At 47.3% G+C, this 282,068-nt stretch overlaps 9 protein-coding genes, 1 long non-coding RNA gene and 2 other non-coding genes across 18 annotated transcripts; 6 read left to right on the plus strand and 6 right to left on the minus strand.

Moving 5' to 3' along the window:
- Window positions 1-7,245: 7,245 nt before the first annotated feature.
- On the plus strand, window positions 7,246-106,292 carry LOC126517490 (sodium- and chloride-dependent GABA transporter 1-like). The gene is made up of 13 exons (XM_050167223.3): window positions 7,246-8,557; window positions 71,673-71,807; window positions 77,193-77,362; window positions 79,378-79,628; window positions 84,945-85,212; window positions 88,090-88,193; window positions 90,459-90,586; window positions 91,792-91,904; window positions 97,309-97,449; window positions 98,242-98,341; window positions 100,785-100,885; window positions 103,360-103,533; window positions 103,956-106,292. Exons 1-13 carry the CDS (start codon window positions 7,777-7,779, stop codon window positions 104,130-104,132), a joined length of 2,643 nt encoding a protein of 880 aa, XP_050023180.1. The 5' UTR covers window positions 7,246-7,776; the 3' UTR covers window positions 104,133-106,292.
- Window positions 106,293-106,511: 219 nt separating this feature from the next.
- On the minus strand, window positions 106,512-118,376 carry Ufd1 (ubiquitin fusion-degradation 1-like). The gene is made up of 12 exons (XM_050167211.3): window positions 118,306-118,376; window positions 117,252-117,369; window positions 116,991-117,023; window positions 116,450-116,571; window positions 115,427-115,557; window positions 114,196-114,268; window positions 114,057-114,125; window positions 113,166-113,243; window positions 111,209-111,250; window positions 110,061-110,149; window positions 108,686-108,764; window positions 106,512-106,673 (listed from the first exon to the last, which is right to left on the minus strand). The coding sequence occupies exons 1-12, from the start codon at window positions 118,306-118,308 to the stop codon at window positions 106,599-106,601; spliced, it is 912 nt and encodes a 303-aa protein (XP_050023168.1). The 5' UTR covers window positions 118,309-118,376; the 3' UTR covers window positions 106,512-106,598.
- Window positions 118,377-119,477: 1,101 nt separating this feature from the next.
- On the minus strand, window positions 119,478-127,204 carry LOC126517474 (uncharacterized). Its single transcript, XM_050167199.3, has 3 exons — window positions 127,092-127,204; window positions 121,028-125,283; window positions 119,478-119,911 (listed from the first exon to the last, which is right to left on the minus strand). The coding sequence occupies exons 2-3, from the start codon at window positions 125,269-125,271 to the stop codon at window positions 119,782-119,784; spliced, it is 4,374 nt and encodes a 1,457-aa protein (XP_050023156.2). The 5' UTR covers window positions 125,272-125,283; window positions 127,092-127,204; the 3' UTR covers window positions 119,478-119,781.
- Window positions 127,205-131,716: 4,512 nt separating this feature from the next.
- Window positions 131,717-155,792, plus strand: LOC126517464 (bleomycin hydrolase). Its single transcript, XM_050167189.3, has 11 exons — window positions 131,717-132,349; window positions 135,315-135,463; window positions 136,731-136,883; window positions 141,308-141,538; window positions 144,399-144,491; window positions 145,611-145,766; window positions 146,578-146,736; window positions 148,342-148,409; window positions 150,516-150,636; window positions 151,772-151,835; window positions 155,582-155,792. Exons 1-11 carry the CDS (start codon window positions 132,340-132,342, stop codon window positions 155,731-155,733), a joined length of 1,356 nt encoding a protein of 451 aa, XP_050023146.1. The 5' UTR covers window positions 131,717-132,339; the 3' UTR covers window positions 155,734-155,792.
- A 1,899-nt stretch (window positions 155,793-157,691) lies between these two features.
- IFT20 (intraflagellar transport 20) lies at window positions 157,692-158,898 on the minus strand. The gene is made up of 4 exons (XM_050167179.3): window positions 158,743-158,898; window positions 158,561-158,646; window positions 158,399-158,502; window positions 157,692-157,828 (listed from the first exon to the last, which is right to left on the minus strand). The coding sequence occupies exons 1-4, from the start codon at window positions 158,867-158,869 to the stop codon at window positions 157,747-157,749; spliced, it is 399 nt and encodes a 132-aa protein (XP_050023136.1). The 5' UTR covers window positions 158,870-158,898; the 3' UTR covers window positions 157,692-157,746.
- Window positions 158,899-159,117: 219 nt separating this feature from the next.
- Window positions 159,118-177,469, plus strand: LOC126517410 (uncharacterized). 3 transcript variants are annotated; one of them, XM_055064482.2, is made up of 9 exons: window positions 159,118-159,617; window positions 161,254-161,388; window positions 165,458-165,508; window positions 167,822-167,861; window positions 167,950-167,978; window positions 169,504-169,525; window positions 170,830-170,867; window positions 173,384-173,434; window positions 174,359-177,469. In XM_055064482.2, the coding sequence occupies exons 1-9, from the start codon at window positions 159,338-159,340 to the stop codon at window positions 174,574-174,576; spliced, it is 864 nt and encodes a 287-aa protein (XP_054920457.1). In that variant the 5' UTR covers window positions 159,118-159,337; the 3' UTR covers window positions 174,577-177,469. The 3 variants fall into 3 exon arrangements, with proteins under 3 accessions (XP_054920457.1, XP_054920465.1, XP_054920462.1); XM_055064490.2 differs by lacking the exon at window positions 161,254-161,388; XM_055064487.2 differs by lacking the exons at window positions 167,822-167,861; window positions 167,950-167,978.
- Window positions 177,470-178,586: 1,117 nt separating this feature from the next.
- On the plus strand, window positions 178,587-197,259 carry LOC126517381 (BTB/POZ domain-containing adapter for CUL3-mediated RhoA degradation protein 3). Its single transcript, XM_050167099.3, has 5 exons — window positions 178,587-178,995; window positions 179,329-179,588; window positions 179,810-179,862; window positions 183,684-183,882; window positions 192,376-197,259. Exons 1-5 carry the CDS (start codon window positions 178,830-178,832, stop codon window positions 192,631-192,633), a joined length of 936 nt encoding a protein of 311 aa, XP_050023056.1. The 5' UTR covers window positions 178,587-178,829; the 3' UTR covers window positions 192,634-197,259.
- A 5,143-nt stretch (window positions 197,260-202,402) lies between these two features.
- On the plus strand, window positions 202,403-211,041 carry LOC126517392 (uncharacterized). The gene is made up of 3 exons (XM_050167106.3): window positions 202,403-202,916; window positions 204,604-206,139; window positions 210,636-211,041. The coding sequence occupies exons 1-2, from the start codon at window positions 202,706-202,708 to the stop codon at window positions 204,810-204,812; spliced, it is 420 nt and encodes a 139-aa protein (XP_050023063.1). The 5' UTR covers window positions 202,403-202,705; the 3' UTR covers window positions 204,813-206,139; window positions 210,636-211,041.
- Window positions 211,042-215,100: 4,059 nt separating this feature from the next.
- TRNAQ-UUG (transfer RNA glutamine (anticodon UUG)) lies at window positions 215,101-215,172 on the minus strand. The gene has a single exon. It is a non-coding gene; the product is annotated as a tRNA-Gln (tRNA).
- An 8-nt stretch (window positions 215,173-215,180) lies between these two features.
- Window positions 215,181-215,252, minus strand: TRNAE-UUC (transfer RNA glutamic acid (anticodon UUC)). Its single transcript has one exon. It is a non-coding gene; the product is annotated as a tRNA-Glu (tRNA).
- Window positions 215,253-216,525: 1,273 nt separating this feature from the next.
- On the plus strand, window positions 216,526-275,022 carry LOC129381519 (high affinity choline transporter 1-like). 5 transcript variants are annotated; one of them, XM_072287122.1, is made up of 14 exons: window positions 216,526-216,724; window positions 220,180-220,328; window positions 222,435-222,584; window positions 224,425-224,554; window positions 226,677-226,888; window positions 230,066-230,264; window positions 240,571-240,678; window positions 243,246-243,401; window positions 244,121-244,269; window positions 251,956-252,105; window positions 254,055-254,184; window positions 262,126-262,343; window positions 265,405-265,603; window positions 274,511-275,022. In XM_072287122.1, the coding sequence occupies exons 1-14, from the start codon at window positions 216,592-216,594 to the stop codon at window positions 274,546-274,548; spliced, it is 2,121 nt and encodes a 706-aa protein (XP_072143223.1). In that variant the 5' UTR covers window positions 216,526-216,591; the 3' UTR covers window positions 274,549-275,022. The 5 variants fall into 5 exon arrangements, with proteins under 5 accessions (XP_072143223.1, XP_072143224.1, XP_072143227.1 ...); XM_072287123.1 differs by having other exon boundaries at window positions 274,523-275,022; XM_072287126.1 differs by lacking the exon at window positions 262,126-262,343.
- LOC129381526 (uncharacterized) lies at window positions 230,272-238,315 on the minus strand. Its single transcript, XR_008609702.2, has 2 exons — window positions 238,234-238,315; window positions 230,272-231,621 (listed from the first exon to the last, which is right to left on the minus strand). It is a non-coding gene; the product is annotated as an uncharacterized lncRNA (long non-coding RNA).
- Window positions 275,023-282,068: the final 7,046 nt, after the last annotated feature.

Genomic DNA, 282,068 nt, shown 5'->3' on the forward strand with positions numbered 1-282,068 from the left:
AGGGTGCAAACTGTTTTTAGAGTGTACCTCCCAGTAACGAACGGCATGCGCGTTATCAGCAATACATACACTCTTAGGCAAAGTTACACCGTTTGGCTTGCCCCTTCTGCCACACAACAATAATCGTTATCTGCCTTGATGCGTTTCCTTTCTTTAACGCTGCGAGCCCGGAACTTTCCAGTAACGAACGGCACGCGCGTTATCAGAAGGGGCAATGCAAAGGGTGTAAACTGTTCTATGCTGATAACGGGCGTGCCGTTCGTTACTGGAAAGTACCGGGCTCGCAGCGTTAAAGAAAGGAAACGCATCAAGGCAGATAACGATTATTGTTGTGTGGCAGAAGGGGCAAGCCAAAGGGTGTAACTTTGCCTAAGAGTGTAGCATCGCTGGCAGGAAAGTAGCGGGCGTTTTCAAAAAAGGAAACGCAAGCAAGGCAAGTGACGGTTATCGTTGTGTGGCAGATATCACCCCGAAGGGTGTAAACGTTTTTTAGAGTCCACTCTCTGCGGGCCGGCGTGGTGGACATAGAGTTAGCTGGGCCCGTTCCCGAGCCTCGGCTATCTCCTCCATGGTGTTGTGTATGCCGAGCCGAAGGAGGTCCTCTGTATGCGTTTTGACGGGCAGCCCGAAGGCTCTATTGGCGAATTTTGTAATGAAGGCATTAATCTTTTCCCGCTCGGCTCTGAGCCAGTTGTGCATGGCCACCGTGTTGATGAAGTGACACAGCACAATGGCGTTGATGAGCTGAAGCAGGTTGTCCTCCTTGAGGTCACAATGTCTGTTCGTGACTCTTCGCGCGAGGCGAAAAGCATTGTCGGTCTTCTCAATGATCTTGCGCAACGCAGTGCCGTTGCCGCCACCTGATTCGATGAACCTACCCAGGCCTCTGATGGTGTCAACCCTGGGTATCGGGTCACCGCTCCGAGTGAACAGGTGAATGTCACTTTCCGAGACCGGTTTCCAGCCCTTGGGTCTGCCGCCTTTTTCTTTTCTATAAAGCAGAAGCTCTGATTTGGTCGGGGAGCATCTGAGTCCGGTGGGTAGCAGGTACTGCTCCGTGACGTCTACTGCCTCTTGCATGGCGCTTTCCACTTGCCCTTCGCTACCGCCGGTGCACCAGATAGCGATGTCGTCGGCGTAGATCGTGTGTTTGATACCTTCAACTTGGGATAGATTCCTCGAGAGGCCGACCATGAAGATGTTGAAGAGAGATGACTAAATGACCGAGAGAAATGACAACGTTCTCCACGAATACATTCTGGCCTCCGTCGCGGACCTCGAGCTGGGCCCCAGACTGTATAACTACGTCCGTTCGTTCCTGGCGGGGAGGAAAGCGAAGCTGCGGATCGGCGACTTTGTTCCCGACGAGGTGCTCCTGGGCCCACGTGGCACGCCGCAAGGCTCGGTCATCACGTGGTGAGGCGTCCATTGCATGCCTCAGGTGCCGCCATTTCCGCTGCCTCTGTGTTTACAATGAATGTGCATGACGCCGGTGCGACTCTGCAAGCCTGCTGGGGCGGATATCGTATACGGTGACTGGGTGGACAACACCTGAAGCTTTGGCTACAGTTTCAAATGACATGTATGCGTTTCGGAGCTCATTATGCTTTGTCCAAACGGCGCGAACTGCCTATACAATGGTTGTAATAAAAGCGAGGCTAAATATGTATTCCAAGCTATCCTAACTTTCCGCTTATGAATTTAATGAGTATCAATGTGGTTAACTCTGCATTCTTTGTTTAGCAAATACTTTTAAGCAGCGGCTTGTCACGTTTCTTACTCGATAAGCTTCCCCGGTGGTTACTATCTGATTGTTTATTTTCTGCCTGATCGCTCGCGGGTGTGCTCAGTTGTTATAGATTTGTTCTTGCTGGGCACAAAGCTTGTAACGTAGATGTTCTGTACGTTGTAATAACTTGTAGCAAATAGGCATTATCGCTAGTCACTCGCTTACTGCGTGGACAGTTACGAAACGTACAGCTTCAAAGATTAGTGCGCTGTCAGTGTAGTCGCCGTCACCCATGCTTCGGCGCACATTGATTCAAGTGTGCGCCCGTTCACTTATTCTTCATACGTTAAAAAAATTAAATTATGGGGTTTTACGTACCAAATTGCCCCGACCTGGTTATGAGGCACGCCGTAGTGGGGGACTCCAGGAATGTGAACCACCTGGAGGTTGTTTAATGTGCATCTAAATCTATATGTACACGGGCGTTTTCGCATTTCACCCCCTTCGAAATGCGGCCGCCGCGGCTGGGATTAGATCCCGCGACCTCGTGCTTAGCAGCCCAACACCATAGCCACTAAGCAACCACGGCGCGTTATTCTTAGTACGTTGACGATAGAGTGGGCGTAAATTTGCGAATGAGTTTGGGTGACTTTCTAGATAACGGGCGAGAAACTTATGCAAGGAGGGCGCTACTCCCTTTGTCACCGTATAACGAGCGGTACTGACTCGTGCAGAAGTTCCGGGGTTGAAGCGCTTTCCTTGGAGGTTGGCGCTACGTACAACGCTGGCGGATGAGGGAATTTTTTTTTTATCCTCGAGGAAAGCCGTGCATCGCGAAGAGCCGGCACCACAGGCAATCCTTGTGTAGCAGCGGTCCGTGAACTTGGACATACAGATTCATTCCTTTCTTTAATATATGCCAGTCACAATTTTTGCAGTCAACTGCTGCACACGTCTTCACTCCACCGCTCCATTTTCTCCTGCATGAATGAAGCACAATGCGTTAGCGAAAACCCAGTTGCATTTTCGACAGCTGATCGCACAGAAGCAGGGCAGAAGAGGAAGTGGTTTCGTATTCGTGCGCTTTCGCTGAGGCAGCGTATACCGATGGATAGATGGATGCTATGAGCGTCTCCTTCGAAACGGGCGGTCGGTTGCGGTACCAAGTTCTTGTTATGTTATTGCCTAATGTCCTACCTATGTTAAAAAGTAAAAAAAAAAATAATAGGAAAAAAAAACGCACACGCTGAATTCTCAGGACCAATGTTTCTGAACCCCTATTGTGAACTTTGTTTTTGTACGCCTCCGTTGTTTCTCGGTTCCCTAATTTCTTCCAGCAAACTTTCAATCGTTTTTTACTAATCCCTATTGCGGACATGTTTACTTTCCCCCGGTTCTCGCAGAACCCAACGGTTTCAAGGCGGCCATGGAGGAAGGAAAACTTTTTTTCCTTCCTCCATGAAGGCGGCGTCCTGCCGAAAGCGCCACCTTGTTTCTCTAAAGCCAATTGCTTCGCGAAAAGCGTCAAGGAAACTGAATATGGCTATTGAGCAGCAGAAGCTCGATGTGGGCGAGTAAGTCCGCGTCTTTCTAGCGCTGGTTTTTATTCAAGTATAGCTATTGAGCAATACAGCTTCGCTGGTCTTCCATCTTCACATAGTGGAAGGGCTCTGAATCTCTTTATTTAACACGATGCCAGACGGGCCGAGTCCTGGAGATAGTGTAGACTGAGGCGTGATGTGGTTAATTTCCGATTAATGGGGGCAAATTATGCTCGTACTAGCTGTTAATTTTAGCTACTCTGAGACTAATTGTCCCTCCTTGTCTCGTGTTGACAGCCACATTTTGGTAACCATTTTTCAGATATATATATATATATATATATATATATATATATATATATATATATATATATATATATATATATATATATATATATATATATATATATATATATATATATGTGTGTGTGTGTGTGTGTGTGTGTGTGTGTGTGTGTGTTGCCACATTATCTTCCTTCCTTGCGTTATACACAGCATGGTAAAGTAATCCATGCTGCGGAATTCTAAATAAATGCAGAGACTTGCGCTCTATCAGGTTCCCCATGTCTAAATAGACTAAGCTTATTCAGTTCAAATGTGTCGTTTCATGGAACGTTATGCTCGCAGCTGTTTGGCCAAAGGAATATGGTAAGCTTCTTGTTCGGGTGGTCCAATACTTTATTCCTTTAACATATTTTATTGAGGTAACTTGGGCGCATCGCCTTTATTTTGATTTTTACAACTAAGGTGTTAGTCCGACTCAATAACGTTACATGCCTGTTTAAATTATTCCTTTTTCTTTTTTTGGACACGATAGGTCACTCACAAAGTTTACATTTTGAGGCAATGTGGGGAATGTTTGGAGCAAAATGATGAGGTGTGTGGGTTAAGTAAGGGTTAGATTAAACGTGATAAAACCTCGTTTTCAGTCCGTTTAGCGCGTTGATCAAAACGCTTGCAAAGTTTCCCGTTTCCCTTGGAGTGCCAAAAAAGGGCGGATATTTCATATTTAGAGGAAATCAGGAACACTTCGTGAGTGATGCGTAAACTTCGCAGTATGTAGTTCGTATATAGGGACATGTTGGAGAAGAGTCTACCGGGAAAATCGAGAGTATCGGCCGACTGAAATGCAGTTTGGTCCATGTTGGTACTCCATAAGAAAAAAAAAAGTGCAGGAGAAAAACACACGAACTTGACACAGACAGAGAAGAAGCACATGTAGACAGAAAATGCGCTACTTCCACTAGGTTGCGATTTTGTAACTACTTTATATGCAGTCAGCGGAAAGATTATGACATAAAAAATTAATTGTCCTGGGCAAACCGGCTGTTGCCTAAATGGCCGTTCGCGAGAACATTGCTACAGAGTAAAAATGGTTGCTGGCGGTATGTTTATTTTTATTTTGATGCATTGTAAACTGCAGAATCGTTGAATGACGTCAGTAGTAATACAGAAGATAGCAAATGGTACAAAAACGTTAATTAATATTAATTATGGGTAATTAAAGCGATTTAAGGTGAATTACAGCGAACTAAAGTGAATTAAAGCAAGTTAGAGTAAGGCGACTTAACGTCGAGTAAAGTGAATTAAGGTAAAGTAAAGTGAGTGAAGGTGGATTAAAGTGGGCTACTGTGGATTAAAGCGGATGAAGGTAAATTAAGGTTGGTACGAATTAGAGCAAGGCGGATGAATGTGGATTAAAGTGGATTAAGGATGGTACAAATTAGAGTAAGGTGCATTATGGTAGAGTTTTGTAGGACACGTGTCCATGCATGACGTCACGTATCATGGTCACGTGATAATTGGAAGCGAAATTGATTCCGAGATGATCGTGTATGCTATCACGTCACGTGGCACGTCATCACACGCGAGACGTCATAATACTTTCGCATTCAAATCAGGTAAAGATACTTAAGTTACCGTCAAATTTATTGGGGGGCCAGCACCGGGGTGAGGGGGTGCACATATTTCCTACTTCCTAACTTTTATTGTGCTTTTCTGTACCTGATATACTTTTATTACATTTACATCTGTGGGGTGTAAAGTATAATCACAGTGTCACAAGAACACACTGTTAAAAGTAGTACATCTTGGGCTAATGTGTGCCTTTCTTTTTCCGTCCTTGTCCAGCTCGCACTTACTTTTTCTGGCAGACCAAAGCAAATCATTCGAGCTTACAAACGAGCAACGCATTAAGTGCCCTGTCCGACGTATCATATCGCAGCCGGTCTCACATCTTCATTTCACGTGTATGAAAATAGTTTCTTAAGCAAATGAGCACAAACGGGATTTTGTTGCATTTCCCTTTTTTTTAGATGCATATTTTCCCACAATGTTGTTTCCATATTAGTACTTTTCGTGTGCGCTCTTGTATTTTCTCGTGTTAGATGCATCTTCCCAACTACTTCCTTATGCTCGCTAAAGTGCTCCTCTCTCTCTCTCTATCTCTAGTTTCTCAAACATCTACAGCAATCGCTATTCACGACCAAGAAAGCGCTTCACGCTTCTATATGCCAGTGTCATTGATACGTACAGCGTCAATCGTTCATTGCAACCGCTAACACCATTTTCTTGTCGTCCCACGGACTTAGCAAAACAGAAAGTGGGGCTACTTGTTGTAGGTAGAGGTGCGGCAGAGAGTGACTAAGACATTATATTTGCAACTTACCGGATACATGTGTGAATCGTATGCCCAATTTACCTAAGGCCGGCTGAGATTGTGTATGTTGACCGCAAATAACATTGTTCTTGCTCTTGTTGACTTTTAGCCTTTGTTTGTGAAAAACTACCAAAGCGTGTGTGTGTTTGTTTTAACGTTATACTTGTATAACGTTATAAGCACGCGGTTTTGAAGTAAAATTTCAGTTGTAAGCGTAACGCTTTATAGTGTGTGTCTCCTTTTTCTACTCGCGTCTTGTCTTTTTGCAGTGTAGTTAAATGTGGTCGACCGACTTCTGGTGAGTTGATCAAGTTCCTCTTAGGTGATTAAGATTTAGTTAATCGGACTACTCGGGCTATTGCGTTCGTGTATGCTTACAAAACTCACGCAACTGCCCTGATCTGTATTAGCTATTCTCCCACACCAAGCGGGATTTTCGATTTTCTTTAACGGATGGTGGTAATATTACTTGGGAAATGACTAGTTGAAATGGTTATAGTCATTCTTGTTTTTCGTTAACATGTTACGTTCAAGAAAATAATTTTCGGAAAATTTTCCTTATTGCACTATCACGATTCTTAATGTTTCCCCCTTGCACTATTCGCACGTAAATGACACGAATTCTGTATATTTTGTTTAATAATTTCCGCAAACCTAAGTAACGTACGGAACAAGGAAGTGTGCACAGACATATTTCAGTAGACAAAACAATGAGCAAAAGGCGTGCAACGTGCCTACAAGGGCGCCTTGCGATTTCCACATTCGCCATGCGCGTGCTCCACCATAAACTTAAGAATGTCCCAACTAACTTCTCTCGCTACCGGGGCCACTCCTCGTAACAGTTTGAGCACCACGCATTACAGTGCACAGCCCTCTCTGCTTGCAACTAAGTTCGCGCTTCGTAGTGCGTTACATGCGAGCATACTCCAAAAAGGTTTTGCCGTCAGTCTGAGTAAACATACGAGGCTCTCCAAGCGAAGCAGACGATCTTAGCTGTCGAGCCGGAGCAGACGGAAGGGTTTCCCGAAGAGAGGAGAAGATATATCTGAAAACCAAAGGAAAAGGCGGCGGCACCGTGGAGAGACAATAGAGAGAGAGAGAGGTTCTTAGGAGGAGAAAGGTAACACGAAAGGGGTAGATCTTTATCTTCCATACGAGAAACCATGAGAAAAAACAGACAGCTGATGCCCACATTGACGGGTGCTGCCATCTGTCGGCACAGCAGCGACCTAACGGGCCCGCTATCGCAGCGCTTAGCGCTGCTTAGCGAACCAATCGCTTCTGGCACGCAGTATGCGCACACGCACCTGTTCAGTGAGGTGCGCGCGCGCGAGCACAGCGCAGTCAAGTCGCGCGCGATTATTATTACCTGTTGCTCCCCCAGCGACGACGCGAGCTCGCAAGGAAGGGCTGCGGGGTGCCTACGAGAGGCGGAGGAGGGGAGGGTCGAGCGTGTCTCCAGCGGAGCGTCGCTTGTTGTGTGCGAGCACGAGGGGAAGAGTGGGGGCTGCCTTTCTCATTCGTCGTCGGTGATTTCCCTCTCAGAAGGCAGTCGGCCTCGTCGCATGACCAGCGGGCGCAGCACGACGTCCCGTTCAGCGCGCCGTTACGCCGAAGCGATTGAATAAGAAGTTGTCTAGAAGAGATCACTCCCTTGAGTGCTGCAGCGACGTTGGACCCGGCGGACCTGAAGACTTCTCGGAGGAGTCGGCAATGTCCGCACCTCGGTCGCGAGGTGTCGGTGGATCCCTCTTCGACGACTAGATAAGAAAGAAAATAAGAAGCGCCGAACTGCTGCGGCTTGGACGAAGTTCCGGATACAACAGCCCGGCGCGGGCGGCCCAAACATGCAGCAGCACAACAACGTCGGTCACCTCTACTCTTCGAGCCCGCAGCCGTCGCCGCTGCTGGCGAGGCTCCCTGCGTTTCGCTACCCGAGCAGGAGCTCCGGCGGCAGCTTCAGCGGAGCCTCCGGAGTGCCCGGCGAAGGCGGCTACGACCAAGTCGTGGCACTGCCCTTTCTGCAGACCGCGACGATGCCTTCGCAGTACATGTACTCGTCGGACAGTCCTTCGCACAGCCCGGGAGGCGCAAACGGGGGAGCATGTGGCGAAGCCGGCAGCGGAGACTGCTACGCCGGCCTGGGTCCCATCATCCTGTTCCCGACGTCCGCCGGTCTCGTTCCGGGCATCCCGACCATGGTCAGCGACCCCGACCAGCCGCCCGGTACGCCGACGAGACTGGTGTTCCAGCCCATCGCGCCGCCGACGCCGGCGCCCGCGGACGTCATGTCGAGCAAGGGTTTCGAAGAGGCGGCCCGGTACCACCTGCGCTCGTTCTCGTTTGGCGAGGAGCCCAGCAATCTAGCGACCCGCAAGGCGCGTCGGCTGTCCCGTTCGGTTCCCGAACTGAGGCCGATCGAGCCGCCCAAGTACACACCTAAGGTAGTGCTCGACGACGACTACGAGACGTCATCGGACGAAGAGAATGTTACCGAGCAGCCCAAGAAGAAAGTGAAGGAGTCCCGCTGGGTGCACTACCTGGATCTGGTGGCAGGGTGCTCGCGAGAGGCCGTCGGCCTGGGTAACATCTGGAGGTTTCCCTACTTCTGCTTCGTCCACGGAGGAGGTGAGTGGAGAGATAGCATAGCGCAACAGTTTTGGCCGCGGCTGCGAGGCCCGACGATTGTTCGACGAGTTGTCGTCGTTTCGATGCATGCGATACCGGTGCGTTCAGCGAGCGATACTAACCCGCGGGAGCTTGCCTCGAACGTCTCGAGGAGTCGAATTTAAAAGGCTATAGCGGCCCCGGAAACGCGCTAAATCGGCGTTTTCAGTAGACACTGACAGGTACAATGGTAGACTGACAAACACTATTTACAAAATAATCGTCCCTCCTGATGTTATCGGTGTTATGGCTTTCAGCTGTGCTTTGCCTTTCTTTCTCCTTCTCTTTCTTCTTCTTCTTCTTCTTCTTCTTCTTCTTCTTTTTTCCCCCCTTTTGAATTCGCACTTTGCGGTACTGCTTATCCGCGTCCTAGCGGATGTTTGTTTCACGTGTTGCCTTTGGCTTCGACATCGACGCTCTTATAGGATTTTACAACGCCCGCTCACATGGTCTCGCGGCAGCTCGTTACAAGCGAAGTAACAGACATGCCTTTTTGCTGAAACAAGTCCGTGCTCTTGAGTACCTTGACCATGTTAAGTGCAAGTAAACTCCACTTTGTGTAAAGCACACGGCAGCTATTATTGTTATGGCGAAAACTATAAAAGTAGGGGCAAACAAAGCAAAAAGCTGTGCAGGAAGGTGCAAATAAGGGGGCCGCGACGAAACCGATAACACCAGCGGCGACTCTGATGCGCTACAACGCAACGTTCCCGGCCTTCTCGGAGCATATTATTGTTCTCTCCTTTTTGACCTTCCTCGTATATCCTGTCTCTCGCGCGGCGCCCTTCATGGCGCGCCGGGGGCGAGCTGTTACACTGAACAAGACGTGCCTTTTAGTCGCATTTGCAAGGTTGCAAGTTGAATGAGCTCAATTCGGCTGCACTGCTGATGTGTCTTGAACTGTATTCCCTGCAACCACGTACCAAAGCTGACCGTACGAAACATTAAAGCCCTTCAAGAAAACGTGCGACTAATTGAATTCTCTTCCTACATTTGCACCAACGAACCCGCAAAGGGTGAGGATGTCGTGGTATCGAGATCCTTTTACCACTTTCATGCTGCCTTTTCGTCCTTTACCTTCAAAGCACGTACTGTTAATTAACACCCAATGTCCTCATGTAGACTTCTTACGTCACTCTCGTACGCATAATCGTGTTTAACTGAGTTGCGGTTACTCTTCGAGGAACAATGACTGATGGGGGTACCACTTAAACAGCTCTGGTACAATTTCGAATTGTATATGTGTGGTTGAAATTACACGTGTAGTTGCGAGGGATCTCCGCCCATATTCACAAAAGAAGTTCCCACGCCAGAACTGTTCGAGAGAGCATATGTCAGACGATCGTGGTGTCGGACATATTATTAGCTAAGGCTATACCGGTCAATGGCGAACAACTATCACGAACGAATTTAAATCACGGCGAATTCGTCCGCAGACTCCTTGAGACGCAGGAACTCTCAGTGGAGCTAAATGCGTTTGGAGAACTCCCCGCATCGTACGTCGCATAGCAGCTGTACATTTTTATCTGCCAAACACGCCGTTACCCATAGCCACATCCATCTTTATGGGCTGCCCTAGCGACTCGCGGCCGAAGAACACACCACCCGCCCGCAGGTGTGTAGTAAAAAGCAGGTCAGACGTTCCTTGTGCAAAGTGGCAGATACTTGCTGCGCGCTAGAGCACTCAAACGGCTCTGCTGACTCATTTCGACTTGTTTGTTTACGCACGTACCAGTCGGTCGAGTGCCGAAGCGGAGCCAGCCGCAGCCGGAGTGATCCTATTATTTCTAAGCGCGTATGGCTGCAGTGCAGTGTTAGGTAATTCAGTGTTGGTACCTCCTTTACTGCAAGCCTATCCACAGTACGCATATTTTGCCTTGTAACACAAAGCGATAAACTGAAACTGGGATCCTACCGTAGGCACCGTAATTAGTGAGTTTTAGAATACCGCTACAATGTGCTCCAGCTGCTAGCTTTACTCCTGCTACAGCTAAGCCGCGGCAACTGTATATGCGCGGCGTTGTCAAATGCGAAGATGGCGGGTGGCCGAAGCGATAGCGGTACGCTAAAACTTCCTATTAAAGTGCTTAGCGTTACCGTTCTAGCGTTATCGATACCGCTTCCCCATACCTTAGCATACGCGATAAACTCGAAGCACGTGTATGTCATACACAGCTGGCGGCATCGGTTGCGGTAGAACGGTAACGTCATGCTAAAGCTCCCTATTATCTCGCTCAAGGCAATCACTTTAACTATTACGAGGAGCAATTGTCAGTCGGCCTACCCAGCAAATCTTACTGAGCCAAACACTGTCCATTGTGCACACATGAACAAGGCCGTCGACCTCTAGAGAGAACATCTAGTCAAAATATATAGACCCTTTTATCCGCTTTGTGGCATCAGTGTTTTCATTACCCCAGAAAACTTCCGGTCATTATTTTTTACAGCCAGGTTAGCCGAGGAAAAATAAGTCTTTTGTCCCATAGTTTACTATAGGAACCTGTTCTTGATGTGTTCAAATATAATGCACGTGCCCAATGCGGTGAGTTCGCGTATGCGGCTTTCCTACTATGTTTAGCAGTAAAACTGATTTTTGGAACATTTTAATTGCACACCAAAACTGGTACCAGCTGGCGCGTCCTATATATTTGTAGGCTATTCTAACTTGTAGCTATTTCCGGGGTTAATCGGAAGTAATTTTGTAGTTGTGTGTGTAAACCATGTAAACATAAATGAGCCTATACGGCGTGTGTATTTGGTAAGCTTTTTCGGTAGACAGAGATAACATTTGTTAGTCTCAAAGGAACTAAGGCCCCAGTCCAGGCCTCCTGGTGATGATATATCGTCCTGGTGTGATGTACCGTGGTGTGATATACCCCAGCACGTTTTTGACGTGCTACACCAGAAGCAGCCACCATAGTTTTTCAAACTTTCATGGGCGAGTCTCCCACTCCTCCCGGCTGCCTGGACGCTGGTTGTGTGGTAGTTTAGAAAGCGTTGTTTTTCTGAAGATGGAGTTGGCAGGGCACTATCACAGGATGTGTTTATTTGATGTATAGGCCCCAAAGGGGGGGGGGGGGGTGAGCCTGGGTGCCTGTTAATATAACGCTTATAGTGTGGTGTGAGTAACGCGTGTTTGTGCTTTTCGTATGATTGAGGCGCCCTCTCTGGAATGCGTGTAGGATGTTGTGTTGAGAAGTGTTGATGCTTCCCTGCGAGAATTTCGGGAGGAAGAAGAGTGGGCTATTAAACGCCTGAAGCAGATGCCTGTTAATTAAACGCCATCCCAGAGATTTCTGGTTCAAATCGAAGCTGACGCTGTGAACACTCTGGCTGTTTAGCTCTGTGCATGAAAGACCCCTACTTAAAATCGCAGAGAAACTGCACGGTTCTGAGAGAGAATAGAGACACGCGTTCACGCGTGGCAGACCGTGTCGCAATTTCGCTGATAATTTCTTCAATGTCACATTGGTTTGTTTTTTATTGTGTCCAAGATATTTACAAGCAATATCTTATCTCTCTCTTTCATGGCACTCCCATCCACGACATGACCTTAATTTTAAGCTTGCGATTCTCTACCGAAATACAGGTGATCTTGAAATGTTCACGTTTGTCCATCGCTGAAATACTTTATATGAAGTTTGTTGTTTGTAAATTAAATAAGTTCCTTCATCGTTGCAGCTAAACGTTGCAGCTAAAAAAAGAAAAAGAAACCCTATAGAGGACCGCAATTAAAGCGGACAAAATTGATATATTATACGTTGTTCTGAAATGCAATACAACAAATTTCAGAATAGGGCTTTCGCATAACTCGATCCAGCAGAGTAGCTATCTGACCATAACTGTAAAAAATGCGTCATATTCGCCCGCTTTAGACCGTCTGGGATGTGCAATCTACGTATAGTTGCGATATTTGGTGCTGTAGTACGGAGTCGATAAATTACGAACTTCACGAATCGATTCTTTTATATTTTTTTTCCTAGCTTACCGCTTTTCGGCAAGTTCTGTTAACTATTTTCAGGCCCAATACATCAATACTGCGGTTACAACAGCTTAAGCTTTCCTAAACGAAGCAAATCTCATTCGAACAGATTAAGCAGTTGTCTCGTATAAGAGCGCTTTTTTTTAGCACTCCGAGGTTATTTGTATACGGAGAAATTGGAGTCAGTCCCGCGTTGAAAAACGTATTTCTTCTCAAAACGAATGCACGCATTGTCGTTGCCCCGTTTAACATCTTTCCACGTGCGACTCGCGTATTCACCGCTCGCGCTCGAATTCGTCATTCGGTCTCGCTTATAGCTCACAAGAGAGAGAGAGAGAGAGAGAGAGAGAGAGAGAGAGAGAGAAAGAGAGAGAGAGTAAACCGTTTATTGTATTAGAGGTTGTTTGGTTGTGATGGGTGGACCCCTCCTTCAGGGCCCCACTGGTTACAGCGGCTCGCCGGGTCCGGTCAAGGGTCGCCGGTTGGCTTCCCAATTCCACTTCCGTGAGTCGCGCCTCCCACGACTGCAGTTATGGAGAGCGTTGTCTGGCAGCCGCGAGGTAGCAGCCGACGGACGTAGCTCGCACTGGAATGTTATGTGTTCCAATGTCGGTCTCCCTTCGCACCACGGGCTGTATTTGTCTGGATTACATGTTGTGTAGCCTGTGTATAAATGTGGGAAAGTGTATGTTTGCAGGCGGCGCCAGTCCCGTGCTTGCTGTAGCTCACAAAGTTGCCGCGTGGTCGACCGACCGACATTCGCGCGTCACGGTCGGCCGAGTTCCGCGACGAGGAGTCTCGATCGTCGCATCCTGGGTCCTGCGATTCAACGTGGCACGCATACGCGACCACGGACGCGCTTCCCTGCCTGTGGGATAACGCTTGCAGTAATTAAACCGCACTTGTGCAATGCGACACCGATTCGCGCGCCGTGCTTCGTGTGCGTTATATGTATACCATAATGCACCATAAAGAGGGAGCATAAATGGGGTCGATCGTGTCTCGCCCTTAGGGCCGTTGCGCGAGTATAACAAAAAGAGAAGTGCAGTTGGATCGCCGTCCCTTCGTCGTGTTGGACTTCGACAATATGACCGTCGCCGTTCTGCCTGTCTGTGGGGTGCCTCGACTATAATTGGGCACAGTTTGCTCGGTCGGCTCACGGACTGTCGCTTGGATTTCGTGGAGCTTCGTCGCAAAAATCGGACCGTATAGTGCAAAATTCAGATCGCAGTCTGATTTCTCTTTCTGATGTGTTCATTCACTCCTTTGTTTTCATTTGTCTGTGCGTTTACAAATTCATTTTCTTTGGATACTAGCCTACCTATACTCAACTTGCGTTCCAGTTATTTTACATTTAGATAGGTACTATAATTTCTCATCACTGCTCCCCGATTCATGGCCAATCCATCAGAGTTGGTATCGTATGCCATTGCCACACAAGGGTCCACGTCCCCACGACAGTGTCCTCTAGTGCGCGTTGGCAGCAATGCCCCACCCCCAAATATATATATATATATATATATACATACATATGCGAGATTGCCAGACCAAACCGATCCGAGTCTTCCATCCGTTTGTGTACGTATACGCGTTCCGAGTGCTATATACGTCTCGACCGTGGGAAGGCTGGCCCGCTGATAGGCGACACTCCCCCCCCTTCCCTCCCTGTGCGTATCGTGTATACCGCGCGCCCACGAAAAGGTGGGGGAGAGGGGGGTGCGGGGGAGTGCAAGACAAACAATTCGGCAGCGAGCACGCAGCAAGTTCGCGATCTCGTTCACTCTCGCGGCGTGAGACCGTGCTTGCCTAGCGAGCGCGCACTTTACCCGTCGAAGTAAGCCCGGGTTACTATCCATCGACAATCACATTCAGATTCTTTGTTTCCAGAACAAGTTTAGTGGCTGACAGGGCTAAAAGCTGCGGTCTGAAACTTGACAGAGGCCCGGACACCATTATTACTCAGATTCCGCCATATCGACTACGGCTGCGCGACTAGTTCTTCTTGGAACGGAATCGAATAGCGCTAGACGTGAACCGAATCGAGTACGAATCGAATAGCACCGAAATCGAATCGAATATTTCTTTTCGAGTAGTTTGCGAATAATCTGCAGTCTTCTGGCCATTAGGGTCGAACAACTTCTTGACATGCCGGTACACTCACAAGATTAGAAAGTCTCTGTCATTGACATTGCACGTTGTAACGCGTGCCATGCATCAAAAGTGCAAAGGGGAGCATTAGGGGACAACTAATCAGTTTGTTCGCAAACTTGGGGCACGCTGGAGCATGCGCGGTCGTGCATTATCAGATGAAGTTTAGAAGGGCAGCCATTGTTGGTCAGTTGTATCTGCGTATACCTTCGCGACAAAATAAAAAATTCCTGTCGTCTGCGGCGATGGTCGAGCGAAAAAACAAAACAAATAACACTTTTTCTTTAGTTTGAGTCATCGCGGCAGACGGTATACCAGTATTGTATCAAGTTGCTATGTTGCAAGGGAACACATTAGTAATCAATACGATGAGAGGACACAGGTGCTGCATTTCCAGGTATGTTCACAAAGAGTATACCAAACGATATCCACTATACAGTGTCTCAACCAATCAGAGACGCGTCTAAGCAATATTTAACTGCAAGTGGAGCTATTTAGTCGGTAAAGTCTGGCTCTCCAAGCGCCGCAGCCTACTCAGATTGTCATGTGCAATGCGAATGGGATGAACGCTGTCGCATTTTTGCGTAAATTTTCGTACTTGATTGCGTACGGTCGGCGACGTTAAGCATTCGAAAACTATTCGAAAAGTATTCGGATTTTCGAGTACCCGTCGTGGTTGCTTATAGTGGCTTTGGCGTAGCGCTGCTAAGCACGAGGTCGCGGGATCGAATCCCGGCCACGGCGGCAGCAAAAATTGCCGTGTGCCTTGCATTGCGGTCACGTTAAATAACCCCGGGTGGTCAAAATTAATCCGGAGTCCCCCACTACGGCGTGCCCCATAGTTATACTCCTAGTTTTGGCACGTATAACACTTAGAATTTATGTTGTTGTTGTTCTTTTGTAAATTTTCGAATAGTCACTAGAGAGCGAGAAAGGTTTAATGATACGAAATGCAGAGAGGTCGGCCTGAGGTACATTAATCTAGCCAGCTACTCTGCGTTGGGAAAAGGGGAAGAGGGAAAGCGTGGTCAGGAATCGATTCGGAGACCGAATTGTATAGGACAACGTTCGATTCACTATTCGAAACGTTCAAAAATTCGCACACTGTTACATGATATTGCCGAATCCGCCATGATGTTGGGTCTGATTGGCCCACAGGGCTGCTACGGCGTCTCTGATTGGTTCGAAACGCGCAGGTGGCGAAATTTCAAAGCGTCCTGAACATAGCGCGCACCCCGCGGGCTGTGGTTTTCTTCGTTCGCTCACTGCCGATCATTTCAAGTCTTCATCTTCGCATGACCCCATTGTCTTGTCCGGATCACTGCAATTAGTTACAAATCAAATAAAAGGCGCAACCTTCGTAAAATCTCAGTAAAATCTAATGGAAACGCATTATCGACTGCAGCCAAACCTCCCGTCGTACTAAGACTTGCCGTCCAATGTAACTGTCATATACGAGTAAGCTTCTGTCCGTTAACGCAGCGAGCGTTGGTCATTAAAAGGACGCGCCGAGTTTCTGTATTATTTACGTGTTTTTGTACGTGCGCGTAAAAGAAACTTTCGTGTGGAACGGGGAGAAAACCGAAGGCCACAATTTGTCACCAGGCCTGTCGCCTCCTTCGCACATGCTTCCCTCGAGGCGTTCGACGTGATTTGTTACTGGTGTGAACGCGCGTGAACGTGCGCTACTGTACTGCCCGTTTGTTAGCGTCCTTGCAGGCTATACAGTGAATGGAGCAAGGACGAGTATCGGCGATAGATGTATCTATCTTCCGGCAAACGGCGCCGGCAGCGGAAGCTTTCCGATGCTCGAGATTTAATTAGGAGAACATCGAAAACGTGTGCCCCCCGCCTCTCTAACGCGCGACAAGTGGAAATACGCCTAGCTCCCGTAGTAAACAAACTGCCGTGCTTTCCTGCTATGTAAGCGAGTCAGGTTTGCCCAGAGCGCGATCAGCGAACCCTGAAGGAAGTGCCTCCGAATTCCGTGCCGACGTTGTTGCGAAACAAACTCGAAAGCGGGCGTTTATACAAGAGCGCGCCTTTTATTTTGGTTTCTCTTGCGTTATTGCTTCTCTCTTCTGTGCCACTCAATACTGCATGAATGCCGTGGCGACGCAAGCCGAATGCGAGAGTAACAAAGACGTTTGTTCGCAGGGAGTCTGTAAGACGTTATTCGGCACAAAAATTGTAAGGACACTAGTCCGCGCACACTGTAAAAATAATTTAAACCCCTAAATGTGAATAAGGTGTAAGTCAGTCTGTAACTCGCATCCTTACACCCAAAAATGAAGTAATTAAGGGTGTGAGTTATAGGCCTATGTACACCCTCATTAACCTTTAGGGGTTTAAATTATTTTACAGTGTATACTATCTATAGAGTTGACAGAAAAGCATCGAAGAACTAAATGTTATTTTTTGCGAGTGTGTACCGTTACGACCTAACTATTACCTGCAAATTGTCTAATCCAACTATTACACTTATCTGTGTAATACAACTTAACACTATATAAAATATATGACTGCTATACTACCACTGCCACTAACGTTGCGCAGAAATCTATCAAAAAAAATTACGTTTTACCTTGAGACGGCCTATATATAGCGCTCAAAATTTCGTAGTTGCCGAAGTCGTCCTTCAGAAACATTAAACTTCGCTTCACTTCGAGTAGAAATGCCCCATGCAAGCTAGGAAGAGTAGCAATATGCGCAATTGTTTCTTGAGAAGACACAACGCGACCGCCGCTCGAATAGGAGGAAAGAAGAAAAAAAAATAGAGAGGAAACAGATCGTACAAAGTATCGGCAGTTTCGTAGCTGCACAATGGGAGTGGCGGGGGAACGGGCAGAGTTCCAAATTAATTTTGACACCGCGATGCACTTTAACGTGCACCTGAATATATGAGCGTACGCGATCGTACACCTGAGTACACGCCCGTTATTGCACATGGCCAAGGAGGTCTGAAAAAAAATATGATATATCTCCCATCGAAATGCTGCAGCCGCCGCTATCTGACAATCGAACCCTAGAACTCGCGTTCGACTGCAGAACACCGTAACCACCTGGACTCTGCACCGACGCGACTCGGCTGCCTCAAGTTAACGAGCACCGTTTTAATATAAACTGCTCACAAGGTGTCGCTGCAGTGACCGACACTGTAAAGCCCCTAAGATACTGCACAGACCCGGTACCTTCAGTTCAGACTTTGGCTATCGGTCTGGGAAACCTGGGATTCACCCTGTAGGCGTATATGTATCTTTTACTGTATGCTACACGTATCTGGACCCTTGCATGTATGTGCGAATGCCACCAGCAGTGCTGCAGGAAATATATCTCTCTCGCGCGCATAAAAGGTCGTCGAGGCTTATCTAAAGTACACGGCGTTATGTGGGCGCCCACCGCTTTTATCTGGCTCGACTGGACACAAAGAAAAATACGCTTCGCAGCTCGCCGCTGAGCGAGACGACCACTGACAAACAGAAAGCTCGACTTCTTTTTTCGCCTTTTCGTAGAGGATCGAGCTCGACCTCGCAAACCCAGAAAGGAAAGGCTGAGCTGGGCAGAAATATATATGAGTATTTTGCTGACCTAGTTACTTTGTGACTGAGATCGCTTGCACGAAATCATTTTATCCGTGGGTGAATCTACTCACCGATAAAGGGGATGCCGAAGAGAAATGTTTCATTATACTTAATTGCTATGCCATACTCGTGGGCCACCAGAAACGTCGTCATCACTGCGAATGAAGAGACGCGAAAGACACGCGAAGACGAAAGTCGGCCGTAAACGCGCTCAACAAGATTTCAACAACTGCTGATGATGAACGTCTCGTATACAGTCGAGCACCGCTACATACAACGAACGCCCATACAACGAAATGACCTGTATAGCGAAGGAATACGTCTGTCTCGGTTCTACTGCGGAGCTGTGCGGCGCGTGATCTTCCACAACGAAGTGGCCTGTGTATAGCGAGTGATTTCGAAGGCCCCCGAGCACTTCGTTACAATCGCGTTCGACTGTAATTGATTTCATGAAATCGAGTCCTATACTTGCGGACAACTTTCATGCGGCAGTGAAGGGAATGCTACGAAAATGTCAAGTATACATATAGTCGAAAGTGGCCAGATCTACTATAGTCTACATCTAAAGAAAAGAGAGAGAAATAAAAACGCAATAGCTCTTTCAAAGCCTCGTGCATCGATGAAAGCCGGGGTCGGTGTTCCAGTCAGTATCTTCTCCGTATGCGGTTTATTCGATTGTGATCATTTTTTTTTTCTCTCTCTCTCCTTGATCCCTCTTTTTGTTTTGTTTTGTATGCCGTGCCCCCTTCCTCTTGTGCAGGGCAGCCAATCAGAACAATCCCAGTTTAACCTCCTTGCCTTTCTATAAGCTCTCTCTCTCTCTCTCTCTCTAAAAACTAAGACCAGTCGCACATTATTAATTAACCACTTTCAGGTTAGTAAAGCTTAGCAATGGGAGTGAGCTATTCCTGAAGAGGTACGTATTTCGTCATCTTTGGCGCCAAGTAAGCTTCGAAGGTTCAGCGGTTAGGTTTAATGCTCGTAGAACGGCTGTCGTGTCGGGGTCGTCTGACACTTCAAAGTTGACACGCAGCGAGGCTCCATGGCAGATACATCTGAGAGGAAGAGACGATGACACGGCTTCCAAGGGGCAATGTGGCATGGAGAATGTGGGTCAGCGTGTATACTGCACACTTCTACTTCTCACGAGCAATTTATCTGGAGGGAACACCTCGGTATAACCTGTCGCGTCGTCGTCATATGTATATCGTAAGTCTTCAGGGTTGCGGCGAAAGATAAGAATACCGAGCAAAGTAAAAAAATAGACGGACGCTCCGCTTACTCGTTGGTGGTGGTGGTGAATTGTAGCAACAGGCGGGTTTAGCCTGGCAATTTCGTCACATTTATCTTCTGGTATATACAGCATATGCGCGGTTCGCGCTGCACCTGCTGTTTCCTTTCGATTTGTCGAGCCAAGTTATGAAACGCAGCGCGTGTGATGTAGTCGTCTGTGTAGCGCACCTGTGCTTACATAGGTTGTGTTGGGTGGATGTTTTCGAGTTCCGTAGGTCGGTGTGGAATTCACGGCTCGCAAGGTTGCCATAACCTTTCATGCAGTAGGTGGCATACAATTAATAGGATTGGCTTTAAGAGTAAAATTAAATTATGGAGATTTACGCGCCAAAACCACGATCTGATCGTGACGCACGCCGTAGGGGGGGAGGACTCCGGATTAATTTTTACCACCTGGCTTTATTTAACGTGCAGCTAAATCTAAGTACACGGGTGTTCTTTGCATTTCGCCCTCACCGAAATGTGGCTGGCCGTGTCCGGGATTCCATCCCGCGACCTCGTGCTCGGCAGCGCAACACGAAAGCCATGCTAAGCAACCACGGCGCGTGATTGTCTTTCACGTAGAGCACGTTCTCTAACATCTAATCTAGGTTATGTCGTTTTTCTTTTGTTTTTTGTTTTTTATGGCGCGACGTGACAACCTTGAACTTCTGGAGCTCGCAACTCTGCGCGCAATATCGTGACTGTTATAGTTGCGTCTGTTCGCCGCGCGGGCTTGATGGCTATGGTTTCTTTCTTCTTCTGATAACTAGGTAGCGGGATCGATTTCGTTGCGCAGCTGCCGAATTACGATGTCGGTGGAATACAAAAACGACCATGTACTGAAATTTCCGGGGATTTCCGACGAAAGCTCTGCGATCAATGACGAGTCTTCCACTACAACATCCTTCACGTGCTGCAGTTCGGGGGCGTGGCACCTTCTACAGTATGGCGGGGCTGAAAACAGCACGGCGTCCGGGCCTATTACGTACGTGCCTACCGAGACCCGGGCCCCGACCGTAGCCCTAAGCTCCCAGGCCCGACCCCGGCCCGGTCCGCGGGCCCGTCTCCGGCTTACCCACTGGCCCCGGACAACCTATAGCTATACTATACTCTTAAGCAAATGTACACCCTTTGGGGTGTATATTTGCCACACAACAATAATCGTCACTTATCTTGCTTGCGTTTCCTTCCTTGAGAACGCTACGCTCGTTACTTTCCTGTCGAGAATGCTCTGTCATGCTGATAACGGGCTAGCCGTTCGTGATTTAGAAGTACCGGGCTCGCCGCGTTAAAGAAAGGAAATGCGGACAAGACAGATGACGAATATCGTTGTAGCAAAAGGGTGTAATTTTGTTTAACCCTTTAATTACGAGACATATAAATACCGAGAAAAAATGTTTATTCTTCTATCTTAATATGCAAAACGCATCAAGAGTAAGCATAATGAACAAAAAGAAAAAATATTTCGCAGAAATTTTTCAGCAATAGAGGGATAACCCCAGGCACCAAACTGAAAGTGGGCTTCACCCCACGCCACCTAAGGCTTCATTTTCAATTTGTATAGACAGCCCTCATCATATGTGAACCATAGGTGCACATTTCATTTGCTTTACATCACATGTGTGACACCCCTGCTGCTGCATATGTTGCATCGGCCTGTCTCCTCTGACTTTGTTGTTGTTGTTGTTGTTGTTGTTGTTGTAGCCTGTGACACGTGTCACTCCTACCCACGATGGGGGATTGGCTTTGCTTGCACAAGACAGTGAGTCGCGTGCCAAGCTTCTACTTCTTCGTCCAGTGTTCCTGCTCTAAACCAACAAATGACGCTTGCTGCCTACATGTCATTCAGTGTTGGCCGAAGACAGTTAGCTAGAAACTTCGTGCTCAATACTTAATAGCGGCTAAAAAAAAAATCTTTTTTGGTATGTTGCCTGTAGGCAACACTCGTCAATAAAGGGTTAAGAGTGTAGCGGTTCGCCGGTGCAGCAGGCGCCAATGCATACGCGAAGCGCTGCTGTAACCGCATCATGCCTGGAGAAAAAAAAAAAAAAAAAAAAAACACGCGCGGAAAGGGAAGTGCATAAGGCGAAAGCTTTGCATACTTGCCGCTTCTTTTGCGCAAGGGACGTGCCCGGGAAGACAACCGATATGAACGCGCCCGAAGACTGCGCGCCGGCAAAGCGCTGCAGTGTGTCTGGAGTTCACCGCAACGTTCGCCTAAGCAATACTGGCAGCAGTGCCAACGTGAACCCTATGTTGTACCAACGTTGTGCCATCGTTCTGCCACGTGTAACCAATGCGCCTGCTATATACTACGTAATAACGTAATAGTTCTGTGGAAACCCGCAAGGTGGAGGGAAGTAATTAATTAAGGGAAAATGAGACATCCACCCAATCGCAGTGATTGCTACAAAGGAAACCCATACGGGCTCCTAGAAAGAAAAGCCTCGCAGTTGAAGAAAAGTGGTTGTTTGGTGGATGTCTCAGTTTCTCTTAATTATCTAATAACAATGTTTGCGGGCGCTGCCAAGCGCACGAAGACTGCTCACTGGGTAAACGTTCGCCTGTCCACGTTTTCTCTCACGTCTACCCAACTGGCACTTAAAAGAAAATTTAGCTCAGGGGCTCCTATCTAAATATATGCAAAAGGATAATTCGTTTTTTCGGCAATCACTGCACTAGTATTGACGAGGTTTGTTGCATATAAAAGAAAAACTTAAAATCTAGTGACTGTTTGTTTCGAATTTTTGATTTAGGTCGTCAATTTCTTTCATAAATATAGGCGAAAATCGCAATTATTGAGAAAACGAAACTATCAAGTTTACAACTAACTCAGCAATGAAAAATCGTATCACAATTCTGTTAATTGCAGCTGATAGCGCAAAAAAATTGATATTTTACAAGTGAATCTGAAAAAAAAAAAAAAGATCAGCGATATGGAAATGCAGCTTTTGCAGGACCTTTGTAGACAACGTAAAAAGAATTACGTAAGATATAAATTGACATGTCGAATTTGTCTGCTTTGAATGATCTAATGGAGCCGTTTACAGAACCGCGATATCTCTTCTTGATGCAGAACTATTATTTTATGAACTTCGTGCGTCTATTTTTTTCGAACTTGCGAATTCTGTAAAATTCTTTTAACAAAATTCAGGCCCTAAATTGAAATTGCGCTTCCAACAGTTACTGGAATTTACCTTTTTCTCTCAAATGCAAAATTTTTTTTTAACAGAACGACGTTTTCGCGTTTTACATGTATTTGAATAGGCCGCGTTGGAGTTGGGCCCGATATAGGACCGATATAGGACCAACAGTGGAGCCGATATAGGACCAACACAGGGCCCACGTGTCCTATTATTGGTCTTGCAAAAGCGCTGCGAACAGTACAGATGTAAAGAAACAGGGATATACAACTAACCGGCCCCGTGTTTTTGTTGTATATCTGCTATTTTGCTTGCCATATGTTCATAGCGCTATTGCAAGTTCACTGTGAGTTATCCACTTGCAGGGTCAATTTGTACCCGAAAGTTGAGCCTAAATTGGCTCTGCAGTAGGTGCTGCTATGGGATCTTCTGTAGCTGCATTCATTGATCATCGTTACTTTGCTGTAGAGTCACTGACCACACTAAGAAACAAGATACAAATAAAATTGAAAAAAAAAAGAACATACCAGGATTCCAATGAAATTCTTGCGGATGTATTCAACTTTTTCGGTAAGACACATCGTAGATAGATAGATAGCTAAACTTTATTAAAAGAATAATCAGAAAAACCGCTAATGGTCGGGGCCCTTAGTCCAGGGCTCCGCTGGCTCTTTCCATCTTCTCAGCTCTCTTAATCAGCTTGAGCTGGTCGTCGAGGGCCGAGCTGGACATCGTAATCGTTTACGAATGGCAAACACACTCCTGCACAATACGAGGCCACTCGCTAGGGAATTTATAACATATGTGGTAATTATTTGTGCTTGGTCTAATTATTCGGAATAGTTACTGAAAGCACCTTCGGTCTATCCACATTGCACAATATATCGCTGCGAAGCTTCAGCTTCGTGTACTGAAATCGGTTTGTGGATGCATGGCGTGACCGCGACCTTCTTTCGCTAGTTTTCTTTCGACGGCAATGTTTCTCTACCCCGCAGTAGCCTCTCGGACGCGTCATCGGAGTGTGCTGCATGCTTCAGTGTCCTAGTCTATCGCCTGATACTATACTAGTTCACCGCATGCGTTCAAGACTTAGTAATCACTGACCGCACAGCAATCGCTGACCCCCACCCCCCTTTTTTTAGTAGGAAATGTCATAGTTCTTTCAACTCTGCGGTCGATTTTCGAAGAGTGAAATGGATCCGTACGATCAACATTCGAACATCCTAAAATAAATCTAGCGAATGCATTCTAGGCTAGTAGTCTAGCTTACCTATGAGCAAGCCCGAGGAGGCGTCCAACAAAGCGTGTGGGCGAATCGTTGGTTTGGGGATTTTCGGTATACTCCAAGTGGAGTTCAGCGTTGTTTGTGCGGGCGGCTACATGTAAGGGTCACGCAAAGTGGCCAGAAGAGACGCGTGGTTCGACACCAAGACGGCGGCGGAGAGTTATAGCCATCGGGGGTGGGGGAGCCGCGGTTTACGAAGAGCGCGTAAGCGAGTAGACTGTGAGTCGGGGCATCCGCCGGTCGGTTCGCAGAAGCGGTGCCGTGGCTTTGAAGGCGACCCCTCGCCGCTGAACCGCACCGTGGCGAGACATTCCGCAAACGGACCAGATGCCCCAACGGGGCGTGGAAGTGTTTTCTGCGGGGGAGTGTGCCTTGCTTGTTAGTGAGACAAGAGACTCGCTGCACTGCAAAGGGTGTGTGGCGACGGCCTTGACGTATTGGAACTCCGGATAGTGTCACTCTGGAGCCTCGTTGTGTGCACACTGCGCGCACCGCAGTGTGATTGGACGAACGATGGGGCGAGAGGGTTGCTGGGGATGCTTTTAGGTACGTGCAGGGCCGTTGGAGGGGGATTCGGCGGAGATTCGGCTAAGAGAAGGAAGACCAAAATTCTAACTTTTGACGCGTAGTTTGATGTCCGTGTAAATACTTTCCATGCTATCGCTTGCCTATTCTATCCTAATAAACAGTTAACCCCTTTGCAATCAGCGCCACTGGGTTGCCTATTGTAACGTGACTTCGCGACATCCACAACATCTCCAAGTTTCCCTCGCTGACATTGAGGCGAACATCAACTCCATAACTCTTAGATATTTAGCGCGCAGTTTTATGAATCAACCATGGAACACATAATGTAGTTTTCTGTGTGTTTCCTCGTTGCCCTGAAATTCTGTGTTAACAATCGAAGAGATATGCGTAGGCTTACCGCACTGGGCAGCCTTACTCATTCTCTCTCTCTCTCTCTCACTTCTTTGAGCGTCTCGTGTGTGCTACTCGTTTTATTCGCGCCTTGTTCTCGTACTCTTATCTTTTTCAATAAAGTGTATCGTCATCACCATCATCTGTTCCAACGCTTTATTCTTTACTTCCGAAACAGTCGAGCCCACAGAAAGCAGGCTTGCCTCCTTCAGGGGCCGTAAAAAGGAAGCATCAAGGGCCTTCTGCGTTTCCAAAGCGCGCGGTTGGGTCTTGTTTACCATACGTGTCAGGGTCAAGGGGTCACCGCGCGCACCCTTCGCTTCGGCTTCCTTCCCGCACGCGACTCGGAAGGCGTGGCATCCCATTTCGTGCCTCAATGCATCTTCTCGCCTTCTGCGAACGGTTCCCCAAGTTGGCAGCGGTCGCGCGACAAGTGGCCTCCTGCACGAACGAAAACAGCAATTAGTAGAGAGCGACCCTGATACGTCGTCGCGCGATGATCACAAAACGACACCAGAGGAGACAGTACGAGCGATAGTTGCGACATCTATATAGTACGCCACGACGAGTCATATTTCACGTACTATCTTCAGTGGACGGAAGTGTCGTCTGTTGGTTAGGAAGTCGTGCGAAGGCGTTGCACATTTCAGGGTTTAAGAGGAAGCTGTATAGCTAGGGGGTAGCTCCTATAATAAATATGTGGGGACGGATAAGTAGCTTTCCTCGGCAACCACTGCACGAGGTTCGGAATTTTAGCTCGGGTGCTCCTGTCTAAATACATGTAAAAGGAGAGTTCGTTTTCTCGGCAACCACGGCACCAAATTTGACGAGGCTTGTTGCATTTAAAAGAAAAACTTGAATTATAGTGAATGTTGGTCTCGAATTTTTCGTTTAGGTCGTGATTTCTTTTAATTATAAAATGGCGAAAATCGCGAAGTTTCAAATAATAAATTTACCACGTTTACAACTTTGTAACTCAACAATGAAAGATGATATCACAATTCTGTGAACGGCATCTAATAGTAAATTTACGGAGGACAAAATTACATGTCACACATGAATCTCAAAAAATTTTGCAATATGAAAATACAGCTTTAGCAGAACCCTTGTACACAACGTAACGGTTCAACGTAACGTAGAACCGAACTCGCGTATCGGTTCAACAGATGCGTGACCATCAGCATCTCGTCTTACATAACGGGAACATGGCGTCTACGTAACGTAAACACCACATCTATACATAACGCAACATGTTGCCTGCGTTAGTGTTTAACACCGCGTAACGTCAACGCATTTAGCATTGACACGAGCGTCTACACCAAAGAAGCCTCGCGTTCGCCGATTCTCACAGTGCGTGTGATCGGCACAATATTTTAGCCCACAATGCCATAAGGAAAAGAATAACTCAGTTCAGTTGACGATGTTTACAAGGCAAGCTGCCGCTTGCAATCAGGGGCCCAAAATCCTCGCTTTAAAAGGCGTTGCTGTGCGTCCCCTCCGTGTTTGTCGCTGCCACATCTCGGGCATGTGTTCCAAGGGCGACGGGTGGCGAAAGAAGTCATTTTTCTTGATGGATCCTGCGCAGATTAGACGGCCCAGACATACAGCCTCTACATTCCGTCTTCGGTGGATTACCATGCAGTGTTGGCTCTGGGGAGATTTCGTGCGCACTCTCAAAGGGACGTTGGTGCGTGTGTGAAGGGTCCCTATAGTGTTATAAAACGTACAGTGACGTCAGCTGAACTGACGAGGGACCCGCGTAATTCCCATGCCAGTGCGCATCGTTCTCCCGCTCTTCCTGCAGACGTCGCACCCCCCCCCCCCCCCCCCCCCCCTAGACTTTTGGAAATCCATAGGAGTGCTTTGTTGGACACTGTTAAGGTCCGCCATATTGTCAACTTGCGCCATCTTTGCGTTCTTTAGCCAATCAGTGACACCTGACAAAAAGATGGCGAATTTGGCAATATGGCAGTAGTCCACAGTGTCCACATCGAGTTATATATATATATATATATATATATATATATATATATATATATATATATATATATATATGCGAATGTTTTATCAAGTAGACCTTGTCCTTGCATATTACGAGCACTTATCTGTCTGTAGCCGGATGAAAATGAAACGCCGGTTCAGGGAATCAAGCAGTAAGTCTTAGAACAAGCCTTCCTTCTTCGCTGTCCAAAGAGACTTCTGATAAGTTTCGCATGTTGTGGGCCACGGCAGTTTGTGAAGCAACAGCATCCCCGTCAATGGTATTTACGCCCGTTAGTCGTCTAGATATCGAATGGATAACGTAAACGACCGCCCACAGTTTTGTTGTTCAAATGTATTTATTGACATATTTCGCCGCGTCCCGCCCATCGTGTCGTTATAGTCTTGACCGTGCATTTCTGTTGGCCTATTTTGCACAAATACCGTACATCTTCGACGTCGTCGTCTGCCCTCCGGAAGGGAACCAGACGACACTTCCAAGTTGCGGAGTCACGCTGCAGGCAAGGCGCTGGCGAAAGCCGGCGCTGCACTTCTGTTTCTCCCGGACAAGCTTGGAACCCAGGGACCCTTGCGCTTCTGGTAGTTCTCGTTTGCCCTGCACGCTTTTATTGTGACAGATTATTATGTAGCGCGCGTGTGCGCAGTTGCGTGCTCGACAACGAGCGTGACAGTATAGTGCAGAAGAAAAAAAGAAGATAAGAAGAAATGAGGTACAAGCGGGCCAACAAAAGGGCGCGTGGCCGCGAGCCAATGGGAACCGGTTCTTTGACGGATGCATGAGTCGCGGTGATAGATGAGGGCCTCCTATGCACTCACGCGAGGGGACACGCTCCGCGAAGGGACCTTTCCAATTGCGAAAACAAGAAGAAAACACGACCTCCGGGCGTTTTCCGCTACGCGACTGCTTGCGACGTGTTGTCAGAGCTCAGAGGTGTCAAGGCGACAGCGCCCGCAGACTTTCGCGTGTTCCGAATGCGCTGCGTAACTTTTCGCCGCAAGGAGAGAGAGAGAGAGAGAGAGAGAGAGAGGCATGCGTTCATTCACTTCGCTGTCTCATAGCGCTCGTTCACTCTCCTAACTACTACTCGACCATCCGTCATTTAGTCTTGTATTCATTCGCTGTACGACAGTGCTCGCAATGATGTCTTATTAGGGACGCCCCCCGGGGGGAACCTTTTACCTCATTTACAAGGCGGCGCCGAGCGTCGAAGTCGTTACTTTTGCAAATCTCGCAGCACTATATGGCTCGTCATTCGGGCGCACGTCGTACGACGCCTCATTAGGACTCGTGACTGCAGTGAAGGGGTGAAAGGTGATTGTTTTGCTTGGTGTCAGAGAGAGAGAGAGAGAGAGAGAGAGACAGAGAGAGAGAGATAGCGTGTGTGTGTGTATGTGTGTGTACGTGTGTGTGTGTTCATGCTTGCATATCCACGTATTCACGTATACCTTCATATCCACGGAAAGAGGGAGGGGAAAAATAAAAATATACGTACGAGGTGGTATCACAAGGTTTCGAGACTGGCTCTGTTTTGAAGAAAGGAAGTTATTTGTGTGCAAACACTCCCATCTTCAATATAGTCGCCTTGTAAAGCAATGCTGCGCTCCCAGCGCTTCTGTCCATTTGCGAATACGTCCTGAAATGGCTGCTTACCTGAACGAGTGGATCATCCTTCTGCGGTTTGAGCTTGATTTAAGCAGTCGCGTCAGAACGGCGGCCTTTGAGCTTGTTCTTTATTTCAATTCTGGGACGAGAGCGCGAATCTTTACGAACGATCCACGTCGTCCACGTCGAGGGTCATCACTATAGAGACGTAACTTAGGTGTAAGGGTACGACCCTTAGTCGACACAACAGTTCGTCGTCGTGTGGAACATCCCAACGTCTCCACGACCGAGGAAAAAAAAAACAGATTATGTAGCTCGACAAAGTGCATGCTCATCGTGTTTTTTCGGCATTCACGGCGTTGTGCATCGGGAAATCGTTCTGAATGGCCAAGCTACGAATAGCGAGTTTTACTGCCAAGCTTTAGGACGTCTGAAGAAGGCCGTTTAGATCAAGAAACGGGCCAATCTGCGGCGCACGAGAAGCCGGATTCCGCACGACGACAATGTATGCTGTCGCATATCACACGACACATGCGAGTTTTTGGCCAGGCACAACATGGTTTCTACCCTGTACTCGTCAGGTTTAGCGCTCGCTTCTTTCAATATCTTCCCTAAAATGTCTTGTGATGTCGGCATTTTAGAATGCCGACATCACGAGCTATTGCAGCGGAGGCCGTCGAGCGCAACGCTGCAGTTCTTAAGGACGACACAGACTTGGACAAACGGCTGTAGCCTGAACTGATTGATGTTGATAGTCCTACAAGTAGTACTGGGCCGTGCGGTGATAGCATGGGGTGACAGCGACCGACTTTGAGTGTATTTGTGCTCCCCTTCTTTCTCTCTCTCTACTTCCCTGTCAATTTACCTGTCCCTGCTTTCCTCTCTCCCCAGCGTTGGGTATACCAAAAGTGGATCTTCCCCTCTGGTTAACCTCCGTGCCTTCCCCTTTCTTCTGGATTTTTCTCCCCCTAAAATAAAAAACCAAGCTCAAAAGTCGCCATTTTGGCACGATTGATTTGATCAAGCTCGAATCGCAGAAAGGTTCTCGACTCCATCCGGAAAGACGACGTCTAGGATATGCACATTGGCAAAGTGGAAGGAGCGCTGGGAGCGCTGCATTTCTGTGCAAGGAGACTTTTTCAAAGCTGACAGTATGCACGTATATAAATTACATTCTTTAAAACCGAGACAGTTTAGAAACTTTTGATACCACCATGTACATCTGAAGGCTATGAAGGCGAGTTGTTGAAAGCAAGTTGAAATTAAGTTGTTGTTGTTTCCCTAACGCGCTGTCCCTTTCAATTCTTCGTTTTCGCAGCCAAAGCAAACGTACTGCGCGTCTCTGAAGACCCTCTAATCCTACGCGCGCAATAAGCGCATGCCCCCCCCCCCCTCCCCTCGGGATCAGAGGGACAATAAAAACCACAATAAATATGAACGGGAAAACTATATTTGTTGCAGATTAACACGCTAGAATGGAATCCACATATCGCAATTAATCGCTGCCTGAAAAACGAATTGGGTGTTTCGTGTCATATTGCTCACGACTGCATATGTGCAGCCCCTATATACTAAGCGAAGCCGTCAGTGATCGACACAGGTTCTTAACAACAACAACAACAACAACAACAACAACAACAACAACAACAACAACAGCCTCGCAATGGCGATCGGAAGTCTTCGGGCCCAGAATTCTGGGAAGAGAGCAGAGAGGAAGGACCTAGAGAGAAATCCGCCGCCAACGTTACCGTAAACACCATAGGAGTGAAAGAGAGATAGAGAGAGAAAACTTGTGCGATGAACTTCCCGCTGCAAGACAAGTACAACAGCGTCACGACGTGGAGTTTTCGCTGGGTCACACTTCATGGAGTGAAAATGACGGTGATTTACAGGGGTTCGACATCCAAATTAAACACTGGGGCTACGAGAGAACAATGCAGCTGGGAAGAGAGAATCGGTCACTTCTTGTGCGTGTGTGTGGGGGAGAAAGAGAGAGAGAGAGAGTTTTACGGTGATGATGATGATGATCCATTCAACAATGGCACGACCCAATGTGGGGGATAGGCCAAGAATGGGCATCATTATGATAACAGAAATACAAACGAAAATATGAAAGAAACCGACCTAAATCAAATGAAGTAATGCCAGAGCCCTGTAATGCGTAATAGAAGAGTCCGTTAATACCGTTGGTAATAGAGCAGGTAACAGGAAGAAATAAAAAGAACTTAAAAAATTTCATGGCAAAGGGAATGGTTCAGGTAAAGGGAAACTCAGGTTTCGAACTACACTTAATTATTATTATTTTAATTTATGTTTCTGGTATTCGAAATTTGATCAAGAAGAAATAAGTTGCGAAAAGATTGATAGAGAACAATTAAAACAAACAAACGCTAACAAGGTAATCTTTACGTTTCGCAGAGGTAATTTTATATGGTTTGGCAAACGTTCCTACGGCTGTATCCTAACACCGATTTGCTCAAATGAGTGTGTGCAACAGTAGCACAAGAGCTCAGCCCAACACAACTAAGTGTAGAATCTCCAGAAGTATTTTTCGTCGAATGGAAAACTGTAGTAGTAGCAGTCGTTGGGGCAGTTGTTTTTTCTGCACCGTAGTTGGTGGCAACGTATACGAATACAAGGACGCAGTGCACTTGTCCTTCAGCTCTGAAAGAGAGTCGAGCCAGCAGGATCCCGCTCCAGTGATTATGGACTTTACTCTGCTAAGCTAAATGCCAGGCTAATTGGAAGGTCGTTGTTTCAAGCTAAAATATTACTTTTAGCTGAGCACTGAAGCCACGATCGCCCATAATATTTGCCCAGACCTTTAGATTTCATCCTAAATGCAGGAATCTTAAAACCAGTAAGACTACGGAGAAAAACACGGCTGCAAGTAAGGACGCAAAGACGCTTGACGTCACGGAAATAAGCGAACTTGATTGGACAGCGCGTATACGAAAAAAAAATTACGTTTGAGTTGGACAGCTTCGACTCTTCACGAGACAAGACGTAGCCGGCGCCGCGTTCTTTTGCCAACATCTTATTATTTTTTTTTTTTTGTCGTGTGAACAACAACATCAACAACAACAACTCCCGCCGTGGTTGCTCAGTGGCTATGGTGTTGGGCTGCTGAGCACGAGGTCGCGGGATCGAATCCCGGCCACGGCGGCCGCATTTCGATGGGGGCGAAAACACCCGTGTACTTAGATTTAGGTGCACGTTAAAGAACCCCAGGTGGTCGAAATTTCCGGAGCCCTCCACTACGGCGTGCCTCATAATCAGAAAGTGGTTTTGGCACGTAAAACCCCATAATTTTTTTAATAATAATAATAACGAAATGGCTCCGGAAAGAACTTTGACTGCGCGGACTTCTTCGATTGCACCTAAATCCATGTATACAGGCACTTTTCTTTTTCTTCATCCTTTCTTTTCGCATTCCGAGCTCATCGGAATGCGGCCGCCGCCACCGGCATTCGAACCCGCGACCCCGTCAAAAGATGGGCGCATAAAGTCGCGCCCGATGACGGATTTCCTTTCGACGGGGGGCACGGCGTGTCTCGGTTGTCCACGCACGCGGCGCGGCTCGCAAGCAGCCCTCCCAGCCGGGGCACAGTTTCGTATACACACACGCTGTTTGTCGAGACAACGCGCCGTCTTTTATCTCTGGCGCTTATCCGAGGCCTCCTCGTTGAACGGGGGCACGGGGGACTTTGCCAGAAAAGGTGGTATCAAAAAAGAAAAAAAAGAAGGCGGTCGGGGCTGTAATACCTATACACTATGAATGCGGTCGGACGCGCCGTATAACGGCTGCTCCTTCTTGGAAGACCTGCATGTGCACAGCGCAGGGACTTCTTCAACGGCCAGAAAGCAATGCAAAGTATGCTTGTTTCTTTTACAGATGCTACAGCTCTACATTACTCTAGATGACAGCGTTGCATGCGCTGTTGTGGCGAGTTCAGTTGTGTCAGATACTGACTTCCGGAAGATTTTTTTTTTCAGGCATAGCCACAGAGCTCTCTTCAACACCCGTTATAGCTGTGTAGGAACTTGCAGTAACGCGGATGCAATACACGCTTTCCGCGAAGGAGCGAAATATGTGCTACTCTCGTTGTTTAAACATAAGCGCACGCACGCACGCGCAGACGCACGCACACGCAACACACGCGCACGCACACACGCACGCATACACACGAACACACAAACATACACACGCACACACACGCGCACGCACGCACACACACGAACACATAAACATACACACACAGACGCACGCACGCGCACACACGCACACACACACGCACGCGCACACACATACACGCACACACACACGCACGCGCGCACGCACGCACACACACTCACGCACACACACGAACACACAAACATACACGCACACACACGCACACAAACACACACACACACACACGCACACACACGAACACGCAAACATACACACACACACACACACGCACGCGCGCACACACACGCGCACGCACACACACACGCACGCACACACGCACACACACACACACACGCACGCGCACACACGAGCACACAAACATACACGTACACGCACACACACGCACACACGCACACACACGCACGCGCGCACACGAGCACACAAACATACACGCACACACACACACACACACGCACACACACACGCACACATACTCACGCACACACACAAACATACACGCACACACACGCACACACACGAACACACAATGCAAACGCAACAGTGACGGAGCTTTAGAAATAGCAAGGTCGTGTGAGGACGCTTTGCAAATGGGGAATAAATTAGTGGACACTTTGGCTCTGTGTGCAAGTGAATTTGAGCTATGCTCATGTGGGGACAGTTTCGCAGACGCCGCTTGTTCGACGTGCCATAAAGTCCCTCGCGCTTGCGTCCGTTTTCGATTCTTACGCTCCCCAATGAAGGGTAAATGTCATAGAGCTGGCACATTATTCATAAAGAACAGCACATATAGAGCTTCGAAGTAATCAACCCATTCAGCTGAGGTCTTAGATATAAGTATATATGAAAAAAAAAAATTAAAGATATCACAGTTTCGCCCCAAAGGCGAATCAATGAATACAATAGCAATATGCTACTATATTGCACAAGTCCATTTCAGGGAAATAGAGACATATTCCATGGTTTTCTTGGTTGATCCAATTGTTCCGGACGCACTTGAACAGACGCACAGGATCTACAACGTAGAAAAGAGGACGAGCGTTGTCTGCTGGATGGGGATAGACAATGCTCACCTGAGGGCTTGTAGTAAATAAGGACATCATCTTGGGGTCCAGAGCATTGTTGCCTGTTACTACAGCGATAACTTTAAGGCCCATTTTTTCAACATTTCGGATGATGTCTTTAGCATGCTCGTGCAAGATTTCTGCGCTCATTTTGCTCATAGGCAGCACGTGAATGACGTCCTTATTTGTAGAAAGAAGCGACTGTACCATGAACACATGGTGGCGGGTTCTCTAGAATGAACCTGATGATCCTACTATTGTGTCCCCTTTGTAGTCGAAGTATGGTTTTATGTCGATCTCATCAATCATCAGGGTGATGATCTTTTCATGATCTTGCATTGACTTCACTCGTTCTCGGATGTAGGAAGGGTAGTGCGTTTGGTTTTGCTCCAGAAGAGGGTCAACTTTGTAATTTGAGCAAACACGCCGGAGTGTGGAAGGATGGGGCAAAATCATTCTTGATGCAGCTCTTGTAAAGTGATAGGCGTGAGGAGAAATTGAATTCATAATACTTGCGAATACCAATAGTTCTGGGCTATACACACGCTGCTTCGCAAGAAGTTCTATCTGCTCAAACAGAAGTTTCAACAAAGCAGAGTGTTATTTCGGCGTATCACTGTCCTCAATAACGTCTGCAAGAAGTCAACTATATAACTAAGTGCAATACTTTAGTTTCCTTCGACTCTTTCGGCACTCCAGGTATATCATGGAAGTGTTTCTCCATCTCCTCTAGCAACAACGACAGACTGGAGGTGTCACATACTTGAATTGGCACAATGCTGCCCCAAGGAAGCGACAGAAGCTTCACTCCGTTCAGGAAAACGGAAAGTGATAGATCTGGGAGAATTATCAAGGCGCATTTCACATTGTGAAGGATCGTTCTCAATGAGAAGAAACCTAACGCACTGTTCTTCGAGAGAAACAGTCCAAAATGTTGTGCTGCAAATTCCAGACAGCCTAGCTTTCAGTTCCTCGTATGATGAAACTGTTTCTTTTCTGTTCAAGTTCATTATATTCAAGGGAGCTTCTCATAGCCTCCTGCAGAGCAGCGTTTTCCCTTGTTGCTTTTTTTTGGTGTCTGGTTATTAACTGCGTGCTGGCGTTGAGGAAAAGTGTTTTGAACAGCTTGGGAACAGAGAAGGCACAACATCCTTCTTCATCTGCAGTCTATCACGCTTCACCTCTATTGTTATTCCTGTCTGTTCATGTTGATGACACAACGTCATGATGAAGTCATCTGCATGGAAGTGCAGCTCACATACCTGCGTGACAAAATGAAATGATGCAAGGCCATTCGTCGGAACTGTCTATTGCCTAAAACGCTAAGTAAAAAGCATCTTAAGAGTGTGGGCGTTTACATTTGCCACGCAAACAGGGAAAAATTGTAGCACGCAGAAGAAGCGTAATTTATACTAAGGACGATAATCAAGGTATACGCGCTAAAATGTGAGAATGACGTTCGTTCGAGCGTCTGTAAAGATGTTATTATTCGTGTACAGATGTACGCATAGTCTAGTGCTCATCCGCGGAAATAAACGCCTGCTGACCAATCTGTACTTTACTTAAGATGCTCTCACTGCCTACGAATGGTACTTTCCATTCTTGGAGTCACAGCCCATAACAATAGCAACAGCTCGTAACTAAACAAATTCCCTCAATCAAAGCTTCAGTGACTTACCCTCGAATGCGCTGTAGGTGTGAAATCCTTCCGTGGAATGGCTCGCAACCACGCTTTCTTCAGTGCTTCGTCTCTTGGAAAGCAGCAAACGCGCACTTTTGGGCCATTGTCGTAGTTTCCACGGCACCCGGGAACGCAGCACCGGCCCATATTTCACGAAGTTACACTCGCCGCAACAAGGCAGGCATTCAGCGGTGAACTCCGGGTGAACTTCCCATTCCTACGATAGAACACGTGCGCACGCCACAAAAGGAACAGCCACACGGCAAAGATACCGTAGACGTTGCAGAGGTTGTCTTTCTTGTGGCCCTGAATCTATATTTTTTTCTATATTAAGCTTATAACATAGCTGTTTCAATTTTATTATAGTTAATAAGTGCTCCACTTCCACTGGTAAAGCACCAAAACGATCTGTGAGCTCAACAGTAAACTCTTCTATTTCATGTTCAGTTTCTAAAGCTGCCGCTGTCTTATACATACCAAGCCTTAAATATAAATCTGGTATGTAATTTCTCTGGTATCAATAATGACAACCCCAAATTAATCTGAGACACGAAATGGTTAGCCTCTTAAGTAAACACAAATAAACACTGGTCTACAAAGACAGGAGAGAGAGAGAGAGAATAACTTTATTGAACTGGGGAAATGGGGATAAGGGATTAGGAGCTTGATGGGTGGTGCCCCAAGTCCAGGGCTCCACTGGCTTCTGCCGCTAGCCGAACGTGACCAAGAAGAGCCTTCTGCACCTTCGGGTCTGAGCTGGCGAGTTGTGCCTCCCATTGCTCCAGTGTGTTGGTTAGATTATACCTAACTAAGTAGGCATTTAAATTCTGTGGTCTATTTTGGCATCCCCATGCGATGTGGTACAAAGACGGTGGTGAGTCGCTACACCACGGACAGGCACGCCCGTACATCGTTGGGAAAATTTTGCTCAATCTTAACAAATTTGGGTAGACCCCCGTTTGAATCCTGCGGAGATCTATTGCGTCTTCCCCTTGCAAAGATGTGTGGGGGGCGCCGTATTTTTGCCATCGGCCATACCATGCTGAATACGCCGGTTCTCGTCCAAAGACAGGAACTTCTATTGCATTAGAACCGTTGCACGGCGAAGAGGTGGCAGCGACTGACTGACGCCGCTGACGCTGCTAGCGGGTCAACTGAACTAAGTTCACTGCGCGTGCGCTCGTGGCGAACGCGGGAACAGGGACGGCGTCTGCACTGGCGTTTGCGCTGTGTGACGTAGCCGGAGTGTGACGTAGCGCGTGTGGAAAGGAGGGTCGGGAGAGGCCTGAAGAGTATTGAGAGGGTGTTGCTTAATGTCGGTGTTTTGTTTAATGACATTTGTCTGTGGGTTGCAATTTTGTGTTTAGAAAAAGTTTATTTCGACAAGAGACGATACGAACACTGAGTCATAATCACGGCACAATTCCACCGGGACGATAACATGTGAGAAACGAAACGCAGCACGCTTTCAACGTAAGTAATGTCCGAGTCCTCACGCACCAACATATAAACACGTATACCCACGGAAAGCAGTTACACATAAACTAAATGCCACATGTACAAAATGATTTTCAATATATACAGTGTACACAATGGTTATGTACAATGATGTTGTGATAGAACACTTTACACAATTTTGAAGTGATGTGCACGAGATGTGTATATACAGAAATGATCATGTATACGAGAGGACACACACACAGAATTCACGGGCACCTGCATTCTATGTGTATTAAATGATTACTTCTGATGGTCTGGCTACAAGAACTAGGCTGGACGAAAATTCAGCCATACGCGTCCATCAGCCACCGACAGGAAACGACATGACCACTGTCGAAGGAAGTTGTGGCCCAACTTCGTACTGTGCTCGGAGCCAATAGATACGGCAGAGCCACGCGATACCATTTTCTGTGACCTACACAGCTTCTCAGTCTACTGGCGTATATTAGTTTCAAATATTATTTCAATCTTATCATTTCGCAAGAACATCTTATGTGACGCAATGCAGTTGTACACCTACCATAAACCTGTTATCGAACTTACGCTTGGAAAAAAAAAAAAAAAACTTGCGCCGTCTATCGCTAATACAAAATAAAATAAAATAAAGGACAGCCAGGAGGAGGAAGAAGAAGAAGCCGGAGGGAGCGGATGCACATCACGTCGGCTCCGTATTCCAGGAATGGTTTTGTAGCGCAAATCGCCAAAAAAGCCACCCGCTATTGCGCACTAATGGACTCAACTCGTTCCCCAGAACAAGTGTATACCGAAAACCAGGAGGGATTCCCATTTTTCAAGCCTCTACGACAATATTTTGGCCGGACCTCGTGGCGGGAGAGCCGCGAGGCCACGCGCCGGAGCCGGCTTCTTCAACAATCGCCGATCATTTTCTCAATAATGGAAGTCACCGTAGAGGGGCGCAGCATATCCCAGGGAGAAATGGATATAAGCAAGGGATGGAAGGAGGTCAGGAACAGAAGATCAGACCGGCAAACCTACCAACATCGCGAGAGCGCCTTGTCGCCGACGCGGCTCGACAAGCGCAACAATAACCCGTGAAAAGGCAGGCTAGAGCAAATACGCAAGGCAAGTAGAATGCCACATTTGCCACGAGGGGATTACAATATTGTGATCAGACGGCGTGGAGGCCTCAAAATATTCGAGCACGGTATAGTTCACCTCACAGCGGCGGTACAAGATGCGGCAGGCATCCCTCGAGACGAAAGGGAGGAGGACATTGTCTGCCTCAACAATTATCAAAATATCCTGATCTTCAGTACATTGAATCAAGAGTGTGCAAACAAATATCAGGAAGCAGCATGTATCATGATTCAAGACATGTTTTACGAGACCAATGCTTACGAGACAGCGCCTGACATGACGGCCAAAGGAGTCATCAGAGGGATCCCACTCGAGGAGGGCCCAAGCGACATCACAGCAGCGGTGGTTACGAGCAAAAACCTAACAGCGATAGCAGCAAAGAGACTCAGTAATACTACCACAGTGATTGTGCTCTTTGAAGGACACAAAGTGCCCACGTATGTCCGGAACAGGGCAGCGCTACTCCCTTGCTCCCTGTACAGGAAACAAGTGGATTCCTGTCACAAATGCAACAGACTTCGACACAGAGGAGATGTATGTCCCAACCCCGGCAACAAGATTTGTGCGGGATGTGGAACACCAAACTCAGATAAAGACCATAGGTGCCAACCTAAATGTCAGTTATGCGGCGAGGACCATCCGACCGCAGACAAGACGTGCAAAGCCAAATTCAAGAAGCCCTTCGTCGTTAAACGCAGACAATGGCACAGACTGCAACGAGAACGCCAAGGAGAACATGAAGACGCTACCTCAAGAGAAGACAGTGCAGAGTCTCATGGAACGCCTGGCCTCCCAAACGCCAGGGATCGAACGACGCTCCAGATCGAGAACAAGGTCTCCATCCACCATCAGATCCTAATCCCGGTCCGGCTCCAGGACACCGGGGACACGACCCGGATCCAGATCCAGGTGCAGAACTAGGCCATCCTCTTCAGCAAACCAGACAACCACGGTGAGCTGGGCAGACGTGGTCGATGGCGTGCGCCCGAGGGCTGGCGGGGAGAGTTCCATTAATAACGAGATAAAGCAACTAAAACACGAGAACGCGCAGTTGAGGATTTTGATAGCACGCATGAACGATGAAATAAAAATTCTCAAGGAAGGTAAAAACCAAATAAATCAGGTAACTCCCGCTCAACACGCGAGCACGAAAGAGCCATGTGAAATCCCGGACAATAAGATGGACGAAGGGGATGACCCCCCTGCACTCAAATGCAAGGCCAAAGCTAGAAGTGATAAACAAGATAACACAGTGGTAGATAAAGCATTAGCCGATATTCAGAAGACCCTAGTAGAGATACAAAAGTCAAATAAAATACGGGCCGAAATGATGAACCAAATGGCTAAAGCAATAGCAGGAATTATGAGCAGATTAGACATCCTAGAGGCAAACCAGTCACCACATAATGGACTCCCTTCCATTGCATCAGAAGCACCACAGTCCTTACCCACTTCACAACCACCTAATTATGTGAGATCAGCTTCTCTCCAACCTCCCGTCTCCCTCCCATGGTCGCACCCGAACTGAGGCGCGCTAAAAAAGGGTGAAGGATATGGCAATGGAATTGCTGAAGTTACGAAAACAAAAGTTTTGCAGCAGTAATTAAAAGACAAGGATACACCGGACGTCATAATTCTGCAGGAAACACACCGGATCGCAAAGCTAGCAGGACACAGATCTTTCGGCTATGACGAAGGGAAGACCAGGGCATTAACCACTCTGGTAAAAAGAAACATAACGTGCGTGCAACACAACACGGGCATAACGCACATTGACAATATTCTATTGGAACTTATCTCGAAAAAGGAGACAGGACTTAGCTTATTTATTCTCGACATTTATAGCAACCCCACGCTACATAAACACAAATTCAAGAACCTGTTCCAGAAGGCACTCAAACTTGCTGGAGAAAATTCGGTAGTTGTAGGAGGAAACTTTAATGTCCCACACACCACGTGGGGATATTTATATACCAGAGCAAAAGGAAGGGACTTCTGGAACGACTCGCAAAAATTAGGCCTCGCGTTCGTCACGGACCCTGCCACTCCAACCAGAGTAGGCACGGCGCTAAACAGGTACACAACCCCAGACCTAACGTTTACCAAGAATATTGAAAAGGCGACGTGGCACAACACACTGGAAGATTTGGGTAGCGACCATTACATATCGGAGTTACACGTCAGAGAAGGGCCGACTAGACCCAAGGAACGACAGATCAAATTAGTAGGCTGGTAACTATTTCGAAGAATACGAGAGACAACACAGCAACGATCCATCGCAGGCATAGAACAATGGACTAAGGAGCTGAGCGATGACGTCAAAGCTGCCATAAAAATAGCACCACCTGAATCCAACTTGGAGAAATGCCATAGCAGACTTCTCCACATGTGGGAAGCTAAGCAGTCGCTTCCGATTAGACTTAGAGGTCAGAAGCATAACAGAAAGTTAAGAAAGCGCATAGCGCTCCTCAAAAAAAAAAAAAAAAAAGAACGTGCTAAGCAATTGACCAAGCAACAATGGGACGTGATACGTAATTCCATGGACGGGCAATTAAGCACTGTCATCTCCCCGATGCTGTTTAATCTTGCTTTGATGGGACTCCCCGAAAAATTAAATCACATAGAGCCTCTAAATCACACAATCTACGCGGACGATATTGCTATCTGGGCCTGTGATGGCAGCGACGGATCACTAGAACAACGACTCAAGACTGCAATTAACACAGTAGAGGAACACCTCATAGGAACAGGCCTCACATGCTCTGTAGAGAAATCTGAACTTCTCTTGTACCGCCCCACACTTAGGGGCAGGCCTCCCAAAGGATACGACAAAAACGAGTCTCATGAGGAAATCAAGCTACACACTAAGAACGGGCGGAATATCCCAGTAGTCAACCAGCTCAAGGTGCTGGGTCTAGTAATCGAGAACAAAGGCACAAATGGGGAAACCATAAAGAAGTTAGACACAAAGGTAACAAACACCATGAGATTAATCAAACGAATTACTAACAAGCACCAGGGTATGAAGGAAGAAAGTATCATTCGGCTGATACAAGCATTCGTAATCAGTCAGATCACATACATAGGAGCCTTGCCCAATTGGTTTGCAGCTGAAAAGACTAAAATTAACAACCTTATAAAAAAAAGGCCTACAAACTAGCTCTAGGGATTCCCATCAGTACGAGCACGCATCCCTTGCTAAAGTAAGGACTCTACAACGCACTGGACGAACTCATGGAGCACAACAAACATCTCAGACAGAAAGACTAACCAAAACCGAAACGGGACGGCGTATACTTAGAAAACTAGGAATGAATTCAACCGCTGCAGAGCTTGTGGCTATTCGGGAAGCGATTCGCCACATCTGCGGGGAAAGACCTCAAGAGTGGTGCATTTTCACGGACTCAAAACCCGCGCTGCAAATTTTGGGATGCTTCCTGCGCCACACCGCATATCAGGTTCTGGTACTACAGGTCACCGAGCTACTTTCATGCGCTCATGAAAAACACCACCGCATAGTGTTCCAATGGATCCCGGGACACTGTGGGCTCAATGGTAATGAGATGGCCAATGCTGCAGCAAGGCACGCCCTCAGCAATGTCTTGCGAACTGTAGTGCCATTCTCCAGACCGACATCACATGCCTCCTGTCGGAATTAAGGAGGAGTGCGACGACAAGATACTGGGCCCAGCCAGACGCTCGTCACGTCCGCCTTAAAAAGTTGGATCCCGATATGCAATTTCCTGTTCTGCGTGGAATTCCACGCCCTCATACATGCCTGATACACAGACTGCGATTACGCGTCGCATTCACGCTCAAATACTTACACATCATTGGACGGACAGACTCCCCGGACTGTTCAGTGTGTGGCATTGTAGAGACTATAGACCATGTGCTCGTGGTGTGTCCAGAGTATGCGCGCGAAAGACTGACAATGGCAGCTACCTTGAGACATTTACACAATAGACCACTGTAGGAGGATCTCTTGCTAGGCGCATGGCCACAAAGTTGGCATACGATAGAGACAATGCGTGCTCTTTCACGTTTCTTAGGCGACACCGGCCTGGACTCACGCTTGTGATAACAGTTATGCAATGTGGCTTTCACCTCGTTCCTCCCATTATCATTCCCCATTATGACCCTTTTTCTTCCCTTCTTCCCCTTCCCTTACGTAGAGTAGCAGGTCAGATGCTCCATTTTTTGGCCGACCTCTCTACATTTTCCAATCAACTACTTCTGCTAGGAATGAATTACCCCAACCTATACGGGGAAAAGAGAACGATAACGACGGAAATTCGTGACAACCTCCTAGTACCAAATCTACCCAACAACATGCATCCAGGTTACAACGGCGGCAGATGCAAGAGTAGAGCAGAGAAAATGATCCGAAGCTTTGGGTCACACGACAGAGCGACCTTCGTAGATGCGGCTGAATACCCACAGAGAAGTAGCTACATAGCAGTAATCGTAGATCACACCCAAAAACCCCTTACAAGCGTATCAGTTAATACCAAACATTCTGAGACAGCAGAGGAGGTAGCCATTGTACTAGCATTGGTCTCCAAAAATGCTCAGTAGATCATTAGCGATTCTCAAGCGGCCATTAGAAATTATGCAAAAGGTAGGATCTCTCCTGAGGCATGGCACATCATCAGAGTCAATGAAGCAAAATTCTTCAACGCAGAGAAGAGGCATTCCCGCAATCAACCTCAACGAGGTAGCACACCGCGAAGCTCGAGGTCTTACTCGCCGAGCTGAGCAAAGAGTGACTTCCACCCGTCAGGAGAACGCGGAGGAGGAGATCTGGAGAGAAAAAGATACATTAACAAGATTTAGCGATATTACCGAATTCTATCAAAATCGGAGGCGAGTACCACCACTGCCTCGCACTAAACTGAACAGAGCTGAGTTCGTTACTTGAAGGCGATTACAAACAGAAACTTATACGACTCCCGTGCAACTAAAACTTTCTAGCCCGATATATACGAGAGCGATATGTGCAAGATATGCAAGTCTGTTAGAGCCACCCTTCAGCAGATGTTGTGGGCATGTGAAATATATCAAGATAAAATGGCAGTCTCCTCAGAAAATCTACGGGCGCGGTGGTCGGCCGCGCTGCTCAGCTCAGAACTCCAAGACCAACTTTGGGCCGTCCAGCGAGCCATGGAGGCCGCACGGGAGCAGCAGCTGCCAGCTGAAGAAAACCCGGCTAGCTTCGCTCACTGTGTATTCGTGCTCGCACGCGAAGCCGAACGCTCGTCTCGGAGGTCGTCCGATGCCGTTGCCGACAGCGGGAGTTGCTACAAGGCAACAACTGCGACGGCGGTAGGTGCGAACGCGTATAGCAATTAACCGCAGGTGTGACAAGGGTCGCGGCTTTCCTTCACTCCCTCTCGCCAATCACCTGCTTCCTTTTTCCTCCTCTGCCCCGATCAGCTGATAGAAAGAGCTCAGGGCTCTGTCTCGCTATAGTTCTGGGCACTGTAGTGAAAATCCCGAGACTCAAGACAATGTTAACCAGAGGGGCCAGAAAAAAAAAAAAAAAAAAAAAAACGAAGGAACGCAAGCAGCACTGTAGCAACGAAAAGACTTCTCAGCCGCTCGGATTTATCACCGATGATTTTTGGACAGCCGGCTCTATAGAGTCTTCAAGCAAGCGTAGCTATACCAATCTTTCGTTTCCTTTAGTTTTTTTCTTTATCACCCTTTAGTGTCTTATACAAACTCTCCGAGCGCGGCAAAACCGGCATTCTCGGAGTCTCACAAGTGTGTTCTATACGAACCTTGCCTTAGTATTCTTCTTTAGTGCCCTCTTGCGAAGCAACAGCTGCAGCTTTGCAGGCACTGCACGTAACTGTGCAGGTGCGGAGCGCATAATTAACGTCTCTCTGCCTCGGGCACAGCGCCAACGTGTAACTGACGGGGCCGAGGTATAGCGTACACACACACAGCGTGAGGCCCTGGGAGCGGCAATTTCCCTAATCGCTTTCAGCGTAGCAGGCTGCCGCCGAGCGCCGCTTGTGCTTTTGAAACGCGCGTATGCGCACGTCAGTACGCGTCTGTGCGTTTGCGGCACCCGCAGGGGGAACCTTCAGTGAATTTCTGTTCGGTGCAAGTCCACGGCCGTAAGCTACATAGCCTCGCCGTAGTATCGAGGCATCCATTACGACGCTACTTAACTGGACAAGACAGCGCGTGGTACGCGGAAAGAAGGGCGAATGCGAGGTAGCCCCCGCTATTACATGTGGCTTGGAGCGGCCGCAGATGAGATATGACGGTTGTAATGACCTCCATCTTTCTTTCTTTTCTGCCTTTCTTCCCTCTAGGGTGCTGTGATTAGGGGATAATGGAGTCAGAACAGCGAGCAGAATCGAAGAAGCACGAGGACTGTTAATTGTGGAACATAAGTTAGCGCGCTCTGCGCAAGTCAGGGAAGGAGCAAATCGGAGCGAACGCGGATCGTAATTGCATCTCAAGATGGTTATGGTCACGTGGCCAGCGTGACGTGTTTTGGAGAGAGACAGGGAGAGAGAGAGCAAAATTGTTACTGTAGCGACTCCAATATTTGTTCTCTACTGACGGTTATGACCTATCGGTTTACGATGCACGAGGCACCGGAGTCTCCTGGAATCTTCGCTTCTGGTGGTCGATACCTGCGATAGCAGCTTTTTTTTTTTTAATTAGAAGTTGGTACCGACATGATAAAGAGGAGATGTTCTCTTATCTCTCTAGGTCTCTCTCTCTCTCTCTTGGAGGTATGGCATGCCCACCTCGCCCATTGCGTAAGCGGGCATGTATGCGGGAAAATGGTTGATGAACCGCACAGTGCTCACGCATGTCGGAGTTCCAGTCGGAAGCTAAGCTCCCGAAGACTGGAGATGAACGGCAAAAATTACTAGCCCCGTCCTGCTGCAAACTATTTATTTTGCTGCGTGTTTCGCCGCTTGTCGTTACAACGCAATGCATCATCGCTGGTTGACATAGCGCCTTTCTTTAAAAAAAAAAAAAAGTTACCAGGAGAGACTCCGGCTCTACAGTGTCTACGCGCGAGCTGCAATTATATGACAGTGAAGTTTGAACATGAGAATGATGGGCATGCCACGTATTTACCTAACCTTCGGCCTTGTGGCTTCGAAGGGCTTTTTTGAGGACTTTGAACAAAAAGCTTCAGCGTTAAGGAGAGACCGTGTCGCAGAAAGTCTGGCGTCGGCGTCCCGCAGCGGACGTCGCTCCGACAAAACGAACGTCCAAGCGAATTCCGAACCACGCATACGCAACCACTTCTCTACCACCAAAGTTGCCCTTACCTTGTCTTGCATTCTTCACAAAGTTATTCCTCGGAATTTTAAGAACGGCAGCCCACAAACAAATGTAATGGAGGAAAACACTGACAGCGCATGCCCTTTGTGTTAGCTCTTCTCAGACTTAAATATTAAATGTGCGAAACAATAACGGGAGATCGACCCACGCAAGAGGCCGCGTTTCTACCAGAAAGCTCGCCTTCGTGCATAGCGTTCGCAGCCAGTGTTTCCCGGTAAACGTTACCGTTACATAAGCTGCAGTTTCCGGGAAGCATGAAACGCAGTAAGGGGTCTTTGAACGCTATCGCGTTCCACTCTTAAAGGCGAAGCTTAAGCGTCCTCCAAATATTTGCTGGTTGACCAATGAACGGCGTTCCTGGAGGCGTAGTTATGTCGTTTTGCTCTCTGCGCGTATAGCTCTCTTTCTCGAATCTTGCCCCCCCGCCCCCCCCCGCCCACTCCCGCGGCGGAACACGTACCTATGTCTCCTCGGCGCGCGGGGTTCATGAGCATTGCGCACGCATGTGGACACTCGGGCCACTCGCTATCGCACTCGAAGATGCTCAAAGTGTGAGCAAGGCTGTAACAACCTCGAAGACACTTCACTCGAGCGCTCGAGAGCGGCGCGCCTCTGCTAAACTTGATATATATCGCGTTCGTGGGACAGCAAAGTGCTCGCTTCCCTCAAAAAAAAAAAAAAAAGTGCATTGTTGCGGGAGGTAGTACACACAAGGTGCGCTAAGCCACTTAGGCATCCAAACTTTTGGCGCGCGAAATAAGTGTCACTTTCCGGCTGCAGTGCCGTATAGAGCACTGAATTATAATATGTTGTGTGTACGTGTGTATACTTTATGCGTGAGCATATGCGTCATTTCATGTATGGCGCACTCGTCATCTACAGCATAGCATATGCTATAGGTATGTAAGCGTTTTTCTTTTTTTTTTTCTTTGGGAGCGCGGGGGGGGGGGGGGGGGCGAGGAGATGTCAGCAGGGCTTGGGATGGGGTATGTGGTAGCAGCGCCATCTCATCGTGACGTCACCACCGGCAGCTTGTCTTCACGCCGCGAAGGAAGATAGCACGCAGTGAGCGCATCGCACGTTGAACTCCGTGCATGCCCTGTATATACAGGCGTGTTTTGCTTGAAAGTAGAAATAGGCTATACATTGCGCAGCACCGCACTTCTGTAGGGGGCGATATCGTGTGCACCCCGAGTGCTACTAAACGTGCTTCATGGAGTGTGCATGCTTCCAAGAGAGAGAGAGAGAAAGAGAGAGAGAGAGAGAGAGAGAGAGAGAGAGAGAGAGAGAGAGAGCTCCAACTCGGCATACCGCGCCTGTGCTCTTGCGTCAACAAGACACTGCCCACTCCAGCTTATCAGCCTTAATCGTTCCCATGCAGTGAGTGCGCACAACCGATTAATACTGATAACGACCGGATTGGCCAAGCGCTTATATACACTGCGGGTGCCCGTGCGCGCCTCAGGTTTATCGCGCCGATTGTACAGGCCGTACAGAAGCCACGCACCGCGTCGATGTTTATACGGCACTGCTGCGAAAAAAGAAAGATCAAAATGACAATGCACTTATACGGTTGTTTGGAACCACGTTAACCGGCATCACGCGTCTGTGTGCAGACCAGGTGGTGGACTATATGCAAGATATACGTGAGGCTCGATCCCCGTGGCGCTTCAAGTGCGGCTCACAACTATCTGGCATCTCTACCATTCCCCTTGTATTCACGGCCTGCGTGTCGAGTACCGGCGTTCCACCCATGGAAAGCTTTGTCGGGGATGTCGGAGCGTTCGAAATGGAGCTCCTATAGAGCTCCAAGGAAATGAAGGACGGAAGATCATTTTTTTTTTTCCCATTTCGTTCATGTATGGGAGTCCCCGCCGACAGTTTCTAACTTTGGGGCTCCCTGTGTAGTGCTAATTTTGTGTACAATTCTTTGTAAAACTGACGTCGTTGATGAATCAGCTTGGAACTTGAAAACCAGCGATGCAGCCAAGCACGTCGGGAAGCATCTGCACGGCAGAACTGGCCTCGTGAAAGTCATGGGAAAGCGAGAAGAAAACGCTTCCTGTTCTCTGCCAAATGCCAACGTTAATCTATTTCCCCTTAAGATGGGGGTGGCCGGACTCGCCTTTAGGAGATCACATCCACATTTTTTTTTTTTTACCTCCTTGGTAGCTTTCCCCTCACACACGCAGAAAGTTGACCACGAGTACAGAAGCGTGGCAAGGGGATTTCTGGAAGCTAAAATTGCCATTACCTTGACATAGCCAAAAATCGTCGGTGTTGCTCTATCAAGGTGTTGAGCGTGCAAGTTGACCTAACGGACTTTTGCATCATGCGAGGCAGTTTGTGAAAGTTCCATTGCTGCTCTCGATGATTAGACAAACACGAAATGTTTTGTTGGAAACTTACAAACGCTGCCAGAGCAACTGTGGGAATCTTGAACGATGACATGTGGCGTTGACCGATTCAAAGTTGGCTCCATGGATAGTATTGTATGTGTGCGTGCGTTGAATTCATCTTCCCTGTGTCCCTTACTGACCCCTTCAAGAATCTGGCAGACATGTCCTGCTCTATTGCCTCGTTGCTAGGGTAATTTGGAGGGCTGTGCATGCTGGTTTCCGTGACCTTAAACTGAAAAAAAAAGGAAAAGATGATCGCGCGACCTCTTCGGAGAGTGCCGAATTCTGGCGGCAGTTGCCAGAGGGAGCAATGTATTCCAGGGCCACGTCAAGCGCGCAGGCCGGAAACCGAATCTGTCAATGTTCGGATCCACGAACCCACTGTTGTGAAGCCGCTCTTCTCAGAGATGAAAGCGCGGCGAAGTCAAAACAGCGTGCGACCCTTACATCTGCATAACTGAGCTGATCCGGACTGCAACAACGTCACATTCCGAGACACAAGTTTCGAGGAGTGTGATTCACGAATGGGGGAGCACAGTGCACAGGCGAAATGGAGGCAATCGCTGTGCGAGTATATAGCATTCGACCACCAGCTTTATCGGACGATATAAGATAAAATTCACCACACGCTGCCTTTTTTTTTTTGTTTGTTTGCTGCGGCTCTTCACTAAGTCAGTCAGTCAGTCAAGAACTTCAGTGAGGTCCTGAGGAGTTTCAAGCCGTTAGAGATCCCATACGGGGAGCTCCTCGGGCCGAAACCGTAGGCGACGCCCAAGTCGGGACGGGAACGTGGTGACGCTCCGCCAGTTCTTGGGCCCTCTGGACGGCCTTGAGCTGGAGTGTGAGGTCCGGGCTTTTGAGGGCTTCTTCCCATTCGGGCTCACTGGAGAGAGGGCCCTCTGGTAACGCGGTACATTGACTAAGAAGATTATTTTATTTTTTGCATATGCCTGTCTGGCCACCTCTGGTGCAGTCTAATAAACGACGCGGTGCCAGAAATGGTGTATGCTGAGGCATATTTTCGAAGAAACTCGACCACACACATCTCGTGCTTCAAATAATGACACGTGGCAAGTACGCGAATGCTGTCGAACAGTCATAAGGTAGCTTAGTTTGATATTATTGACGTCATCTAGAAATGTCGAACCTGGCGTCATCGATTTTAACGTGACGTCACGGCACAGAGCAATACGTGCTGACTTCGTGTAGCGATAAGACTATGCCTGCTCTGATGGTGTTGCTCAGGAAAAAAAAAAGAATGCAGAATAAAGAAGGATGCTCTTCGTGTTTATTCTGGCTGCGCTCATCTCTGGCAGTGGCAGTGATCACAGGGACAAAGACCGCCACTGTATACTGAAGTGGAGCGTAATCTTTAAATCGTACTTGCCTCAGAGTAGCCTGTATACTTCTCATAAGCGGTTACATTTGACATAGTAGTTCTGCGGAAACCCGCAAGGTGGAGAGAAGTAATGAATAAAGGTAAAATCAGCGGTTACATTGCTTAAAATGTTGCCTTCATTTATAAGCGCACAAAATTTATGAAAAAAAAAAAAGATGCGTACTTCTGTTAAAAGTTGCCTTATTCGGAGTGTATAGACGAGGTTATAGTGAAAGGAGGAGACGCACACATCCGCCCTCGACTGTGTACATAATCGCGCTGCAGATTTTGGTTGTGATTCCGAACCGACAAACCCGCCAACGATGCGTTGGAGACAAAGCTGGGACGCTTTCCTAATTCTCTTGTTATTTTTGCATGTGTCGTCGGTTCCATCCAACGCCATATGCGTCAATACGAGCCTGGGAGGCGTCCGTATCAGTAATAACCCCCCCCCCCAAAAAAAAAAAAAAAGAGAAAGAAAAATAAAGTACAAAGCCGTATAATGCAGTGATCACTTCTATTCATCATTGGCTCTCACGTGCAGTCGCGAGAAACGACCACTCTGGGTGGTGACCGTTCGTAGAAGATGAGAAATGTACCAACTCAAAAGAAGAGTATCCTTACATATATATGTATCTATACGAAAATAATGGCCTCAACGTTCTTTATACGCAGTACGAACATGCTGCTATATTGGTAAATGGAACGTTGTAGCTACCGCCTTGTTTAAATTTTTCGGCCAACTACGAAATAAGAGGCAGTTGATACGAGCAAATGCGTCACGTATATGCACGGGCCGGTCCAGTCGCTCCAGACGTCTGCGTCCGCGAAAGTGGCACGCTATCGGCGAACCTCGCGCCATGCTTCAGCAATCTCGTCTTCACGGTTACACGTCCAACCTCGGTGCTTGCACACCCGCATTTTTCGCCGGTGTAACAACTAAACCGCATTAGCGATTTATCTCGAATCTATATGGCGACGCGCATTTCGGGAGTAATGTATGTGCAATGCATGCAGAAGCGCTGACGCCACTTCTTTTTAAGTTGGCACCGAGGCGCTAACGCTGCAGGTTACGTGAACATCTGTTGTCTTATCAGCGCACTCGCGCGTTCACAAACTTCGAACACGCGCGTATGCTCGTCGGAGTATAACCGTGCCCGATAGTGTTAAGCCACCGAATCGTATTCAGCCTTACGTTTTAAAACTAAGCCGCTTATCTTTTGTTTGGAAAGGCAGTCTTCCATCAAATGTTCTCGAAAGAGGACAAGCTGACGCCCGCGTGATGTCCACTTACGTCACGGTCATGGTTTCAACTTCACTGTTATCGTAATAAGTTATGCCCTCATGATAGGTCCACTTATCTGCTGTCTTTTCAGACTACTTAGGGCGATAATGCCGAGATTCCGCTGGAGACATGAAAACATTTTTCTGGCAAGAAACAGTGATGCTTTTCTTCTTCCTTCCTTCGATTTCTTTCTTTCTTTCTTCCTTTCTTTCCCTGTCTCAATAGACCATAAGAAATTATGGTCGCTTAGCGCAAACAAGGAAGGGCGGAAGTAGACAAACGGAGCGTCTGTCTGTCTGTGTCTGGATTCCTGCCGCTGTATAGCCGGACGTTCATCTGGTTGAACTCCCTTTCTATTCTCTTTCTGTCAATGTTAATCGAACTTTCCTTATTGCCTTCTTTAAGAGTTCACGCGTTAGGATTGGGGCTGAATATAAAAATGCCCGTGCGCTGAGCCTGAAGTGATCGTCAAGGAACCCGGTCGAATTATTACGTAGCCTCCCACTATACCGTCCATAATATATATATATATATATATATATACCATGTATTGCTTCGGAAAATTAGGGTCAGTCAGTGTTCAGTCAGTTCAGTCCAGTGGTCGGTCAGACAATCCAGTGTTCAGTCAGTCAGTCAGTCGCGACATTTATATGGCTCTTATCCGCCTAGTCAGGTGGGAGCTGGAGCAAAAGGACACGGAGTCAGTTCGAAGTGGATACGCGCCCCCCGCCGCGCGCACGCACTCGAACACTGCACGGCCTGTGCGATGGCTACAACAGTTACGCAATCACTTATCTGCCCCCACGCGTCACTGAAGGGGTTTCCGGAGCGCTCTGCCGCGTCTTCGGGCACCGCTTACATTAGCAGTCTCTACCGACCGATGACGGAGTCGTCGACTGAGCTTTCCTCGCTCTCTTATCGCGGCCCGCGTATACCCGCACTGCCTCCGCTGATAAGAAAGCGATTGCCCCGCTTGCTTGTCGTGCTTTACGTGGCTCGCGGAGAGAACGCACGACGCTGTCTGGCGCGCCGTCCTCACCTGCAGCATGCGCGCGTCGGACAACACATTTCATTGCATTTCCACCTTATCGTGCCGCCGCTATAGCGTAGCCTGTAGAGGTTGCACTGCCGAGCGATTTGATCAGGTCGGCTGTCTCGATATCGTTGATAAGTCGTGCCGTCGCAGTCGAAGGACTGAAGTTTCGGCGTCTACGTGAACTCGACGGGAGCGGGCAGAGCCAGAAGTCGAGCTGACCCCGCCCGACCCGACCTCGTTTACACGCATCCTGACAAGCGTGGTGGGCGAGTCAACCAATCCTTTTGCAGGCGGGTCGACCCGATTCGCCTCGACGCTCGTGCGGTCCAACCCATTATTTCCAACCAGAACAATTCCGGTCCAACCAAAATAATTATGTTTATTTCCCATTATCGCCCTTTGTCATTGACACTCCCACTTTCTTTAGCATCGCCGGGACCTGCACCTCAACGGACCGGATTCTAAGAAACGAAGAAAAAACAAAGAATTGGAGGAAAAGGATCATTACAAATTTTTGACCCCGCATTGGTAGTCTTCACATCGAAATAGTGCACACTAAACAGCTCGAGTTTCCGAAGATGCAAATAGATACCGGCCGACAAACACAGTCGACGTATCAAACACAGTCGACATATCAAACACCTGTTTAGAACAGGAAATCGGAATACGTTTAATACAGTTTCTTTTTTCTTTTACGTTCCATAGATTGAGCGTGTGCGCTAACTGTTTATACCTATGAGTGGGGAGAAAAGAGGGTACACGGGGCCGTGAGGTTCGGCAATCCAAGGCCCCCACGATGTTAGTCCACTTATGACAGCTGCGACGCTGTGAGTCGCAGGGGGGTCGCAAGGCCCTGTCAATTGATTCGCCCTGTCGACCTGTGCCGGGAGCCACTTGCGTTGATGCACAAAAGCGCCAATATTTTTGGGAAAAAATTATCAATACTGTCCGGACATTCTCGTCAGTTTAAATTTTTAATGAAATTTAGCCTGCTGCTTGCCCAGTCTCTCGTCAATAAAAGAAAGAGGAGGATAGGAGGAGGAATAAACTTTATTTGTCGTAATGAGCTGACGGTGGAATCGTCCGGGGTTGGCGGCGTCCCTAGTCCAAGATGCCGTGGGCGGCGTCAACCGATTCCTAGCTCTCCCATGCTCACCAGACGATGCCGGTCAGGACTCGGGCTTGTCAGCTGGCCGGTTTGTAGTTTCCGGAACGTCACCGCCTCTTCTCTGGTCAGCTAAGGATTCAGGGGAGGAGAGGTCCTTCTACCCAATCTGTGGTGGTGGCTCAGGATGTTGGCGTATTTTTTCGGGACGCCACCGCGTGGGTTTACCGGGGCTCGTGAACCCGGTGGTATAGCCCGGAGAATGCGATCGGGCAGCGACGTGAGCCGCTAGATTACCCGTCAGGAACGCGACTTTTTTTTTTTTTTTTTGCGTAGCGCGTCATATATCATCCGTCTTTTCCACGTAAAGTGAAATACGTGCTGAAAATATATCGTCTGGCTGATGATGATGATGCCGATGATACTCAACTACGGCACATGCCTATTGAATGCTAACTCAGTTCTTTTGTTTTTGTTTTCCTTTAATGCGAAGCATTTTTCACCGAGGAAACCCCGTTCCTATAGCGTGTGTCTAGGCCTGTATAGCGGCATGCATCTCAGCGTTTTCGTGAATCGATCCGGGCAATGGCGCATCTAAATATATGTGCCACAGGGACCGTTAGGTATGTGCCACTTGGCATGCGTGAAACTAGGACCGTTGGGTATGTGCTACTCAATGTAAACTGTTAGTTCGTTGCTTCGTCTTCCCGCACGTTCGTTCGTTCGTTCGTTCGTTCGTTCGTTCTCCTCCTCCACCTCCTCACATCGTGGATGGGGTCTTACGTCGTCAGTCAACCACTGCATATTCGTGCCCCGCTACCTTGGTCAGTGATTGGTACCGCGGGACCAGCGCAGGAAGAAAGAGAAAAGTAGAAAACAGGGAGGTTAACCAGAATAACGTCCGGTTGGCTACCCTACACCGGGGGAATGGGAAAGGGAGAAACAAAGATCACAGGGAGAGAGAGGAGGGAAGGAAAGAAGGAAATTGCGGCAAGTTCACTGACGCGTGTGGTTTTACAGAAATTACATTAATAGTCACAGATGGTCGCACAGCGCAGAATCACAAAAGGCCCTACCAGCTCGACGCGCGTCGGCGTTTCGTGCTGCAACAATTCCCAGAACGATCTGCAATACATAGATGCCAATTACGGTTGAGTCTGTCAGTTTTAATTTTTTTTTCAAGAGCGGGCAACCGTTTACGGCTGGCCCGTGCCGACAGCGACGAGGATGATCTTAGTGACAGTATTAATGACAATGATGGTGAATGCGATAGCTGTCGGGTCCACCATACAGAACTGTTATTTAATCAAAACGTCGCCATACACAGAGTGCCATAGCAAATCTACAAAGCCGCAATGGGGCAATGTGCGCTAGGTGTCAGAAGAGTGCGTTCTGCGCCCCAGAGCCAGCCATCCGAAGCTTAATACTTTCAAATAAACCATTGCACTCGTTAAGTACCTCGTACAATAACCCAGTCATCCTCGCTTCGCAGCGAGATCTTCCCGTGTCGCTAATGCAGACTCTCTATGCAATTGAGACATATGGACCGGCACGCCAATGTCGCCGAACCGCCTATACGTACGTCACTATACAGTGGCGTAGCTGCTCCTTTCAAATCTCTCTATATGAACCGCGTCTGCCTGCTCCTGCCGCGTCTCCCCGCATCGAGTGTTTGCCTCCGATAAGACACGCCCTTTACGCCTCGTCTGCTTTGCCACATGCACGCAGACACAGGGGAGGGGGGGGGGGGGGGGGGAGAAAACGGAGAGCGTTCGCAGCGAGAGGTCCATTAGGCAGGGAAGCGCATTTCCTGTTATCTCACATGCGTTAAGGCTTGGCTGTAGTGCTGCCTTGTTTACGCATCGCGTAAAACGGCAGCTTGTTTTGAAAGCACCGGATGGGCGGTAGGTTTGATGTGTCTTTCAAAGTACAACTTTTTTTGGCAGGCGTCGTGCGCCTTCCGGAGATATTAAGCGGCTTAATCACGGGAGGAAGTACCAAAGGTCAAGTCTGTCAGACTGACAGATAGACGGACCACGCACACAAACGTTTTGTATAGTAGGCGCCCGTGTGTTTCACCCGCCCCCCTCGGCCCCCTCACCCCTTTTTAATGCGTTCGCATTAGGAGTGTCAAAGTGAAAAGAGAGAGATAGCAAAGAGAGGAGAGGCATGGAAGTCAACCAGACGAGCGTCCGGTTTGCTGCCTAACCCTGGGGGTGAGAGAAATGGCGAATAGAAAGAAAGAAAAGAGAAAGGAAGTGATGACTGTGTGTGCAGTGAAGCTCCGCGACACCAAAGTGGAGTTCCATAGCTGGTGATCTGCGTTAATAACATCTGGGCCGACCAAAGAGCCAGTGGTCGTTGCGCGAATAAGAGGCTGCGGGTGAGCTATGGGGCTTACTCGAGACTTGCAAGCACTGGATTAAGAGCACCCATCACTTTCACTGCACTTCGCGCTGACGGAGTATACAACTTGCTGAAAAGTACACGAAGGGTATTTATGAGGGACTGAAGCATCACAACCACTTACGGGTCTTCGGACATTTTATCGGGAGTCGGCACTGTGGACCATACCGCGGTGTGCAGAATCCTTTGATATGACTGTGGCTCCGGCTGTGGCATCGGCTGTGCTTCGGCTGTGGCACCAGCTGTGGCTTCAACTGTGGCTTCAAGTGTAGCTTCAGCTGTGGCGGGGTCTGTCGCTTTGGTACGGCGGGCCAACCTTCAGTATCGGTGTTAAGCGGCACGACCTTTTAGACTCGACTCCGTCAGGCCTAGGTGGCAGAGGAGGAGGAGTTGTCGGAAAGTAGCGCGCTCTTCACGGAGGCGTTCTTTGAAGTCTGACGGCGTCGGGAGCGTCGCTTTCTAAGGGCCGCAACAGCTTCCCGACGAGACGAACGGTCTCTCACCATCTGCTTCAATACCTCCCTTTCCTTCTTCATTTTGGGCAGCCCTTTGAGGTAGCATCATGGGACCCAATAAAATCGGGGAATTTGGGAACCGTGGCTACAAAGGAATCTGCAACCTGGGGCTTTGCGCAGCGCGAGCGAACTCTCGTGTTCTCGCACACAGCGCTCACGTGTCCCAGCCTCATGCAATTGCGGCATTGGAGGAACCTTCGGATAAATGGTCGCACGGGGTGTCTAAAATGGCCCAATTTGACGTGTGAAGGATGAGATTCGCCCTTGCAAATTACCTTCACACAGCGGGATGCGCCGAGTCGAGACACGTGAGTTATGGCAAAGCCATTCACGGCTGGCTTCACTAGAATAGGCAAGTCAGCGCTGGAGATCCATACGTCCACGTCCACAGTAGTGGTGTCACTGTGCAGAGGAATATACGAGCGGACCTTCATGCCTCCAAGTTCCTTATGTTTGCTCAAATTTCGCAGCGCAGTCTCACGTACAACGTCAATAGCCAAAGCATTTTTTCGTGTGTCGACTCTGACGTACGTTTTTTGATTTGGCGTCACCGCTTCAAGGAGCACCGAGACAGACTCTCTGTTGAGCCGCCTCAGGTTGTCGGTAGCGAGTGCAGTTACAAACAGAATCGTACTGACTGCATGTATTCCGAGTTGGTCCTACAGTCGACGTGGTTGAAGACGGGTAGGCCCTGGTGTTCCTTCGTTTCGCCTTGCGGCTCCTCACAAGCTGAAAGTCGTCATCGAAAAAGTATATATATATATATTGTAGTGGGTAATATGCATGTGGCACTGTGCGGACTGCCACCGCTGCGGCGCGAGACACGAGCGCGGGTTGTTGATGCGAAGCGCTAGGACTCGGGATCTAGAGCTACCTGCGATCCCTCGAACGAGCTACAATAAACCCCATTTCATTTGGTGGAGGTGCGGGGTAACCTCGAAAACTGGAACTCCGAAGCCGGACGCTACCGACTGCTGCCACCATGCCTGACGAAACCACCCAGGAAGATGCACCACAGCCTCCGACGATCATCGTTTCCGGTGCATTGCGCCAGCGTGATCCTGCCATCTTCAGCGGCACCGATGATCATGACGTGGAGGATTGGTTGTCATCTTACGAAAGGGTGAGCCAGCATAACAAGTGGGACGCCATCACGAAGTTGCACAATGTGCTGTTTTACTTAACCGGCGTCGCGAACCTCTGGTTCCGAAACCACGAACACGATTTCACAACGTGGAGCAGATTCAAGACAAGTTTCACAGAAGTGTCCGGGCGCCCCGCTGTGCGCAAGCTTCGCGCAGAACAACGCTTACGGGGGCGCGCGCAACATCACGGTGAAACGTTCACAAGTTACATCGAAGATGTCATTGACCTGTGTAAGCGCGTGAATCCGTCAATGGCGGAACAGGACAAGATAAAACACATTATGAAAGGCATTGATGAGGACGCATTTCAAATGTTGCTAGCGAAGGATCCGCGTACCGTGGCCGAAGTTATCAACTTGTGCCAAAGTTTTGACGTGCTACGGAAACAACGCATCTTAGCTCGGCGCCCACCGCCTACGGAAGATTCGTTAGCAGCATTGGTTATTGGCGACAACCACACAACTTTGCTGACGCAAATAAAAGAATTTGTGCGCGAGGAGGTCGCGCGACAGCTCTCGATTTTGCCGACCACGGAGAAGCCTTCTCAATATTTGGCTCCAGCGATCCGACAGGTAATTCAAGAGCAAGTGACCGAAGCTCTTCCACCTCCGTGTCAGCCGGCTCCTGTGGCCGCGCCTCTGACGTATGCTGAAGCCGCTGCACGGGCGCCTCGTCTGCCGGGATTCTCACCTCCGCCTTCAGCGCCTCTCCAGCCGGTGTTCTCTCATCCGCCCTCGCCTCGCCAGCAGGTCGCTGCCTTTTTCAACGCACAGCAGCAAGGTACAAATCCTTGGCGCACTCCTGACAACCGCCCAATATGCTATGCCTGCGGTACACCGGGACATGTAGCGCGCTTCTGCCGCCGGCGCTTGCCGGCCTTCGTGGGCACCGCGCGACCACCCAGCTCCGGCTTCCGACCTTTCCGTATGCCTTCACGACCACCACCGGAAGTCTACGCTGCTGATGACATACCAGCACCGCAGTCACAGCTCTACAATACTCGTCGCTCGCCTTCGCCTCGTCGGCGCTCACTCTCACCCATGCGTCGTAGGCCCAGTGCCAGTACTACTGAGGCGGAAAACTGATTTCCGCAGTTCCTGAGGCACGAACTGCGTCATCGTCGGAACATCAAAGTCCTCGTTTTTCCCCCGCTAACGTTACTGAAGTGTCTGTTGATGGCATCAAATGTCTTGCGCTCGTCGATACAGGTGCTGCTGTATCTGTGATTAGTGAGAAACTTTGCCGTGAATTACGGAAAGTGACCATGATGCCTTCGGTATTATTGCTTAGAACAGCCAGTGCACAACAAGTTCAGCCAGTCGCTATGTGCACTGCCAGGGTGTTGATTCGAGACATTTTGTATTCGATTGATTTCTTTGTGCTAACTTGTTGCTCCCACGATGTGATTCTCGGTCGGGATTTTCTGTCGCGCCATCACGCCGTCATTGACTGTGCACGTGCTGAGGTTCAGTTCTCCGTTCTGTGCGATTTGCCATCTCACGACTTTCAAGTTCATGATGTTACCAGGATCTGTGTAGCTTCAGATACTGACCTTCCCCCTCACAGCGCGGTATTTGTCCCTCTTTCATGCGCAGCGCTTGCCGAAGCGACGGTCATGTTTTCACCCGCTGCCGTCTTCATTCGCCGCCAACCTATATTGTTGCCTTTCGCCCTTCTCACGGTTCACCATGGTGCTGCAGAAATACTGATTTCAAACCCAAATTCATACACTTTGGCTTTGCACATATATATATATATGTGCAAAGCCAAATATATATATGTGCACATATATGCAAATATATATATGTGCAAAGCCATATATATATATATATATATATATATATATATATATATATATATATATTTATTTATTTATTTATTTATTTATTTCATACATACTGCTAGCCTCCATTTTGAGGCTGTTGCAGGACATGGGAAGATACATTGCATCAAAATAAGAATGACAAACTTATACACTTGTTAGTATTGTGGTTTACAAGTAGACGTAGTTGAGTAATACAACAAAGGGTGTGACCTTCCTGAGTCAGTTTAAAGGTTAATGAACAGAAATACAGAAGCATAAGATAAACAACAAAAAAGTACATCAAAACCAAAAAATGCGGGGTCCGCAGGCGATACTGGTAAATCAAGATGCGCATTCATAGACATATTTTTCCATCATAGGAAGGAAATCGTCAGGTGAGCAAATTATGATATCACTAGGCAATGAATTCCAGTCTCTGATTGTCTGGGGAAAGAAAGAATACCTGAATGTGTCTGTGTGGAACCTGTATTCAATTAAATGTTTATGATGTTTAGTTCTAGTGTTTCGCTGCTCAGTGAAAGATACATATGCACCACTGACGTTTATACATTTACATTTATATATACATATATTGAAAGGGGGTTTATTGCAGCTCGTACGCGGGATCGCAAGTAGCGCTTGATCGCGAGTCCTAGGCGTTCGCATCAGCAGCCCGAGCTCGGGTCTCGCACCGCAGCGGTGACAGTCCGCACAGCGCCACACGCATATTAACGCGACAGCGTTAAGGAGCTCGTGTCGCAGAAAAGCCGGTGTCGTCGGCGTCGGTGTCGGCGTCGGCGTCCGCGGCGTTGGCCGTGAGCGATAAATCCCGGCAGGCACTTCATGAATAAAAAACAACTTGCAATATGGGCTGGGTGAGAATCGAACCAGGGTCTCCGGAGTTTGAGACGGAGACGTTACCACTCAGCCACGAGTTCGATGATTTAAACCGGTGCAAAAGCGCCTCTAGTGAATGCGGTGTTGCCTTAGAAACGAGCCGTAGAAAGTTATACTGCGGTGTATATCGGTAATTATGAACATGTAACTTACAGAAGTCGCAGTTACACGAGTAGCGAAGTGCGTTTCCGCTACATTTCTTCAGCGCTTTCCGCACACGCAGAGCAGCCATCTTGCGGCAAACACAGAAGACCCCCTCCTCTCTATGTACGGCGCTGCCCCGATAGGTGGCGCGCCACGCGCGCATTGGGGTTGTGCGGGGATAGGTGCGAGGCGCGTCGCGTCCCGGACTCCTCTCCCCTGACGACGTTTCTCCTTGCTCCCTCACGGGTTGCAGAATCAAGCGTCCTTCCATTCTTTAGATCACTATCTGTCTATCTCTCTGCCCGTGCCGATCACAACGTTTGGCTGGCGTGCATCGTTCCCCCGGAGCTCCGAGACACCGAGTTCTTGGTTCGTTCCGCTTGCTCAGGCGCACGTTTCGTTGCCGCGCCGAACGCTCCGTTGCTCGACGCTCACCGCGTCCGATGCGGGGCGCCTCGTAAGTGATCGCTGCGCCGTAGCCCATTGTCCTACACCCCTTGGCGGGTCGACGGGAACGCTGTCGCGTTCCACTCTTGAAGGCGAAGCTTAAGCGTCCTCCAATTTTTTACCCACTACAATTGCCCCCGCGGCGAAGAGGAGCCATCCTGGCGACCTAAGGTGATGACACGATAAGGGGGTCGTGGTACGGCTTCAGGCGGCTGACGTGAACCGTCTCGCGGCCACGGCGGCGTTTGTCCGAAGATGGCGTCACCGGTTTGACCACATAATTCACAGGCGATGTACACGCGACGACCCGGTACGGACCCTGATATTTCGGAGCAAGCTTTGGGCTAAGGCCTGGAGATTGGAAGAGCAGCTCGTACGCGGGATCGCAAGTAGCGCTTGTTCGCGAGTCCTAGGCGTTCGCATCAGCAGCCCGAGCTCGGGTCTCGCGCCGCAGCGGTGGCAGTCCGCACAGCGCCACATGCATATTACTCACTACAATATATATATATATGGGGGGTGGGAAGGGGGGGAGGGGTCTGCCCCGGACCATTGTCAGTTGCAATGTGAGCTTCGGAGCAACACTTTGCCATGTGCTGAACGCGGACTAAATCATGGATACGGAACCTCAGAGGGGCAACGCAGTGCTAACGCATTTGTCTCGCATTTACCGCTAAATCGCCAGTGATTTCTTTTCTACTTCTTTCCATCGCCTGCGGTTTACGTTTTCATGCCCGTAATAGTTATAATAGTGGCTTATCTCGTAGCAATCCGTCCCTCATTTAGCAGGCGCTTCCTGTCTGGCGAGTATGCTGATAACGTGCGACAAGCCTTCCCTATCGAGAGATCGCAAAAAGTGGTCTCTGAGAAAGGTTTGCTCTGCCTTCCGTTTCTCCCTTTTGCGAACTCTCCCCAAGCTCCACTTCGCGCCCTCTTCAGATAGTGGCACACATTTGCTTCTTTATCACGGAGTTTGCCAACTGGTCGCACTATGTAAACGCCGCCGACGATAGGGCCTTCGTCTTGCGTGCGCTCTAGTGGCCACCTGAGTGTTGGAGTGTCAGACGCTGGAGTGTTGGACCAACGCCGGCTATACGTGCCGTGCAACGAATGCGCTCTTAAACGTTCTGCGAGAGACCGGCCTCAACGATCTATGTTTTAATTAGCTTTGTACGTTACGTGTTGTGGAGTGTTTTGTGCATGTTGACATGTCTGCGAGGTGTACTGCGCGTATCAATAATTTCATTTGGCGTCGTTCCCATCTCGGTTATCATTAGAGAGCCCCTCCCCTTCTCTCTCTTTTATTGCTCCACCTGGCGCGGCTTAGCTAGAATGCGCAGAGCTTACATGTACCATAGATGGCAACAGTATAGGTGGATAGTGAGTAGCGGTGTGCTAAAATTCTCTAATATTCACGCGCAGCAATATGCTGCAGACGCAGAAGCAATATATACGTGTGGGGATATATGTTGGCTCTCATCTTCACTGAGTATGTCTCGGCAAAGTTTGATTTATATATAAAAAAAAACAGGTTTGGCGTCACATCATGGACAACAAGTTGATGACTCGGTAAAAATTCGCAAAATTAGTTCACGGCCCACTTAGAGAAAGAGAGCTCACGAACAAAGTGATAAGAGCATGGTCGCACGCCTGGCACGCCACCGCGGCTACAAAAACATGAAAAGAAACTAACAAAAAAAAAGAAAGTTCACACAAAGCATATGAACGAGTGATCGAATTTGCAAAGCTCTTCGTTCGTAAGGATTCCTTGCAATTTAAAAGTCGCCTTCTCCAACGTTATGTCCAGCATCAGGATTGGCTGAGGTTTTCTTTCACGGACTTTTCTATAGTGTAAGAGCTTTCTTTGTGTGTGTGTGTGTGTGTGTGTGTGTGCGTGCGTGCGTGCGTGCGTGCGTGCGTGCGTGCGGGCCCAGGACACTGAAAGTTCCTTATTGAGTCTTGATTAAACCTTGCGTCTCGGATAAAATTTAAAAGACCGCATTGCACCTGATGGCACCAGCGCTATACTACTATGTGCTAAAGAAAAAGGTGTCAGCGACCAACCAAATTGGAACTGCGGCACCTTTTTTTTTTTTTTTATTGAAGTGAATGTTAGGAGAGGTTGGCGCCTTTATGTGGTGGCACCGGCTACTCCTTGTCACTTGGCAGACGAAACAAATTTGCGCAAAAAGGGAGATAGCGACACTAAATATAACACTCAGTAGAACACCGGATCAGTAAAAAATATACAGTCCAACAGTACATGAGTCGCAAAGTTCTGTGCATGAGTTCAGTCCACGTACGCATATATGAAGTCCGATGTTTTGAACAGCCAAAACACACAACAACACTTGTAATACACTTCAAGTACAGGACAGAATTATACGTATTGCGTAAAAGTTGCGATCACCACATAAACCAACTATGCACCACGAACAACGTTTATGTAACTCATTTAGCGTATTCGGATCATCCAATGCTTAATATTTTCCCAAAATGTTGGTCTCCTCTAAAAACTTTTTCAGAGCAAGAAGTGCTCTTTTTTGAAGGCCCGCAGTTGGCCATGGGCCAAGTATCTTTTTCAGAGTGAATGGTCTTCTGTCTAATATAAACAAATTAGCTTGCAGTACCGCTCTTTGTGTATCGTATTTCGAGCACTCGAGAAGAAGATGATGCACATCTTCGTCTGGATGTCCACAAGAACACTGCGGACTAGAGACACGTTTTATTCTGTACAAGAAGTGTCTCGTAAATGCAGTACCAAGACGCAGCCGGTGTACTAAAGTTTCAAATTTTCTGTTGTCTCTTAGAGTTTCCGGCATTGTTAAGCTTATATATGGGTCTATTGAGTACAACTCCGAGTTCTTAGTTTGCTGGTCAAACCAGGTAGTTTTGCTGAGACGACAAGAAATCTGTCTCAGGATCAGACGGACTTCACTACGCAATAGGGGAAGATTGGTTGTCTCTGCGTTATTGTGCGCTCGATTCGCAGCTGCGTCCGCTGCAGTATTACCAGGAATATTGCAGTGCCCAGGAATCCACTGAAATGCAATTACGTGGTTCATTGCGCTTGCTTTTGTAAGTTCTTTGAGCGTCTCATACAATATCGAAGTGTTCAAAGAATTTTTCTTATTGCTCTGTAGTAATGTGAGAGCGGCTTGCGAATCGCTAAAGATAACCCATTTTTGCGAATGTTTTTCTAAAGTTATGAAACGCAAAGCACACAGGATTGCAAATAGTTCTGCCATGGTGGAAGATGTCTCCCGGGATAATTTAAATGTTTGCTCTAGCGCTAAGTGTGGAATGACGAATGCTGAAGTCGAGGAATTTTTATGACACGAACCATCTGTATAAACGTGGATGTACTAGGGATATAATGAGTAAATTTGGTAGAGTGCCAGTTGCTGTGCGGCTACTATGAACATGTCTCTCTTAGATATAATCCCGTCAACCGATAACTCTATTTTAGGGTATGTTAACATCCAGGGAGGGTAACTAACATCCACTTTGCATAATTCAAATCTTGGTAATAATGTTTTATGTTCTCGAACAACATCGTGAATTTTGCTTTTGTTTCTTTCGGTGAGCGCGAGGTTTAATGGATGCTTCTCGTGTTGGGTTAAGATGCGATAAATATGTCGGCATGTTTCAACCGTTCGTATGACTGGAAATGGGGGGTGACGAGCTTCAGCAATTACTAAAGAACTCGAGGTAGCCTGCGGAACCCCAAGACACACTCGCAGCCCCCTTGCTAGTAAACGTTGAAGACGTTCCTCAGAAGTTTGCGATAAACCATGGAGAATAGGTGCCGAGTAAGCAATTTTTTGTTTTATGAGTGCGTTATGAACTTGTAGTAGCGAAGAGACTGATCCCCCCCACGTTGTGCCTGCGAGTCGCCGAAGTACGTTTATTACTGCATTGGTCTGTTTTTCAATTGCGCGGATGTGTGAAGCCCATGTAAGTTGGCGGTCAAGAATAACTCCAAGAAATTTATGCTCTTTCACAAACATCAAAGCTTGCCCGTTAAGCCTAAGTTGGAAATTAATCAACTGTCGTCTAGTGAAAGGAAGTACGGCTGTCTTTGCGTATGAAAGACTCATGCCTCTTTCTTTTAAAAAGGTGTCGATGCTATCAAGGCCCTCTTGCAGCGTTGTTTGAATGTCTTGTATATTAGAACCAGAGGCCCATATGCAGATGTCATCTGCGTACAGAGAATACCGTAGACCAGACGGGAGCTTTTGTGGCAAGGCTGCCATGACACAATTGAATAAAAACGGACTAAGAACACTGCCTTGCGGAACGCCCTGCGTGATGCTGTGATAATTACTTCCTCCTTCTATTGTTTCCATAAATATTTTTCTATCTTTCAAGAAGTTTGACACCCATCGCAGCGTTCGACCGTGTAGGCCAAGCTCTAACATACCAGCAAGGACGTGTATGTGACTTACAGTGTCGAATGCTCTTTGAATGTCTAAGAATACTGCTATTGTCACATTTCCGCAGCTTCGTTCATGTTCGACGTATGTGGCAATATCTAATACTGCATCCATTGTACAACGATTTTGTCGAAAACCGGTCATGTGGTCGGAAAACACATGTGTGTGTTCACACCACCATTGCAGTCGACTGTCTATCATCTTCTCCATTAGCTTGGAAAAACAGCTTGTGAGACTGACGGGTCGGTAGGAGTCAAGACAAAGTGGAGTCTTTCCTGGTTTTAGCACTGGAATTACCCGAGCTAATTTCCATGAATCCGGTAGAGTCTCTCTTATCCAGATATCATTAAATATCTCCAAAAGAGTCATTCTTCCTACTGGACCTAGGTTCTTTAACATCACATACGTTACACCATCTGGGCCTGCGGTTGTCTTTGTACGGCATGACGAAAGAGCACTTTTCAATTCATTTAAACTAAACTCACAATCAAGTTGTGGATGTTGTGATATAAAGCACGCACGAAGCTTCTGTTCTGCTAGTGTTGTCGAACTCGCAAATTGTAGGCAAGTAAACGGAATTCCTGGTCTGGATATAAGTTGACAAAATTCGTCAGCAACAGATGTTTCCGGAGTGCTTCGAGCTACGGCAAGGGCTCGAAAGGGATGGCTCTGGGTAACTGGACCACCAAAAGATCGGACAACGGACCATATTCTGGGAACTGGAGTAAACGGAGACAACGACGCGCAGTATTCTCGCCATTTTCTTGTGCCTAATTTTTGTAAGCGTCTGCGCGAAGTTGACTGAACTTTCTGTGCCATCTTGTAGTCGTCCAGCTTTCCACTGCGGCGGTAAGCCCGTTCTGCGCGCCTTCTAATTGCTCTTAGGCATTCATATTCGCCGTCGACTGCAGCGTATTCATTTGGAACAATGACTTGCTTTGTGCAGTTCTTGTAGGACTCATACAATGTATTTGCAAAACTTTGAAAGTTCGGATTTTCACCCAATGAATTACTTAAATGGTGCCGAAAACTTTGCCAATTAGTATACTTTGAGTAGCGGCGGGTCCCTTTACTCCGTATGAGGCGATGTTTGACCAGGATCGGAAAATGATCACTACCGTGCGTTTCTATGTCCGTTGACCATTCAACACCATCAAGAAGGTCTTGGGAGCAGAGCGTAACATCTATACAGCTTGAGTAACGAAACCCCCGCAAGAACGTTGGAGAGCTGTCATTTAACACAATCAGATTACTTTTTTCTGCGGCAGACTCTATAATGCTTCCACGGGAATCATTATATTCACTGCCCCAGATGACGTTATGTGCGTTGAAGTCCCCACAAACCAGCACATGTGAGTTTGCGATACCAAACACATTCACCAAGCTGTCTACTGATATTTTGCTAGAACATTGTAGATAAATACTGATCACTGTGACGCTTGTATTTCTAAAAGATATCTTGCATGCTACGAACTCCGGTATGTTTGAATCGCTCGACTGTATTAAATAGGACGGCAGGTCTTTTCTCACGCATAACATCGCTCTACTACTTCCAGCAATGCGCGATGATTTATATATAACATAGTTCGAAAGACGAAAGTCATCTCGTACGCCTGCTTCCTGTATGCATAAAACAGGAAAGTTATGTTGAGCTAGTAGTTTGCGAAAATCAGCTGACTTATTTCGAAGGCTATTAGCATTCCACTGAAATATGAAAACATTGTTATAACGATTATTCATTGTAAGCCTGCAGTGGAGCTGTTGGTGGTTGTGGAAGCACCAACGATTCCATAGAAAGCAGTGCTTTTACCTCTGGAAGGTTGTTTGCGTGTGGAATGGCACTGAGAATTGCACGCAGAGCTGTGAATAGCACGGGCAGGATCATCTGTGCCACGGGTAAAGACGCGTAATCACCAAACGACGCTGAAGCTCCATGTGTGCTCGAAGCAGGTCGCTGAAGAGCTGACTGAGATGGTCGCTGGGATGACAGATGTGGTTGAGGCGAATGTTGAGGTAGTCGCTCAGATGTTAGGTGAGGCTGCTGTGTCAATGGCACAGGGCGTTGTTTAGAAGGTCGGCTAAGTTCACTCGAAGCCTGGGCAAGATGAGTAGTGTTCTCTGGAGGTGGATCGTGTCGCTCGCTGTCAGAATGTTGTCGACCTGAGTGCTTTAGAGCTGCAGAATAGTTCATATTGACCACTTGCTCTTTCTCTTTGTTGGCAGTTGTAGGCGCGCATCTTACAGCATCAAGGTTGGGTGGGGGCGCATTTCGAGGAGGCAGCCTTCCGTATTTCAACTCATGTCTGCGCAACCTTGAGGCAGCTCTGCTCTGAGGGCACCCGGAGAAGGAAGCTGTATGGTTTCCGCCACAGTTGGCACACTTTGGCTGACACACAGACTTGCACTCTGAATGGTCGTGGTCTTCTGAGCATATCTTGCAGCGACGTGGACTGCGGCATTTCTTCGATAGATGTCCAAATCTCTGGCAGTTGTAGCATCTCAGAGCAGGGCCGTGATATTCTTCTACGGGATGACTCGTGAAACCTAGATGCACTCGTTGCGGCATTGGTTTATCTTCTCTGAAATGGAGAATGACAGATCTCAGAGGGCGTGATTCTACCGCTCCATCTTCTTGGCGATTGTAGCGTGCCTGACGACGGGCAGATGTCACGCCAAAGTCCTTCAGGAAGTCAACCAGTTGTTCTTCTGTATACTCAACTGGCACATGGCGTATCTTGCCGACATTCTTGGTATAAGATGCCGGAATGAATGGCTTGGCTCCCAAACCAGCCACTTCGCTCATCGACAGAAGATGTCTTGCAGATGAGACTGAAGTAACGTTGACAGCAAAACTTCCATCTCTGTTCACGCGGAATGACTGTACTTTTTCCTTTGCCGCGGAGACAATTTCCGACGCAGCGCGGTTCGGATTCACTTGCCAGAAGTTGCGGCCTTCCTGTGAGGGTCGAAAAACAACTGGAATTCCCTCAGGCCGCTTCTTTTTATATGATAACAAGGAGAACGGCGTGTCATCGCAGTCTATGTCTTCATCTTCACTTAGCTCATAGGTAGATGTCTTGTCGTCGTCAACCCGTGGTTTCTTGGCTTCACTTTCGCTTGTCTCAGCCATATTCACTGAAGGTGGCTGGAAGGTAGGGCAGCGTTGAAAACTAGCGTCGCCGGCTTGATGACATTAGGCGCGTGGTGTGGCACTTCCGAGTGCGGCGCCGATTCTGCGGCACTCATGCGCCTAGGAATGCGCTGTCGAACATATGGCTCGTGCCGGTGTTCTTTGCCGCCCACCGCCGTGGCAGGCGTAGATGGGCTGCGGAGCGCAGCAAAACCACGCGATACTGTGCGCGATCTCCAGCACACAGGTATCCCACGGGATGTTCGTTCTCTCTGGACAACAGCGAAGTCTCAACACAGCACTAATTCTTGAAGAAAACAGAAAACAATATCTCCCCGAAGAATCAGCGGCCGCTCGGAGGGACTTCTTCTTCTTCTTCCCCACTGCGGCACCTAGTCGTCCGTATATAAGAAAGTTAGTTGTGTTTGCTTTCGCGCAGAGTGTTCTCGAAGTTCTTGCGACGTAGGCTTAAGGAGAGAAAAGAAAAAGAAAAAAAAAGAAAGAAGGAGACTGGAGGGGTGACCGAAGTTGTTTGCGCAAAGGTCCCAGCCAACGTTGACGTCGACTCGTCTCCGTCGTCCGCTACTTCTTGGCAGCAGTTTCCATCCGTTATGCTAATGTGAAAAAACAAAATATGGGCACGATCTCCGTCTCTGTGGAAGGGTTATCCATGGACACATTGACGATTGATAATACATTCGAGGAGTCGGCAGGGCGCTGCCAACTCTTTCAAGTGCATGGCATATACGCGCCCCTGTACGCGAGAAGGACGAAGAGGACGCTTCGACCTCATTTGAATAGACTTCTTTCACGCCCACGTGTACAGCGTGTAACGACGACGATACAGGTATACGTACGGTCGAGCTCGTTTACAACGATCCGCCGCTTCGTGGCGCAACAAGTGTTTGCGTTAGTGTCGGGCTTGCCGTCAAAACAAACCTTCGGCGGAGCCAAACAAAAAGTTGTATAATAGCCAACGTTAGATATATCTAAATAACGCACGTATACAATTATTATTTCTTTCGTTGGCGGCAGTCTTACAATGCTTATACGGTCTGCCTGCGACCACATGTAACCGACGATCTATACTTCGTTATATCCAACTGTAGATATCCTGATACCGCAAAATTCTTATATATAAGCAGGGGAAGCACTCCGGAGCGATGTTTCAGTTGCGAATAGTTCAGAAAACCAATTGCTAATTAAGTAATTACTAACTTTTTGCTCAAATAACCCTTCAGTTGTGAATAGCTCAGAAGACCATTTGATAATTAAGTAATTACTAAACTAGCTTTTTGCTGAAATAACCTTTCATAGCTTTTTTCTTCTTTTTTAGTGTTTGTTCATGAAGTCCGCGTGGCCAGAAATAAAGACAAACAAAACTACTAATTTACCGTGATGTGGAATCGTGTTTTACGTACAGGGATAAAAAGGGTGAAATGTAGTGGGGAAGGTCATGTAATATACATAGCAGATAACTGGTGGTGTTTTATGGTAAAACCAAAGAAATTAAAAAAGGAAATTGGTGTCGAGGGAAGAAAAACTCGTCCAAAGGCGGCAGCAGAGAATTAACAGCCGGCGTGTCGAGATTAGAACGTCTCGCGGCATAAAATGGAGCCAACCTGACGCAAGACTGGGATAATTGAATATCGGCTTTTTTTTTTAATTATTGGCATGAATAAATAATGAGATGTTCGTGCCGAAATGTGGTGACGGCTACTCCTTTTTCACGTGGGTGACATGCATCACATATTATCGCATAATATCACAAATTTCGAGTAGTTTTAGGTGTCACAAAACTGAAAAAATTGAGACACTACATACTGACTCATGTTAAGGGTAAGAAACATGGCAGACGCAGTACAAATACACATATTGGCATTAGAGATAAATGTGCATAGTAAGATTATCCCTTATAAATATGACAAGCACTGCAATACAATACAGATACATACATATACAAAGAGAACAAAAAAAGTATAGATTATGGTGGAAGGCTACAGCGCAGAAACCGATAGAGACAAAAGAGGCCGGAGACAAGGTCGCGCACGGACACAGATGATAGAAGGTCAAAGTCGTGAGAACACAGGGAAGGCAGTTATTCCACATTTTTCTGGAATCTCACGCTACCTTAAGAAGGTTGACCGGAGTGCAAATTTTGACGTTTTTTCCGCGCCTATAGAAAACTGGTGTCACTCAGTAAGCATACTTGCGCTCTCTTCCAAGAGAAGGTCCGGTGTAAAACTAATCACAGCGCTTCACACGGTGTGCCCAGTGTGTCGTATATGAGGTACCCATCCCATGTGGTAAAGCCTACATCAGGCAAACCGGCCGATGCATTAACGATCGGCTTAGGGAACACCATAACAATGTTAGCAAGACTACTCAAAGTCATCTAGGCGTGCACTGTCGCGACTGTGGGTGCAAACCTGTCTTCGACAAATGCAAGATTGTATCTAGGAGCAAGCCAAGTCTTACTAGAGAAATTATCGAGGCTGTCGCAATTTCACGTGCGCGAAATAAGTGTCAGTTGTCCCTCGATAGCCTTGTGTGAAAAAGAGCTTCAAATGCCAGGGTGCTATAGCGGCATGAGCAGGTTCTGTGCGCATGTGTGATCTTGTTGTCCTTTTGCCAAGTGTTCGCTTTAAAACCAGCTGCGCACCGGCAAAATAAACGTTTTTGTCGAAATTCAGCGCTGTGTCTGTGTACTGAGTGCATCCCTTGTCTCCATCGGTTCCCGGGCTGCATTCTTCCATTTTGTTCAACCAACAAGCCCTACTGGTTACTCTGCCATAGATTATACATATGTACAATGCGCATACGTGCAGTGAATGTTTTCCCCAGGCGAAACTCGGTATTCCCCGCAATATCTGGTGAGCCACAAAAACTCTTCAAGAGCAGTGAACGTGCGTTTTTCATGGCGATTTGTTGGCCACGGTCCCAGCAGCTTCTAACGGCCGGCTCATTGGTCTTCGATCGAATCTCATACGTTCTGACGCCATCCGGTTTCTTCGTTCAATGTATCTGCTGAATTCTAAAAGTAGATGTCGCGCATCTTCATCTGCGCTGTGATGTTTTTCAGCTCGGCCAATACGTTATAAAACCTTCGCTTGTGCAAGTGTGTGTGTGCGTGTGTGTACGCACTACCCAGTCTCAGACGGTGAATAACAGTTTCGAGACGCCTGTTAAGCTCTGTCGGTATATGAAATTCAGTAAGGGGATCATTATTATAAAGATCCGAAGACTTGTACAAGTTCAGTCGAAACGTGTTCTTTATTCCCTTCGTCCTGCGAGTTGACTTAGGCAACGACGACGACGACGACGACGACGACGATGATGATGATGATGATGATGATGATGATGATGATGATGATGATGATGATGATGATGATGATATCATGTTTCGGCAGTCTACGCACATGTTCGCCTCGCGCAGCCCGTGTAGCCCGCCGGGAGGGCGAAGTATTACGGGGGTCTGCATATATCTGCCTGCGCGAAGTTGGTCGTGAAGCTTCACGTGAAGCAGCCGGCTGGAAGCGGCTGAAAGTGGTGGGCTGGATTCCAGCCCACTGGAATCCAGCCCACTACTTTCATGCAGTTCAGCAAAAGCAGCGGATCCGTTGCTTTTTTTTTCTTATTTTACTGGCTACATACCCTCGGTGCCTTTCTTTATTTTTTCGTTATTCAAGCGACACTAGCGAAAGAAGGTTTAGCCACGTTACAAAGACAACGGGTGCTCCTTTCATGTATTACCGAGGGAGATAAATTATGAGTCCTCTATGCCGACTCATTAATTTCCCCCCTAAATTTCTGCTTTATGTTTACTTCCTCGTCCAAGCCGCCCGATTCTTAGTTTCTCCTTCGCAGTATGTTATGCCATTTCATCAAGGAAAAGCAGTCTTCGCGATGCAATGAGCATGGTTTCTTTTATCGCACCAGCTGTGTTCGAATACAATGTATGAACAACGAATATGCCTTTATATAGCCTTATGACCATATAAAAGAAACAAAGCGATTGCCCTCTCACCGCAATCCAACCGACTGAACATCGTGTCGACGCGAAAATGCCGTACAGAGTGTGGTGGTTGGCTTTGCAAACCACGGTGGTGATGCCTGGCCGGCGTATAATGAGCTTCGTTTGCATGCCTCTTCGTGGCGCAGGACCTTTCATGATGGCGTACCTGACCCTTCTCGTGGTGTGCGGCATGCCCATGATCTGCATCGAGATGGCTGCCGGTCGAGTGACGCAGTCCGGGCCCATCGCTGCCATCGCCAAGCTCTGTCCGCTCATGAAAGGTATGCGCACGCTTCCTTCGCCGCCCCATTTCATTCAGCAGCTCCCGCACACTCTGCGGGTAAAATCGTAAAATCTCGCAATAGAAGAAATGGGCATTCAATGCGCCCGTAAGGAGAAGACAAGTCACGTGTGCTTTCGTTTTCAATCAGAACGACTGATTTATTTCAGGTTTACTGGCTCACATGTCGAGTACACGTATCACTGTGTGCTTGTTTATGTTTGTTTGTTTGTTTGTTTCTTTGTTTGTTTGTTTGTTTGTTTGTTTGTTTGTCTGTCTGTTTGTTTGTTTGTTTGTTTGTTTGTTGTGCGCGCGTGTGTGTGTGTTCCTATTCCGAAGCCGCTGTGAAGACGATTTGCTAGGAACAGCACCTATGTAAAACCTTAAACAGCGTGCTAACAAAGCGGTTTTACAGGAGCTCTCCCGCACACCTAGAACAAATTCGTTTAATTATAATTTTCGTAGGATCTCCTATTCGCATTCGTCTGTTGATAGTGTTTGGAATAGCTATTGACAGGCAGTATCATTCGAGGTGACTTTTTTTTTTTATCGGCTGATGGTAATGTAAGCAAGGAAGTACAGGATGCATGTAGTACCGGTGACCACACACTCTATCTATCCACCATCGTGTTAAAATCACAACGGCCTGTTGCTAGTGGTTGGGTCGGTGACAACGGATAAGATAGCACAGTATAGTGTATATAGGAAAATACATGTTGAGCATAGAGATAAAGATTAACGGACTATTTAGATAAAAAGCCTGTACTCGGGCGAGTCGGTGATCCATCATGACCAGTCGGCATACTACAGAAACAAAAGGACTGAAAGTTAACCGCGTGTGCATAATTTCGTCTTTCATACCTTGTGTGTCCTAGGGCTCTATAACGTAAGGCTATTCCAAACATTTCGGTTCAAATTTCTGCAATGAGCCGTGCACGATTGGACAACAAAATTTCGGGCTACCCCCCAACTTTGCCTGTCTGTTACGCGACGTCACAAAAACAGCCATAGCTCCCCATTATGATATGACGTGTACACACAGATTATGCATGATTAAACCGAACAAAAAAATAATTATTTCTGATTCGACGTCTTTTCACCATTAGCCCTTTGCTATTGGTCAAAAGTGCTCAGGCTGCGCCCACTTCGCCTGCCTGTCACGCCACGTCGCAAAACCGCGAAATCTCACCACGTCAAAGTGATGCGTTAATATGCCGAACAAAATTGAGTTCTTTTTGTATAGCCAGAGAATGCCCCGTTCCGCAAGCAATAAAAGATGGCTGCCCGCCGATCGGTCAGGCGCTCGCTACTCGTAGCACCTGCTGGTGAGCATGGATTTATTTCCGTATAATAAACCTTTTTGCGTGGCAGTAAAACGTTATCGGAGCCCTTTCGGCAAGTATATGACCTCGCGCTGCCAACTCTTCTTTGCTGAGGATCTGTTTTAGCGGCATTCTTAACCGTCCGCTGCACGCCGCCGCGATTTTCGACCACTCACCGCAAGCTGAGTAAGGGGAAGCGGACCAATCGCAGACGCTTGCACCGCCCTCTTCATCTGGTTATCTTCTTTCACTGAGCTGGCTCGGCCACATGGAAACCCTCTCCACTTGAGCGTGCTCCTAGCCTGTTTTCCACCAATTAGGTAAGAAAAAGCACTCAGTGTAGGCAATGTTATTCGCTTTGAAAGCGAACAAAGGTGACCACCTATGAACGAGAAGAGCGTTTGATCGAGGTGTTCAGACAACGCTGCGGGTCACTGCCTGATGCTTGCGTCGGCTGATACCTAAGTTTCACGTCAGGAGAGTGGAATTAAAAAAAAAAAAGGATTGGATTAGTTTTACGTTACAGGGGCCCTATAGTGCGCGGGCTGGCTGCGACATTTACACATATTATCATTCAACAACAGCGCGCGGAAAGCGGCACGGAAAGAACTCGCGACGTAGAAGAGGGCCGACACCGCGTTTCGCAACGTGCCGGAACTCGGCTGGGTTTGAATGATAGTCTGGAAGAAACCCAGTGGGACGGGGTTGGGCGCTACGCAGAAAAGCCAGCCAACCGGCCAGCCAACCGGCCAGACTACACCGACGTACGTTCAAGGACCGTCCGTCGCGCTGCTGTCACCATAGGTTGTTTGTAACCGGCGGCGCTTCCTGTATCTACTCCGCATTGACGGACGAGGGGGGACGGCCGGACGGGGCCCTGCTGCTTTCTTTCTTTTTTTTTATTATATACATACATATTTCTTTTCTTTATCTCGTGCCCTGGCTTTCAGTGCAATCGTGGCTCGTTTCCGCCCATAGAGTGGCCTTCGCCTCTCCTATAGAGTCGAGAGTCAATAGAGGCCCAAAGAGATGAATAGGAGCGCCAGCAGAGCGCGGAGGCTATTCGTGAGACGTTGCGCGTAGCCACGAATGTGGCCTCTTTTGTATTATTTTATTTATTTTGAAGGTAAATTGGGGAGAAATGTGCTTAGAAACATCCACTTGAGTGGTGCTGTTGATGCAAATGTACCCGTCCGTCGTACAAAACCAAAACTACGTATACGATGGCGATGGTATTTCTGTGAAGCTGCCATTGACGTCTACATCGCGCGTGCTGACGAAGAACCACCACGCTTACGTGCTTGTAGGCCCCATTTGCAGGGAAACGTCCAGAGATGTGGCCATATATATTTTTTATTGAGGGTAAACGGGAGTGAAAGGAACACGGAGTCAAAGTGACCTCGGGATTTTTTTTTTTTTTTTTACCCAACGAAAATGATCGCTTTATGTGTAACGTGGCGTGCATAACGCACCGAAAGCAGGCTGCAGGAGTGCGCCTTTTCACCCATAAATAATTGCCACTTTCTGTATACCGTTGTCAAAAGAATTAGCTGGCGTCCAGTATCTATCTATCTATCTATCTATCTATCTATCTATCTATCTATCTATCTATCTATCTATCTATCTATCTATCTATCTATCTATCTATCTATGTCGAGTTATGGGTTACACATTTTGTTCCCTATAGGCCCACTATAGTCATGGAAGTTTTCCTGGCCGAGGTCTTAAATTATGCACAGACTCATGACGTCATTCTTCGTTAACTCGACCGTCATGCACAGCGGCACGCGAGTTGTCAGGGGAGGCATTCAGCTTGTCAGAGGAATTTTTGTGGCCAGTCAGCCATTGAACGAAACTATGCCCGCTGGTTTCTTTTTTGGCGTAATAGAACAGGATCCACTTGACAAACAGCTTACGTTGAGGATAGACTACGTCAGGATGTTGCTAATTAGTGTGTTATACGATGAAGCGCCCTTACGGAGAAACAAAGAGAACACCAACTGAATGACCGTGTTAAGAACCGACGTGGTGGGAGCGAGCAATGAACTCATTTTCTTTTGTCTCAATGGAGGTACGTTGGGTGAACAATCGCCGAAAATTGCTTGCGGTACACCTCTACATATTTCGAATGCATGGTGAAGCTGTTTTATGTAGTTTTTGCCAAAAGACGTATCTCTTTCTGATTTGCAAAACGGCAGGTTCGCGTAAGTCTGCGTTTTCCATAAGGAAAAAAAAATACAAAGCATACTTGTAAATTCGCACCTATACGCGACATTTTCGCTGTGAAATACACTTTGACGCCATCGTTGCGGTGCCTAATGATTTGCCTATTTTGCCCGTGATAAAAAATGTTAGAGGTATCGGCTCGTAGCCTGCGCCGGTGCCGGACAAAAAAAATTATAGGATAAGCGGGAACTGAACCGGTGGCGCCGTCTGTCTCCGCAACGGCGGTACAAGGCGCGCAATGAATTTCGCTCGCAGCCCACAATTTCACCCTAACAACGATAGACGGCGCCACCAGTTCCCCCCCCCCCCCCCCCCCCGGCATACTCAACGCTATTTTTTTTTGTATGGCATCGCCGCAGGCGGCACGGTACTCCTGACTTATTCTGCACTAACTATAGGGCAAGTAATGCACTCGAACGTGATATGAAGATGCGTACACCGCGAAATGTCACCTCCGCGCGGCGTGCATTTGAGTGCGAACGATCCGGCCGTTTAGCCAGAATAGTCGTGTGCGCCTGGCGCTGCTGTTCGCGACGACATTCTGTATGATAAGCGTATACGGGCCTCAGCTGGACCCTCTGCATTTTGCTTCCATTCGCCGCAACCACCGCTTCATTACGGCGCGCAGGGAACAAAGCGAGACGTTGTACAAATGCGCGCGAACGTAAATGGCTCGGCTGGCCTTGAGACTTGGCTCTCTCGATACCGACTTCCTTTCACGTGCTGTCCGACGCGGGAGCGCGTCGCGTTTTTTTCGCTGTGGCATGACTGCTACAGATGGCAGAAATTAGTATCTTCGCGTGGCCAAAGCAGGTATTGAGGAAGCCTGCAAACAAGGAGCTATCCGGTCTCTTAATGTTTTCTTATGCATATATATCGTGCGAGTTGTCTTAATGTTTTCTTGGAACATGTAATAGGTAGCCAACTACCACGTCGTTGCTTCGGCGTGCCTTAAAATTTTGTGTCCTGAATTGAGCACAAGGATCCGGCCCCATATCATGGGATATGAATAAAGCGGCACATGCGAAGTCAGAATAATGTTTAATTGATGGCCTGAAGCCTGACGGAGATTTTCTGGACACACTTCCCAATTCGCACATGTAGCCGCGTTCTGCCGCCATGTTTGCGTTTGGAGCCAATCGGAGACGGTGTAGTCGCCCCATGATCCAATCGGCAGAGCCGGCATGGCGGCGCATTCGACAATAATATATGGTGGTAGTTGACAGTGTTCGAAATATATCCCCGGTGAGGTGAAGCTAGATCGAGTTAAGTATTGCTCACTGTATGTTATACTATATCAACAAATCGGGCCCCTCGGTCCTTCTGATCCTTCTCGCCGTGTATAGAAGCTTCACATCTGTAACCGACACCGAATGCAAAATTTAAGCTTGACTTACTTCGTTCAAATTTTGTAGCCCGTCTGTCGCAAGTGTCATTATATTGCGGCCTTTATCATTACGGCGATACTTGGGCAAAAGAAATTGCCAGATAATGGTACACCGTCCAAGCCTAAAATTTCATCCCGCACATGCATACATGTATGTATGTGTGGTATGTATGTGCATATTACATACATATATGCATACATGTATGCATGTAATATTCACATGCGCAAACTTTTAATTTCTTTCCACATAGGTTCTACTAAGTAAACGCAAATTGCAACATGTTCCACATAATGGAACAAGATTAAGAGTATGTATGTATGTATGTATGTATGTATGTATGTATGTATGTATGTATGTATGTATGTATGTATGTATGTATGTATGTATGTATGTATGTATGTATGTATGTATGTATGTATGTACGCGTGTATACGATACGTTGCACTGCAGGCGTGGGCCTGGCGGGCGTCGCGGCCTCGTTCTTCATGACGGCGCTGTACGCGGTGCTGTTCTCGTGGGCCCTGTTCTACTTCTTCAACTCGTTCCACGGCGTGCCACGGTGGGCGAAATGCGCGAATTCCTGGAACACCGGCCGCTGCTCCGAAGACCCCGTCACGCTGGTAAGTTTCACTCTCTCTCGCACTTTGCTCCACGCGTCGGGCAGGTATCGTTTTAGTGGGCTAGTTGGCTCCTGCATCTATGACATTTGCCGCACAAATGCAAGTGGAGGAGGGAGGCTGATAAATATAAACAGACACTAAATACCAACATTACGTCAGCTCGAACGTGTAAAGTATTCGCTGTAAACGTATTCATTTATCGGAAGAAAAAATTGTGGGGTTTTACGTGCCATAACCACGATCTGGTTATGAAGCACGCCGTGGTGTGGGGACTCCGGTTTAATTTTGACCACCTGGGGTTCTTTAGCGTGCACCTTAATCTAAGTATACGGGTGTTCTTTCTTTTTTTCTTGTATTTTGCCGCCATCGATATGCGGCCGCCGTGGTCGGGATTTGATTTCGCGACCTCGTGCTCAGCAGCGCAACACCAAAGCCACTAAGCAACCACGGCGGGTATATTTGCTGGGAACAAAGGTTAGCGATTGCTGGGCATATGAAATTTGAACTTCATTTTTTTTAATTTCGCGCTGAAACCACAGCGCCGATACTTCAAAATGAATTTCAATGTATCTTGTCGTAATTGCGCTAATCCAATTGATTGATTGATTGATTGATTGATTGATTGATTGATTGATTGATTGATTGATTGATTGATTGATTGATTGATTGATTGATTGATTGATTGATTGATTGATTGATTGATTGATCACTATTCCTAAATGCGAATATCACTCGAATATTTTGAGACGTGAACTGCATCCAGGTACACATATAAGTGGAGCAATAGTACAGTAAATTTTCACCCTACCGAGAATAGTGTAGACAAAAAAAAACATTAGGACTTGCGCAGCGGAGCAGGCTACGTCTCCTAGGCAGCCATACTTTAGAAGCTATACAGCGACCATTCATGCTCTCCGAAGAGTCTTCTGCATGCGAAGAAACTACTTGTTCGTTCCTAATGCTCCATTTGTGCCTTTAATAAACAACGCTTCATAAGGTACTGTGTAATGATAAAAACTAGTTTACTTCAAGTATACTGCAATGTGAACATTGTATTGTATTAATTGTGATAACCACTGTTCATTTATTCGAAAGCTGTTCGATTCGATTCACTTCTGGCACTATTAGACTCGTATTCTATTCGGTCTCAAAAATCGATATTCGCACAGCCCTATCATTTTCTATTTTTATTCTTCTTTAAAGTGTACGCTTCCAATGTTCACTTTGTATATGTACATATTCCCTCGGTAACGAGCGAACCCTCAAGGTGAAGACAGACAGACAGACAGACAGACAGACAGACAGACAGACAGACAGACAGACAGACAGACAGACAGACAGACAGACAGACAGACAGACAGACAGACAGACAGACAGACAGACAGACAGACAGACAGACAGACAGACAGACAGACAGACAGACAGACAGACAGACAGACAGACAGACAGACAGACAGACAGACAGACAGACAGACAGACAGACAGACAGACAGACAGACAGACAGACAGACAGACAGACAGACAGACAGACAGACAGACAGACAGACAGACAGACAGACAGACAGACAGACAGACAGACAGACAGACAGACGGACGGACGGACGGACGGACGGACGGACGGACGGACGGACGGACGGACGGACGGACGGACGGACGGACGGACGGACGGACGGACGGACGGACGGACGGACGGACGGACGGACGGACGGACGGACGGACGGACGGACGGACGGACGGACGGACGGACGGACGGACGGACGGACGGACGGACGGACGGACGGACGGACGGACGGACGGACGGACGGACGGACGGACGGACGGACGGACGGACAGACAGACAGACAGACAGACAGACAGACAGACAGACAGACAGACAGACAGACAGACAGACAGACAGATAGATAGATAGATAGATAGATAGATAGATAGATAGATAGATAGATAGTGAGGCTCGTTAGCCTGCTTTCGGGGAAGGGTTGACGGAAGATAAAGGTAAGCACGCACATAACGCGCAGGTGATGAGCCAGTACGGCGGCTTCCGCAACCCGGACGCCCCGCCGCCGCCGCTGACGCTCGAGTTCCCCAACGTGACGAGGCCCGCGTTCAACTGGAGCGCGGTGGTCAACGCCACGACTCCGGGGTTCCGAATCCCGGACCTGGAGCTGGACATGACCCCGCGGCCACGGTCCGCGTCAGCCGAGGACGACAGCTCGTGGGTCTCCTACACGCTCTCCAAGCACACCACCACCGCCCAGGAGTTCTTCGAGTGAGTGTCGTCCCGGTAGAGCCTTTGAAACAGAACCTTTGGAATGCCGCTTCGCCTGAAGTGGGTGCCGCTTTAGCGGCCGCAGACCAGTGCATAATGACGCGTTGTCACTGCGAATTCGTTTTATTGTGAAATCTCCGTTTACACGTTGTACTGAATTTCATACTCATGGTTGAGCCGTCGCCGACGACGCTGGCACTGGCAGTAGTGACGTTGGCGAAATAATTAGACCGCCGAAGCCGCACCGCGAAGAGGCAAACTATGTGTTACGTGCACACCACCGACGACAAAAAACTGCCGCTTCGCCATTATGGACTCTGTATCGACCTCTATGATCCTGTTTGAGGGAAGTTTTAGCGGTGGTTAAATGGGAGCAAAGCCCGTCGTGCTTCGCAGAACCTATAGGCAAAGGCACGTTTTGAGTAACGAGATGGGCAAGTGCCCCCATCGAGAACACCCCGGCGGGGACATATGGGTCGGCAACTTTCGAGAGATACGGTCTCATTACTACTATCCATCGTTTTCATGGTGGCTGAACCAGTATAATAGCAGCTCCCGTAACTACCAACGCTAGAATTCCATGCACTAATATTTGTAGCAATATTTGCTCAGCTCGGCGAGCTGCGCGGTGTGCTACCTAGTTGGGATTGATTGCAGGAATGCCTGAAGTCGTATGCGCTGGGAACCAGAGCAATTGCCTGTCGTTCTTCTCCGCATTGGAGAAGTTTGCTTCGTTGACTCTGATGATGCGCCACGCCTCAGGTTAGATCCTACCCTTAGTATAATTTCTAATGGCCGCCTGAAAATCGTTAATGATGTATTGAGCATTCGTGGAGACCAATGATAGTGCAATGGCTACCTCCTCTGCTGTCTCGGAATGTTTGGTATTAACTGACACGCCTGTAAGGGGCTTTTGGGAGTGATCTATGACTACTGTCGCGTAGTTATTTCTGTGTGGGCATTCAGCCGCGTCTACGAAGGTTGCTCTGTCGTCTAACCCACAGCTTTGGACAATTTTCTCTGCTCTACTCGTGCGTCTGCCCTAGTTGCAACCTGGATGCATGTTCTTGGGTATACTTGGTACTAGGCGTTTGTCACGAATTTCGCTGTCGTCGCAGTTGTCGTCCGGTTACCGCGGCCTCTCTGCACGTGTCTCGGCGTTTGATTCTGCGAGCGCTAACGCCGTAGTGGCGCAGACGTCTAGACCAGCGCCACGGAGTTGCACACGTCGAGTCGTAGCACGTGGACTATGCCATACGGTACGCAAAAGTTTCAATCCGTCAGCCACCGGAGATGAAGGCGGACCGACCGCGAATGGGCCCTGCGAAGGAGCACTGCTATCTGCCGGGGGTCCATACGTGCGAAAGCGGCCGTGTAAACACTTGGTTCGTCGCTTCCGTCACTTCGCGCGGCCTCGAGAGAGATAAATAAAAAGAAACGAGGATGGCGTCTCCCACGAGCCCGTTATCTTTATCAGCGTCAAAACGAAAGCAAAGGCCTGAGCCAAACATTTTTATTTTCCCGCCCCGACATACACTCGTGCGCGCAGCCTAGGGAAGTGGGTAGAAAGCTTTTAACGGCGTCAGCTTTTATGCTTCGCTTTTGTCGCGCTGCGAGGCGAGAGATACCTCGGGAGTCTGGAGAGACTACGACCTCACCTGCGCTGCGCGACGCGGAACAATATTAAAGCGACTCTCCGGCAAGGTCTTTGCCCCTCTTGAGAAACGACATCATCGTCGTGAAATGTGTAGTGCTTAAGTGTATATATATATTTTTTTTCTCTGGTAGGCATTCCATCTCGACGTTTCTTGCGTCGGCGTCTCATTCAAACGTTGGCGAGTAAAACAAACACTCAAGTCAAACAAGATCAAACATTCGCTTCTGTTCAGTTAGAGTGTGACGTTTGGCAAAAAGTGATGAGTGATATTAAGCGGTACAAGGACAATTCTAAGCGTGTGTGTATGTATTTTTTTTTTTTCACACTGCTAGCGCTTCAGAAGAGGTGAAGAGAAACACGTTCGTGCATATAACCTCCGTATAGTATCAATGTACAGTGCAGACGTCATCACGCGACTGCACTTCCACGATAAGGTCGTGGATACAAAAACGCACGCAGGCTTTGTCTGAGGCGGCCTCAAGGTGCACCTCTACTGGCAACTGGAATACAGGAGAGTGGCAGAACGCTCACGACCTGCTCTGTTTTATTTAACGAGCATATCGCGAGAACACTGCGCGTTGCCATTCGATCCGTGTTCACGGCGAGACGAGTAAAGATTGTGCGTAGAGTTTGGGCCACTATAGTTAGCCTGCGCAGCCTGTCTGAGGCCTTGAACCCAGTGACATCAGCGTGTTTATCAACCCCCCCCCCCCCCCGCCTTTTTTTTTCCTTTTCACTGCTGCTGCTGTTAACGTTAGTGTAAAGCATTGCAGAGCTTTACACTACCTTTGTGTACTGGACGCTGCCATCGCTATGAGTGATCGGCACATAGGATATGTGACGACCGTAAGGACGCCAGCGACGCGATGATTTGATGGTGCATATCCTACCGGACGTATATCCTAGGCCCCCAGGAATGAGTATGCGCGAAGCTCACTTTCATGTCAACCAGAGTACATGTCGCTGAGAAGTGCAATATATTTGAGAAACGTACAAAGCATAAACCGAGCTATCAGTCTGGTGGCAAAATTCGTGTGGCTATGGTGCGCTCTTATGTAGGCAATGTCGTCCTTCGCGCTGTACAAGTGCGAAATACTTGGAGCAAAAAAAAAGGTGGGGGGGGGGGGGGGGGGGGAGTCCTCGTGATTCAATACGTTGACTCGTTCTTATAATGACACGGTTGGCCTATCCCACATAGCTTATGTTTAGTTTTTATACATTTACTTCATATTATTCTTTTTTTTTTCGTTACGCGTTGTTGTTGTGGTAAAATATTCACGGTTACCCATTATCGACTAGGCAGGAGGACATTTCCACCCCCTCACCCCAAATTGAACAAACCTCAGGCTACCACACTAAGACTCCTGCAAACCCGTACATATCCCACTCCTCGGTCTCTTCACAGGATAGATCCTGAACACTCACAGTCGTGCCCCAAACGTGGTCATGACTCATGCTCCTTTGACCACATGCTCTGGCTGTGCCCAGCCCTTAACGCCTCTCCACCCATCACGAAAGAACAGTGGCAGGACTCTCTCAAGAGCAGCAATCTCAACATTCAACTCCAGGCTGTCCAGAGGGCCCACGACATTACCGCGGGACTTGATCTCCCGGTTCCATCGTGGGCGGAGCCACCGACTTGATTTTCGGGAGCCTTCGGTTTGGCTCCCCGAGGTCTCAGTCCCTCAGGACTCAAATAAAGTTCTTGTCATGTCATGTCATGCTCGCACAAGAAAATCGTAATATTAAATGAAATTAGGTATCTGGTCTTACTTGCCGTAACCACCATCTTATTACGAGGCACACCGCAGTGCCAGACTTCAGATTAATTTTAACCACCTGGCGTTCCTCTACGTGTACTTAAGTCAAAGTACACGAGCTTGTTTGCATTTCGCTTCCATCTAAATGCAGCAGCCGTAGCCGGGAGCCTAACCCGCGACCTCGTACTTAGCAGCGTATCACCATAGACACTAAGCCACCGCGGCGGGTACGCAAATCTTTCCGCCTTAAAACCGAAATTACGGGAAAGAGGACGATAGCGAGAGAAATTCGTGACAAACTCCTAGTACCAAATATACCCAAGAACATGCATCCAGATTACAACGAGGGCAGACGCACGAGTAGAGCAAAAAGAATGATTCAAAGCTATGGGTCACACGACAGAGCAACCTTCGTAGACGCGGCTGAATACCCACACAGAAATAGGTACGTGGCAGTAGTGGTATATCACACCCAAAAACCCCTTAAAGGCGTGTCAGTTAATACCAAATATTCCGAGACAGCAGAGGAGGTAGCCATTGTACTAGAATTGGTTTCCACGAATGCTCAATACAGCATTAGCGATTCTCAAGTGGCCATTAGAAATTATGTTAAAGGTAGGATTTCTCTTGAGGCGTAACGCATCATCAGAGTCAACGAAGCAAACTTCTCCAATGCAGAGGAGAACGACAGGCCATTTCTCTGGTTCCCAGCGCATACGGCTCCAGGCATTCTCGCAATCAACCCCAATGAGGTAGCACACCGTGAAGCTCGAGATCTTGCTCGCCGAGCTGAGCAAGGAGTGACTTCCATCGCTCAGGAGAACGCGGAGGAGATCTGGAGAGAAAAACACAGATTAACCAGATTTATCCATATTGCCAAATTCTAGGCGAGTATTACCACCGCCTCCCACTAAACTGAACAGAGCTGAGTCCGTTACTTGGAGGCGATTACAAACAGAAACCATCCGAGACCCGTTGAATTCAAGACTTTCTACCCCGAGACATACGAGAGTGATATGTGCAAGCTACGCAAGACTGCCAGAGCCACCACTCAACATATGTTATGTAGATGCAAAATATATCAAGATAAAATCAGTCTCCGGGCGCGGGCGCGGTGGTCTACGGGCGCGGTGGTCGGCCGCGCTGCTCAGCTCAGAACCCCAAGACCAACTTTGGGCCGTCCAGCGAGCCATGGAGGCCGTACGGTAGCGACAGCTCCCAGTGGCCATCTAGGCGGCCCCAGGCGCGGGCCTCCCAATCGCCGGATTCCAAATAAAGTTAGCACTCACTCACTCACTCACTCACTCACTCACTCACTCACTCACTCACTCACTCACTCACTCACTCACTCACTCACTCACTCACTCACTCACTCACTCACTCACTCACTCACTCACTCACTCACTCACTCACTCACTCACTCACTCACTCACTCACTCACTCACTCACCCACCCACCCACCCACCCACCCAAAACCGAAATCACAGGCGTGGGCTTCTCCGCGTCATACACATTGTTGCAGAGAAGGCAGCTCTAAAGGAGAGAGAGCTAACTACATATGTGCAGACACACCTAAAGACGTGCCGACATACGCGTGAACTACATACTTATTTTATTTATTTAATTTCTCAACTGCTGCGTCCGTTGTGGTAGCGGTTACTTTCACGGTTGCACGCACACACAGTAAATATTTCCGCCCGTAAACCAAAACGAATTACAGAAGAACGCTTCTCCGCATCCCGTCTCTTGATGCGGAGAAGACAGCTCTGAAGGAGCTACTACTACTCCCTGCTACATTGTGCAGACGCATCAGAAAAAAAAAAAAAAAAGAACATTTTAGCGCACATAAGACTCGCTGCAATCGTGATCATATCCGAACTGCGCGACTCGTCGACGCAGCCACAAGCTCTTGGAGATGAGCAGCGGCATCGACTCGCCGGGCGAGGTCCGCTGGGAGCTGCTGGCGTCGGTCGGTCTGTGCCTGTGCCTGACGTACGTGTCGCTGCGCAAGGACACCTTCTTCAGCGGCCGCATCAAGTACGTGCTGTCGCTGGCGCCCATGCTGGTGCTGTTCGCCTTCCTGCTTCGCGTCGTGACTCTGGAGGGCGCCACTGAGGGCATCATGTACATGTTCGAGCCAAACATCAAGGCCATCAAGAGCGCCCGGGTGAGTCCTGGAAGACTTGCGTGCACCACGTAAATTTCAGTGTGGATTTCATCCTACGGAATGTCTAACCTATACGGAATGTCTCAGCACATTGTACAGTTGTACTGTACAATGTGCTATACGGAATGTCTATACGGAATGTCTATACGGAATGTCTATACGGAATGTCTAAGCACATTGTACAGTTGTACTGTACGTTGATATTTGCGATTTGGTAGGCGCGTTCGTAAATGCAGGAGTGTGTCAAAACTGACTGGGACCGCGTTTGTCGACTTTTCGAACACCGCCTGTTGTTCCTCCACGCGACAAACTATATACTCGGTGACAACCTGAGAAAATAGTACAAGTTCCGCACCACCGTTTCCCTAAAGAAAGAAAGAAAGAAAGAAAGAAAGGAAGAAAGAAAGAAAGAAACGCAGTACATCTGCCCTCTGTGCCTGCCCACTTCAAAACATCGTTTCAAAGAGACGCCATTGCTGAGAGTAGTTCGTCACAATGCGCCCACTGAAATGCATGCTGCTCTCTGACTTCGAAGGAGCGGTGTCTCTGCTACACGCGGCAAAGGCGCTGCTGATATTTGTAACGCGACAGCGTTAAGGGCCCCGTGTCTCAGAAAATCCTGTGTCGGCGTAGGCGTCGGTACCGGCGTCCGCGGCCGATAAAATCATTCAGGTAAGTTTAGAGGCAGCGAAAGCTGATTTTAATAGTTCCTGGCGATCAACGCGAATGAGAACGTAGCCATCAAGAGTATTCATGCTGATACGAGAGCCATGGGCACTGCCATGTTGGACAACGCTATTTCCTGCGCTTCGATGCGTACGATCTGTCCTGCACCACCTGCGCATGCGTGAGGCGCGTGGGCCCGATCTTTCGCGCGCCTGCACGCGTACATGTGGTTTGGTCTTTACGGTTACATAAGCTGCAGTTGCCCGGAAGCGTGAGATGCTGTCAGGGATATTCGAATGCTGTCGCGTTCCACGCTTAAAGGCGAAGCTTAAGCGCTCTCCACTTTTTTACAGCGGAGCTGTTATGCGCTAGGTTCTGGCGGTTTGTGTGCGTAGGCAAAAAAGATGGCGGCCACACCAGAGCAAAAGGAGCTAAAGCATAAGGCAAAAGCGTATCGCCGGGTATGCCCTAGTTGCGTTTAATCGCGAGGATGAAGTGTCAGAAGGTATTGAGATAAAAAATAATATCGTGATAAAAAAAAGTAATACCGGAATAGACATCGTTCAGTATGGACTGGGGTTTGACGTCGCGGGCTCTATAGGCAATCCACGTAACCTTATCTCAGTTCCCTTCCACCTGTGCAATGGGTAGGCCGCGTGCGGTGAGGACTGCGGAAGAATAGCGCGCCTACGAAGCACACTGTCGTGAACAGAAACGGGAATGTGCGCGACGATGACGTGCGGCACGTAACACGGACGAAGATCGTGCTGCAAACGCCAAGCGTTGGCTGCAACCAGAGGTGCAAACGCCAAGCGTTTGCATCTCTGGTTGGATCAGTCCTACCGACTCCACTCCCATTGTAGCTGGGGTGGATTTCAACACTGACGCGTCTTGGAAAGACAGAAAGTGGTTCGTGGCGTTTCTCTTGGAAAGGTTCGGGATTCAATGTTACACAAACATCATTGTGCCCACGACTCGTCAGTGGTCGTGTATAGACCTCACACTGGCCAAAGCACCTTTACATTGTCGCCACAGAGCCACTGACCGTATAACATAGCGATCATAAAGTGATAGTCACCCTGGTGACCAAATAATAAGTAAAAAAAAAGCGAACAAAAGGAGGTTAAACATAGAAAAAGCATTGAGTAGCAATTTAACAAAACAAAAAGAAAATGTGAGAAAACGAAATTTATTGTGGTACGTGTCTGTTATTTTCAATCAACATATTTATTATCAACATATTTGTCACCATATATGTAGCTCGGCTGGTCATTTACCTTCACAGATTGGAATGACTCTGAATTTTTTCTCCTTGACGCTGGCGTCAATCAAGTCCTCCTGTAAAGCTGATCCCCCTCCCCCTTTTTTCGTTATGTGCGTGTGTATGTGTCTGTGTGTGGAGCTTCTTGTTTAATTTTTTTTGTATTCCCCATTTTTTGTATTTCTTTTGTTTGTATTGTTTCGTTTTTTTTTTTTTTTGTCATTCGCCTTATCTGGAATGGCTCGTGAAGTCATTCTATCTCTTCGCGCGCGCGCGCGCGTTTGTGTGTGTGTGCGTGTGTGTGTGTGTGTGTATGTGCGTGTGTGTGTGTGTGTGTGTGTTTGTGTGTGTGTGTGTGTGTGTGTGTGTGTGTGTGTGTGTGTGTGTGTGTGTGTGTGTGTGTGTGTGTGTGTGTGTGTGTGTGTGTGTGTGTGTGTGTGTGTGTGTGTGTGTGTGTGTGTGTGTGTGTGTGTGTGTGTGTGTGTGTGTGTGTGTGTGTGTGTGTGTGTGTGTGTGTGTGTGTGTGTGTGTGTGTGTGTGTGTGTGTGTGTGTGTGTGTGTGTGTGTGTGTGTGTGTGTGTGTGTGTGTGTGTGTGTGTGTGTGTGTGCGTGCGTGCGTGCGCGCGCGTTTTTGACGAATTCGTGGTTTTTGCACCTTGTAAACTAGTTACCTTGTAAACTAGTTCAGCACTCAAAAGAGCGCTATAGACTAATTTGGTTCAGTTCAAATCAAATCAGCTTTATTTTCCCATAAGGAAATGTATGGTGAAACAGCACGTGAAACAACAAGGTAATCTTTCTCCGTTTCTCTGTCAGAATGCCATTGTTTGCTGACTAAGTATCGCTTGGCCACCTCGCAAACCAGGCAGAGATGTGAACACATAATTCAACTACGCAAATTCATTACTAACTTTCTTTTTTTCTTGATTTTTTTTTTGCCATCTGCGCAGCTATGGATATTCGCCCTGGCACAAACCATTCACTCACTGGGTCTGACGCTTGGCTCCAATTACGTCGTGAGTTCAAAGAACAAGCGCCAGATCAGTCTCATGAGGTAAGAACAGCACTCCCTGCTTCTCTCTCTTTCAAGTAAATGTACAGTGAGTGGCATGTTTTTTTTTTTTTTCAACATGTTTGAAATGTGATTTTCGCGCTTACCGCTCCTTTCTGTTCACCGAAATTTCGCTGACTGAATTTATTCTTTGGTTCGCAGTGTTCGATAAAACATTTGGCATCTTTGTTTTCGTGGCTCGGCCATAAAGAGAGGAGACATTTTGTATGCGCACCTCGCCAATCGAGAAGGGAGCTGCTGCGGACAGGCTGACTAGTTCCGCCGGTTTCATAGCAACTAACCGTTTTGCCAAACAAGGCGAACAAAATTCTGTTTTATCGAACGACGCGGAATATGTCAATTTCTTTTTCTTTTTTTTTCACTTCATTTATGATAAGTTATACTGTAAAAATCGGTGGAGATTAACGTAAAGGCGGAATAACAATGCAGCAGCAGAGAGATGAGATATCTTTAACTTGTGTGTTCTTTTGGCAGCTTTTCCCTTTTTATATTTTGTTTCCTTTTTTTGCTATTTTTTTTCGAAGTGATTGATATTTCAGCCGTATAAGTGGCCGCATTGACATTCCAGCCAACTCGCGGATAAGTAGGTTGGCTACTCACCTACATAGCGGTGTATACGTTTTCCGAAGCACTTTTATTTTAAAGAACTGCGACAACCAGTCATGTCGTAAGAAACTCGGTGTGTCCGTAACCAATGTGCTTACCGATAATCACGCTCATTTAGCCATTCCTAAGAATCTGTCATGGGCAGGTTGGTAGAGATAAAGAAATAAGATTTCGAATACAGAGTTTCAGACTCTCGAGATGTGAATTGCAAATACTAAAGAACGTGCGATAATTCTAATTGAGGTAACTGAGTGCCATAGATGCCATTTAATTGACGCCGCGTTGATTTCGGAACTTTCTTTTCCTGTACACGTGTGGTACAAGCGTTTGTGAAATGCAGCTCGTTTGACGTAAACAAACAGACATACTTCAAGAGCGACAAACTAGTAGTGATGTTCCCGTAGTGAAATTTCCGAATCAAATACGAATATACGAAGACCATGGCCTTTGGGCACCGAATCAAGTGTTTTCCTGACTCTCAAAAAGAATATATGACCTGTGTATAGCCTGTGTATACCACAAGCTTGCGCTGGCCTTTATCCGTGACTACGAGACTCCATAATCGTAAAAAAAGCCACCGTAAATGGTCATAATCGAATATTCGCAGAGAACGAATACTAACTACGCGGATCAAATGCTTCGTCTCTAACAGTTAAAAGTGTTTGTTTCGTATTCGATTTTGTATTTTTCGATATTCGCGCACCTTCGAAACTTCCGAATAACAAATCGAATATTGTCCTGTTTGATTCGCTTCACGAATCGAGTGGTCACATTAGCAAAAGCGAGTACCTTTATGACTACTTCGCATTGTCAACTGTGCAACTGCCAGTTGCACACGAGCGAACATAAAACTGAAGCACGGATGCGATAAATTCAGCCCCGCCATAAGCGGACATAAAAAACGAAGAGTTACGTAGTAGAGCACGACGCGCCGCTTAGGGAGCCGTACTTTCGCGGCTCAACCGCGACCATTCGAGCTCAAGTTTTGCTCAATCGCGACATTCTGTCAGTGGCTATTGTTCCCTATACTACTTTTGATGCTGCACCCGAGCGTTATGTGTGGATGAAATCGGAATGCACTTGGTTACAACATTATTTGATACGATGGTCGCACCATCTGTTACGAACATTCGAATCAGAGGAATCGTGAATTTCTCTCTCTCTCTCTCTCTACCATGCACTGGTTCAACTCAATGCGCATTTACTATTCGTAGTCTCGAAGCTATATACACAGATGCTAATTGGCTCACAAAATGTCGTTGTAAAGCTACCGTCTGATAATGCACGACCTCGTATGCTTTGAAGAGTGCTAATTGTGTTAACTGCTTATTTGTTTCTAATGCGCCATCTGTACTTTCGATGCGACGTGTTTCATAATGTGCGCTGAAACGACAGAAATTTGCTAATGCTGCCACTATACTATGGGGTGCGAACACTGTTTTGTATTAATGGCAAAAAAGGATGTTCGGCGTTCGAAACTCATTCGATTCGATGCTGACAGCACTCGATTCGCACTCGATTCGGCCCTAGATGTTCGCGCGGCCCGAGTAGTGTTGTTTGCGGTGTGCCGAGCGTTTATTCCCAGTGGGTGCGAGCGGAGCTGCGTTGACGTGGCCTGCGTCTGCTTGCACACTGACACAGAGACACGGTGATTTCTGTGTTTGTGAACACGTTGACAGTCCTGGTGGTGGGATGCGTCGTCTTCGGCACCATCGGCCACATCTGCGCCCGCTGGCGCCAGAGGATTGACAGCGCCTTTCTGCACAAAGGTGGGTGTCTGCTCACGTCTCTGCTCACGCGCTCGGCGTCTTATTACTACTCGCATTACGCTTGCAGCGCCGTCCTTGGCGTGCCTATACAGTGACGCCAAAACCAGTGATAACTCAGAGGGCCCCACTTTCCCAGTAGTTGGCTGCCATTTATGGGCGCAATTATAATCACGCATTAACTTTCTTTCACCGTATGTACGTATACGTCGTGCGGAAGCATGGAGGAAGGAAAAAGGCTACGAAGAAGCACGAAGTCGGGCAGCTAGCCTTGGCTAGGCTGTACTAGAAATGGACCACTCTATACCTCGGCAAGCCAACATCCTCTGACGCCGCCATTCATGTTCTACGGGGCGCGCCTGCGCTTTGACTCTTAGGAAACACAGGGCCTTCTTGGTTGCCGGACCTTTCAATGCATCGTCTGGTTCGTAATAGTTATGGACGACCCAATCACAATCGGCTCTCGCCATCTTCTCTACTTGCTCTCCCATGGTTCTCCCCCATACTATCCGCGCGCTCATCGGATAGACATCACCGCTTGCCTATCATCTGGTGAGGATCTCTTTCCCGTGAGCCTTCCATTCATATTCTTCATGACTAGAATTCGAGAATGTGGCGTAACGCGCCCTCCTAGTGTTTTCCCTTTTTCCACGTGCGGAAGCAAAGCAGTAGCGACAACCTATGGCAGAAGTTGTCCATTCTGTATAGTAACAAGCACATATTGTCCCGTCGGTTCCCACGCATTTCGGAGCGAATGGGCAGTCGTTGTAAGTGTATATAGTCTAGGACAGAGAGAAATGCAAGAATAGATGACGCCACCGGCGTCGCGGGCTGTCGGCGCATGCGCTGTTCGCGGAAACCGCTGTCGGCAGTAGGTCGGAGGAGCGGTCCAAACGCGCTCCAGGCAACACCAGCAGCGCCCCTACACGTGCGCGTGGTTTCCGTATGTGTCGTTTAGCGTTGCATTCGGCTGCTTATTGTTCACGCACGTACTCGCATTTTGCATTGCATGTTGGACTATACGTTACGTGCGCAAATTCTCTTCTCCGCTTGACTGTTATAGCCCAAGCCTCGCGCAATAAACGTGCACGTGGCAAAACTGACTGCTTAAACAGACCGCACTTCACGTGCTTGTGGTGTATAATACAGCGCTGCCAGCGAGGCATAGTGATGATCATTGAGCAATGCACGCCTGGAACCGTATGCAGACCCTGGCATCGTGTTCGTGGTGTACTCGGAGGTGATCCGCAACATGCCGGTGCCTACATTCTGGGCGGTCTTCTTCTTTTTCTTCTTCATCTGCGTCGCCATGGACTCGCAGGTGAGACTTCGGTTAGGAAGAGGAGGGGGAGGACGGAGGAAAAATATGAAATAAATATCCGTGTACGCAAATGTGTTACCTTCGTCCTTTTCTTTAATAATTATTTCGAAGAAAATCGAAAACGAGCACAAAACGCATGCGACTAGCTCTACATTAATGAAATTTTCCGAGCAAATGCGTCAGGAGCTTTCCAGGAGTAGCTCTTTCGGTTCGATTTGCTCGCGCTTCAGGCGAGAAAGCCCCGAAGCACACTTTCGAGTCGGGCAAAATTAAAGCGCTTGCTCTCGAAGCGAGCACTCAACTGCAGCGTCGTTTGCGCCGGCTGTGCCCTAACGCGATGTGGAACTTTCACGCGAGCTTTCAGTTCGTTTAGAGGAAGTTTATTTCAACGCGAGGCGATACGAACACTGAGTCACGATCACGGCACAATTCCACCAGGAGGATGATATATACAGAAAGCGAAGCATTGTATACACGTCACGTTGTCAAAGTAGTGTCCGTGTTCTCGTTATGGCGCACGTACCGTCCCTGAAGCCAGTCGTTACGGCATGGCCACGAGATATCACTTTGTATAACCTACATAGTTTCTCAAGGTATCTACGCAGGTTATATGATAATGTTCTTTTAGATCTTGCAATTTTTCAAAAAAATATATTGCCTAATGGAGTTGTATAAGCAGCAGAAACCTTTTATCTAAATTACGCTTGAAAGAGAATATGAATTGTCTGTTGCTAATACAAAATACAATAAAGGTCAGCCAGCCGCTACCGGCAACCGCCGTCGAATCATTACGCTTTCATTTGTGCGTTAGGTCGCATAAAGCGCTTATTTGTTTCTTTACGCGTAAGCGTAAATGGCCCGCCTGTGAAATCGACGAGATTATATGTTTGAAGCCGCAAGGGAAGCGAGCGCCGCAGGAGGAAGGTGCCTGGAGTTGGAGAAGAGAATCCCCGCGTTCGCTCCCTTTCCGTTTGTGCTTGGACGCCGCGGTGCTCGCTCTGCATGTTCGCGGTTTCGCTTCTTTGCATGTGTAGCAATGTGCGCTTTCCCTGTAGCACACCAAGCGTTGAACCGTGGAGATCAATGTAGCGACCGCTTTCGCGCCCTTTCCGTTTGTTCTTCGACGCCGAGTTGACAAAGTGGGCAAATCAATCGAAAGCTACAGTGACGTTTCACTTCGTGGACGCGGGTTACGCGAAAGCGTACGGACGCCGCTAACATGCACATCGAGCACCACGGTGTCGAAGCACAAACGGAAATGGCGCGAACGCGGTCGTGGACGCTACGTTGATGTCGACGTTGCGATGCCTGGTGTGCCACAGGGGAAGCGCAAGTGCTATACACGTGCAGAGACGCCGCGCACATGCAGAGCGAGATAGAGAGAGTGTGGTTCTGAAGAGGAACAGCGCCTCTTCCTCTCCTGGTCCTCGCTTGTTCGGGAGAGCTGGAGACAAAAGAGTTTTGCAAAATGGCGGCGTCAAAGGCGACCAGCGGAAGGCTGCACTTTTAGTACTTTTCAACGGCCTGTAGGATTTGGCTTTGCTGCGTGCGGTGAACGCGCAGAAGCCATTCCCGGATTCTGCTGCATGCTGGTAATTCATAGCCAAATATAGAAAGTGTTCCGTGTGCGCTGTCTGCGCGAAAGGCTCGACCTCCGCAGTTCGTCGCAAATGACCGTGCCAGCCTCAGAAAGCCAGTACACGGTTTATATTTTTCTCGTTATGATTCGTGTATTGCATCCGTATTAAATGCAGAGTATTTTAAAGGCATCAATATAGTTCGACGTAGCGCGAACACGTTACATCGCGTTGGCGAGATCATCAGCGTCTATAGTTCGACCGACGGTTCCATGCACTGGCGGACGCGGCCAACGCGCTCTCATGCGCCCGGCGTCTAACAACGCTCGCCCGCTTACGTACGTAGGCATTTCCCAATACTAAAGGCCCAGCTGACGTGACGCGCGCTCCTGCGTTCCGCAAAGCGCTTGTGTGCTGCGTGTACGTATCGTTATGGCGCAGTACTAAATCTGTCTAATAAGGCTGACACCGGGCTCCGTTGCGTACGTCCGGCACTGCGGCACCGAACTGTAGCCTACCATGCTGCACGCCTCCAAAGGCAGCCACTATACCTGTTATAGTACTTTCAAATGTTGTCAAGCAGACACCCAAGGCGGTTAAGCCTCGCCACTTAATCAGAACCGCAGCGCAGGTGGGACATCAAACTTTCGTTTTCAGCTCGCTTCGGCACTACCGAAGCAGCCGACGTGGCCGCTGTGTCCACGTGATCCCTCATGCCGCGTCACGCCGACGGTGGCGCCAGCGTTTCCAGTGGTGGAGCTCGCCCCCAACACTCTTCTCCGCTTTCCTCCTCATGCGCGCGCTTCCGCTGCATTCTCCTCCGCTTAACTCCTCGCACTCTCGTCGCTATCGCAAAATTTCATTCCCCGCTGTGCTCCGCATTCGCTTTCATTCTTCTCTGTGCTCGTTCGCTCGGTTACGCCACGGGACGCCGATGCTCAACGCAGGAACAGCAAGCACGTCATGTCATGCTGAGTGTGCCGGTACCCGTCAGATCACCGAAGCTATAAGGAGCTCTATATGACCGGTGTTGCGACTGGATGTTTGAAGACGTGGAATGTACTTTGCTCGTGGAGCTGGGCCCGATATCCGGGACGTTTTGCACACAAGCTTATATTACATATATACAAGAAAATTCAAAGTAGTAAGAAAGAGTTCATGAAGAAGTTGTAGCAGCCGATCACTCCCGCCGTCCATCGCTGTTTTTGTCCCCTGCGTGGTCATTGTTCAGTCGCCTCCCCCAATCTGGTGTCAGGAGACCGATGACCTCAGATCCCACCAATCCAAAGGTCTGTTGCCCTTTCCCTCCGAAGGGAGCCTTGTCGGAAGCACACGCACATCACTAGGCACAAACAGGAGATGGGGGGTAGCATACTGACCTCGTCTCCGGCGTGGATGTGCCAATTTGGGCGGCTGACAGGTGAAGGACCGTATAGCCTCCCACTGACCCCGTCTCCGGCGTGGACGTCCCAATTTGGGCGGCTGACAGGTGATGGATCGTAGCCTTGCACTGACCCCTTCTACGGCGTGGACGTGCCAATTTGGGCGGCTGACAATTGAAAGACCGTATCCTTGTTAAATGCCCAAACCACTACCCGAAGTACTCCAGTGGTGCCCATACAACATCCCATTTGAGAACTGCCTTGACGAGGCTGTCAGCGTGTTTCCCATAATCGCGTTATCCGTGACCGAAGGTTGTCTTGGTGTGAACTACAGATCATAACACCGGTCTGCCCGAAGAAGGAATATATCACGTGGACACGCCAAGTGCTGACGGTTGTCTCGCTGCCAGGGGTAACACTGACCTGCGTTATTTACTTGTTTATTCTAACAACTATAACAAAATACTTCGCGCTTACCAGTTTGCTCACGCTGAAATTTCGAAACAAGATGGCGTATCTTTTCTTTAGAATCGAATAGCTTTCTTTGGCTCTTTCCCTCGTTTTCATGGTCAGCGGCCGTAATTTCTCCGCTGATCAAATCAGAAAGTACCGCCGTGGGAAGGCGGAGAGAGTAGCAGTGGAGGCGGAGCCAGTGGACAGGAAGTAGATTACCGAGGGAGAAAGAAAGGCGCCGGTGTTTCCAGACCTCGCTGGTTGGTCGGACAGGCGCTGACGTCACGCCAGAGGTTAATGAACCTTGTGAGTCGGCGAAGCAGCGACCCAGCGTGCTGCTGCGATGACTGTGGCAGAGAAGGATCACAAATTGGAAAAGCCAGCCAGGCTCGGAGACAACGCGGGAGGCCACCATGACCGCCTAGGAACGAGAAGAAAACGCTGCGCAAATGTTTTTTACAGATCATTCAGCGGATTAGCAAACGTATATTACTTTGAGCATCAGTCTCCGTGGTTTCTGCATAATTTTCTTCTTTAGTTTGTGTCCTTCAGTAACACACCTATCATGACTGCCTACAGGTTCTCCATGACATTTAACTGCCCAACGGTGGCAAGACCGGCCCGTGTCTCAGTATACAGCATCTCACTTTTGCAATGGCGAAGTGTATTACATACAAGAGTGGTATGTCTTTTCTTTTTTCGGAAGAACGAGGATGTTTAGAATGCAACTGTTGAACGATGAGGACACCCCACACTATAAACAAACTCAGTATTGTTGCGAAATGTGAGCGAATGCAAAGCAGCGGTAAGCAAGAAAAATATATTATTTCAGCGTTGTTAAAATAAAAGCGCACGCCACTTTCAGTTCTGGTGCTCCCCTTGCGTGAGAAAGTTACGATGTATCCGCTAGCAGGGTGTTATTCCTTTTCCACGCAAGCGAATATTTTAAAGAGAAGCTTTCATTGGCTAGTCCCCCCCCTCCCCCCCCCCCCCCCCCCCCCTCTTCCGCTTTATGTCGACGGCTCTCTGGCCAAGAAAGCTGCAGGGCCAATCCCAGAGACGCAGTAATAAAATCTAGGCCAATCCGGCAGAGATCGTGTAATCGAAGGTAGCGACTGGGGGGGGGGGGGGGGGGGGGGGGGCAATCCTGATACCAGTGAACTATAAGCATGCTCACGATGGTGTTCAGTGTCGTTCGAAACGCGGGCCGATGCTGGAGGCAGTGCAACATCACAGGCGCCACACGCCTCGTGAGTCAATAACATTCAAGGAACACTAAATAGAAAAATAATTTGAGCACGTATTGCAAGATTACGCTGATGTAAGACCATTAAAGCTGCTCTTACAATGACAGCACGCATGCACAAGTTCTTTTACCGTTATAGACGGGCTACACTGTATTCTAAAGAAGCCGACAACTGAACTTGTTCGACTTTCAAATAAATTTTGCTTAGCCAGAATTATAGGCCAAATACAAGAAATATTCTTCGAAACCAGTGACGTCACACTGACGTACCGGAACGAAGTTCAACTGAACTTTAACCTTCTCTTTTTCTTCTAATAATCAGCGTACTAGCGCGATACTAGCGCAAATAAAGTTTTGAAACTATATATTTATCAGTCTAAACTGGGTCGCGACTTTCAAGCGAATTCGTAGCGACGCCTTCTCCGATGTTATTGCTTTTCGTGGTTCGTCAGTGGTCAGAGCGACGCTGCACGGGATCAACCGGCCCCTGAACTGTGAATGATAGTGGCACATAATCGAAAGGAAGGCATCGCTACATTATACCGGCACTGATTTACTGTCTCTCATTAGTGTTCCGTTAAAACAACATAGCTAACCAATAAGTGTCTCCCCAGCAGCATATATATCTGAGCAGTTCTGCCGCGGAAAACTGTCACTTGCCTTTCGCAATAATGTTCCCATGTTCTCTGCCCGATTTTCGCTGAGCTTCGAGTCTTAATTGAGCCGCGTACACATGTCGTTCACAGGTGACCATCGCCAGCACAGTGGTGCAGGCCCTGGAAGAGTCCTACGGCCGCTTCATCAAACAGAGGTTCCAGGGTCACGGCCTCTTCCTGCTCTTCATCTGCGTCGCCTGCTTCATCACCAGCATCGTCTACATCACGCAGGCAAGAGGCACACAATGTGCTTCCCGTTGCATTTATGTGTCAATAACTTAGCATTAGCCCTCGCACAACGCGGTTCGTATTCTTGCACGCTAATGTATTTTATCACCCCCCTCCACTCCACAAAAAGATAACATCGATTTCACGGGAGAATCAAACCTCGATCGTAGTGGCGTAGACGGGGGGGGGGGGGGGTCAGCAACAAGTGCCCCCCTCCCCTCAAAAAAAAAATTCCTGGCTACGCCATTGCTAGAGCCGGTTTGGAGTCCCCATGACGTATAGCAATCAGCAAGTAATTTTACTCGGTATGTTCTCCAGGTTAAGCGGCTTTATGGGACTCCCATTCGAGACGGCAGCCTCATGCGAAAAAAATTTAGTCAAAATTGTGAAGTGTCTTCTGTTTAGTTCATCTCTTCTTGAATTTAATCCCGCAAGGTTCATCGGCTACTGGACTTTGGACAAAAATTACTGACTGCATTTTCGTAGCATGTACGCCCGTGCCGCTATAAAGCTAATCAGTGAACAGGGATGTAACAACATGCATCAAAACTGCGGTATAGACATTAGCTTGATGTCGATTTCTTCGCCATCAACTCTTGCTGCGCGAAGCTTCCTTTTTTGTTTTTCTTTTGCTACTTAGCCGCAGAAGAGAGAGAGAGAAAGAGGGCCAGAATTAAAAGACAAGGGCGAGAGCTACGACTCCCCGAATGAGGTCCAGAATGAAAGTGTCGAGAGAAGCTTCGCGACAGTTGGGCGCAAGCGGTAAATTCGTTGTCCGTGACTGTATACTCGCAGGGTGGCATCTACTACTTCCAAATGACAGACTACTACGTGGCGGCGCTCTCGCTCATACTCATCGCCTTCCTCGAGCTCTGCGCGCTCGGATGGTTCTACGGTGAGCGACCGTTACTTCAACCATACGGCATTGCGCTAAGACCACCATGCACTACGTCGCGTGCGCGCGCAGTTGAAGTGGAAATATATGCGATGCAGTTACGTCTAAATCAACACGAAAGACTAATAACGCTGTTGTAATTAGCCTGAAGTGGTGGTGACGTAGTCTCTAAGGACTCTGTTACATTTGTCCGGCGGGAAAAAAAAAGCCTTTTGCTTTAGAGAAGGAGACAGAACCCAAAGCTTCTTCAATTTCGCGCCTTTACCGAAGCGTTACTAGATTTTAATGATACAACGTGATCCCTCTTTGCCGATAAACAACAACTGGCAAACTTTGTTATGACCAGGGTTCTTCAATAACTATTGAAGGACCCTGTTATAATGTAGTCGCATCGGACATAAACATACCTTGGTTATATCCGATACTCGTTATAAGCATGCACACAGGTGTCGACGAAAAAAAGAAACGGTTACAATCCAGTCTGTGCGAAAGCAATTCAATCGTGGTGCCTTCTGCGGGCCAGCATAAGGGCCTACTGCCGATTTTGATGACCCGCCAAGATCTTGGTGTGCCGATACGAGGCACGGGACGCAATAAATTAGATGCATGCGCTCTGCACCGTCTCGAATGCGCAACGGTGCTATCGTGTTAGCTCACCACGTTGACTTGCCGATCGCGGCCAAACCAAGGCGAGCCAGTAGCCAAAACGCGCACGTCGATGAAAAATTTTGCGGACACGGAGAGGTCCACGCGTGGGTCCGTACTCCGCTTATACGGCCGTCAGTCCCGCCTGTGCGTGTGATATCATACGCTCAATCACCGATCGATGTTTTTGAGTGCGAATACATTGACGGCGAGATTGCCGCGACTGCTTGTCGCCAGTCACTTCGCCGGCCGCACTGCATGCTTAGGCTGCTAGGCCTAATCAGTGCAGCTTCGTCGGCAATCAAAGTTGCGTTTTCGTGCCAGTGGATATAGCGGTAACTTTGTTCACGGTCGCCATGTCTGCGGCGTCGCAAGCGTGGTCCATGCCCGACAGGCCGTGCGGTGTCCCACATTTCGGTTATTGATGTTGTGCATTGGTTACAGGGGCACATATGGCGGTGCCACAGGAATAGCGAAGGTCCGAAAAATAAGGCGCCTTGAAAATCGGTCGGCGACTGTGTTTAACATTTTTGCTATCAGAATACACCTTTTTGGGGCTTGGGCAAATAAATATTTCCTTCGTTAAAACCGATACTGTATCGGATCCCGCATTTTGCATTTCATAGCTGAAGAATACTCGATTGAAGCCTGACCAACCAAATTTTATATTTACTTCGCAATATATGACAATCGTCATATTCGGGTTCGTTATATCTAGGTTCGATTTCAACTAATACCAAACAGCGGCTGTCGCTATCAAGCTTCATAAAACCGGCCCTTGAAGAAATTGCTCGTATCTTCAGAAATTTTGTTTTACAGAGGTGCCCCAGTAAACTCTACGTCTCTATGTACATATTAGTTCGTAATGCCAAAGTCCAAGAACGACATCTGCTAGATGTCACAGAGAGGTGCGTTTTTACCATAGAAATTCAGGACAACTAGAATATGTTGCTCTGCCTTAAGAGACTTCCTATAAATTTTAATCGTATGAACTCTAGAGTATGCTTTAACAATTTGACATATAAAACTTTTTTTGGTCCACACATAAATAGCCGTCCTCCCAGAGGCTTTATTTCCTGGTTTCCCAATGACAAAATTAATTTGTCCATTTGTTTAATTTACAATCTGAAACTATCACGTCTGCTGCTCATATGTGTACGCCAACTTTTCGTATTTCCTTTATATAGGAGCAAACTGGTACCGTTCATATTCTAAAACTCCCTGCAATCTTGAGCACAAAGCACTGTAACGGCATTTATCAAGATGCTATCTGGTACTTCTCTAAGACAGCCAGCTAATGGTTAATGGGCCCTTTATATACCTTATGTCTAAGCTCTAAGCCTTCATATGTTAGACTGTGCGACAAGCTTCCCTAAGCTCTACACTATCATAGATCTGCAAATAGTCTAGTTAAAGCTAACCATTCTAAAGCCGTACGTCGGCTACAGGAACCACAAACTAGCAAGGGGCATCGCACATGTTTGATGGACTGAACAAAGATAAGGGCTGCCAAGGCCATGTACCTTCACTGCATGGCAGAACTGTCTACAGGGAATGTTAGCAGATCGAGGAGCAGCATCACCCTTCCTCACCCATCCACCCCCAATGCCAGTAAACCATATCCCACTGATTCGCTATCAAAGCCAGCTTGCAGTTAGACCAGTACCGACATTCTTTACAAATAAGGATTGCTCAGCATGACATTAACGATCAAATGCCAAACCAACTCATTTATATGCTGCCAGCTGTGGTAAAAAAATGTGAAAACACAGTTTTCAAACTTCTCTTTCTTTTGTAGGTGGCCATAACCTACTGAGTGGTCAGACTGAAATCATGCATCATGTGCCATACATCTATCTCAGGATCTGCTGGGGACTCATCACGCCTCTGGTCTTTGTGGCAAGTATAACACCAGTTTGGAAATGATAAGCATGTTACACATACTGCAAATTTTCTGCAATTCCATCTGCAGTGGTGGAACTTGTATTTAGTGGAGATGTTCATAGCAACACTCCATCTGACCAATGAAAATGTGGCAGCAAGGTGCAATGAATGCCCTGACGTGTCAAGTCAGCAGTAGCCTATTAACACACTCGCCACTGGAACATCGACAGAAAAGTTGGAACATGTGAAACGTAGCTGGCGACGATTGTTGGAGCGCTTCACATTGCAGAATCGCAGGATGCGAAACAGACGGTATGCGGTGAGCTGCATTGGCTGAACCATGGCCTCCGAGATGGGAGGCATATCTGAGCAGCCCTCTGTCATACATGCCATGCAATCTCGAAAGCGTGAGCAGTGGATTAAAATTAAAATTAAATTATGGGGTTTTACGTGCCAAAACCACTTTCTGATTATGAGGCGCGCCGTAGTGGAGGATTCCGGAAATTTCGCCCACCTGGGGTTCTTTAACGTGCACCTAAATCTAAGTACACGGATGTTTTCGCATTTCGCCTCCATCGAAATGCGGCCGCCGTGGCCGGGATTCGATCCCGCGACCTCGTGCTCAGCAGCCTAACACCATAGCCACTGAGCAACCGCGGCGGGTTGAGCAGTGGATGCCCATTGCAATTTGTGTACACATGAAGGAGCATCCAGCCATGCAACAACACAGCGATTTTGCAGACACACAGAGCATGGCCAGGTACGACCATTGTGTTGAGTCATGATATGCCAACTGCACTAACTAAAAACCTGCTGTGTTATTATGAAGGTGGGTGTGTCTTCAGGTCCCAGACAGCAACAGCTTACGAACTGGCACGACATGGAGGCCTTCTGCACTGGCCAGAGGACGCTGCGACTACCAGTGTCACCAACCCCAGCCACTAGGGCTGTGAAAAAAAGAAATGAAACAACCTTCCAAATGCCAACAAGTGCTTGTCTTAATGTTGAATGGTGTGCTCTGCAAAGCCCAAGCTTGGTAATGCCACATTTGAGTGCAACTTTTGCCTCACAATAAGCGTTCCGAAGTGTCATCACGAATCTGAAACATGGCTTTCCAATTTTTTTTTTCTTCTTTAGCTCGCTAGGCTGAGTGTTCTGGAACAGATTTTTACTGCAGAAAACTTCAGTGCAAGGTGCCTTGCACATAGACGCCTGCCTGACGATTCACATAGCACTCCCCTCACATTTCTTTGTGTTGCTGCTGTGGAAGTACTTTTGTTATTCACACTTTATTATATACAAGAATAAAAATGTATAATGAGCAATGTCTGCACAAGCACGCATAGGCCTTAGCAAAATAGCTTTCTCGGTGTACCGGTGACAACTCTAGTCATAAATAATGCGGCTAAAGAGGGCAGTGCCCTATATAGTGAATTGGTTGCCCATTTGCACAGTGTGCATCTGCCTTACGTAAGGCTTGGCACAATATAGCCATAACATGCTCTAGGGGATAAGTTACAATCCTTCGTATATGTACAGTAGTAATTATTTTTTACTGTGACCAATACGATCTCCAACTACTCTGGTGGGACAACCTTAAACGAAAGTGGAGCCGATTTCTTGCTCCACTGAAATGTGCTGCACAACTACGCATATGGCAAATCAGTGGCCGCATTATGTAACGATTCTCTACATTTTCCATTCTTTTTGCCCTTTGTCATTGGCTGGCAGGATGCTATGCCCACGTCGTCGCTGGTGCCAGCTACTTGTTGAGATGAACAATAAGAATAGAAGTGTTGGAAATTTATGCTTAGACAATACGGCCCGGCTCCTATACTGCCGACACCTGCAGAGTGGTGGAAGATTCAGGAAAGGAAGTTAGGTGGTGGATACTTTTTTCCTTTCACCGCTTGGCATAGTAGGTATGCTGGGAAGCCCAATTTCAAGACATTGCATGGTAGGAGTCGATTTTTTCTTATTAATGCATTTATTTAAGCTCATGCATACAATCACAGATGCCCGTATGCTAAAGAAAAGTTAAGCATAATAGTCCATCAGTCAATCTAAGTCCACTGCAAGAAGAAGCTATCTTGTGGTTCTCACCCGTATCACACATCAGTCGATGCCATCTCTGCTTTCAAATTATGTAATCCTTTTGCTCCATCTAATCTAGTGCCAACTTTGATTGCATTTCCCTCGCCTTGGCACCCATTTTAACTGAACAGACACAGCAGTTATCTATTTTATGCATTATATTACCCTCTCAACCTCAATATACTAGTTGCAACTGCCGAATTCTGGTTGTATTGTAGCCAGGAGTTGTCCAGGTGTTATAACATCATGGTAAATTATTTAACACTACAACCTTACAAGCAGACTACAAACACCACCAAATTGAAATCCTGGCTCTAGTTTTCAGAGCCAGGATTCTCGCAACTGCACATGCTGCAGCTAAATATGCATGTGTGACCAATCGCTTTGGCCTGCAGGCCATCATGGTGTGCGGTGGCATGTCCCTGACACGTCTGCGCTACCGCAACAAGCAGCACTTCCCCATGTGGGTGGACATCGTGGGATGGGTGCTGTTCGGCCTCATCGCCAGCATTGTGCCCGTGTTCGCCGTAAAGGCCCTCCACAAGACGCAGGCATCGGGCATTATTGAGGTCAGTCACTCCTGCCTCTGCAATTCTCACTTGATCAAGCTGTCAGGCAAGAGACTGCAAACTTTCTACGCATTTTATAGCTCACTGATGTTAAATCATGAATTTGCATTTTCTTTTTTTGTCTGTCACTGCAGGCGACTAGCACTTTGGCCAAACTAACATACTAAACATACTAGGGGCTGTAGAACTTCGCTGATAGATTTCCGAGCACAATGGAGAGTGAAAGAGAAAACGGGATAAGTTGAATGTGCATGAAATGCACAAACAAGAAAATTGTATGAACCATGATAGCATCGGAGATGATATTCTGCAGGATGCCTTTAATCACAGTGCATAACTTTGTTCCTGTTACCATCTGTATAGGTGGGTCCTAATTTTGAAGTTAAGGTGCAATATGAAATGCCTTACGTTCCATTGTGCAGAGGGTGCGGGAAGCACTGGAGCCTCAGATGGAGGTGGAGACGCCGAGCGACTACTACTGGGAGCCCAAGCCCCTGGTGGTCATCAACAAGGTCAATAGCAGCAATGGCCAAGTGGGAGGGTCCACCACCACCAAGCCTCGCAAGACGTATGGCAGAAACGGCGAGACTGGCGTGTGATGCGCACTGGAATGGCCATGACGAAACCGCTGCAGATGCGCCCAGTCCAGACAGAGGCGAAGACGCACAAGACCAACAGTGACCATGTCTCAAAACTCAAGTGGCCTCGCACTATAGGCGTACAGACTTCAGACTCCAAAGTGAACTTGAAGATTTGTGTGCAACCAAACTTTGTCTGTGCTTTAGTGAGAGTGCTTGTTGTTCCAAGTGCCTCTATCTTTAACTCTACTAGTGCACAGAGATAAAAAGAAGTGCAGCATAGACTTCTATAGATGGTGATCTGCACTACAGACCTCCAAGACAACTTCACTATCTATGCTTCCTGTGCATTTTTTTTTTTCGTCGCTGGGACATTCCCCAACACATCTTTTCTTTTTATGTGTGCCTTTCATACAGTGCTCAACTTTCCCTGTGCGTCATGTACGAATCTGCAAAGGTCAACGACCACATTCACCCTTGCTCAGGCCACAGGCAAAGCCAACAGATTACGAGGCACTTTGCCACTGAATGGAACTTTGCACAAAGTGGACTAGGTTGCATGCCAGTCCAGGTTGTGACTTTGCCAAATTGCGACTGTTGTCAATGGACTGTTAGTGAAAGATTAAACAGTATTCCAAGGGTTGCTTAAACTGCTGCGAGTGTATGAATGCATTTGTAGACATTCAGCAAACTAAGGTTTGTTCAGTTACTACAAGAAGTGGTTAGTGTGAAGTAAGAAATTGAAGCATATATTCAAAAGCAGAGAAGTACAGACAAGTACACTATGCTACCATACAAAATGCACAAGAATAAAGTAAAATAAAAAGAGAGAATGTAATGTACACTATATCAGGTTCAAAGTTTTGCAGCTGGTTACATAAGCATCAATACAAAATAATATTGTTAAAAATTTGGGTAGAGCCACAACTTCACAAACCTAAAGCCACTGCATGCAACAAAAGATCTGTAAGCTTAAATATAATTTCAATAACTGAACAGACTGGCGTGAACAAAATTGTCGAGTTTGTGCCTATGAGTCATGTCGCAACCATTACATAAATGAAAGGTCATTGAACACGCTATAACATCATGAGTTAGTTGACAGCGAATCCAGGTTAACAAATTTGTTAGTGGTTCAGAGCATGAAGCAAGGGAACCATAATGTGTGAAGCAATGAACATGGATGTAACCAATTATCAGAGATAACAAATAAAATCTAAGACATGTCTTTTAAAAAATATATGCTTATAACAAATACAGTAGAGCCTCGTTCATACATTTTGGGGAAAAAACACGAGAAAAAGACACATTAACCAGCAAAATGTACAACCTGAGGTCATCGAGAAAATTTTGGCAGGCCTAAATGCATTTGACGTGTACATAATGGAAAGTGTTGCACAAATCATCGTAGTAGCACAAGGTGACGGAATGCGCCGAGCTGTTGGGGCTTGAGCGGCCCAAAACTTGTGTTGTTATTTTTGTGGCTTCGACAAGCTTACGTTTCTGCTCCTCTAATTCGGCCTGGGTCAACAGCTTTTTCAGGCAGGGCATTTTGGCAGGAAGTTTTGGTGTGTCCACTTGGCGAGAATCATTGCGGCATTAAATGCTGACAAGCGTCCCCGAGCTGATAAGGCCCGAGCAACCCAAGACACGCTTCTTTGTTTTCCTATTGTGTAGTGTTTTAAGATCGCGACGGAAAATCAAAGCGAAATCGAGCTGGTGGGCAATGCCGGAACACTATGCAGCCAGAGTGAAACGTGACGCTGATTTTGCCCCGCCTGTAGTAGGGAATGGCGGCATGTTTGGGTTACCACCAATTAAAAGCCTGCAGTAAGCTTCTAGTGGCACTAGGCCATACATGCTGCGAGACAGACAAGTGAAGATGCTTATCGCGATATGGTTGGCGGCGATAGCTGTGAATGCGACAAGCAAAAACCTGCGAAGAGATTTGCTGGTACTGGAGAGGAAACTAAGTGCGTGCTGCCATTTTCACATAACAGGGGGGCGGCGGGTGAGTACTGCTCTCGATCGCATGTTCGTTGCGCCTTTACTTGTTCACGTGGGATCAAGTATCCCGAAAATGTATCATACAATCGCAGTATGGCAATGTATTGGACATTGGTACTGAAAAATCATGTTTTCCAGGAATGTATTACTCAGTAAAAAAAGAAGCAAACTGTATTGGGTCATTTTTGTGTTCGAGACCACGAACACTGGCACTAGAAAATCGCACAAAATGGGATCGTATCAATGAGTTTCAACTGCATAGGATATATAATAAAGGTAATATTGTGTCTGATGCGACTTCATAACAAGGGATTGCATTAACCTTCCCAATCATTTAGCTCCCATAATATTTAAACAGAACAGCTGCTCACCACAAATGATTAGCAACATAAATCGTATAAAATGTGTAAATTTTATTTCGGCTAGTGTTTCACGTCGTTGCCTAATCATGTTTCACACCTAATCGCCAGGATAGCTAGTTCACTTCACGGTCTTTTGCTGCCTCAGAGAATGTGCCTTGCCTGAAAAGGCCGAAAACTCGTCTTTAGTCTTGCCCTAAAGAGGAAGAAACAAACACAAAGAAAGACAACAGGATTAATGCTTTTGTCAAAGATGCACTATACCAACACTGCCTGTTACATAACACCATTGCTACGTAAGTACAAACATTACAAAACTTTTCCGTCAATATGTATAAAATAGCAACGTACCGTGCGTGCAAGATATTGGAGGACACGGCTTCAAATTACCATAAACATTAACATTCTCCTTCTATATGATTAGGCATTTAACTTCGTCTTACCCGATCCCTGTCACCTATAAAGCATATTTGTTCTAAGTTTGTGTCAGCTGCCAATCTGACACAAGAGATAAAGCCATAGGATGTCCTAGCTGCCTTACATGCCTATCACAGTGATTGGGAGATTGTCACTTTCTCGAATGTCGCCAAATATTTTGGGGTTAGACAACAGTCTATGGCTAATAATCACCTGAAACAAACAACAATAAGCACTGTAGTTACATGCCATTCAGGCAGGTGAGTTTTTTCAGCAAGTGGAGACCATGAAGAGCCCAAACCCTGAAAGGACGATTGGGGCCAGAGCAGAGCACTTCAAGTGGCAGAGTCAACAGTCAAGGTTTCCATGCAGGCTATCATTATGCGTCACTTCTAAGTAATGTAGGACGTTCTTGAGGGCTAGTCGTTTCATATGTGAAGGAAGGTTAAAACTGCGTGAAAAAAATGACCACAAGCACAGCGCTCTGGTGTGTTGTGTGTTCCTTCTGCTTGTCCTTGTTGTTCTTTTTGCAATTTTAACTAAGTAATGTATTTGTGTGCTCCCACAAGGCCTGCATAATCCAAGGGTGGCTGGCTATAAACTTGTGTGAATATGTCACCTTCAATGCGACATCCTAGTTGATAATTCAGGCTGAAGATGGTTTTATTCAACAGACTTGGAAAACAGTGGTAAAAGAAACAAAGTGCAAAACTTATAACAAATATTTCAGTTCTTCCTTGAAATATTGTTGCTGCTCATAAAGTCATCATTATGTCCTCAAATATTTATCTTGCTCACCAGGAATGTGGTATATATGTCATTTTAATAAGTGTCTCTAAAAAACAGACACACACACATTTGCTGGAGAACCTTACAATTCAACTTAAATAATACAGCCACAAGCAGCCATTGCTAGCAAATATTGACAAAAAGAACCCTAGGAACAAACAAACAGACAGTTGTGAAATTTGAAACAAAGGAGACAATCTTAGCAACTCCTATACGCACTGTTTGATTAGGAGGGCACGCTTCGACACTGCATCGCCATTGCTTTCAAATTGTTACGATTCACAATTGTGATTACCTCGATTCACCTCGATGTATACTATCACTCTGTAGTGACAGTGAAAGAATGGTCCTTCCAGAAGCGCGAGTTGAACATTTAACTCTTAACTGGGTGAACCTGTGCCCAGCAAAACAAGCAGGTTTTGCTTGTTTTTGCAACAAACAACCCCAACACAAGGACAGGAAAGCACTGTTGTCATTCTTCGAAATCTGATCTCACCGGTCAAGTGCGTTCACTATTTACACATGACTCCTCATACATCCTAAAGCAACCGCTGATGTTCGCCTACATTCAAGAACTTACAAGAGCATTCGCATCACCCACAATCTGATTAGACAAAACTCTTTTGCTATAGGACCCACGACAACATTCAAACATTTCAAGTACAGTAGGTGCGTTTCGCTACAAGCAATAACTTAATAAGACTGATAATCTGTTGAAAAATGGTCGCTGGCAAAGAGCAATATAATGTATGCGTGAGAATATTGATGCAACTCTCAGGCATTGTCTTCAAAAGACTACAGAACTGACTGATGTGCCTTTCTCTTCATAAGACATTTATGTATATTAGACTGTCATCATCTAATCACATGATCGTGGTCATTACAGGAGAGATACCATGATCGTATTTTGTGGCAGTAATCTATGTTACCAAAACTTGCAGCGGCGCTCATGTTGCCGGAAAACGTTGCACATCCATAACTATAAAATGTTTGTCGACTCACTTCCGTATCCTCTACAGTCGGCCGAGCTGTCCGGATGAAGCGGAGAGTGCCAATGGTGTAATCATAGTCTGGAATGCCCCTGAAAAGTTTAGGGATGAGGAGACTACATCAAGAGATGCATCGCTGCTGAGCTTATGTTAACTGAAAGTGTTAAAAATGGTGGCAAATTAGGACAGTTTCATGACTGTTTCAAGTTTTTAATGAGCAAATAATTTCTGCTGAATTCTGCAAGCAGGAGAAAGTTTTACAAGAGGAAAGAAGCATCATTCACCTAAAGGTAGCACAATGCTACAAGGGAACTAATACAAATTCTTGAGAAGGAAAACTTTCAAGTTGAGATAGATCTGTCCTGGAGCGATATTCTCGTGCAATCACTTCCGCAAGATTTCATGCGGCCCGGCACCAAACATGTCAGCATATATGGCTGACAGCATTCCCGGCACTGCGTCAAGCTCACTGAGTTCTCAAAGTGCCAGGAACGCTGTCGGTCGAATGCTTCAATGGGTTCAGTGCAAAGTGACTTTCACTAAAGTGAGTGACGGTATCCCTAAATGTGATTGCACGAGAATATCGCCCCTGGTCACAGAAACAGAATACTAGTACTGTAAAACCTGATTATGAGAAAACAACATCAAAGGAGGTAGCACTAGGAGCAAGCAATGATGGTCACATTTGTTACAGTAGCAGACACAAATTAATGGCACAACACTGCAAGAGGCTTCCAAATGAAAATGCTGCAGCCTTGCAATGGTTCAATGTTATGGCAGGCCCACTAATTTTCCGTGCATGTTTTCCTGCAGACATTTTGTGTAGCACACACCTCTCAAAACTGGCCCTAGTCACAGGATTGCTCGCAAGTATATGTGCCTTGCATGCGTACTGACCAGCTTCAATTTTGCATTTGTGACATGCCCCCAAAGCACTCACTTTAGCTGACTGACCCACCCACTACTGATTATCAGATGAGTTAGTAGATCACAACATCCATCGATGCAAGTGATGTGCTGCCTAGAAATATTGTCTGTTAAGGTCTTGTTCTATGTTTAAAAATCACCAAGTTTTCCCTGCAAAAAAAAAAAAAAAAAAGCGATTGTGCAAATGATACGTTACACGCAATAAATCTAGTGCGGCAACAGTCACACTGGTGAGCACGAAATCAGGGGTTAAACTCCCAACCTCATTGGTATTGGACTAAATTGCAATAACGCCGACTGGTTGCTTCTCATTTATATTCGTTGTCTGCTATGGGAAACTGAAGTCTAGGCAAACAATTACCGTACTCTTAACTGAATGAAAACACAGAGTCTTACCAGAAATATGAAAAGCACCCAAAACAAAGGAATTGAAAAGCGACAACAGACAAAGTTCCTCGAACCTTTTGGGAATTGACTTGACTGTACTGTTTGCAGCTCCTTCTTGAGAACGAATTTTGCCATCGAGCCTGTTCCCAGTGCCACTGAATGCCTGTAACAAAGAAGTAGCGGTGTACCTTTGCAAAAGTGATCGAGCAAGCATAATCTCTCGGGTAGAGGGACCAGATATTGAATGCTATGGAGCAGGAAGGCAGTGGGAGTGTTCAGGTAAGGCCAGGGATCAGACAATGTAATGAGCGGTTGGCTAGCTTGTCAACTCGGAATAGAAGTTTTGTGTCACTTTCTCTTTCATTATTAAGATAAGGGCAACTTGCAGTTTGAAACACTGGATTGCACGGCCTGATAAACACTTCGGAAGAGCTGCGTCAGGGCATTTGTACAGACATACATTATATTTCCTTCCAGCGTAGAATGAGTTTATAGGCATTCCATTTTTGAACTGATGACACAACTGGCACAAGATAAGACCATAAACATAAACATATTTCGAATGGGTGCTTCGCAGCTCATTGCACACTCTATGCAGGTGCATTTTATCAATCTACTGGTGGCACATTTGGTTGGGGCATTAATTTGCAGAAGTGAAAGTTCTAGGCCTTCATCAAGCGGTTACATGTTTTGTAAGAGGGAAAAGAGAGGGACAGATACAGGTCCACCTTGAGTAGGTCATAATACTAATTTATAATGATCGGTCGATAGAATGATGATACAGGAAAAAAAAAGGCTCCACTTGGTTTAGTATGATCCATCAAAAATTTGATGACCAGAACAAAACTACAAGAGCGTCCCCACTTCAGTGTGCTTAATTTTATCATCAGTATAACAACAACTTGATCATGACTGTTACTAGAAGATGCTACAATCTATGACAAAAACCCACAACAAGAATCTACTACAATGACATATGGGGACGTTGCAAGTGGACCTGTAAAGTCCCTATATAACAGTTACTGCTGTAAGAATCAACCCTGTTGTGTAGTATCTGGAGTTGTAAAGGCAGAGCTGTAATTATAGACATTATTCCGGTACTGCATAGGCTGTGATTGTCAGCCACCAAAACAGACACACGAAAATATGAGGAATGGAGCTGTTAGTATGCAACCCTATTATATATATAAAAAAAGAAAACGCTACATGTGAGAAAACTCACCACAAAGCCAGCGGGCTCTGTCTCAAAGGCAGCATAGTCCATCTGAAAGAAGGCAGCAACAGTAGCAACAGGAAATAGCAAACTCAACAAAACAAGAGCAAACTAAAGTTACAATTCGTTTCCACGGCTGTAGCCAATGCGTGAAAAGTAAAAGAAGTTAAACAAACACTACAGAGAAAGACTTACTGTATTTAACCGATTCTAACACGCCCCAGAATCTAATGCGCACCAATTTTTGCAAGTTTAAAGAAAATAAAAGTGCACCTGAAGGTAACATGCCCCTGATTTATAAAAGAATAACATAACACGCACCCAAGGTTTGCAATCAGAAAGAAACAAGATATGCAGAATTTACCTTCCCAAAAGGAAATTTTCTTCAAATTATTTTTCATATTGAAAGCGGCGCATTGTCATCACTGGCACTTCACTGGCCATGGATAACATGCTGGCGCATTCTCAAGTGATCACTTTTCGGGATACTACTATCACTCGTGATATTTTTGGTGACCCTGCGGCTGACTTGTTGATGTATGTGGCCGACAGTATTCATGTCACTGTACGCATATGGCGAGCTTGGCACAACACCAGAAACACTGGTGGCCATACCAGCTAACACATCCGGTGCGAAGTCACACAAAATCTTGTAAAAGTGATAGTATTTCCAAGAGCGATTGATCGAGGGTACCCTTCCGGACCGTAGTCGAGAACAAAATGAACCCACAGCATGGCCCACAGAAAACTTCACGAAAACGTGTTCGGCCGCCATTTGGCCATCATGCTGCATCTGACGGCAGGCTGTTGCTGGTGCCATGAATGTGGTTTTGGTTTGATATCCGACTGTAACGTACAGGAAATTTTCAGACCCATTTTCTTGAGAAAAAGGTGCATGTTAGATTCAGGTAAATACAGTAATCAGTTTAGACTGATAAGGTATCCTTTCAAAACATTTTGTTAATTTCGTAGTAAGTGGTTGATTATTAAAAGAGAAAATGAAGCCCAAACAGAATTCTTTAATTAGGCGGCGAAACCGCAGCATCATGTCATAGTGACGTCGGGGATTCAAAGTATTTTTTCATACCTAGGTCTTTGTGGAGCAGTAAGAGTACTCGAAACAAAAGTAACTGAAACAGTCTATGGCTCCTTTGGTGTACAATGTAGTCCATCTTTACCAATAAAAAAACAGCTAGGCCCCAGCAGACACTGTCAAACTCCACAACAACATGGCAAGATTATGTAAACTTTAGATGGCCACTGCCATCTATCTTTTGTTCTTGTGTCTCTTTTTGGCTTACCAAGCCTCCTCTGATGGTAAGAGCAGCTTTCTTGCTATTGTACAGGGTAATTTACAAATACACACCCACTTATTTTTATCTTCAGAGTCCCTTTAATGCATACTGTTACGCATATTTCACAGACTCCTAAATGCTGAGGTGCTTGATGGTGTCCAGCCTTGTACATGCACTGTACTGCACACCTTGTAAAAGCGCGTAATGCACTCAACATCTTATAAATGATCCTCATGGAAATTGGGGTGCTTAATCATGTCCAACCTCTCACGTTCACTGTACCGCTCACAGTTTGTAGAAGCACATATTACACACAACATCTTAAAAATGATCCTCATGCAAGGAGAACCATAGCTACTCTTTCACATATCTGATGACCAGTCCAGAATACATTCGCAAAAGAAAATCATGCAGGATGATCTCCGTCTCTCTCTGGACCCTGATAAATCAGACTGAAACAGAAAACCAGCGAAAATCGCAATATGCAGGAAGATGATGGGATGAAGCTGGGTGAAGCTGCCTTTTTGGTAGGGCATGCTGTGTTTTTGTCCACTTTTTCACTTACAATCATGTACCAACTGGCCCAGCTGTTGATCTTGTTGCTAATAAATAAGTACTGCTACAATCAGCAAGGAATGACAGAATTAGTTGTCCATTTCAAGGCATCCTACCTCTGCCTCTTTCTCTTGCTTCTTTGGAGCGTTCCTAGGTTCTGGCTCCTTGTACCCAACCGGGGGAGCAAACTCCACCTGTGATAGGGATTGGTTAAAGCATTAAGACCAGAAAACATGCGCTATCACAGTAGAAGATCTCCACATCTTATAACATACGTGCATTCACACTCTGACAGGGCATGCATCTTGATACTTGACTTTACAAGTCTCATGTCCAAACAGCCATCGAGCGCTACTGATGATCTGGTATTTTATTAAAAGGGTGAAAACTGACAATACATTGCAGCAGGTGTGATGCCTTTCAGTGAATATATTCTTGCAAAAGTTTTTTTAGAATGTACCTAATAATAATGGAAATATACTAAACAGTGCAATGCTCACTTTGTCCACTCATCCTCGACTTCTCTCAGTTAGGACAGCACTGATCGCAATGCCCCTTTCTTACTTTTTCTTCTTTCTGGTAATCTTGTGGCAACCTTCCCAGGTTTGCATCTGACAAAGGTGCCAGAGTGAGAAAGGAGTGGTAACAGGACGGGTGGAGCACTTTTACACCTGCCGTTAACAACCGTCGCTTCCACGTTTTCTCGTTTGCTAGAAGATTGAAGGGGTGTGAAAGTGTGCACAAGTTTTCATTCAAGAGTAACTCATGGTCATGTACGATCGCCCAATAGTTGGTGCCTACGGGTAGTTCTTCGGGGGTCTGTGACTTAGGCAGTACATAGTAGAAGGGGCTTTGAAAGTGCGCAATATATTATGCAAGACTGTGGGCTCCCTACTGCGTACATTTGAATAACATTTAACTCGCACGTTCGGGGCAGCACTGTCTCAGACTGCAAGTGTACCTCCAACACCACACCGTCAACATGAGGCAGTGAGGCGTCTACTTACATTCATGTCGCACTCTATGATGGACACTGCCTTGCCTGGCTTCGTCTCAAGGACACACAGTTCGTAAGTCTAGGTCAGAGGACAAAAGAAAGAGAGAAGGGTCAGAGCCAGAATTATGCCCCACAGTGTTTTAACTTACCTTGTTGTTGTACTCAATCGCAATGATGTCGCCAGTTGACAGGCAAGCAAAGTTTCTCAATGCATTTTCCAAGCTGAGTGGTATCTGCTCAGGAAAGCAGGTCGTGCCACAAACACCATCTGCCTCCCAGTATACCGAACAGTACGCCCTCCAAAATACAAAGTCACAAACAAATAGTGACATTTTCATGGGTTTGCTGTGTTTCCAATGCATTTCAAGACCACTTAATCCATAAAGGCAGTCACTGATTTTAGTTCCTTCAAACTTTTTGGCCAGATGCTATGTATGCAAGCGTGTAATGTGCATATACATTCATGCGACAAACAAGCCTTGTCATATCCCTGCTCAAACACAACTGTGGCATCCTCATCATTGCCATCGTCATTTATGAAAATTAAATTCTGGGGTTTTACGTGCAAAGACAATGACATCATTATGAAGCATGCCATAGAGGGAGACTCTGGACTAATTTTGGCCATGTGGGGTTTCTTAACATGCATCTAAACCTAAGTACCACGAGCATTTTTGCATTTTGCTCCTACTGAAATGTGGTCACTGCAATGTGCTAAGCAAAGTGCTAACACTCATTTGGGCAACTTTTCTCCTCGTCATGATTTCATTCAAATCGGTTCATCAGTTTCAAAACAGAGAGCACTTTCCCATTTCTGATGTACATTAATAAATGATTGAGGGGTGACCCCAGCCTTAAGATTCTTGTTCATTTATCACAAGTTGTTTTTGGGCAAGTCAGTTTATAATTAAAGCAATACCCATAGCATTTATGAAACGGACACAAGAAAGGTGACATCACGAATTCTACACTCACAACTCTTTTTTTTTTTTTCAGGAGCAGCGACAACTGAGCAATCTAAGTAGACCTACAATGGCTCAAGCACAAACTTAACAGCAGTCTGTTATCAAGTCCACTGCAATATTATGATTTACCATGAAAAAAAATTGTCTCTTCAGAAAACGAGATCGGTCTGTGACCGATATAAGCAACATTGCATCTTGTAATGAGTCCACGCACAATCGCAGTCTTGCTTCTACCCAATATCTTGAATATTAAGTTGGCGCAAGATCATTTTTACAAGAACTTACGTTGCTGTATCCCTTCCCAAAATACACCAATCATGAGTGCCGCCTTCATCCTGTCACCTTTCTTGTATCCGATTTGTAAATGCTGCAGTTACTGCTTCTTGTTGAACGAGCACTTGATTCAGAAGGATACACGGCTTTGGGATTCGTGATGTCCAGGAAGTCCACTGAAAGGGGCTGGAACTTGGAAAATGTGGCTACAGGAAGAGTAGCACTCTCTACTTGGACCAGATCGCCTTCGTCTAGCAGCAAGTTCCTCTGCATCTGCAAGGAAGAAAAATAAAAGTCCCAATAAGAGCTTTTCAAACTTTTCCCTTTCCCGTGTGCTGATTTCAACTAAGTGAATAAGGTAATGGTAAACATACATGTGTGCTCAAATGTATGCATATGCAAATGTACGTGCTCACATGCGTACACAAATGCATAATCGGGGAGTGTGTCTGTAGGTAAGTAGTCATGTAGCCAAGAAAAGAAACAGTGCAACACATAGGGAGAAAGAAGAAATACATATAACCATCTGTTTTTTCTCTCGATCTGTTCAGTTGTGGTGTTTCATTTTTTTGTTGCATGTGCAATCTACCACCTTTATATAGTTGCAGGAGCCCGAACCCTCTAACAACGAACCCTCGTTGTTCCCTCTAAGGCCTCTGAAACACCGAAATTAACTGGTCCATTGACCACAGACTGGTCAGGAGATCACGTTAACCCTTCTGCACTGGGAAAAAACTAAGACAAAAACACATTGCTAACATCCACTTTTTGCAAGTTTTGCTGTTATCATTGTCAACATGGTCCAGAAAAAAATTCTCGTAAACATACCTTGCGGTAAAGTATAAGTTATGTAATATAGAAACATAGCAAAGTAATTATTTAGCTCGTAATATTTGTTGTGAGAAATGCATTTTGCATAATGAGAAGCAAATCCTGTAACTGGCTGCACTGATTGTTGGACAACAATATGGGAAGTGTTGAAATTTCTCAATAGGCTAATCAATCGCCCCATTCAATGGCAGGTTCAGCACTACGTTTTAAAATACACCGGAGCGACTACTTCTTTTCTTTCTTGTCTGTATGTAAGGGAATCAGTGACATTGAGATGTTTTACGTTATCAAGGTCAAAAACAATCAACTATTGATAGAAGGAGGACATCTTTACCCAGTATGGCAGGTACACCTTGCCTTCATCAGCAACGAATTCAAGAACACCGCAGTGGGTTTCTCGGTTTGACTTCTTGTTAGTGAGCTTGAACAACATTGGGTAGACAATGTTGAGCCGTGCTAGAAGAAAAAGAAATGAAAATATGTCAAAAATTTCTGCTGCAAAACACAGCGCACATAAGTTAAACTGACAGGCTGGTTATGAACATGTTTTTGTACAGACATCTCGTCCCATAGTAGAAGCAAATAAAAAGAATGGTGCTTGAGGTAGAAGTATTTTAATCATCTGGTGTATACACATGGCATTTATTTAGAGCAATGTAATTAGAGCATGCGATATCATTATAATTATCTTCATTACGGCAAGTCATTAAAATCGATTACCACACTTCACCAAAAACGTAAAAAAACTATTTAATAAAGTGTAAATGAAGCCAAGCAGGAGTACCAGTGTCTAGTAAGGTGAACTTCAAGAATAGAGAATGGTAATTCAATCGACATACAGCATGCTATTGGAACATACCACAACATATACTCACTTAAATGATCCAGAGCAGATGGGGGCATTATAACTGGAATGCAATACACAGAACGCTTAGCATTAGGTTACCGAATGCAAAACAGCCATAAAGACAAGTTTATGCAGGTCTGTAGGTTTGTAGGTTTACAGCTTTACACAGCTGTGGCACAAAAGCGCTCACGTATAATAAGCCACAGTGTAACAGACGCACTTTCATTATACGTAAAGCACTAGCTTAGAAATGACATTACTCGGAGGCACAGACTGAGACGGTACTTACTCTTGCCTCCTCGTTCTACGTCTTGCCGCTCATTCCCAGGAAGCATTGACACGGAGTACGATCTGTACTGAGTGTTAAACGGCCGGGCGAGGTGATCGTGAAACATGTTGAACGGAAACTGAAAACAAGAAACGACGAACAATGTTTGCGAATGCAGAATGCGACGGTCGTCAAAGGACAGTATGCAGTCTGCTGCCAACTGTCTAGCAGAACAATGTGTGGTTGCTATGTCCATCTATTGAAATGCTGCAGTAGTATGGAGGCTTGGCCTAGTTGGCTGACATTAGGAACGGTAAAGAAGCACGAAAGGGGTGTACAGAGGGCAATTCGCGTGGCTGTGGCATGCGTATTTTTACCTGTCCAGGTCTGTCGCGCAGCCAACGTAGTAGTACTTTGCGAACACGTTATGTCCCGTTACGTGACATTCAACGACTTCTGTTAGTTCGTGGACTTGTACCACGTATGTATATGTTGAACGAATACTCCAACAACACTGACGTAGATCATGAAAATTTAGTGATACTGTAAGCGCTCCGAGACGCAGAGGTCGAGGACGCAGCAGAACAAGTATAAATTTCCTTAACCCAAGGCTCTCGTTCCTTCGGCAGTGCACTGACAGATATCCCGACAATGTATTTCTCCCCACCACCTCCCTTTAAACACATGCGCGCGCCTCTTCTTGTTTTACCTTTCAGCAGGCCGATAGCTTGACAGTGAGCTCCAATACGTCAAGCTTGCTAGCACACGGCCGCACTTAACAGCGATTTGCCAACGGCACGACCAAAGGAGCGCTTCTTGCCCAGCAGAGACGAGAAAATTGTTTAATATGTAGATATAACGGATGTTTAAGTCGCACATTAAATGGTGTGCGAACTCTGTAACAAGTGATTTTCTCGTTCAGACAGGCGTTGTTTACACACAGTATATTTCGCAACAAGCACGCCAAACGAAAAATAATAACAATACACGGTGTAACCATGTTCGTGTGACACCTTTCTGTGCATTTTTGCACGAATTATTGGCTAATATAGCAGTAAATAACGCTGACTCATACCATTTTGAAAGTGATGACAATTCCACGGGAGCGGCCATTCACAAAAACCGAAACAGCTGAGTACAGTGTTGCCTAACGAGATTCAGTTTGAGCCACGCTTGAGGCTGCTGAGCCTGAAATCCTAATGAGCACAATATTTTTTTAATACTTAATATATGTAGTCACTTATTATGTGGCGTTTAATAAATTTAGCATAATGCTCTTTAACGCTGCGAGCCCCGGTACTTCCCAGTCACTAACGGCATGCGCGTAATCAGTGTGACGGAGCATTCTCAACAGGAAAGTAGCCAGCGCCGAGTTTTCAAGAAAAGAAACGCAACCAAGGCAGATGACGATTATCGTTGTGGGACAAATATACACCCCAAAGGGTGCAAACTGTTTTTAGAGAGTACACTCTAAAAAAAGTTTGCACCCTTTGGAGTGTATATCTGCCACACAACGATAATCGTCATCTGCCTTGATGCGTTTCCTTTCTTTAACGCTGCGAGCCCGGTACTTTCCAGTAACGAACGGCGTGCGCGTTATCAGCATAGCATTCCCGACAGGTAAGTAGCGGGCGCGGCTTTTTCAAGAAAGGAAACGCATCAAGGCGGATGACGATTATCGTTGTGTGGCAGATATACACTCCAAGGGGTGCAAACTTTTTTTAGAGTAAGAATTTAAATCCTTCACTCGTACACTCTTAAGCAATATTACACCCTTTTGGCACACAGCGATAATCGTCATCTATCTGGTCCGCATTTCCTTTCTTTAACGCGGCCAGCCCGGTACTTTCCAGTAACGAACGGCCTGCGTGTTATCAGCATGACATAGCATTCCCGACAGTAAAGTAGCGGGCGCGGCGTTTTCAAGAAAGGAAACGCAAGCAAGGCAGATGACGATTATTATTGTAGAACCGTGCGAATCCACAATAGGTCAGCAAGGAGGTCGGCGGACTGTCTTGCGACCTTCGATACCACTGCGCGGTTACTTCGATACACATGCAAGGCTGCGCAGAAACTGAACAATCGCTGGGATAGTTCTCGCAAAGAGGCCATAATTATTGAAAATTTGATCCAAGCGTCGAATTAACAATGTTCCACACAACATGCAAAGAGACCCACGGCAACAAATGTGTCGCTCGTAGTAAACCGACGGGTTAAATAAGCCAGAAACATCCAAGCAACGGCAGCTTTTAGTTCGCGGAGGTCTTCCCAGGTTTTTATTTTGCGTGTCGTAGACCTGCTTTCTCAATCAGTGCTCCGCGTTTTTTTTTTTTTTTTTTCTTTTCCTGGAGTCGGGCACGTCACGCTTTCTTTCGAGGCCCCAGAGTCGAGTGCGGCCAAGCGTCGCCTGTGGGAAGAAGAAACTTCGAAACGCTTCGAAAGACGAGTCGCCGACTAGACGCCGAGAGAGCGCCTGCCCGGTGTCGGGTCGAGCCGCTGTGTGTACCGCGCGGCGGCAAGCGTTTCGGACGGCGTGTCCGCGGCTCGGTGGTCACTCGACGGTGACGCGCTTCTTGCCGAGCGTGTTGATGACAAGGATGATGCTGATAAGGGCCACCAGGGCGACCAGCGCGTACGTCAGCACCTGCTTCTCTTGGGCTGGGATTCGCAGTCGGTACGCCCTGTCGCCATGGGCCACGAAGAGACGTCCAGAACGTTAAACATCATGAGTCATAAAGAGCATAGCATAGGCTTACATTAAAACGAACTAAGAATCTGTCCCGGCGCACGCGATATGCAATACTAAACAATGGAGTACTGGCAACTGCCGTTATGCATCTGAACAATATTTACGTTCCCTAAACAAGCGTTTGGCGAATTAACACAGTGCCTCGGAAACTGCGCGAAGGAATGCCTGAAAGATAAACCTAACACTCCACTACAGTGCAGAAATGTCACTGCTTGGATGTACAACACCCAACACCTTGAGTGTTGTAAACAAACTCCTCGATGGGGCATAGTACATTTTTATTCTACTCTGGAACAAAGAGCGAACTTGATACACGAACAGCAAAACATTGAGTTTAATACAGTATTATATGCATCTCCACCACCAATGAATTTTTATCAGGACCCCTTTTTGTTAGAGAATTTAAAGTTGGGGCGCCGTCGTCGGGCCGCAAGATGGCACAATGATGATAGATAATTTCTAACGACATCCTACTTGAAACGGGCGGCGAAAATTTTCCCCTAGCGTGCTTGAGCTCCGCGTGGCGCAGAGTCGTTACTGGACCAATTGAATTCCTCAAAGTAAAATGCGTAAGAAAAAAATCGTAAAGTACGACCTAAACACAACCTACAGACATGATAGCGTCGGAGTGTAATGTGAATCTACCAGAAATCACATTTCTGTCACGCGGAAAACACAAAACCCTTTTCCAGCGTTTATACCATTCATACAGAGCGGCGCGGCCCGCTCTGTTCCTTGCAACACCACCGTCCAGATGGAGCCCGCCTACGCACATCCGCAAGAAAGATGCGGTTACTGGAAGGCGTGACAAGCAGTCGGGGATCTTTGAATGCTGTCGGCGTTCCACTCTAAAAGGCGAAGCTTAAGCGTCCTCCAAATCTTTATTAAATCTATTGCAGTCTAATGTTTTGCCTATCGCTACTTTTGTGTTTTTGCTCGTCATTACGACTTCTGCTTCCACATTGGAAAAGTTATATCTATGCAACGACGCTGGCTCCATACCTTCCCTGCTTTTTGATTTCGGCCAATAGTTGCGAACGCTTATTACCGTTTGTAGAAGGCTCTCTTTTTGTCCCCGTGGCAGGAGCTGGTGGGCGTCATGCGGGGCGGACTCGACGAGTCCCGCTCGATGTTGCGCATGACGACGTTCGAGAGCTGCTCTTGGCGCTGTTGCTGCTGCATCATGGTGATCTTTGAGCGGCTTCCGGACAGCCCCGGAGAGACGCGCGAGCCGCCGCGCGGCGACTGGTTGTAGCCGCCGGCAGCAGCAGCAGCAGTCACTCGGCTCGTCTGACCGGTCACCTGCAGCTGGATGGGCAGGATGTACCGAGCCTGCGGGCTCTGCCTGCCACACAGAGGGCTGCCGCGTGACTGCAAGTGCTGCGGCTGCTGCGACAGCTGCAAGTTGCGGCTCACGGCGGACATCGTGGCGGACCGCCTCGGCGGTCCGTTGCTGCCCACGCTGCCTTGGCGGTAGGCGCCTCCCGAGTAGCGTTGCGGGAGACTTTGGCTCAATGAGGACGTGACGCCAGCAGCTGCCGCACCGTAGCGGGACATCTTGTTCTCTGTCACGAGGCGGCTGCCCTGCGCGTTGCTCAGTCGCTCCATGGACTGCTGGGATCTGACGGTGTAGCGACCGCTGGTCGAGTACATGTTTCTGTTCTCGTAGCGGGTCGACTCCTCGTCCCTGCGGAACGGCGACTGTCGGTTCTGAGACCGGTGGGGCTGGAGAATCTGTTGTTGGTACTGCTGCTGTTGTTGCTGCTGCTGTTGTTGCTGCTGTTGTTGCTGCTGCTGCTGATGCTGCTGCTGTTGTTGCTGCTGAAGCTGCTGGTGGTGCTGTCGAGCGTTCGCAATCATGTTCTGCACCACGGACGCTTGTCCGCTTCGCTGTTTCTCCTGCATGGGTTCCTTCTGGCGGGCGGCGATGATCTGCGGCGCGATCTGCTGCGCAATCTGCTTGGCGATCCGTTCGGCTTCCATGTAGCTGGCGTTGCGGTTGGGACTCTGGTAGCGAGCTTCCCCGGCCGTCTGGAACATGGACGAGACGGACCTGGGCGGCTTGCACACCATCCCGCCTTTGTCGCGGCCACCGCGAGGCGATGGAGGTCTCTCTCCGCTCGGGCGCCTCGTCATCTCGAGCGGCGAGGGCGCTCGGTTCTCCGCGCGCGGGCTGAAGCGGGAGCTTTCGGGGCGCTCGTTGTAGATGCGTTCCATCCACACCTTGTTCGACTTGGGCTTGACATCGGCCCGCAACTCGGGAACGCCGTGCATAGACCGGGCTGTAAGGTTCGTGTCCGACGTCACAACGGTGCAGCGAGTCGATACGTGCGTCGAGTCGTCGCCGTGCGGAGCGTATTTACGAGACGGAAGGCGGGAGTGTGGCCTCGTCGGAGAGGCGTCGACGTAGGCCCTCGCGGTGCAGCTTATTGCTTCGGGATTCGAAGCCGGGCCGATGATGGACACGTTTGTCTGGCTACTGGCGCTGCACGAGCTGATGCTGTTGGCGGCGGCCCCTTTCCAGCGCCTCGAACGACGCTGGCCCTGCATGGGAGTTTCACTCCGTGCTGGCCCTGCACTGGGACTGCGGCTGCGGCGACTGTGTCCTGGCGAGCGGCTGCGGCTCGTGGTGGAGCTGGTGCGGCCGACCGATATGGTCAGACTACGCGGATAGGCGCCGTCCGAACGGGCGCGCTTCGCCCGTCTCTTGGAGCGCGACCTGTGCTTCGACCTCGATCTGCCGTTTTCCGAGCTGCTCGACGATTCTTGGACTTCCGTGACATTCTCGTCGTCGGACTGCGTCACGCGGAAAGCTTTGGTCGTTCGCACTCGCTTTCCGTTAATCTGGCGCTCTTGAGTGTTGTACGAGGCCATAATCACGCGCTCTCCTTCGCCACCGTCGGTGTCGAACGACTTGGCCCCCTTAGCGCCTTTCTTGCCGTCGGTCTGAATACTTTTGTTCGTGGGTTGCTTGCCAGTCTGGATGCTCTTTTCCTCCTTGACGACTTGGGCTCGCTGCGGTATCAGGTAGACAAGCTTGTAAGGGGAGTCTGGCCGCGCGACGAGTATCTTGGTGTCTTCGTCACTAATCTTTACCGCCAGGTTCTCGTTCACTATGTTGGCGATATCCTCTTCAATGTTCTTCTTCAGGTCTTCGAAAGGCACGTCCTCGCAGCAAGACTTGAGCTGCGCGCACTCCTCGCACGGCGGCGGTGACGGCGGGTCGGGGATAGGCGGAGGAGGCGGTGGCTGCTGGGGCATGCCCATGGCACCCATCATGAAAGGATTCATCATGCCCGGCGGAAACATGAACGGCATGCCGGCGCCCGGAACGAACGGTGACGTGCCGAATGTCTGCGTGTCCGCCACTCTTTCGGGATATCGGTTCCTCTGTGTGGCCGCGTCGTCTGTGTCGACCCTTGCTTCGATGCTCTTTGAATCCTTCATTGGCCTTTCCGTCTGCGATGTCGTAGATACCGGGTCATTACGCGCCGTCTGGACAGCGGCTGATTTTTTTCCCGTGTCTTCAGAATCCGTCGTGGTTGACTTTTCAGTCTTGATCTTCACGCGTTGCTCGATGCGGACACTAGAACCGGTTCGGTTAAGTTCATCTACGTCACAGGGCAGCTCCATTGCGTACTGTTTGGTCCATTTTACGTTGACGTCAGTGTCAGAGGAGCTCACTTCTATATGATCTTTCTGGTTGATGACAATGTTCTGCGGCTGCTGGGTGTAGCCGTACTGCTGAGCTGGCATGGCTTGCATCATGGGCGGCTGCATCATGGGCTGACCCATATGAGGCATCATAGTGGGTCCCATCTGTGGCATCATGGATTGTCCCATCGGTTGCATCATCGGCTGTCCCATCTGCTGCATCAGGGGTGGCGCCATCATTGGCTGCATCATCGGTTGTCCCATCATGGGCTGCATCATTGGCTGCATCATTGGTTGACCCATGGGCTGACGATACATCATGGGATTACCTTGGCCGCCCTGGTACATCATGTCATCCATGTAAAGAACTTCCTCTGTCTCCTCTTCGTACATGTCCCCTTCGTCGGCGTAGTCGGCGTCGCCTTCATCGACGTACATCATGCGACCTCCGCCGCCAATTACCAGCTCGTCCTGAAACATGACGTCGAAATCTTCCTCTGCCGGGTACACTGGGCGTCGGGGCTTGCGACGCTTCCCACTCGGGTACATAACTCGGCCTTCTTCAGGCTTGTACACAGCCTCGGTCGCCCCAGCTTTGTTAAGGTACGGGTCGTAGTCGTCCTCTTCCACTTCCATGTCTAACATGGGCGGCCTGTACGGACGCCTCGGTCGCGGTCCGTAGATCTTTTCCATGCCGCTGTCGATGACCCGCTGAACACTCTCAGGCATCAGCCAGCAGGTCATGCGAGGCGGCTGCTCCTCCGATGTCGACGACTCTTCGTCCTTAGTGTAGATGGTGGCCGCCATGGCCTTCTGGCCGCCTGGCGGAGCTAAGCTGCCGCCTGGCGGAGCTAAGCTGCCGCCTGGCGGAGCTAAGCTGCCGCCTCGAGAACCTGCGATCGCGCCTCCGCCCGATGCACGCGCTCCCTGTTGCATCGAAGCACGTCCTGGCACCGACTCTCTCGGCCGCGTGGGGGTAGGGAGCCCCTGAGCCGGCACCCCTAGGAGCCGGTCCCGAGCGTAGCTCTCTTCTTGGCGCATCAAATCTTTCTGCGCGGTCTTACTGAGCTCGCTCAGGCGCGACCGGTGGTCGGTGATGATGGCCGCCATGTCTGTCTTTGGATAGTTGCCATCCGTGGCGTAAGACGTGCCGGTCGCCTTTCCCGCGACGATTCTCTCCTGAGAAGGACGCTTCATCGGCGATCCGCCGCCAGCCCCCTGCTCCTTTGGCGGACCAACGTCCGCGTCCATCGCGGGTCCCCTGACGTCGTCGGACATGCGCATGTTCATGTCGGTCTTGATGTTGGCATCCGACGCGAATTCCGACTCGGCCTTCACGGTGGTCTGCTCACGCAGCTTCTGGTCCAGCATCTCTGGCTTGTCGAGGTTCTGGCCGATTCTCTGCAGCCGGGCCTCCTCGCGTTGTAGGAGGTTCGTCATCTCGTGTTTGTCGCCGCCGGACTCCTCGGCCCTCTTTGGGGGGGCAACATCTTTTTTGCCCAGAATGTCGCGCTGGTAGGCAGCCTCCTCGTCGCGCAAGTTTTCAGATACCTTGGTTGGTCGGTCTGGGACCCCTTCCTTATTGTCCGTGATCGCAGCCGCCATGTCCGTCTTGACCCCGCCCTCTCGGCTGGCCATGGTGGCTTTGGTCTGAAAAAATGGAGAAGCGTGCACGCAGAGCGGCTCGCAATTAGTATGTGCTGGAGGAAGGCGTTCACTTCCGTTTAACAAGTCATTCCCCGCAGCAAGCAGCAAACCAAATCATCAGATACGTGCACCTTTCACACATTCAACACTGTAAGTTAACACATGTGAACACAGATTCAGACTTATTTTACATTTCCTACTTGCGAAATTTGCGGAGTGAGAATGACTTTACGGACAGTAGTAAGTATGCTAAGGCTTCAGTGTATACAACAGCGAGTATTGAAGAGATGGATATTATTGCTACCTACCATTCTGTTAAGAAATAAAAAGTTCAGAGGATGATTATACCCCTTATATACGCATATTTGAAGACGTTTCCACGCGACCTGTACAATTTATAGACAATGGTATGCGGCGCATGCGCGCCTTGGAGTGCTCTATGCCTTCATGTGTAAGCCTTAATTCCCCTGCGAACGTAACGGAACTGCTGCCAGTGGAGTGCAGAAGCGCATATACTATAGTGACTGTACTGACCAAATATGACCACATTATATCGTCACTACGCCATAACTCCATCTCTGAACTTTTCAACCCTCGAGCACCGCATCAAAACGGCAAGCTTGTGCCTCTTTTACAAGTGTTATCACTCGCAGAGCGACATCGCGCCTGCGCATCGCACTTCATCCCGCCATACTCAAAGGCTGTTTATCCCCCACCGGCTCGCACCGACGCTCATCTCAACTCCTCCTTCGTTCGTATATACAGCGAAAGACTGGAATCATCTTCCTGCTGCAGCGGTGCGCCCCTCCAGTCATTCATCTTTCAAGCCATTCACCGAAAATATAACCTACTATAGATATGCACACCCCTCATGTATTTGAGGTATAAATAAATGAGTGAATAAATATGCTGACCGAACATGAGGATTATCCATATGAGACACCGAACAGAGAAGAACCTGGAGTGCATATTACAGGAGTACATTCCAGAACGCAAATGGAGCTAAAGATAGAGACATTATGTCGTATGTTCCACTTATACCCCTAACCAAGCTACTGGCGTAGACGTGTCGGCAGCACAAGTCACGGATAAGCTTTTAAAGCGTTTACTTTCTTTGGAAACCAACCGCGATTTCTCCATGCCCAAGAGTTTTCGTGGGCCGCGGATCCCGAAGATAATGCAGACTAACACAGTGGTAAAAGCCGCACGGTGGTACGGTATCGCCGTGCGGGGATACCGTACCACCGTGCGGTACCATCCTGCGCCCCTCTTACCACCAGGAGGGGCAAGGAGGGGCGCGGTAGGAGGGGCGTATGGAATGGCATTCTCGCATTCTTCCCTCGTGACAGCTAGCGTGTTGAGACGCTGCCGTTTGAGGCGCAGTGCCTCTTGTCGAAGCGCCTGCGGCCAGAGGCGGTCGCAAGACACTGCGCGGCGTTCCGAACTGGTCCTGGAGGAACTGGCGCTCTATAGGTAACCGTTGGCGGCCGCGTAAGGATAAGGCACGGTGGCATGGGCAGCGCTACCCAGAACACACAATGCGACACTGTCGCAAATAACCAGCTCCGTCCAAAGAGCAATTGGCGGAAAGTGTTGTGACATAGTACGTGTATGATTCGACGTTTATACAGCTGAAAATCGAGAAGCAGCTGCAGCAGCAGCTGGTCCCTTTCGAGGAAGGCCGCAGTGACCAGGGCCGTTATGGCGACAATGTTGCGACGTCGGCGCTCCCCACCGCGCGATTCGTAGTGGGCGAGGCAAACGGACAGAAAAAAGAAGGCGCTCGGCGCGGCCTTTGAGGCGAGACTTACTGTGGTTGCCTACCCCGTCGGAACCATGACGAAAACACAAAAACCCAGAACGGGAGCACTTGCAATCGCGGCCCCGCTCGAGACGGCACCCTCGAGCGCGAGCTTTCGACGCGCGACCGCCGCAGCTTTTTCGTCGTCTGGTCACTGCGGCTCACACAGATGGCCACCGTGGTCTCTAATGCCTCTCAAGCCGTACTGTTATTTAAAAAAAACACCTGAGAGTACAGTTGCGTCATGAACTGCCAGTTGCGAAAGCCAACCAAATCGAGACGCTGAACGGCTGATCAATTATTACCGTCCACGCTCGGCCTTTGCAAAAAGAAGTCAGTCATGAGGTCGGAGCAGTGGGTATGAACCAATGTGGTACGAAAGCATGACAGCAACTTCAACTGCACGCTTCCCTGTTCGATGATCCGTTGCAGTGGGTGTGTGCCACTGCACCTTCCTGAGCTGATCATCGCTGCATGGCCGCATGCGAGACCCTGAATGCTATATATTCAGGACATTGACACATTCCGCCATATTGTCCTGATCGCAATCTTGTCAGCTCTGATTGGCCCAGAGGGCTGCTACGGCCTCTCTGATTGGCTCAAAATGCCGCCATTACCAAATTTGACAATATGGCGGTCCACAGTATCGCTCTATGGACGATGTCAAATTCCACTTTGTCAGCTCTAGTTACCCCGCGGTGAGCTCTACGGCTTCTGATTGCCTCAAAATCCCGAATTTGCAGAATCGGACAATATGGCGGATTTTGACAATGTCCATAACAGTGTATCGCGGAATAGCTCCCAGCTAATAGCGCAAAGTGGCTTTTCGAATTGCAAACTAACGACATCGACGCGAACATCGTGCTACTTTCAGCGAGCTTTTGTATACTTCGCCTGTCAGCGGCTACCAGTTCATTTTTGTGAGCACTGATTTCTTTTATTTTTCCTTTTTCTATATTTATGTTTTTTAACGCGAACAAACCATTGATTATCCAAGCATTTTGTATCAGCTAGGAGGAGAGGAGAGGAGTAACCGTATACTTAATGCTTCAGGTAAGGAATGTACCTGTATTTATGTTTCACGAATTAATCATGTGCTGTTATCTTCGTTTGACTTGTATCGCTGAGATGTGCTTCCTTCTAACATCGCCCCCTGGCTGTATGTCATTAACACTTCTATCGTTTTGTTTGCAGGTGAGACTTGTAGCCCAGGTAACAGCGGAGATAACCGTTGTTTTCCAGTCAGATCAAGTGAGGGTACAGCCACGGATACGAACGGAAGAGGGCAAGCACTATTTTGCAAGTCGCCTATCCCTCAATCGCGCTTTCGGCGTTGTCGGCATGCTATTTTATTCTAGATTTAAAAATACAGGAACGAAGCTTTGCGCTATAAATTCGATAGTATAATACGGTGCAAGCTTCACTTACTTTCGTAGACCTGCTGTCCGGCTTCTTTGAAGAGTTGTTTGGAAGTAACTCGCGCTCATGGTATACTGTATTCATCACGCGACGCATATTGTTGCTTGATCACACCTCGGGTATTGATGAGACAGACAGTCCGAAGTAGGGTTGCTTCCTGTTTCGAAGCCTTTGTGAAAATTACGACATCCGTATAGTTCGCAGTAAAATAAGGGCCAGTAGCTCCGAGAGATTTGAAAGCGTCGTGTCTTCCGACACCCGCATATTTTGAAAACTGCCGAGTCATTTAGTTAGGATGGGCTCTCCGCAGTAATTAAGCAGCGCGTGTTACGGCGGGGTAAGGGAGCCTCAGCTAGGCGATTGACCACAGCCGTCTGGTGATTGACCACAACCGTCTGGACGAGACGTTGTCCCTATGTCCGTAATTATCCGTCAACTTCGTTCCTGACGCATTTCAGGCGAGTCCACCTCCCATAGCCTCGTATCCGTCACCCCACTTCCCTTCTTGAAATTATTTTCCGTTACTCATTGTCGCACTCTTTAACGCTCATCGGCTTGTAGAGAGGCGAGGTGGCCCCTAACATTCCTATGCATATTTCTGTTTCTGCGTGTACTTCGAGGCCATTCACATTCCTGCCCTCCCACCTGTTTGTTGTGGAGGCTTCTTAGCTTCCAAGGCCCAGCACCACCTCCCTTGATATATTTTGGCGTGCGCAAATCAACGTTCTGTAGGTCTTTCTTTCTTGTCCTGTTTTCATTCTTAACGGCGTATACAAACTAGCCTAACAGCAAGCTGTTCTCAAGTTTATGAACGTAATTAAAGCCAGATACAAGGGAAAGAAGAAGAAGGAAATAAAAAAAGAGGAGGGGTGTGTGCTTATGCGTTTCCTACAAGCAAGTCACATTATTTCCGTGCAGCGTGGTCGACGACTCGGTCAAGTATCAGAAATGAGAAGCTCTGTGTGATATTGGGAACAAACAATAGGAAGAACTCGGAAGCAATATTCTTTGTAACTTGTTTGAGTAGTAACTAGCGCGTGTAATGCATTCCTGTACAAAGGGTTGGAGGCTAGAGACCGCTTTCTTTTTTTAAAGTTTTGACTGGTTGCCTGGATGATCTCGTTTTGTTTTCGCAACTTGTCCGGATAACAGCTCTGGCTTTTGGCTGAAGGTCACTTGAAGGTCGCTAACAACTGAAGCCAAAATCATTTCATGCTTAAAATACGAAGAGCAATTTCTCCACTTATCTACAGCCATGTAACAGTACCACGAGAGATATAACAAACCAATATATAAATGAAGACGTTGGTAGCACCGTATAGTCATAAATTGCATATAGAAGGTGTGTTAGGTCCTTACAAAAAGGTGGCTAAAAATGTTTCTTGAGCGAGTAATCAGTGGTGAATAATACGCAGTCGCAACGCACGAGAGACCGTTCGTAATGTATACACAACGAAGTGCGATTGGCAAAGCGTCTCGCTGGGTGCTTTTCTCGAAGCCTGCCGCATGAGCTCGATGCAGGTCAGGCACGTACCCAGGGGGGCGCTCCCGAAGACAGCGCAATGCCGGGCCGACCCTCGGCAGGTGAAGCAGGCGTTAGGCACCCCCCATAACTGGGCTGATCCCGAAGATAGTGTAATACAGGCCCGACCAGCGGCCGAGGTGAAGTAGGCGTTAAGCACTCCCCATAACTGGGGCGACCCCGAAGATAGTGCAATGCCGGGCCAACACGCGGCGGAGGTGAAGCAGGCGTGAAGCACTCCCCATACGTGGGCCGATCTCGAAGATAGTGCAATTCCGCGCCGACCCGCGGCGGAGGCCCACATTACACAGTTGCGCTGGTCATCCTTCTTCACAGATTGGAATGGCACTGAGTTTTTTTCTTCAATATCGCTTGTTTACTTGTTCTTCCAGCGCTTCTTTCCTGCGCGAGTCCATGTGATGTGGTTCCTTGTTTGCCAAGTAAAGGAGATGTGTATCACACAGGCGTACCTGTTAGGTACTCCTTATTTCATTTCCGTTTTCCGGGTTTACGTTTCTTTATGGCGAATCGTGGGCAATATTAACATTTGTACTAGTAAAGGTACCTCCCCTCATTTGCACAGAAAAGTTACCTTGGGTTGCCCCCCCCCCCCCCCACGAACAAAAAATCCTGGGTATGCCTGATGCAGATATTCTTTTTCAACAGTAACACGCATTTGTGAACTGATATGCATGCATATTAAAGATGCTTTTTCTCAAGCTTTTTCTTTATTTTTTTCGCGGGACTACAAATGCAACCGAATCCTCCGCCTAATGTTGCGACGCCTGGTAACCTCGACCGGCGTTACTATTGGGTAGCGTGGCGTCGTCGGCGGGCTGCAGGCGTCCGATATACCATGGCGACCAGGCAAGGGCGAGACGATTTCTAGTGCGAAATTGCACTGTTTATTCAATGGTTGGTAAAGGATAAGAAGAAGAGAATGAATGAATTGAAATCGAAGGTGGGATCTTGCTCACGTCAACGTCACGTGACATGCACTGAGTCATTTCGGTGCTTGGCGGCTGCTCCCACTTTCCTAGGCGACGTTGCACTTGCTTGCCTCCGCTGGCGGAAACCTGCGGGTCCGGGATCGTAGGCGGCTGACCCTTTCTTCTAGGCGACGTTGGTTCGCGGAAAGGGCCTCCCCTAGAGTCGGTCATTTCGCGGAAAGGGTCTCTCCTAGAGTCGCGCAGCTTGTGAAAGGGTTCTCCCCTTGGTCGCACACACACAAAGGTGCCTGTAAACACTGCGAAGCGCCCGCCAGACCGGCAACCACTCGAGACAACCATAGCAAGTTAGGAATCTACCCTCCGTTTCTGTTAAGCAGGGTCTTTGAGCATTCTTTTTGCCCGGGGTGTTACACGCCAATCGTAACACTACGCTGGGGACGCGCCATGGAGAAAGGAGAAGTTAGGAGGGAGCATCGCGCACCGCAATTGAAGCCAAACCTGTTGGTTTTAGTGTTCCCGCACCGCAGGCATAGCCACGGCAGGGCAGCTTCACAAGCGCGCACCGGATAAAATATTATGGCCATGAGCCATTCCAATCTGTGAAGGTGGATAACCAGGGAAGCTGTCTTTTGCCTCTACCAATATGGCCGCCGCGGCTTCACTCGCTCCCTTAGGCGGCTGAAGGCATGGAGTTTCATAGAATAATATATATTGTACGACCAATGGACTACCACTCCAAAAGAATATATATATATATATATATATATAACCTCCTTGGCCTACTGCTTGGTCCTGCACGAGTGATTTCGAGCTCTTTAATTTGAAGTTGAAAAGTTGCAGAACTGTGAGGCACGTGAAGCTACAAGTTACGGGTACCAAAAAAAAAAAAAAAAAAAAAAAACGAGTTTCGCGCCAAGCGTCGCTCGTTGCTCTGCCTAATGTTTTCTCCCATGACAGCGAAAATCGTACTTCTCGTTGGCAACACTGCTCCATAATTCGAAACTACAAAACTACGGTTGTTCCACAAAACTCTACAAATGTAAAATAGGGCAGCGGTAATCCGTTTTCAGCCTGCCTCACTTCTTGAGCCTCCGAAACAAACCGTGGTGCCGTTGTAGCGGGTAGCATCGGAGAACTTCCGTGTGACAGGGGGAAGAGACATCTTCATCCGCGCGTAGAGAGCGCTGTGGACAGCGGAGGCTCTCTGTGCTGCCATATCGCACATTTCCGGCACTCCGCAGCGACTGGTTGCAGTCGCGCTTCGCTCCTTTCTTTTCGCCTGCGCACAACCCTGTGGACGGAGCGCGGAGCGTCTCGGTGTTCTCTGTTCTGTGGACTGCTGCTGTTGCTGCTTCGTTCTTTCCGTGATGGCATTCGGTAAGGGCGACGAATATTTGCTACTTCAGCGAGAATATGCATGTATACCGCACTAGAACATCCTGGTCTTGCGCCACGGCGCACTGCGCTTTGAGAGTTCATTTTTTAGCCATCACTTTGAGATCTATACACTCGTTCTTTAAATCTACTTTCGCGCTGGCGCGCGGTGAAGCTGGCTTCCCCTGTGCACTCTAAGTTTTTCCAACTCACGCTATTGTGGCTTTTGAACCGCGGCGAATGAACCCAACTCTCGTACCTTTGAACTGTACCTTTGCCCGGCGAGCACGCATTATTTCTTTATTTTTATTTTGAAGTGTCCTGCTTGGAAAAAAAGAACCTTGAATGAAAGTAGCGAGCAGCGTAAATTGTTCTAATTCAGTTTCTTTTTTTTTTCATTTCTGTTGCTCGATTTGACCTGGCAGCGGGTACACCCTGAAAATAGCACACATGCAAAAAATACACGTATAATAAAACTGAACTGCGCAGGACTGTTCAGTTTTCGCCAGGTGCAGCATTGTTATTTTACGTGATTTCCGCTCTCATTGCAAGTTACAGATCTGTCCTATAGAATGCTGAAAAGGCAACTTTATATTGCCACCCCAAGGAATATATATTGCACTGACAACTTCAGCTGAATGTGGCATTATTTCAGGCCACTGGGCCCTTTTCATTCATTAGGCCAGGCAAAATTTTGAAGAAACAGCAAAGATTTATTTTATGTTGCTCTTTTCATTGCCATAGTTCTGTTCCTGTTATGAGCCAGCCTATTAGCAAGTGCAGAGTTGCAGAACAGACTTCTTGTAATGTTTAATGTGTTTTTGTCTATGTATTTACAACTTGGATTGACTGTTTAGCCGTGCATTTACGTGTGGGCTTATGTTCTTAGTAAGCCTACCACTAGACCTATTATTGTGGCATTAAGTTTCATATTGTGATATAGGATCTGAACATTAATCCCTCAGTACCCTTGTCAAAGTGTTCCTCCTCTTTGTGGAAAGCTTTTGTTGAGCATCACACATCTTAGGAACTCTACCGTGCTGATGTATCACAAGTAGCTGGGATGCCAGCTAACCTTGATTCAATCCTTAAAGGGAAGTAAAGTTTAACAAAACTAAATAGCATTCTGTTTAAGAAAGCGTACAAGTCACTTGCTCTGAAAGTGCTAACTATTATGTTTATCGCAAACATCTTGAGGTCAGTAAACATCTTGTGTGTCAGTAAAGCGCTATATTGAATGTAATTAACCAACTTCTAGACCATGATATCCTTAAGTAGCACCATATGTCAGTGGAGGCTAAATGTTTCAGTGAAGAGCATAGACTGTTCAGATAATGCAAAAAGGGTGCACAGAGTACACGCGACGGCAGATAACATTAACAAAGTCTGTTTCCTGCAGATATGTTCACATCTGGTGTAGTATTTGTGGCTGCCAGTCAGTACAGAAAGATTGAGCTGTGATGATAGTGCACTGGCTTGCCATAGGCACACTGACTTTAAGAACTTTGAGGCTGTTAAGTGTTCCTATTAAATTGAAACAAAACAGACTGCGAATGACAGATTCCATGAAAAAACTTTCAGGTGGAGAGAATATATAATGTGAAATATGTGTCAGAAATTTCATATTATGAAAGGAAGAAGCAAGACCAAACTTAACAGTCACATGCAGAAATCAGTGTCAAACAAAGCTCCAGACAATGAAGCACGACCAGCATGTCATTGTCTACACTATTGCAGTTTTACACTGGGCAATAAATTTATCCTTCCACAAAAGCAAACTACAGGAGGCGGGCAGGAAAAATAAAATTATAGACTGATCCCAAACACTGCGGGCTGGATTGACAAAACAATGCAGTCTCGCATCATATACCACATTTTGAGTATGCTTCCTGAAGATGACCTCTATTGAGACAAGTTTTCTGATTACATAAGAGGTTAGGAAGTGTTTAGTTCTTTGTAGATTCAGTGCACTTGTTGGTGAACTTCCCAGGTGATTGTTAAACTTGCAAAACTGCGCTGTGAACATGACACACGCAACAACGTACACGTAGCATTATGAAACATCGTTCCAGTGCACAATTGAACACGGACGAGAAGAGAAAGACAATATGTACACCGGGGGAGGAGAGGGGGGGGGGGCTGCTAGTGCGCAGGACCACCCAAAAATATTTCCTTGGTCCAGGCAACAGTCATCACAAGCGTCGAAACCAAAAGAAGCCAAACCAAACCAAAATTATAATGCCTTTTAAGTAATTCCCAGCCATCATACTTGCCATGTGCCATGTTTTTATGTACAAAAAGTGTCTACTTAAGTTTCTACTACATCAAAAATATGTGTCAGTATACTTCTTGAAGTACACTGATGAGGTGTCATTGTTCCAGTATCGAGTTCTACTGTAGTCTTTAGATTTGTCCTGTTGCTCTTCCTTTCCTCTTTCCTTTTTCCTCCCCTCCTTCCTATCTTCCATTTCTGTGTTGCTGTCACCTCCCTTCAGAAGAGTAGGCAGGTGTTGTGCCCCTTCCGGTGGCAGTTGCCAGCCTGCTCCTCGCTTTCCCTTTCCTGTTAACTGTGTATGTGTCTATGTGTTCAAAACAAATAATAATAATAATGTCACACTGGAGGAGTGAAGTTGTCCCTAAAACTCCAAATGCTCATGCAACATACCTACCTAGTGTTCTTGCATGCATGCTTATGCTGTCCGCAAGCGTCATCTAGTCTTGTATGTCCTTATTCAGAGTCCAAATGTATTTCCCTAAAAGTCCAAATGCTCATGCAACATACCTACCTAGTGTTCTTGCATGCATGCTTATGCTGTCCGCAAGCGTCATCTAGTCTTGTATGCCCTTATTCAGAGTGCAGGCCAAGTACGTGTGTGCCTTCACTGGATTTGTTATTAGCCAAAGTTGCATTTGGCAGGTCTGTGAGTGGATCGATGATTAATTGTGGTTTCCTTTTTTACCCTTGCAGCTTTACGTCGAGAAACTCTAGAAAAATTCCAGAAGGAATTTGAAAAGGAACCTAGGAACCGGCTTGCGCAAAATGTCTGCACCAAGGTCGACATCAAAGACCTGTGCCAGAAACGCACGGCTCAACTAAATCATGTGGTTTCACACAAGGCAAGTAGATACTGCACATGTCTGAGTGTTCATGGCAAGCTTGCCTTCTTGTCACTCAGCTTACTGGCCACTGCGTAATAGTTTGTTTGAGAATAACCTTAAGACATCTGTGCAGATGGGAGAGGTGCAATGTTGTGTTAGAGCTTCGAGGAAGGCGGAATTAGCTTTAAAGAGACACTAAGGCCTACGGTGGTAGGTACTCTTCTGTAATTTGTGGGGGTTCTACTCTGCGTGCGGCTAGGGCTGAAGGCGAGCTCCGGATCTAGCCCCACGCAGTCGCTTTGTGTTACTCCCCAACCCGTAGCGCGGAAATCGCGGCTACGTCGGGTTCGAACGAATAAGGCAACCAGCGGCGTCAACTGTAAGAACGTTTATTGCTACCGGCAATAAAGAACACTGGCAGAGGGGCGTCCTCTCTGTAATAGTAATAAATAGGCTGGCCTCGTTGCCCGGCATAGTCAGGCAACGTGGTCACTCACGGGTAGCGGCAGGTACTCCAGTCCGGCAGGTTATGGGTCCGGCCTCAGAGAGAGAGGGTCTCCCCTGGTCGTGCTGTTTTGTACCTTTTTACCTGGGCGAGGGGAGTGTCCTCTTCGCCCGTCAGCTACCTGCCCGCGAGTCGGGGAGGAAGGGCGCGTGCGCGTCGCGAGAGCGAGGGAGAATCGGGAGAGGGCAAAGTGCGCCTCTCCCCTGTCTATGCCGGCTCTCGACGCGACGGCACGGGGGAAGATGGGCGCGTGTGCTCCCCACAAATTTTATATATGCCAACTTTTCCATGAACAGAATTTTGGGTTGTTGGGAAGGAAGCAAGAAACGAGATAAACAAGATGACTTGTGAAGCTGCTATGAAATACCTGTACTAGGTCTCTCTGGAAGCTGCACTCTTGCCTCGTGCACAGGGTCCTGTGCCATCATGGACAAATAAAGCACGAACAATAAATAACAAAGTAAAACACCTTTCACAATTGTTAACAGTAGCTCTAGAGCAATTTCGCACCACTACTTATCCATTCGTTGCAGATGTTATAGGCCTCACACTTAGAATACAAGCCGTAGTTATTTTGATATTCCACATACTGATACGGAAAGCAGAAACGAAAGGATGCGTTTTAGTTAGCTCTCACTCGTTCATATTTCATTTGTCCACAATAGTACGCACCATTCCTTTTTCCACTTGTTGTATTGAGATGAAAAAGGGAACCACTGTCCTTTGATCCATGCAAGCCTAAAATAACGACGTGCATGAATTTTGTGCTTTTTTGGACAGGTGGATGTCGAAGGGAGACCACCCTCGAACCAGAAGGTGACTGGACGATGCTGGCTCTTTGCCTGCCTGAATGCGATTCGGGTACCACTCATGAGGCACTTCCAGCTGGAGGAACTTGAACTCAGCTCCGCATACCTGTTCTTTTGGGACAAGGTGAGAGCCATATTTTGCTTTTTATTGTATGTAAAAGAGTAATTGTATGATATTTTCCGGATTTTTTTTTCCCACATTACATGAAAGCTCAAGCCCTCTAAACCTTAGTAAATTAGTGGCAATCATCAGAGCACCCTAAATAGTTTTGCTATATTAAAACCACTTTGCTGCCTGTGCTCAAGGGTGTATGTGTCTTGACTTCCTTGCATCTATAAAACTCTTATTAGTCATAATCATCGCACACCATAAAAAACTGGCTCGCTGCATTCCTGCAGTTGCTGTGGCAGCCACAGAGGAACAAGGACTGAACACTTATCTTTAACCCCCAAATGCAGAGATCTAACTTGGCTCGAACTTGACTTCTAGCAGTCTCAAGACAGCTTCACCGCGCGTCGTAAATCGTGCTTGATCTTGCGGACGACTTGCGAACAACTTGGCTGCGTCGAAGTCCGCTCAAGTTTGAAGCCTGCTCCCGGGCTAGCTTGAAACTGACTTCATGTGTTATTCCAACATGGCAGCCTCCTGAAAGGAGGTCGCGCGGAGGTTAGCTGCTTTCGAGTTTGCTTGCTACGCCATGGATACAGCATTTTCAGAGACGCAGCCCTTGCCGAAAATTCCGCGACCCACCCTACGTGACCGAGGGAATCCGATGGAGCTGTACGACGACGAACAATTCCTCGGTCGCTACAGATTCAAGAACAACGCCGTGCGACTTCTCGCTATGTTGCCTATCCGGGTAAGCGGGGACAACAGAGGACCGACTGTGTGCCTCCCATGCTGCAGTTGCTGATGGCTGTGATGTTTTACGGCGCTGGAACGTTTCAAACAGTCACCGGAGGTCCGGTCCGCATTCCTCAGTCAACAGTGTGCCGCGCAGTTGGAAAGGTGACTGCTCATCACGAAGCACCCGCGCCCGATGCTGGTGCGCTTCCCGCAGTCGCGGAAAGATTGATTGCGAGCGTATTTTCTCATCTCCTGTGACTACACATAATAAAAGGTAGCCCAAATAAGTCAGTCATGCAGAACATGTGCGCTTACCAGTTTTGTGGCGCTTTCCATTTTCTTCCGCAGCTTCCTCTTTCCGCTTTTGTTTCAGGTTGGTCCAGCATTTTTTCATTTGCAGGTGATCGCGCCGCGTAATCCCGTGGTTGGCATTCTAATGTTTTGCTATTTCTTTCCATGTCTGGTTCTTCTTGGTCAACGACGCGACATCAGTTTTCTTGCATTCCACAATATGCTTGTAGTCGTTCAGGAGTGTCGTCGGCAGCCTCTTTTCGTCTTCTTTAAAACGGGCTGCCGTCTTGCGTTGCGGTGCATTCTCTTGGGAGGAGACCGTACGTGAGTGCGACATTTCAGCGTCAAAGCCTGTTGACAGAACAGCAGTTTCGTACCAAATGCGGCGCGCGGCCTTCGCGCGAGCCCCACAACTTGTTTTCCTAACAGACGACACTTTTCTAGCAGATGACACGCACTGCCAATTTGCGATGTCTACGACTGTGCCGCACTCTCCCTCTCGTTGTTCTCGACAAACCCTCCATGTGAAGCAGACAAATCGTTTGCAGGTGTCATTTTACTTATTTATTTTATTTTTTATCGGGTGTTGTCACCCATATGGGTCCGGGCAGGGGACTCTGGCCTAGGGCGTTCGAATAGGTTGGCTTTTTCTTCAATGGGTCACGTAGCCCGAGCAGAACACGGGCCGTCGCCTTCCTCCTGGAATGCCTATAGGCGAAAAGGGACGCGCGAGTTCCCTCAGAAACCGACCGTATGCCTCGTCTCGGCCTTTTGTATCCGGTTGCCGGCCCAGATGGCGCATGAACGCCTTGCGGCAATCGAGAACAAAAGCCGTTTAAAGACCACCATACGAACCAACCATTTCGTTCGCTTCTCTATGGCAACAAACATGCAACAAGACCTCTGAGTTAAAGATAAGCTAAAACCAAAATAAATGTGACGATAAAATTGATTTGCACTCAAATACACTGTCGCCTAAAAGTGTAGCGGCGACTTGAAAAAATGGTGAAACCTGCAACTCAAAAAGCGCGCCAAAACACCGAAATTTGAAGACCACCTAAACCCGCCGGGAACGCGCGCTTTCCGCAAGCAACACTGCCCATCGCAGCGGCGGACGTAGCCAGATGCAATAAGTTTACGCAAACTATACTTCAGCACTTATGCCCTGGTGGAAATTTGGAAAGATACATACTTTTTTGCTGTAAAACGTGCCTTACGCTAATAAATGTATTCTTAACCTCGAACACAGACGAGCAACCTGCTTTTGCGTTGAAGCACAGTCTTGACTTGACGAAGCAAGTCAGCTTGAGCGTATATGAAACGTGAAAGCTGACTTGGGCGTTTTGAAGTCCGCCTCTTGCTTCGGGCCGACTTCGTCAAGTCAAGTCCAAGCCTGATCCAAGTTAGATCTCTGCATTCGGGGGTAAGAAGTAGCTTTCTTTGCCAACTCTCCAAATCTTTGCTGACCAAGGCTGCAGCTGCAAGCAACTGCTGCTGTCACCGACACCTTATATCTCGCGCATAGCTTGCAACATTCGTAGCTCACGGCACTCATAGGAAAGCACTCAGTAGGGCAGCACTCGTACAACAAATCGCCTTACATATAGCCACTTGTACTAGCCCTGCAGATGAAAGAACAAACAGTGCCACTTCTGCTTTGTCGGTTTCTTGTCGAATAACGTGGGCTGATCCTGGAGAAAGCGCAGTAGTATAAGTTAGGCCGAGTGTAATCCATGGTCACATGATTAACGTGGATTGCCTGTTAGCGGTCGCCAAATTTTGCTGGGCAGGCACGTAGTCAAAATGCTGCCAAAACACAGTGTACGATTCTAACAGTTTTAGAGCAATTTGAGTAGCCACTTCACAAAAGCTTCGCTTGACGTAGATTCCAACATTTTCGGTGGGTCTGCATTATTTTTTTTAAGGAGTAATGTCATCTTACATAGTCTTATTACTCTACAATTTGCGATTTTGCGAATTTTGCTGTCGTTACAGTAATGTCGATAATGCCAGGTCCTACTTTTGGATACCAACTTTCGCATCAGATTAAAATATCTTGTACCTTACTAGTGTTTCCCAACATTCTTACTTGCTGAGCGATATTCTTTTGCACACAAGCATGTGGTAGCGATTCTACAATATCTAAAATGTGTATGAGTACTCCTTTTACTTGTGCCTTATTGAAATTGCAAATATATGCCACGAAGGCATGCACATGTCATGAAGGGATGAAGGACCACTGCTTCTTCCAGCTGTTTATTTCAGGACAGTGTCATGAAATATGTACATCATGTTCACAACTACATATACAGCTGAGCTGATTAGAAAGGAAAAATGAAAACCATGAGAAGAATGACAGTAGCTCAAAAAAAAAAAGAGGCTTATGTTCATGCATGTCTCTAAAAGTCACATATCTATAACGTAGTAAAAAAAAATAGGAAGGTCCCTGACAGAGCCCATGCTTGTTCTTTCATTCTACCTCTTTGTTTCTTGAAATAGCATCTTGCGTTTGCACTGTTGACAGTTTCAAGCACTGTGTGCTGTTGCGGGTGCATGACAGCTGAATGGGGAAATTCAAACCAGTATATTTTCACCAAACAGGAGGATTGTTCTTGGGGTTGGGAACATTCTTCATTCTATATGAAGGGGGAAGAATTAATTGCATTGTTGCATGAGATCCGTCAACAGAATTCTTGCAGCGCCTTTGTGTAGGTGTGTTTCAACTGTTTCTATTGTTGCATTTTATTTGCACATGAGCAAGTCACTTGAACGCTACCTAACTCATGCCAACCGTCGTCGCTACAGATGTGATGCTGCAGTGATTTTTATGCATTTCAAAGGGCCTGCTTCATGTAGTAAAAGTGAACCCTGTTGGCACTCATCACTGTGCTGTACTTATTACCCGGATGTGGCTTTGAGATGAAAAACTGAATCAGCCAATCAACTAATAGAGTGAGAAGAACAAATTAAGGTGCTCAACTTTGCTCAGTCCAATTACGTGAAGCCAACAAACAATGAAACCAAGAAAACCACAGGGAGAAATTGACCGTGCTTCTTTAATTGAGAATGTAGAAGTACTAATGAGGAAAAAGGATAGGAAAGTAGTCAGAAAAGGCAGCTCGCTGTTGGTGGCTGCCGTAACGTGGCTGCTGCAGTAGCTCAACAGTGGAACATTGCGTGCACAGTGCGGAAGATGCGACTGTGGCTCCCACTTTTGGCAAGTTGCCTCTCTGTCCTCCTTAATTTCCCATTTTTAAATTGTTTATACGTGAGCTATGTATTACTTGTTCAAATATGCTTCCCTTGGTTTTGTATGATTGTAACAATCAATTAAAATGTTGTGCAGACATTGCCAGTTTTCCGCCAACTTTGCTGTCATATTTGTTTACATCTTCCTTGTGCTACCGCAGGTGGAGCGGAGCAATTACTTCCTCAACAATGTGGTCGAAATGTGGCGACGGGGAGAGACCGTCGAGGGCCGTCTGTTCAGTTTTCTACTCCGCGAACCCCTTGAAGACGGAGGCCAGTGGCACATGGTACACAACCTCGTGGCCAAGCATGGACTCGTGCCCAAACAGTGCTATCCGGAGTCGGTCACCTCCGAGTCATCACGTCGCTTCAACCAGCTCCTTACCAGCAAGGTTGTTCTCTCCTACTTGGTTTGACCATTCTATCTACTCCGGTGCTTGCTGTTCCCAGGCAGCACACGCCCCTATAGGCTTCGTGTACGGCCGTTTCGAATCGGACATACAGCACCTTGTGGCGAGTGCCATGGAGAAATCTGTGATCCCTGCTTGCTGCCGCTCAGGGGTGAGGATGGCCTCTAGCAACGTAAACATTGTAAGCAGTAAAAAAAAAAACGAAAACAAAAAACTTCTGTTTACTGTTGTGCGCATAGATGTCACAGTGGTTACAAAAGCACCGCCTGGAAGCTAGGGAAGGTGGAATTTTATTGATTTCCCTGGAAATCGTAAATTGTACGAAGGCTCATTGCAGTGGCTTGGCTTTTTTTTTTTCCTTCATAGACTTTTGTTGATGGGAATAGCTTTTTCTTAGATTTTTGTTATTGATGCAAATAAGTTAGGGAATGGTGTGGGAATATGGTGCCGGTGACATGTATCACATATTTTCGCACACGTTCTTTCTTCGCACATCTTCTTCCGCTTGCTCTCCAATACATTACTAGTACATAGTCACGCCCCATGTTTTCATTTATTTTAGGGTTGGCGAATGCTTGTAGTTTCAAATGCGAACAGAATATTACAAACTAATATTCATATTCGAAGAACAACTACTTATTTGGTATCATCAAATACGTTCTTGAAATTAGCCAATCTTTTTCACACTACCCAATTGATTGCTAAAGCCTTGTTGTTGTTCTCCATCTGCTAAACAGTGTATCTCAAGTTAATAGAAGTGAAACGATAAATGTTGTTGAAGGAATGCAAAAAAAAAAAAAAAAATTTATGATGGTAGTCTTGTTTGAGATTTTGCGGCAGTACCATACACGACGTGTGAGTATTGCTTGTACTAGTCTGTCATTTTCAGCAGTCTAGCCATGTAGCATTTTTATCTTTGATGCTACAAGCTGGGACGTTTTTCTTGCAACTACTGCTTTTACATGTCGTTGCGGCACACAAGTCTTTCAGCAGCTTTCTTTTTTTTTTCTACAGCTTCTGACATTTTTTTTTTTTTTCGGCAACCATTTTCTTATTACTGACAGTCATTGATAGATATGTTGAGACGCTATTTGTGTCATTCTTAATCAAAAGTATTAATTGTTTTCAAGACTGAATCTTTGTAATTAATAGACTCCTTTTTTTCTTTCTTGTCATTACTGGCATACCGAAATATGCACGCAGAAATAAATATTCCTGCTGTAAATTTCTATATCTGCATTTCACTATTGATATTTGATTCATATACAAAAAAATGTGACATTCGCCCACCTTTATTTATTATTGTTGGTGAATGTGTAATGTATTGAAGCTCGAGCCACTTCATGCAGGTGCACCGAGAAAAAAGTGGAAAGCTCAATTTGTTGCATCTGCCTTCGTTGACTGCATGATCTGAAGGCACAAGCTCGCTTTTAAGCTGGGCCAGAGTGCACAAAGTCTCGCGCTACAGTTGCTCATAAGAGAAAATTACAGCCTATCCTGACGCCTGACATATCAATAGCGACGGCAGCCTGCTGATGGCAAAGAGCACATACAAACGAAAAGATTTGTGAGTTCGGGCCAGGACCTGGCAGCCCCTAGTTTTTGGTTCATCGTCAGGCTGGATTGGCCCGCTTTCAGCAAGTGTCAAGCCCAGGCTGGGCCGCCAAACTGCAGCATGCACACATCTGTAGTTGCTGCCAGTGAATGCTAGATGATGTGCGTCACGCTTGGACCAAGCTGGCGTTTAAATGTAGCTTCCTAAAATGCAAGTGCTCCAAAGCAGGTGTTACGATGATTATTGGAATGCGCAGCAAGAAAGGTGTGCTCACACATATAAGCGCACATTGTACTCCACGCCCTTTTTATTTGTGCCACGTGCTTTCCGAAGATTTCCGACGGCACTGCCGATTTGTTTCCTCACACAATACAGGATTAGTGGTGCACAAGACAGCAGCACGAACCAAACAGCTTAGTTTCAAGAACTCGTCAACATTGCTTATCCTTATTTTGCAATGCCATTATCACATGCCAACAGCCCCCTCGTTCGGGCAGTGTGCCTGGAACAGAACATACAGATTGTGCTTGGCCTGGCCGTAGTAGCACTGTTGCTGGTGCTGCCATATGACTGCATGGCCCCTGTGTCTCCCATTCATTATAAAGTGCTGTCTGGGCCCTCTGTGCTTCAAAGCAGCCAGTTGATTTCGTCGGTATAGGTTCGTGGCGATTGAATGGTGCATAAGATGCACGAAATTAAAATTTTAGTGAGCGGACATCAGTCTGCCCATGTATCACATCTTTTTGGAGGTTGTGTTGTGTGCGTTATTGCTTAAGATACCTCTGTGTGAGAAGAGCAAGGAAATCTGAGGGGCTCGATTCTTAATTGCTCACAAGCATATGAGGAAATGGGCAACGAAGCGAGAAAAAACACAGGAGAAATTACTTGGTATGTTTAATTGAAATGTAGAAATAAGGTAAGAGGGATTAAAAGTGAACAAAAAGATGTCTTGTTGCAGGTGGGAGCCAAACCCACGCTTGCGTATTATGCATGTGGTGCTTTCCCAATTAAGCTATTGTGGTAACCATCCTCTTGTCCAATTTCTTGGATATTTATGCATATGGGTATGTACTAGATTAACACTGAGGGAGTTGGTAAGCATCATCTATGACAATGGCAGCAGATGCAGAACATCGTGTTAATCTGTTTCTGCCTCCTACATTTTGATTTAACATAATTAATTTCCTCTATGTTTTCTTTAGCTCCATTGTTAGTTTTTTTTTCCCGTATGGCTGTTATTAAGGTGGCTATGTAATATACATGCATGAATATATTTTTTCTTCCCAGCTGCGAGAATTTGCCCTGGATTTGTACACCCTGTTGGCGAAAGGCTGCTCTGATGCCGACGTCCAGTCCACCATAGAGCAGATGATGGAAACTGTAAGTTGTGTGTTTACTACAACATCCCTGATTTTAGTGAGTTCCTAACAGAAGTGCGTGCAAAATAAACGTTTTGTGTGTTTGCACAATGAAATAACAAGACGATGCCAACCTGCTTAAGAATAAGCGCTACGAGTAGTGGTGTGCGAATGAAGATGCTCCTTCCACGTGAGCACTGTCAAGTCTTCGATAGGCTCATCAACCTTCAGCAATTTTCAATTGCTTATTGCACATATGTTCACTGCCACAAGTGCAGGTTGAAAGCTATGTGAAATTTTGGGCCAGAATGAAGATCTGTGTAAGTTGGTGGCGCAAGCATGGTGCCCACTCTTGGCTTGGTTTGCAGAGACACCTGGCAATACCAGACACCAGTGTGTCCAGTGGGCAGCTCTTCTCCATGCCTGAAGGAATTGTGACATGCAGGAGTGTGGTCTCTGCTGCAGGAACATGTCGAGCAGCTATTGTTCCTTCATGACATCACATAACTGCAGTTATGATACTGTCAAGGAAAAATGTTGTACTAGAGAATTACGTTGATCACAAAGCATAATATTTCTGCATGCTATTTGCTGTGCAATAAACTTGCTTTCTTGTTTTCGATTCGCACTTGGTTCTAATTAATTGAATTCGCTTCTATATTGAAAATTTGATATTTGCGCACGCCTAGTTTTGAGCATTGCTCAGTATTCAACCTACCGTACTAGTGCAAAGCTGATGCACTACATAGAACATGAACTTCAGAATATAATGCAATTACAACTTGCACAATGTTAAGAATTAGCTGTATAAAACAGACATCATGCGGAACCACAAATGATGATACTCAGCAGCTGATACCAATATTTGAAGGGTTATAAAAGCTTAGGTGCTTCCGAAACTTCAGAAGGATAGTACTTCCAACAATCAAAAGGGAGACGTTCTTAATATACATTGTTTGTTCTCAGAAAGAACTGCCTCCTTAAATTTTTCATTAGAGAGCTTTACCTTCCTTTAATGAAAATAAAGCTTCTACCAGTAGTGAAGGGGTGTTGTACTCATTCGTGTATAAGATATATTGCTCTACCATGACAGGGGCACTTACAGCCTATTTCTTTTTTTTCATACTTGCTTCTTGTACAGGTGTACCGCATTGTGTCAATCTGTCTCGGAACGCCCCCGGCCACTTTCACCTGGGAGTACTACGACAAAAACAAGGCGTACAAACGGCTGGGCCCCATCACTCCGTTGGAGTTTTACGAGAAGCATGTGAAGCCACTTTTCAACTTCGACGACAAGGTGCGGTGACACCACCTGCCTCTTGCAGAGTAGAACACGGTGGCTTAACTACGCACAATTATGTTAACCTCACCTTACCTTCTTTTGCATGTAAGTTATATTTTGCTGTTTTGGGTTCTCATGAATTGTGAGATTGAGGATGGAGGAAGAACAGCGGCATCAGCAGCCAGATTGGCCATTAATGTTAACCATTCTATGCGACGGCAAGTGGATGGCCGGTTGCCAAGGGTGGATAACCTTTCACAGACATTGCATCTGTTCTGAATTCAGCACACGCAGACACCTGAAACTGCTGCTCTGTAGTGGAAGAGTACTTGAACAGTTGGTATCCCCAAATAATCTCTACTTTCACATGACTGATTGAGCTCAGTGTCTTACGAGATCTGATCTTACGAGACCCAGCGCACTCATTGATCACAACATGGCTGACTTTGTATATTTGATGCCAACAGCCATTGAGCAGCAGTGGCATCACCGTGCAAGCTGTTACAGCGAACAGCAGCCTTTGTTTCACTCAACACAGGTCCCGCCTGCTTTCCATCAGTTCACCAATAACTTTCTCCTTACACTTTTTCTACTATGCCCAGCAAGGTACGAGGCCCTTGCCATCTTTACAGATGAATAATGGTGTATTGAACTGGCTGCCTTCATACTCTCTGGTAGCATGTTTTACTTTCAGCCAGTCAGAAATGAGTTCTTTGAACACATTCGCCTGGTCCGTCTAGAGTGCTTGGGAGACAAGCACTCTGTGCTTGCGTTTTGTCTGTGTCTAGTTAAGTTGCCCTTGTTTTGCATTGTTTTCACCTTGCAGGTGTGCCTGGTGAATGACACTCGGCCCTCTAATCCCTTCGGTGATGCCTACACAGTGGACTGCCTCGGCAATGTCGTTGGAGGCATCCCGACAGTCTACAACAACCAGCCCATGGAAGTGCTTATGCAGTCCATTGTTGACTCAATCAAGGCCAATGAGGTGTGTTCTTGATTTTGCATCAGGAATGCTGTGCTCATCCCCTTAAGGGCAAATCTCTAACAGTGCTATCAAAAAACCATCAAGCCACTAGCCAGAGCTGGCTGACATGAAAGTCGATTTTGACTACGTTTGTATCAGTATTCTTTGAGGCCATAAAAAGCTTTCCCAGAAGTGTTTCAGAAGTGCTTTTCGTAAAGTGGTGCCATTGCTGTAGTGGTGGAAGAAAAGTGTCACATGAATTTCTCACAGTGGCACAATGTGTGAACAGACCTCTTTCTTGGCACTCGGGATGTCAAGGTTGGAATGGGTTGGATACCAGAAACCAACAAGACTTTTGCTGCACACTGGTGTTAGTGAGCTTAAGTGTGTACAGAATATTTTAGTGGGTTTGCACTTGACACATAGTCACTGCTGCTCTTCTTCTGAAGCAAAAAAAAATCATGTAGGCAGTCCTTATACATGTGAAAAAGCTCATATTCGCACACATGACGGTGCTTTCATGTTGAGTCGCATATAGTATAGTTCGACATTTGTAGCTTGATAGCATTCCCACAGTATTTGAGCATACAGTTGAAACCACTTATGACAATATTCAAGTGCCAAGGAAATTTCATTGCCATAACCGATAATTGTTGTAACTTGGTTGTACGAAAAAAAAGAAGAGGGGACTGACATCAAAACAATTTACATTGACAGAAGGAAGTACAGTCAAATCCACTTATAGCTGGTGCTTTCTGCACCAACAAGTCTGGTAATCTTTGACCACAAGCAATATACTCTAATTTAAATTAATCTGCTTAACATTCACACATTGAAAATAACAAACATTTATTTTTATAGTTTGTTTTGCCATATAAAACCACAGCTACGTTTCATGATGTGCACATACAGCACTGCTAACTATTAGTTGCTTGCAACAAATAGTGATATTGTTACCATGTGGTGCAGTTCACGGCACCAGAGCTTAATAACCGCAAGATTACAACTAATGTCAATTCGTTCTTAGCAGACATTGCATATGGTTCTAAATCAAGTTCAAAGCAACAGTATCAAGAAACATATCGGTGACCTACTATTTACTGTGCGATGTGGCTTTGCATCAGTGTGCCTATTTTATGCTTTGTGACAGTGAACCTCTGATCCCTGCAATCTGTGTTACGTGAAGCCACTGAAGCAAAGCAGGTGTAGTAATTCATGGTGCACATTATCATGTGCTAGGAACGTGGTTGTCATGTAGAGTGAAACGGACTCAGTGATGCTGGTTGATGCTGCGGCAAAAATGTGACTGAAACAGGTTTCTTGTGGTTGCTGCTTTAGTGTGCCTGTGGAGCAGTGCTCTCAAACACGGGCCTTGTCGAGCTCTTTTACATGGCCCATACAGGCATTCTCTCATCCTCTGCTAAGTAGTGTTGTAGGGCAGAGCCCGCTGGGAGCAGTGCGTCATGTTTGCGACTCCATGCCTGATGTAACACCACTGCTGTAGAGGCATTTCAGTGCTGTATAAGAAGCAATGTGATCTTTCTTAAAGGTGCTAGCTTTATTCAGTGCTGCATGTTGTGTCATCTTTGGTAAAGTTCTTTTTCCCCGTGTGCATTCGTCTCCTAGCCCGTGTGGTTTGGCTGTGAAGTTCTCAAGAGGTGCGACTTGAAGCGAGGACTCTTCGACACAGACTTGTAAGTATGCACAGAGTGCCAATGACATAGAAGCCATGCCGTTCGCTGACTCTGCTTACACCCACATGTGGCAGCAGGCACCGATGCAAAGTTCACATCTGTGAAAATAGTCACCAACTTTGATAGAACACAGGTTTCTTTCTTTTCTTTACTCCTTGATCTTAGTTTCACTTAGCACCATGTGTCTTTTTCCTGCAATAATTTTTTTTGTCAGTTTCTATTTAATGAAGTCCATGTGCATGTACTTTAGAGCCTTTGTGGGAAGTGAGTGAAAAGAAAAATTTCATTCAATAAATTCATTTGCATGCATACTCTTATGGGCTCCCAAACGTGCCAGTGACCAGTTAAAACAGGAAAACATCGACAGGAAGTTAATTCACTAGCAGCCTCGGCTCAATACACTCCCTTCTTTCGTAAAGCACTTCTATCATAAGGGTTGTAAGTAAACAACAAACAAAATACCTGCTTTCTCCAGCACCATTGTGCTGTGTTGTTATTGCAAAAGACATTATTGTAGTCTCTATCTTGGGCCTCACTACACAGTCGTAAACAGACAAAATGGCAGTCTAGAGTCTATGGGTAAACATGATGAAGGTACAGGTGTATGCATGGCCCCACGTGATGGCAGCTGCTAGCTATCTCCCATCAGCAGATTTGTACTGTTGGGAGATATAAAGTTGTGTACTTACTCTTGTAAGACCTGAACTCCCGCGTTGAAAGTAAAAATCTTGAGGTCGGTGGGGGGGGGATTCATCATTGTTGCTTGCCTGTGCACACATCTCCATAACGACCTTGGTTGGGAATGTACTGATAAAGTAGTAAGCGCAGGTGACAAGGTAAGCAACGCGGACTCTGGGTCAAGTAGTGATGAGCCAAGCATAACCTGAGCAGTGGTGTAGAAAAGTGTGTGTAGCCAGTGTCTTGATTATTCTGCATGTCACTCGCGATGTCGTGGTTCTACTAGGCAGTCATATGCCTGATTCATGTGAGAGCTGCACCAGCCCTGCTGATAATCTGAAAAGGACAACAGTGTAGGCCTTACAGGAGTTAGTATGGTATTATAAGTGTCGCCTCTGTACGGATGTTATACCCCTGACACACGGGCAAAACTAAAGTCCTTTCCAGTAAACCCCTTTTGCTACTCTGAAGGACCCTTTGCAGAAAGGAGTTGCGCCGATGACACACGGCACCGCACTGAAGTTCTTTAGGTAGTTCCTCAGATGAACGCCGCAAGAAAAATAGCGCTGGCTGTTGAAGCCACAAGAGAGAAAACATTCTTAAAAACCTGCGTATTTAATTACACTTAGCTACTGTAGAACCTAAATATATAATTTTTTCATTGTTGATGGCTAATAATGCTTATAGTCGTTTATTTTATTTGCGTTTTTGCGTTGTTAGCAGCCATTTAACTTGGTCCAGCAACTATGTGCAGCCGGTGTTTTGCTGTGCGTGCTGTTTATTCTGGTGATGCCCACGTTTCTGTCGTCTTTTTTCACATCTTTGTCGTCCCTTCCTTTGTGCGTGCAGGCGTAACGCGTTTTATTCAATATGTTATTCCAACAACCGTGGTTTCTTCTGGGTATTTCCTGCAGGCGCTGATTGTGCAGTCTCCATCTCGCGACGTGAACACACCACATGCGCGCAGCAAACGACGACGACACTGCCGGAATTCAACATGGCGGCACTAGCGACGTTATGCGAGCGTTTGAGAGTATAGCTAGAGGAAATCTTCACTATTCAACAAATTGTATTACCGCTAACAATTAAAACATTTTCACAAGGTAAAAAAAATACCTATGGGCACCGTAGTTGTGTGGCAGGTTTCCTTCTATTGACGAGTTGTGCACGCTGTGTGCAAGAGTAACTCCTTTTCCGCTCGAAAAGTAGTTGCGCGATCTCCTTTCCCAAAAAGGAACTTTGCCGTAAAGGAGATACTCCTTTGTCGTGTGTCGCTGCACTTGAACGCCTTTCCGGTAGATGTCCCCTTACCTAAAGGACTTTAGAGTGCCCGTGTGTCAGGGGTATTAAAAACTTTTCTGTGTAGGCAGCAGCTGCTTGGCATTGTTTCTTGTCAACAAATGTAGTTTTTTTTCCCCTTCCTTCCAGCTTTGACTATGAAGCACTTTTTGGGACTACCTTCACGTTAGGGATGTCGAGAGCAGATCGCCTCATCTACGGCGAATCCTGCATGGGCCATGCCATGCTCTTCACTGGAGTGTCCCTCGACGTGAGTGAACAATCTGAGCTTTTACAGACAGTGTTTAGCTGCTGACGCTTGATTGCAGTGTCTGGTTTACCTTCATTGGTTGCAAATTGTGAATTGCTGTCGTATTGAGTGCACTTTCAGGTTCTAGTGCATCATGGTATAGATGTAACACAAAAAAATATGTCGGGCATTGAAGGCCAATCAAATGCTTTACTTTGAAAGCTTGTATTCGAGTTCACACTTGGCACTCGTAGCACGAATATTTGTAGAATTTGTTGCACTGTTGCAAAGGTAAATCACGGGGAACTGGATTGTTTGAGTATATAATTTAATACTGTGCTGTGCTTCTTTTTGTTGCATGTTTATTTCAACCGCTCCTTACTTATACCACCTCTATACACATTTCAGCAGTCTCCATACATGTCACTTTCTTTACACAGCACCTGCTTCTACACTAAGCCTTGGGTGGTTTTCACATGTTTGTATAGCACGATGGTCTCTAAGCGCCTTACATTATCCTTCATGTATAGCCATGTCTATGTTCATGCATGATTGACTCCACTTCCAGTGCTGTAATTGGCTATAAATTTATTCGGGTAGTGTTGTAGCTTTGTGTTACAGTGAGGCTGTGAAACTTTGCTTGTTGCCCTGAGGAATTCAGACTTGTTTTCACATGTTACAGTGAGGCTACAATGACCTTTGACATTATGGATATTTGTTCAAACAGCATGTCTCGCTGAGTTCAATCATCTCAGTACATACTGTTTTGCAAACATGGCTGCTCCAGCCATTGGTGAATTAACGAATTAATTATTTGGCCCATCCATCCATGTCTGTACCTGCTAAACAGCTCAACTCCTTTAAGGTGTTAATTTATTGGTGTTGGCCTCAGCTGAGTTCAATCATCTCAGTACATACTGTTTTGCGAACATGGCTACTCCAGCCATTGGTGAATTAATGAATTAATTATTTGGCCCATCCATCCATGTCTGTACCTGCTAAACAGCTCAACTCCTTTAAGGTGTTAATTTATTTGTGTTGGCCTCAGCATACAAATAATACAAATTAAAATGCAAGTAATACTTGGGAGCATGGTGCTGTGGTGTTCAGTGACAGCTGGGGGTCCTAACATTTTTTTTTATGCCCCATTCCTCAGTCTGAAGGCAATCCAGTGAAGTTCCGTGTGGAAAACTCCTGGGGCGATGACACGGGAGAGAAAGGTATAATATTTCATTTTCATGCTCTTTATTCAAACATTGTGTCTTCAGTAGACATTTCTGTACAGATTTATTGTACATTCATGGGTATAACTCGCATTAAAAAAAATTGTGACATTTTAAAGAGTATGGACACAATTTGTAGAAACTCTACAACATGCTTCTTGTGTATAAAAGGATCACACTTAGCATGTGAAGGTTGGGCTTATAGTTGATTATTTAAAGCACTCTGGTATATTTCAGTACTGTTCCTAATGTATATACCATTTGGATCTTCATCTAATGCAAAAAGAATAACAAGTCAGAAACTAGTTGTGTACGAACTTTTCTCGTCAAGCTCTTCTTCACAACAAAATGCTCATGATTGTTGTGAAGCCACGTTATGATTCAGCAGAGCGCAACCGTGAAAGCGGGGATAAGTGTACCAATTCAAAGGTGTGTAAATATGGCAAGTTTTGAATATTAATTGAACATTAGTTTTCCGAATGGAGGTACTTTAGAATAACTTGATATTTGTTGTTTTCAAATACAGTTAAACCTTATAACGAACTTCAGTATAACTAAATTCTCAATATAATGAAGTATTTAACTTTTCATAACCTCTTGTCTGTAGAACACCATGTATTTAGAGCCTCAATATTAAGAAGTGTGTGCGATTTCAATATAACGAAATTTCGCTTCTGCAGCAAAGGAATGCCGAGACAATAAGTGGAAACTCCCGCAGACACAGATGGTCAAATTATTGAATTACAAGTGGCGGCTTGCAAATGCATCTCTCAAATCATGCGTGCGGTGCGACAAGAGCGACTGCCGAAATGAAGCCACATCTCGTTCCCTATAAAGTCGGGAAGTGCAATAAGATCCTATCGCGCCCCACGCACTTTGTGCTTTAGGTGCGAGTGAAAGTGTGCTTGGGTGAGGAAGAAAGATTGTGGCTTCACGATTGCCGCGTCCCCGCGCGAGCAAAGGGAAAGTGAGGGAGGGGTGCGAGCTCGAGGTAACGTGATCAAGCACGCGCAAGGGGGGTTGGCACGAGTCGCAATTGATGGCGTGCGTCTCGGCCGTGTCTGCGCATGGCTGTAAAGCGCCGCTGAGCGCATACAGATGCGCACCCTGCTTTAGAGGTAATCTGCCGCGTGTGCAAGGAGGCCGTGCCGAGACGGCGCATCATGTAAGCCGTGTTGTGTGTTTGGCATTGGAGGTTGCGTCATTCGCTCCCCGCTGCCGGCGCTTTTCATGATAGCGTCATCCCAGTCCTGGCGACGCTATCAGCCTTGGGGGCGGAGTGCACGCGAAAGCGTGGCTGGCTTCATTTAATTTGTACCACCGATGTGAAGATGTCGACGTGGCATGAAACCGTATCATTCGTCGCCGACCCGCAGTGCATCAAAATGAATTGTTTTCTCGTTCAAGTTTACTTTTTTCGTTTGCCCAATAATTCGTAAAATTCTGCGGCCCCTTTTCGTGCAAGTAAACTTGATCGGCGACTGTGCTTATTTCCATAAAAGGTCAATACAACATTTCAATACAACAAAATTTTGACATAACGAGGCAAATTGCCGATTTTATCTACTTCGTTGTATTGAGATTTAACTGTGAGTACGGGCAAGTACAGGCATATGTGGGGTTAATTCAGTCATTCATGCCTGCCTTCACGTAAAGGAGAGAGAAGTCTTAAAGGGACACTAAAAGCAAATATTTAGTCAAGCTAAGGGATTGATTAGTGCTCGAGAATCTCTAATGCATTAATGTTATCCCGAACTGAGCCTTGGTAATTGAGATATTGAGGTAAGTGCAGGACACTATTAGAGACTCCCCTGGGACATTCAAGTACTTGTCTAGTGACGAAGGCACTCCTCATTTAAATTATGTCATTAGTACTCAACCACTCATTATAAAAACATCATTGTACTGGATTATAGGATGAAAGAAAGTGTTATTGCACAGTTTTATTTCATCTTTAGAAAAAGAAACCTGATTGAAATTACCCTTGACAATGACGGGGGTGGTCGAAAGGTTTCATTTTTGCTCGACTCTGCTCCACCCATGCTTTCGTGTTTCGGTAGTTTTGTTGTCACATAATGCTGTGCTGGTTTGCTGGCTCGTGAAACTCGCACTAACTACAAGTGGCAGAGAATTGCACTTCCACGTGATGTCGCGGGATGCCCGAACAATCCATGCCGCTTGACCAAAAGCAGCTGCAGCAATGTACCCACCGCTCTGTCATGGCTCGGTTTCTCTATGGTCAAGCGTTTGCGCATTGTGAAAAACACCGTACCGCCGTCTGTCAGGTGTAATTTTACTCACTGATGGCCGCAAAGCACGGTGATGGCATGTGCAATGGTACCACTCCCTGCTTGGGTAGTGGGAGATTGGAATTGCGATAGAGGTATTTGGACCCTTCACACGCAGTTTTCTCATAAGCTAAGTGTTTTTGGCACGAAAAAAAGTATTTCGAGGTTTCATGGAATTGTATTTAAACAGTCTATGTTGAGTTAGTATTTGCCTTTAGTGTCCCTTTAAGCTCTGTGGGACATTTTTCGAGAAGTCTGTGTAAGAGAACTGAAAAAATGTGGTGGTGGCTTCACTTTTTCCTTATTTAGATGTTGTCCACTTGAACAGACTTGCAAATAGCACTGCATGTACTGAATGAAGAAAATCAACTTGATTTCTTTTTCTTTTTTTGGCCACATTTTCTATCCACCTAAACAAACCAGTTTCACTAGAAAATTAGTGATCAGCGCTGTTCTACTTTTAAAGGCAGAAAAAAACATCAATCTTCAAATGACTTTTGAAGCTCACGTGTCGAATACTTGCGTTCAATTTGAAATCTCTCCATTTAAACACACCTACTGAAGACACAAAGCAAGATTGATTCTCCAGAAGAGTTGGGTTGAAAATTTAGATGTTGTATGCAGCGATTTGTGTAGATTTTTTTTTCAGCTCTTTCTTCAAGGAGTTGCAATTGAAAGCACGCAGTATTAGATACAAGTGTTGTTATTAAGTGCAATATTACAGTAATATTGTGCTTTGTGCTAACCATTGTGAACTTGTGCCATTAAACCCAATTTAACTAAGTAACCATCAAGAAATGCACCTACGACTTATACTTTCATGTCCTAGCCTTCCTGCATCTGACTTTAGCTAATGAACATCTACTCATGCTGTTTCTTTGTTTGCAACCAGTTTTACGCTTACTCACTTAATTTAAACGTGTTACAGGCCTCTAGGGAGGCAATCGGCGAAAAGTATTGCAATGACTGAAACTCAGCATAACTGTTAGAATCAACAGTCATTGACATAATTTTGTGTTTGTACATTGCTTCAGGTTTTACAATGTTGAATTTCCAATTTATATATGGCTGCATGTAAGAGTGGCTCGATATAAAACCTAGTGGCTTGATAGCCTAATTTAACCGCACACTACACACTTTCCAACCACTTTAATTTAGTACACCCCGATCACACAGGGCACTGCCAATTGCAACTGAATCTGGTCAGAATTGAATTTCTGTATTTGCTCCTTTCCATAACTTGTGCAAAAAAAAAAAAATCACGATGGAGAAATTTGGTACGAGTCGTGATCAGAAATGCCCATGTGACACTGGTGTAATAAGTTAGCCGCCAACTAGGAAAGGTGTTTAGTGTGAACAGCGATCACTTCCCCTTTGCCCCGACTTCCACAGTGCCCATTTTATCTTTCTTTCCTTTTGAAGTTGAAGGACTTTCTCCTTAACCTTTCTTAACAGGTTTCTTCATGATGACTCGGGACTGGTTCAAGGAATTTGTGTTCGAAGTGGTTGTAGACAAAAAGTACCTGCCTGCAGATGTGATAGCTGCAAACTCGAAGGAGCCCAAGGTGCTGCCTGCTTGGGATCCCATGGGTGCTCTTGCTCACTGACGTCTTCACAACTTTGTGTTCAGAAACGTAATAAAGGAAGCTGATGCGTTTCTTTCTAATGCGTTGAACGTGTGCGCTTCTTCCTGAAATTCGTCACCTTTCTCTCTCTCTCTCTATGCTTGCAGCAATATTTGCATCAGTTTGCATCAGTGGCCTTCACAGGAAATGCAGGTGGAGCACAAATAAGAGAAAGTTCCAGCTCTGACATTGCATACTATCGAGCTGCGTTTAGACTCCTGGCGACACCATGAATATATTAACAACGCTGAGATCCGCTGAAAACAAAATCTTTAAGCTTGCCAAGGTACTTCCCTATGGCCTGAATAATCCTATGAAACCATCTCATGCACTGGCAGCTCTGTTTTCTCTTGCCTACAGCTTTATCGAGCATTAATTTACATCTTAGTAAACCAGCAGTCTACATACATTGCCAAAAAGTTTTCTTTCCCAACGTTTGCTGCGAAGCCCTTGCCCTCCCTATAGACTTGCACCATGTTCTAATCGCTGATTGCAGGTAACCTGACATGGCACAACTTCATTTCCAGGCATTGCGCCATCCAATGCCTTCTGCCTCCAGACTCTAGAACCAAGAGGGCAGCCAGTGCACCCTATTCTCGGATTTTGATAGACGTGTTTTCTCTCTCTATTCCTACCACATTGCTCAAGTCTTCCGAACTCGGGACTGTTGTAATCGTACCGCTGGCACGAGTTGTTGGGGTCTCGGTGCTGACGCCCGTTATTGCCAATGGGTCGCAAGCCCCAAGGGTAGCGTTGGCCTGGCGGCCTGGGCCACTGGAAGCATCCGAAGGTCCCGGCAAAGCATGAGAAGACTGGTAACAGAACAACTTGTTTATTCTAACATAGCAAAAGAGCGGCCGGTCAGGTCGACCGAAGTGGAGGGACGGGAGAGCACGTAACTCAACAGTACAAATCGGAGCCTCTCTCCTGGCGTCCGGGGGCATTTGCTCTTATACCCTCGGCGTCGCGGTCCAAAAGAGAAGGTCACGGGATGAAGGTCACGGGACGGCGGAGCATGACCCCACGACGGCGCGAACTGTCGAGCCGAGAGACCTGCTGAACCGAGTGTAGTGACGCATCGCCAACCTTCACTTGGGGAGCTCCGCTCCCCTGATGCCGCGCTTTGACAAGCGTGGGCACACACACACACACACACACGAAGACACGTGGCACTGAAACACGCCTGGACACGCTTGGCGGGTAGGCGTTGCGGCGGCGTCGGACGGGCCAAAATGTCCGCCGCTTTGAACAAAGCCCCGGCGTCCGTTGCATCCGCGCCGGCATTACCGCGCGTTGTAGGCGAAACGTAACAGGACAAACCTTCCATACTCACTCTCTCCTTTTTAAAACTGGGAAAAAAACAACTAAATTGCCTGATTGCCTTACAAAATGTTGCACACTGTTCGTGGACAATTTCTAATTTGGCTGCATGCCTTCCCGTGCTCTGCTGTGTGCAACTTGTGCATTGCCAGGCACCTATGAACAACTGAATCAGTGACGTAGCCAGGGGAGGGGGGCTACTGGGCTTCAGACCAGCCCCGCCCCTCCTCCCCGAAATGTTTTCGGCCGGCGCCCTGCTCCCTTTTATGCCTGACATCTTGCCTATGAACAAAGGCGCATATCATTCGAAAGCTCGTCCCAGACAAGCGCAGCATGGTACACGCCTTTAGGCCGACCGAGAGCCTGCTGAAGGTAGTAGTTGTTGTATTATGCACCAAGCACGGGAAACTTAGCATGGAATACTGGAACCTTAGCCCCCCCTCCCCCCTCGAAAAAAATCCTGAAAACTTTCCTGGATGCACTGCAAGAGGCCCGTTTTACTTGCATACGTTTGACCATAGTTTGTGCCGCTCATACGTGTAGCTGTAGTGATAACGGAGACAGCACTCGTGCAATCTAGCCAATTAGTGAACGAGCCGCTGCTTCCCGAAGGACTGCAGTGAAGTTGTAGACACCGATTTATTATCGTTTTCCATGTCGCGCTCTAGAGTGGTTTCACGACTGCATTGAGAACTGCTCAATCAGTTCATTCTGTTCGGCTTCTTCTCTCTTCATTGCATTCAGCTGTATTCTCAATCTGAAAGCAATCAAGGAAGGACAATAAAAATGTAGCAATGTGTGGCGTGTTAGAAAATGAGAAAAATACCTGAGCTATGGTCAGCATAACTTTAAACGCTAAGTGTGCTTCGAAGCTGCGTCACTGTTTGCATAAGGCGACCAAATTAAACTGCGCAGTACTGATACTATAGACAGTCCTCTCCCCTCACATTTTGACTGATTGGCGATGTAATTTGCCGTAAATGGAAGGGCCTGGGTTCATTTTCTCTTTAGCTGGACACGCCGTCTGGAATCGATCCCCCGACCTCTATCGTGGTCGGCTTCGTCCACTGGCGCGCAAATTCAGGCAATGGCACTTTAGCTGACGCAGTCGTATAGATGCCAAATTAGAAGCTCGTGCGTAATTTATTTGCTCTGTGGTATCTATAACGATCGTCTAAGAGGAATAATACAGGTAAAACAACGAATCCAAGCGACAGGTGGGCTGCGCGCACGCGACCGACAACCCTAGACGCCCGTTTCATGCAATAGAGGGCTGCCGTGGATGTTTAAGTAGTCGTCTGCAGTGTATATCAGTTTACGCTCAAACCTTTCTAGCTCTATCTTCTTCTCCAGCACGAGCGCTTGAAGCTGCTGCTGTTGCGTTTCTCGGTCTTTCACGACAGACTTCAGCAGGTTTCGGGACCCAATAGCCTGCAACGCGGAAGGCACAAAATAGTACCCCACTCTTTCCAACAGCGCGAGCTCTCACCTTCAGTTTTTCTTGTTCAACTTCCGCTGCCAGTTTATCCGATATTGTGATGTACTTATCCACGACGGACTGAAATTCGGTCATTCCTGGAGAGAGTGAGAGAGATCGGTTATGTGTCAACGTACCAGTCGATTTAAGTCTAAGAGTCGATTAAAAAAATCGAGATCAGATAAACGTCTCACTCTCAATGAATTTGTGGCAGTCATCCTTGAGCTCCTGCGTTTCTCTGATAGCATCTGGATCCGCGATGCGAATTTTGTTGAGTTCGTCAACGTAAAGACCTGCTCGCGAGAACACCTCGTTAGCCATTTGTAAACAGTACTGTTACCGTGGTAACAGGTGTGTTCGATAACTTTAGCGAATTGTAGCCGGGGTTAGTGACAAGCTATCTGTTACAATTGTAAGTTTGTAATAATATTACAACTTAAGAACAATAACAACCTGTCTTTTTATTTTATTGAGTATTTTACTTTTTTCAAGAATTTGCGTTAATTATTTGCAGTGACGTCACAAAACTTATTTGCACACTTTCGGGACGTTTCGAATAGGCCATGGACTTGCGATCTTTCTAAATATGGCGGTTGATCCTAACTTCGTAACTTTTGTCTTACGATCATTCGTTACGAAGTTCCTTCGTTCGCCAGGAACTTTGCGAGCTGCTGGCTTGCGGTTATCAACTGTCCGCGCTAGTATGTGCATGTGAATAGGATCAATGAAGGATATTGGCCGACAAAAGAGACTGGATATTCGAAATACACAACCATCGGCGAAGCGAAAATGTCTGCGTTAGGACAGCTGGGTGTCACGCAGTTGTTGGTTGTCACCGATCCCCGAGCGAGGCGAAAGGCGAACTTCAGCCGCGCCGAAATCGACGCGTTGGTCTCGGGATACAAGACGTACAGACCTCTGATTGAGCGGCGATGTACAGGCGGCTCCAAAGACAGAAATCAGGCTTGGGACTTGATAACCAAGTCCCTGTTCGCTGTTTCTGGTGTTCGCCGGACAGCGGCAGAAGTCAGAAAGAAATGGGCGGACTTGAAGTCATTAAGCAAGAAAGGTAAGATATTTCTGATTTTTTGGCAGAGAAGCGTGCGCGCGGAAAGTACGCTTGCCCGATCTCATCGTTTCCGATCTGTGAACAAACCGCGCGCGCGTCGACTGTCGACAGGGCGGCTTCCTTTTTTTCTTCTTCTTTTTTCAGGAGCAATGTCAGTTGTTCAGTCATTTCAAGTTTCAGTTAAGCTAGGTAAACGAGCACAGTACCAAAAGGCGCATGCATGTGGTGGTTGTCAGAACACATATGTTTATATATGTTGAGCAAGATTAGTACGCGGTCGAAAACGGTTGCCTCAAATCAATTTGTCAAACAATGTCAGCTCACATTTGCTATTATATATATATTAGTGCTGGTTGAAATGTAGTATTTGTTGTCTTGAGCAAGAGCAATAATTTATAGATTTGTTTGTATCTCGTGTGCAGTGCACTCAAGGGTAATTGGTGAAAGTGTGTGGACAAAGTGCAGTCACTGTTGCCACGCAGTTGTAATTGCAATATTTGATACCTTTTTTTTTTATCTAGAAGGCATAAAAAGTGTTAACGCATCCGTTTTTCGTACCCAGCTGATCCCTGTGCCTTTTTGCCTTAATAGGAAACTCAACCACTTAAATGCCATGTGAATCTTCACATGCCCTTGTGCGCAACTGACATATCGTTTAGGCAGGCAGTTTGGTTTTCACTCGATGTGCAGCTTTTCAATGATATGCCTATGCCATTTGGTGATCATGTTTTATCACAAATCACTAATGCACCATCAATGTGTAATAGGACTTAGTTGCAGCAAACAGCCAAAAACTGAATATATCAAACCATTCCCTGTGCTGCCAATTTTCAGTTATATTTATTTATTTGTTTGTTTGGTTGTTTATTCGTTGTGTTTAACGTCCTAAAGCAGCACAGGGGCCATGAGAGACGCTGTAGTGTAAGGCTTCAAACTAATTTCAATGTTAATGCATGTAGATTTAGGTGCGCTCTAAAGAAAAACTTAAAGGATGCTTAAGCTTTGCCTTTAAGAGTGGAACATGATAGCATTCAAAGATCCCCGGCCGCTTCTCACGCTTCCCAGCAACTGCAGCTTATGTAACCGTAATGTTTACCAAGAATGCTGGCTGCAAACACTATGCACGGAGCAAGCTTTCAAGTAGAAACGTGGCCTCTTGCGTGGGCCAATCCTGGAGGTTGTGCACAGCTGCCCGAAAAAGTTACATACTTTTCAGGTTTCTGTTACTGTTTCACACTGTTAATATTTAAGTCTGAGAAGATTTAACATAAAAGGCATGTGCTGTCGGTGTTTTGTTTTGTGACATTTGTTTGTGGGCAGTCATTCTCAAAATTCTCAAGAATAACTTTGTCAAGAATGTAAGACAAGGTATGGGCAACTTTAGTGATAGAATGGTGTGTCAATACAACCCGCATATGCTGCATGTCACATGGCAAGGCATGGCATATACATATAATACTCTGCTGACCCTGACACAAGATTTTCTGCGACACCGGGCCCGTAATGGAAGTTGGTCAGTATTGATCCGTAGCCTTCCATTGCAGTGTTCCTCATAGCCAATGTGCATTGAATGCAGAAGACCGAACTGTTATTATTTTCCTTCTTGAAAGTGTGTGTTCTTTCACTTAATTTGCAGGCGCCAACTGTGGTGTTACTGCTGGGAACCTTCTTGCTGAGGCTTCGTTATTCAATAATCTCAACGAATTTGTAATAGGGATGCCCATCGAAGATTGCTTGCTCGGCAGCAGCACAGAAGCCCCAAGTAGCACAGGTGCTCTTTCTTGGTCATCCCATTGCTCGCCCAACTCGAGAAAACATGTAGAGCTTTCCTTTGACATTGTGGCCGATATTGCTGCTGATTTTCGCTGATTTTGTGCTTGTGAACAGGAAACTAGTACCGAGGAAATACTCTCACAAGTTATGACAACGCCCGGACTCTTTAGAGAATTTCAAGGTGGATTTGCTACCCATCTTTCATTTTTGTAGTCTTTCTGGTTTCCTACCCGTATCAAGATTGGCCTGTTTACAATTCCAGTAATGTAACCTACCAATGTGACTTATGCTTAACTTCTCGTCGGTGTCTGTTTAACAAACGCTTTTTTAAATCTTTCATTCATGGCTTCCAAAATAGGGGGGGGGGGGACAAACACATTCACAGGTTCTATTGCCGGGGGGTACCGCCCTCTCCCCCACTTCAGCCCTGAGGGCAGACCCTCCTACTTTATAGTAAAGTAATCCTTGACCTTACACAAACAAAAAAGTTTGTAGGCAAAATGAGCCCCAGTTCCTGCCTCTACACTCAATACACACTTCCGCAGTGCCTGCTTTTATACTTTGACAGCATGTAGCCTGAGGGAAGCAATTTGGGGTAGCCTATTTGTGATGTTGCTTTTCTGAAGCCAAAAGTGCTAAATTGCTGGACATCTTCGCTCATCTTTCTCGGCTTACGGCTTCTATCACACCCTTCCCTCTATGCACACAGTCACACTGACTGGTCATGCTTCTATCTCTCTGTCTTGTCACATTAGGGAAAGTCAAGCTTGCATAGCACTAAAGCACTTGCACTGTGCTGCAAGACGTGGAAGTAAGTGAACAGATGTTCTGCTAGTACTGCATGAAGATCGCTGGCTAATGATGGCCGTTATGCGGCCATCATCAAAGCCTGTTTATGCTCGCAAGGCACAGGCACAGTTGCTATGACACTGTTACTGTTCAAGCATTCCTTACGAATGTTCTGGGAAAGGATTAGCACAAGCAACTAACTGATGACGGGAGCAGAAAATTTTTTTCAGCTTTGTGGCAGTGGACAAGGGGGGGTACCAACAGGGGCAGTTGATTACACTAAGACCTAAAAGGCTCATGTGTGCAGTTATATACAGTATATTGACACATAGTAGTAACAGCAGCATTTTAAATGCACGCCTTAGGAACAGCTGCAGGTCTCCCCTTCCATGCGTAATGGGAAGGGCCTCACACTCCTGTCCTGTACATGTTCATAAGTAGCAGCACCATACAGTGGAATTTTTCTAGTCCAGTCGTCATTCGCCTGGGCTAACCTTTTTTCCAGACAACTGCCTGCATTGCAAGAGAAGACATGCGTCTTTTGCCGCAGTGGCTCCAATATAGTGTGCTTGAAGCTAAACATTTTGACAGAATTGCCTGTCTGATTGGGTTAATTACTTGTGACCTTCAAGTGGCTCAAACCAAAAAATAAGTTTTATTTTCCCGAGCTTTTGGAACCAACTCGGTTTCTTCTTTGGGGGGAGTGAGAACGGTGATGTCAAGGCGCAACATATTAAGCTTTCATGGTTGAGGTGGGAAAGAGGGGGTGGGTGGGAAGGTGGGGAAGAGGCTGGGCACGGTTCGAGGTGGTTAACACTTTCTTTCTTTCTTCCTTCCTTTCTTTTTTTTTCTTGGTCTTGGTTAGAACTTCGGTTTCTTCGAAGGAATTTCACGGTCCATTCTGAGTGTTCGGCTAGGGGGTTTTGCTGTCTGGAGATCATTCTTTTAAGCTTTCATGGTTGAGGTGAGGAGGAGGGGGTGGGTGAGGGGTACAGGCACAGTCCGAGGTTGTTTATGCTTTTTTTTTGGCTGTGCTTATACCATGGATATAAACTGATGGCAGGTTATCTTTGGATAGGTTAAAGCTGTTTCTGGTGCTCTGTATATACCATGATTGTAACAGTTGTTTTTGTTGGTTGGTCTGGGTTAGAATTTCGGCTTCGTCATAAGTAATTTTATGGCCCGCATGTTCTCAGTGTTCGGCTAGGAGGTTTTGCTATCTGGAGAACATTCTGACATCGTTCTTGTGTTGCTTAATTCTTGCAGTTCAGTTTTTCGTGTTGCCAATGTATGCTGCCTGACAGTGGGAACATTTGCTTTTATAGACAACCCCTTAACTCTCTCTCCTGGTGCATGGTCCTTGGCTTTAGGTGGAAGATGGTTTATTGTGTTGATCGGTTTGGGCGCGACCTTTATGCCTTCTTTCTTTAAAATTATGCTGATGGCTTTACCGGTACATTTAATGTAGGGGAGAGATATTCATTTCCTGGAACATGGGGAGATCAAGGGCTGTCTTTGAAGTTAGTTTCTTTTTTGCTGTGTGATTGTTTTTCATATGAAGCGGTTTGGGTAGCCATTCTTTCGGAGTTTGGTGAAGACGGTTTTTCTTTCTTTTCTTCTTTTAGATTCCAAAGTGCAATGCATTTCGCTTCTTTTTATTAAAGTATTTACTACTGATGCTTTGTGGCTTGCAGGGTGATTTGAACTATATAGTGTAGGTAATGACCTGTATGAGTTGGTTTCCAGTAGACTGAGAAACTTAGAGAGTCTCCTGTTCGGTTAAACCTTACATCAAGGAAAGGAAGGGATCCATTTTTTATGTGTTCACAAGTGAACTGAATGTCTGCTTCAATGGAGTTTAGATGGCTGAGCAGATTGGTGACTTGCGATGTATATATAACGCAGAAACAATCGTTGACATATCTGAGGAAGACTTTCAGATTTGATCAAGCATGCTGAGGGCTCTCTCTTCAACATTTTCCATAGTGATGTTGGCTATGATCAGTGAGATTGGAGCCCTGATTGGTGCTCTGTTTATCTGCCTGTAGTATTCACTTTTATTGGAAAAATACGTGTTTGATAGGCAAAGTTTGAGTAGGTGACATGTTTTGTCTACACTCAAGGGGGTACTCTCGTATATGGTGCTGTCTTGTTCTAGGGCTTCTCCAGTTATGGCTACAGCAAGCTGTATGGGTATGCTGGTGAACAGCGATACCACGTCAAACAAGACTGCGCATTCATTGTCCTCTAGTCGTAGCTTTGATGTCAGCCCAATTGAGGTCCTCTGCATTGCCTACCTGAGTCGTCACCTTCTTGGCTAGTGGTGAAATAATCCGATGTAGGTACTTGGGACAGTGATTGCATTGTTGAGGGTGAGATGTCTACTAGTGGCCGTAGGGGGGGGGCGGACTCCAGATTTGTGAATCTTGAGGAGACCATAGAATGCTGGAGCCGACCCGTTGCCTTCGAAGAAGGCGAAATTCTAAGAACCGAGACCAACCAATAAAAACTACTGTTACAGTCATGGTACATTCAAAACACCAGAAACAGCTTAAACCGTTCCACATGAAACCTGCCATCAGTTTATATTCACAGTTTAAGCACAGCCAAAAAAATGAAAGTGTCAACCACCTTGGACCGTGCCTCCACCCCCATCCACCCTCTTCTACCCACCTCGACCATGAAAGCTTAAAAGAACTATCTCTAGACAGCGAAACCCCCTAGCTGAACTCTCAGAACAGACTGTGAAATTCCTTTGAAGAAACTTAAGTTCTAATGACCGAGACCAATCAACAAAACAGACTGACCGTGCCCAGCCTCCTCCCCACCCCCACCCAGCCCCTCTTCACCACCTCAACCATGAAAGCTTAGAATGTTGCACCTCGACATCACCACCATCACTCCCTCTGAAGAAGAAACCGAGTTCATTCTGAAATATTGGGAAAATAAACTTATTTTTTGGTTGTAGCCACTTGAAAGTCATGATATAGTTTTGCTGGTTGAAGCTTTTGCCATGCTTTTCCTCCTTACTTTTGCAGTTTGACAGCCTCTGTTTTATTACATTGGTTTCAAGTGTCACAGATGAATGCAGCTGACAAAGTTGCTCAGATTGGGCCTTTTGTCATTGCCAGTGCTGCTCTGGGAATGACAAAAGGGCCAGTCTGGGCAACTTTGTCAACTGCATTCACTTGTGACACTTGAAAGTGCTGATAGTTTCTAGGTGTGAATTTTTGCCTAATGTATTCTGTTGCAGTTTGTTCTTTTTGTCTTTCCTGCAGGAACTGAAGAGCCGAGCGATAACTTGAATTCTAATGCAGATGTCAAGGCAGGTATGCACTTTTGCGTTACCATTACACAAAAGACAGGGCTGTCGCTTGTGTTATTACAAGAAACAGATAAATTATGTTGAAAAATACTGCACATAATATCATTGCAATGCACTTATGACAATTCCAGCAGGAGTTGAAGGCCTTCATCATAAGGTGAAGTTACATCTGAACTGTCATAATGACTGCTCTACATGAACGTGTATACACTTGAATAAGGGTTGTGTTCTTTTCCTTTTTTTCTCTGCTATGCTTACAAGTGACTTTGTGAATAAGAATGTCTTATAATGAGGCTAAGTTTAAGCACTATGTGGGTGAACCTGCACCCTAGCATTGAGTAATCCATGTAGTGTAAGTTTACCTGTGAACAGTAAAAGCTTGATTTTAGCTTTTAAGCAAAATATAAGTGAAGTGGTATCCCATGAACTAGCACACTAAAGCAGTCTAAAGAATTTACATACTTGCACATGGTTCTTCTGCAGATAGAACTTGATGATTATGTTGTTAAGCACACCCAGTCACTTCACGAGTGCTAAAAGAGTATAAATTTCTTCTGTATGTAATCATGTCGCAGTTCATTGAGTACTTGAACCAATCCGACTTCAATGAATGGCACATGCAGGCGTTGTTTGTCTTTGGGGAACTTTGCTATTTCAGGGTTTATTATAACCCACTTTTTTTTTTCAGAAATGGGTTTTATAAAGGCATTTTTGGTTGTTTTGGTATGTTATGCAACTAGTATGCTATCACTATACATGGTTCTACCCATAGACGGAAAGTTTAAATTTTTCCGGAAGTGTGGGAGGGAGGGGTGGCGACAGGGCTTGGCTGGCTTTCTGAACCCCATATATACAAGATGTCCAGCGTAACTTGAGCCAAACATTAAAAGTATGCATATGCCACGTAGCTGGACAGAAACAAGATAATGTTGTTTGCCGTTGCTTGGAGATAATCAGATTATCTTTTTTTTCATTCTACCTAATTCGATAATTAAATGAAAAGTGTCACTGAGAAATTGTAGAGCAACATGAAAAACTCCTGATACAGCTTTCTGTTGCTTGATACAGTAAAAGTATTTTTCCGAGCATGAAAGAAACCTCTGAATACATGCAAAGTTCCTCGAATGGCCAGTCGCGCGGCGATGTTTTCCAAAGTCGCGCAGAGTTTTCCGAAGGGGGCTCAGGCACCGGAGCCCCCCCGTAGTCAGCGCCTGTGGTTCTACCCACACAGGTTAAGCTAAAGTGCCTGATTGTTGTGGTAGCATATCATTACATCTGTTATTATGAGTAGAGAAGAATGATACTGTTCTTAACAGAGCAGGATAGTAGGATGCACGCAGTCTTGACTGGGTAAAATAAATGCACATCTTCCATATTTTACATATCCCCTATTGCATTTCCTTCCCAGTTGCAGTGTTTGTGATTTTACATCAGTGAAAAGTTGCACCTGTTAAAGGAGCCCTGAGACACTTTTTGGACATTAGAAGAAAATGTTGCCGATCTGTAGATGAGGCTTTTGTGAGCACACTCTCATGTCAAAAACAGTGAAAGATCACTTGCTCTCTCCTTTGCAATGTCATCAGCAGCTACTTCATGAGCAGCCAAGCATGCCCAACAGGTATTGGCGTATCTCGTGACTGTGAGAATGTTCTCTGTAATATTATATGTAATTGCTAATCTTGAGGTACATAAATGAAAGGTATGTGTCTGCGATCTCAAAAAGAAAAAAGAAAAGGTATTTCATCTTTGCACTTCCAGGCGTCTACACACGCCAGTTGCGCGTAGTTGTGTCTGCTGTGTGTCGTCTCAGAGATCACACTGGCATGCTGGATAGCGTAGGTACAGTGGCAGCCATGGGGTGCTGCGATGAGCCCTTTTGTTGGCGAGTCGCTCTGACAACCATATGCCCTGATTGGTCTCTGTAAGTGATGTAGCTGCAGGTGCCCAAGCGCCCACCTCATGCCTGAACCGGAAGTAGCATCGTAAAGAAAAAAAAAAAGATGCCTGATTTCAGGCAGGGCGTTGCCCCCTTGCCATCCCCCCTGTGCCACTTCCATCGTGCCTTTTAATAGCGAGGCCATTCTATGATTAGTTAGAAATGTGTTTCAGGGCCCCTTTAATGTAAAGGCACCTTATTTTGGTATGGTGAATCGAATGTGCTAGTTTGTTGATTCAGGGTCCTTGGTGAAGAACATATTGCCCATAGACTCAAGAAGCCGATGCACTTGGGGTTCTTCAGTGCCTACAAAACTTTTTGTAATGACTGTAGTTCTCCTGTCTGCTTCTTTGTTCTTTCTTTCTTTCCTTTTTTCTCCAGAGCCTCCCAGCTCCCCAGGAGAGGTGTCCTGTGATAACAAGTAGGCATGCATTTTGCACATTGCACACTGGGCAAGCAAAGGGCCTTTTGACAATCTTGTGGTCTAACTTAGCATTGCAATTTTTCAGATCAAATGATCCAGAGCCAGAACATGAAGGTAATACTTTCCTTAGATTTGTTTTACCAATGTTCACACTTTTACTGGACTGATGGTTTCCCTCTCCGAATCATTTCATGGCTTCTAGTGTACTATGTGCCATGAATTTATAAACTGTTGTAGCAATGGGGGGGGCCCATTGTTAATCTACTGGAAAAGATTAGTATATTTGACCAGGATCCACAACTCCATTCCTAAGCAAGTTCCAACTTTCCATTGACGCAGTGCAGCATAACTTTTGCCATGATCGTCGTACATTGTGAAGAACGTTAGAATGAATACCACATCTGCTAGTATTTCCATTTGCTGCTACTATTTTGTGAAAGTAATTTCCATTTGCTGCTACTATTTTGTGAAAGTAAGGGAAAACACGGGGAAGGCGGGAGATGGAAATTCAAGACGAAGAGCAAAACGAGAACAAAGTGAAAGCAGGAGCCAACAGTTCTACAAGTGGCCTTGAAGAAGACATGTCCACTTGTCGAAACGTTGGCTCCTGCTTTCACCTTGTTCTCGTTTTGCTCATCTATTTGATGAAAGAGGACTCAGACACCACACGAGAATTAAAAAAAAAAAAGTAAATTATCGGGTTTTACGTGCCAAAACCGCTTTCCGATTATGAGGCACGCCGTAGTGGAGGACTCCGGAAATTTCGACCACCTGGGGTTCTTTAACGTGCACCTAAATCTAAGTACACGGGTGTTTTCGCATTTCGCCCCCATCGGAATGCGGCCGCCGTGGCCGGGATTCGATCCCGCGACCTCGTGCTCAGCAGCCCAACACCATAGCCACTGAGCAACCACGGCGGGTCCACACGAGAATTGGCAGCAGGTCAGGTCTGGCTACCATATTCGTTCCGCTCCATGTCTTGTCTTATAGGGGCCCTGAACCACTTTTTATTGAAATCAAGATATGCACTTGAAGTTAAAATAGACTATTTCAGAAATATTTTGCCACGAAAAGTACTTCAATGCATTCAACAGAAGCAGGCTTTTTGGCAGTCAGATATCCCATACGCAGTGCTTCCTCTCCTTTTTCGATGACTTGCACTGCGAAGGCTGTGATAGAGCGGGGTATGCCGACAAAGCTCCGCCTACTGAACGCTACTGTGACGCTATTGTCAGCTATTGGCCAATAGCAGCCGCATATTTGAATCTGCCATATTACGAAATAAAGCATCCAGAAAAGAGTGAGGAGCAGGCTTCTGTTGAAAAGAGAGCGTTTGAGAAAAAGGTGACTTTGCGCTTCACTTGCGACCTCCACGCGTGGCTGCAAGATTTGGCTGAGATATTCACAGCAGCGTATGCTATCTGTGGACTGTGTTTTTTTTTTACCAAGCCCGAGGGGTAGCTCGGGATGCCTTTAAACCTTTGATTTAGCTGTAGTCAGTGTCTATTTTCCATTGAATGAATTCTTTATATTGCCTATTAAAATGTGTCTATTGCTTATGGGATATATGAGTAACATTTCTAGTATGACCTGTATTAAGTTTTTATACTGAGCAATCTTGAAAATTTAATTCTTACAGATGAAGTTCCATGCAATAGCAGGTAAGCTCCCTCACTGTAATTTTTGTTACCCTTCTTCCGATGAAGCAAACAAGCACTCACAGCTTCTGTTACTTCACATGAACAGGTTGCTTGCAGTTTCATGCTCTCAGAATAATATGGCAACATTGCCTGCATCAGCTGCAGCAGGCAAAACTTGGCCAATTTCAAGCAAAATTTTTGGTTTAGTGCCACAGATATTTTAAGAACTGATTAACAGTTCTGATTTCTTGTTGCTGTGTGTTGTGGCTGGGCAACACGCCGCATTTGTGAATGGTTTGCACTTTGCTGAAAATATGAAATTAAATGGTCTCACATTGAGTCTTACTGATTGATTACTATTAGGCATCCTCACAAATCTGCTGCACAGATTCAGTCATAAACACGAGCTGTACATGCTGAACACAGTTATTCTGAAGAGAACAAACGCAAGTTTAACTAAGGTGTGAAGCTGTAATACACTACTGAGGAATGTGAAGCATATTATTATCATTGTGATCACCTCATTTATGTCCACTGCAGGATGAAGGCTGCAGTGGATATAGTATACCTAGAACAGTAGCGGATGTGAAAGGCTAGATGTCAAAGATAATAAGGAACACAACTAACGAAAATGTGGTTGTTGCTCTGCGTAGCTAGGACAGTGACAAGTAAATTGTCAAAGCCACTTCGCATATGGAAGAGAAGCACGTATGACAGTGCTGGTATCGTCTTGTGTCGGAACAAGGGCATGACAGTCGGATGTCAAGCAGTTGTAGCTGATGTTGTAGCTAGCCCTTGCTCTTTGACAGACATGCACATCTACTAGAAAGGGCTTATTTATTGTAACCTAATTGTTGACCCTTCATGGTCCTTCACTGTTCTAACGAAACACGCCAAGCTGTATGCCACACCTCTCAGACAGGCACTGTTTCGTGTCCCCTCTTCCTAGTTTGCACGCCCACCTTCAAACAATTGCTTGCTTTTGTTTGCTTGCTTGAGTGACTTAAATCCATCCCGAGATGGTTTGAAGTGGTAACTTTAGCAACTGTAGTGACTTGCGCCTACGGAATGGCAGGCATGTCACACACTGGACAGAAAAAGTGCAAGGAATAAACACAGAAGCGGAACTCCTTACTTTTGTCCACCTGCTGTGTCCCTCCAGTTTGTGCCAGATGTGCCTGTCATTCAAGGTCAACTAGCCCAACTTGACATCCTGTTGAGCATTTCGCCTTCGTCTGCACTATGCTGCGCTTGCTTGATAAGGGTGGAGTAATATGATTCACATTCGCTGCTGTTCACCCTGTCGCACTGCATTGTTGTTTCAGGTCAACCCAGACAACTGAGCCAAGCTCACCAAGTGAAAGTGAGTCACGAGTGTGTTTATGCCTGCCTTTCTTCTTTTATGCATTAGCATTTATAAGATCATCCACTGGGTCTGAAATTCAGGATGTCAGTGTGTTTTGAGCAGTGAATGAGGAGTTAGGCTCGCAGCTGTAGGGAGGAGGAAAGAAATGACTTTAGGGGTCATGTGATGGAGCGGAGTCAATGCTGAAGAAAGGAGTGAGGGTAGCGGATTAATGGGAATAGGAAGAGAAGGTTCTATGGTGGTGCAGTGGAACAACAGACAGTCATCAAATGATAGGTATGCGGTAGTGCTAAATGAAGCATAACAGTTGCACAGGTGTAGCAAAGGGAGCTTGCAAATTTTCCTGTAAAGCTGTTACTCGCTTCAAGGTGTTAAAACTAAGAAGATGTACGGTTGGCCACAAAGGTTTGCGAGACACAGGTTTCATGACAATAATGAATTTCTGCCTTGTTAAGGCATGGCACTTATAATTTAATGTATTGCTATGTCAATCACATAAGCTACCGCAGACTAAAACATTGTGTTTAGTGGGAATTTAGTTTTCTCACAAGTCCAGTTTCCTGCCGTAAGCTTTTTTGCCTAACCTTAAATACTGCTTTCAGATTTCTTACAGTAATTTATTTTTTTAAGAAGGGTTATTTCTTTATTTGCACCATTTTACAAGCAGCTTTATGTCAAGCAAATAACAAAACTTTGGCATTCCTATTCTCCTCTGCTAACTTACCTTTTCTCCTGCCAAATATTTTACCAGACTGAACTGATACTGTTCTTCTTTAGTGCCTCATTACTGTACTGATGTTAACCGCCTTCATGTGTGCATTCGCGGTTTCAAACTTTGACCACTGCGGCCGAATTTCGATGGGGGCGAAACGCAACAATGCCTGCATCCCGTGCATTGGGGGCATGTTAAAGGGGCAGACAACCACTCAGAACATGAATCGAGATAACCCCGCCGGTGGAATGATTCCCTATCGTAGTGGTTAAAACGAGCCATGTTTTTCTCATTAAATGTAGATTTATATTTTGATTCATCAGTAAAAGTTGCGAAAAATGACCTTTGGTGCCCCACGCGGCAAAAACATGAAGCTGCATACAAGGTTCACTACATGACCTTCTACAAGTGTACGCGGTTCCTGGTCTTTTTATTGCTATTGAAATGCAGTATACTTTTTATTATTATAAGTTTTTCCTGACTTACAATGTGCAGATAAGCCTTCGTTTGTAGTGAGCAGGAAAGTGGTGCTGCCTTCGCCTTCATATTCTATTAGTTGGCTTGACATGTCTATCAACAGAACAACAATGACGGGGGCCAGCCAGCCGTGACGTAGGCATGTACTTGGGGAAAAAAACGCAGTACAAATATAAGAATGTCTGTACAACAATGCGAACTTATTGCACCAGCCTTTTATTTTCGAAAGTGGTTGAAAATGTCAAAATGTAGATGGTTAACCACAGTTACACTCACTCCTGTGAAAGTAGAACGATGGGTGACTTTCACAATTTGCGAGGCGGGCTTATCGACATTGCTCTCACTTCTCAGCATTGCTGAAAAAGGGACTCTTACTTTTTTAAAGGCTGCTCAGATTGAAAAATTCTGTGTACTAAATATCCACACGCTTTTGTGAGTAACCGCTGCAGATGTAAACACTACCTAGGGTGAGCTTTGCATTGTGCCATAAAAAAAAATAGGTCCTTAGAAATCAGTTGTCAGTCCCTTTAAAGGTCACCTAGTCATCAAAATTAATCTGAAGTCCTCCACTACGGCGTGCCTCATAATCTAATCATGGTTTTTACACATAATAGCCCAGAATTCAATTAAATTCATGTGTGCGTGCAACCACTCAATTAAGGTACCACAATAGAAAAGGCTTTCTCCTAGAAATACAGGTAGGTGACTCACCAAAAAGTGTTTGCACCTGATTATTCATAAAAGTAATTTAGTAAGGGTAAATCAAAGAATAAATCCTATATTATGACCTTCCTTTAGCTTGTGCTTTTTTCTTTGCTTTGCTGAGAAAGAAGCCACGACAAAACACAGAACGCAGATGTATAAGTCGGCTCCAATATCAACAGAGCTTGTCGTGTACACAGCAGAGCTGTGTACACGACAAGCTCTGTTGATATTGGAGCCGACTTATACATCTGTGTTCAAAAATGATGGTAACCCAATAGACCGAATGGTTTTGACCTGGTGAATGAAGTGTAAGGGATGGTTAGCGGAAGTATGTCCCTGCGAATAAGTTTTGTCCAGTGTTGCACAGGCTCTGTCAACTTTAGCAGTCATAAAATAGAGTGATAACAAGCTTAGTATAGTTGTATTTGTACATCTTTCTGCTAACCACATCTTCCAGTGCTTCGGTATTTTGTGCTGCATTCACACCATAAGCTTAGTATACTTGTGTCTTGTATATATTGTGAGCACTGTCTGACAATATATAAATGTTTGCACATTTCTTTCTGTTTTATGGCTGGTACTGATGTGGTAATATGACTCATTATATTGTTTCTTTAAGGACAACTATTTGAAGTATCTGGAAGTCCCGACATGAAGAAAATGAGAGTGGGTCTGTACCTAAATTTAGTTATGAATGTAGCTGTGCAACTTCTTTTTTTTACAAACTATAATTTTTGATGTTAGCTTCCTTTCTTTCTTTCTCTTGGTAAATGTGCTACTCATAAAGCAAACAAGATGTAAGGACGATGTACATACGGTGAAGTACAAATATACCCTGATCTGAAGTCATAAAACTTAGTTCATTCAAATATTCTTGCATGTGACATTAGTAAATAAAATGAGTTGTGCAGACACACAACCCTTTATTACCTCAAAGTGAACTTGATATGTATCTGTTATGTCACCAGCCTTATGAATGGAGATGTAAAATGTAAAATTATTCAAGAATGAAAATTTTTGTGTGCACAGGAAGTGGTGTTCTGGCATCCTTTACATCTGATAACATTGAAGCTGCAGCTTAAACTTATTACCTGAGTTCGCACTCGACAATATAAAGATGATGTGCTATGAAACAGAACAGAATCATAGAGAATGAAGCCGATGTTCTGAGCAATTAAGCAGGTAACTCTGGTCGAGGTTGCATTCACTCATGAATTTTGTTTTCCCTAATGGTAATGTCGTAATTTGGTAAGTTTGCATCCCAACGACGATGCTTCTTGGAGTTTGCTCATTTTCTGTCACACCCAATTTTTGCTGATGTAGCTTGGAGAAACCTAGAAAGATGTGAACAGCAGTTTGCTAGGCACTATGCAGAACAACTATTGCGATTGATGTACTTAACAAGGATCTGCTGGCAGTCTAGTTGATTTGACATGATTGCTTATGTGCGCAATGGTAGGACAGGATTTGACCTGTGTTCTTTTTAACGTTTGTCCGTTCGTATATTCTGTACAAGTTATGCAAGAGTAGTGTAAAAATATGCCTAGGTAGAGAGTTACACTTCGACTTGTGTCCGTGCCTGTCTGCCTTGCAGGTGGCAGAGATGAAGAAACGAGTGAGTTGCTGGAAACGCAAAAGGAGATACTTCACGTGCTCAAGCGGCTTGCTAAAGCACAAGAAAGGCTCGTTCAACTGAAAGCCTGGAAGCATGGTGTGAAACTGACTGAAGATGGTATTTCTTATGAGCACCAGACTGCAGAACACAGCAGGAAAAATGGTCTCCAAGGGGCAACACCAGCTTCAATATCGTGACCTCCTTCTCGTTTTTTTTTTTTTCTTTCATTCTTCGACTTCTAGCTCCCATGGTACAAAGTTTGACTGTGCTTCATAGCGTAACATGATCTCATCTGTTGTATGGTGGCATGTATAGTAAATGTGCAAAGGCTGTAGTCGCCCATTTTAGTGATATCGCCTTTAGCAAATGCTGATTGGCTAAACAAGTGGGCAGTGGGCCTGTAGCTCCAGTTAGGTGTTGCTCTGAATGCTCTCGTCAGGAAAAAAAGTCTTGAAAGTGATCGCTCATGTACACGAGTTCAGTTTCTTGCATAAACAGCTGCCTGCATGAAGTGTGACATGTTTGCAGCCTTTACAAACTTCACAATGGAACATATAATTGTGGGTCTGACCAAAAGTAAAGTGAAATCTGTTACGGCACCATCTGTATTATTCAAAAAGAGACACCTTTCTTTCACTTTTTTTGCTAATAAATGACATTTCCCTAGCTGAAAAATCTATCTGCTGTGAGCATAAGGTTGCGAGCTCGATTCCGAGGTACATTCTAATGGATAAAAAATGCAGGAATGCTCATGTACCTAGCATTTTGCACTATTCTGTCTATTATACTGTGTTTTGCCTCAGATGCTGAATGCCATTAGTCAATCATTGTAGGCAAGAAATGCAGATAGCCAGAATTTTGGGAAGGTAATCTACCAAACTAGGTTGATTTTGTGCTTCTCATTAGTTTCCCTCTTAAGATCCAACATCTGATTATTGCATTTGATATGTGCCAGGTTAATATATCCTCATTATGTGTTGTTTATTTCTGTGTCAAGCAAATATAAAGTTAATTATCCTAAAGAGGCTAATCTTTATGTGCAGTATTTCGTGTTGTGGTATTGCTACCAGTGGGCTGTAACTAGTATGCAAATCGTACACCTTTGGTCTGGATCATCACAGATTACATAGCCACTGCTAAGACTTACATTGTTGTATCAGTGCGGGATTTTGTGCGACTTGGTTACAAAGCATGCTGGTTGTTTTGCCTCTGAAAAGTGTTATCTTATTCTTTAATCTCTTGTGTTTGAGTTGAAAGCAGCATGTTTTATGTCTCAGTAATCGTGTGCCTAAACTCAGCATAAGTTCGCATGCAAATTCAAATTGAATGCAATTTTGTCTTCTGTCTAGCTGGGTCTCTCATGGTTTGTAACGAAGGAAATTTCGCGCACCACGGAATGGAAGCCACCATGATTATTGTATTGTTCTGCAGCACACACAGCATACGGGACTTGTTGTGATGACTCAGTGTCTATGTAAATCTGGTGCTAAGCATGAAGTCACTCATTTGATCCCCTGCCGTGGTGATTGCATTCCAGTTGAGGCAGAATGCAAAAATACACATGTTTCGGTGTGCACTAAGAAATCCCAAGAGGTCAAAATTAATCCAGAGCTTGTCCCTACAGCATCCCACACTGTGACTTCAAGTCATTACATCCCAAAAACAAATTTTTAAACTTTATTTAACACAAGGTCACAAAGTGCAGCCACAGATCCACATAGAGAGTGGCAAGTCACCTGTCCAATTGGCAGAGCAGATTTCACCTGACGTTGAAGTGTATCCAGCAATATCTTAAGGATACCTGTATGACGTTTCCACTTGTCTCTTGCATCATTCAGCACTATGCAAGTTGTAGACATTTCGATCCTGATCCCCTGTATGCAGATAAATGACAGTTGTCTCACTGTGTTATGAACCACAATGAACACTGAGTTGCACTTTTTGCACTCTTACCTCTTTCGTTTGAGACATCCTCTGTGGACAAGTCATGTGGTGGCCTAGACTGCAACACTAATAGCTGTGATGCGGCAGTGGCCACTGGTTTAACGTGACATTTGGACACAGCTGTCCGAGTGTGACTTGGCTTTCTGTTCAAAGCCTGTCCTTTGGGAGAAACTGTATAGTATAAATGTGTAAAATGTGGAGGTTTAAAAGGACAGAAGGGGCACAAGTCTTTCCAAAACAAAGCCACAGTGAAACAGTATGAAAAAAAAAAGCCTGTAATTGGTGTAATAGTACATGGTCAATGAGACTTCATTCTTCAAGGGCCCAGTGGAAGAAAAACCAGTTACAGCACAGTTACAGCTCATATCTGTTAAATGATAGTGCAGTATGCATAATTAATTCTTCCACCAGGCTTTCTCATTCCAGTGGTATGAATTCCTTGCTGAAAGGTCTCTGAAACTCAACAGTTACTCATTGCAATATTTGCACATAAGTGTATCACAAGATGTATTAAGGATACTATAGTAGATGCTATCTGCCAGCGTTAACTTATGGGGCTGCAATTTGGAGGATAGCTAAGAAACTTGAATGCAAGGTGTGCATACTGTGTGCACGATGCATGGGCATCAACAACAGCAAAAAAAAAAAGTGTTGACCCTTAGTAAGCTGCTAAAGCACCATAAGCTTTGTCACTGTCATGCTCAAATTTGCACTTTGTCATTGACATGTTAGATGAGATAAGTTGTGACAAATTACAGCACCAGTTGCACGAGGGACAAGGCTTGTGTTGAAGAGCTTTGTGCAAGAACTTGCTGTCTGCTTGTCCCAGATTTTACCTTTGTAATCTACATTTTAGTTCTGCAGCCATGGCATGGACGGTGACTGCGTAACTTCACTAGTCCAGTGTTGACTTGTTCGATGGCATTTGTGATACTTTTTGATGTTTGTAGAGTTGCGTGTGTGTACCAAACATTTTTTTCTCTGTCGCATCCTCATATAAGCTGTGCACATAGTTTGCGTGCACACCCTTCACTGTCATCCCATTATAACACCTATTTATGCAGCATATTTTAATGTCCATGCATGTTACGTCCATAGATCATGTATACAAATTTAAATATAGAAATAAAAGAATGGTTCTCCTCATTTCATTTAGTACTTGGCTCTTCCAAGAAAACCATTTTGCATGCATGCTTTATGTATATGCCACTGTACAAGTTCAGTTTTACAATTACCATGTATACTTACCAAACATGGCAAAACAGTTCGGTTGTCTATAAATAAACATTGATTTATTTATTGAGATGTCACAGCATTAAATAAATTTGTTTGATGCAGAAGCTCAGCTCAGAAAATTATATAGTTCCTTGCTCTATTGGGGAAAGCGAGGACTGGCAGTAGATGAGGTGTGATGACGCTGTGCAGACAATGTGGCAACATTCGACTACTGAGAATTGCATCTTCAATGGGCACATTTACAACAGGTTCACGTATATTGTACTGCACTCAAGTTAATGCATTTACTGAACTGCCGAAGTATGATAGACAGGTGGGCTAGTTGGTAGATTTTCATGCTGCTGAAGTGCAAAAAGAGACACAAACTATGGCCAAGACAGGATGAGTGCTTTCTAAAGCTTAATTTTTTATTCAAAGCATGGAATAGGTATACAGGAGGTATGCCAAATGTTTATACAGAACCATGTGTTACTCAATGTGCATGTTTCGCATTTTTTCTTGAACCTTAGTGAAAGGTCCTCAGTATTTTGTAAAAAAAATAAATAGCAATAATAATATCTAGGATTATGCGACAGCACATCTCACAAGTGCAATTGACTATATGTGGGTGTGCTTGCTCAACAAAAAATAGCATTTTTGCGTGGGGATCACTGCCATAAGCAGTGTACCGGGCCAAAGGTAGCGAGTGTATTTTGCACCATGTACACATGGGTGTCCGATGGGGCTGAGTTATTCCACTACGTGCCTGTTAAGCAACATGTTATCGCATTCAAAACACTAATGCAGAATATCCAGCAAAATAGAGGTTCATACGAAAGTGGAGGCTTGAAGCGAATCAGAGATTTAGTATTGCGCACGCAAAGGGCTTTGGGTGCACAAATACGTTTTAGTGCGCTATTTTTCACGAACCACATCGCCGTTTCTCACCGGTCCAGACGCACATCGAGGCGCGAGGCCACAAGCAGTTTCGGTTTCGGTCTCGGTCGCACTACCTGACGCAGCGGAAGCTACAGTGGCCGTGAGCAAGAAGGCACTCAATTTCTGGGTCACGTGAGCTCCGCGCGAGCGATTGTGGCTGCGCGCGTTGTCAGAAATCGGAGATTCGGGGAGTGCGGTCGGGAGCGTTATATTTTCCTCGCGCCGCTGGCTCCCATCTTGACCCGTCGCACTGACGCATTTTCTTAGGGGCCAACACGCGGCAACCATAGACGCGCTGTGCGCTTCGACGCTGCCGTCGCCGCAAGGGCCGACAGCCGAGGAGGCCAGGACCATGTCTGGCGATCACCGGACTGTCATCAACGGGAGCCCGAGCCAGTACGTGAAGCTAAACGTAGGCGGGTCCCTCCATTACACGACCATCGGCACTCTCACCAAACATGACAGCATGCTCAGGGCCATGTTCAGCGGCCGCATGGAGGTGCTCACCGACTCGGAAGGTGAGTGGTCCCTGCGGGCCTCTGCCGGTTTCGTTGATCCGTCAGGCCGTGCCGTTTATGCCACTCCCATCACGAGCCATTGCCGACGAGGGCTCGTCATGTTGCTGCGCCCGGTTTCGTTTTCAGCTCCAAAACTGTGTTGGCTTTGTCGCTGTAAACGAGATGGGGGAAGGAATGTTGTGATTATTATCTCTGTGTCTGGTGTTGTAATTGCAGAACGGACGCTCACGCTCCGCGTGGTTAATGTAACCGTGCGATCCTGACTACATGGACTCTGTACTTATTATGTACTCATTGTTATTTTTTTTTTATTTCCTTGGTCGTTTTTCTTAGGTTGGATCCTCATAGACAGATGCGGGAAGCACTTCGGTACTATCCTGAACTTTCTGAGAGACGGCTCGGTGCCGCTGCCCGAATCGACGAGGGAGATTGCGGAGCTATTGGCCGAAGCCAAATACTACCTCATCCAGGCGCTCGTCGAAAGTTGCGAAGCCGCCCTGCAGAAAAAAGAGAGCCCGCAAGAGCCAATTTGCAGAGTCCCACTTATCACAAACGAAAAAGAAGGAAACCTACTAATAAGCACTTCGACCAAGGTGAGCCACGAACTTTACGTTAGGATGCCAGGCGTGTATGATTTACGGCGCATCGCGTATGAATGCATATTGTTTACTGTTAGCGCACCTGCTTGCTTTCATTTTAACAGCATGAGGCTTAGTTTACATTTGAGAACCTTCGGAACGCTTCACTCGAGTCTTCAAGAATTGATGCATGTGAAATGTGTTTTGAATAACTTATTGCTGATGTGCTGTTTCAGCCTTTGGTCAAGCTGCTTATCAACAGACATAACAACAAGTATTCCTATACCAGGTACGGCTTTATCTTTCTGTCAGCAGTTTAATGGCAATGATAAGATAAAATTATGTGTGTACACAACACAGCACAAAGGGTTCTTTTGCAACTTCCTGTGTTTAATGAGCCCAGTCACGTATTCCATGTAAACAACTTCTCACAAGTGGATGCCCATACTCATCAGAGCATTACATATTCTGATGAGTATGTAATGGCTAGTTAAGGTTCTATGATCTGTTTTCAACAGACAAGTGACTAAAAACTTTGTTGGCAGAAAGCTATTACATTTGATGTTTTGATTTATAGCATTACACACACTTTAACAGTACCCGTTGGTAGCCTTAGATCGAGAGAGATCAGTGCATAACAAAAGAATAGTGTGCTTTTGCTCTAATCTGGACAAGACCGTTATGCATGTGAATTGATGCAACTACATAGGATCCATTTCTAGCTGTTTGTCAAATTACTTTCCAAACTTGGCATGCAACTACTTTCTTAGTAAAGCAAAGTGGCACTCGGGTGTACATATGGGGTCCTTCATTTTTGTATTATTTACTTTTTGAAATTTCCAGTAGAAAAATTGGAGGTTTTGTTGTCTGGCACAGAAACTGGGGAGAAATTGGGGTTTTGTTGCCTAGCAGTCCAATGTTTGGAAATTTTCTGTTTAAGTTTCAAAGACAACACCAGCAATGGTCTTCTTTTGGGCACAAACGTTCTATCTAAACAAGCAAAATCACTCACATGAACATGTAATGGCAAAGAGAGCTGCTCGCAAATTATGTGATGGAACTCGTCTCTACAAATCCTTGTTGTCAGGCGATTATTAAGGCATTTTAAAGAAGCCAGATTAACAAAAACAACAAATAGACATGGGTTTAGTAATCTGTTTCTCACAGTTTCTCTGCAATTTTTTTATTAATACAGAAAAGAAGTGCAAAAGGTACTACAAAAGAGTTGCTTCGCAGGAGGTGTGACGTTCTTTCTTATATTGCAAGCACTTGTTGGCTTAGATATATGTCATATACATTGAGAGCATTTCTGCGTCCATCCTAGACCTGTTGGACTTTTTGTCCTCGTCTGTTATCATCCTGTTTTAGTGTGTCTCGATACACTCTCTTGCAATACGTTAATGGAATACGAACTAGACAAATCAGTCACATTTCTTTGAACATAAAGTAGTTAAGTGAACATTGTCTCAATGTCACAGCTACCATTCGCAATGTACAGCAATCTCAGTACTGCACTAATTTGCTTCCTAGCACATTACCACTGTTTACATTATGCGATGTGTGGGAAATGCAATGTAATGTGCCATTGTCGCATTCATATAAATGTCGTTATTAAAAAGGCAACAAACTTTCGTTCACTAAAGGCCGACACACGCTGAATATATTATACCTTTATATGTGCCAGTTTTTGCTTGAGTGTTAAGTGAGGAAAAGGCATATATGCCATGTTCATGGAAGACGGTAGTAATAATTACCGCATAGGTAGACTCGTATAAGAGCTGCACCTCCAGCTTGGAAGCCCAAAATTTTGACAGAAAGAAAAAATATTCCATCGTGGAAGCAATCACGTTCGGTGCGCCCTGCGTGCTTCCGCGTGCCGCTACTAGATGCTGAGAGCTGCACACTCACCTTTGATTGGTGCTGTAGAGATCTAGTGCTAGAGTCCCGTCAGGCAGAGCACATCTGCCTTTTGCCCATCTATCCGAGACATTGCTGTCTGAAATAAAGAACTGAACTGATGCAATGGTACATGCGGAGTGTGCAGTAGTTGCTGGCTGCGTAGGCACTATGTTGAGCTAGAGGTTTGGTCCCATGTACGTAAGGGCCGCACTTCGTCAAAATTTTTGGGAAAGAAAAGTGCGACCCTTACATGAGTCTATACGGTAATAATAATATGATATATCTTGGCAACCTGTTCACAAAAATTGGCCGGTGATTAGTGTTGCAATATCTCCATTTATTATTATCCTTTCCGAAAGGGCCAAATTTGGGGAGAAATCGAGGTCAACCATTATTCATGAATTTTGTCTGGGGCGCAAAAAATTTGGAATTATCAGGTTTTACCCAAAAACAAAGGACCCTATGTATATAGCACACCTTTTTTAAGTGGTGACTCTTATGGCTAGCATGACTGTTAGAGAAGGGCATTACTCATGGTGCTAAATGAATAAAAGTAGTAATGTTGCAGTGAGTGCTTTGAATGCCAATGCTACTCTATTTTAAAGGCCAGCTACAACAAAATTTAATTTTTGATGACTAAGTTAAAAGTGATGCTTAATGCAGGAACAATCTTGGCAAGGCTTCAGGGCTGGTAATTGTTTTATTTTCTTATTAACAGCTTTTAAATAGCACCTGAATGGATGACATAAGCTCCTTGATAGCCAGCAAATACGACACAATTCCCAACTCTTCGCCTCTAAAGATTTTGAGCGCATTATGGGCGCTGCCTAATCTTAAAGGTGATGCTCAGGTGCTAAGCCTTTTCCCAACTATGCAGGTTCTGCATCTTTTCCAACAGGTGGTAATGGTGCCATTTTTTGAGTTTTTGGTATTTCAAAGCAAACAATTTTACAGGGGCCCCTACTCTGTCTGCACTATCTTTCTACACAGTCGAATATTTTATTTCAGTTGACTTTAAGCAAGAAGTATAAACAATTAATGCTTCTCATTACCATTTCAGAGTTGTTTTGTAAATTAATTGGTTATTGCTGTTGTCTCACTTAGCTGCAAAGCTTTGCTGCTACAAAGTATGGGTGTCAAACAGTGTGCCTTTGATCGCAATCGAGCCCAATTGGCATCAAGGTTCTCGGTTGTATTTGGCTACATTGCGCAAGCTGTGGAAGGGAGCCAATCAGAATAGAAAAATTTAGTCTGGATATTTATTTATTTATTTATTTATTTATTTATTTATTTAATATCTCCTTACAGGCCTTGTATGAGGCATTGGGTAAGGGGGGCATTACGGAAGGATTAAAATAGTATATAGGGCATATAACAAAACGTAATAGACATAGATTATTTATAGAAAGTGGAAAGATGTATACATGTCTTATACAAGCATAAAAGCATTGTACAAAAATAACAGGGTCGGCAATTTACATATTAGAAAAAATAAAAACGATACAGTTCTTTCAATAAACAATGAAAAACAAAATGTAGCCACTCCAGTACAAATACTGAACAATACTAAAAAAATACAAGAATAATAAGCGAAATAATGAGCTCATAAACAAGAGAGCACATAACTGGGAAAAAAAAAGCATCATGCACTTTATTGAAGTTGGGCGGTGAAATCTGAACTGATGAGCTGGTGGAATTTATCGGGATTAGATTCAGAGACGATGAAATCAGGAATAGCGTTCCACAATCGAATGGCACAAGGAAGCGCTGACCAATTGAATGCATGAGTGTTCCCGTAGATGCGAATGAAGCTGCAGTGATTATATAATCTGCGAGATGTGAAAGGTGCGACTTGAAGCCGTAAAGATTTCCTATCTGCATGAACGTATATGCGCATGGCTTCGATCGCGTTCAAAAACGGGCATGCGACACCAGTGTAAAACAGCTTTGCCTGTGTTGTGTTTATGTAATGAAGTCGACGTGGTGAATAATACTAGCAGTGCCATTTCAGGCACTGTTCAAAACTCAGATTGAAAAATAATGTGCAGAAGTTCTTGCTCAGACAGCGCAGGCATATTCGACCTAGCTGCTGGGTACAGTGTGTCAGCTACAGAGCTATCCACAAATGTGTCCTTACCCTATGGGTTCACATGACCACTGCCTCAAACCTGATCTGAGCTGTTCTGCTGTTCACTCCCTCGGTCTTTGCAGCACGTCGGACGACAATCTCCTCAAGAATGTGGAAATGTTTGACCGGCTGTCACTGCGGTTCTGCAGTCGTGTCCTGTTTATAAAAGATGTGATAGGTAGCAATGAGATCTGCTGCTGGACATTCTATGGCCACGGCAAAAAAGTTGCCGAGGTCTGCTGCACATCCATAGTCTACGCAACAGACAAGAAGCACACCAAAGTAAGCTATGTTCCAGTGTTTGTTTGTACCTTGTTTTGTTTTGAAATATGGTTGATGTTATGCATGTCCGCAGGGGTTGGGGTTATCTGTCCACCTCGGCCACTGATTCGCAAAGGAGTTTCAAATCGCGAATGGTAGGAAGAAAAACATGGTGAAATGCTGCAATCATGCTGCAAAACAGTATTTAACTGCTAGTAATCGCTACCCATGTTTGGTGCGTTAAAATCGCCACCCTCCCCTGTAAAATGTTCTGTGGATGCCCATTCTTGACTCGCATTAATTCAAACTCTTGAAGACTGCAAATGTTCACTTAAGGAATGTGAAGCTGAACAAAATATGGGGCACAATAGTTGATATGCAAACATATCAAAGTAAATGATTGATTAAGTGGCCAATTCTCAGTGGAGAGGATAGTCCCTAGGGGCACACACCTGGAACGTCAGAGGTGAACATACGATATGGTGCGGTTGAGTAAGCATCGCCATCTTTTAGTGGTGCGCATCAACTTACAAAGTGGTCAGGAAAATCGAACATCACCATGTTCTGGCCACTCTTACATTACAAATGTCCTTTTATATAAGCTGATATTGGCTGTATTGCTCTGCCCTGGGAAGCCAAAAAGGTTTGAGCAAATTGAAATCCTCCTTTAAATTAATCGGCTTCTAATACCATATTTGCACGAGTCTAACATGCATTTATGAAAAATAACATCGCATTCAAATTTATGTTGTTCACGTAACTGCCACTGAAAAAGTTCAGGTGGTGCTGGTGTTGTGCAAATGCGGTTCAGACGGTGCAAGTGCAGTGTGCTTTGTGGGGAGCACACGCGCCCATCTTCCCCCGCGCCGTCGCGTCGAGAGCCGGCATAGACGGGGGAGAGGCGCACTATGCCCTCTCCCGATTCTCCCTCGCTCTCGCGACGCGCACGCGCCCTTCCTCCGCGACTCGCGGGCAGGCAGCTGACAGGCGAGGAGGACATTCCCCTCGCCCAGCTAAAAAGGTACAAAACAGCGCGACCGGGGGAGACCCTCTGGCTCTGAGGCCGGACCCATAACCTGCCGGACTGGAGTACCTGCTGCTACCCGTGAGTGACCACGTTGCCTGACTATCCCGGGCAACGAGGCCAGACTATTTATTACTATTACGGAGAGGACGTCCCTCTGCGAGTGTTCGCTATTGCTAATAGCAATAAACGTTGTTACCGTTGACACCGCTGGTTGCCTTATTCGTCCGAACCCGGCGTAGCCGCGATTCCCGCGCTACGGGTTGGGAGTACCACGAAGCGACTGCGTGGGGCTAGATCCGGAGCTCGCCTTCAGCCCTAGCCGCACGCAGAGTGGAACCCCCACATTTGCCCCACGTTGGGCGCCAAATGTGGGGGTTCCACTCTGCGTGCGGCTAGGGCTGAAGGCGAGCTCCGGATCTAGCCCCACGCAGTCGCTTCGTGGTACTCCCAACCCGTAGCGCGGGAATCGCGGCTACGCCGGGTTCGGACGAATAAGGCAACCAGCGGTGTCAACGGTAACAACGTTTATTGCTATTAGCAATAGCGAACACTCGCAGAGGGACGTCCTCTCCGTAATAGTAATAAATAGTCTGGCCTCGTTGCCCGGGATAGTCAGGCAACGTGGTCACTCACGGGTAGCAGCAGGTACTCCAGTCCGGCAGGTTATGGGTCCGGCCTCAGAGCCAGAGGGTCTCCCCCGGTCGCGCTGTTTTGTACCTTTTATGTGGGCGAGGGGAATGTCATCCTCTCCTGTCAGCTGCCTGCCCGCGAGTCGCGGAGGGAGGGCGCGTGCGCGTCGCGAGGGAGAATCAAGAGAGGGCATAGTGCGCCTCTCCCCCGTCTATGCCGGCTCTCGACGCGACGGCGCGGGGGAAGATGGGCGCGTGTGCTCCCCACAGCTTGCACTGCCATCCAGCCTCCATTTTTTTTTCTATTTCTCTCGATCGAGTGCATAGGTGCAGGCTTGTCATCTGCCATATCTCCGTTTTGTATCCTCGTACTTTCTATGCTGTTTGCATGCCTTTGTACATGACCTTCTGTTACTATGAATGCACTTCTTTACACTGTTATGGAACTCGTCGACTCTGACAGCGAAGACGAAGAGACCAACATGGCTGTTGTGCCAAGTTGGAGTCCATCTCGTTCATAGTGACCAAAACAGGATTTCCTAACTATTACGAGAATGTTGTTGGTCGCTACTACGAGTTTGAAATTGGGAGGCTGTTTCGTCTTTCCAGGGCACCTTCAAAAGCTTCGCAAGAAGGTTTGAAAGTTCGAATTTTTCCCGATGGTTCGCGGATAACACCTGCAAATTCCAGTAGGGAAGGCATGCCTAATAGTGCTGAGCTATTAGGGTTCTCAGAATAGCATGTACAAAATTGCCGACACGTTTGACGTGTCTGAATCATTCGTGTCACTGTGCTTGAGCAGGTGTTTTAATTGTTCATCGTAAGCGCTTAAGGCATATCGTGGTCAACAGGAGCAGAGCGCGAAGCATGCAAAGGAGGCTTCTTGTCAAGGAGTCGGGGCAAGGGTCCTAGTAATACTATGGAATGTCTGGACGACAGTCATATTGAAATATTGAAACCAAAGGAGTCAATGTCATCATACTTCAACAGGAATAAATTTCCTTAAGTGATACTGCAAAGCATTTCTGACGCAAGGAGCCGCTTCGTTGATGTGTTTGTGGGCTTTCGAGGGTCGTCTCACGACGCCTGTGTCTTGAGGCAAAGCCCTTCTTTTAAGGATGCTGAAGTAAAGTGCAATGGGGATTACATTCTTGGCGATGCAGCTTACCCGCCGTTGCCTTGGTTGTCGACCCCCTACAAAGATTGTGGGGCCACATTTCAACCTTTCAAGCAACGCTTCAACAGAAGGCACAGCCAGCAAAGGGTGGCCATTGAACATACCTTTGGCATATTAAAATGGCGGTTCCAAAGGCTGTACTTCATTGAGGCTAACACAATAAACCACTCTTGCCTCATCATCCTTGGAGCGTGTGCCCTGCACAACATTTGCTGTCAAAGCATAGATGACCTCAATGAAATTTCAGACAGTTACAACGATGGTTCGATAGACAACGAGGACGATTTTGCCATCGCAAGCCGCACCATCATCTGCGAGGGAGGCATTGCTAAATAGACATCACGGTTGCACTTCTTCTGTGGAGATTATTTCTCTTCCACACTTTGGTGGAGATGTGTGTTGAGTGAAAATGTTCGGGGACACAATTATTTATTGTTTTGTTTCACAAGCGTAAACTAGCCGCTCGAGCAGCTGCCTTTTTTCTCTGTGGCGAGCTACTCCATTTTGTTTTAGGTCGTCTATTTTCTGTAAAAGTTTGGCCAATGCCGAGCTGTCTTTCTTCTTGGGGGAATTTCTGGGCTTCGCTGCAGTGGAAACGCCCTGCTCCATCAGTGCCCATGGGCTCGGGCTCTTGTTCTACAGGTTCTGGTTGCCTGCAACAAAACATAGCAATGCCTAGTCGTTCACTTATAATTTTACCTGACATGCTTTAAGTGTTTGTTGCACTGAAAAGTTCTTCCATCAGCGTTCAAATGCAAGCAGATGTTTCATTACACTCGTCTGTATGGGTGTAAATTTTACTCAAACAAGTAATTTTGAGTGGACTACAAGTGTTTGTGAACACCAAATGGGCTACCACAGCGTTCACGTGGTACTTGCATCTCTTTGCCTTCATGCATGATCCTCTGCCCGGCACTGTAAAGCACAATGGGGTCTATGTGGTGCTCCCACACCAGTACTTCTGCCGGCTCCCTGGGGATCAAACAATAGTGCGAAAAAATGCAGATCTATTGTCACTGCAAATGGCATCTTGTTTGTAGTATGACAATTAGGAAGCATCGCCGCAGCTCCGTGACATGCTTATTTCAAGCTGAAGGAGGCTCTTCTATCAAGTGCCAGAAAACTGAAGGGCTCCTTGTACAGCATTTCCGAACACTAATCTCCAGCCACTCGGATGGCCCCTAAGCAACTACTCGAGTTCGCACGAGCACAGGGCAAACCTTTCAAGCTATGCTACAACAAGCTAAGCATTGGAATTTCGACGTTCTTGTATGACCACGCTTCTCGGAAAGTTGTTGCTAGTCGTCCGCTCAAGGCCATCACTCGTGCAAGAAAACAATCTAACTCTGTGCCTTTCCTTTACACTAATGTTTGGAGTACCCTATTTACTTGCATAATGATCGCACTTTTTTGTCAAAAAATTTACTCAAATTCAGGGGTGTGATCATCACGCTGGTTAAATTTCCCACGAAAAAAATTTTTCATGTGGCATTTGCTGCAGGATGAGAACAGGTTAACAAATAGGCGGCTGCCACTGTATGTAGTGCGGGACGCCCTAAAAAAATGGCGGCCGGCGGAGCAAGCCAAATGCGCCGAACGCAATTTTTTTTTCTTCTCGTGAGTACATTACGTGCATTCAAACAGTTTCTTCCCTATCAGTAATTAATAATATCGGAAGTTTGCGGCAATAACATAGCCATGTCCACTTTGAGGGGACAGAAACAGATGAGCGCGCTTAGCTGCCAGTGATATTGGAACACATGGCGGGCATGCTGCGGAAACTGCGGCATTTGTCTTCACTACTATCCTAATACGGCACATTTCTGCTAAGGGTGGGCGAATATCTTAGCTGTGTTACAAACGTCGGCATATGAATAGGGTACACTTCTAACGTATCACTGTAAACGTGGCTGCTATCGTTGCCGCTCGCGATTTGTTGCGTGCCCTTGAGTGCAGACGAGAAGAATCGAAAGGTGCCTTTTTTGTTGTTTTTGTTGACCACAACCATTATAAAGCGTACACATAATAAAGGCAAGTTTGGTTGTAGCTATTTTTTGTCATGGAAGTGCGGAATGTGATGAAAGGAATGAAATGGGGCATCTGCTTAAGAATGTTTGGTGCGTGCAGACCGCTTGGTTTGTCTTGAAGAGTCGTTCGCATAGCATTTGACAGATGGTAAGCGCGATCATTATTAGCTAGACTTGGCACACGACATATCGCTGCGGCAAGTTCAGGGTGTGATCATTACATGGGAAATAAAAAAAAATAACATTTTCACGGCAAAATTTAGGGGTGCGATCATTACGCGAGTGCGATCAATATGCGAGTAAATACGGTATATTACCGAAGCTTGATTCTTTGCGTAACATAGTTGACACTATAGAAAGCACTAACTGAAACATGGTTGCATCCTTCTGTTGACGATTCCGAAATCGCTTCTTGCTTGCCAGGCTTTGATATCTTTCGGCACGACCACGTTAACAGACGAAATAGGGGCGCCCTAATTGCAACTCACCACAGCTTACGCTGCTATCAACTTGTTAACCATAATGATCTAGAAACCATTTTTGTACATTTCCAAGTTTTCCACCAACCTCTGACTATCAGCACTTGTTACCGACCTCCGGACGCTGACTGTCCTTTCGTCAACCAATTCCATGATGCGCTACATTCTCTGCTTGTATTGCACCCCTGCTCAGCGTTACTCTTACTTGGCCATTTCAATTTTCCCTCAATAAGGTGGAACGTTCTTGCCTTTACGGCATCGAAACGTCCCATCGAAAGTGATTTTATTAACACATGCCTCACTTTTAACCTATCACAGCTTGTCATGAAGACTATAAGAGAAATCGCACGTTCACCCAGCATACTAGACCTCAAGCTCACAACCCATCCCAATCACATTCCACCGCTCACGCACTTATCTGGTCTCAGTGATCCTGCAGTACTTCACGGTACACATTCTTGTGACCCAACATGCATTAAAAAGCAAACAAAGACCTTTCTATAGATTTTATCAATGACTTTTCTCAACATTCAGTCGAGTTGAACTGGTCCCTGTACAAAAAGAAAATGAAAGAATTAGTTTACTTATACGTCCCCATCATCACTGTAACAGAATGTCCAGCTTCACCATGGTTTAATAATGCGTTAAAGCAACTAAAAAACTAGAATAACAGGTTATTTCATTTGGCAAAACAATCTGACTTTCCAGATGGAGTAGGTATCACATCACTGAAAAGGAATTCGACTCTTGCCACAAAAACTAAATGTTACTTCCTATCATCCACACAACCGGCTATGCTACAAAACAATAGTAAACAATTCTGGCAAGTTATCAACCCTAAACCTTGTCCACCTATATCACTCTGTGATGACCTCAACTTTACTGTGCAAAACGAGGGGACATTGCTGAAATACTAAACTCTACCTTCTCTTCAGTGTTTGCTGAGGAGCTCGTAGGCGATCTCCCAACTTAGTATCCGTACTCTGTTCACCATCAGATGCCTGGCATAACATTTGAAGCTAACAGAATAATAAAAACAATTGAGTGCCTGAAATTAACATAGTCAGTTGGAATCGATTGCATCAATGCAAAGATCCTAAAAAATACAAAATACATTTCCGGTGCTCTTTTATTGCAGGCTTTCCAGCAATTCCTCATGACCGGCATTGTACCTCATGACTGGAAGGTTGGCAAAATAATTCCTCTGCACAAAAATGGCCCCAAATTATCGTGAAAAAACTATTGCCCTATATCGATTACAAATGTCCCGTCAAAAGTAATGGAGCACATAATTTATTCACACATGAAATTTCTGATACCTGCAAATTTTTTTCAGCCCTGCCAAGATGGATTTCTAAAAGATTACTCATGCTCTACCCTACTAGCCCTGTTCATTAACGATATGAGCTCCAGCCTAGACGTTAACGTGCCCGTTGACGCACACTCTTTAGATTTTAAGAAAGCTTTTGACACTTTTGTTTACCAACGCCTTCTACCTAAACTGGGTGCGCGACTTCCTCCTCCTCATCATCATCATCAGCCTGGTTACGCCCACTGCAGGGCAAAGGCGTCTCCCATACTTCTCCAACTACCCCGGTCATGTACTAATTGTGGCCATGTTGTCCCTGCAAACTTCTTCGCGACTTCCTCACTAATCGTCAACAGTTTGTGTGGGCTAACAACCATGCGTCTCGTAACGCACCGGTTGTCTCGGGTGTGCCCCAGGGCATGGTTCTGGGTCCTTTGCTTCTCCTAATTTATATAAATGATCTCCCAATAATATCTCTCTTAACGTTCAATTGTTCGCCGAAGACTGTGTTATCTACCGCAGCATCAACAACAAACTTGACTTTACCAAGCTCCAAGATGATCAGCATCACGTCGAAGAATGGTGTGACATGTGGTTGATGTCCCTCAACACAAAGAAAACTGCACTCGCTCCCTTCCACCATCGGTCGTTGTATTCCAAAACATGGTACACAATTTACAGATCTCATATATCTTCCCTACACTCATATAAATATCTTGACATCTGCATATCTGGTGATCTTACATGGTCGTCTCACATAATTAACATCACAAATGATGCTAACCGCACCCTCGCTTATTTACGTCGGAACTTGCAACACAACCTGTCCTCTGTGAGCATGCTTGCTTACCAAATGCTGGTACAACCTAAACTCAATTATGCCAGTGCACTTTGGGACCCTCATCAGATTAACCTTTCAAACATGTTGGAATCAGCCCAAAGTCTCGCTGCAAGGTTAATTTATTCAGATTACTCTTATCTCACTAGCGTCACAGCACTAAAGTCCTGGGCCAACCTTCTCAGTCTTGAATGCCGGTGCAAAATTTCGAGGCTTTCCGCTTTTCACAAATTTTATCGCTTGTCGATTAACCCTGCCATCATCACTCCCGCTCATCAACTCTCACTTCGCATAAGTCACCAGAAAGCCGTTCATCCCTCACATGCCCATACTTCTGCGCATATGACTTCATTTTTCGTCCAAACAGCGAAAGATTAGAACAAGGTACTCGTAGATGCTGTATACAATACCGACCCTGATAAACTTAAAGTGGTTCTGGCTGATATTATTAAATAGTGTTGTGCATTGCTCGCTCTCTCCAGGTTGTAAGAAGCTGCATTGAATTCTTTATATGTATACATCAAGTGAACTAACATTTCCTTAATGTGCTAAATATTACACGTCTACATTTATTTATTTTACTACTAGATGTGTTGTATTTACTACTTGCTTGTATTTATTATTCATTGTTTTGCATTCTTGTATTTAGTGTTTCTTTCCTGTTGTTGATTTGTTTCTATGTGCAGTTGGATCCATTTGGATCCATTTAATGACAAATGAAGCACCCTGTCCATATTGTGTGATTGTTCGTTGTCTTCTGCACTTCTTACCTGCCTCGGTAGCGATGTCGTTGCATTGCTGACAGGAGGTTGTGATTTCGATACCAACCATGGCAGCGGCATTCTGGTGGCAGCGAAATGCAAAAATGCTCGTGTACCATGCCTTGGGTGCGTGCTAGAGAACCCCAGGTGGTCAAAATCATTTCGTAGCCCTCCACTATGGCGCCTGGCCTCTTACCCCCCTGTGCAGCTTTGCGATGTAAAACCCCACAAGTTTAATTTAATCAACTTCTGCACTTCTCTCACCAGGTTGAGTTCCCCGAAGCTCGCATATATGAGGAGACCCTCAACATCCTTCTCTACGAAAATCGCAATGGCCCAGACCCGGAACTGATGCAGGCAACAAGCACACGAGGCGCTGTCGCCCGCGCCACCACCTGCTACACGAGCGACGACGAGGACGAGCGGCGCGCGCCAGTAGGCTCGTGCAGCGGCTGCGCCAGTGCGCGCGATTCCCGGGAGTCGTGCCACCTGGGCCGTATACGCAGCACCAAGCAGAGTAGCTGAGGTAGCCTCTGTGTCGCTGCCTTACTCCTTCGCGGAATCTCGCCGGCGGGGGCAAGGTACCGGCAGCTGTCATGCGGTCGCTGCAAGCCGAGCTTGGCTTCTTTCTGCTGTCCCTACATGGACCTTGCTTAGCACCGAAAGAGATGTGATGCATCACATGGCGTTTGTTTGTGGGTAACCACCCAGCAGGAACAGAGCACAGGTGATCCTGTATCCATCTCCATTCGTGCCTGTGCCCTGTTTCGTCTGGCCTTCAATATTGAGTGGTTAATGCTGTCGGCTCTGTTTCTACAGAGCGAGTTCTGCCCCCAAGAGTTGTTTGTAGCCACTTTTCAGTGAAGGATGCGAGTGGCTAGTAGTTCTTGTGCCATGCGAGCATGTGCTCAGTGGAAGCTGTATTGTGTGCCGGGCGCACTTGTTTGGGGGTTTCGCTCTTGTTGGAAGTTTGTGCAAGTTATGAAGTGAGTAAGTACATGTAAGTGGACTACATAAGTTCCGAAGTTTCTTGAACAACACACCTCCCTCCCCAGCACCTCTATTCAGCTACCACCAAAGCGAGGTTGTTCAGAAACAATATTGTATACCTAGAGCTGGGTGCCCACCTGCTCAGTTTTCATCAACATTTGTGCTGGACATCACTACAAAAATTGCTACACCACTACGTATGTAACCTTGTGGTGTACTAAAGACAGGAGACAAGTTGAATCTCGGTTTTCAGGAGCGGACCTTTGGTGAGCTGGTGCGTTTTGGTATTTGTCGTTCCTTTTGCCACAGTTTTGTCTTCTGGAGCTGGCGTGTTTTTTTTTTCCCTTTGGGTCTTGGGATCTCTCTGCAACATGTGGGCAAGAATCGAGTGAGCTTAGGAAGAATTGTGAGGTGGTATGTCCCGACTTCAAACTGGATTTTGTGCTGCGCAAGACTCTGCTCAGGAACCAGAGGGCAGAGGTGTAATCTACAGCAAGAGCCGCTGTTGAAGGGAATGTGCATGGCTCACACTTTCAGAAGCACTGTCAAAGCTTTCGCAGTGCTTAGACAGTGCTACCTACAGTGCCTAGCAGAAGGACTGTCAAAGCACTGCACAGATCATTGGACAAGAACCAGTGGCACTTATTGCGAGTCGTCTGTGCCAAAGCTGGCCACTTCCAGATTTGCCAAAGAGGGAAATTTGCTCATTCCCCATGCTCCCATGTTCCCTTCAGCAGTGGACTGCACTGTAAATGTTTCGTGATTCACTAAGTGAGCATTTTCAATAGTTTGGTGAAGTTGTAATGCGATACAAAGTGTGGTCAGGGTGCGACTACCTGCAGGTGGTTGGAATGAATATTGTTGTCAACATGTAGCTGTTCAGAAACCGGTATGTGTGTCAGCAAAGTTGTTGCTGCAAGAAAGGACTGTGTGTTGTTGGTGGTGCCATACTGTGTCACTTTACACATGTATGATCAGAAGAATCATTGAAGCTGTTTTCCTGGATATCTTGGTCACCTAGTTATACACGAAAAGGCTGTGTCGACTCCTCTGTCTCTATTTCAACCACTTTGTCAAATGTGCACAAATTGTTTGTGTTGGCGTAGTTGGCAAATGCAGCTTACGCTTTTGTAGTTAGAGTGAATTTTTATTGAACTTTACTATTTATTTCTCCTTGCATTATCTAAATTCATTGCACTCGAGTGACAAATCCTCTTATAATAATGAAAGACCCTATTGATGCACCTGTCATCAAAAAAATTTGACACTTTATTCCATGTACATGGCACTGAGTTGCTGAAAGGTTTCACTTCTTGCTGGATTGTCAATGTTAAAGCACAAATGCTGAAAATGTTATTACATGCTGCATCGCACTTGTCTGGAGCACAAGGACAGTGTACTTTTGTATGCATCACTGGTGCTCAGCAGCGACTCTGGGCACCAAGCATGATTTCACTGAGCATGCAGTGCCATTGGAAAAATGTTTCACTCCTTACTTTTCATAAAGCTATCACAAGCTCAGAAAGCGCTGGTAAATGTGTCCATCTCACCCCAAAGCGCTCCAGTCACATTGTCTAGGCAGCAGTCCAAAGCACTTGAGTTGTGCTTCGATCAGATACAGGCTTATTCTTTACTCTGTGATGCAAAAGTGCCCAATATGATATGTAACACAATCATCTCATACTAACAAAAAATTTATCTGCAGGCTTTCAAGCAAACAGTGAGCTGCTGTGAGCACTTCTTTCCCCCTATAAGCTGATGACCCCTGTAGAATAGTCAACCATTGTAGTCTGCCCGGTTGTGAAACTCCTTTATGATAAGAGATGCTTGTATTGGGCCCATGGTTCCATTAATTTATGCATGCCTTATTGCACTGGTCAAGTGTGCAGCTGTGTTAATACAGTTTCAATCGAAGAAGCAGGTACATTGAGCCTGCAACATTTGAGCCTAAACTATTTGTTCTCTCAATGACTGGCAGCAGGCAAGGCTTTGAAGGTAATCTGTTAAAGTTTTACTTTGCCTTTTTTCTGTGTGTGTGGTATGCTGAATGGTAATGTAAGCTCAAATCAAGGCTTTGATTTCACATAACCACACCATTTCTACTCTTTACATTTCAGTTTGTACACCCGTTTAAGAATTGCAGCAGAAGCTGGCTCTCCTCTAGAGTTTTTTGAGCAAGTGCTTGCATGCCTGCACCAGCTCAGCAAGCACTATCGAAACATATGTGGAGCTCTTGTTCAAAAGATGTATAGAAGTTTCATGATGTGGCCTGGGGCTTGCATCTCATTGTGGCATTTGTGTTGTGTGTATTGAAGTAAGTGTGTGATCAATGCTGCTGTTGGCTGTGTGAAATGAAATTTAATGCTCATACTTGCTTCTGGAAGTGCAGTTCTTCCTGTACATTGCTGTACTAGTTAATTCTCTGTATGTGTCCTCCACCCCCCCCCCCCTGCTGTACTAATGTGGTAAGCATGGATTGTGTTTCAGTATAGTGAAATGTTGGCTTCAGCTCCACAGCGGTCATCCTTTTGTGTGGCTTTGTATGTCGGTTTGGCATTTATTTCGGAGATACTTCCACCACTTGCGCATGCTATATTCCAAACGAGCAGACTTGGCATCTCCCTGGATTAAAAGAAATATGGAAGCTGTGGTGGTTGCCTTGTCATACAGTTGTTTGGGGTGGTTGTATGTTGTCAAAGTGTGGTTCTCCTTCAAGGTCCCTTTCGGCGCATCGGTTTTTGTTCTTATGCAAGTGCGTAAGCTTGGATGATCTACAGAATGCAGGTTGCCGTGCTGAGCAAGTTTCTGTGAAAGTAGGTCAGCACACCATAGTCATCGAACGGCCATGTGGTTGACCCATACCTGCCAACCTGAGAACTTAAAATTCGTAAAAGCCACGTGGATGGGGCATGCATTTTCGTAATCTTCTACCCTTAGCAGACACTTTTCTTTCATTCATACGGACTTTCTTAGTGATATTCTAACTTTGGAAGCAGGACACAACCAGTGACAAACTGGGAACAGCAGACTGTACTATACTAAACTTGCTTGAAGCAAGTACTCTTGAACCACCCTATCTTTGAACACCTTAAAAAAAGCATTCTTGTGAACTGAATTTACTTTTCACAAAATAGTGAAATTTGTGAAATCTTAAAACAAAGCCAAAAACCTGTATACTTTACAAAAAGTTTGGTGCAGTTGGCAGGTATGTTTGGCCTACCCGTATGCTGACCTAAGGTACAGCGCAATGTTTTGTAGTTTACAGACAGTATTCTCTTGGTGGGTATTGTGTGAAGCCAAAATGTAACCTGTTCTGCGCATGTGTTTTAAGCCTAACAATTGTGCTGACGGCTGTAAGGAACATCTAGTCCTATCAACGTATGGCTATTTGTCAACTGTCTATTAAAAAAAATGTTGAATCTGTAAAGGGCTTGGAGGTGCCAGTGCACCATAGTATGTCGTTACCGGCAGTAAAGCAGGAAGGTTTCCTGCCAAAGGTAGCTGTGCAGGCTTGCTGCACTGTCTGAATGTTGCATGTTCACATGCATACTCTATATTGTGATGCCGCTGACATTCTCAGTATTTACAGCCAGGAGCAGGCGAGGAGCATGCATTCTTTTAAGTTGGAAGTTCTCTTGCAACTGCCACTAACTATTGTTAACCACCGGGACTTGTCTTCAAATAATTGGTGCTGTTGGAACTGGCCCTGAGGCTGTCTTTTTTTTTTTTTTTTTTTGTGCCTGTGGCATCAGTTTGGCCCACTGGTAGATGTTATAATAATCTTTTTTTTCTCTGTCTCGAAGCAGAAACTTAAAATCAAGTTGACATTTTTGCTAAAAGTCACTCAGTTTCAAAGTTCAAAATTTTTGTTGTACAACAGGCATTCAACTTAGTGCCCATCTGTTTGTATTAGCTCTATTGGTGTATTTTCTGTGTTAATATTTTGTTTTGATTTCTCTGGACAGCAGCTTCCACAAATCCAAGGCATGGAGACAGTATTAAAGGCCTTCCCAACACACCAGTAAAGTTGCTCACATGTCATTTCTCTTGCTTGCAACTTGAGTGTTCAGTGTTGAGTGCGCCTGTACATTACACTTGACATGTATAACACACGTATCTGCCAGAGTTTAGCTGGGTGAAATAAAAGCCCAATGGTATTGATCTTGCTGCACTGTACACTTTTTACTTTCACATTGCAACAGACAGCTTAGCTTGTTTGCAATGGGACCTTGTGCAGTCAGAATTGCTTGTCTAGTGTGGTCGGCTGCGGACTGCACCGGCATCTGCAGCTGCTACTGAATGGTAGCTGTTAGGTTACTCGTATGTTTGCCTTATAGCATGGACCAATCATGCAGTATGGCCATGCATGATCTTTAAATGGCGTCAGCCTGTTTTTTGCAAAGACTGTGGCATAATCGTCCAGTTGACTTTTCTTGACACGCGTGATTCAGTGATTCAGGCTGTACACTGCAAAGAAAATGTTATAGATGTTGGGTTCAGGCGCTGGACTATGAAAACTCTCCAGTTTCGAAACTCTCCACAAGCACGGTTTACACTTCAAACAAATTTGCGGTGCTGTCACCGATCATTCGTTCCACTTCGGAAGGTTCTGCTTCACTTGCGGTGCTGTCATCGGGTTTTCGGTCAGCTACGGAAGGTTTAGTTTCGCCGCTCACAGCCTGCAGCTTGGCAAGTAATGCGAAAGCTCTGCGCCTTGAGCGTTCGGCACCTTCGAGGAAGATGTCGTAATGACGCCGTCGTGCAACAGGAACTTTAGCCTCGTCGTCGTCCACCAACGGCGCTTCCGGTTCACAATGGACGTCCTTCGCCAGCAACTCGTTCCACCGTTTGCACTCTGGGACCAGCGATTTCAACTGATCGTGATGATTGGCGGCAATGGCAGCTGGCACAACGCCGGTGGTATCGGTCTTCGAAGTCGTCAGTTTCAACAGCTTGTCTAAATAGTCATCGTCGTCGTCTTCGCTACTGTCGAACAGCGATAGACCTTCAACTAACAGCTTCCGATGAAGGTCTTCGAAGCCATCCAAATTCTCGGACAGCGTGGACAGTGCATGCTTGAAGCAGAGCCGAAAGAGTATGCGTAGGCGGTCCTCTTCTGGAATGCCCACTGGCAAGTCTTTGACGAAGTAGTCCTGCGATGGGAGCAAGGAAATGCCCCGACTGCTCCGCCGCCGACTCGTAGACATCGACGGTCTCGTCGCCATTGGCGGGAGGTACCCACGCACACGAATGGTAAAAGGAGTCCTTCTCTTTGCGCCACGCGCGTCGTTAACGATATGAGTAGTGTGACTACACCGTGTAAAAGGCGCCAATTTCATGTCTTCAAACAGCCGCGCAACGTCGTATTCGACATTTTTGAAATGACGCACCCTGTTCGTCAACTAGACTGGCTAATACAAAAGCTTCGGCACATTTAGCGCGGTAGCGCTGCGGGCGCTGCTCGTATAGGTAGCGCTAGCTTTTATAAATGGTGTCCAAAACCCGACGGTTAGTGGAAGAAAAGTAGGGAGACCACAAACAACGAAGGTAACAAAGAATTAAGTTTCCAATAATGGTTCATGAAGTTTGACACTTGGAATGTTCTGTCCATGAAAAAAAAAGAAAAGAACGATAGCTTAAGAAATTAAAATAACGAAGGGCTTTAGGCGCGACCATAGAGTTTCTCACTATAACGTAATGTAGTGAGAAACTCTATGGGCGCGACCCACTTATGCTTCTGGGCATAGAGTTTCTCACTATAACACATAGAGGAAAAGCTGGCGCCACTGTCTATGGGAGTTTCCTAAGGGGCGCTGTGCCGTCATGGGAATGATGTTTAGAACTACAGTGCCTAGAATACCTATTCTAGACACTAGTTAGAACACCATGGCTTAGAATATACTGACTAGCGTGCCGTGCACCCGCTCTTTTCAATGGAAGAGCGTGGCGCCGCTTGCAATGAATGCCCACTATAGCCGGCAGAGGTCGCTGCCATACGGGTAGGTGCAGACTGCGCGTGTCGTCTGCTTCGCATGTCAGTTTCGCAGCCGTTGTGTCGGTTTCTATGTTTTCGTTTTTAGTGTTCTTACAGCCTTGCGTGTTTGTTCTTGGTGTTGTCAAAGAGTGAGTGCGTGGCTGCTATGTTCGTGTGCCTGTTATTACGAGAATTATGCGGCGTCAATGAAAAAATGTCGAAGCTATAGAGACAGTGCAAGGAGAGGACCTGCTTTGTGCCGTTGTGTAGAAGCGATTACAGCTCGAACAAAGGGCGTGTATCCTTGTTCACTCCACCTGATACGAAGTGGTATCAGAATGAGCAAGAATGACCAGGAGAACGGACAGAAGGCTGGCACCAACTGCTACGGTTTGTGAAAAATATTTAGAAAACAGTTTAGTCGAGCGCGCGTTCTCTATCACCGTGAACGGCGTTGTCCAAGTGATTCACCACGATAAACCACGCCTGAAACCCTACAATATACCCACGATATTTCCTGAGTATCCTAAGCATGCACCTTATTTTTTGTGAGTGCCAGGGTAAAAAAACAAGAAAAAAGGAGCAGTAGTGCTTTGATCTACTATACTGCAGGTTATGTTGCACGAAAATCATTGCCGAAAATTCTTGACCGCCGCAGTGCGTGCGGGCTACCTTTGCGTAAGTAAAGCTCAAGCTAGTGCCGACGCTGCTTCACATTGCACTACGCATTTTAACAATGGAGGCCTTGTCTATCTTAGTCAGACCTTCTCAACCGCTGTGAAGTCGCTTTTATTCTTTAGCAAAAACAAGTTACATGTAGCGAGTCCAGCTGATTTTTCAGGTCAGCTGCAGACACTGGCCTTTCCACAACTAGATTGCCCAGAGCATGAAAAACCAGCTTTGACAGCCCTTGTCAAGTTCTATGTTTTCTTGAGGTTTCGGTCTTTTGTAAAAGCATTAACAATGAGAGGGACGCGCAAAGGCAACGGCAGAAGCTCCTTAAACTGCGTCACTGCCACTAGATTTATCTTCTTCATGTATGTGTGCCTAAATTTTTTCTCATCTAGTGCTGTCTTGTGTTTGCGCTTGACTGTTGTTACGCTTGAATAAAATCTTTGTTACGCTTAAATGAAAGATCCGTTTCCCGTTTTTTCTCGTACATCAGGCATAAAAATACATAAAAATATCTATAGTACACGGAACACCACAGTCCATCTTACAGGCTAATTCTTTTGCTTATTATCATACTCTCAGGACCCAATGGGCATTATGAAGAGATGGGTGCATGGTTTACAAACATAAACCAATCAAAAATATTCAAACCTATGAGGACAACAATAAGATATAATAGGCAGAAACAACAGCAAATAAAATAAAAAGAAAGAGCAGCGAAATTCAAGTAATTTCAGAAGATGATCGGTTACAGCGGTCTTGAATGGTTATGTATTAATTAATATGACATTAATAGAACAGTAACGTAACCTTAGAATTATTTTACTTTATTAGAATAAAAAATGTAACCTAAAACTTACCCTTAGAAAATTACACTGCCATCATCGCTAGAATAAAAAAAAAAGTGTCCTTAGCTATCGCCTAAGAGACACGAAGGCGAACGCCTTCTAAAGCCTACTGTAATTCACCTTAATCCACCTTATTCCTACTTCATCCACCCTAATCCGCCTTAATCCAATCACTAATCAATAATTAAATGTGTTAATCATTAATCATCTCTTATACACGGTGTAAGATTCGTCGGACGATCTACGAGCTGTAGGCCGATCTCACCGCTGCCATTCAGATGTAAGATTTGGCAGTCGTAGCTGTAGGAAGGAGCTTGACTCTTCGTCGGGACTTAGGAGAGCAGGATTTATTTACATGTTATTTACAGTTGAACATGAGATACATCGACAGTCCAGCGTGGCTCCCAAATGGAGCCCGCAAGACGAGCATACAGCAAACAGCTTACGAGCACACAGCTCACGAGTACATTTTGAGCACGACAACGAGCACACTCTAGCAGCCGACAATCGCTGCTTATAAGCACTCCGCTTGACGTCATAGTTCGACGTCATTGAAGATGACCCGCCCTTTTGGAGGAGGAGGGCACACACACAAACACACGCACGCGCACGCACACACACACACACACACACACACACACACACACACACACACACAGGTGCAATGGTCCGGAGCCGACGTCAGAGGGGCTTCGTAGAACTCTGAGCCGTCCCGGATAGCGCGCCCTAGTAGCACATTGTCTTGCGTCTTGGTCGGCGCGTGGGAAGGAGCCCTAGTCGGCATTCTCGCGGCAACCCCCCCGCTCATAGCAGAACAGGGCGGCGTTGTCGTGTCGCGCACAAAGCCTGCTTCGTCGAACTCGGAGCACTCTCGGGTAGCGCTCCCGCGTAGCACATTGTCTGGTGTCTCGAAAAGCGTATGGGGAGGTTCCGCCAATTACCTCCCCTCGAGAACTCCCCTGAGCTGACCCCTCGCCGCATGGCTGCCGGTTATCCGCAGTTCTCTGAAGTGCGCCACCGTCCCGGTTAGATCAGAACACGTGCAGCGTGCTGAAATAGCTGCAGGCCGATCCTAACAACGGCTGGACATGCTTTTGTTCGCTTCTGGCCTTCCTTGGATCGTGTGATATGTTCTGTACTTCACAACACGACCTCGAAACATGGAGATCTAAGGCATTTGCCTTAGATCTCCATGTTTCCTATATACCCAGAGAAAAAGGGTGTACAGTGATTCGAAAGTGACGTGAGGGCATTCCAGAAAGGTCGGGTAGCCCGGCAGGTAATTCAAATTCTGAAAGGCGCTGAAAAACGGCGACACCTTCCATATACTCCATCCTTTGGTTCCCTGCCCACGTCGGGGTGATCGGGGGGGGGGGGGGGGGGGTTCCTCTGAACCTCAACGAGTCTGCCCACGAGGCTGCGCGTGGCTTTACTGACCGCGCTGCCCTCGGATCGGGCGACTCTCTCCCCGGACACAGAGACGCTCCTATCACGCACAATGAACTTACTAAATTCTTTTACTTAGAAGGGTTTTCCCGCCGCCTCACTCCAAGCTAAGCAGGCCGCAGGCGGTTACGGTCAGACTCCTGCAAATGAACTCCTACCGAAATTCGGCGTCCCTTAACAGCATATATCCCGATATTTATCCGAATTGTTCTTGCGTGGCCTGTGGTGCGGTTGCTACTTTGCCTCATATGCTCCAGGAGTGCGGGTCGCTGGGCCCGAAGTCCACCAAGGAAGAGTGGGACGCGCTCCTGCGAAGTCCCGTCTTTGAGGACTAAATCGTGGCCGTCCAGCGCGCCCGCGATCGGGCCGGCAGACAAGATCTGTCAGTCCCGTCGTGGGATTAGCCGGGTGCGCGTTTTATCGCGTTTTTCTGGACCCAAATAAAAGTTTATTCACTCACTCACGCTGTGCCGAGCATCGTGTCGCAGAAGACAAAGAAGCTGTCAATTCGATCGCACGCGGCCCGTGCCTCTACGCAACGACGGTTTCTCGAATCAGCTGCGGCTGCCACGTGCTGTGAAGAACATAGCCGGCGAGTGGTCGCGTTGGGGCGGTGTTTTCGGTCGTCTTCGAAGCGTCGCACTTGGTCTCTGGTGAAGCGGCCACCATGGCTTGCTACTGCGAGTACGTACTGACGGCCAGCGGGATCCTGAAGCTGTTCCAGATGGTCGTTGGCGCCGGCATCGTGTTCCTGCTGAGCGAAGGCCGCCTGGACGCCAACTGCTACCTGTCCATGCGCCTGGACGCATTCATCCTCTTCATCGCGTCCATCGTCTTCTTCTTCAACGCGCTACTCATACTCATCTGCGTGCTGGTCGGTAAGTCGCTCCCCCTTCGTAGGCGTCCGCGAAACTCCTAAAACCAACGCCTCATTCACCTATCCATCAAACGCGCTCGAAGGTTGAGTGGAAAAGGCACTTAATTGTACTTGGTTGGCGTATATATAGCCTCCGAGATTTACAGCGTGCGCGCACCCATCCAATCTCACAGGACATGTTTAGCGTTAATAAAATGTAAAATTGTCATTCGCCTGACTCCAGCACGAAGCTACAGAGGAAAACCGTACGGCTTTCTCAGAAATAAGCTTCGTATAGTAGAAGAAAAATTCGTCCTGGTCCAGTGATTGAATCCGGGACCAACGCCTTTCCGGGCGATCGCTCTACCATCCTCGGATAGGTGGTATAGATCAGACGCGACTGCTCCAGAAAGGTGTTGGGTTCAATCCCCGGACCAGAACAAATGTTTTTCTTCACTTACGAAGCTTTCCGAGAAACCTGTACTGGTTTCTTTGGTAGCTTCGTGCTACAGTAAGGTGGGTACGCGACACTTTGTTTCTTTCATGAACCTTCGATCCTCCACCTTACGGGCTTCCGCAGAACTGATTTTCCATGCTTAGCTTTCCTTTATAAAGAATGAAAATAAAATTAACTTGATTAAGTCGAGAGGAACGCTTTCATCGTAAGCGACTGCTCGTGTGAATTACGATTCCAAGATACGAAGGCTGTGAAAAACTGCGCGCGAGCTGATGGAGCCTGTCGTATTCTTCAACAAGAAAAATTAAAACTGCACCTGTGAAAAATATCCGTCATGCTGTACAATTCAGAAGAACGCTGCATAGCCATTGATTATAGGGGCGATATTTCTACGTTTTTCTAACGTTGCGCTCGCATATCGCCTCTTAGTTTAGGGCACATAACGCTGGGTTAACTGTGTCCTGAATAAACGTGTAGGAAGTTACCGCCTGTGACACTTTGTGTTTCTTGCTGTGTGTGCATCCCTCTAGCGGTACTTACATGTACTTACGTGGGAAAGTTCGTTTGGACACACGCAACGATCAATTTGATCGGCCGTTCGTGCATAATTATGCTGCGCCTCACTCCCGTGTTCATATATACATACACTTCGACGCCAACATGACTTTTCCGCCGAGCTTCAGACACTCTATGGATCGGCGGATCAAATGCAAGTGGCAAACGAGGAGGTCTACAGAAATGGGCCTTGTTGCCTTGAAGAGTATATATGGAGAGGGAAAAATAATTCCTTTCAGTTTTCCGTCTAAAGCCTGCCGTATACTGAAAGACTCGTGGCCCATACCATAATCCTATATACGGTCATAAAGATTGATAGGGAATTATAAATATATATATCCGGAGCCTTCCACTGTGGCCTCAAACGGCAATTCGCGGGCTTCTGCTTACAGCTCCTATGCAGAGTGCTGCAGCCACAGGCTTGTGTTCGCACTCACGACCTTGTGCGAAAGAGTTATAAAGCTTTTGTTGTTTTTTTCTGTTTCTTCTTCTGAATTTTTTTCCTCTCAAACCCTGAGCCACGCAGGCATTGAGGCGGTGTGTTGACTGTCCGTTATCCATAATACATCCTTCTAGAACGTCGTGCTTGAACTTGGGCTCCCTGGGCATCTTTCCGGAGTGTATACGCGGCCATCTCGGCTGCCCGGTCAGCGTGAACAGGCTGTGAACTGCGTCGCGTACGTCTGTCTGCACGCAGGCGCCCTGGAGATTCCAGGTTCGACGGTGTACCGGATGAACTACTTCCTGGCCACCTTCATCCACGTGCCGACCAGCATCGCCTACCTGTGCATCGAGACGCGCACGGGCGTCTACGTCCAGGGCTCCATCGCTGGCGCGCTGGGCATCCTCAACAGCCTCATGTTCCTCGCGAACGCCGTCATGGCGTACCACCCGCGCGTCGTCTGAGAATAAAACGCCCGCCGCGGGCGCGTATCACCGACCGAGCGTAAATGAGCCACGTGACTAATTTGTCATCTCTCTATATAGGCGTAGTAATAGTATACCGATACATAACTCTAAATAAACGTTGCGTTCCGCTTCCTTTTAGGTGTCCTTTACTTCACGTGCGGTAAGGCTTCCAGGGTGCACCCAGAAGGTGTTGCGAAAGTGCACGATGCCGTCCTTAGCACGATAGATGTTTGTGTCATTGTTTGGGGTCAAGATAAGTTAAATTAAGTTCTGGGTCTTTGCGTGCCCAATATGATTATGAGGCACGCCGTGTGGGGAACTCCGGAATAATTTCTATCACCTGGGGTTCTTTAACGTGCGCACCAAATGCACCGTACATGGGCGTCTTATTTTTTTTTTTTTTCCATTTCGCCCTCATCAAAATGAGCAGCCGCGGCCGGGGTATATGATCCCGTGACCTCGTGGTTATCAGCGCAGCGCCAAAGTCACTACGCGACCATGGCGGGTCAAGATAATTTTCAAAAGGGTGCACATTATTTCCTGGAGTGCACGTGTTTGATAGTAGCCCCGCAACCGCAAGAATGCAGGTAGTACATTCGGCCATTCAGACGAGGACGAGGTAGGTTTTCTTAATCGTATCTTTGATGCAAAGGCTATGCACAGCTAGGATAAAGCAACCAGTTTAGAGCGTGTCTCCGTTCTGGGGCAATAAATTATACCAAGCACCGATCATCGTTGGGGCTAATGGATAACGAGAGCGAGAGAGCTAAAAAAAATTTCCAGAACAGCACGCGATCGAAGTGAGCGCCGGGAAGTTCTTCCGCCCTGCAGTGGGCAGGGGGTCCTCTCAGTCCAGCATTCCAGCGACCTTAGCTGTCCTCCTCACTCGGTCGACCAGTTCGAGACGGTCAAACGAGTCGGAGGTCGACAGCGCTGCCTCCCATTTTCTGTCTGGTCGGGTGTGTTAATTAATGGCGGCAGAAACTCCGATCAGCCGGCGAGCACGGCGTTGCGATAGCTCTACGTGAGCAAAGAGTCTCGCGCAAGTTCGAGGCCGAGCACGCGCGGCTAGTGAGATGAAGAAGATGAAGAAGAGGCACCATGGCGGTGCACATCCCGGCGGTGCTGGCCATGCTGTTGTATTTCATCGTCATCGTGTGCGTGGGCGTGTGGTCGGGCCGCAAGCTGCACGTCTTCAAGGAGGATGGCCAGGTCTCGACGACAGACATGCGCCGCAGGCGGCCGCAGCAGAACCGCTTCCTGCACCGGCTGTTCTTGGTCGACAGGAACATGTCGCTGACACTCGGCATCAGCTCCATGACAGGTGAGCCGCGTCTGCCCTTCTACAAAGCAGGGACAGACGTGAGAGCTTTGATCAATCAATCAATCAATCAATCAATCAATCAATCAATCAATCAATCAATCAATCAATCAATCAATCAATCAATCAATCAATCAATCAATCAATCAATCAATCAATCAATCAATCAAAATTAGGTTTATTTAAGCAATTCGACAAATGCGTACAATGTACTTGGACCAATAGTCTATGTGGCTAGTAGGTGGTCCAATATAGAAAACAGTTATATAGTTCAACAAGGCTAATTATTGGGCTAGTTGGTACGGTTTACTCATAATGGCAACGCCTTTAGCGCAATTCAGAAGGACAGGGACGGGACAGAGGCACAAGACAGCGCTGTCCTGTGTCTCTGTCACTTCCCTGTATTTTTTAATTGCGCTCAAGGCTTTGCCATTATGAGTAGTTATACAGTAGCGTAGCCAGAAATATTTCCCCCCGGGGGAGAGGGGTGAGGTGGTTTTGAGCGATGCACCCACTTGATCGGGGACGGGAAGGGGGGGGGGGGGGGGCGGCAGCATACTAACACAGAAATTTCGAGGGCGGGGGCGGCGTGCCCGGTGTTCCACCCCCTGTCTGTGCCACTGCAACCATGGACACGCTTGCTAAAGAGAACGGGCATTAACCTGACTGAAGAAGAGTTGTGACATTTGATTAGACTAGTAGAAGCGCTTACATGCAAGGTGAAAGTATCTTAGAACGACAGGAAGCTGATCTAGTTGGTATGGATTCATTATGCAAAAAAGAGGTGAAGCGTGAAGACAGGACACAAGAGTAGCGAAGTGTACAACACGAACGCCGACTATCAACTGAAGGGTGCACTGAGGCGAAAAAAGAAAGAAGACACAAAACTCACCTGCATGCGCAAGCTCAGGAATGGTATCACCACGTGTCAGTCGGGTACATGTGTCGGTCTACGTGAGAGATAACTGTTAAGGCACCTAATCTCTTCCTTGTGTAAAGTAATCGAAGGCTGACTCACGCACGCACTTCTACCGTTATAGATATGCCATGCCTCTACCATAAGACACATATCTTCATTCTTATGCCTGTACAATATCGCGCATTCATCTCATTCAACTAACTCTAGCGTGCAGTTACAATCTTGGCAATGTAGGGAAAGATTAGAAGGTGATCCATCGGTTAACGGCTTTTTATGTTCCATTAGCCTCTGATTGATACACCGCCCCGTTTGCCCCACGTAGAACTGGCCACAGCTAAGGGGAATTTTATAAACCCCACCCATGCGACAGCATTGCTAGCATTAAACAATAAAATTCTAATTTTTAAGACGTCTGACCCTGTCCGAACGTTAGTTAATTACCTTGTGGAGCATAAACTTAGACCAGTAATATCTGACAAGGAAGGTTATTTCGTAATTATGCCAGATGGCATGTTTTCAGAAAAAGCGATTTCAGCCATAGAAAAGAATTTACAGCCAGTAAAACTTAAGCCTTCGGCAGTTAAGCAACGTGCGGTTGACCTCCTGTCAATACATAATCTTGACATGTTTGTCTCTAATGTCAAGAAAGCAAAATCCCTCACCTTAGAACTGTTTTTCTCGGCGAATACCCATAAGCAAGAGATTCATTTTCGTGCTATATATAGTGTCAGAGAAAGGGACGTGGCAGGTCTGTGTCGCTAGTTACCTACAGAACTGCTTAGCTTCACTAGTTTTTTCAGACCCCTTTTGCTTGCGTAATTCTCAGGCACTAGTTCAGTATTTAAGAGAGGAAAGTCCTGGGGATTGTACAGCTTTTAGTATGGATATCGAAGACCTGTATTATTCCTTGCCGCATGACGGGTTGCTAAATTCCGTAAATGAGTGCATTAAAGAACAAGTGCAGGAGTCGGCTTTTATTGACAGATGCGGTGTTTCTACGGAAGCTTTTCTAGAAATTCTTTCAATGTGCTTGAAGTCGACGCTGATTGGGTGGAGAGATGCCATTTTTCTGCAGAAATCAGGCATTTGTATTGGCTCAAAGGTTGCCCCTATTCTTAGCAATACTTACCTGAGTAAGGTTGACAGCTGCTTAGCGAAAGCCTTAGGTGATAGCGTTATCAAGATATTTCGTTACGTTGATGATTACCTGATTTTCTGCAATAGGGAAGAATTCAATTCCGCTGCTACCTCAGTAAGTGAGCAATTTAAACTTTATGGAGGAGGATTAATGTTTACCAAGGAATTTCCTTAGTGATGCGTAATTCAGTTCTTGACATTTCCTTGGTCTTCGAACAAAATCACGTTTGTTGGTTGTACTCCCCAAGATCTTCGAAGCCGTTGCTAAACTTTCAATCCAAGCATTCCGAAGTAGTAAAAAACGGAATTGTCATGTCGTGCCTTAAGTCTTCTCTCACCAGATCCTGCATGCACAAAATGAGCGCCAGTTTTAATGCTCAGGTCCGGCGCCTATTAGAAGCAGGTTATCCTAGTGTAGCAATGGCCACTGTGGCTGAGCGCCTAAAGAAGTCGGTTTCGAGGGGGACGGACGTGATTACAGAAAGCAGTAATAGCAAAAAAAGAAGTAGTGGCTATTCCGTACATTCATTCAGTGTCGCACAGGCTTAAAAAAGTTGCAAGTAGATATGATGTTAATGTTGCTTTCACTGCTCCCAATAAGCTAGGTAAGATATGCGCTGCCATGCAGAGGAAAAAGGAGCAGGTAAAAGGCAAAAAAGAACAGATATTTGTCCAGTGAAGCACAATAAGAACAACAGGTTTACTGACTGTCGTATGGGTGTGGTTTATAACATTCCCCTTAGCTGTGGCCAGTTCTACGTGAGGCAAACGGGGCGGTGTATCAATCAGAGGCTAATGGAACATAATATCTCTTTAACCGATGGATCACCTTTTAATCTTTCCCTACATTGCCAAGATTGTAACTGCAGGCCAGAGTTAGTTGAATGGGATGAATGCGCGATATTGTACAGGCATAAGAATGAAGATACGCGTCTTATGGTAGAGGCATGGCACATCTATAACGGTGGAAGTGCGTGCGTGAGTCAGCCTTCGATTACTTTACATAGGGAAGAGATTAAGTGCCTTAACAGTTATCTCTCGCGTAGACCGACACATGTACCCGACTGACACGTGGTGATACCATTCCTGAGCTTGCGTAGATGAGTTTTGTGTCTTATTTCGTTTTTCGCCTCAGTGCTCCCTTCAGTTGATAGTCGGCATTCGTGTTGTCCACTTCTTTAGTCTTGTGTCCTGTCTGCACGCCTCACCTCTTTTTTGCATAGTGAAGGTCTCTGGCAACTTTTACTCCTTCACATTATTGAGCTTAGTTTTTCTTTTTTTGTCGCCGATAGCGTGTGCTTTTAAAGTGAATCGCTTTCTTACCGATCTCTGCCGGATCTTGAATGACCGTGGCCGGTGAGGCTGCCTTGCCGAATATCCGCGCCCGTCACGTGCGCGCACGAGAACACGTGGCGCGCGCTCTATAGTTTACACGAGGCGCAAGAAGCAGGAATAAAACGCGTGAATAATAGTCAAGCTTACCCCCTGTCTTTCGCATCGTACTTCTCCCTGCGTATACGCCCCTCTTCGTCATTATTCTCTCGACAAGCACCAATCATCGCTCCAGACCGCGCGACATATTACTGCGTCGACGCCTTATACAATATATACCTTTGCACGAACTGTTCTTTGAATTTCAGCACAGTTTGTGAACGCTGAATTGTACAAGCACAAATGTCGCGTCACATTGAAGTATAGTCACCTGTGCGGGGCACCAACATAGACATTGCGTGAGATTGCGCGTTTTATATAGGATGACAATGAAGACTACTGCGCGCATCGCAATTAGTTTTATATCATTTAATTAACCACTTCACTAAAACTTCGCTTCGCGTAAATTCCAACTTGTACGTCGAATCTGCATATATATTTTAATTCGTACAGATAAATGAATAAAAATAACCGTGGACCATACGTTTGCAATTAGGTCTGTTCAGGTGGCTTACCTGAAGAGGCGAGCATTATACGTGCACGACGACTAACAATGTCCAGGCAGCTAATTAATACTATATGTTCTAACTAATTTTAACACGATTATTCCCTTTAGGGCGCGTGTTGAAAATGCGATATCGAAGCCAAGCTTTAGTGAGCTCACGAGTACTTATCATAAATTCTAACACTATATGGCACCAATTACGGTATCCGTCCTTAAGATGCGCTACAATATAGAGTGGACTGTCCATTTCAACCACCGCTGACTGACTGGAGGTACGAGCGAGAAGGAGACAGGCGCCCCAGCCAATCACCTTCTCGCTCGCACAGCTGCAGCCAATGAGCGGCCGCCGAAATGGACAGTCCACTAGGTGGACACTTACAGAATAGCCCCTCTCCCCCATGCTCTTGTAAACAAACAGTTCCAGCGTAAGAACTTTTCTTTTTCCTTACACGAATACGAGTCCTGTTTACGAAAGGGTTAAATGTGTGGTGCCGGTTTCGTCAACAGCCACATGGGTCGGAGGCGGCTACCTGAACGGCACTGCCGAGGCTGTCTACACACACGGCGTCCTCTATTGCCACGCTCCGATCGGTTACGCTATCAGCCTCATACTCGGTGAGTGAAGACCACGGCATTTTAGGCTTCTGAAACTTGGATTCGATCACGTGGTACGTCTGCGCATGATCTGGGGCCATATAACGTAAAACTATTCCAATGTGTTTTTATTCCAATCTCCTGACGTCAAATTTGCGTAGCCGCCGACGCAAGTATCGGGCGGCGACCCGCAGCGTTGCCTCCACAGCCCAATCAATCAAACGCCCTCTTAGCTTATAGGAACTCAGTTTACTTTGGTTTCAAAACGAATAATATTGCTTACACTGAGCGACTTGTCAAAAAAAAAAAAAAAAAGAAAGAAGAAAACGAGAGGTCTCGCCGAGACTCGAACTCGGATCGCTGGATTCGAAGTCCAGAGTGCTGACCTAATATTACACCATGAGACTGCAACCCCTATTCCGACGGTGGAAATCGAACCGAGGCCAGCTTGGTGAAAGCCAGGTGTCCTAGCCACTAAACCACGCCGGAATACGCCCGCACGATTTGAAAGAAACATGATATATACCTCACGACTGCCGCTGGGATCACGCGCGCCAGCCTACTTTATACGTCACTTAATTCAGCGGATGCCGTTAGTGAAAGAGATTCCTGCTGGGCATGCGACAAAATACGTACACGCATATCGCTGCCGGGTGGACGAGACAAGACGCCGCCGGCGCGACGTTACAATACAGCGCACGCGGACGATCGTGATGCGCTGTCAGCAAACCCGAGCACTTAGTAGTTAGCAGTGGTTAACTTTGGGGACCATTTATCTTGTAACGATCCATTCCATTTGGTATTGTTTTCGCCCTTCGCCATGCGTTCGGGCGTGGAACGAGCGCATGCGGCCGCACCGCCGTTATCATTCGTATCGGCCACTCGGTGCTATGCCATGATAAGAAGGATAGCGTGATGTGCAACGTCGCAAAACACGGTGCTTGCGCGCATTTTCTATTGTTCTTTTCTTATCGGGACTTGTATTTTCTTGCGTCCCATTTCCCTGCGGTTTCTTTGGTTATTAGGGTGTGCATTCCGCATGTATACGATAGGTTTCGTTGACCAATCCTATCAGGCGTGGCGCCGAGCGATCCGATCGGTACCGGTGACGCGGCAACGTTTAAGCAAACGTCCGAGCCAATGAGGGAGAATGAAAAATAAGCGGATCGTACCAAAATACGGCGCCCGCAACCCATACTTTGCTGTGTCGCGTGTCATTTTTCCATTCTTCTGATTACACGGTGCGCCGATTGGCCGATCGCAGCGATAACGCCGGAGTGGCGGCGTTACACGAGTCATGCCAATGGAAAAATGAAATTGAATGTTAGAAAATACGGCTTGGTTGCAACTCCACTTTTCGTGGCCACGCAGTCAAAAAGTTTTTGGTCAAGATAAAGCTCAGGAGCGCGACACTGGACACAGAAAAAAAACGGCAAGGATACAGCAGATACAGTAGTACAACCGGATTAAATGCCTCGCTGACGCCTGAAACGTATGGTATCGAGACGTAGCGCCGTTGCCTGGGTGGTGCGACAGCCGCCGTCTGCCTTTCATGCTCGTTCATTCGGCGAAGGACGCGGTGAATAAAGGCCTTTGTGTAACCGTTCGTACCAATGTACCAAGGTTTTTTTTTCTCTCTCTTCTTCCTTCTGGAGGTGCGAGGACAAACACTTTCAGGCCTCTCGACACGAAGCTTCGCACTACAAACAACTTGTGGAAAACCGAACGCTCTATTTCCGGAAGCAGCTTAAGTCGTGTGGATACTTTGATTGCGTCATTGAAACACAGCTGAAATGCCCAAATGCTCTCGTTAGACGACCACACTAAACGTATTTTGATTGAATTTGTTGTAGCGCAGGCACAACGACACGGACATGTATAATACACATGAGACAACACACAGCGCTGTGTCTTAGTTGTCTCGCGTGCCTTCTAACTGTCCGTGTCGTTGTGACTGCGCTACAACAAATTCGAAGGTGGCCTATGAACAAGCCCATACAGCTGCCTTATCGAATTTATCTCTATGACAATTGTCGCATTTGGGAGGGAAAAGTCAATTCAGCCAACTGCAAGAAGCATGTAGAACTTCGATTTATGATATGAAAGCTTTTTTTTTTTTCACGAAATCACCAAAAATTGCTCGGCGCCAGAAGCGCATGGACTCTGTTCCGCTTTTATCATGTTCTTGTCAAGACATTCATGCCATACATTAGTTTGAGCCAGCAGACCATGAATGGCTCGTGGGCGTGCGATTCATGTCATGGCATGCATGTCACGAGCCGTGTCATTCCTGTCATGTCATGCATCATGATGTCGTTTCAAGCATGTGTGTCATGAAAATGTGATTAATGTCATGTCATGCATGCATGTCATGTGATGTCATTAAGTGTCATGTCATGTATGTCACGTCATGACATGTCGTTCATATGCCATGTCATGCGTGTTAAGCGGCGAATTCCGATGTTGACGCCACTGATGGAAACGAAAAAGTTAGCGTTGCTTCCGTGAAGCTGGCTTCTCCGCAACACGGCGGAACATTTGACGTCATTTTAGACCACGTGTTGAGAGTCGGCAAGTAGCGGCACGTGCGGCGCACGGAAAACAAGAGGCGTAGCTCTGGCTCACTTGGATGCATACTGTGTGTCGCAGCTAACGTTAGACAAGTCGGTCAAAAAAATAAAAAATAAAATAAAAAGGATAAAAGATGAAAAAAAATCACGGTGCAACAAACGATTATAAGACTTACGGTGTTCGGTCTTAAGAAGTCTGACTACCCAACACCGTAAGACTTAAAATTGTACCTTGCACCATCTTTACTGAATTTTTTTTTTTTTTTTAACAGCTTCGCTAACGTCAGCTGCGACACCCTATATATGGAGGGACGACGCCTTCCTTCAAGGCAGCTCTTCATTCAGCATATTTTATTGGCGTAATCTGCATTCTCTCGCAAAATTGTTGCACGAGAATGATAAGCGTCATATTGTCCTCTGATTTCTACCGTCATACTATATTCAAGACATTGCAAATGAAAATAATTGTTTAAATATAAAAAAAATATTTACTCGTCGTACAAGGCGCCAACGCTTCTGTGCGGAAGGTGTGCCAAGACTGTCACGTGTGTGGCCATCGGAGAGCAACACTACGACCTTGCACGTTTTTTAACCACGGACTCAAAAAATAAATACGCAGCGGGGTGATTTGGGCGCCCGAATATCATCTTGCAGAAAATCAAGCCCCTCATATCATCATATTATTTTCGCTCATCCAGATCTAGCGACCCGCTTATGAATAGTGTCGAGGTTCACTTATACGTTGGTATTTATGAGCTGAAAATTAAGAGGAAGCTTTAGTTCGGAACCTCCTATCTAAATACATGGGAAAGGAGAAATCGTTTTACTCGGCGACCACTGCACCAAATTTGATGAGGTTTGTTGCATCTAAAAGAAAAAGTTAAAATATAGTGACTGTTGATAGCGAATTTTTTATTTATGTCTTCCATTTTTTATATATCGAAAAATATAACGTATCGACAAAATCGATGTTATACATGGCTTTCAAATGGACCATTAAACTGTAAGCAGAAGTTTTGCTAAACTCTTGTAAATGATGTAACAAAATCGCGTGAGATATAAAGTGACATAAAGTTTGTCCTCTTTGGAGGCTCTAATGGATGTATTTTACAGGATTGCGATTTCTGTTTTAGGTGCAGAGCTACGAATTTGTAAACTTCGTGCTTCTATATTTTTTATCTTACCAAATTTTGAAAATTCCATTAAAAATATTCAGGCCGTATATCAATATTCCGCTTCCGACAGTCACTAGAATTTAGCTTTCTCTCTCAATTGCAACAAATTTAATATCGCCCTAAAGGTTATCGCAGAAAAAGCATATCTGCGTTTTATACGTACTTGAATAGGAGACATCGGAGTTGTGCCCAAGCTAAAGCTTCCTCTTAAGCGCAGTGCGTTTCTTTTTTAAGAAAGCCCAGATAGACGAATCTTATTACCAGGCCACGGGGATGCGATTTTGGACTCGAAATTCCACCGCATTGTCAAATTCACCATCTTGCTTAGCTCCGATTGGTTGACAGGACGGCTACGCCCACTGATTGGCTCAGAACGCAAACATGGCGGAATTCAACAGTATGGCGAAATTCGACCGTGTCCAGAATAGCATCCATGAATGCATCAATCCCATCATTACAAACAAAGAAGAAAAAAAAAAAGGGGTCACAACACAACGAACGATTCTGAGGTGGATCGAGAGGATGTCATAGAAAAAGAATCGTAATAAGACGTGAATATTGAAAACATACGCTTCGGTCACGCCACGCAAATAAAGCTCGCGCGAACACATAAAAAAAAAAACAAAAAAGAACAGGTCTCACCGAGACTCGAACTCGGATCGCTGGATTCAAAGTCCAGAGTGCTGACCATTACACCATGAGACCACAACCTCTTCCGACGCCGGGAATCGAACCCGGGCCTTCTGGGTGAAAGCCAGATATCCTAGCCACTAGACCACGCCGGAACTGCGAGCGAAGAAGGCATATGGCGCACGCTTTCGGCAGATTTACGCACGCACGTGTACGTGTATATATATATATATATGTATATATACACGCCCACAACGTACGCCTTACGTCATACCAGCCGAGGCACGCACTCGACATGACTTTTCCAGCTGTTGGGACTGCGTCAGTATAGGAGCGAAGCGAAGACGTCATCGCGGCGTGCTGCTGGCTTTGCGAAGGTTTCGCGTCTAGATCGCGTACCGTCTGGTGACATTTCTCGCCGACCCCCAAGAAGGAAAAAGAACATGAAATAACGCAAAAAAAGAAGAGTAAGGAATTGGTTCACTGTATATGTTGGAAAGCCTAGTACTCAAGCCTAAAAATAAAGATTGAAAAAGAGAAAAAGGTAGGAGGAAACAGCGAACGGAAGAAAAGGGAGAAAAATAAAGAAGAGAGAACTAAATGACTGAAAAAGAACTTCTCTTAAAATATAAGGGCAAAAGAGAAATGAGACTGGAAAGGAAAGTCAAAGAATAGCGGACAGACAAAGCAGCATCTATTTTTTTTTCTTTTTTTTTTCTGTGCGTGAAGCTTTAGCCTAGAAATCTTGACATTTCTTGATGCTCTTACTCGCGCCCTGCTCTCGCGTTCTCCTACCTTGTCGTTGAATTCAATCAGCCAGGGATATATCGTACTTCCCGGATATCGGAAGTATGGCGCACTAGTGTCTGAAGTTGTTATAAGCAGCTGAGGAGAAAAAAATAAGGAGGCGAAGTACTGTAAGCGATTGTAAGAGCAAGATACGGTGAATAGACAGTGAGAAAGTGTGTATAAGCAACCAAATACGTAATTGATTACTCAGTGCGCGTTCCAGGGCTTCCGAGTTTTTTAGTAGTCCGTCCTCGCCCCACCACATCTGCTGAACACCCAATTGGTAAGTCATGCATTGTAGCGCAATTAAAACAAACAAAAAGAGCGATACGTTTAGCGGCCGTGGTGTCAGGTCCTCTGTTCTTATTGTTTATTCTAACTGCTCTATACAATGGCTTCACCGAGTATAAACTAGCTTGCCTAAGAAGAATTCATGCTAAACACCTAATTATCTCAGTTGGCTGAGTCACCGTCCCGGAAAAGCGGTAGTGCGGAGTTCAGCTGCAATACCAGGACGAAATCTTCAATTTCGAATGTTCTTTGTTACTTTTTTTTTTTCATCACGAACACGTACGGGTCGCTACGTAAAAAAAAAGGAATTGTGACCGCCGTCTAAATTGCAAGATGGATGCCAAGTTTTCGTCTATACCATCGGCCGCGCATGCGCGCCTTGTGATCGCAGGCGGATTCTTCTTCGCGCAGAAGATGAGGACGACGAACGCGGTGACGATGCTGGACCCCTTCCAGGAGCTGTATGGCCCCTGGATGGGGCTGCTGCTGTGCGTGCCGGCCGTGTGCGGCGAGGTACTCTGGACGGCCGCCGTGTTGGCCGCGCTGGGTGAGCGGGGACGTTGATCGAGGGTCTGGACTCCGCACGCACCGATGTTGAACATCGTTGGGCTCGACAGTTGTAGTTTCTCCGTGTGCGTGTTCACGAAACACGAGTGACGATGATGACATGTGGTTTTAGAGCGCAGCTCCTATGCGACCCCTTCTTACGGCGAGCGTCGGCGTTGGAGGCGGTGGCGTAACCGAGTGAGCGAGCACAGCGAAAGGTGAAAGCGAACGCAGAGCGCAGCGGTGGATGAAAGATGCGAGGAGGAAAGCGGAGGAGGAGGGTACGGCGAAACCGTGAGAAGAAAAGCGTAGTGCGTGGCGACGACGGCTACGAGATGGCGCCAGAGTAGCGAGCGTCGTCTGGAACAGGGTGTCAGAACGAAATGTTTTTCGTTACTATTTAAATTTGTTCCACTGAAAAATGTTCCACTCCGGTCCTGCTCTGGAACGAAAAAAGAAAGAATGATCCGTAACGGTTCATAACGCTTTTGTTTGGCTTGCAAAAAATCTTCGAATCAAAGTACCGATAGAAACGTAGTATTTATTTTTCGCTGTAAGTGAATAATTAATTCTGAGATCATGCACAGTGCCTTGACTCAAGGTACCGAGCATGATCTCAGAAGCAGCAGGTCATCGAGTGTACTCACCGAAATGCGAGACCATTGTTACGATAAAACGAACCTAGAGGAACGATAAAGCTTCGGTAAGAAATCGTTGCACCCGTAGAAAACGAAACTATAGGCTCTTCAGCACACAATCCTTGGGTTTCGCTACGATGCCGATCTTCTAATGCACCGAGTGGCAGGCGAAGATTAGTGGAGTGCTCGCCCGGCTACCACTCGCACTGTACCTGCCTGAGATACGCGCTGATTCGGACGTTGCCTGACGTCGGTTGTTTCGGATTGCCGACTTTCCCCTTGAACCGAAAACCGACAAAGAATATTTCGATTTCACTGTGAAACAAAATTATAAATAACGTTTTGGTTACGCTTTCGTTTCGGTCAATAATGACGTTTTTTTTTTCGTTTTTGTTTTCGTTCCGTTCCGACGCACTGGTCTGGGAGGTCTTTCGACGGCGGCTTCTGTGAATCGAGCCCACGCGTCACCCACGCGCTGCCTCTCGCGATTTCCCGACTAGCGAGGAAGTCGCGCCACACTTCACTCCGTTTGCAACGTGGAGCACGAGACAGATTATCCGCGCCAGTCAATATATCGCAAAATGAAAACACGTATACAGCTGCGCTCAAATTTCGCCTTAGGGAGTATCGTTATCGTCGGTGGATTTTTTTTGTGTGTGTGCAAGTGTCAGGGATGCCAAGAAGTGTTGAACGGGTAAATGGAAATTTACCCATTGTAATACATTCCTAATAGTAGGGAAAACACGGGGAATACGGAGATAGATAGATGTAACTTTCTTATGCTGCAACGCAAATACGTTTCTAACGCGTTGCGATTCAGGAAAGTACTGTTTTACAACATGCGGCGCTACCAGCGCTGCGTCGCTGCTGCATCCGTGTACGTCTCCATAACGCTCGAAACTTTTGACCCTCCCTTACGAAGACTATTGTTGTTTCTATCATGATTTCGTTTTGTCTTCTTAGGTTGTTACTCATAGCAGATTTCTTTTCCATTGCCACCAACCATGACATCGTCCAGCCTCTCTGACTTTGCGTTTGATGTTCTTTGTTGCCATGCTGCTGACTATACCGGTCGCATACTTGCTGGTAAGCTTCATTGTTCTTTTCCTCTACAGCGAGTCAATGTTTTTCCTATAAATGTACCTGAGCACTCTCGCAACCCATTTATTTTCTTTCATATTCCTCAGTCGTTCTTCATAATCAATTTTACTCTGAGCTTCCCTCACTTCAAAACTTGTCCAGCCCATATCACCCTGCACAGCTTCATTTGTAGTGTTCCCGTGAGTGCACTATGCTAGGCGTCCCACTGACCTTTGGTTGCCATTGAGTCCTGATTGTACCCCTGACTTCAAGCAGAGAAACGCAGTTCCAAATGTAAGTCCTGTAATCATTATACATTTCCACATACGCCGGATCACCTCGTGCTTAAGAATATTGAATTCCCATAGCGCTCTGTGTTTCGTTATGGCCGCATTTCTCTTCCCCTTTGCTATTATTGTTTCTTCCTGTGTTTCCATATATCTATAGCCTTTGTTTATCCATATGTCAAGGTATTTGTATTCTTTTACCTGAGGTATTTCCTGGCCCTGTGTGGACACTGTCTACTCACACTTTTTATGGTATACCATAAAACCTGATTTTCTAACGCTATATTTCGATGCTAAATTCTCACGTTCCTATCCCCGAATCTCATCCAGATGTTGCGCATAACTTTGCCTGTTACCAAGCAACACAGTGTCATCACCATAAAACAAACCTGGAAGCTGCTGCTGTACTACTATACCTGCCTGTTTGTTTGAGAGATTAAACCCGATATTCCCTCTAGCGCCCTTTTCCTCCTCCCCATGACATCATAAACAGCAGTGGTGATAAAGGGCACCCCTGCCTCAGTCCTTTGTTGATATGAGCTTTATTCTCGCTCCTCATCCCTTCCAATTCAACGCAAACTGTATTTTCTAGTAAAATCTCTCTGAAAGGCTGTAACAGTCGTTGCCCACGCCTTCTTCGAGAATATCCCATAATATGTTGTGGGTTGCTGCCCCGTTTCAAGTTTCCCACAACATGTTGTGGCCTACGTTGTCATATGCTCCAGTAATGTCTAAAAAACTCACATTTAACGGTCTCATTTCTCCTCCGGATATTTCAATACAGGGAGTAAGAACAAATACGTGATTATCCGGACTCCTATCGATTCTGAAGCCATTCTGAATTTTCTCCCAATGTGCCAATTATGTTTAGCCCACCCTTGCTGCAGCTTTAATTTAATCGCCTGCATTGCTAACCTGTATATTACCGACGAAATGTCAACGGTATGTATGAGTGAATTCTACCCTTACCTTTATAAATAAATTCGTTCTTCTGAATACGGAAAGGTGGCGCCATCTGTAACCGCATTTGTGAAATGCGGCGTTAATCGACAATTTATTTACAAAGCGTCTCCGCAGACGACGCACACTTGGTTTCTATTGCGATCAAAAACGCAAGTAATGGACGCACGTGAATGGATGCAACCGGTCGTATTAAACTGAACCCTCTGCGAAATACTACCTTTTGTGACAAATCGGCTGTTGGTTTAGCTTGAAGTGTCACGCATACCTGCCGCTCCTATTTTATGCAACACTCAGTAACACCGCAGCGTATGCGCGCGCAGTCTTCGGATAACAGCGACGCTATTCGCCAGACTGAAAACGAAAACAAATATCAAAGGTTAGGTCTTCGAGCAATCATTGCTGACTATTGTGAGGCTTACGCGCTAAAGTATCGCCTGTGTGCGTGACACTGCGTAATGGTACGTAACCTCACGTGTTCGGCGCCGCAGGTGACACGGCGGGCGCCATGATGGAAGCAGACTCGCAACTCTTCATCGTCATTGCCGCGACGACCATATTGTTTTACACCGCGCTGGGAGGCCACTACTCCGTCGCCTACACCGACGTCCTTCAGCTATGCACCACGGCAGTATTCCTGGTAAAGAGCATGTCTTTTTCACGGGGCGTTCGTGACAAAGGCATAGCAGACCATTTGAGCTCAAGTCACTGTTCGCTGTAATCAATCAATGGGCTCGCTTTGATAGAGTACTTCGAAAGTCACGAAAAGCAGAGAATATGCCGTTAGAAGCGTTTGTACACATAGTTAAGGGAGATCTTTAATGCTCACGGTATACTCAAACTAATTAGGTAAACGTGATAAAAAAAAAAAAAATCCGCCTCCGTTTCACCCTGTGAAAGTGGATGTACAGCGAAGCTGTTGCCGACGTTAGACAAGCACAACCGACGTTAGACAAGCACAACCGACGTTAGACAAATACCGCCAGCCCAACTGGCCTTACACTCTTAGGCAAAGCTACACCCTTTGGCTTGCCCCTTCTGCCACACAACAATAATCGTTATCTGCCTTGATGCGTTTCCTTTCTTTAACGCTGCGAGCCCGGAACTTTCCAGTAACGAACGGCACGCGCGTTATCAGAAGGGGCACTCCAAACGGTGTAAACTGTTCTATGCTGATAACACGCGTGCCGTTCGTTACTGGAAAGTACCGGGCTCGCAGCGTTAAAGAAAGGAAACGAATCAAGGCAGATAACGATTATTGTTGTGTGGCAGAAGGGGCAAGCCAAAGGGTGTAACTTTGCCTAAGAGTGTATAGAAGCTAACTGCTTCGCTGTAAAAGAAGTGATGTAATGACCACCATAGAGTTTCATATTAGTATACCTAGAGGCAAATCTGGCGCTGCGATCGTTCAACCATCATGGGAATGATGGGAAGTACAGGCTTCGGATTGGCATTCTATTGACTGGCGAACTAGTGTACAAGTATTTTTTTGGCAGTTTTGGTTTCGCTCCAAGCGCAATTGCTATAACCTGCAGTTGGACAGTGCAACGCAAAGCTCCTTGCCTTTGTTATGTTGCTCGGAGTGGCGATAGCACGCTGGGCCAGCGACTGGGACGATGCTTGTGTCGCGGTGTGGCGTCGAAGCCGTGACGAGAAAGCGGCGGCATCGTAAACGTTGAAAGAACATGTTTTGAGCGTTTGGACCTTTGTTTGTTAAGTGTGTTAGGTTGGCACTGTAGCGTTACGTGCTTTATGAAACTTCAGAATAGGACAAAGAAGGCACTACTGATACAAGACATATACAGTTGTACTTCTAGTGGCTTGACAATCAAATTTTATTGAGGGCTTCATTATGTGCTCATTTATGTGCTCATTGAAATGCGTGTTTTAGGACTTTGAGAACACAAACTTACTTGTGGTAGGAAAGATAGCTGCTTCCTAGCTGTAGTCTAGGGTCGCACAATGGGTACCCGCAAAGCCACGCTGTAACGCTTCGGAAGCGGTACGCCAATATAAAATATGATGCAGCATACTCGTAGGAGGCCACTAGCGTCCTAGCTAGCACTGCAGCAGATGTGCTTAAAAGTACTTGAAGACGTTCAGCAATCGTGACAGCCGACGCAACCTTTCGAAAGAGCGAGAGAGTTCGCAAGTGCCTGTCGTCTGCGAGAAAAGTCTCGCGTTTGCAGCGAGCAGGCGTCGTAGCAGACGACACTTGTAGCATTCCTCTCAAGGGCGCAACGCTTTGTCACAATACAACATTTTTATTTCCAGAAATACATGATGAGTATTTTTATATAAGTACTTGCACGGTTGTTTTGCTGTTGAAAAAATGAATAAATAATTATTCTTTGGCGTTAAATTGGGAACAGAATCGCACAAGTATGCATACCCTGGTGTGTCCTGGTGACAAACCATAGTAAACCATGCTTCCATCTCAAAGTCATACAAAGTTTATGCAGCGTGTTGTACATTATATAACATACTGCAGAAATAGAATTAGATTTTACGCGATAATATTTGAGTATAGCTTTGTTTACTGCGCCAGAAACAAACGCCACTAGTCTAAAGACCGAAGTCAATCCGAAGCCTGTACTTCCCATCATTCCCATGTAGGTTGAGGCAACGCGCATGAGAACCCCCGTAGACACTAGCGCCACATTTCCCTCTAGGGTATTTTTAGAAACTCTATGATGACCACTGACATGATTTTACACGCGTGCCGTTGTGTCTACTGATGCCGCAGTGGGTGTGCGTGCCGTACGTCCTGAAAGGCCGCGGCGTGGGAACTGTGACCGGTCCGCAGACCGACTGGCTCGGCCACATTCCGATGGCGGACGCCGGCCAGCTGTTCGACGCCTTTCTTATGACCGCTCTCGGAGGCATCCCATGGCAGGTGGGTAAAGAGGAGGCTAAATGGTAAATCGCACTAAATATGACTGCAAAGCTAGTGGCTAGTCAGGAATGCAGAATAGGCGTCTCTCAAAAGAAGCCATCCCTCCCAACCCGAAGAAATGTGTTGTTCACTTTACCGATCCAACAGGCACGAATGGGTGATGTCCCAGGTGTCGAAAAACAATGAGTACTTCATATGCGTCGCACACGATAAACAAGAACAAAGAAGAGAGGAACAAGGACACATGAGCTTGAACAAGAACTTGAAAAATTAGAATTTTTGGGCGCGGAATGGGAATGCGGTGAGCATGCGCGGCGACGTACCGTATATCCTAGATACAATATGTAGCGAGGTATGCGTTAATAAGAGATCAGTTGAAAGTCAACGCTACATCTATGCGCCATTTCTCCCTCCCTCTTTTTTTATTTGTCCTTGTTTATCGCGCGCTAACCATATGAACGCAAGAACTCGCTCAAACAGCTACACAATTGTGAACAATGAGCACGCAGCGCTTACGCACCATACCCACCGACTGGAAACATCGCCAGCTTGTATGAACAAAAGGAAAAACAGCTTGCAATATAAACGGGAAGCTTGAAAAAGAATAGGGAAAGGGATGTGTCTCCCCTAAGGGAACGTTAAGAAAGGCACTGCTTTCCTGTCAGCATTGCAGCATAGGCGCTCCGGGCAAAATGTGCGAACTGTATGGCCACACCGTTCGCTAGAATTCTGTTGTGAGGAGACACGTGGATCCTGCGCCCTCGGTCAGTGATGCCGATCTCCGGAGCAGGGTTCACCTGTGCCTCGGAGCTGTCTGTCGATCCTTTGGCTGCCTCCGCTTGGCTCTTTGGCACGAACGGCGAAGGTCGCAAGCGTTCAAGCGAGTGGTCCGAAAGACCAACTATATGTTCTGTTTGTAATCAGTAAAGCAATTTTATCATCTTTCATTGAGATAGCAATTATATGAACACTCCAGGCGCATTTCCACCGTCGGCGTCGGCTTGATGTTCCGTGTAAAGTCCAACTGCGATAACACCGTTGCCTCGCGCCGTATATACTGTAGTGAAAGAGTGCGAGAGTGAGTCCAGAATGGCGACATGATCTCCCGCTCAAGGAGGGAGGCGGGGAGGAAGCGCGCCGTCTTCCACCGCGTGCGAAGCATAGGGAAGGGGGAGGGGTGTACTATGGCTGCGACTACATATAGCTCGGCGATGTCCTGGCCGCACGGGCCCTATCTAGAAACCAATATGCGACGAGGGCTGAGTATAGGTGGGCCGAGGGCTGATACCTTCGAGTGCGCCGTGTTCTCACCGCATAATTCGCGTTGAAGCGAGAGGCAGCACGAAGGTCAATTCGCTCGCTGCTGCTGCCGCTCTTCCTCACGCCAGCGTTTTAACACCGAGTGTCCGCGCTCATTGAGTGAGATGTGTTTGTGTTGGCCTGTGTGCGCGTGACATCATGCTTGTTAATTTAGTTTGTAAGCGAATGTTTACGAATCTATACGGCCGATAAAACTACTATAATTATTTCGCATATCTGTCCACCAATTTTCTATAGCAATCGATGCTTCGCCTGTCGGGCGAAACTGAGACTTCTTTAAGTGAACCGCTTCTAAAGATTTCTCAGGCCTATTTGCTAACGAATTTACAAAGAAATTCATTGCGCAACATTGAAACAGAAACAATAATTTCTTCCGCTAACAAAGGATTCTTTCTCGTCTAATAAATGCAGAAACAGAATTCTCAAACTGCACTAGACAGTAAACATATATGGGTTTGGCAGCTCTCTTCAGCACACCTTCAAGCCTCACAATTTTGACATGATGGTCTCGCCCGGACAGGTCTATTTTCAATGCATACTGGGCTGCAAGAGCGACTTCGCCGCCGAGGTACTTTCCTATGTGGCCGCCGTAGGATGCGTCTTCATGGCCTTGCCACCGATGATCATCGGAGCAGCAGCTAGGACGACAAGTACGCAGTAATTGCTGATAGCAGATGGAGAGGGCTGACTATACCGCAGTGGCTGTTTCGTGTATGCTTCGTCTTCTGTGTCGCGTTTTTTTAGAGCTGTTATTGGCGCGAGTATATGCGGTGAGTCCGTTACTCTAAAAGGTGTGCGCATGCGGCAGCGCTAACACTGCGGACGACGCAGAAGCGCGGAAGCGGGGATAACCACAGCGCGCAGGGTGTCTGAATGCGGCGGCGTTGACTTGGGTCGCCATGAGTTGCTTCGAACAGTGGGAGAAATGGTCGGACAAGTGTGTTGACGCCGATCGATATTGTTTTGAAAGGAACTAGCTTTTTTTCTAAATACAAACATTTTCTTTTGGAAACAGTTTCTTCTTTAGGGGGCAAGATTTTCCCCTCGTATTAGCGATGTGTTGTTATTTTTGTTATGTTGATGTTTTGTTTTATTACCATACCGCTAAAGTGTATGTTGATTTCTATCTATGAGGCGGCAACAACACTTAGCATTCGGCCATGAGTTGGCGATTATTTTTGAGAGATTTTCGCAGCCCGCCCACTTGTAGTGCATGCGTGAAATTTCAAGCGGCGGCTGTTCCATATCAAACTATTCGATACTACCATTCTTCACAGGATCCACTATGTCGTTGCAGTCGGCCTCTAAAGGAGCCACTAACAAGAAATAACAAATTAGTTATCGACTGTGATAAAGTATTCCTTGAGAACTCTGCTCTCGTTAATTTCGCGACAATTTACGATCATCATCAGAAGAAAGAATGGTGGGCAATGTTACGTTTTTCTTTTTTTATTATTTCGCGCCGAAAACTCGGTGCCGGTATGTCAGTGTGACATCACGGATTTCACAAGTATTCTGTCACATTTGGGACGCTGTGGCTCTAAGATATTGTAAAACTGCAGTCTCTCCTAGAAAAAGAAAAGATGAACTCCCTTTTTACCGATGAAGGGTTAAATATAGGCTCCAGCAGACGCATTCAATATCCGTGACGTCACGGTCTGTTGGTGCGGCAACTTCAAGGCGGCGTCGCCACCTGTCCTTCGCTTTTGCGTCTTTTCCGACTTCGGGGTAAGAGGGGCTTTCCAAGCGAAGGTTGTATTGGCTCACAAGTTTCGCTGGTGTCGTTGTGGTCACGCAAAAAAAAAGACCAGTTACTCCCAGAGCAGAGCAGCTGCGGGAAAGGGCGGGTTGACGAGTGGACAGCTGCGCCGGCGCCGGAGCGTGAGTCATCAGCAAGGATTCCAGCTGCATAGGCGCACGCTCATGCCACGCGCGCAACCTTTGCAATAACAGCCGGTTTGCTTCCGCCGGGAAGGAAAAGGGCAGAAAGGGTATCGCACTCTGCGGCGGCTTCGTTTCCGTTCAGTTTCCGAAAACGGATGGGACGGCCACGCGTTGTGCGTTCCCAGAGGAACAGGTAGTCTTCGAAGAGCGGCGGCTAGAACTCGCCCGTGAATCAGCTCGCCGTCGTCGTGTCGATCCAGCCGTTAGAGCCGCCCGAGCCCAGACAATCCGACAGCAACGTGAAGAAGACGCCGAGTTAAGGGAGCGTGAGGCCGAAGCAATCTGTCACCGTTACGTGTGGGTTACTTATCCGTGATGAAGGTCAGGTGTACTGGTGCCATGAAAATGTGCACGTGCCAAGAATAAAGGAACAATAAAGAACAGACGTTTCGGGCCCCTTACTGGTCCCTTCATCATAATGAAGATATAAGCATGGGACTCCTATACGGGGCCCATGCAAGGGACCCGTATACGGGCCCATATAAACAAGGGACCCGTACGGGGCCCGAAACGTCTATTTTTTAAATTTTATTCTTGGTGAGTGCACGTTTTCTTGGCACCAATATGTTTCCTCGCCAGGCGAGTTTTCGTCTCATTTCGTCTCGCACAGTTGACTAGGTCAGGTGTGCGCAGGGCAAGATTCGCTTACCCCCATTTTCCGGTAGGGGAAGGGTTGGTCTTTCTTTTTTCAGTATAACAGATCGAGTAGTAAATTACTAACGCAGCTCAAGTATACTTTCCCCTTTAGTGTCCCATGAGGGAGCTTGCAGGTAGCAAATTCTACGCCTACTCACGACGGTATGCGCGCGCACGCATGCTCTGGCGCAGACTTCACGGCAGCGGGCTACCCGGGCCCGTGGCAGCTGAGCGACAAGTCCAGCGTGTTGCCGCAGTCGATCCGCTACCTGACTACGCCCGTGGTCTCCATCATGGGCATGCTAGGCATCACGGCGGCCGTCATGTCGTCCGCCGACTCGTCCATGTTCAGCGCCTCCGCCATGGTCACCAAGAACGTCTACCACGTGCTCATACGGCCGGACGTGAGTTGTTCAATTCTATAGCTGCGCCACGTCCCGCTCGCACCTTGTGTTCAATCAATCAATCAATCAATCAATCAATCAATCAATCAATCGGTCGGTCGGTCGGTCGGTCGGTCGGTCGGTCGGTCGGTCGGTCGGTCGGTCGGTCGGTCGGTCGGTCGGTCGGTCGGTCGGTCGGTCGGTCGGTCGGTCGGTCGGTCGGTCGGTCGGTCGGTCGGTCGGTCGGTCGGTCGGTCGGTCGGTCGGTCGGTCGGTCGGTCGGTCGGTCGGTCGGTCGGTCGGTCGGTCGGTCGGTCGGTCGGTCGGTCGGTCGGTCGGTCGGTCGGTCGGTCGGTCGGTCGGTCGGTCGGTCGGTCGGTCGGTCGGTCGGTCGGTCGGTCGGTCGGTCGGTCGGTCGGTCGGTCGGTCGGTCGGTCGGTCGGTCGGTCGGTCGGTCGGTCGGTCGGTCGGTCGGTCGGTCGGTCGGTCGGTCGGTCGGTCGGTCGGTCGGTCGGTCGGTCGGTCGGTCGGTCGGTCGGTCGGTCGGTCGGTCGGTCGGTCGGTCGGTCGGTCGGTCGGTCGGTCGGTCGGTCGGTCGGTCGGTCGGTCGGTCGGTCGGTCGGTCGGTCGGTCGGTCGGTCGGTCGGTCGGTCGGTCGGTCGGTCGGTCGGTCGGTCGGTCGGTCGGTCGGTCGGTCGGTCGGTCGGTCGGTCGGTCGGTCGGTCGGTCGGTCGGTCGGTCGGTCGGTCGGTCGGTCGGTCGGTCGGTCGGTCGGTCGGTCGGTCGGTCGGTCGGTCGGTCGGTCGGTCGGTCGGTCGGTCGGTCGGTCGGTCGGTCGGTCGGTCGGTCGGTCGGTCGGTCGGTCGGTCGGTCGGTCGGTCGGTCGGTCGGTCGGTCGGTCGGTCGGTCGGTCGGTCGGTCGGTCGGTCGGTCGGTCGGTCGGTCGGTCGGTCGGTCGGTCGGTCGGTCGGTCGGTCGGTCGGTCGGTCGGTCGGTCGGTCGGTCGGTCGGTCGGTCGGTCGGTCGGTCGGTCGGTCGGTCGGTCGGTCGGTCGGTCGGTCGGTCGGTCGGTCGGTCGGTCGGTCGGTCGGTCGGTCGGTCGGTCGGTCGGTCGGTCGGTCGGTCGGTCGGTCGGTCGGTCGGTCGGTCGGTCGGTCGGTCGGTCGGTCGGTCGGTCGGTCGGTCGGTCGGTCGGTCGGTCGGTCGGTCGGTCGGTCGGTCGGTCGGTCGGTCGGTCGGTCGGTCGGTCGGTCGGTCGGTCGGTCGGTCGGTCGGTCGGTCGGTCGGTCGGTCGGTCGGTCGGTCGGTCGGTCGGTCGGTCGGTCGGTCGGTCGGTCGGTCGGTCGGTCGGTCGGTCGGTCGGTCGGTCGGTCGGTCGGTCGGTCGGTCGGTCGGTCGGTCGGTCGGTCGGTCGGTCGGTCGGTCGGAAAATATATTGTCCAACTGAAAGCAATACGCCAGTTCAATGCAGAACTGTCTTATTACGTGTGCAATTGGAACAAGAAGTATGCAGATACAGCGCACATGTTAGAATGTACGTGAAGCGGTTAATTAAATGCTATACAACGAAACGTGATTGCGCAGTTGTGTTTATTTTCATCCTATTCAACGTGTAATCCCATGCAGTGTTTATGCACTAGACGGTACCAAAGCTATGCCGAAATGCAAACCGCCATAAAAGCAAATCTTAAAAAAAGAATGATTCAAAGCTGGGCCAGAACAATGTAGCGATTCTTTTCGTTCGATTACCCGACCACAGTGGCTCACAGCAGCCATGGCGTCCTCGGCACGAGCTGGAGGGGTTCGATTCCCTGACCGCGGTGGTCGCATTCTGATGTAGAAGCATCTTAATATTTTTAGCGCAAGGAAACGTACGACACGGGAGAAGGCGCATATGTCACTAGCGCTGCTTCCTGTCTGCCTTCCCTCGTGTCGTGCGTTACTTTTGCGCTAAAAACATTAACATGCAATACCAACTAGCCCACCAGTCTGTCTTGAAGAGGAAACGCCTACACGTTTGTGTACCGTGGATTTGGTGCATGTACGTTAAAGAACGCGAATCTACCGCATCTTTCGCTTGATTCTATTCCTTCATTTCTTATCATCCGCTGCTCACGACCAGTCCATTCTAGTGATAACGTAGGCGCTGGGCTGGCAGTACGTAATCTATAATGTAACGCGAAAAAAAATATAGTAAAACTGTTAAATTATTTTTATCTACTTTCAACAGCTACCGAACTGCAGACTCAAGCACATGTGAAGTCAACACGTCAACGGACAATTTCACATTTATGGAATGTAGAATGTGCACGTAACTGTTCTGCGGAAGCCCGCAAGGTGAAGAGAAGTAATTAATAAAGTGAAAATTAGACATCCACCCAAACGTAGCAGTTGCTACAGAGGAAACCCATACGGGTTCCTCTAAAGAAAAGCCTCGTAGTTGAAGAAAAATTCGTCCTGGAACTCGAACCCGGGACCACCGCCACCCGGGGCAGTCGCTCTACTATCTGAGCTAACCAGGCGGCTAGCAGATGGCAGGGCCAAGTCGAATTTGTCAACAACTCGAAGCAAGGGCAAGAGTTTGACCTAACGGTTCTGCGGAAACCCGCAAGATGGAGAGAAGTAGTCAATAAAGGGAAACTGAGGTTCTGCGGAAACCCGCAAGGTGGAGAGTAGTAGTCAATAAAGGGAAACTGAGGTTCTGCGGAAACCCGCAAGGTGGAGAGAAGTAGTCAATAAAGGGAAACTGAGACATTCACCCAAACGTAACTAAGTGCTACAAAAAAAAATGAAAGAAAAAACCCAGCGGATTCTGTATGGGTTTCCTTTGTAGCACTTAGCTACGTTTGGGCGGATGTCTCATTTTCCCTTTATAAAATTTCGCCTAGAAGGACTCTGGTACAAACGCTGATGCCATATAAACTCTGTCGCATGCTGAATGCTTTCTGACGCTACCGTGGGTCGGACAACGCTTCGCTTACCAAGTTCAAGCATGCCATGAAACGGGCGCGCGTCAGTTGCCGTTTAGTGTCGTCTCATTTTCACCGAAGTCCAAGTGGCTGGCGTGGACAGCCCTCGTATAGGAAGCTGAAACAGCCTCGACGCCACCTGGCCAGTGCGCGTTGCTGATGCAGGTCGCCATCTGGAGTATTTTTCCCACGCCCGTCGTGAACTGTGCGGTGTTCCTTCTTCGTGCAGGCGTCCGAGACGGAAGTGGCCGTGATTCTGCGAATCGCGGTCTGCTTGATCGGCGCCTCGGCCACCTACCTGGCGCTGTCGGTGCATTCGGTGCTCGAACTGTGGACACTGTGCTCGGACGTGGTGTACGTGCTCCTCTTCCCGCAGTTCGTGTGCATCTTCTACCTCAAGGACACCAACACCTATGGCTCTATCATAGGTAAAAGACCATAGAAAAAAAAACTTTATTAAGGCTGCAGCCTCTGTGACGCTGCCTGCATGGCCTCCAAGATTGCACGCAAATCTCAGAAGCTGTGCTGCATGTTCCACATGTGCCGCCATGGCCGTGAGTGGTGCTGTGTGACACTAACTTCTGCAACAGGACGAAGCATATGCCTGCTGCAACAAAAGTCCCGAGACAATTCAGCAAACTGTAATGCAGTGCCCGTATATTCATCGAGCCAGCCCCGTATAGAACCGCTGCGATTTAAAGCTGATGGTTGTCTGGATTGCTGACCAGTTAAGCGGGGGAACGGCGGCTGCCGGAGCGCTCAGGAGCCAGCCAATGACGTCTAACAGCAGTTGCTGGGCCAAAACGTGCCCAGCAGCTAGCTAGACGTCGCTGGCTGCCTCAGGAGGGCCCCGGAGGCCGCCGTTCCAGCGCTCTACACAAGGGTGACGCCGACTGAACATAGGTGATTCCAACAAAAGATCATCATCATAAGGTGGCTGACACTCGCTAGGTAAACGCCGGTGTATGTCTTTTCTTTCAGCGTCCGTATGAAGGTGAGTTGTTTTTCACCGTACATGTGTAACAACTCACCGAAATGGCACCTTTTTATCACTGAGCTAGCTATCTTAGTATATAAACATAGTGAAGCACAGTGAATGCGGAACGCGGAGCGGACGAAGATAAAATTTTGCTCTGGTTGGTGGTTCTCTGACATATTCTTTGAATACTACTATCTTCTCCGAACGGGGGCCACGAGTTAGCGAGGCCAAATTTTATCAGCGTATGTAGAAAGCGGTGCAGACAAGATGTCATATGTGGCACGAAGACAGGAATGCGACAGAGAGCAGTGATTCGACAAAGAAGCGTTCCCTTTGTGTTTAAGTGTTGGAGCAATCATTTGCTCGTTTCACCGATTGGCCGCACTCAGTCATCCACTCAGTCAGCGCGGAAATTTCGAAGTTTCAAAAGAGGAGCTCCGAGGTCTGGAGGCGCTCGCTCGCCATCCGATCTCGGAGGCCATGTTTCAACATGAATGGTCGTTTGGGACGGCCTCCCGCAGCGTTCGCGCTGGGTGCCTACTCGCGCTGGTTGTGCGGCGAGCCGTCCATGGGCTCGACGACGTCGATACGCGTGCCACTGCACGATCCCGAGCTGGCCCAGCAGTTTCCTTACCGGCTGGCCTGCATGGTGCTAAGCCTCGCCGCGCTCGTCATCGGCTCGCTGGTGTCCGCCATGGCGTTCGAGAAGCACTGGCTGCCGCCGCACTGCGACGTGTTCGGCTGCTTCCGCGCGCCGCAACACGGAGAGGGTTCAAGCCGACGCGCCGACAAGCTCTGGACCAGACCTGTACGTAGCGAGTAACAAGAAATCGCGTTTTAACGAGAAGGGCTAGCTCTCTATATAGCGCGTTAGCATCATTTTGTTTTTGTTGCGAACGTGGCTGTGCGCATTATGTCAGTCGCGAGTTGTCGAGCATAAGTTACATCCCTATCCAATGTATACTCGAACATGGGTCTGCCTCGGTATTCAGCGAAACTAATAACCCCGTTTCATAAAGCTCCGCACAAACTGATGTAGCTAGCTGCCACATCACCTCCGAAACTTTCGGCGGGGTGCGTTGCTGCACATCAAAGATCTCGGAGGCCCGTGCCCGTACTTCTGAGTCAGCCGCATGTCACCGCGATCCACGTGTCACATACACTTCAGACAGCCGAGCAGAATGGCGTTTAAGGGGCAGATCGTCGTCGTGGCTGCGATTTTAGTAACAGCTTTAGAAATAAAGGATCGAGGTGAAGTAAAGTCAAGGAGAAAGAAATTCGACGTAGTTACTCGATGTATTTTATGTCCTGCTACACATCGCTCTTACCGAGGTAGTGTTTTTTGAAGTCGAAGTATATTTATTTTCAAATGGATGAGACTAAAGTTCCTATAAAACGAGATCATTAGAGCAACTTCGTGACGTATTGACGTTCTATTATTATTATTATTATTATTATTATTATTATTATTATTATTATTATTATTATTATTATTATTATTATTATTATTATTATTATACAGGCTCAGGAGCAACTCGACATTGCTATTCGTACTCGACTTTGCTATCAATATTTTCCACTCGAGTACAAGCCGTCAAAATGTGCACTGAGCATTGCTTCTCACATAAAGCGTTTCTCCCATATGTCCCTGCGGATTTCTTTGAAACCGCTCGCGGACTCCACAGGGCCCGCGAAACATATATACCCTACCAAGAACTATACATTTGCAGAGGTGGTCTGGCGCGTTCTTTACTGGAGGAGAGACACATATAGGCAAGCGAACAAACAAATTTATTTGTTTAGATTAAGAGAGATTAGCACCGCATTGTGGTAGTCGTCTACGTCTGGGTGCAGGCAGACGTAGCCTCGTAGCCGGTGCCCTGTACACAGGATTCTCGTAGTTGTTACACACGGCACATCACGGGATGTCGGTCGAGCTGTCCATGAGAATTGCACGTTGCATGAAATACTATGTACGAGAAAAGGCCGTAGGCACCGAATACCCGAAACCATGCAGGAGGTCACCGAGTACGAGCAGACCAAGACAGGTGCGGAGAGCGTCAGGTCGGAGCTGACCAATAGGAGCGAGCGCTCGCAGATGCCTGCTGGGAGGTCGCGCGCGACGAGCGTGGCCGCGTTAGAGACGTCCGGCAAGAGCGATCGCAGCCAGAGAACGACGGGCTCGAACAGACGACGCAAGTCTAGGGCTGCTGCGGCTTCCGCAAGGACGCCCGAGAGGAGCAAAAGGGGTGGTCGCGTCGGCAAGCATCGGCAGCCCCACGCCAAGAAGGCAATCAACGAGACGCAGATGACCATCAAGGAAGCGGAGATATCCGGCTCCTCTCGGAGGGGGCGGCATGGCAGCAGGCTCCCGCACAAATAGTGCCTGTGGGGGAGCGAACGAGCGGGCGCGGTTGCTTCCTGGACAATACGGTTCTTCGATGCCAGCGCGGTAGCACACCCCCTGTCCTGGACCGGGACCATGCTGTGCCGCCTGCACCGCTGTACCAAGGACGGTCGCACCCGGTCCTGGGGCGAAATCGTGCTAAACCGCAGCATGGTATCAGCACCAAGGAAGGCCTCGCTCGCCGTTGAGCTTCGCGGTCTTCTTCTTAATATGTGTATGTGTGTGTGAGAAGCCGGATGCGTGTGTGTTGTGCCGGGTAACCGGGATAGTAAATGGACAGCGCGTTCATAGCGAAGACACTGGCGATGTGCTTGCCACAAGTGCGGATGACAATGACAGTGGTTCGGCGAACCAAAGTGCGGTCGCCAGGCACATTCGTCTCGTGGAAACGTTAGTTCAGCGAGAACTCCCGTATGTCTGGGACGACGACAGCCTGGGCGGGACGCTTTCTTCCAGCACGCATTCGGTGGTGCAAACGTGGCTACCAAGATCGCGCATGCGCACCTCTGAGGCCACGGTACAAGCTGCCAGGGAGGCGTGCCCTTTGTGCCGACTTGGCTGGTTAAGGGGAAGAATGGGCCGCGTGACTGGAAGCTAGGACGTCCATCAATTGAGCTAAATTAACTGTCAACTTAGCATGCTGAACTGTGCAGGTTTCTGCAGGCACCGGACAGCCAAACGATGTGCCTGTTCTATACGTGGTCAACGTTAATAATTGCGCGTTATTTGAAATGAATACCTAAGCGAAAAGTTCAGTCTTCTAGTTACTAAACTTTCGCTTAAAGCATGGTCCCAATTGGGGCGCCTGATAAACATCGGCTCGGTTATGCACAAGGCTGTTTGAGACATTGGAAAATCACTTTGTATATGCATAGGAGTCGGCTCATCCAGCTGTCTGGCTTGCTATATAGAGGAAGTGGTGTGCGGTTACAATCATCGGGCACATGTAATTGCACAAACGTATTATCGCTAATTCGCTCCCCTATCGTCATTGCACAAATGTTTACCATTGCAAACGTACTACAACGGGATGTGCGAGAATCCTTAAAACTGGAGTTTAGGGGACCGCCAATTATCGCCCGCACAAAGGAGCTGCTGGCACTCTATTGCTTTTAGGCTTAGGCGTACGTGTAATGCGCCGCAATATACGTTTCTACTTCTTTCTCCCGCAAACCACAAATGGACAACGTAAGACGTCGCTGCACATTTTTACGCATCTGTCCGAATGGATATGCCTGCTGGTGAGTTCAGTATATAAGGCCGCTAACCTAGCTGCACATGCTGCTGTGCATGCAGATCAACAGGTGAGCTGCTCAGGTGCCTTAACATTTTCAACCTCCCTGATGCATCTGCGGTCTCTACTGGTGTGTTCCCTCCGCCTGAAGGTCTAACCGGCGAAGCAATAAAATGTCGCAGCATGCCACGAGGCGATCGACGAACAAACTTATTTGTGCTCGTCGTCGGAGCTATGTGTGTGCGTTTGTGCATTCGCTTGCACGTGCTTCACCGCGAATTGCTTTCGCTGGAGGAGTTGATCTTTCTTACAGTGTAGGCACAGTGCGCGGTGCTTTACTTCGCGGTGAATAAAATGCCTCTTTGGTTACGGTATTCGAAAATGTGAAGCGCGTATATAAACGAAAGCCATAAACTTCGCAAATAATTCGCAGACGAAGAGCGCAGCCGTATCGGAAACTCTGGCGCCAGGAGCGCGACCGGCACCGAGACGCTACCGCGCAGACTCGTTGATAGAGCTTTGCGTAGTCGGGTCTTTGTGCGTGCGACAAGTGACCAGCCACTGGGTGTACACTGAAATCTAGTATTCTCCACGCTTACTATGTTTATGCGGACTGGGGGCAATGATGATGACAATAACAACGATAAGAGCATTTGCTGTGCGGACGTAGAATGATGCCACAGAGGAAGATGAAAATGACTTGCTGTGCGTCGCTCTGCTATTGCTTGGACCTTCAGGCAATACTGCGCGAGTTCTCTTCTGCGTTTATTTTCAACTCTCTTATTGGGTCTTATTTATTCATTTAAGCTTATTTTATTTTAAACATGCCGTGCGCATCTTGGCCAATCCCTCGTGGAGCATCCCTCGTGGCCGTACATAGTATGAAAATCATCATCAGCTTATGTGGATCTGATGACGGCATTCAATACAGTTCACGCGTCCTGCTTTCGCAGACATGTTCAATCTGTCCCCGCTAAGAAGAAGTCAAAAGAAAGCTAATAAAGTATTCTGCTAGAGACATTCGCCGTCTCCATCGTCGACACCGATTCCAGGCTCACTTGATCCGCTACGGTGCGCGCCTCGAAGCCCGTATATAGTAGCCGAAAAAGTTGCACTTGCGCTAGCTGTGCTCGGTGGTCGCAGAGAGGCAATTTATAGCGATTCCAAGGCAGACATTAAGGCCTACCAAACCGGGATGGTCTCACCTCAGGCCCTCCGCATTCTCCAAGGCGCCAAAAGTATCTCTCCCCATTTTCTCACTTGGTTTCCCGCTCACTTGGGGTCGACTGAGGGCACTTCTAACCATAGCGAGGGTAGGGTGGCCACCCTAGCGAGGGCGTGCACGAGGCCGCGCGAGGACTCACTGATTGCGCCGCCTCCGCAGTCCCCCTGCCCCGCGGGGAACCCTCGCTCACGTTCAATGAGATCACCACACACTACTGTCTGTCAATAGGAGTATTCCCCCTCCCGTACCCTGCCTTATGCAGGGCGCGGGAGGTGACCCTTCGACTTTTACAAGCCTGTGCGTATCCTAACCCTGCGGTCCTACATGCAACATACCCTGAAAGGTATCCCAGTGCGGACTGCCCTGCCTGTGTACTAACGGCAACATCGCATCATGTGTTGTGAGAGTGTGAAGCCATCGGCTCCTCCTTCAGCGAGGATAGGTGGGCTGCGCTCTTGGGCAGCCCCGAACTCAACGACCAAACCCTGGCCTTCCAGAGTGCCCGCGATCGGGCTGTCGAGCTCGGCTTCGCGGTCCCTACGTGGAACTAACTGGGTGGCGCTGGTGGCGCGGGGTCTCCCCCGCGTCTGCTCTGGACCGAATAAAGTTAACTCACTCACTCACTCACTCACTCACTCACTCACTCACTCACTCACTCACTCACTCACTCACTCACTCACTCACTCACTCACTCACTCACTCGCAACGAAATTCCATGCAGCGCAGCTTGTTCACGGAGACAGTGGTTTGCTCGTGAGAGGGCTTCCCTTAGAGTAATCGCACAACGAGACGAACGACTGTGATTGATTTGTGGAGTTTACTAGGGGCCTGCGAATGTTCGAAACTTTGAAATAAAATCTAAACTTTGCAAGAGAAAATAAAATATGAAAGGTATGCCGGCAGAGAGGTTAACCAGATTAACTGCCCGTTTGGCTACTCTGCATCGGATGAAAGGGAAAGCGTACAAAAGAAAGATAACTAAAGAAAAGAAGACATTGAAATAGCAACGGTGTATAAAAAAAGCCAGTGATCAAATAACAAATACATTTTCACCTAAAAGTTTAGGTGAAATGTCCTGTCTCTTAAGATATTTTTTGGTCCATTAACTGACTATAAACCTATTTAATAATTCTAACATATCTGATAATGTTTGGCGGACATTTCATTCGTTGGTCCCTCTCCACTCACGGCTGGTCCACGTAAGAATGTCGCCGAATGACAGTAGACTATATTTAAATGAATTAGCAAATTCGTTCGCCAGAGTGTCCCATGAATGATCCTGTAGTTTCCACTTTAACCGTTACGGCAAAGCTGTCCCCGGACAGATAACGAAAATTCTGCCTAAATCAGTGTGTGTGAGGGGGGGGGGGGGGTGATATTCTGTAAGTGTCCACCTAGTGGACGTGCCATTTCGTCTGCTGCTAAAGTTTTGATTGGCCGGGCTGGGATACGCGTCAGAAGGAGACATGCTCTCCCAACCAATCAGCACTTCAGCAACAGACAAAATGGACACGTCCACTAAGTGGACACTTACAGAATACTCCCACAGGATTCCGCAAAGCAAGCTGTATTGTCGAATTTTGACTTCCAGCTTCTAATTTGTAGTAACGCAGGCACAACGACACGGACAAGGAAGGCGCGTGAGACTACACGCAGCGCTAACTTCCAGCAACCGAACCAACAGATAGCCTACCAACAAGCCTATGTAGCTAACCTCATTCACTTCAGGCATTTTAAGTTTCCTTCATCATGATCATCATCATCAGCCTGTTTATGTCCACTGCAATCTCGAATTACCCCTGTCCTGCGTCAACCGATACCAACTTGCGCCGGTAAATTTCCTAATTTCATCACCCCACCTTGTTTTCTGCCGTCCTCGATTGCGCTTCCCTTCTTTTGGCACCCATTCTGTTGGTCCAATGGTCCACCCTTATATAGTTTCCTTATAAATAGAATTCCAAATGATGACCATAAAGTTGTATATACAAGATTGCTATGCCGTATTCCATGGTTAAATTAATGTCGAACACATCATGCCACATTGTCTCGTTTGGACGACAGATCCCTTTCAGATCAGAAGACTTGGGGCTGTGGAACAGCAGGTAAACTGCACTGCGAGCAATAATAGCACTCTGGACATTTTTAACGAAGAGCTGCCTTACCTCCAGGCTCTATAGCTAGACGTACATGGCAGACGCCTGAGCGTTGTGTCGTGGGTGAGGCGTGCATGTCGGCACATGCATGTCCATCACACGTGTACGGGTGGCTCAGTGCCCGCTATCACCATCATCCTCACTCTCTCCTTACCTTCCGCCCTCTCTCCTACGCGGAGTAGCATGCCAGAGAGAAAGCTCCTCCTGCCGACCTATATCTGCTTTTCTCGTCCCCAAAGCGTTCTATCTATCATCCTCCACTTTGTGGGTATGTGCCAATGCCCGCAATCATCATCATTATCAACGTACGAGTATCACGCACCGTTGCACGAGCTTCAACACGCGCGATTCGTGCAAAGAAGAAGCTGCACGGTCATCGTGGCTGAGCACGCGGCATACCTCGCGTTCGATCCTACGTCGCAGAGCTCGTCCCGACGTTCCCGCGGTGAAGATGGCCCTGAACATCTTGGCCGTGTTGCTGATGGTCTTATACTACTGCGCCGTGGTGTCCGTGGGCGTGTGGTCGGGCCGCAAGATGAACGCGGACAGCAGCGTGCAGGTGACGCGCCTCAGCGTCGAGACTCGTCGCAAGCAGGACGCGGCGCACGTTCTCATGAAGCTGTTCATAGCCAACCGCCACTTGCCGCTCTGGATTGGCGTCGGCTCCATGACCGGTGAGCGACATTCGCAGCTTCCTACCAGAGCTCCCGCGTCGTAGCCTCCGAGATCGGGCGGCACGGCGGAGAGTCGCCGCCAGCGCCGCACAATCTCGGAGGTCATATCCGTACAACAGAGCATCGTTGTGCTAGCACCTGGCTACGTACGCCTTTTCAAACACAACTCTACGAGGACTAGAGAGACTTCACCTTGCTTGTATTCGCGATTAAAGAATAATGTGCCATATATATAAAAGAAAGTGTGTGTGTGTGTGGGGGGGGGGGGGGGGGGGGGGCATGTAGATTTTCGTCATTAAACATATTTGCCACCGAATAAGCGGAGTGGCGCGTTTCTGCGACCAGTGATCACAGCGTACCGTCTGCGCTCGCCACCAATTAATTAGTCGCATAATGGCCGGACGCACAAAAGTGTACATATAACACGTGATTTGACGCAGCCTTACTTTCACAAGCTGTAATCGTAAATCTTCAAATGTTAACTACAATTGGGCTGCGAAATCTCGCTTCTATGACCACGCTATACAGGGTGTCCCACATACCTTGAGCCAATAATTTAAACATGAAAGGCGCGCCGGAAGCGAATTGAACCGAACGCATACTATTCGCAATAGCCTAGGTAACTCGGACAACTTTTTGTTTTACCATAACTCACTAAATAGTTAAGTTTAATTACTCAACTTTTTAATTATTGGCTGAGGACCCCAAGTATAATACGCAGATTCGTAGCGCACCTTCAAATCACCGATCGAGTTGTTTCCTTTACGATACGTCTCACGTAGTCCTTTTTTCCGGGTTGCAAAGAAAGCCCGAGAAATATGAAAAATGCCACATTAGCAACGCTGGTTCGGCGAGGTCAGCTGCAATGTATCTATGAAGCGCAGAGATGCTCCTCTCCTGAGACAACCGCTGAACCAATTTTAATTAGTTTCATATATTTAAGAGAGAAAAATTATTCTGCAAGGAGCTAAAAGAACAACCGTCATTTACAGCCAAAAGAAAGTTTTATAAGATTGGCCCAAAATCGATAAATATCAAAAGAGTTGAACAACCACGCTTGCAACTCCGCTTACAACTATTGACAAGGCATTGAAGAGTGGGAATATTCTCGGAATCTCTTCAATCTTCTTACCTAACCGTTTCTTTTTTCGAATACTGTTCACAGAATTGAAGTACTAGAATTCTGTAAACAGTATTCAAGCGCTTAACATTGACAAACCTTGTGTAATAAATTACAGCTGTGTAGTAGTTATGTTTCTCGTGGAAGTATGTTGAAAAGGCGTACTCGCCAATTATTGTTAAACTTAAGGGCAATTTTAATGCACCGAATTTTACCACTTTGGTTGTTCAAAATAATCCAGCTTAAAGTGTTTATATCTGCTTCTTTGTTTTCAGAGTTCCAAACTACAACATTATTTTTTTAAATTTCCATTTATGGGTGTTTTGAAGAATAATTGAAGTCGCAAGCACTTGGGTATACAAGAGCTATACAGACTTTTCAAGCAGCAGTTGGTGGGTTTTTACACTCTCCTCTACATCAAGATCGGTTCAGTGTGCTTGAGGTCAAGTGATATGCTGTGCGGGTGAGGACGGGAGGGAGAGGGTGACCGCGAGGAGTAGGCACGATGCCTTAATGCGCGCTGTCTATAGCACGCCCAGTGTAGTAGGTCACCTGATCTGCAGAGTCCGAGGCGCGGCACAGTAAGAGGAGCGGCAGCACGGAACGTTCGCACTGCAACAAACGCGTGCGCTTTCCGTTGCCGGCGCTCTTCACGACACCAGTGTTTTGACCGCGAGAGCTAGTGCCGGTGGCGATGTACTAAACTTCGTTCGTGTGTGCGTCCAGGGCGCGTGGTGCCAGGCGCGTTTGGTTATCAAGCCTGAAATTTACTCTGCCCATAAGACTACGAGCCTTGGTGTAATGTCAAAATACCTCGTTATCGCTGTCAATGCTTCGGCCTTTCGGGCCAAACTGCGACTTCCTTAAAGAGGTGGAAGCACATGAACTGCTAGATAAGCAGAAGCGCTGGATATCTGGCTGTATCTCCGACTTCCTTTTCAGCGACCTGGGTGGGCGGCGGCTACCTGAACGGAACAGCGGAGGCTGTCTACAGGCACGGAATCCTGCGCTGCCACGCCCCTCTGGGCTACGCGGTCAGCCTGGTTTTAGGTGAGCCACAGATTAGCGCAAGCTCTGCTCACTAAACCGCACTGCGTATAGGTGCAGTTTGAGGGCACTGATGTCACTGCGCGCAAGCACTGGTCACATGGTACTTCTCCAGATTTCGCGCGCTTCTTTTTTAGCCCGGAAAAAGCAAAACGACAGCAGCTAACTTCATCGAAAGAAAACAGTTGCACATTTATCAATACAATGTACAACTTTGTCAGTGAAATTAAGTATTGCGCTTGAGAAAATACCTTTAAAATTTCGTTAATATTACAGTGGAGCCGTATATGGCTTGCGTGCCATAATATTTTCGTGTCCGCACACGACATTGTCATCATCAATGGCTCATATGCCCCCGCAAGCGATGGCTCATAGCCACGTAAGGTTCATGGTGACTCGCTTTGCGTTTCTTAGTTGTGATGACACTGCCCCTGTGGTCGTCGGTGATTTCATTGCGGATGTGTCGGGATTGGAAAGGGAGCGGTTTACGCGTTCCGCGTTGCAGTAATATCCCTCGCGATGTCACACTGATCCGGCCCAACCGACCACCCAGCGGTGTACTTGCATCGATCTTACGTTATCAGAGAACGTGTTTGCAGTTGCGAGTATGCCGATCAGTGTATATCATCGCGACCACAAAGCCATTGCGACCGTCGTTATTGAGAATGAGTGATGCCAGTAAAGTCTTAATCACAAGGTTTCTTACCTCGATGGTTACAGCTCCTCTGGTCATCCGCCACCGCAGGGTGGAATGGCCTTGACTTTTTAATATAATGTCTTAAGCTCGTGTAATAGATGGTTTGAGTTGCTGAAGAGGAGAGTCAAATACCCAGCTGGTCGCATTCGCGTATACCGCTGATCAGTTTTTCACGGCTTGGCGCTACTTCCTTTATACTTCGGGGAACAATAGAAAAAAAAAACTGATAAAGTTACCCAAGCATAGCACAAGGAAACGCGGAGGGAGCACTAGGAGTGAGCCTTACCCCCGTATTTAGAAATGCATCTTAATTTGAAGCCCATGCTTGACTTGATTTAAACGACGCCTGTCGTCAACGCACTAAAAGAAACGCAATGAGCGTCTTTGGCTCGTTCGCAGCAGGCGTCATTTATATCAAGTCAAGCATGAGCTTCAAGTTGCATTTCTGAATGCAACTGAATTTCTGAATACGGAGGTTAATCAAGCCTTCGAAAGCCAACTATCCATCATATCTCCGTGAAGATGTCCCCTTCGCCTTTTCTGTCTCACAAAGTCGGCCCAACGCGCGACCCTGCTCATCGGGTTCGGGCCATGTATGCTTGGTTCGCGGCGGATTTTAATTGACGCTTGCTTATTCGCGTCCTTTGCCAACCGTTCTCTGCGTGTTTTCTCCCGATATGGTTGTGCACCTCCGGTCGTTTATTGCAACGCAAACACTTGTCGTCCTTATCGCTATGCGAGTGCGGCAGCCAGTGGCGTAGCCAGAAATTATTTTCGGGGTGGGGGGTGGGGGAGGGAGGAAGGCACGTACTTCTCCGACGACTGTAAAAAATACGATGGTCAGATAACGCCCCAAATTTAGCTGACACTCGCTCGCACTCGTGAATATTATTTTTCTGGTTTTCACTAACGTCCAACCTCATTCACGGAAACTCGCCGAGACTCACAATCGCGTATCAAATACGAGTGCACTCGTTAGAGAATAGGCCGAACAATGAGCGGGGTTTAAGTATGTTACGTAAGAATGCTCCACGAGCTAAACGTTTCGTCACGAGCCACAACGCAAGCGAGTGACGAACGATATTGCGTCTTTTCTGTAAGCTACTATACAAAACTTCCAAGCATGGATGTTTTAGGCTCAAAGCGCGGTGTAAGCAAATCTGGCGCAACTGACACGTTCGCGATGGATTACATAGAAAATAAATATTGATAGAACAAAAAAAATTCGTTACTGAACCAAAAACATTAAAACCTGTGGCTTCCAAGCCCATTGACAGTAAATAAATAAAAAAGAACGATGTGTGAATGACAATAATACTGACGTAATACAGCTGCTGAAAGTACGCGTATTTTGCAAAACTATTTCTAGTCCTGCATTCTGGTACGCGTACCGCACGGCAAAGCTGGCGCACCATTTTACGAGGCATATAACGAGCTCGGAAGGATGGATATGCGACATTTACATGTCTTCTGAAGTTTCGTGTCATTCACGCAGTCGTCCGCGACAAACGCCGAAAGAGCGACTTGCTGCACCGCACCGGAGTCGCGCGCTGCAGCTGTCAGCATATAGGCAGCGAAGGCCGGCTGAGGCAAGCGACGGATGCTTCACCACGTGCGCAAACATGGCGGCGCGCACGGGAGCGTGGCGAAAAGCGTCTGTATAAGTTGGTTTGCAGAGGTTGGCCATGACGTCATGATCTCGCGTAGCTCCTCCGTAGCTGTATGGAGTGGTAATCTCTCGTGCGGTGTCAGACGCCGTACAATCATGCCCTGTCATTTCGCGATGCTTCTGGAGATAACGCTGTGCGACTACCGTATACTAGCCGCGCAACATGACAGCTTTGACGATGTGGGCGCACGTCACTGATCGCAGGCGGCACTTTCTTCGCGAGCAAGATGCGCGCGACCAAGCCGTTGACCATGCTGGACCCGTTCCAGAACCGCTACGGCCGGTGGATGGCGCTACTGCTGTGCTTCCCAGCAGTTGTTGGCGAAGTCTTCTGGACTGCCGCCATCTTGGCAGCGCTTGGTGCGTCTGGCTAGTCTGGCCACCTGCTTTAAAATGTATTGCGTAACGTAAGGGAGCCAGATATAAATATCTATTTCGGCTAAAGCGCTCCCCGATTCGGCTATGTTGCAGCGACAACGTGCGAGATGACCATGCGATCAGCACTTCTTATGCTACGGCCACAAAACACTCTGGCCACCCGCGCGAGCGAGCGGTTATGACTGCACTCTCTCATGATTCATTTACACACTACCCCAGATTACGGTAAAAGCCCGCACTCCCAGAATAGCCTCCGAGATCAGACAGCGAGAGGCGCGCTGTCTGATTGGTAGGCACGTCATGCTTTAAGGCTTCGCGAATGTAATTAATGTAGATTCTTTTTTTCTGGCGCAAATGCGAACATATCGTACGTGAAGCCGTTACCCTATGAGTGAGAAATGTGATGTTTATGCCCGGAACGAAAGATACACAATGACGCAAGGTTACGTAACGATAGTGGCACTTAAAAAGTGAGTTCTAACATCAAAATTCCTTTTCTTCACCACGACTTCGTCTAGCCCGCTGTGGATGCCGTATCGTTACGCAAAGCCTCGCCAGATGCATCGAATCGATAGCTCATTCCATACACAATGCTCGACAGTGGCGCTCCCGTAGTCTCGTGAGGGTCTGCAACCTAAATTTTGGTCTATGTAGCTTCCATGTCTAAGTGCCAGCGGAGACGCAAAATCTTTTTTTTTCAGGTGACACCGCCGGCGCTATCATAGAGGTGGACACACGCTTCTTCATACTGGCCTCCGCTCTGGTGGTGTTCTTCTACACATCGCTGGGCGGCGTCTACGTGGTCACACACACCGACGTCTTCCAGATTGTCAGCATGTCCGTCTGCCTGGCAAGTGAAGCGGCGTATCTGGCTGCAGCCCTTTAGATTGTAGCCGAAAAAAAAAATTATGCGAATATTCCAAGAGCGGGGGTTTAAAGCGAAGCTTTCTTCGTGGGTTTCGTGGACTATCAGATACATTAGAAGAAACTCTGTTACGATTACTCCCCCTCATCCTCTGAGAATGTCTAGGTGTATTTCGGGCATGTGCCAGCGCTTTGGTGATTACCGAGTCTCGCCAGCCACCTTTGCATACACTTAAGGTTTGTTGAAGCATGTTGCCGCCATTTTCGTTCGGCCACTCAACATGCCAATAATCCTCTTTGTCAAGCCACTCAGGATCGAAACGTGGCCCACTGGCATGAAGTACATTGCAGAAACTTTCTGACAGTTTATGAATGATTGGCCTGTAACCGTTTCGTATCCGCGATGCCTACTCCCAATTACAGATATCGCTACTACCGTTCGCGATCTAACCTGCAATTACGATCAAACGATTAACGTTGTGGCACATATACAACCGAGATCATATTCAAGTCTACACACAGATGGTTCATGCAAGAATGGAAGCTTTAAAGGCCGGCGTATCGGCACATCAAAAGCGAATAACATTTAGGTTGTACCACATAGAGACCCTGAAACAATTTTGACGATTTTGTAGAAACGAACTCAGTCGTTAGGGTAGGTCCTACTGATAAATAAATGACACATTTAAGCGGTCCGCCGCGTAGAGCGTGTAATTTATTATAAAGTCTGCAAAATGTGCATCTCTACCAATCGCCGCGACGCCGCTCCCCAGAGTTCATCCGCCCCGTCACCACCTACGTAGCGAGTGCACGTGACGTCTGTCGCACGAACTATCCGATTGGCTACCGACGTCGCGTTGGTTGGTTATTCATTTCTATAAAAACTAAAATGAAGTAAATACACAGGAACAATATAACGCCGCAGTCAAGCACTTCCGGCCCACAACCATAGCCGTCTGTTTGTATCACAACGTGCTCCGTGTTGATGCGAGCTGCGCTGTCAGCGTTGGTCTCGAGGTTTCTTTTCGCGAGGACCCTGACTCGCCCTTGTTGGCTTGTGGGCTGCGAATCTATAGCGATGTCAAGCTGCAACATCGTGTCCATCTGGAAGGCAACAGGCGAGCGGAGCGGCTGCAGCCCATGGGCTGTCGGTATCGGATCGGCGCCAGCATTTGCGCGTTTGCGGCCGTCACTTCACGCCGGAGTGTTACTACCACAATAGAGAGTTCTAGTTCGTCCAGAATTCCGGTAAATGCAGGTGGACTGGGCGTTTTGCCGGATGGGTGGAGGCGTGAACGTAAGTGGTTTGTAGGGTGCAGCCGCCCGGTGATGCAGAGGCAGAGCTCAACCAGACAAACGCAAAGTTAATATAGCAATAGGTGTATGCTACTTTGTTGCTGTAAGTTTTCGGCAGCAGCGTAATCGTGGACTCGTTCTCTTGTTAAATGTTTAAAATTTTTTGCAGTTGCTTACAGCAATATTAGCTCTTTGTTTGACTGGTTAAGTTATGCGCCACCATATGGCTGCACCGTGCAGGACGCTCTTAGGCAGCTCACGTTTAGGCCTCGACCCATACGTCAGAACGCCCAGCTCGCCTGCGTTTACCGCGACAGAATGCTCGCAACGCGTGGTGCTTGGATAGCTCTCGCTGGGGATCGACGGCCATGCGCCAGCGGAGAGGTTGGAGGGTCTTCGTGCGCTGGCTTTAACACACCGGGAGTAGCCTACACAGCGTCATATCATGACCGAGAGCAAGAAAAGGCGGAGCTTAGCCCTGTTCGATCGGTGAACGACTTCAGGAGTAAAATCATGGATAGGGAGGAGGATAACTTATAATAGTCCGTAGCTCTCTTAATGTGAGACGGTTCGCTTAAAATTCTGGCACGAATATTTTACTGTAGCTGTACCTTACGCGCCTAAAATATGTTCAGACCATTTCATGAACCCTTTAATATATACGAAGGCACAGCTCAACACAGTACGCTTCATATGTTGACAGCCGAGATCATTTCGAGGATTAATTCTGACGATTCGGAAGCTTCATTGTTGTGCATAAAATAAGTGAGCTTGGTTATACTAAGCAAAACGTTAATACAGGAAATACAAAAGGCTTAGATTACGGCAAAGGCTTTTCATGACATATTGCAACAGATTCCAAGCCATTGCGACATTACAGGAAATGTCGCCATTGGCACGCGCAGCTCGCCAGATTCGTTTACTATCGCTGCTATTGTGTACGTTGTTTTTAAAACCAACTGTATGTCCGAATGTCCAAGAAAGCTTCGTTCACATATGGTGCGGAAAGCTCCAGATTATATAAGGTAGACCTCGACATGCAATTCACTACACCAACGAAAGCCAGACGCTCAATTGAAACAGCAATTTATAGACTTCGAATAGAAGCTTCTAAAATATAGAGAAAACTGATAGCGTCGTGTACTCTTGTGTAGAGGCTGAAGAAGACATAGAAGATCTACTGCAAAAAATTGATATTCACCGTTAAGGGCTTTCCGCGAAGATACTGTAACAAGCATGTGACGCCACCTGGGGCATAATCTTTCCCTGCGAGGCTCGGGAGCCTGGCAGGCAAAGAGCCTGGCAGGTAAAGGCGGTCAGTCATCGTTCATCACCACCACGCTGCGGAGCGTCCGTCTAAAGGAGGGTGCCTCGAGCCCTACCTTGTTCATGAACCCGGGCGGATCGTGACACTGGCGACGAGTACCCACGGATCGTCCCACGCCGCCTTGAGCGGCGAAACTCCGCCCCCCGTTGCTGCCACCATGCCCTTGTACGGAAGGCTCGAGCCGCTCGAGGGAGATGGGTCCGCCTGGCCAATTTACGAGGAACAAGTCCACGTGTTCTTTCGGGCTAACGACACACCGGAGGCCAAACAGCGGGACATTTTCCTGGCCAGCTGCGGGATCCGCGTCTTAGGTCTCCTGCTCGACCTTCTCAAGCCAGCCACGCCGCATGTTAAGACACTGGTTGAGCTGCTCGCTATACTGCGCTCGCATTTCAACCCAGCACCGTCCACACTAATGGAGCGTTTCCGCTTCAACAACCGGAACCGCCGTGAAGGAGAGACCCTCGGGCAGTTCGTCGGTGCTCTACGAGGGTTGGCGAGTGCCTGCGTTTTCGGGGACCAGCTGGACTCGCTGCTGCGGGACCGTTTCGTCTTCGGCATCAACCCCGCCATGCAGACGCGACTCCTGGAGTTTCCCGACCCCTCGCTGAACGACGCCGTTAAGGCAGCGCTGGCAATGGAAGCTGCTGCGAAGGACGCCGGCGAGATTGCCCGAGCGACAGGCTCACCGTCGGCGGAAGGGGCGGTCAACAAGCTGGCGACAAAGGGCAGTACTTGCGGTCGCTGTGGTGGTGCCCACTCCCTCTTACAGTGCCAGTTCTTTCAACCAGAATGCTTCACGTGCGGGAACACTGGGCACCTGACACGGGCATGCCGAAGGGGGAGGACGAACAGCAAACAGCAGCAGCAGCCTGGTTCAAGCCCAGGTACCACACAAGCCCGCCGCCAGGGTAGCCGTCGCAAGGGTACGCGGCGGGGGCGTGCGGCAGCAGACTCAAGTTCTTCCGCGGCCAGGCTCCACGTCGTGGCCGAGGACCCGCCGATTTTCGACATGTGGCACAAAGGCCTTGTACCGTCGTCTGTGCCGCCGTACATGCTGACCGTCGAAATGTGCGGGAACCCCATTTCCGTAGAGCTGGACACAGGGGTCAGCGTGTCGGTCATGGCCGGTAAACTCTTCAGGCGTACTTTCCCAGCCGTGTCCGCTGAGGCTTCGGGCGTGATGCTGCGCAGCTACTCCGGGCAGCTCTCCCAGGTCCAGGGTAAGGTACATGTCAGCGTTCGCTTTGGCAATAGGGAGGCAACCCTTCCCCTTTACTTAACCAAGGGGTCGTCGACGGCGCTGCTGGGCCGAAACTGGATTCATGCACTAGGCGTTCGTCTGCCAGAGTACCAGGAAGCCAGCCTGCATGCGGTAAACGACGTCCCCAGCCTCCTGATCGAATTCCAGTCCCTGTTCCAGGCAGGGGCGGGCACATTCGCCGGCACGACGGCTGGCATCTATGTACCTGAGGGGATCCCGGCCACGTTTTTTCAAGCCTCGTGCACTGCCGTTCGCCCTGAAGGACGGGGTCACCCAGGAGCTGCAACGGTTGCAGCGAGAGGGCATCGTGATGCCCGTCAAGACGTCTGAATGGGCCGCTCCCATCGTACCAGTCCTCAAGCAAGACTGCAGTGTCAGGATCTGTGGGGATTTCAAGGTTACCAACAACCCCGTCGCTACCGCCGAGAAGTACCCGTTGCCCCGGATTGAAGATCTCTGGTCAGCGTTGTCCGGTGGACAGAAGTTTACCAAGCTAGACCTCAGAGATGCTTATCAGCAGCTGGTGCTCCAGGATGCCTCCCGGAAGTATGTTACAATGTCGACAACTTTGGGCCTCTTACAGTACACGCCCTTACCGCTTGGCGTGGCCTCAGCCCCAGCCATGTTTCACAGGGAGATGGAAAACCTCTTCAGGGGCGTGAGGCACGTGGCGGTGTACTTGGATGACATCCTGGTTACTGGCAGCGACGACGGGGACCACCTGCAAAACGTTCTGGCATGACTGCAGGACGCCGGTCTGAAGCTCAAGCTGGAAAAGTGCATTTTCCTCGCCCCCAGTGTTGAGTACTTGGGACATGTCATTTCCCAGGCTGACCTAGCCCCGGCTCCACGCAAAGTTGATGCTGTGCTCAAGGCGCCTAAGCCCCATAACAAGGAGCTTCAGAGATACCGCGGCCTCATCAACTTCTACAGGAGTTTCCTGCCGAACCTGTCGGTGCATCTACACCCGCTCCATCTTCTGCTTCGAGATAGTCAGCAATGGGCCTGCAAGAAGGAGCAGGACCGGGTCTTCCAGTGCAGCAAGGAGCTAATCACTAAGGCTCCAGTGCTAGTACACTTCGACCCTGCCAATCCTGTCGTCCTGACCGTAGATGCGTCGCCGTACGGCGTGGGAGCAGTCCTGGCGCACCGGGACAAGGGTGGCCAGGAATGCCGTGTCGTTTGTTTCTCGTCGGCTTCATGCTGCAGAGCAACGTTACAGCCAGCTGGACAATGAAGGCCTGGCCCTCATGTTCGGTGTCGAACGCTTCCACCAGTATCTGTGGGGCCGGAAGTTCGAGGCGGTCACGGACCACAAGCCGCTATTGGGGCTGCTGGGGACTGACAAGGCAGTTCCTGTGCAGGCATCACCTCGAGTGGTACGCTGGGCCTTGAGGCTGGCAGGTTGCAGTTACCAGCTTGGTTTACCGTCCGGGAATGAACCTGGGGCCTGCTGAGGCCCTGAGCCGCCTGCCCTTCCAGAGGTGACTGATGCTGCTCCGGAACATGCTGAAGTGTTCATACTGGAGCACGCGTACCCGGAGGTGCTCTCCAGATCTGCAGTATCGCAAGCCATCAGCCGGAACCCAGTCCTGTCTCAGGAGGTCAAGGCGATGTCTAAAGGGGAGGAATTGTTTCAGCAGGCCTATAGCCACAAGGCCGCTGAGCTGAGCTTGCAGCAGGGCTGCCTACTGTGGGGCTCCATGGTGGTGATCCCACAAAGCCTCCGGTCCAGGGTCTAGCAGCTGCACGCGGGTCATCCTGGCATGGAAAAGACCAAGATGGTGGCCCGGTCCCATGTTTGGTGGCTTGGCCTGGACCAGGACATCGCTCTCATGGTGCAGAGCTGCCAAATCTGCCAGGAGCATCAGCGGGCCTCACGATATGTGGAAATAACCCCCTGGCCGTTCCCACAGAGACCCTGGTACCGCCTGCATGTGGATATTGGGGGGCCCTTCAAAGGCCATTACTTCCTGGTGGTGATGGACGCCTTTTCGAAGTCCCCCCCGGTGGAGGTTCTACCTGTCACCACTCCATCAGCAGGCACGACCATTGCAGCGCTACTACAGGTCTTCGCCGCCCAGGGGTTCCCGGATGTCATCGTGTCTCACAATGGTCCTGCTTTCGCCAGCACAGAGTGCCTGGTCTGACTGACGAAGAACGGAATCCGCCGGATGATGGTTCCGCCGTACCACCCTGCTTCAAACGGTGCAGCCGAGCGGGTGGTGCAAACCATCAAGGACAAGGTCAAGAAGAGCCAGACTGGGGATTTCCGGATGCAGATTGCCCGGATACTGTTTCAATACCGGACCACGCCCCACGATGTCACTGGCCGTGCCACCTGTGAGCTCCTGCTGGGTCGGATTGTCAAGACACCCTTGCACGTCTTGCATCCGGACCTTCGATCCACAGTGCTCCTGAAGCAGCTAAAGCGGAAGCTGGCTGATGACCGAGGGCGCCGTCCCGGGTCTTTGCCGGAGTCGGGAGCTCCAATTTTCGCCAGGAACTTCCGTCCTGGCCCATCCTGGTCCGGGGGATAGGTGGTGTCTCCTGCCAGCGCCTTATCACTGCTCATTCGCATCTCAGACGGGGCCACGTGGCATAGACACGCCGACCATGTCAAGCCTCGCCTTGGGACCTGGCCAGCACCCTCGACTACCACTTCACAGTTCCAGCCCGCAGGAGGACTAGCGGCAACATCAGTCGCTTCCAGCGGAGCACCGCCCACCTAGGAGGCGGCAAGCGTGTCCAGTGGTGCGGCGCCCGTTGGGCCGGTGTCAAGTCCGGCACCATTCACAAGGCCGACCACTGCGGACCCTCCGGATGGAGCGAGGCTAGCTCAGGCAGCACCCGGCGTTGCCACGCCCGGCCCCTCAACACCGGCGCCCAGGCAGAGTACTCGACGGCGGAGGCCACCGGATTGTTACTCGCCTGGGTAGCAGGCACCGTCGACCCGGCTAGAACGGAGGCAGAGCCTCGTACATTGAACTTTGAAGTTTTTGTGTTGTCGACAAACAAACTGAGTTAACAAGCATGTGACGCCCCCTCGGGCATAATCTTTGTTTGCCGGCCAGGCTCGGTGGCCTGTCAGGCTCGGTAGGCGAAATTGGACTCCGCGCCGCAATAAACACCGATGAGCACAGCTGCTCGGCGGTCAGTCATCGTTCATCACCACGCTGCGGAGCGTCCGTCTAAAGGAGGGTGCCTCGAGCCCGCCCTTGTTCACGAACGCGGGCGGATCGTGACAGATACATGCTCTGGATAGGGGGCCAAAATCACCACTATAGGTGAAATACTGGGTGCATGACCATCAGAAAAAAATGCAACACAGTGCAGCACGCGCATTACTGCAGTTTTTTGAAGAATCTACAATGTATCAGTCACTTAGTCACATTGTTGTAACTTTCATCACGCGAAAACGTTTTATTTCTGGATGCATTTCTTTTTCTGTATTTGCACATATTAGTGTTTTCATAATCCTTTAATTTTTTTGTTACCGCGTTCCCGCGGCTCTTGTGCGCGTGTTAGCGAGTGCTGCGTTTGCCACCAACGAGTGGCGTAATTTGCATATTTTTATGAACACTTGGATTTTGGGAACTGCTCGGGAATCTTTGTTTCTGCGTATCTATATATGTTGTGTGTGTTTGTCATCTTTAGAACTGTTGTTATTGTATTCTTTTTCTCTATTTTTCGTTTTAGGCTTCTACGTAGTTGGGAGCGCCTACAGGCCCCACCATCTCCTCGTCTTGCACACTTTTTCTCACGAGTGAACGCTTTTCGTGCAGTGGATTTGCGTGCCCTTCTGCTTACGCAACCACGCCGTTGGACAGATGGGGCCTCCGCACAGCGACTGGGTCGGCACCATCGCGTCTAGAGACGTGAGCCAACTTTTCGACGCCTTCCTGATGACCGCACTCGGAGGTATTCCGTGGCAGGTAATTAAAAGCTCCAGAACCACAGGGAAACGTGTTTTGAGGCTATTGCTTTCTGTGGTGCTTGAGCAATCTCCAAACGAGTGATACAAACTGGACTCGCTGTGAAGAAAGGTGCACTCGACATTTTCTTAGCAGATCTGCAAGCCCGATTGCTAGCATCACGAATCGATTTTGCGTAAACGTATGCATGTACTCCATCTCGCAAGTCGTTTGCGGCATTGTGGAAGCTGCAGGACTTCTTAGCCAATAGGAAGGCCGAATGCCCCCCTCGACATGTGTTCATCCGCGCCACGTCGTCTGCTCGGCTACTTGCGGTATACGATGTGCATGCGCAACAGTACCAACATGTCACGTAACGCTGTAATACATCATGTACTAAGCAATCTAATACTGCCATTAATTAGACAGTTGCGCCTGGAACTACATCCCGCTGCGCAAGGATATTGCCTGGGTGCATCTCGTACCTTCGACAGCGCTACAAATGTCTTGTCAGATGGACGCCAGCTTCCTGCAGTGGCTCGCGATCTAATACCCAGAGCACCGCGCCTGAGAGGAGTACTGACGCATATTTTTTGAAGTTGTAGAAACTCTGTCACCCTCTTTTCGCAAGCGAAATGATCGCAGTCAGCTTGCATGAACGATCGGAGACACTCGTGAGGTATCCTAATTTGATGCTGAAGTCTTCTCGTAGCGTCAGACCTGGCGTCATTGACGTTGCGTTGTACTTCTCGCCTCTTTGGTGTACGTGCTTTGTTATTCGCATGCTTTCTTAAAGCGAAGTTTTCTTTTGCAAACCCTCTCCCCGGACTTTAGCTTACCTACATGGCTGCTACTTTCTTGCCCAAATAGCTCGCATATGGAAAAATTAGAATAATTAAGTGTACGATCGTTGGATCGCACCTCGGTTTCTCCCAGCGCAAGATCTTGACGCTATAAGCACCAGTCAACCACACCACCACATTTTTTCGCGTCGCACTTCTCTCTGCACGTATACACCAAACATCAAACATGATGTCCTCGTGACATCACTGCGTGACAGCAGTTCGTGAGCATTCTCACGAACTGCTGTTTCCATTTCGGCTTGGATTGTGAACGGCGTACGTAGCCCATAAACACGAGACGTCACGTGACGCAGATCGGTGACCTGTGCGGAGCATAAACATTGCGTAGGATTACCCGGTGTACAGATAACAATAAAGAAACTTGTGCGCATCGAATTTAGTAAACCGTTTCAAGAAAGCTTCCTTTGCACGAAAAAAAAAATATAAAAAAATATTCGCTGCGGCTGATAGACTTGTTGGTCACGGCTGAGTTGTTCTTTTCTCTATTTGGTTCGTGTTAGATATGGGTGTATTTCATCACTCCCGATCTCCCGTACGCCACCGTTATTCTTTGAAAACCCCAATTTTACAACCACTACGCCCCTTAAAACGAGGTCAGTGGTAAAATAATGGTTCTAGCTTCTCTAACGTTAATCTCTAACATCTAGCATCTCTAAGCACTATGTACAATCCTGCAGTGGGTGTCTGGAGAGAAACGCGGAGGAAACATTTCGTCCCCAAAGGCTGTACGCAGCCTTCGAGGCCGGGCTTCGAAACCCGTCCACTGCGACATGCTCGAGCAGCGCTCCCCCCCCCCCCCTACTCCTTCCCCCCTCCCCATCTCGAGGTGATACAATAGAACTCCTCCCTCCCGTACGTTCGGTCACGTATTTGCTTGTTTGTTTACTTGTTTGTTTGTGGGGTGCGCAAAGTGAATTTAGCCCTAAGCAGTACTTGGGCTTGTCTCACGGGCTTTAGTACTATGTAGTTAAGGGTTTAGCAGATTAATAAATTGACGCTCCTCCAAAGCTGATGCACAGGCACTGCGCAAGCCCGTGGCCGGGCGTCAGTCCGTGTGCACGAGTGCAAATGCGACAGAGATAACTCGCGCAACTATGTTCGACGCAGGTGTACTTCCAGCGCGTGCTAAGCTGCGAGAGCGACTTCGACGCCCGGATGCTCTCGTACTTGTCCGCCGTGGGTTGCATCGCGCTGGCCGTCCCGCCTGCAGTGATCGGCGCCGTGGCCAAAAGCGCGAGTACGTGCAGCTTGACTTGCAGGTGGTACCGATGCGCATGAAACCAAGCGTGCGCATGCTGTGCAGCTCTCCGGCCTAGCCGTGCAGTAACTTTCGGTATGGTAGTCAAAAGCGGATACATAAGCGACATTTACGAGTGACAGCCTGTGACCTAGTTTGGAACCACCCTATAGTCGCTATAGGCAAAGACGAATCTATTTCGAATAGTTATGGAACACTTCATATTGCCAGCTGTGTATGATCAACAAGGAAACTGAAGCAAAAATAAAACAAGTTTCACCCCTGTCCCACGTGGGCATAAGGAACGGGAACCTACGTGACCACGCTGCGTCGCGAGCGGCCAAACTCTTCCAGCTAAACCGCAATAATTAGCGCTCAAATTTCGCTCATGCATGACATTCGGCAATGGGCACTGTTTGGTACTATCTATCCGTGCGACAACCGTGTGTTTCTTTCTGGATTTTCTCTCAATAGTGTGGGAGATATGGGGTTCTCCTCCGTACTCTTGGGACGAAGGAACCGACAACACAGTAGTGCAAACAATCACAAGGGCATTTATTGCACCTTTCATAGATCAATGCCAGCTAGCCGAGTTGCTGTCCACAAAACATGCCGATGGGCGCGCGACAAATCTAGAAGTCTGACTCACCGAGCGACCGGATAGCGAGCGAATATGTTCGCCCCATGCTGGATCCCAACGCCTGGTCGTTCGCGTGTACAGTCACGCGAATGGTGGCACGTTCGAAGGCGGCCACGCGAGACAGTCTCGCAGAAGCATCGGACGGCGCCCGCGCGGACGTCCGCGCCCGCCGACCCGCCGGGAAAAAGCCCCTGAGCCTTTCTTTCCCGCGCCTAAGTAACCCCGCCGCAGCGCAACACTAGCGCCATCTCTCGCACTGCGCTTCAACCACTCCGACCGCCGCGGGCGCTAGGCCACGCGGCGGGCGAAGCCTCCCTGCAGGAGACGAGCTATGCGGGAAAACTAGATCTCAGGGGAAGCGTGAGTCACGCATCCCCACAATAGTGGCGCCATCCGCAGCGACAGTGACTATAGAAAATTTTTTCTCTCTCTGCCATCGCTGCAGTCAGCGCGCATTTCTTTTAAGGTCTAAACCATCAGTATTTATTTATTTATTTATTTATTTATTTATATACTTATTCAATATACCTTACAGGCCCAAAGAATGGGCATTGAGTAAGGGAAGCTTCAAAAATTTTACACAGTATAAAGAGCTAACAATTATACAGAACACCAAGCGCTTTATTAATAATAATACAACGAAGAGTCAAGTTTACACAAGCTCTAAAATTCTCAGATCAAAAAATGAAGAAAAAAAAGAAGCAACGCAGACAAGAAGCTTTCTCTTTTAAAGTAAGAAATGAATGTTTATGTCGTGACGGAATTTTTCTTTAGCTTCAGCTACCAGGATATCGGGAGGGTCGTTCCACAAGCGGATGACACGTGGAAGCGTAGATGAGTTAAAAGCATCTGTTTTACCATATATGCGCGTGAAAGAAAGATGACTATGCAATCTTCGTGAGGTGAATGGAGAAACTTGCCGAGCTATTGGTGATGGCCTTGGTCCGTGAAGGTACTTGTGAAACAGCAATAGAAGGGCTACATCACGACAAGTGTTCAAAGAAGGAATTAATAAATTGTTTTTAATTTGCGTTATACTTTCGTTGCAGTTGTAATTTTGTGAGATGAATCGAGCGGCTCTGTTCTGAACTGGTTCTAGCATAGTGGTTAAATAAGTGTAATGAGGGGACCAATTGAAGAAGCAAATTCAAGTTTAGGGCGAACAAATTTAAGGTAGGCTAACTTGCGGACATTTGTCGGCGTCTTACGGAGGTTCCGGCGTAAATATTCCAAGGATCGGGAAGCATTTCTGCAGATGTTATTCATATGTGTAGTCCAGGAAAGGTTTGATGTCAGGGTTGCGCCTAGGTATTCGAAAGAAGTAACTACATACACAGGATTGTTATTATTATAGTATAAAAAGTCGGAAAGGAAATGTTTGCGAGTGAGAGACATTACATTTATCTGGATAAGCGACATTAGCAAGATGCTACACCAACTGCCAATAAGGTCAAGATCATTTTGAGTTTTTACGTGGTCATCAGCACTAGCAATTTCTCGGTAAATTATACAATCGTCAGCAAAAATCCGCACATGAGAAGATCTTATTCGGTGAGTCGTTAATATATATCAGGAAAAGTAGTGGACCGAGGACACTGCCCTGTGGCACACCAGAGGAAACGTAAGAGAGCGGGGAGGAAAAATTGTTAACCACGGTGAACTGCTGCCGATTGGCGAGAAAGTTCCGAATCCGAAATAGCGTTAGTGAATCTAAGGACAAAGAAGACAGTTAAAAATTACTCGGCAGTGAACTACACCATCCAAGGCTTTTGAAAAATCTAAAGACATGCAGTCAGTTTGTAGGTTTTTGTCGAGATTAAAATGCAATGCAGTCGTGAACTCAAATAGTTGCGTGTCGCACGATAAACCCTTCCTAAATCCATGTTGGCTTGCGAAGAAAAACTTATTATTCTCTAATAGTTGTAAATATGGGAGGTGATTATATGCTCTAGCATCTTACAGCAGATGGAAGTGAGTGAAATGGGTCTGTAGTTTAGTGGTGAATTTCTATTGCCACATTTAAAGATGGGAATGACCTTCGCGATTTTCCAGTCTTGGGGAAGCATTCCTGTCGATAGCGATTGCCAGAATTTACTTACTCGAGAATTTTACTCGAGACTGATATCGTGTTTTTAGTATCCTTGAGTTTTATGTCGTCAACGCCTGCTGATGTGGACACTTTCAGATTACTTATAATGGATGCGATGCCGTCTACAGTAATGTCGATGGGCTGTAAAAAAGGGTACTAGTCAAGATCAGCTACCTCAGGCACGTTTGAATTGTCTTCTATGGTGTATACTGATGAAAAGAATGAATTGAACGCGTTTGGACAGTCGTGGTCTGGAATTGGAATGTGGTCGTTATCATGCGAGATGATGATGCTGTCCTGTCGCTCCGGACACACTGATTCCAAACTTTTTTTTTTTTTTTTAGTTGTGAGCAGGGATGGCACATCGTGCGAAAAGTACTTATCTCGGGCAGCGCGTACTCTAGAGCAGTAGCTTTTCAAGAAGTCGCTGTACTTATTCTGAGATATTGGAGTGGACGCGCGTTTTGCGGCCGCGTAAGATCGCTTCTTTCTATTTCTCAGTTTGTGGACTGAGTTAGTGAACCAGGGGTTGCGTTTATCCTTTGTTATCTTAATTAACGGAACATGTTAACAAACCAGTGTTATTAACTTGTTTTTGAACAAATCCCAGTTATCTTGAACTGTTCTGTTACTGAAACAAGGAAGTAATACACTAACAAGAAATGTTTCAAGTTCAGCGTTATTAACACTGTAATTTCCTCTGTTAAAGTCACGAATTATCTTAGTTGTTGCACCAGAAAAACGGGACGGGACTTTAAGGTTTACTTGCATTAATTCGTGGTCACTGAAACCATCTAAATATGTTTTTTCAACAGTATTAGGAACCGTTGTCAATACTAGATCTAGTATATTGGAATCACGAGTGGGCTGACTTACGATCTGCGACAGGTTGAAATCCAATGTTAAGGCAATGAATTCTGAAGAAAGGTGGCAGGTCGATGACAACTGCTTCCAGTTTATGGAGGGAAGATTAAAGTCGCCGAAGAGAAAAATACTTTCAGCCGGACAAGCCCTAACGGCGTGAGTTATGATGTTTCGCAGGTCGCTAACAAACAACACACTTCAGTCAGAAGGACGATAACAGAAACCTAACAATAATTTTTCAAAACGAGTCATGCACGCAACCCAGACAATTTCTAGGTTAGTGTCGGAATCAATTAAATAAGATGTTACCGTCTTCCTAACGCCTATAAGTACGCCTCCACCTGATTTACTAGTGCGTGGTGTGTATGGGACTTATTTCATTGTCTGAAATGTCAGGATGGAGACATGTTTCCGTGAAGATGATAATGTCAGAACCTGTATCGTCCAGGAAACAAGAGACTTATCGAGCTTGCGCACAAGGCTTCGAAAATTAGTAAATGATATTGATAGTGACGGTATGATTCGAGGTTCTGGTGCCTGCTGGCAGTCATGGGTTCGAGTGCTATGCTTCAGCTATCTGCTCACTACTGTGCTAGTGACGCCGTCGTACACGTAGGTTGTGTCATCTATGCGCATTCTGTCGACGCTGAGCTTGAAATACTTATTTTTCGCCTTCGCGAATTCGATCAGTTTTCTTATTGCTTCTCGTGTAGCTGGTGTGAAGTATTCTCGTATCGAAAACCCGGAGCCCTTAAGCTTTCGCGCAGCTGACAAGATGCGTTCTTTATCCTTATAAAAGGTCAACTTCGCTATGATGGGTCTCTTTTTGTTATCGGCGTGCTTGCCTAATCTATGCACCCTTTCGAAGTGCGTGCCTGATAGGCTTAAGTCAAGTTTTTCAGCACAGAAATCGACAATTTTCTGCTCGGACGCAGCCCAGTGCAGCCCATGGCAGTCCGGTATGTTAAAGAAGAGCAGGTTTGAGCGTCGCATTCTATTCTCAGTGTCATCGCACCGTGAAGAAATTGTGGCCAATCGATCAGATACACCACGAAGGATATCAGCACCTGCTTTTGTAACAGTCGAGCTTCTGGATGCGGGAGTATCGACAAGCGCGGCGATCTTGGCGTTCAGCAGCTTGATTTCACCTTCAGCGGCCTCCTGCTTTTGTTTCGAAATTTTTAGTTGAGCGAGTAGTGCTACCTGCTCGTTTTCTAGCTTTTGAAACTTTTTTATAACTGCCGTATTACTGGCTTTGACACTAGTTAGTCGAGAAAGCAAGTGTGAGTGCGCTGCTTCTAATTTCTTAATAGCCTCCAGTGCAGCAGCAAAAGCTTCTTCTTGAGCCTTAGTCATTGGTCCAAAATTTGTTTCAACGTTTCCCGACAGCATCAAGGTTATTGCAGACAAGGCATAGCACATTTTCACACGCAAGAGCCAAAAACTGTTTCAACACATCATTCAGGTCTCGTGGGCACGACATCACCAGCAAACAATTGGTAACAACTTTATTTGGAGTCCTGCAGAGCTTTCGCCGACGGGGCCTTAGGTCTCCCACGTGGGTACGTCCAGGTGTTGCCTCGCCGCCGCCTCGCGGGCCTGCAGGACGGCCCAGAGTTGGTCACCGAGGCTGGGGCTGCGCAAGGCAGCGGCCCACCGCGGCGGAAGGGTTCCGGAGTTAGCACCGAGCGGGTTTTTGTTAGTCCCATAGCATGTGAGTTAAAGTGGCTATATCGGTGTGGCAGACCTTGCATATATTCGTCGGGTATGTGCCGGGGTAGAGCCTATGGTATTGTGCCGGGTTAGGGTACGTGACCGTCTGCAGTTGTCTGAAGGCCACCCCCGGCGCCCTGTCCAGCTTGTCGCTGGGTGGAGGGAAGGTGCGGCGGGCCAGGCAGAGGGCCTTGGTAATTTCATTGTAGCTGGTCAAGCAGTCTTTGGTGCTGTCCCATGGACGACGGTCGCCGGCGTGGTTCGCGAGCTCGCGCGCCTTGGCGTATGCCGTCTCGTTTCGGTTGCGTTATGTATCCGATACTTCTCTCATGTGCGCTGGGAATCACTGGATTCTGGTTTGAAAATCTACCTCCCGCTGAACTTGCCGATTGCTTGTCGCGAGTCGCAGAGAACCGTGGTGCATGTCGGATCCGTAAGGGCGAGTGCAACCGCCGCTTCCTCCGCTTCCTCTGCGCGCTCGCACGCTACACCTGCCGTTATGCGCGTTTTGCCACTCGAATCGACGACCGCACCCGCGAATCGCGAGCGTTCTGCCTATTTCGCGGCGTCAAGGAACCGTGTCCCCGTTTCGTCTCCGTGGGTGTGTAGGAGAGCTCTGGCCCTGGCCACTCTTCTTCCCCGGTTGTGTTCCGGGTGGACGTTCCGTGGAATCGGGTCGACCTTTAGCGTTTGTCTGATCGCGTCCGAAACGGCGACTTTCTGGCCTTGTTGTACGTGGTAACGGATGCCGAGACTTTCCATGATCTGGCGTCCCGCTCTCGTGCCCGCTAATCTTTCTAGTTGTGAAGTGTGCTGCGCCTCGGCGATTTCGCTAAGCGTGTTGTGAAGCCCGAGCTGGAGCAGGCGGTGCGTGCTGGTGGACTCGGGTAGGCCCAGTGCTATCTTGTACACCCTGCGGATGAGGACGTTGATCTTGGCTTCTTCTCCCTTGTACCAGTTGTGGAATGCCGCGACGTACGCAACATGGCACATGACGAAACAGTGTATGAGTCGTGTGAGACTCGCCTCCCTCATTCCGTTTCTTCGGCTGCTGACCCTCTTGAGAATTCTCATGGCGTTAGCCGTCTTGTGCTTTAATTTAGTAATTGTTTCGCCGTTCACGCCGTTTGCCTCGATTATCATGCCGAGGACCCTAATTCTCTGCGCTATCGGGATGGTTGCTCCGGTTCTCGTGCGTAGTTTGATCTCTTCGTATTCTCGCCTGGTCGTCGCCGCATTCCGACCACACCCGGGTGGTCTGCCCCTCTGTGTGGGGCAGTAGAGTAGGAGTTCCGACTTTTTCGGTGAACATCGTAACCCCGTACTCACAAGGTATTCCTCTATTGCCTGAATTGCTAGTTGCAGTGCAGTTTCGATGTGACCGTCGCTGCCTTCGTGCACCCAGAGGGTTATGTCGTCACCGTATATGGTGTGCCGGACGTCTTTGAGTTCTTGTAGCTCTTCTGCTAGCCCGATCATGACCAGGTTGAAGAGCGTGGGCGAGATGACGGAGCCCTGCGGGGTGCCGGTGCTTCCCAGCGTTTATGAAGGCAGCCGGTTGCGTCCGCCGTAGTCGTGCTGGATCCATGTTGCCAGAGGAGCTGGCTGGTTGTATCCAAGCTTAGCGTCCTGCGCAACTATGGCGGCCGTGCTGGAAGCGAATCCTCTGCAGCAACATGGCACGAACCGAACAGTCCGGAACACACGATCCATGTGAACGTCACCTGAAAAGGCAACGGACGTAAGCCTACCATTCTGAAAGTGGTGTCGTGCCCCTTGATTATTCCTTCATAATGCTCCACTCGTGCTTTTGATAAAGCGTATACTCATAAAGTGAAATGTAATGAGAGGAACTTGCTAATATAACGAATACTGGGACGTTAACATTGTTTTACATTGTTACGCGTATGAAGCACTGATGACACGGAAAGTTGTACACAGTGTATTTACACAGCGGACTGCAACTCTGGCCAGTCTAGCCAACAGCGTGCGCGTCTTCTTCGTCGACGTCTTCGTCGATACGACTGCGTTCCGACCATTTCAATGAACGTGCGTATCAATATTATTGGAGAAAAAGGCATTAGTCGAAAACTTTTCGAAAAGTATTTGAGATTCGATTTGATCCGATTCGCTATTGGCAGTGTTTGATTTGGTCTTGTAGCGGCATCGACGTCGAGGAAGGTGAGGAGGAGGACGGCTGGCTAGGGACAGGCCATTGCCTAGGGAGCGAAGCGGGGGCGTGGCTCAGGTCTGTCGCAGCCGGCGCGCGAGGTGGACGAGAGATTTGTATCCGCCGAGGAGTGACCGTCAGCTATAGGGGTCTTCTGCTCACTAAAAACGTACTCTCGTTTATTGTGACTCATCGTCACCACTGATTTTGCGTGCCACGGTACAAAAAAGAAAAAATTACCATTCACATACACCCACTATAGTTGGTCGGTGCTCGTGCTCAATATTTTTCGAGGCACGGCGACAGAAAGAGAGAGAGAGAGAGAAGGGTATGGAACATGTTCTATCTTCCTGTCTCTGTCGTCGCGCATAAAAGAAAAAGCATCTTACCAACAGTTCTAGCGTTAATCTTTTACGTGTATATGGGCCCAGGGAACGCGCTTTTTTTTCCCTTGTGCCCTTTCAGACTTTACGGCGGCCGGCTATCCGGGTCCGTACCATTTGCGCGACAAGGACGTCGTGAGGGTGCTGCCATATTCCATGCGTTACCTGACCACCGGCTTTGTCTCCATGGTGGGCCTGGTCGGCATCACGGCTGCGATCATGTCGTCGGCGGACTCTTCAATGCTCAGTGCCTCCTCCATGGTCACCAAGAACGTCTACCAGTCCATCGTTCGACCCATGGTATCGTATGCGGCTCCAGAAATACTACGCTTAAGATGGTACTAACTCAGTTTCGCTCGTATCTCTAGACACTTAATTAGCTTAGACCCAAGAAATCGTTTTCTAACCTTCTTGGCTTATATACACTATTCAACCATAACTCTACTTGTCTTTTCACGCTAAGAGATTGACTTGGACGAACAAATGAAGGCTGCAGTTCCGTTTCTTGCATTTGGTACCGAAACCGAAGCTTCGGTACGGCAGCGCGGCGTTATGAATTTAATTTAATTTATTGTAGACTGAAAAAGGCATGAAGGAAGGAAAACAAGAGGTGAAAGGAAGAGAGGTTAACGAATAAGGGTCCGGTTGGCTACTCCACACAGGAGGATGGGGTAAGGAGCAGAAAAGATAAAGCAAGAGAAGACAAAAAATAAAAAAGGAAAGATTCAGTTTGCACATACTGTAGTTTTTCAATGAGTCATGTTTCTTTTAAAAAGCACATTATAGCGCGTTTAAAGAAGTTCGTGACGACGTCACCTGGGACCAGGGTCCAAGAATTTGCCTTCCGTAAGGGGACGGTTGTCTATCCTGTCGAGCGTGGTGCTGAGGACTTGTATTTGTGCACTGAAACGACACAAGGTGCGCTATCGTCTCTTTGCTCCCGCAAACTTCACAATCTGGACTTGCGGCCATTCCGATGAGGTAAGAGTACGCATTCGTAAAAGATACCCCAAGCCATTGGCGACAGATGAGTTATAACTCCCGTTGTGGTAAGCCATGTGGAATGCGGAGCTTCAGAACAGGATAGGGAAGAAAGGCGCTGGTTTCTCACGCCTGCCGAATTCCATTGGGCCAAGGTAAGCTCGCGATCAAGCGCACGGAGCTTTCCCGCTGCGTCTGTTCTTGATAGCGGGATAGCAACGCAATCGACACTCGTATGTGAAGATCAAGTGCCTCTGTCTGCCTGCTGGTTTCCAAGGAGGCCACAATGACTTGACAACCATTGAAATACGATGTCATGCTTTGTTTCAACTGCCCAATGGTAAATTTCTCGTGTGTCCGCGACAAGTCGCTCGTTCTTTGTTTCTTTCGTTTCTTCATTCATGTTCAGCCATTGCATCTTTGCTTGCTTACGGGGGTATGAACAATTCCTGATGATGAAATTTTCTTTTCTCTCGCCCGACTAGTCGCCATTTTTTTCCGGTATGAGCCATTGCAACGACCCACTTAGTAAGAGCTCTGCAAGCACGTATAATCGTTACTGATTGCAGTGGCTCCGCTGGTGCGTGGGTCCGTGGCGTAATGGTTTCACTATCGGGCTTCTGTGCAAAGGTTCGAATCCAGCCGTCGAATAATTTCATTAGTGTTTATTTATATATTTATGACGCAGTACTTCCTTAAGAAAGATCACTTTGCAAAGTCACGAAGCCGTTTACGCTAGAAGGTCGAAGTTTAGGCAAATCCACTCACTACCCATTATTGCCAAGCTGGCTGAACTAGCTTGCCCTGCTTGCAGTTGCCGTGGACATTAGCGCCACAGTTTCATCTAGTAATTGTATGAGACTCTGTGATGCATGCTGTAAGAGCACATCAGGTGCCACACGTGTAACTGTGTTGTGGCGTCGCGACACAGCATGTGATCACGTGGGAGCAGGGCATTGCGACGTTTTGACACTCGCTTGGTGGCTTCGTGCGCTGCTGTTCGTGTCAGGGCCAATGTGGCAGCATGGCGGACGACCGAGCTAGGATGACGAAGCGAAGGTCAGAACGTCGCATTGTCCTGCTACCACGTGGCCACGTAACTGTGTGATGACATTACGACACAGTACCATCCCGTGAAATAAAACCGCAACAGGCTGTAGAAAAGCTATTGTATCAAATTATTAGCGGTGCCTCTCAAGCTTGTGCGCTGTTCTTCCTAGGGCTTAGGGGTCCAGAACCTTCATTTAACGCAAGAAATGAATAGTCGAAAATATTATGTCAGTACTCCTTAACTATGACTAAAATTTTGTGGAGTTTAACGCTGCGAAAAGGCACAGTGCGATATGAGTGACTCCGTAGTTCTCAGAATTAATGTTGTCCACCTGCGGTTCAACTACGGTAGCGGCATGCAAAACACCTTAAAAACACTTGCCTTTGCTTCGAGTTGTCGATAAATTCGACTTCGCCGTGCCATCTGCTAGCCGCCTGGTTAGCTCAGATGATAGAGCGGCTGTCCCGGAAAGGCGGTGGTCCCGGGTTCGAGTCGCGCACCAGGACGAATTTTTCTTCAACTGCGAGGCTTTTCTTTCGAGGAGCCCTTATGGGTTTCCTTTGTAGCAATTGCTATGATTGGGCGGATGTCTCATTTCTCCTTTATTATTAACACCATTGTTTCTAGCTTAAATTATGCATTGCACCTTAAACCGTAGACGTCTCACACCAAGCTCGCAAGATCTGAGCGCATTCAGTGCTGTAGAAAAGTCGTATTCGAACCGTACAGAGTGGTGACGAATTAAAACGAAGCCCCGGAAACGTCTGCCCCGTGGTGTAGAGGAAGCCGATCTCAAAGGCCACGCTTTAGCACCGAAAGCGATTGCAGGTGCTAGAAATGCGTCGTAGCCTTCATGCGTCATTTTGGTAAATGTTTCTTGGCGGTCCACCGCTGCTTTTTTACCACGCGAGCGAAGGAGTTGCGGGCACAATTCAACGGCGACGCCCTTGCTGCGCCATCGCGTGCCAGAGCATGCGGAACAAAGCGTCTCTCTCGGAACTGTTTCGGCGCACACAACAAAGCGGCGGCCCCACACTTCCTGACGTCACGCAATTGATGCTAAAATGGCGATCGTTGTCCGTAGGAGCTTCGCGCTTGAAAAAAAAAAAAACTGGGAATAGTCGGACGTCCGAAGTCATGGCCCCTTAAAGGTGCGCGCAAGGCACGCCACACGGTTTTTTTTTTCTTTCGGCCTTCATCGGGGTAGTTGGTATAAGTTCATGGCTGCAAGAGCGGCAGTAAAGATAAGTCAAGAGAAAGTCGAGGACAAGCTACGTCGAAGAGCGCACTCTGGTGTCCGTTCCGAGAGTATCCAACTGCTTTCTGCAGGCTTCCGACGTCGAGGTGTCCCTGGTGTTGCGAATCATGGTGTTCGCCATCGGGTCCTGGGCCACCTACGTGGCGCTGTCCGTGAATTCCGTGTTCGAGCTGTGGCTGCTCTGCTCGGACATAGTCTACGTGCTGCTGTTCCCGCAGCTGATCTCCGTCCTCTACTTCGAAGATAGCAACACGTACGGCGCCTTTTTGGGTGAGTCAGAAATTGTAAGATGGACTATCGACAAATGTGTTGGCGTTACGTAAATGTTATTATGAAGTGCGGTGGAGGAGACTCGATCGGGGAAAAAATTAAACGTAGCGCGTATAGATGATGCTTTTTACATTCTCTGGGGATGATCTCGTGACCGCGAAGTAAGTAAATTTTGACTTATGCACAACTGTGTTCCATAAGTCGTGTGTGCCATTCGTGTCACGACCTAAATCAATATCGGGAGGTGGCCCCGAGGCCCGATAGCGAACGCTATAACCTGCCACACCAAAATGACCGCTACGTCGGAAGCGTGCAGGAAGCTGTTGTGTATGCTAGTAACGGAGATGTCAGTGTGCTCTCCAAAGTACCGTATTTACTCGAGAAAAAGACCCGCCGTCGTGTGAGACCAGTACCCCATCATGTCACTATTTTTTATAACGGCGTTTTCACCCGAAGGCGAACAATTGAAAGCGATAGCTAGTTTTATCACCGCGCTCGAGTTCCTCACACACGTAAGCCAAGCCTGTATCTTCTCATTTTCTTGAATAAGTGTTTTATTTATTTTCCCTCGGATATGATGGCTAACCTCGGATGGTGTCTTGACGATACACGGAGACGACGTGTCTGCGCGATGCCGCACTAGAGGCAACCTGTTGCAGTAACATCGCCCCTGGCAGATAACCAGGCGTCTCACAACGCTCACGCGCGATGAGGAACGCCGGCAGCAGGTGGTGGTGGTACAAACTTAATTTAGTGAAGGCCAAAAAAAACGAAAAGAAAATTAAGATGCCGCCGTTCCGTGGGTGGCCTTCAGGCTGCCGGTGTTGGCCACCAGATCATGCCTGGCGGCGACTTCCGCTGCCCAGATCGTTAGCCGTAGCTGGACATCCGGCTCCGAGCTGGCCGGGGTAGGGGCAGGTTCGGTAGAGGAGCGCATCTTATGTGGAGGGCTGCTGGAGGGGGAGGCGGCACGAGAAGTCGCGGCCGAAGAGGAGGCGGACATAGGGGCGGGAGAGTGATGGGTTGTGAGGTTTGGTGATGGGAAGATGTGGGATGGTGGGGGCACGCGAGCAGCGCCTGCAGCTGTTCCTTTAGTAGGGCAATCTCCTTGATCTGGGCTGCGATTTGAGCTTTTCTTTTTCGGGTTCGAGTGTGGGAGGCTGCGATTGCCAGCTCACCTGGGAAGCAGTTGATGGGGTGTCTACGGGGGATGGACGAGCGGGAGTCCTTGGCGGATGGTATTGACTGCGCTAAAGTGGATGGCGTCGACTTGGGACTGAATGTGACTGGGGAGGGACCACCTCGTCCGAAGCGGAGCTTACACGGATGGGACCCTGTGAGATGTGCGCCACTGCACAAGATGCATTTAGGAGTGCAGTCAGGGGGGTCCCGAGCCGCGTGCACAGCTCCGCAGCGTGGGCGGCGTCCGGACCTGGGCTTGGTACATACGTCGGAGCGGTGACCATGGCTCCAACAATTGACACAAGCTTCTGCCTTGGGGTGGAAGGGGTAACAGATGAACAGGCCGCAGTTGAACACCACGGTGCGAGGGACTTCTTTCGTGCCGACGAATCAGGATGGACCGGGTGGGACCCATCTGCCTTGCGTCAGCGATGGCGTAAGTGCTGCGGGGATTCATAGCATGCAGGTCTTCGATTATCTCCTTTTGGTTTTGATTTTCTACGGCGTTGTAGATTATGCCGCGGACGGCGTTGTCGGGTGCGGCCACATAAGCGCGCAGTGGGTACAGCTGTGTGGCGAGACGCAACTCAGAGGTATGGGCATATTGCCGGGTGTGTTGCTCCGAGGGCGTACTGACGGTGAAGGAGTTGTTGTATGGGTTTATGCGTACGCGGTCCTCGTCATGGACGGCGGCTTACTCAACGCTGGCGCTAGAACATAATGAGGCAAGTAGGGCCCCATTGTTGGTTGTGCGGAGGTCGAGGCCACCTCCAGGGCGGAAGACGATCTTGTCGTCTTCCGCAGGGAGTCGAGGCAGCGGGACGTGCCGGCGTAGGCGGTGAGTCTTCAGCGATGGCGGGGGTGCCATGGCGGACTTGAGGTGGGCGTTCGTGGCTGAAACGGCTTCCTTTGCAAAGGCCGCTTGGAGCATTCGGGGCCAGCGCGTGTCGCCATCACATTCTTGTTGGGAGATGAGTGTACCGTCAACTATACATTTCATATCGGCGGCTTCGAGGCAACGGGAGCGAGTGTCGGCACAGCGGACGCCGGTGCGACGCTAGGTGCAGCTGCGCGCTGCGGGCGAGGTGGCGTTGCGCCGAGCATGGGGCTTAGCTCGGCGGCCCCGTGGCTGGTCAAAGATGAGGCCCTGGTGAAACGGTATCGGTGGGTCCGGGCAAATGAGGTGTCAGGAAGGTCCTTACACCTTCGCGTGCTCGGTAGCAGAAACTGGAGGATATCCCGGACGAGATGCCAAAGCCAGGAGAAGAAATCGCGGAGCCCATGCGAGGCACGTCCGAAGAACCCCGGGCGTGGGTTGCGACTGCGCCGGCAGCAGCGTCGCAAGCGTCGCACCTCAATGGTGCGCGAGACTGAGAGACCGACGGAAAATCGCTTGGCGTTTGTCCGCACCCATTAAACGGATTGGATACATTTAGCTAGAGCACTACCGTCAGTTACGCTCGGACCACGATGTGGTGTGCAAACATGTGCTCTGCAGGCACGCCAACCCGTTTCGCACAACGTTTCATCCCAGCAGCGGAAGGCAGAACGGCTCAGCTGACCTGGCTGCAGTTGCAGAGCCCCGATTGAGCGGATCGTGACGTTGCGTCCACTTGCTTTCGTCGTTTGTTTGCTCGCAAACGCAGTGCGAGTCTCTAAACTGTTGCAGGATAAATTACGTCTATTTAACGACGAAGGCGGTGTGGCATGTATGACGACGAAGGCATGACGACAATTTGACATGAGTTCTGCGCCACCAGTGGTACTGTGGCCCTGGTTGACATCCTTTTGTTAAAGGGCTTATAGGTCAGGGTGCAAACTCAGCAGGAAGTGTGTTTCTGAAATGACGGCGATGGTACGACGACAGCGTGATGATGAAGCACGACAAGGGACGACGGCGAAGGCGTGACGACAGGCGAGAGTCGGATGACGAAGCTTAGATGAGGATGATGTGACGACCACGAGTACATACCTAGTGACCCAAGCTAGTAGGCAACTTGGGTCACAGGTTGGGAAAATGATTAGGGGCAGGCGCAGACATAACTAGCGGAAAGTATGCGACGCATCTTAAGAATGATAATCGCAGTAATATGAACGTTAACAAAAGCCAGGAAGAAAAAGAAGTTTCGGAGAGAGCGTGCATCGTAAGGCATCTAGCCTTTGCAAGGCAACCTCCTCTGACGCCTTTCTCTCTTCCTGTGGGATCATGGGAAATGTGCACATCGCGTGTTGAATCCTGGGAAGCACGCCGCGCGGCTTGGTTCGTGGTAGGTTTGACTGCCGCTGGCCGCCGTTGTCGCCGCCGTATTCTTCATACCGTGCCGCTCGCTCCCTGCTAGCAGCATCCGGTGCGATTGGTCCTCGGCCCAGATACCAGAAAACGTGGTTGCCGTTGCAATGGTAACACTACCGCCGGTGTATCATCACGATTATCCGCTTGTTACAAATTCCGATGGCTGCAGCAGTAATAGCAGTTGAGGAATCCAGCGCAGTCCCTCTGAGTGACGACAAAAAACTGCTTGCCTTCATGCGCTTCGTTTCTGTTTTCATGATTCCCTTCTTTTGCTTCTCACGACTAGGTTTCAAGATGTTCACGTGACGCTACCTCCTAGATTATTTTCTTTCCGCTATAGCAAAAGCAGCCCATTTCGTTAGTGGCGCGTCAGAACCTCATTCTGCTAAGTCGGATTCTCGAAACCGAGCCTACGTACTACATAATACGCGTTGTGTGCACGTGCGTGTGTATGCATGTATGTGCGCGCACGCGCTTTCTGGTGCTACGACGTGCATATTTATTCAATCCTAGCCAGTTATGAGATTATGCACTATCGTTAATTGAAGTACCTTCTAGGCGTGCAGTACCGTTCAGTTCAAGTCGTATATCTCATGCGGTTGCATAACGCGCGCGAGTTCTGGACACATCTAGTGGTTGCCAATAGACATATGCCGTTAAGCTCTGTACGCGCTCAGGAACAGTGCAGATCCATCCTGAGCCTGACGCGCGCACTCGCAGCTTTCTTCGTCAGCGTCGTCTTTCGCGGGTTGTGCGGCGAGCCGTCGATGAACGTGCCGGTGACCATCAGGCTCCCGATGTACGACGAGGAGCTGGGTCAGCAGTTTCCCTTCCGGCTCGCCTGCATGCTGCTCGGCCTGCTCACCCAGCTGCTGGGCTCGTACGGCGCCTCCTTGGCCTTCCGCAGTGGCTGGCTGCCGCAGAGCTTCGACGTCTTCCAATGCTTCGTCTCGCTGCGCCACTCCGAATCGAGGCAAGCGACCAAGCAGGGCGACCATGGCATCGGTGCGCAGCAGCTGGGCGGCGAATCGAGCATCAAGAACGAAGTCGGGGAACCGCCGTTGGCCAAGGACGACGAAGTTTACAGGCACTGGAGAGCCAGCGTCGTCAACCCTTCAAAGAAGGGGAAGCCCAGCTCCGTCGACGCTTCACCGAAAACCAAGAAAGCGAGCACCGCCGACGCTTCCAGGAAGGCCAGGAAAACCAGCGCCCTCGACGCTTCTTCGCGAGCCAACAGTAAATCGAGCGCCCCGATTGCTGGAAGAGCCGACACGGCGACGGACGTTGCGATCGAGCCGGAGAACCTCGTAGCGCACGGCGCATTTGAGAGGAAGTCGCGCTCGAGCACGGACATCGCCAAGTCCATGAGCTTCGCCAAGTCGGACTTGTCGAGCGACTCGAAGGCATCGGAGAGCAAGCCGACCAAGGCGCCCTCCCTCAAAGTGCGCCGTTCCAGGAGCCGGGCCAAGATCGAGGCGGCGAAGTCGGCGGAGGGCGGCGTCTCCAAGAGCGGAGGCGAGCCGCCCCAAGAAGGGGGATCGCGAGAACAGCAACGTTGAGGAGCATCCCGCAGCCCTTACCAACGATGCTTGCTCCGAAGCGTCCCTTCTTCTTATAGGTGGTCGCGCTATATATATATATTTTTTTGTGTGTTTACGTATTTTAGTGTCGCTGGAGCGCAGAAGGACGAAGTGGCTGCTGCGAGGACGGCACGTTACCCGCATTCTGCACGATGGCTTTGAGCGGACGATGTCGGGCTTACGTTTAAGAGGCGGGGTACGTGTACGCGTGGCCATCGCCAATATTTCGCGTTAAAAAAGGAATGCTTTCTGCTCACCGATTCGGCGAACATATGCATGGTTATCACTCCTGGATAAAATGGCATCCAGTGGTTTTCACCACTGGATGTCATTCGAACTGGCCAGTACTGCTACTAAGGAATAGGGGAACACTCCAGCGGATTCACTGCTAATTCCAGATGAAAACTGTGCCTTCTTTTTTTTGCTTAGTGTAGTTTAATTTCCATGTGATGTAGCGGGTAGGTGTACCTTTTGAAGCGGGATTCAGCATTTTTCCAGCTGGCAATGAGTGCTTTTGCCAGCTGGAAACCATTGCGATTGCCAGGTGAAAGATTATTTTAGATGAGAAAAGTTACAGCTGGCAGATATTCCTGCCTAGTAGTCCAGCACGCATTGGAAACATTTCAGCTGGGGCAGCATATACGACTCTTTATTGCTGCTGTCAATGGGAGAAAGGTGGGTGAGAGAGCACTGACGCAATGTTTGGCCTCTCAGTATTTTTTGTTCAGCGGAGACAACTTCGTTATTGTGCCCTGAAGCGAATAATGAAAAAAGTCAATTATTGAATCTGTTCAAATAGCTATCTGAACATCGCTGTTTATTATGCAGGTTATTTCTGCCTCTTTCTGAAACCCATCTGAGAAGGTTGAACAGAACTGTCTGTCTCAAAGGTAATCTAAAGAAAAAGACTGTTGGAACAGGTAGCATGCAATATCCCCTTCAGCCACCGATTCTATTCAATGAAAAATCGCGAAAAATACAGAATGTGGACTCCATGCGCAAACTCTCTGCGGGAACGTCAGATATGAGTACATCAAATGTTTAAAGTCTAGCATACCTAGAAAGCAACAGTACCGCTACTTGATACTGATATCGAGAGTACACACCTGGTCGTCTACATTTAAATTCCATTTACCAAAAAGAAACTTCACGCACATTATTCAGACTTTCAGTGTAGGTCCAGTGAGAAGTGTTGCAAGATGTTTGCAGCACAATTGTTTTCATCAGGGATTTTGCGTTTCATGCACTATCTTGATGCGCACGGTCGTGCACACAGGACTGGCTTAGGGGATACAAACTGGGCTTTTTTTTTTTATTTCTCGGCAGCGACAGACACGGCGCATGCTACAAAAAACTTAAACCGTATTTACTCGAAAATAGGTCAAACATAAATATAGGTCGACCTCTGTATATCAACTCGCCGAGAAATAAACCTATATTCGAATTATATATGTACATATATATATTTCTAGACCCCTGCATTTTTCGAAAAACGAAAAAAAAAACTTGAACATGACTCATCTTTAGTTACCGTAAGCTCGGCTGCCAAAGCTCGCTAGTCGATGCCACAAGTCGCATCCTCTTCGGGAATGTCCAGAGAAGTCGTCCTCGGTGTCGTCGAGCGCGTTCGGTACGTAGCATTCCTTGCGGCCAGAGCCTGGACGATCTCCAGACTGGCTTTACGACGGGTGCGACGGAGGAACTCCGTTAGTTCGGTACTTTTACTAGCTTTGTTCACGGGCATGTGTGATTGGTTACGTGCCGCCCCTTAAGGAACTAATTTTTTTTTTTCAATTAATAAACGTCTTTTCTTTTTTTTCTCTCTAACACTAACTTGGGTCACTGGGTGGGTATGTACCACAATATATGTGCTGCCCTTGGGTCTCTGGGTATGCGCCACTGGGTAACTTGCACTCCTAAATGAATGTATTTTACGTCAACTTGGCGTCTCTCGGTATGTGTCTCTGGGTGTGTGCCGCTCTTCAATGAATCGCTATGATTACACCTTTGGTCACTTGGTGTGTGCCACTAAATATGAACCGCGCTGCAATGATTAAGAAGTTATTTAAATTTCTTTCGCGCTGGGCAGAGTCTAACTCGCGTCATGCATATTCGGACAACCTTGCCTGAATGGGTATATATTCACAAACGGGCCTCTCGGAAACTTCGCTGCGGCGGCGCCAGATGGCGCAGCGTGCGCAAAGGTACGCGGGAAAGAAGGGGGCCCCTCTTTCTGCATACACGCCTCATACGTGACGCGTTTGGGCGGTCACATTACGGTGTGTCGATGGAGTGCGTCACTGCAAATCGCGTTAACGTCGACATTCACCGCGAGATGGGTTCTGCCGAATTTTTCTTCTTCCGCAGTGGTGGGGAGAGCATGGAGCGGGAGCTACCAATAGCTATACTATGAGCTGAACACCGCCAGGAGAGTCCGGCAACCATGTGCAGGACATCTTGCAAAGAGACATCGCACTGATGGCGTCCAAATGGACGGGAAGGGGCGGGAAGGGGCAATCCCGCGTCAAAGCTAGATTGCCTCGCCGAGGCCAGCTGCCCGATACGCCATGCTCTCTGTTGTGTTGTTGTTGTGCAGTTGGTTTGGTTTCTAGTTTCGGTTTTGTTGTTACGTCATACATGACGTCATAGTGGCAATAAAAAGGCTGGTGCTGTCAAGGAGCACGTAGAGAGAAGTGAGACGTGATCGCAGACGATTTTAGTCGTGGTTGTTCTTCTGGAATGGAGGGCCCCCGAATGTGGCTCGGTGCGTCTGGCCACCTGACCTAGTTACCCTGCACCTTACGATACAACACTCTCTTCTATAGTTTCTCTCTTCACGACTTCGAATAGCCGATTGGATGCCCTTGGCGTGACGTCAGTGCCATATGCATGGATAACAAGGTGGCTGGATGAAGTTTCACTAAGAAGACACCACGCCGACAGCGTTCAGTCCCACAGAAGAGGGGGAAGAAGAAAAGCCGCGTGGGCTTACGGTGGCAACTGCTTCTCGCTTTCGCACCACTGGGTTTTCTGTGAAAGCGAACCGCGTTACAGCCCCGCATCGGAGCCATTCATCGAAACATGTCACCTGTCGAATACTTCGGTCACGTGCAAAGTGGAAGCGGAGAAGACAACCACGCTTCCCAAAGGTGAGCCCGCTCCAGTCGTCGTTTCGTCGAGATCTAGCCGTTATCAATGAAAAGTGCCGTTGTTTTCATCCTTGTGAGACGTCTCTGCTTCAGGTATGCAGGCTTTGATTTATGCGGGGAGCATCACGCGGCAGAATAGTGCCACGTACGTTAGGGAACATTCCCGCGACGTTATGGACGCCATGGTGGGCTACCACAGCTTCCACAGTGCTATTGGTGACAAGCGGATCGAGATATCGCCCGCAGCTTTTCCCGTATTCTAGCTGAAGAATGTTGCGGAAAGTGTGGTCAGACAATTGAATAGAGCCAAGCGATGGGTGGTGTTCCTTCCATGTTGTCAAAATAATTGCTGATTTTTTGCAAAGTACGAGCCAATAAGCTCACCTGACAACCATCGCACACTGAATTCGGATTCATGTGAATTGGACGCAGAACTTGAAACTGCATTGAATCAATGACATTCTGATTTCCCGTTGTTTCTGTAGACATTGTTCATTGCTTACCGTAGTGTAGAGCATAAATTTACGGACAGGAGAGACAAAAAAAAGAAGGAACGCGACACGTGGCTGTGTTGTGAGACGTCGATCACTTGCGCCATTTGTCGCGTTGCATCTTCCTTGCTGTCTCTGTGAACTTAAGCTCTGTACGCTGCAGTATTCCTGCGCCAACTAGCGCAGACGAAACCGTTTTTGTTCATCCTCAGCTGGCCACGCAGGTTCCAGCCGGACCTGGAGCTTGTGAACGCCACCGTGACGCGCGCCCGGGGCACAGTAACCGGGGACCACTACAGGTCTGCACGTCAACAGGATGTCTTCCTGCGCGAGCACACTCCGCCGTCCCGACGCGACAACTCGTCGCGCGTTGTCTCGTCCGAGATGGCGACGTTTTCGGGGGTTTGTCGCTCGAGCCAGGACGAGGAAGGTCGGTCCTCGCGTGCTACAAGAAAGTACAAGGCTGTTCCACTGCGTCCTGCTGATGATGTCCTGGTGGTAGCCGAACGCCACGTTCGACGCCGTCCTGGCTTTCTCGCTGATCGTGTCTTTCAATGATCACCCGGAATCGCCATTCGGAAGGCACTCGATGCCTCCGGCTACCTCTGCGCGTTATGTGCGGGTCACGTGTGCGTGCTAAGCACCATTCGAATAGACTTGCATTGCACGACGTAAGCTGTACGGGCATATTTTATGAAAATATAGACTCTTTTATACCAAAAAATATTGCAGTTGCTCCTCCTTGTCTCTAGTGCGGGGCCTATACTGTTCGAGAGAACACGAGCTTAGGCCACGCGCGAACTTTTCCTTCTGACAAGTGGAATCGCCCGGCCTTGCATCAAACAACTGGCGGTTGGTGGCGCTGGCGCCTTTCTAAAAACATTTTCCTACGCATTATAGCATTGGAGGTGGGCGAAAACCGAATGTTTCGAATTCGAATCAAATACGAATATGTATCTAATATTGAATCGAATACCGAATATTCAAACGCAGATGCACAAATTTACAACAAGAACATTTGCCCCCATATAATTAGATACCACGCTTGTACTCACTAGTGAAAAAGAAAAGACAGCTGCCTATCAGGTACAATTAGGAAGAAGAAGAAGAAGAAGTTTATTTCACCACATAAGTACACTGATATATACAAGCGGTAGGGATGGCAGGATAAAAGCTGCATAACGGCAGCTTGACTAGTCCCACCTCCCCATGAACAACAGGCAGCAACATGGCAAGATATTCGTAGCATATACTTGTGGCAGAGTCAATATATACACATTCACAGACGCATATATATACACACATTTATACATATATATATACATACACACATGCATATAGGCATACATGTATGCAAGAAAACCAGAAATGACAACTTAGAAATAGCAAAGAAATACTTTTCAACTGACAAACCAAAAAGTTAATTATTCACAGAAATTTTTGCAGTAATGTGCTCTTGGATATATGGCGTATGTTTACATCATTTAGACTATATTTGTTAAGTGTAGAGGGAAGACAGTAGGAGAGTGCTTGAAGGCCATAGTTAGTCCGAGGGCGCGGGACTTCCCACTGTTCCGTATATCGATTTAGGCGATAGGAAGGGTTCCGCTGCAAGTTCGCGATGTTTATGGTATGATTAGTACCCTTAATCATGTCACGTTTAAATGAACACATAAGTTGATACTCGTAAAGGTGGTCTACACGTAAAATCTTGAACTTCCGGAATATGTCACGCGTATGTCCATTGTAAGGTAAGTCTGAAATAGCACGTAAGGCATTCTTTTGAACTGAAACTAAATTACCTAATGATTTCTTAGTACTATTTGACCAGACCAGGTTACAATAGCGCAGGTGAGAAGCAAATGGTGCGTTATAAACCATAAGTTTCTGTGGTATTGGTAGTAGCCTCTGGCATCTGCGCAACATACCTAACGCTTTACTAAGTTTATTTCGTAAGTAATCGGTGTGGTGGTCCCATAGCATCAATTCATGAAAGATAACACCCAATGTTTTTGCTGTAGCGGAAAGTTCTATATTTGTGTCATTGAGTGTGAGGCATTGGGTGAGATCACAAGGCGTGGACTTCGCTCTAAAGAGGACCGCTTTTGTCTTCGAGCAGTTTAACTGGAGAGAATTTTTTACAGACCAGTTATATATCTTGTGAAGTATTTCATTTGCAAAATTGATGAGTTGATCCCCCTTAGTTCCTGAGAAGAATAAACTAGTATCATCTGCGTAAATGATATAGTTAATCGAAACATTAATATTAACAATGTCATTTATATAAATGATAAATAGAAGTGGTCCCAATATGCTACCTTGAGGCACACCTTGCTTAATAAGTTTAAACGAAGATAATTTTCTATTTATTGATACGCATTGCTTTCTGTTGGTTATGTAACTTCTAATTAAATCTAAAACTATTCCGCGTGTACCATAACAATTCAATGGATCAGTTTTAAACACAAGATTAGTACTTACCAATGAAAATAACTGCAGGAATAGTCTCCCAACGTCTTTAAAGTGTGGTTGCAAACAAGCTATAAGCTTTAAAATAATGAATGGCTGTTGCATGTACATACATACATACATACATACATACATACATACATACATACATACATACATACATACATACATACATACATACATACATACATACATACATGCATACATACATACGTACATACGTACGTACGTACCTACATACATACATACATACATACATACATACATACATACATACATACATACATACATACATACATACATACATACATACATACATACATACATACATACATACATACATACATACATGGTGTCCCAGCTACCTTTAGCCAGAGTTTAAAGATATGCGAATGCCACGTAGCTGTACAAAACCAAGGTAATAATGTTTGTCGTCGCTTGGAGATACTCAACTTATCTTTTTTTCATTCCGCCTAGTTAGATAATTATTCTTAATAAACCACGTTCTCAAATATTATAATAAGATGAAAAGTATCAATGAAAAAATTGTAGAGCGACATGAAAAACTCCCGATAAAGCTTTATGTTGCTCAATACGTGCTATGTACATAACAGTATTTTTCCGAGCGTGAAACATGCCCGAAAATGCACGCAAAATTGCCGCGCGACTGGCCGCTCGAGGCACTTTGCGTGTATTCGCGGGCTTCTTGGCGCATCATAGTTAGGACACCCTGTATATATTTATGACCTCTGCATGCAAGCAGTGATGTTTCGATCCCTAATAAATGTTACAAACCTTTAGGAGAGCTTTTTTTGTTGTTTTTAGGTTAAGAGACCTAAGAGTCCTAAGTATTACTGGAAAGAGAAGCAATACTGAGACAAATATCATTCACGTGAATTTCACACGCCGTTGATAAAAGAGTCTGCCGAAGGGGTCACTGAAGCCTGCAGGCTTTCTTTCAGGGTCAAAACAAAAAAAAAAGCACGCAAAGCAACTTAAGGCGAGGTGAGCATACAACAACATATTCATTCTTTAGACATAGGCGATCCATACCTTTACAAATAATTCTTAATTGGCTACCTCCTTCTCTTTCAAAAATATATTAAACGTTGTCCTGTGTATATATTTAAATTTATTCTGTTTCAGTTTCAGTTTCAGTTTCAGTTTATTATTCATTCATAACAATTTGTTACAACATATGGTATACAGACAAGGGTCCCAAAGTCAGAGACTGCACCGGGACCCTTGGATCAGAAGTTATACAAAAAAAATTAAGCGGAATACAGAGCAGAGAAACAAATAAGTACATGGTGTTTACAGTGGAAATTTGAAATAGCACTGAAGTGAGAAAACACGGATGAGGCAGCCGCCGCTGGTGCGTCTAATGCGCTTGTTCTCCTATTTTCAGGGTTTGCAGAAATAAAGGGCAAGTATGAACTAAATGCCGTGTACTTCCACGCCAACAGTGATGCAGTAAGCTAGCAGCCACAATAAAATTTAAAGCGAAAGGTCCCGAGGCAACTTAAAAGAAACCTTAAATCATGTGGGTGACAAAACTCTGATAATGACACTTTAGGTGGCGGGGGGACAAGGTAACCTTCGGCATCGCCGGGAGGGGGGGGGGGGCGCAGCCTCCCCCCCTAGTTAGTGCTTATGGGCTATTGTATGACTAACTTTCCCAAATCACCAAATAAATGTTTGCCGAAAAAAGATAAGAGCTTGTGAAAAAAAAAAGCAAAAGCTGCTGAAGGACCTGTCTGCCGACAGAGACATCTAATACAAGGAAGACATCCCTGGTCGTAGCGTAAAAGATAAAACTGCTACATTACTAGACTACCATAAGCACTAAATGAGAGACTGTACAAGAAAAAAAATCACAGGTTGTCAATGCAGACTTCCGCCACGAAACCTAAAACAAGATTGCATTAGTCATTTTGTTTCTGTATTGCTTCGAAAACATTTGTCTTTGTTTTACTTCGAACGTATTGTGATACTTCGTTTAGCCGACGGGAAACAGTTGCCGGACCTTAAGAAATGGTTTTAGTGAAATGTTTGGTTGGTTTCGATATTCGAATATACAGAATAGCTCATTTTGGAATACAAATACGTATAGTTAGAGCGCAATATTCTATAAGAACGTTAATTCAATTCGTTTTCGAAACTTAGACTATTTATCTTTACTTTAGTTATTCGGTTACTCTTTCAGGTGTAGGAAATATACATTTCTGGAGCCTAAAAAATATGCGGACGAGAAATCATAAAGAAAAAAGCAAGAAACACTATTTGCAATCGCGAAAAAATTGGCAAAATACGCAATCATTCAATTCATTTGTGCTTTGTTCGTCTTCTCTGTAGCGAATTTCTTTGTTCTCTCTGTCAAAATCTTAGCTCTCCCTCCCCATCCCTCACCGACCAACTGTTCTATATCTCCACTCTTTCCACGCTCTTTTCCGTCGACACTGCTGCTGAGGGATCCACCGTCGAGTGAGACAGTTGATGCTGATTCATTCAATCACGGCACAGTTAACGGTACTTTCTTGTCATCCAGTAATCACCCATCTCCCCCATCCCTTCCTCGACCGCTCTCCCCCGCTCTTTAGTACATGTCTCTTTCTCTCTCTGTGGATTCTGCGCCCATTTCAAGCGCACCACCCGGGCATAGCGTGCTATCAGCTGGCGCAAGACAGGGGTATTTGCAGGTTGCTCGGAGTAGCATTGTTCCTGCAGTTACCATAAGATATGATAGTGATAATGATCCAAATAGTTACGTCATCATCATTCTCAAGAAATAAATGAAATTACAACATTTGTATGCTAAGGAGAGAAATTAAAAAAAATAATTGAGCTTAAAACCTGAGTTGCCTTTTCGTCAACCTTTCTTTTGTAATCATTATTGCTTTAATTTTTTTTTCATTTCTTCTTGTTTTCCAAGGTTGGCTGTATTACACATTACTTTATTTGATCTATGGTCGGTCTCTCTCTCATTCTGAATTATATTTTTGTTATAATATCAGCAGCCTCGTTGCTTACTATGGACGACTGTCCCGGTATGCAGACTGTGCACGTAACATACTCTCCGGGCAGCTCTTTGGGAGACAGTAACGACTGCTGCAGACGAACTCTTACCGCGCAGATACACGTACATACTCGCACACTGCAAACTGAAGAGAAGAATCGATACACCGCCACACCCGAAGCTCTCGAAAGAGAACGCGACAACTTGCGGACTACAAACCGACACTTTCCCACAGGGCGCAAAACACCATTGCAATCGCCCCACACTTTCAGAATACAATGCAAGTTCTGCCACACGCCAAACACCCTGCACCACATGGTATGAGAATGCGACCGAAACACCGACATCCTCCTTATTCCCCACCCTACAGCGGAGCAGTGGGAGAGCCAGCTCACCAGCTTAAAATCCCGACGACCAGCGTCAGCTGGTGAACAGGACAAAGAACGGGGTCAGGTCACATGGCTTCCTGGAGCGAGGAAGCCACCCGCAAGGAAGGCGACCAATCAACTACTACTGCTCTAAATAAAGTTCGACCATCATCATCATCATCATACCACCTGGTTCTTGACCTTTCCCACAAACACAAAGCATTAATAAAGGGAAAACGAAACATCCACCCAAATGTAGTGAATTGCTACAAAGGAAACCCATACGGTTTCTTTGAAAGAAAAAGCCTCGTAGCTAAGAAAAATTCGACTTGGTCCGGGACTCGAACCCGGGACCACCATCTTAACGGGCCAGCCGCTCTACCATCTGAGCTAACCAGGCGGCTAGCAGACGGCAGGGCGAAGTCGAATCCATCAACAACTCGAAGCAACCACGATGCTTTTTGTTTCGAGGAATCCGTATGGGTTTCCTTTGTAGTGTTACGTTTTGCCTACGACGCGCGGTATAGCCGGCGCGGATGCAACGGACGCCGGGGCTTCATTCAAAGCGGCGGACATTTTGGCCCGTTCAGCGCCGCCGATACGCCTCCCCGCCAAGCGCGTCCAGGCATGTTTCAATGCCACGTGTCTTCAAGTGTGCGTGTGTGTGTGTGTGCATGTTGGTGCCCACGCTTGTCAAAGCGCGGCAGCCGGGGAGAGGAGCTCCCCAAGTGTGAAGCGAGGAGGTCTGACCGGCGCCGGCCCGGCGGATGCGTCACTACACTCGTCTCAACATGTCTCTCAGCCTGTCCGTGCCCCGCATCACGTGCGCCTCTGACGAGGCGTTCCTCCTTCCCCTCAACTGCGAGAGTATAAAAGCAGCTGCCCCCGGACGCCAAGAGAGAGGCTCCGATTTCTTCCGTCGAGAAGCGTGCTCTCCCGTCTCTCCACTTCGGTCGACCTGACCGCCCGCTCTTTTGCGATGCTAGAATAAACAAGTTGTTCTGTTACCAGTCGACTCATGCTTTGCCGGGACCTTCGGATGCTTCCAGTTGTGCCCCAGGCCGCCAGGCCAACGCTACCCTTGGGGCTTGCGACCCAGTTGCAACAACTCGTGCCAGCGGCCCATTTGCAACAACGGGTGTCAACGCTGAGATTCCAACAGTAGCAATTCGCCACATTTGGGTGGATGTCTCATATTCCCTTTATTAATTACTTCTCTCCACCTTGCTGGTTTCCGCGTAACTATTACGTCAAGGAAGGAAGGAAGGAAATAAACTTTATTCGAGGACCTGCAGGCCTCGAGAGCTTTGGGCTCTCATGGAGTGGGCGTCTCCCACGACGGAACCGGGAGGTTCCGTCGGGAGGTTGCGTCATTGTTGAAGCAATCATCATTATCGTAAAGCACGCACTTCGCGCGTCTCGTTCTCACCGCGTGTCGGCCGTCACGGGAGTCGTTCACGGTCGCTCGCTGCCAGCCCAGATCGGCCCATCCGAACATTCTGACTTGTTCCGCTTCGCTGCCAGCGCAACTGCCATGGGAAGGAGGGCCAGCAGAGACGCCAGGCGTACCTCTCTCAGCGGTGAGATCATGCCCTGATGCGACACGGAAGCCGCCATTACGGCCCCTTCGAATGGTCGTTGCAGATAGATCTACGTTCGCGTCGCGGTCGCTCGTGTAGCGCGGTTTTCACGTCTTAACCGCGAGCAGTGCGGGACCTCGTAGGGTTAGTCTGGCTCTATCATTCCTACTGACGCACAGTTAGCCCCGTGATAAAATTATGTGACACATTTCACTGGTCCTTCCCGAGTCAATCCTGTATGGCCTCAAAGGCCATTTCGTGCATCCATACCGCGACAGTGTAAGGACGCTCATATAGCGTGAACAATGTCAGAATAATGCTACTGAAGTGATCTGAA

Source organism: Dermacentor andersoni, chromosome 3, assembly GCF_023375885.2.
Source record: "Dermacentor andersoni chromosome 3, qqDerAnde1_hic_scaffold, whole genome shotgun sequence".
Taxonomy (NCBI): Eukaryota; Metazoa; Arthropoda; class Arachnida; order Ixodida; family Ixodidae; genus Dermacentor; species Dermacentor andersoni.

Bases quoted from the DNA above. Each gene is read 5' to 3' on its own strand.
- LOC126517490 (XM_050167223.3), top strand. From the start codon at position 7,777: ATGCAGCAGCACAACAACGTCGGTCACCTCTACTCTTCGAGCCCGCAG. The intron at 90,587-91,791 runs GTGGGTGTCTGC...AACCGTATGCAG, and splicing joins CAGCGCCTTTCTGCACAAAG to ACCCTGGCATCGTGTTCGTG. The intron at 100,886-103,359 runs GCAAGTATAACA...TTTGGCCTGCAG, and splicing joins TCACGCCTCTGGTCTTTGTG to GCCATCATGGTGTGCGGTGG.
- Ufd1 (XM_050167211.3), bottom strand. The intron at 110,150-111,208 runs GTGAGTTTTCTC...TCTTTGTTACAG, and splicing joins CAGAGCCCGCTGGCTTTGTG to GCATTCAGTGGCACTGGGAA. The intron at 108,765-110,060 runs GTTCGAGGAACT...TAAACTTTTCAG, and splicing joins GTCAAGTCAATTCCCAAAAG to GGGCATTCCAGACTATGATT.
- LOC126517474 (XM_050167199.3), bottom strand. From the start codon at position 125,271: ATGGCCAGCCGAGAGGGCGGGGTCAAGACGGACATGGCGGCTGCGATC. The intron at 119,912-121,027 runs GTAATAAGCGTT...CCATGGCGACAG, and splicing joins AAGAGAGCCTTCTACAAACG to GGCGTACCGACTGCGAATCC.
- LOC126517464 (XM_050167189.3), top strand. The intron at 146,737-148,341 runs GTGTGTTCTTGA...TTCGTCTCCTAG, and splicing joins ACTCAATCAAGGCCAATGAG to CCCGTGTGGTTTGGCTGTGA. The intron at 148,410-150,515 runs GTAAGTATGCAC...CCTTCCTTCCAG, and splicing joins GGACTCTTCGACACAGACTT to CTTTGACTATGAAGCACTTT.
- IFT20 (XM_050167179.3), bottom strand. From the start codon at position 158,869: ATGGCTAACGAGGTGTTCTCGCGAGCAGGTCTTTACGTTGACGAACTC. The intron at 158,647-158,742 runs GTGAGACGTTTA...CACTCTCTCCAG, and splicing joins CTGCCACAAATTCATTGAGA to GAATGACCGAATTTCAGTCC. The intron at 157,829-158,398 runs GTTTGAGCGTAA...GATTGCTTTCAG, and splicing joins AAGAAGATAGAGCTAGAAAG to ATTGAGAATACAGCTGAATG.
- LOC126517410 (XM_055064482.2), top strand. From the start codon at position 159,338: ATGTCTGCGTTAGGACAGCTGGGTGTCACGCAGTTGTTGGTTGTCACC. The intron at 161,389-165,457 runs GTGCTCTTTCTT...TCTTTCCTGCAG, and splicing joins AGAAGCCCCAAGTAGCACAG to GAACTGAAGAGCCGAGCGAT. The intron at 170,868-173,383 runs GTGAGTCACGAG...TGTTTCTTTAAG, and splicing joins GCCAAGCTCACCAAGTGAAA to GACAACTATTTGAAGTATCT.
- LOC126517381 (XM_050167099.3), top strand. From the start codon at position 178,830: ATGTCTGGCGATCACCGGACTGTCATCAACGGGAGCCCGAGCCAGTAC. The intron at 178,996-179,328 runs GTGAGTGGTCCC...CGTTTTTCTTAG, and splicing joins GGTGCTCACCGACTCGGAAG to GTTGGATCCTCATAGACAGA. The intron at 179,589-179,809 runs GTGAGCCACGAA...GTGCTGTTTCAG, and splicing joins TAATAAGCACTTCGACCAAG to CCTTTGGTCAAGCTGCTTAT.
- LOC126517392 (XM_050167106.3), top strand. From the start codon at position 202,706: ATGGCTTGCTACTGCGAGTACGTACTGACGGCCAGCGGGATCCTGAAG. The intron at 202,917-204,603 runs GTAAGTCGCTCC...GTCTGCACGCAG, and splicing joins ACTCATCTGCGTGCTGGTCG to GCGCCCTGGAGATTCCAGGT.
- LOC129381519 (XM_072287122.1), top strand. From the start codon at position 216,592: ATGAGGACGACGAACGCGGTGACGATGCTGGACCCCTTCCAGGAGCTG. The intron at 224,555-226,676 runs GTACGCAGTAAT...GCTCTGGCGCAG, and splicing joins AGCAGCAGCTAGGACGACAA to ACTTCACGGCAGCGGGCTAC. The intron at 243,402-244,120 runs GTGCGTCTGGCT...TTTTTTTTTCAG, and splicing joins CGCCATCTTGGCAGCGCTTG to GTGACACCGCCGGCGCTATC.